Below are 288,358 nucleotides of genomic sequence, written 5' to 3' on the forward strand. Positions count from 1 at the left end.
AAAATGTATACCAATCTGAACAAATTTCTAGAAAAACAGCAATAGCCTTATGAATCTCATTTTGTGTAACTGCTTAACAAATGAAACGTTTTCATCATTCTTCCATTTAATTTTCCCAGAAATTTCACTTCACACTTTTGAGAAAATACTTATGTAAACTGTTTCTTTGAAATATATCTTAGAGAAAAAAGTCTGAATATTGAAGTATTATACCCAGTACAGTAACTTATGCATAGCAGCAAATCAATATAGTTTTAAGTGTACACATTGAAAAGCAAATGACATTTTTAACCTTTGGTTATTTTGGAATTAAATTACATTAGGGTACCCACAATCCTTTAATTAGCTAATGTATTTTAACTTTTTGCCAAGTAGACAGGGCATTGGAGACACTAATGTACCAGCATTTACATAATACCTCTTGAAATTATGTACTTAGTGCTTTATGTGTTACCAAAAAAAATAAAGAAATCATGAGGCTCTACAAAATAGCTTAGAAAAACAAGTTTTCTATTTATTTAAAAATAAGTTTGTAGTTACTACATTGCAGGGACAGGAATTCTTACACATACATTCTAGTTTGTATAAAAGGATTCAAAGAATTATGCTTCGAAACTAACATAGAAAGTGTCCACCTAACAGTAAAGAAAGGTCCAATCAATATGTACAAAAACAAAGGGCACTGCTATTCTGGTGTGAGACTGCCGTTTATAACAAGATACTCCAGGTTTCCAGAAAGAAAAAAAACAAAATTTCAATAAAGCTAAATAATTTGTTTTTAAACTCTGTTACTTATTACATACAACAGATTTGCTTGTGTTTAACATTGTTTTCTGTACAAAATAAGCATTTTAATTTGCAAATGTGTCAGTTTCAACATTAACTCTCTAGGTCAGTTACTTTTTAAAATTGAGCTACATTCTACACGTCTAAATATCGTGTGACAGGATTTAAGTTTTCTAAAAGATCTTTAAATAAGACCCCATCTTCTTGCAGTTTTAATATGGTCCAAAAATGTAACTTTGTATTTTGTCACAATTTGTAGCCTTTCATCGTGGTCAGTCAACACGCACAATCTTAACAGTAACGTGTGTGCATCTGCCTCATAGGTGTGTGTACTATATGTCATCTCAAACCTATTTTCTTAGCTCCTTAAATGTAGAAACTCATAGCCACCCACTATTATGTATTTGGTTTGTGCCATATAAGGTTAATTTCCTGATGATTTTATCTGCATTAAAAAAGTATTTCAACACAGAGCTATCAAAACTAAAAATAATATTTATAGCTCATAATATTTTCTAATTGTTTTACTACAGTGTGTACAAGGTTTATATCTGGAGCGTCAAAAGCGGTACTTACAGTCTTCTGACTCAATGTGACCTCTTCTTGGGTATTGTACATAGTACAAAATGACCTTCCATCTGGAGTCCTTAGCTCAGTATAATTAAGAACAAAAATAGCTTCTTAGTAAATGTAGTATTTAGTTCAAATCACTTGGAAATTTGGGAAATGAGGGGAACTGCAAGGAGGGAAGTGAAGAAAAGGTATATTTTCTGACTTTAGTAGTAAAATAAATTGTTGCCTAGGCTTAACTAAACCACTTCTCAACCTGTTTAAAAACAAAACCAAAAAACAACTAAATATAGGTGTAATTCACAGAACATAAAAGTACTTCCCCTATTATGACTTTTAAAATCATATATTTCCTGCATATGAGAACACTTATAGCCCTTTTAAACACTCAAGTATCTTGGTCCTTTCAACCTACTCAACAGTAAATTTCAGGTGGACAAAAACATTCAGAATAACAATTTGTTTTCATTAGGTAGAAAACAGTCAAAATTGCTTCCAGTTGACATCTGAGAGAGAGGTATGTTTGCATGTATAAAATGGAATGCTAGAATTAAATGCTATAAACTGGAGAAACTAATTTATATTACAAATCATATTTCAAAACATGTAAATGTTGCTAATATCATATAAGGTAAAAATGTTATTTGAATACTTTTGTTAAAATGTCTGATTAATCTACTGTACTGCAGATAAGGGACAGTTCTAGATGTTAACATACATGCTGCACAAGGATCTTTTTGCTGATCAGTGTATATTACATACTTCATTTCCAAGTGATACTAGATTCAACCAAACTTCGTGTCTCAGATGTGACCTAAACATGCTCACAAATATTCTATACAATTATTCTACTTAAGGAGGAAGATCGTTGTTACAATGCTACCAAATAGTCTTCAAATTTGTGATGTTGTACAATAATAAAAACAATGAAAGCAAGGCCAAATCTTTAGTTCATGAATATATGCAGAGAACAGTCCAATGCCATAATAGCAGATTGCAAAGAATAACATTTTTAAGAAGTGTGTCTACTGCCCAGAGTTACGAGATTGTAATTAGACTGTTTAATCTGCTCATTTGCAACATTTTGTAATTTTATAAGATTCGATTGGGACTCGAGAATGTTGGGGTGGAGGGAGAGAATATTAGGGCTAGGTACTTAAAAATACATAAATTGATTTACATTTTCTACGAATGTAATAACAAGTTATAGTTCTGAAACTTTCAGGAAACTTAAAATTCTTTTATTGCTCACCTAAAACAACTGCCAACATTTCCTTTTGACCTATAAACAGTATATATACGGTGTTACTGTCTCAAAGAAGATATTTTCCAAGTGGTAAAACAGAACAAAACTATGGTGATGACTTAAATTTCTCAATGCAACTTTTGCAACGTATAGAAGCTAAATTATAAAAAAATAAAATCTAGATATATCTGGTTATTACTAATACATTTTAAGTGTTTCAATTACAAAGAATCTGATCCAAGTCATTTCTGCCTTACTAAGTAACCAGTGTCTAATAATATCCAAATAAGATCATAAATATATAGGGTCTTTAGAACAGGAATAATACATTTACTTGTTGCAGGTAAGATAGTAAATACTCATTTTTTTGCTCGAGTTAGAATTAATACACCCTACTAGCGGTATATTTCACTCTTAAGACTGTGTACGCTCTTCCTTTTCCTGTACACACCTTAAAACTGTACACATACTTTTTTTTTTACAAATATGGATTTTATAGTCTTATTGTCTAACACAATGCAGATAACATCAGGAAATTACATGTTTCAAATAGACTGCCTTCAAAAGCAACAAATTAATGACTTAAATTTCAAACATACACACTATTATTTTCAATACTGGTGTAACTGAGAGACTCATTTTACTATACAACCAAGCCATCCATTTCTGCATTATGAAGAGTTTAACTACTGAATTTTAATTATATAGTTAAATATATTTGTTAGAAAAAAATAAATATACAAAAAACCTGAAAAATTTGAAATTATTTTCAACTGCAAAATCACAGCAATCCAGTTAAGATCTGGAAAATGGTTTACTTAATTAATTTCATAGGAGGATTTCTGTATAAATTTAGTTACAAACAATCTAAAAAGCCCAAATGCATCACTTTCCATCCTTTTTCAAGACAAATGACAGCTAACATTTATCCCTACCAGAAATATTATAGAAATAATTATGTAATGTATTTTGCCAAGGTTCAATTAAAGACTTTATTTTTCTATATCAGGGTCATGCTGATACATATATTCCCCAACCTCGCTTTTTAAAAATGTAGTATCTGAAAATTTTGGCTACATTTTTGTACCATACCAGTCCTCACAAAATACTACATTCTTTAAACTTTTAAAAAAATGGACAATAATCTTTAAACAATAGAAATGGTATTTATGTTGGTTTTTAAGGTATAAAATAACTAACTGTACCATAAACAAATAAATAACTGCTTTCCTTTTCCATAGCAGTACATATAGCAATACATTCTCCTAAGTCATATAGTTATCATTTACAATAGACAACTTAATTTTACTAATGATGCAAAAAATAATAGAATACAAGGCACAATCATTAAATGGAATTTTTCTTTAGGGTGTATACTGACATACCAGCGTGATAAGGATACCGTAAAAAGTGCAGAAAAAACACAATGTGCAATGAGACCACTGTATAAAACATGATTGCATAAAAAGTGATTTGGCCTATTTTTAAACCTTTAATAATTGAAAATAACCAATCTTCCCCTTAAAATTAAACTATAAAGTATGACATTTTAAAATTATTTTTATTCTACCACTATCTAAAAAATCCTGAAAAAAGAATTTATACCTGGGTAATAGTATATAAGTATGTGTTTGTATATATATTTAATTATACCCATTTATCAATATATACACATACACACACAGACACATTTCTTTGTAAGTCATTTTAGCCTATTAGATATGTCTAAAGTTTAGAAATGACATTAATCCGGATTAACAAGTAAACATCAAATCCCATACCTTTTTCCTGTATTTTCCTTGAATCCTTTAACCACTTAAACATTTTCTCTAAAACATCTCTGTCAAAGGACCCACCAGTGCATTATTTTCTACTATTAGTACCAAAAAAAGATACACCTCAGCATAACTCTTTAATAACTTGCTCTTTAGAATAATATATAGCCTTTCCAATATTGAAAAAGTGTATGCTGTCCTGACAGTCAAAAACAGGCTTTCCACTGCACTGATTCTCAGTCTTTGGCACAATAAACAGAGATTGAGTGATTGACATAAGAATCAAGGTCTGAAAAATTAGACAGTCAAATGTTTTCCAATGTGGATATGTTTCCTTTTCATCAGTACATTTTCTCTTAAGTTTGGCAGAAATGGAATACAGCAAAAGCCTCCTCTAGATTCTTTGTAGATGAACATTCTATAATTAAAATTAAACTTTTCAGGGTATCAAATGGTGGGAATTTTATATTTATCTTTAGAGGAAACACATTTCTTAATTTACTGCTACTCTGGTAACATCTGTTCTCCTAGGGACAAGACTTCTGTATCAACAGAAATGTACCTGGCTTGGTCAAAAATAATTCATTTTAACATAAAATGCTCTATCACTAGGAATATTATGCTCCTTAAGAGTACAGCAGAACTGTCTTCTTCAGAAATAAATTGGGAATTCATTATAGAGCCTCAATTTCCTTTGTTTTGAACAGTAAATGAAATGAATGTTGAAATGCATAACCTATCTAAGGGCAATAAATAGCAAACATTTAAAATATATATGTATATATTTATATATATATATATATTCATTTAAAGAAGTGAAGTGTCTTGTAAGTTTGTTTTTTTTTTGCAAATCAAATCATAACATTCCCTAATCCGTCATAGCAGCAAGGAAGCAGAAGCCATAGTTCTACATACTCCTTAACTGTACCTGCTTTATAGATTTTGAAGTAAAATATTTTGATGCAAGTTACCAACCAATTAAGTTAGCTTTTGCTTTTTCAGTCAACTTTCGGACTCGTCCTCTACTAGAAGTTCCAAAAGTCAAAGAAGTGTCTTCAAACAACAGCTGCCTTTGCTCCTCTTCAGAGTCATCCTCGTTATAGAAGGCTGTCCTTCGACCTTGGTTTCTAGTTCTCATGTGAGGTTCAGAGCCTTTAAGTTCCTCAAACTCTTCTTCCTCATCCAGGGGATCGTCTGTCTTTTTTCGGTTACTTCTCCTTAGCATTTTAACACTTGTAGGAACTATGAGATCTGAGTCTAGTTTTTGTGTCTTCATCTTCCTTTTGGGTTTTCTGCCTCCACGACTCTTTTTCTGTAACAAATCCTCCTTTACAATATTAGTTTCAGAAAGAAAATTGCAGGTTGAAGAAGGAACTACTTCATCTCTGATGGGATGCATGCTATTTTGCTCCGAATCTTCGGGCTTTGCATACTGTAGCTTTTTGGGCTTCCTACCCCTCTTCTTGTGTGTAACTTCACCACTGCTGGTATTAACATCCACCTTAGGTTTCCTTCCAGGTCCTCTCTTCACAAGCTTAGATGGTTGCCCTCCGTGGCCATTTACTTGAATGCTTCCAGGTACAAGAGCATTGTTTTTACAATCTGCTGAAAGGGAACAACAGTGCACTTAACATACGGAACTGCTTTTTTATTTGACGCTCAAACCAGTCAATAAGTCCACTGCTATACTTATACATAATGACATAATCCAAATTTTTTTTAACTAATATGAGAAAAAGAACTGACAAAAGGCTAACAGTTTAATGATATTATTTATCTTCTATTTAAAACTCACAGAAGAGAAGCATCCTTAATGAAGTCACTGATGACTTGACAAGAGGGAAATGAAACTCAGACCAAATAAATTACTTGTCTAAGTTAATACTGTAAATTACGATAGAGCTGGGATTAGCCAAGGTTTCTTATTCCTACTACCTTTACTATACATCCTAATGTATGAGCGTTGTTTTCATTACACAAAATGACCCTGTTTACTCGTATGGAACTTCACCACCACAAAGCACTTTGTTTCCCTCATTAACACAGAATTTTCCTGTCTTCCTACCTTCAAGCAGCTCCATCATGGAAAATAATCTTAGCATAAAATCCATGACCTTTAAACTTGGTAATCGGAATAAATAAGCATTATCATCCCCCTCTACTTTCCTCTAATCATTTTTTTCTATTACGGATGGAGGAAAAAGGGACTATCAAGACTGGAATGATTCTAACTCTTACTTAATCCTCTGTGATGATGATCATGACCTTTCTGATATCAGAGAAGAACTCATAGTCTAAATATTTCCTTATGTTCCTCAGAAGTAAAAAGGATCTCCTTTCCTACTAACTCCTACGCAAGAGGTTTGGAAGTACATCTACTGGAATAATTCATAACCGTTGTTCTCCATCAACACTACCATGGCTTTGATATTCTTCGTCTATCCTTTTTACAACAGTAGAAATAAGTTACTCTTGGTCACAGAATTTTTAAAGAAGGGTTTAAAAAAAAAGCAACTAAATGGCAGTTTTCTTCACAGGCTCTTTTTGGAACAGTCCTATCTCCTTATGTAACTGAATGGCAAATGACTGATTTTTAATCATAAGCAATACTGGCTGCACGTATCAATCAAACCCACTATGTGTGCAACTATTATCAGGATTAAAATCCCGTTATAACAAACTCCATGATAAAGACCATTACGCTTTATTAAAAAATAAAAAAAATTCTTAAGATCAAATTCTAAATCTGTAGGATCTGGACATCATGATGAACTGCCTTTCTATGGTTTAAAAAGAAAAAAAAAGCTATTACCCTTTCAGATGACGAAAAAGGTGACAAACACGCATTACCACTAACTTTTTTTTTTTTTTTTTTTTTTTGCGGTACGCGGGCCTCTCACTGATGTGGCCTCCCCATTGCGGAGCACAGGCTCCGGACGCGCAGGCTCAGCGGCCATGGCTCACGGGCCCAGCCGCTCTGCGGCATGTGGGATCCTTCCGGACCGGGGCACGAACCCGCGTCCCCTGCATCGGCAGGCGGACTCTCAACCACTGCGCACCAGGGAAGCCCACCACTAACTTTTTTTCCTCCAAAATTCTGAAGTTTTTTGTTTTGGTTGTGGTGGGAGATCTGCAATGCAGTATTTTACAGGAAATCCATAAAGAGATGGAAAGTGCTGTTAAAGAGAACGCTTCTTCATAATGGTATATGTCTTGGGCTTGAACTGTACAGTGCTTTGCAAACTTCAGGAAATAACTGTCAAGAGACTCAGAGAAGGAGTCTCTGAGCCAACAGCAGAGGAAGAAGGCAAAGCCCTCATTTCCTGACCCCACAGTACAAATGACTTTCTTCAGATTAGTGGTTTTGAATAATGACGAGGGGAGGGGCGCAGGGGAGAAACGTGTGTGTGCATAAAGTACTAAAAGTATTTTCTAACAAACAATTACCCTTAACCTGCCTGAGGATTCTGTAAGATTCTGTGTATCTTTTCATTTGTTTTACATTAAGACTACTGGCAAATAAATATCCAGTTCATATACCCTACAAAAGTTCTACAGACTGGCTTCAAGGACTCCAGGGGCTCCTTGAAATGGTCCAAATTTTGTGTGGATATGCCTATGTGCATTTTTTTAGGGAAAAAAACTACAGGGTTGGCCAACTTTACAAAGCAATATGTAACCTAAAAAGGTTCAGAACTAATGCAGTTCTTTTAAAAAGGAATTCAAGAGTTAAAAAGTTTTAAAAATCACTCATCTGGACCTGTACTATCCAATGAGGTCAATACTAACCACACGGCCACTGAGCACTTGAAATGTAACTAAGCAGTTGAGGAAATGAATTTGTAATTAAGTTTAAATTTGAATATGAAGCAGTGTACATTTTGAAACACTGATGACACACTGAAATAATATTTTGGATATAAAGGAGTAAATAAAATACAGTATTAAAACTGATAATTTCACCTGTTTGCTGTTACTACATGTAGCTACTAGAACATACATGGCTTGTATTATATTTCAATTGCACAGCACTGCTCTTGTTTCTAATAGTTAATTCAAGTACCAATATTTATATGATAAGTCATCATTAATGAGTTACATAGTAGCTTATTATATTTCTATACTGCACTGGTATTCCTATGTATTTGTAATACTCAAAAACTATAAATCAAATTGGCTATTGGACCTCCCCTATCATAATGCTAGAACCAATTCTCTATATACATTTGATTTCCCTAGGATTCAGGACTAACAGAAGCAAGGCCAATATACCATTCAAAACTTTGAATTCAGTTCAGAAAGGAAGCAAATATAAAAATGTAAAACACTCACATACAAAATTATTTACTTATTTATTCAAACACTGATTGTCCACTATATACTAAGTATAGGCAATTAAAAAATGAGCATGGGCAAGCACAGGAGTTCAGATTCCACTGGAGATAGACAACATAAAAAAAGAATAGTTCTATCAACATTATAAGGGCCACAAAAGGCAATGAACCGGAAACTATTAAACTAGTAGGAAAAAAGAAATTCCGAAGAAGGAAGAAAGGACAACAATATTTAGGGACTTCCAAGTGGTTTAGGATGGCTGGGACATAAAAGGGAGCCAGAAAAGTAAGGACAGCTGAATGTTAGACAACAGCCAAGCGATGAAGAGTCTTGTGTAACAGGCAAAAACATTAAACTCTGATTCCATGTATGATTCGAAGGCAGGGAAGGATCTTAATTCTGTGTGTGTGTGTGTGTGTGTGTGTGTGTCTGTGTGCACGTGATCAGAAAGGTCACTTTGACTGAAATGTGGAAGATAGACTGAATAAGGTAGAGTTGAGAACTGAGGCAGGGAGACCAGTTAGGAGAGTGCGACAGTCCACGGAAGTAAGAATGGAGAGGAGGAAATGGATCTCAGAGATGTTAAGGAGGCAGAAAGAAATAAGTAGATTTGGATGATGATTTTAAACTTATAGAGGTGGGAAGATCCCAATATCATTAGTCAAAATGAGGTTGTTTCAGTAGAAAAATTAAATTGTGAGAGGTTTCTGGGGGGAATACTGAAAAGGAAATGGTCTAGACACACTCTGGAAGTCATGACAAAAAATGCTTATTCTTGAGCTGTCTGCTGTCAAGAAGCCATAATTATTTTAACGTGTCGTAGGGTGTATTTCATCAGTTACTTTCTTCATCTTTCAAACAGAAAACTTTTACAATGAAAACCTGAAGACAAAAGAACTTTGGAAGCATAACTCTAAGGGGTCAAAAGTTGTATGCTAGAATAGATATCTGGCTATAGACAATTCTAATGAATTTAAAGGTCAGTGTGTTGAATTTTGTGATATAAAAACAACTCAAATTTTTCTAAAGAAGTGCTATACTGGGTTAACTAAATTCAACTTTATTTAAACTTCTTGGATATACTTTTGTAGGTTTTGTAATACTGAAGTTAAAAACTACTAAATTTATATCATTAAAAGCCTGTGATTTTAGAATATGCTTTTATTTTTCATAGGACAGAAAATGCTTTTATTTTTCATAGGGCAAGTTTTTCTTGGCTTCTAAAATTTAGTAACAATACGGTTTGCTTTTGGCACAAATCAAAAGACGTCTCAATAAATTTATCAACTAATACAGAATGTGTGACTTTTAAATGAGCAACCTAAAAAGTGGATATAAATATTATCTCCAATAGAACCACCATTTGTAAGATCTACGGTACCTTGCTCGATGACAGCTGATGACTTCGAGAGAGCGGATGTCTTTGAGAGCACAGACGATTTCATTTTACGTTTGGCTGGCTTTTCTTTTTCCATGTTTTCTTTTGTAGAATTATTCCTAGTGGCATGACTAAAATTGGACTGACCAGGACTTGAAAGAGTACTCAAGGTTTTGGAATGTTTCACGGAATTCTCTAGAACTAAAACACACATACAAAAGATTAAAAGCTAAGAGTTAAATTATTTAACCTTAAAAAACAAGCAAGAAGGTTGGGATTACTTCTAAAGTGAATTGTTTGAATTAGCCAACAGGACAAAACCTGGGGGATGCTTAAAGCTTCCGTAAGAAATCTACTTTCAAAAAGGAAAAAGGCGTACATAATAGTTTCAGACCTTTCAGAAGCTGTCCAGTCACTGCAAGATTATGAAGGGAAGTGCTGGCAAACTGCTAGCAAGTCTGGGTTCTACGATTTAAATTTAGGCAGTTTGGATCAGAGTTGTCATTTTTGAGCATTATCCTATATTGACACTCCTAAACCTCAACTGTTCTTTTCCTTATCAAAAAAAATAAATAAATAAAACTAAAAGAAAAACGTGCAAAAACAATATAAAAAAGCAAAACCAACAGTGTCTGATGGAATTTACTAAATCCAATATATTCCATTTGGCAAAGTAAATGCTTAAATTACAAAAGTCATTATAAATATTTCAATTTAGAAACTGTAGCTGATTCTTACTTGTTTTCCCTGGCACTGCAGATGTGTTCGCTTTCGAAATAAAAGTCTTCGCTGCTGAAGAAGTGGATGGTTGCTCACTGGTAACTGGATCTACAGCCACTCGATTGCTTCTGGTTCGAACTACAGAACTGGATTCCGTTTTACCATTTATCTGAGCAGCACTGTGCCTTGGTGGTATTGATCGTGTAGGTGCAGAGAATGGAGAGGTAGCAACATCTGACTTTAACTGGGGTTTTAAGATCCTTTTTTTCCGTTCAGGGCTGTAAATAAAATAGTATCATTAGTCATTCTTATTGCTCTATGTGGATGAATAAAACAGTTTTATAATACTGTTGGATTCAATATTTGTACTGTTATGAAATATGTTAAAATATGAGATTTGTAGTGGATTTCATATGGTTGTGAGCCTTTGAAAAGTGAATATTTAGTGAAGGATCGCTGTAAATGCTATAGTTATATGACAGAAAGCATGATGCCACCACTATCCTAAAAATGCTGTTTTACTGTACAGATTTAGCAGTTTGAATTTAAGCACTTACACTAGTATAGCTTTAGTTAAAAGATTAAAAATCCTCCACATCATAGGAACTTGCATGTCAAATATATCATTCTGCAATATAGGGAATAGTAAAGGAAGTATTAAAAAACACCAAGTTCTATCATTCAGATGACAAAGTTATAGATCAGTTGATGATATTTAAAAGAAATCAAATACCTTGATGCAGCACTACTGGAAACAGAGCTGCTTCTATTTCTTTTCCTCCTCCTTTTGGTTATTGTATTTCTTTTATGAAAACGAAGGGCAGATTTATAATCCGATAAAACTGAACTAATGTGTTCTTCAAAGAAAGCGGACAGGCGCAAACTCATGCTGTAAATCTATGGAAAGAAAAAGAACTGTTCAAACATTCCTGAAAGGAAATGCCTGTTCCTTTGAGATAATAATTTAAATATTTTTCTAACAAAAAGTTTTTAGAATTTAAAACATTGCTTTTTCTCAATCTCTTTTGACAAAGGCTAAAACTGAAACATTATTACAATTAAATTATTTTTGTATTTCTTGGACAAAGAAAGGTAAATGATATTTATACAGTTTTACTCATTTTTATGACTCATATGAGCATTATATGGAAAAAAATGCTCCTTTCCACTAATGCAGAAAACAGCTGGAAAAGTTAAGCACACGTATCTCTAACACATATCAGGACAATGTGTACATGATGTCTATTCATACACTACCTTCAAGAAAAGTAACCATTCCTAAATATTAGTGACATTAGTGTTTTTTCATAGAAGGAATAAAACAGAAAGACGTGAATTCCTTTTTCTACTAGAATACCATTAAGAACCTAATAGAAAGTTTGTCAATTTTGCTTTAAATTTTAAATAAAAGCAGCATTTAGTTACTCAACATACTTTTCTACTAATTTCATTTCATTTAAACAGAAAGCAATTCAATTATATACCCTTGATCTTTTGCTTGGTGTATATGCTTTGGAATTACTAAAAATAAGTCTGACATCTTTACATAACTCCATTGGTGACTCATAATTCCCAGCCTCTAAAGTCTCTCTAACGGTAGCAAAATCCATTGGAGTGTCAATGATGTCTCTGTAGTCCTAAGAGAGGGAAAACAGGTCATATTAATAATATAATAATAATAATGCATTACTTCTCATAACAGGGATTCACATTCAATTTCTGTGATGACTGCAAGTCCTAGAACTATTAATAATCATTCCTTGTTTCCCTCATCAAGGCTCCTTTTCCCCAAGTCATTTTTACTTTTTTCATGTCCCCTACCTTTTACTGCGATCAACACAGGATTTCTCTCATTCAAGCACCTATAAATTCTGCTTTTTTTTCCCTTCAGAAAGAGGTAAAGGGTAGAGTTGTGTTCGAAAAAGGAGATTAAAAGAATATCGAAAAAACTCAGTTCCACAACTACAAGTTTGATATAAAAAACCCAAAACCTTATACTACCCATGAACTCTAAAGGCTGCTAATTCACTGAAACACAATTATACCTTTAAAATTAAGAGATAAAAGCAATAAAAATATGTTAACATCCCATGTATGTGAAGGCCTGAGCTCTAGTAACCTCAACTTCAGTACTACAATTACTATAACTGGGAACTTTGTAGTAATCAAGAATTATGAATGTAAATATCTGTCACAAAGCCTTTGCACTTCATTCCACGGAGGAAAAGTGCAATCACCCAAAGTCTCCACCTAATCAATTGTGTATAAAATAAAGCAATAAAAACAGGCAAATGAAAGGAGAAAAAAGCAACAGAATAGTATAAAATGATCCAAATATGGTATCTTTAAAGGAGTAAATAATACTATACCTTTTCCATAGCCCCAGAGTATGTAACTGTATTTTTCAGAATACAGTAACTTGACTTTGCCCCATCAAGTTTAAATTATGATCAAATATGTTTGACCATAAAGCAAACAGTATTACTGCCTTTGACAAATAGGGACAGTTTTATTTCTTCCATAACAATCTGCAATGCCCTTTATTTCCTTTTCTTGTCTTGTTGCACTGGCTAGAATTTGCAGTACTATGTTAAATAGCAGCTGTGAGGATGGACATTTTTGCTCCACTCCCGATCTTAGGGGGAAAGCATTCAGTTTTTCATGATTAAGCATGACGTTAGCTATAGGTTTCTTGTTTGTTTGTTTGTTTTTGCGGTACACGGTCCTCTCACTGTTGCGGCCTCTCCCGTTGCGGAGCACAGGCTCCGGACACGCAGGCTCAGCAGCCATGGCTCACGGGCCCAGCCGCTCCACGGCATGTGGGATCCTCCCGGACCGGGGCACGAACCCGTGGTCCCCTGCATCGGCAGGCGGACTCTCAACCACTGCGCCACCAGGGAAGCCCTAGCTATAGGTTTTTAAACAGATGTTCTTTACCAAGTTACGGAAGATCCCCTTTATTCCTAGTTTTCTTAAGTCTGTTTTTATTATTAATGGTGTTCTGTTCTCTTAGATTATATATTTGTCTTTTTGGCATCCATTCAGCACAGGGCCAACTATATTAATTTTCTTATTTTTTGTATTCTTGAAACTGTGGCATTTTGGGGACCAAACAGACCTAAGGAGAGACTGCCCCCTCCCAAGGGCTAGGCAATTCTTAGAGATGGCAAAGGGTTGTGCTGGGAATACAGCTTTCACATGCAAACCAACCATGTCCTTAAGCAACCCTCACACACCAAGCCAGTATTTCCTCTGCCCTGAATCATCCCAGGGTCAGGTATCAGACAACCAGAGACCACCCCTATGCCCCAAAACCAACTGGAGTAATTCAAGGTAGCCAATCTTAAGCTGTTGACTATGCCCTGCCTTGACTTTCTCATGGAAACCTCAGTAAAGGCTCTGGCCTAAGCTTGTCCTCTGCTCCTGTTTTTTTTGGCTGTGTTGGGTCTTCGTTGCTGTGCGAGGGTTTTCTCTAGTTGTGGCGAGTGGGGGCTACTCTTCGTTGCAGTGCGCGGGCTTCTCACTGTGGTGGCTTCTCTTGTTGCGAAGCACGGGCTCTAGGTGCGTGGGCTTCAGTAGTTGTGGCTTGCGAGCTCTAGAGCACAGGCTCAGTAGTTGTGGCACATGGGATAGTTGCTCCACGGCATGTGGGATCTTCCGGGACCAGGGATCAGACCTGTGTCCCCTGCTTTGGCATGCTGATTCTTAACCACTGCGCCACCAGGGAAGCTCCTGCTCCTGTCTTCTGCAACGCGACTAAGACCCTGTGCTTTCCCCTGTGGCCCTAAGTGGTATTTGGTGAACCCCTCTCTGGGACCTGTAAGTGTAATAAATTTCTTTCTTCCAAGACTCATTCTTGTTTCCTCCTGTGGCCACAATGATTACCACACCATACCCAACATGTACATTCTTAAAAGAAATGAGTACTGAATTCTGTCAAATGCCTTTTCTGCACTGATATGATCATGTGATTTTTCTTCTTTAGCAATGAATTACTGACATATTGACTGATTTCTGAATACTGAACCAGCCTTATATCCCTGGGAAAAAACCCACTTGGTCAGGGTACAAAATCATTTTCATATATTGCTGAATTCTATTTGCTGATACTAAGAATTTTTGCACTTTCTTCTTTTGTACTGTTTTGTCTGGTTTTGACATCAGGGTAACACTGGCTTCATAGAATCAGTGTAGAAGCATTCTTTATCTTGAGGAAGAGACTGTGTAGAATTTGTGTTAGTTCTTTAAACATCTGGTAGAATTTTCCAGGGAAAACTCCTGGACTTAGATATTAAAAAATACATACTTGGGCTTGCAAGAAACAAAGGGAAATCCACACGTTTCAAAAACAAAGAGAAATGAAAACCAGAGCACTTTAGCATTAGCTCAGTTCTTCTAAGAGGTTTTTTGGATGGTAGGGCTTGAATTAGTCCAGTTTACCACATTGCTGGAATTAAAGATTTATCTTCTACATTTAAGATTACATGTTTCTTGATTTTTAAAATGACAAGTCATTTATGATATTTATCTATTGATGAAATTTCTCTATTTTCATCGTTGCAAATTAGAACACTTACATAAAAAAACAGATAATAAAGACTTTGGTGATACCACATTCAGGTCATGATCTCTTATAAAACGTTTAATTTTAATTTGAAACCATGAATGTTATCTGATATACAATCTTTAGTAACTGGAAAAAGGAATAAAAAAAAATCACTTGAAGTGAAATTTAGATTGCTAAGACTGCACGCAAAAATAAATACTTGTAACATGTTTACTCAAATTTTTTACCATGAATTCCATAAAGATCATAAATTGGCATAACCTACATATATAGTAGTGCCACCTTACATTTATATATAGTGCTTCAGTGTAAAAACTTTTAATGTTTAATAAATAACTAGTAATATTCTCATTCCACTTCTATAACCCTGTAAGAAGGGTTAGAGACAGGTATAATTATTCTTGCTTCCTAAATAATTTCCATAGTAAATTCACAGAATTAGTGTGGAAAAGAAAACAGTAAATATATACTCAGATATGAAAACTAAATAACTTGCTCGAAACTGCAGAACTGGTAAGAGGCAGAGCTGGGACAATGACCCAATTCTTTGGAGTCTTAGTTCAGGGTTACTTCTTTTTTTTACCACACTGTTCAATTTAGATGCTCTGTGTAGCCAAATGGATAATGAGAAGGTGTATGAAATAAAAAAGAAATAAACTATAATCATAGAAATAAATAGTAAACTGTCATGTATAAGAAATATATATGTATTTATATATATATCAAAATCAAACTGACAAATAAAGAAAGTATTTTCAAAAATACTTACTGGGGGACTTCCCTGGTGGCGCAGTGGTTAAGAATCCGCCTGCCAATGCAGGGGACACGGGTTCTCAAGCCCTGGCCTGGGAAGATACCACATGCTGAGGAGCAACTAAGCCCATGTGCCACAACTACTGAGCCTGCGCTGTAGAGCCCGTGAGCCACAACTACTGAGCCCACACACCTAGAGCTTGTGCTTCACAACAAGAGAATGAGAAACCTGCACCCTGCAACGAAGAGTAGTCCCTGCCTGCCGCAACTAGAGAAAGCCTGCGCGCAGCAACGAGGACCCAACGCAGCAAACAAACAAACAAATAAATAAATAATTTTTAAAAAGCTATGTGCAAACACATTAAAAAAAAATACTTACTGGATATTCAAGAAGATCTACTGGCTGACGGAAAGGCTCAGAATCTTCACACTGGAATATGAGATTTAACAATTCTTGACACTGTTTCTTCCATGCTTGAATATCATAAGACTGTGCTCTGTTACGTAATCTTCTTCTAGGCTGATGGTCCTAAAATTAAAATGTTTAAATAATATTAATAAAATAATACACATAATAAAATTTTCATTTTTAATCTTGGATAATTAGGTAATATACAGTGATTCAAATTAAAAGAAAACATCATTCACCTAGTTCTGAAAAACATGCATTGTTGTGATGGAAACTGATTTGGAAGTTAATACTTAATCTGTCTTTAAAAATAGTAAGAGTAAAAAAAATGCTTAATACATTTTAATTCATATAAAGCACTTCTGTTAAAACAAAGAACTTAGTACCTTCCTTTTCCGGGTAGAAGTTCCTGGCACATCAGTGTCTTCTTTTTCTTCTTCCTTTGAAGCAAGAATGTATCAGATTCATAAAATATTCTAGGTTTCACTATATTCTATAGTTTTTTAATACCAATTATCTCCTTTACATTTTGGAAAACCCATAGTATATATGATGCTGGAACACTTTATTGACTCATGAAAAAGTCTCCCTCCACCCACCGTTTAAAAAAAATTATAACTATAACAATTCTGAATCATTTTTTTAAAAAAGTTAGCAACAACATTAGGCAAAAATAATTTCCATAACAGTATTTACCTGAAAACTACTGTGTGTAAATTTCTTTTTATATATGGAACATAACCAACGTAGTAATAATCATAATGAAATATTAAATACCTCAGAGTCAGACAAAACTTTCTTCTTCATTGAATTGTAGAGTGGAATTATGTTATAACAAGTCTGATCCCTAAATAACAAAGAAATGTTAGTATACAAGACTGGAGTCATGAGATTTTTGTCCTTTAAACCTGTGAGTAAAACAAGATTTTAAGATAAAACTTGAAGCTGAAGGCTTACTCATCAGTTGACTGCAAAACCCTATGCACACACATCTGCCCCTGCCCCTCCATTCTCTGTGAAGCCTCCACTCTGGCCTATTTCATTACACCAAGCCCAATTCCCATCTCCCAGGTTTTCCTCAGTTCACTACTGTGCCTGGAATGCCTTCCTTCATTCTTCAGTCTACAAGGAATAGCTAGTATACCTCCTGTCTTCTAATTCCTTCTTCCTTTTACTCTTTTTTTTTTTTTTTTTTTTAATTTTTTTTTTTTTTTTGCGGTATGCGGGCCTCTCACTGTTGTGGCCTCTCACGTTGCGGAGCACAGGCTCCGGATGCGCAGGCCCAGCGGCCATGGCTCACGGGCCCAGCCGCTCCGCGGCATATGGGATCCTCCCAGACCGGGGCACGAACCCGTATCCCCTGCATCGGCAGGTGGACTCTCAACCACTGCGCCACCAGGGAGGCCCCCTTTTACTCTTAAATGTAGGCATTCCCTAAAATTTTGTCCTTAGCCATCTTCTATACCTTTTGACCAGATAATCTTATATATCTGCAGTTTATCTGTGTTAATGAACTCCAAGTTCCTATAATTTGGTCTGACTCTTCTCCTGAGATTCCTGACACCACCTAAAATTCTGCATGTCTAACACTAACTGTTGTTTTCCACTCTTTCTCCCTTTTCTTTTTAACTTTCTTTTTTCCAACCCTCCTTACAGTAATGCAGGGCTTTTCACTATTCCTTCCCTTGCCTCCTCCTTGTAAACCCAATCACTGGACAAGTTCTGTGACTCTACCTTCAAAATCTCTTGGCATCTGCCTCTTTCTCACTTCCATAAATTAAGCCTCCATCACCTCTTACTCGGTCAGCTGTAGAAGTCAATCTGCAGTCAGTTTAATATTTTTAAGGCAATTTGCATCATGTTATTCTCATGTTAAAAAATTTTCAACAGTCCCTTGCCTTTTGTCTCCTCCCTATCTGTTAACATTAGACAGTGCGGTCAAATTAATATTCTTAAGGCATAGCAAGCACCATGCTATTCTCATGTACAAATATTTTCGATAGCTCCTTGCTCCCTGTGCTCATATTTTTAGTTCCTCAGGTCAGCATTCGAGGCCCTCCACGATATGGTCCAAACTCGAGTTTAGCACACTGTATCCCTATTACTTCTGCTCATGTACTCTCTACTTCACCTGATTTCAGTTACTCGATTCCCTTAACAAATCTTTACCTTCCTCCATCATGCCATTCCTCATCCCTGGAATTGCTTTCATCTAACTTCTGAATCAGTATCTACCTTGTCCAGAACATCTTAACATACTTCTCCCTGTACCTGAAATCCCACCCTTATAACCAGAAGTGACCCTATCCCTCATCTAAACATTCATACAAACTCCTTTTACTTTTTCCTTATATTATAGTTACGGATTTATCTACCCTACAAAACTGTATTTAAGAGGATAATTATGCATTTCTTTCTATCTCCAAGTATCTATTACAACACTTTGTATACATCTATTGCTTGAAATTTGGCCAAATAACTCAATTAAAAAGTACCATTACCAAAATTTCAAGACATACTAGACATCTTGAAAAGTAACACTAGCTAAAAATGGGTCTTAACAAATTGTATACCTCTAAAAAATGCCAGGGATTTACTTTTAGATATATACAATGTAAATGCTTTATTATTTTATTTTAATCTGTTCTTATAAGGCATTTCAAAATAACTATTTGAAACAAATACAATTTCACAGATTATTCCAAATGTAAAAATAACTGTTTCATCTAAATTATTTCACTAAAATATGAATTTACTCTATCATGTGATTCTATTGATTCCTATCTCTTTGGAAAAATAGATGTACATAACATATATAAAACACACAAAATTACAGATTAAAAACTTTATAGTTAAGATACTATAAACTTTTACAACCAAGTTATATAAATAGTTTTCTGAGGATAACTAATTTTTATTATCTTGATTATTAATTCTTGATTATCAATTTTACTGAAAAGCAGCAAAAGCTTAGCAATAACAGCCCCGAAACTACTTGGAAGGCAACAGCTTTCTTTAGAGAAATAAGGTCGAGGAAGGGCATAAAGTTTATCTTATGAATTTTCTTTGGTGGTTTTTTTATATTGCAATTACCTACATTCCTTAGCAAAACAAACAAAAACAAACTCACCTAATACCAAGAAAAGGGACCCTATGATTATGCTGAGTAATGAGAATGAAGATGGAGATGTTTAAAAAAAAAAAAAGCCTCAATAATACCTTCATGTAAAAATGAAAGTTGATAACAGGTGAATACTTAAATTATAAAATACCCAATTCTCCTCTTAATGAGAAAAAATTATCCAATATAAATAAACTTAGTATGAATTCAGAGCTGTATTTTGTAGAAAATATACATATGATTCATTCCTCTGGCTTCAATTTAGAAGACTCAATTCATTCTATGAATGCATAAAATCCGTAAGACAAGGAAGTAAAAGTCCTGCTGTCTTAAGAAGCTGTAGTTATCATCACTCTTGGTATGGGATTAATGAATGAGGAAGTAAACTTGACTTTGAAGAAGAAAAACCTTGAAAGTTAAATTCAGTTTCCTGTTGACGTATCTGAATACTTGTTCATAAACGTGATAGGGGCAATACAATGTTAAGGTGAAAGGTTCTCAAATCAAATGGCAGACACTCATTTACTGTGAAAATTAAACAAGTTAACCTCTAAAAGATTCAATTTCCTTAACTGTAAATTCCAGATAATGATCTCTCACACCTGTAAGATTTTTATCTGACTTAGAAGAGCTAATTTAGGTAAAACATTATACGTTCAGTAAAAGCTTGCTATTATTATTATTATCGAACATTGGATTTACAGAAAGATCCATATTTTCTTACTTGAATTGCAGAACACAACTGTAACACAATCTCTTTGACTCTGTAATTATTATCGGCCAGTGAACTAAACGCTGCTTCTTCAGACAGACATACGCTTCCTATTTTGAGTTGAATTATGCTTATAGCACAACACGTGACATGATGTATAATAAAAAATGATTATAGTCTATGTTTTGGCATTTTACATTTTAAAGTACTGCCATTAATTATTATAGTAATATAATTAAGTGTGGAAAAATACTCACTTTATAAAATGTAGAAGAAGATCAGTCACAAATTTAGCAGATTTCACAATAGGGCTTCCAGGCTCATTAAATGTTCGTGTATTATGCTCTATATACCGAACTTCCCACATTAAGGAAGAAACCCGCCTTTAAACAAACAAAATGCAGAAGTCTTATTAATGTCTTTATACTTAGAAATACATACACACTTTTTTTTTTTTTTTTTGCACGTTATGCGGGCCTCTCACTGTTGTGGCCTCTCCCACTGTGGAGCACAGGCTCCGGACACGCAGGCTCACCGGCCATGGCTCACGGGCCCAGCTGTTCCGCAGCATGTGGGATCTTCCTGGACCGGGGCACGAACCCGTGTCTCCTGCACTGGCAGGCGGACTCTCAACCACTGTGCCACCAGGGAAGCCCCATACACACATTTCTTTTTTTTTTTTTTTTTGCTATACGCGGGCCTCTCACTGCTGTGGCCTCTCCCGTTGCGGAGCACAGGCTCTGGACGCGCAGGCTCAGCGGCCATGGCTCACGGGCCCAGCCGCTCCGCGGCACGTGGGATCCTCCCGGACCGGGGCACGAACCCGTGTCCCCTGCATCGGCAGGCGGACTCTCAACCACTGCGCCACCAGGGGAGCCCCATACACACATTTTAAAACCAAGACATTCAGGCCTTTTAAGTGCAGTCTTAAATCAATTACAAAACTCACACCTTAAAAAGCTGTTTTCAAAAAAATAGAACGTCATTTGTGTTGGGAGGGGGAAAGAGTAGCAATGTTATGTACTGGCATAGAAGATGTCTGGATTTGACACATTAGTCTATCAACAGGGCCTTCTTTTAGGGAGAAAGACTATAAGGAGAGTAGCAGGAGGAGGGAAGCAGTGGAGTTTTAGTTTTTGCTTTACATATTCCTTTCACGTATGGTGTCATTTTTTGGTAATAAGCATATCTGCTTTTATTTAAAAAAGGAAACCAAGCAATTTCAATCTAATTCTATTACTGGTAATCAAATGGCATTTAAAAATGAAAAGCTAACTAACAGCTTGCTCATGAGATACAAAAATATAAAAATATGGTGAACATGTTAGTTTACTAAGAAACCTAACGAAATGAAAATTAATTTTTTTTTTTACACTAAATTGACAAGCAGTTGATCCTTGAACAATGGGGGAGTTAGGGGCACTGGCCCTCCTTGAAGTCTAAAATCCGAATACAACTTTAGAGTTGGCTCTCCATATCCGAGGTTCGGCATCCATGGATTTAATCAACCATGGATCATGTAGTACTACAGGTACGTATTTATTGAAAAAATAATCCGTGTATAAGTGGACCCGTGCAGTTCAAACCCATGCTGTTCAAGAATCAACTGTATTAAAATTTTGGTGTTTTATTATTTTATTTCAGTAACTAAAGAAAAATCCAAAGACAGATTCTAGAATATCATCCAACTTAAAATGATAAGGAAGAAAATACTCAGGAAATGTTACTGATTTGTGAACAGAAAACAATTATATGGAATTTTAAAAGAATTATATATAATTGTGGATACAGAAGCATACAGAAAAGCTTCTGTGCATTTCCAATAGCATTTACAAGGCTCATTCTAATAAAAGAATCACAGGCCATTTTCAGAGTACCCTATAGAAGCTGTGTGTAAGATAAGGCATGAGGATTTAATATCAGTAGGGCAAACTGACAGTGGTTTAAGACTGAACTAGAAGTATCAAAGAGGAAAACTACAAACTATAAGAAGTCTGAAGCCAATGAGTAGAGGAGAAGCAAAAAAGCTCGCAACAGTGAAACAGCACATGAAGGCATCATTATTATGAAATAAGAACGTAACTCAGATCTACAACTACATTAGTTAAAAATCAAGCAGTTTCTAATTTATGTAAGGACTCTGTTCCAAAAGATTTTTTTCCTAAGTTGGTTAAGTTAGCTAAGCTAGGCTAATGCCAAAAAGCCTAATTAAGCTGTAATGTATATTGAAATACAGTACACCTTAGCAATTCTCATGTGGAGCAGTGTTTCTATGAGAAAGTATATTTTTAACAATGGTGAGACATGGCAGAAGTTCATCTATCTAGATGTAGTCCAACTACTAGTGTGTAGAAAAAAATTCTTTCTCTCCCTTTTATCCTCCCACGTCTTGTTCCATCTCTGAAGCACGGGGTGTAACTCCTAAGGTTTAACAACTTAGGGGCTTAGAGAGAAATAAGGATATAGTTAAGAATTTCTTCTCCATTTCCTGTCTTAAACCTTTAACGTGTAATGTTGAAAAGGATTTACTTAAAGAAGTGTGCTTTGAGAGGAAGATGGCTGGGAGGCACATATCACAGGTGATTTCCTCCTCATCTCAATGCTTTTGACAAATATTAATGAAGCAGCAGCAGAAATACCTAACGAGATCAGAATGTAAAGTCCAATGCCTTAGTTTTCTTTATTCCAAGTGTTTCTCGGTGAAGTGACTCTGCCCAGCAGGAGACATTTGGCAATGTCTAGAGACATTTTTGGTTTTTACAACTAGGGACTGCCTGCTATTGGCACTTAAGGGTAGAGACAAAGGACGGCCCCTCATAATGAAGAATTTTCCAGCTCTAAATGTCAGTAATGCTTTTGTTGAGAAACCCTACCCTAGTCAGTAAGGAATAACAAATGGGTGTTTTCAGTGCCAGGTACACACAGTATCAAATTAGAATTATAATTTAAGTATTAAAAAGAACTAAAGGCACATTTTACACAGAAAAATATGAATACAAAATATGATTAAAAACTTCCCTAAGGGGCTTCCCTTGTGGCACAGTGGTTGAGAGTCCGCCTGCGATGCAGGGGACACGGGTTCGTGTCCTAGTCCGGGAAGGTCCCACATGCCGTGGAGCGGCTGGGCCCGTGAGCCATGGCCGCTGAGCCTGCGCGTCCGGAGCCTGTGCTCCGCAACGGGAGAGGCCACAACAGTGAGAGGCCCGCGTACCGCAAAAAAACAAAAACAAAAAAAACCTTCCCTAAGTTAAAATAAATAGTAGTGTAAAGAACTGCAGTACCATAAAACTGGTCACAAAAATGAAGTTTTAATGCAATTATTATTTAAGTTAAAATGTTGTTGGCCTGCTAATAAGCAAAAGTCGTAAGAAATGTGAAAGCTAAAAGTCTGATTTCATTATGTGAAAACAATGGACTTAACCTCACTTTTTTTTTTTTTTTTGCATTACACGGGCCTCTCACTGCTGTGGCCTCTCCCATTGCGGAGCACAGGCTCCGGACGCGCAGGCTCAGCGGCCATGGCTCACGGGCCAAGCCACTCCGTGGCATGTGGGATCTTCCCGGACCGGGGCACGAACCCGTGTCCCCTGCATCAGCAGGCGGACCCTCAACCACTGCGCCACCAGGGAAGCCCTTAACCTCACTTTTTGAAAAGACATTTTAGGCAATAAACCTACAAAGCCTGCCCAACATTAGAACTCAATGTTTACCAAAATTGTTAACCAGCATATGCAAATTAACTGCAATTACAGCTTTTTAAAACTCTAGTTATATTTCAAACTAAGCTACAACTATAGAAAGTACCCCGAATTTTCCTGATTTCATTTTTCAGAAGTACTCATAAGCTAAATAAATAAGAGAACACACAATTTTTAATATTATTCTATGAAAGACTCCATGAACGAATATTTCAATGGGGTATCCAGGAGGAAATAAAACATGTTGGATTGTTTCATAAGATGCAATACACAGACAGTGGCCATCAACTCAGTTGTTTCCCAGTGTGGTCTATAGGCCAGCAGCACCAGCACCACTGGGAACTTGTTAGAAACGCGATCTCAGGTCCCACTCTAAACCTACTACCAGCGCCTACGTTTTAACACGGTCCCCAAGGTGATGCGCATGCACACTGAAGGTTGAGAAACACGGCCAGAGAGGATCAGTAAAATGGTGAAAGGATCACTTAGCTTTCTGTTGGTAGTCGCTACAGCAAATGGTTCTAACCTGTAAAACCTGTTTTCCAGTCTCTGTTTAATTGTACTTAAATCCGTTGGATATGCCACTACAGTGCAATACATGGGATAGGCTTGCAGATCCACAGGAGCCACAAATGCTGAAGCAATATCTACGATGAACAAACAAATACATTTATAAATTTATTTTTGTATTACTTAAAATACTTCAAAATTCTGCTTGAATTAAGCCTTAAGGTCTAATCCACATAACCATTAGTCTACCACTATCTTCTGATAGAAAATACAGTTTAGCTAACACAGTCTCACTTTTTATTATGTCTACATTTATACTGCAAGATTCTAGGAGTATTTATTTATGGATTCCTTAGAAGAAAAGAGATGACAGACAATATATAAAACTGACTTATTAAAGAACATCTACATGTATTTCTAAAAGTAAAACCAGGCCATTCCTGAATCTATGTTATGTGTTTGACAGTAAGTGTTTTGACATAATTACTAAAATTACCTAAGATAGTATCTGAGACAATAATTAAGTGTTGCCCATATTTTAAAAGACTTCAGATGAAAATATCATCCAACATGTGTCTCCAATATCTTCAGCTCTTATTCATGTTAATTTCTCCCTTAGACTCTTTAAAGCTCATTCCTTACTGGAAGTCTAGGTTAATACAAACCACCACACTAGTTTAGAGTTATTTTGGGCACCAAAAGTTCAGATAATCATGCTTTGTGGTCATTGTTCTTTTTCTTTTTTTTTTAAATAAAGCAAAGCAGTTCATATACCCTCTCCCTTCCCCTTACAAATATTCTATTGTGTATACGTATATCAAGTTAAGAGGAAAACTGGTACAGCTACCCATATAATTCAGCTTTCAGCCCTCCTCTTTCAAGTCACATCATGTCAGCTTGAGTATGTCAAGGATTTTAAAATTAGGTTCTGGAGGATCTAGGTTTTTCAACGGTACCCCTGGTGTTTCTGGGGTCCCTCACTCTGAAATTCAGCTAGAGCAACCTCATTTATAACTGTTGTAGATATTTAAGCCCTGCATAAAATCGCATTGAAAAAAAAATACCACTTAAAAATGTTTGAAAACAATGACATGATATTATGGAAAAAAGTTTTGCTTGAATAATAGTATTTTTCCTTTCCTTTGCTTTCTGGCAACATCTTCTATCTATATTCATGTGTTACTATTATTTACCTAGTGTCATCAACTGGTTTATTCCTGTAACAATTCTTTCACATTCTTCATCCCTGGGATTGGAACCCCATTCACCATCAAGAGGCTTATAGATCAATGATCTGCATTCAACATCAGTTAAAGGAACACTGGTACCTAGTTCTTCAGGAAATACAGCTGAAATAGAAAGAAAGAAGATTTAGTGAAAATATGTGGTAATTTATTAATATTTAGGTTACCTTTAGAAATCAGAGTTAATACTGTTATAAAATTAAAGTATAATTTTGTAAATGGTAAGTATATTCTTTATTTTCATTAAAGGAAAGTGTGTTTCAAGGGTCAATAAAATTTATTCTTTAAAACATTAATTTCATAATTCTCTAGATGAGCATATAATTACTTCTCCAAAATTATACCTGACAACTTGCTCTATTATCAGTTACAGGTGAAGGAGAAAGTATTCCTATAAAATGATGCAAATTTAAAAGTTTTCTGAATCATTTCATAATGTATAATCTCCATGTTTACTTTGATAAAACACACAGGTGAAACTGAGCAAAAGTGGTATTCTTTCAGAAATGCTTCAATCAAAGGCTCAGTTTTTTAAAATGTGGGAACAGAGAGAATTATGAACACTGACAGATGATTCTTATGCTTTTTGCTCTTAAATGATGAAGGTATGCTTTCTGCATGCCTGAATCTTTAACAGAATCACTAGGGGGTGGTGGTGACATAAAATCTACAAATCTGCCAAGCAATTTTTTCTTTGAACTAGACTTCATGAGAGAAACATTTCGAAATATGCTGCTATTAGTTTACAAAATTTCTCCTCCTCCCAAAATGTAACTAAACTCTATGAGGGCCTATGTACGTGTATCCAAATAGAACAAAAACAAAAATCACCCCCTCCACATAGCAATATATTCAGGTAGGAGACAAGTAGTATATTACTGTCACTAATTCATTTCAAGAAATACCCCAGGCATTACAACATCGATTAGCTTCATTTCTCTCATATTCACAATAGTCTGATGTGACTTCAAATTCAAACCTTCACAAAGGAAATAAAACCAGAAGATAAGCCATGTAACACATTTACAAGTTGATTAAGATATTTTAAACAGCTCTAATTTAGCAATGAGATGAAAAAGATTATTGGTATTGGTATCTCAAAGTGATAATTTCTAGAAAGTACTAGTTTTGAACAAAATCAGCATGACCATTTTCTAAGACTTACCAGATTGGGTTTACTTTTCCCACATTGTCTTTTCTCTGCTTTTTTAGAATACAATAACTAGTGAGGAACTCCATTTATAAATGATTATTTCTACTATGTTACAAGTCAGGCTTTTTTTTCTTTTTGTTTTTTAAAATCTTTATTCTTACATGATAGTAAAAGTAACATACTGTTAAAAAAATCAAACAATACAGAATAATGTAAAAGATAATTTGTGGAAGTCCTCATATCTCCACCCTTTATAAATGATCATTATTAATAATCTGGTATATATCCTTTTAAACCTTTTTAGGCATATACAATTGTGTGTGTTGTATTTTTTTAAAACTGAAACAAACATGGACAATGAAATAGAAAGAAAATGCAATCTCCGGGCTTCAGCCACATTGGTCTTTTCTCAGTTCCAGGAAGATGTCATACTCACTGCCTAAGGCTAACTCCCAAATCCTAAGGCAATGCATCAGGCCATATGCAAGATGATGGTTATTATTATTAATTATAATTACCTACTCATTGAGCCCTTACATGTGTCAGGCTCTATAATAAGCACTTTACACATATGATATCATTTAATTCTAATAGCAGCCCTATAAGGAAAGTATTAGTCTACATAGTTTCAAAAGCTGAATCCTAAGAATCCGGAGTTTTGAGATTTAAAGGAACTTGTCAAGATGACATAGATAAAAGACAGCAGAGCTAGGATAGGAATCTAAGTCTTACTCAAAAGCCTGAACTCTCAGTATTACACTGTATTCTATGTATTCTGCTGGAGTTACAAAAATATCTTTGATCCCAAGTGCTCATCTTCTAGAGCAGCGGTCCCCAAACTTTTCGGCACCAGGGACCAGTTTCATAGAAGACAATTTTTCCATGGATGGGAGGTGGGGGTTATGGGTTGGGGGTGGGACTGGGATATGGCTCAGGTGGTGATGCGAGCGATGGGGAGCGGCAGATGAAGCTTCGGTCCTCGCCCGCCGCTCACCTCCTCCTGTGCGGCCCGGTTCCTAACAGGCCGCAGACCAGTAGCGGTCTGCTGCCCGGGGGTTGGGGACCCCTGTTCTAGAGTGAATAATAATTAGCAAATTAGTATCATATTTTGCTGTAATTAATTTCAGCCTTCTCTGTTAAACTACAAATTCCAAGTGGGCAAGGATTATGTCTAATTTTTTCACTGTTATGCCTCCCCTACCTCCAGGGTCAATAATTGGTGTGTAATAAATATTTGTGGAATGAGTATTTTCTACTTGGTCTTCATTAAGAACTCTTTGTAGTTGCAAGTTAGCAAATCAGATTTTTAGTTAAGAAATTAATTCCATAATACAGACGCAAAAAGCTTAATATACACTTACCATTGTTAGGTATAAGCTCCATATCCCAAGGACTCATCTTTTCTGTATCTCCATTGTCCCAGCTTAAAGGAAGGAAAACCTTTATATTAAAAAATCTAAACACTGCATTGCAATTTTAATAAAATCACATTGTAAAAATAATTACTTCAGTGTTTAAAAGTAGTATCTTTATCATTTTACTAACAGACGGGGAAAACATTCAAAACAAGTTAGGCTGAACAAAAATATAATACTTCCTTACCAAACATTATAACACTGAAACAAACTATCAGGGTACTCAGGCTGAAGAGGTTCCTGGCTTTCAATTGTTCCAAACCACCAGGCATCATCTATGACTGATCTGAAACGGTCACCTGGACAAGAATAAAAGCCATCTCATTACTCTGACATGAAACACTGCTGTTGTTACTGCTCCTTCCTTTAAGATACTTAAATTGCCTGTATGATTTTAAAAGACCTATGAAAAATGACCTACACACTCCAAAATAAATAAGTAAATAAATAAAATCAGCAATACTGAGGGAATAAGTTATTTAATAAGCACACCTGAAGTGTGACTGACTTTTCAGCAACATTTTTTACATTTTATTATGGTAAGAGAAATTCACTCTTATCTTAAACATTTTTACCAATCTAGCACATCATTAGGACTACGCACAAATTTTTCATTCAAATAAAAACACAGATAACTTCTTCCCAAAAAATATTTATAGTCTATCTTTAATTTCTTACTTTCTGTAGGGAAGTTCCTCTAACCAACAATTAAGAGTCCAGCCTAAAAACAAACCAAACAACAACAATCCAACCTTCTTTCCTTTGACTCAATCACCCTTAAGTTACTAACACTCATCTATATACTCACTTTCCCTTTCCTATAGAAACAAATAAAAAAGAAACAAAAACAACTAATCTTTGTAATAGTTTTGATCCAAGATTGGTTGAATCTGTGGAGGCAGAACCCATGGATCCAGAGGGCCAACTATATAGCATAAAATGAATTTAAGAAAAGAAAAGAAATTTAATGACACAAAAGAAAGCTGGAGTCGGGCTAAATTAACAGAACACAATTGCATGTTGCTGAGTTATATATATGTGTATATATATACTCTGAGTGGGTACACACTGGGATCAAATTTAGATTCAAATTCAAGCATTCTAACAGCCAATGTTAAGCGGGAAACATGATCTATTACTAGACTAAGAGTCTCTAATTGCTCCTCAGATGCGTATTAGTGACACTACCCTTAGTGAGAAGCTAATATATAATTTAATAAACAGCATTATTGACACCTCCGACACCTTACAGTAAACATAATAATGAGTTTCACAAAGCTATTTCTTACAATCCCATTGTACCTAGACTGATGACAGTACGCTAAAGAGGAAGAACTGGATAATGTGTGCCTGACCACAATGAGCGATACTGCAGGCTAATGACAATAAAGTTAAGCAAGGAACAGTCTAACAGAGAAAGCCTTAAACATACCTGAGGACAAGCTGAAGTAATTATTATTGATGTAATTTTAAATGGCAGTTGGTAGATACATGTAAATATCTTCAGAAATAGAAGACTAACTAGTATTAACTTTAGAAGAAACAGTAATCTATAAATTTAGGGGAGAAAAATGATAAGATCCAAATGAGAACATTCTGATGTACATCCATTTGAAATATCTCTCTGATTTGTCCAATACTTGCCGTATTTCTTTGCTTAGGTTGTCAATGCATTTCTAGAATGTTCTCCTGGACTCTGACTGCTAATATTTGTCCCGCCAATTTATTGGCGGATGCGTGTCCTCAAAAATAAGAGATGAAATTGATCTTATCAACTAACACATGTAAATAATTTAAAAAATCATATGTACCAAGGGCTTACATCTAAAAGCAGGAACTTTTAACTCTTCTTGAATTTACTTACGGTTTTCTAAATATGAGTATATAGCTATTTCTTCACTCTTCAATTTTAGACATTAAGTATTGGTCTCTCTCCATATAACTGTATATAAAGGGTATGTGCATTTTATTTAATCCATATTCAGTTTTCCTGTCATGACTACACTGTATAAATATTGTTTGCTAATGAGCCAAATAGCACACAATTCCTTTCCTATATAATTTTATATAATTGCTTCATTTTCTTATGGTTGGTTTTCTCTGAATTTATGATTATGTCTTCCCACATTCTCTAATAGCTCAAACTATAAAACACTCTTCAATATATAATTTCCCACAAAGTTAAACATCTTATACAATTTATCTGTTTCACTTTTTTTTCCCTGATGATTTCACTCTTAGAGGACAATGTTTTCTGGACTGTTCGTTTTACAGACTTGCTAAACAGATGCTATCCTGAGACTTCTGTTGACTGTTATTTGGGAATTCCTTTTAGTGCTTTCCTGTTCTGAATTTCCTGTCTCCTGCAGAGATTCCGTGTCTTTTTCTTTACTCCCTTATTTGATGGAACACATCTTTCAAAGCTTCCAGAGAAACGGGTACATGGGATGTAAATTTTTTTCTGTAACTTGCATGTCCCTAATTTTAATGACTTGCATTTCCATAATTTTTCTTTTTACAGCACACATGTAAATTTCTACGTTTACCAAGACCAAACAAATCACCACACAAAGGCCTTCCAATGGCACTGGTAGAGGGATGAAATGCCACGTCAACGGATGTGCTTTTTCAAACCAAATAAGCCATATAGGCACCAGTCTACTCCAAGATGACAGAGTGGCTCTGTTTGAAATTTTTAAAAGGAATACTCTAGAAAATAGCACATCCATCTGTACATAAATTAATGCACCTTAAATGCCTGGAGACTTCTAAGGATTTTAGAAGTTTTTTTTGAGTCTTGATTACAATATTAGCTTTAATTTTAACAAAGTTAACCAATAAAAGAAAAATGTCAGTTCAGTTTTAGTCCCAGTCCAAATTATTAAACATTTTGAACTGGAAGACTGCTTTTGCTTCAAGTTTGAATTCTGTCACTAATTACTTTGGATAAAAATTTAATTCAGCACATAAAACAGCAGAAGGAATAGCTATAAACAATTTTATACATAGTTAAGAAATACAAGAGAGAAAATGTCTGGAATTTCAGCATCACCTAAATTAAAAGTATTTTCATTCTTAAAAATAAATAAATAAATTCCTGACACAATATCTTACTTTCTTATTAACATTCCTACAAATGGCAAGATTTCTGATTATCTTTACCTAAATTATGAAAAATAGTAAGTTACTTATTAGATAAAGCAAACATTACAGCTTCTAAATAAATTACCCACCTATATTCCACCGCCTATATTTTGCATCGTCAAATTGTTGTCTCAAGACTAGGAAATCTATAACATCAGGCATATCATGGTACCTAAGTACAAACAGAAACAAACTGATTAGGTCATATACTTACAAATATCTAAAAGGCGTTCAAATTTATCTGGATCTTGAAAAATAATCTACAAAACTAAGAAACTATTGCCTCTTTCAACAGTCCTTACTTCATGGTAAATGATCCACCGGTCAGTTTACCAGTATCAGGATCCAGGAAAGCAAGTTTAAGGCAGCAAAGGGTAGGCAATCCCACTTCATACTTTATACCAACTATTTTCATCAGTTCTTGTTCCTGAGGAAGATACAGAAAATAAGAAACCATCTTCACAAAATAAACTGCTAAACATAATAAAAAAAGTTATCCATTTTAATATTGATCTAGGTGATTACTCTGTATGTATATGTAAAAATCCATTGAACTGTGTACTTATGAGTGTACTTTATAGTATGCAAGTTATATCTCAATTTAAAAAAGAGAAAACAAAAGAGAGAAAAAAAAGAAAGAAAAAGGAAAACTTTATTGAAATAAGAGTTTTCTAACACAGTTCCAAGGACATGGAAATAATTTTAAACTACTGCTGATAAACGTAGAAATACTTCGAAATTTACAAAGATGAAGTTTGCCTTAGATGTTAATATTGTCCAGTTCTCACCATAATTACATTTTATTCCCAACTTATAAACTACTGGAATATATAAATTCAATCTTATGTTTCTTTAGAAATTAAACACCTTCTACTCCCCAGATTGTTTCAATTAGAAAAGGTATCTTCATGATACAGTTTCTTATAGCGAAAATAGTAACCCTCAATACAATTTCCTCTATAATCACATCTTTCCGGACTATTAAATTATAAACACCATACCCGTAGTTCCATTTTATGCCATGGCTGTTTTTTGGGATTGATACTATAAATTTTATTTTTCCGGGCCATTTCAACATATGCTTCATGTCCTTGTCGGAAATAATAAACCTAAAAAGTAAATAAAGTCACAATTTTAAAACTTGAATGTGTTTCCTTTGATGCAAGATACACGGTATCAGCTGAAACTGCATAGAGAATTTAATGTCCCTTAAACTAAAAGAAATTCTAATATTTTGAGTTTTTTCCCTTCTTTTCCTCAAGCTGTCGTACTGTCACTTAATCATAACCATAGTGTTCTAAATAACATTAAGAGGTTAGGATAAGCAGTTACTTTTTGGCTTTTTGGTTGCACCATTTTATTTTTGGATTCAAAATAAGTTAATTTATGTTGCATAAGAAAGTAAGTTGTAAATAGGGGTTATGTTTAGTTGATTATTCACCTACCTTTATAGCAAGCAGTTTGTACAAATGCAGGAAACTTTAAAATGAAAAATATATTTTCATATATATTTTCACATATATTTTATCATTATAAGGAGAACAAGGCATATATTTATCCTCATTTATGCTGGTCAAATTTAAGTGACTCCTGACTACCACCCTAGAGAACTGGGATGTGAATACAGCAGTCTGACCCCAAGTGTTCTTCCCACGATAAATAGTTGAGCTTGTTAAAAAATGCTGCTGGAATTTCAAAAAATGCTATTAAGTTCTTAGCAATATTTTGGGATACCCATTAGCTTACACACATTCATTCTATTCATTAATATCATTATTGCTCCAGCTGCCTGGAACTTTAGAGTTATTTATTACTCCTGCATTAAAAAGTTTTTGTTTTCCTTTTTTTTTTTTTTAAACTGTCAACTGCCACCTGTCACTTTCTACTGTTAGAGTGCTCCGCTAAAGAAGCCTCTATTTTAATTCCTAACTTATTACTATGAATCTACTGAACACCAGATAACCCTGCCTCTTAACATTTATGCATAAAACAAGGAGACATGAACTTCTGAGTGGAAAAGTTTGGTCTAATCTTACATTTTCATTTCAAATTCACAAGAACATAGTCCAAAATGATGGCCAACCATATTTTCTTAAAAATGAAATGATATTTCGAATAGATTTTTTTTAAGATCTAAGAAACATATTATGAATATTATAGTTATTTAAATAAAATACATATATGAAATAAAATTAAATAAAAATAAAAGGCTGAATTTTGTTTTTCCTTTACCATATAAATATATTTTAATTTAGGAAAAAGAAAACTGGCCATAAAATCCTCTTATTAAAAAATATGTATTAGTTTTGAAAATGTCAACGAAACCTCTGTTCTCTTACAATATTTAATTTGCTATTGCAATTTTTACAGTAGCCTCAAAAAAGATTATCAGTAAAGCTTTCCTCCTAATTTTCCTTTTTCCATATACAGCTACAAATATGTAAAATGAGATACTTTATAAAACTGCTGCAATTTTCTAGAGTTCTGTTTCAAGAGCTATAAAAAGTATTTAAAGTTACTTGAATGAAACAAAGGATATTTTTTAAAAGTTAAAAAATACCTCATCACCCATTTGTGGCACAAATGGACATCTTCGGGGGAGAGTATCTGTAATCCATGTTGAAGGTAACCATTCTTCTAACGTCAAACCGTTTTCCGTTAGTTCTCCCACAGCCAATCTCTAAGTGTAAAACAATGTAAAGTAATATTATCATGAAAGCATTAATCTATCAATCTGCCCTTTAAAATAACTACGAAGGTAGTTTAAAAAATAAAAGGGGAAGGGATCTTTGTACAAAAAGGTATATTAAGCATTAAAAACCTTACTCTGGGAAGATGGCAGCAGTGGCAGTACAGTCATATTCGATTTCTCCAAATCACTCCATAAAAAAAGAACTAGATAAACCAAAGCTCTATAGACAATATTCAAAACAAAACTAGGTGACAAGATATTCCCCAAAACACCAAAGTATAAGCTCTGTCTCCTTTCTTTCCTCTCAAAATTCTATCAGTTTCATAAATACTCCATGTAACAGATCGAAGCATATTCGAGATTTTATTTAAAAAAATCCTAGTCATAAGCGTGTTAGTAAGAACTAAGTAAGATATTCTCATATAGGGTGAGCAGTGCCAAGATACAGAAGGCTAACTGTTTCCATGGGCTGGGCATTATACTTCCACATAGCCCAAGAACATTCCTTTACTCCTTTTAAAGTAGCCATTTCACACACAAGCTTCTAAAAAAATTTTTTTTTTCAGATTTTTTTTTTTTTTTCAAACAGAATGCTGTCAAGCCAGGTCTCTTACTTTTGTGACTAGGCCTTTGAGAAAAAGTTAAAATTTTCTGGTCACCTACAGGTGGCCATCATAGTCTGGATATTGTTACCTTAGACTCTGGAAAAATGGACTTTCTAAGAGCTGAAACCTAATGTATGTAAGTAGAGACAGAAACTTCATGCAGCTGATTAAAAATGTTTTGGTTCAGTGTTTGTAAACTAAGATTTCTAAATTTTATTCTCTTGCGTTTGTTAAAAAAAAAAGAGAAGTTGGTTATAAGGTAGTTATCACTGTGAGTTAATGAAAGTTCATGAAAAGAAAAAAGGTCATAATGGGTGTCGAGAACACCATCTGCAGCAGGTATGCTATGGTTGCTACTTAATACTCATTTTCCTGTTAACTCTTCTTCCTATTAACCACCTTTGTTTTTCTCAGTTAAGCGCATCAGGAGAACTCTCCCTGGAGAGTAAGGGAGGAGTAAAAGACTTTGGCATTTACTATTCGTGAGATGGATCCACTGGAGAATTTTAGGCAGAAGAGTGATAGGATCTGACATATTTTAAAAGGATCACTCTGGATGCATCAGAGCAGGCATCTGCAAATTATGGTTCATGGTCCAAGTCCAGCCCACTATCTTCTTTTATAAATCAAATTTTATTGGAACAAAGCCATACCCATTCGTTTATGTATTGTCTAGGGCTGCTTTTAGGCTACAATGGTGGAGTAGCTGGCCCTCTACAGAAAAAGTTTGTTGATTCCTGCTTTAGAAAACAGAGCCTAGGGGGATGAGGGTAGAAGCAGGAAGTGAGATGGAAGGGTACTGCAGTAATACAAGTGAGAGTTCACAGTAGCTGACACTAGCATGATAGCAAAAGTGGTGAAAACAGTCAAGTGCTGAATGTATTTAGAAGACAGAGCCATGATAATAATTCCCTGATGGACTGAATGTGGAATGAGAGAAAAAGAATTACAGGGTTTTGGTGTAAACAACTGGAGTTGTCACTGCTGACATGAGGAAGGCTGAAGTGCAGCACGTTAGAGGGGAAAGCTTAGAAAATAAATTTTGCTCTGTGTTAGACTTAAGATGTTAAGCCACAAGACATGTGAACAGTTATTTTACCTACACGTAGTTACTGAGTAGCCACTACTGTTATGCACTGAGCACATCACAGAGTAAGATCCACAGATCATATCAGTCTTACATATGATGAGGTGTTCAGTTAAAGTGTTTGAAAAAAGGTTTCCTTTGACTTAGTAAAAAGGAAAAAAAGTAGGAAAAGTCTAAAAATTACTTATTCCAGCCTCAATATGAACTACTAATACACTAAGGCAAGCATTTCTTCCCAGAATGTCGATTAGGATAGCTAACAACTCTTACCTGAAGCCAGGTAAGTTGGATATTAAATAGAAGTAATCATATTTATAACTGTAAGACTGTGGCATAGACAAGAATCATTATGATAAACATTATGACAATTCCTCAACAATTCTTGGGGAACCTAGAAGTTTTGGTTATAGTAGATTTCTGTCAGTTAGTACTTACAACCACTTAGGGGATAAAATGCATTGACATGTCTCTAAATTTCCAGCCTCATGAATTGCGATTTCTTTAATTTTGGAGATACAGGTAACTGATTTATTTCCTTTCTATCCATGGATATTCTTCTAGGCCCACCGAAAATCTTATTTCTTCTGGAAAGCTTATGTGAAACTCTAAGATAAAATGGCCCCATTTGTTTTCTGAGTTATTATCCATAAAATTACTTTGCCAATCAAACATATTTTATCATGTGATATTTATTCTATTTTTTGGGGGGGGGGGCGAGATTCAAACAACTTGTTAGTCACACATTGTTTCTGGAGCAAGTACTACATCTTACACTTCTTTTTATCCACTGTATTGCATTATAAACTGCAGGCACTAGATAAAAATTCATCGCTCTGATTTCCAGAGCTCCTAACAGAATAAGGGATATATGTCAGATAATATCTGAGATAACTTTACTGTATCTCTCGAGAATTCTATTTTTTAATAAGCATTTTCTGTATTTGCCTAACTGGGTTTTTTTTTTCTTTTTTTTTGCTTAATTCAAACAATCATATGGAAAATATTTTCATTTTTTTCATAGACGCAATAAATATCAACTAATTAATGATGTCTCAGTTACTTTTCAGCTCTACAACTCTATGCATAAGAAGGGAAATATTGTGTTTACTTGAGATAAGATGACTAAGGAATAAGAACAGTTCTATCTACTGTTAGATTCACTGATAGGCTAACAACAAACCATGTGAACAAAAACCAAATTACAGGGAGTAGCCTGTAACATCCTAACCTTATGCTATTTAAAATCTGTCCCACATAAATTTAGTGGCAGACAGACCCTGGGGTAATACTTTAAGCAAAACAGTGAAATGAAAATATGCCGAACAGTAACAGTGGATCCAAATGTAGCATGTGTGAAAGAGCCTGAGGTATTAGTTTATGGATAATCATCAAATAAAAGGGGACCAGGTGAAGTAAACTGCACTCCTGGGACAAAAGAATTATGTGAGGTAACACTGCAAACCTCAAAAGTTCATCAAAACTGTCTTGAGATGAAAAACAAGTTTACCTCATTAGCCAGATACATGGCTAAATCGGTTTTATCTGTCTACTATGTAAAATAATGGGTCAGCCTACATTTATCATCACTGACAAGGAAGAAGAGAAATATTGTGGCTAATGTGTGGTATTCTCTTTGGTAAATATCCCCTAGACAAAGGCAAAGGAGGTGACAAAAAGGATAGTAGGCTGAGAAATGCAGATTAAAGTAATCCATAATTATAAAGCTGAAACAAACAAGCGCTCAATGGATGCAGAAAAAATAAACACTTAAGACAGAAGTAGTCCTAAAATTTTTCAAAGCTCTCTAAAGATAGAGACCCTACCATCTCCCTAGTATTTAATTCTACAGATAACAACTTCTATTTGATTCCAAAAATGGCAGAGGTTTTAAAAAAATCTTCCATTTGTTTAACCAAATGTGCCTCGAACTTATAATCTTCTGGGGAATACAAAACGTGTCCCTTGCATTTCATTTACTTTAGAGCAAAATTTAAACAGTTCTTGTTTTTAAAGAATTCCGACTCCGTAACAGCTAACAGATCTTATTCACATAACATTCATCTCTTGCTTTCTCTGATCTGTCTCAAAGTATCCACAGACTAAAGACGGAGTAATCAAACCAGTACTACCGACCTAAGGACTAGTGATGGCTCACATGCTTTGTAAATTAATGAAGGCTTGTTACCACAACAGTATTTTCAGCAGTAACAGTAAGGATGGTTGAAAAGTAAAGGCAATTAAAAGACTAATAAACTGTGTTTTGTAGCATTATTTTTTTTACATAAATAAACAAATCCCACTGGAGTCTCAAGAAAAATATCTGCTCATGTTATACGATTAAATGCTCAATATTTACAATATGGTAATTCTACAAGTAAATAGTCTCACATGCTAAACATTTAAAAACTTGAGGAAACTAAAGAGATCTTAATATATTTTATTTTACTACTGCGTACTTCTGAGTTTTTTCTATTACTTGCTGGTACACCTGAAAAATGTTTTTGTTCATCAGCTACACTTTTAAAATGCATGCTTTGTTTTTATAGAAAACATATATATATATATATATATATATATATATATATATAGATCAACCTTTTGTTTTCTTTCTTTGGGCTTCTTTTTCTTTGGTGATACTGGTCCATCTTTTTCTTCATTTACTTTCTTTCTTTCCTTTTTAATCTGTTTTTGCTTCTGTTTTTCAGATTCTTCTTCTTCATCTGAACTGCTTTCTGCTTTCTTGGTTTTATGCTTAGGAATTTTCTTTGGTGGCTGCAGATTAATTCCTGCATCTGCTGTCCAGTCAGAATAATCACTGGAGTAGTCACTAGAAGGAAAGAAGAGATTTAAAAAATACAGATAAGATACACTTTAAGACTTTGTTGTATGAAAATGTAAAGAAAGATCATCATAAAAAGTAATGACAGAACAGTACATATTAAATGAACTAAAAATATTTCCTAACTTTCAACTCATCTTCTAAATAGTTTCTTAAAAGTCTGTAGGCTTAATTTACTTAAGTACCTCCAAAAATTTTTAAGATAAATAAGGTTGTAGTGCTAGTTAAACAATGAATTTAAGTACCTTCTATGATTTTAGCAAACATACAGATTTCTGAGTGCTGCATGTGTTCAAAATATTGTGGAGTATAAAAAAATGAGGAGCACAGCGTCACTTTCCTCAGTTCTAGCAACAACAGAAAGATAGCCCGAGATAGCACAGGAGGTACTGTCACTGAGGAAGAAGCATAGGGATTCCTTTTTGAGGGGAGGTGGGCCCCTTGACACGGGAACGCCCATGGTAGAGCCCTGGTGCCTTCATGGTAGCTAGATACTGAATTGGCAGGGCCAGAAGTCCTCCTACCCAGCGGGAAGACTGTGCCTGCCAACTTTGCACGGCATCTCCAGTGTACACCCTAGGTGTATCTTATGCTTCAAAGCAAAGTAAGGTTCAGAAAAATACAGGCCTGATATTTTACAGGCCTAATATTTTATGTATCACTACCAATCGTGTTTGCCATTGGCTGTATCTCACTGGAAACTCAAGCTTTCTTTTCAGTTTACCTTCAACAGACCTAAGTTTTACTAAACTGATGCTGCAAAATAAAGAATCCATTTATGTTATCTTCTGTTTTAATTTTAGCACATGAGAATATTTCATTACTTGATTTTATAGCTTTATAAATATAATTACCTTAATGGAATCTAAATTATCCTGTGTTAAAATCACTGATCAGGTTGTCTAGATTTATTTATGTATATCCTCACTCCTCTAAACACATTGCTGATAACACTGAAGGCATATTTTTCTGGAGTTTTATTCTACTACCTTGTCCCTCTGGTCCGAGTGTCCTTTATAGGCAATTTACCCATTATCTCCCTAAGAATAATCATCACAGATAAGAATCAAATAATTAAGGTGTTTTCTAGTATGATTTCATGACTTCATTTTAAAGCTTAAAATGATTTTGAAGAACTTAAATAAAAAATATTTTCTGACACTACTCTGGATATGTGGGAACACATCTTCAGGGCAAATAGCCACCCAGGCTATCCTCAACTGAGGAGCATTTATTTACTCTAACCCCAGCCATGGTCACTGTAAATGGCACCCGCCAAATACTCACTGTTGTTACTCTCTGGAGCACTCAGCTCTTACAGAAAATCTGCTGCCACCAGCACGGACTACAAACCCCAGAGGTCTGTGTACTTTACAACAATTTCCCCAACTGCTGAAGCCAACACGGCTCTTTCAAAACAAGAACCTCTATGTTGTTTCATGGTTTGAGATACAGGCATACCTTGTTTTTACTGTGCTTCATAGACACTGTGTTTTTTTACAAATTGAAGGTTTGTGGCAACTCTGCACTGAACAAGTCTATCGGTGCCACTTTCCCAATAGTATTATTTTCAGATTCATGCTGTTTTAAAATGTTTAATTATTTTTTTTAGACGTAATGCCACTGCACACCTAACAGACTACAGTATAGAGTAAACATAACTTTTATATGCACTGGGAAAACAAAAATTCGTGTGACTTGTTTTACTGCAATATTCTCTTCATTGTGGTGGTCTGGAGTCAAACCTGAGATATCACCAATATATGCCTATACTCTATTTCCACTGCTGAGCCAAAAGAAAGTGAGTTTTTCTTCTACTGTCTTGTTTCAAATACAGAAAACCACCAGACATAACAATGAACACTTGCATATCATTACTGGGAGCAACTACTGTGGAAATAGGAAAGTCCATGACAAAAAGAGGTGAAGAATTCTTAAATACAGCCTCTTGGTTTCTTTGGCAATTTTAAGAGCTAGTGCTGCCAGGGAATAAGTATCAGGGGCTAAACATAACTACCATTCCCAAAGGCTCTACTTCTTGCTACTGAGACCTCACAAGGTCAGCCAAGGCCATTAAGCCCTGTAACAATGTGAATCACCAGTAAGTAGAAGGAGCTGAAGGAAAACTCGCTTACGTGATCAAATGGGGTGGGAACAACAGGAAAAAGGGAAAGTTTATTCTCATTGCTGGAAGAAAATATTATTAGCATTCAACAAATTCCATTAAAAAAGACAGTTACTTCTACAAAATCGCATTACTTTCATAATTTAATGCATAAATACTTCTCAAAGCCAGTAATGAAGCTAGCTTGTGGTTCACTATTACAAATATAACAGCATTCAGAAGATAAAATATCAACTAAGAAAAAGTTAAAAGCATCGTTTTGTAGATCCAGTTACAATATCCAAAAATTTTTTTCTACTAGAGAAAACATGTCAAAGGAAATCTAAATTTTGGACAACTACAAAAAAACTCTGAAGAAAGATCAATTTTAAACCCAAAGGGACTCTGAAATATGTTTCTGATAGAAAAGAATTTAACATTAAGAATCAAGGCAGCTTTCTAAAGAATTTACATTACATTTGGAAGAATAAAAATTCATTAAATTACCTAGAACTGCCATCACTATGCCATGCTCTCTCTTCCTCTTCAGACGTTCCACCACTGACAGCAACAACTTCACCTTCCTAAGAAATAGTTAATACATATTTTATTGTATAGCTTTACAGAATAACATTCTATGATTACAGAAAATATCAGTGATATCTAATAGTATGAATCATATTAGGATATGTATATTAAAACCTGATTTAAGTTAGTTGTAAAACACAGGTCTCATATTTTTATACAAAAATTATTGAATGTATCCAAATATTTAGTGTATCCAAAGATAAAATACTTATTAATACTGGATTCAGAGCGATCTCTTGGGTGGATTAACATTTTTTAAAAAAGCCTCATAACACATCTTCTAGACTGGGTGATACCAAATTAATATTTGATATCAACTTTACTTCTTGGGACTTTTTTAAAATTTAAGTTTTCTTTTTCTATAGATGCATTAAGAAACTTAAATTTAGGAACTTTTATGTTTTTATTATTATTATTATTATTAAAATAGCTTTATCATATAAAAAGAGGATATTCCAACTCAGGTATTATTTTATACAAATGGAGAGGATTAAAAACTACCCAAACACTCTGATTTCTCTTTAGTAAATATTCACTGGTTAACACAAGATACTACTACCTGTGAAGCCATTTTCTTTATAATAATTGTTTTTTTTGGTCACAAAATCTTGCTCCAATAAAAATACCAGCTCACATTAATTAAGCTTTCAGTATACATCAGAAACTGTTCTAAGCACTTTGTATATATCATCCCATTTGATCTAGACAAACAGTGCTGGTGATAAGAATCAGTCATTTAAATAAAAGAAACTAAAGCTTAAACAGGCTAAGAAATTTACCCAAGGCAGAACAATTAATAAGCAGCAAAGCCTATTCTGAACTCCTGTCATTTTACTTCAAAGCTTAGACCCACTCTACACAAGAACTGGTTCAGTGTCATTAACTGCTGGGCACATCCAGATCATTTTTCACAGGATAATGAAATGTATTATTTTTCCTAATTAAATGTTGTATCTCGGGGAGAAAATTTTTCCTGTTTTGATGGCTTAAAAATGAAGAATGTATTACATAACTATTCCACAGGGCTTTGAAAACTAGGCAAATATGAAAAGATCAAAATCCAGAGTAAATTTTATTTAGCAAATTTAACCTTTGCTCAATATAACTGAAAAAAAAATCTAAACAAGTGATCTGATTATTCCCACTCTTAGTATATTACTTCTTTAAGGGGGGAGAACAGAAACATAATTCTACATTCTAAATACAAAGTAAAAAGGTACTATATGGAAGTACAAATTATTTGAACCAAAAACCCAAGATTCTTTCTTTCTTTCTTTCTTTTTTTTTTTTTTGCGGTACGCGGGCCTCTCACTGTTGTGGCCTCTCCTGTTGCCGAGCACAGGCTCCGGATGCACAGGCTCAGCGGCCATGGCTCACGGGCCAAGCCGCTCCATGGCATGTGGGATCTTCCCAGACTGGGGCACGAACCCGTGTCCCCTGTATCGGCAGGCAGACTCTCAACCACTGCGCCACCAGGGAAGCCCGGATTCTTTCATTTTTAACTGATATATTGTGCCAAAGGTGATATTCTTTTCTTATTATTCTCCTCTACAAATTTAAGGCATAAACAAATTAGTTTTGAAGACAAATCAAAGAATTCCTGGTAGAATTTTCTTACGTAACAGACGTACCTGGAAATACATTTTGAGCTGAATTAATATTTTTTAAATTTTATAGAAACTTAATATTTAAGAGTAATACTATAAATCTTTCAAAAATAAATATTTTATAATGCAAATAAATAACACACATATATTTTACATTCTGTGGCATATCTAAATTGTTAATGTGTCAAGTTTATATAATGAGTATATTTTATCTTTTTTGCCAGATTGAACGTATCATTTTGTTCTGGCCATACAAGGACCTGAAAGCACTGGAGACTAACTTTTAAATTACGGTTAGAATACTCTCGGTTTGTGCTAATATTGCCCTGTCCATAGAGAATATATGTGGAGAATCCCCACACATGTCTAACACTGCAAAACGTAACATGACTTCAAAAATGTGTAGCTGTCAACATCTCAGATCACAGAGTCTCTGACTTAACTGTGAGTGAAGGGGTAATAGGGAGAGTGAGACAGGGGAAGGAAGACCATTGTAATTGCTAAATAAGACTGATTTGTGACTGCAAATGGATTCCCTTTGCTGAAAGAATACATAATTTAGTAGGGACAATGATATTTATGGAAATAATTATACATAAAGAATATTTTTAAAATTTACATTGAGAAAGCTATAAATTGGTACAGAGATTAAAAACTAACCAAAATTGTCAAATGTCTATTGATCAGTTATAGTTACAGACTAGAGCTTCATGGTACCATTTCAAAAACTTGGCTTTGGAGTGAAAGGAACGTGGGTTTAGTCCCTGCTCTACCATTTAGTTAGGTAAATGTGTAATCTAAACATCTTTGAACTTCAGAGCCCTCAAAATGGGAATAATTAATTCACATGCATTTGTTTTGTGGACTTGAGGTTATGAACATCTGTTCCATGCCCAGAATACACACTACGGTCCTTCAACTATCACTATCATTTTAAGACCTAGACAAACCATGTTTGAGCTACATCTATAAATATAACAATGAATGCAAAGAATAAAAGTTACATTAAAAAAAACAAGCAAAAATGGAAACAGAAATCTATGAATGTGCTGAGCTCTCACATCTGAAGAACTAGTGCCATTTTCTATCTCTTCTGAAGGTCTGGGAGTCTCTTCCAATGCAGATCTCGTACGATAATTGTGTTGGTTTGCTTGCTGCTTTTTGGATTCTCCAAGATCCAGAAAATGTTCATGAGTATGATTCTGGAAAAAAGTAAATTAAATTTATTTAGAGTATGCTTAAAGAACGCCTTTTACTTTAAAAGTTGTATTTTTTTTTTTTTTTTTTTTGCAGTATGCGGGCCTCACTGTTGTGGCCTCTCCCGTCGCGGAGCACAGGCTCCGGACGTACAGGCTCACGGGCCCAGCTGCTCTGCGGCATGTGGGATCTTCCCGGACCGGGGCACGAACCCGCGTCCCCTGCATCAGCAGGCGGACTCTCAACCACTGCGCCACCAGGGAAGCCCTAAAAGTTGTATTTTTTAATGATAAAAAACCCATTCATATTTAAGATATCCCATAAGTAGACTATAGTACCAGCTCAAATATCTTAACATTAAGCTAAAACACAGGTTTATGATATGCTGAAATTCACTTGCTGATTGATAGGTTATAAAAACTTTTTTTTCTGATGAGGATTCATAATAACAGACTAAGCCTACCACTGAACTCTCCTGTACCTACGCCAAACCTATAGAACAGATATAAGAAAGAGGACCACAGACTGTGAGGCATATATAATAAGGCAGATGCAAACTAGAAAACAAAATGGTGATCACAAAGCTAACCAATCACTATGAGACTTGGATACCAGGTGACTAGCTCTCTCTTCTGCTGCAGGCAAATGTGAGAAAAAAGTCTTCTGCAGCAGATGAGAAAACAACTAAGACTGATCAAAATAACTGATAGTCCAACATGGTTACAGAGATGGAAAAAACTCAACAAACAGAAGAATTTACACCTGAAAAAAAAAAACCAACTTGTGAATATAAAAAAAAAGAAGGAAAATACTAAAAATTGCCTTTGAAAAAAGAGACTGACATCAGACTTATACATACAACATATCATGCAATAAATCATACAATAAGAAAAAGAAGCACTATCTTTAAAGTGTGGACAGAAAATAAGTTTGAACCTATTAGTTATATCCTCAGTCCTTTGAACCTATAGTTATATCCTCACTTTCTTTTTTTTCTCTTCTCATTAACTTTGTTTTAATGGATCTCAAAATTCTGTGACAGATTTCTGGTCAAGTTGTTTCCATTAAAAAGTACTGATTTAAAAACTAGTAAGTTAAAACTGCCACATACGGAAAAACAAACGGTCCACAAAATATTCTGTTTCTTCAAGGTTTTATGATGCATTGTTATCAGTCTTTTACTATTAAGCTTAAATGGCTGATCAAGACAAACAGTCCTGAGACAGTTCTTCCACCACTGGTTAAGACTGGGGTGCCCAGTACTGGCGATACTATTCATTTAGCCTTCTGAACTTTCTGGGCAGATGTGGTGACCTTGCCAGCTCCAGCTGCCTTCTTGTCCACTGATCTGGTGACACCGAGTCAAGATCCCAACTCTAATTTAAGGAAAGGAATACCTAATTCTGAATTTCCATTTGCATCAGAGAAACATCTGTCCCCATCATATGCATAAAATTGGATCATATCACAGTACTCGGCAAGGCACTGGGTTTTTTCAAGTAAGCAAGATGTGGGACAATAACTATACGGCAGAAAAGATAGAGGAGTTATTGTGAAATACTTGGAGAGCCCAAGTTTCCCCATATTCTATGAGATGTGAACTTGGTATCCAGGGATAATGCAGAGAATGATTGATGGAGAGAATCTTTTCAATGACTCCAAAGATCTTTTTGTTTTCTTGGCAAGAGGGAAGTGAGGACCCTTAGGATCACTGCAGCCAGGAAGGAGGACGTTCTCTCCTGGTTATCTCACCTCATGTCACAAACAGCAAAGCGACAGTCAGAGGAGCTCTCAATACACAAGGGGCTTGCCAGGAACCTAACAACAGTGGCAGGCAGCACCACCACCTTTCAAGAATTTGAGGCCATCTTCCAGAAGCCCCTTCCCAGAACAGTGACCAATCTTCTCCTTCAGGTCAGCAACCTTGCAAGCTGTGTGAGCTGAGCTGTGGTACAATCCAGAACGGGTGCATAGCCAGCACTGACTTAGCTTGGATGGCTCAGGATAATCATTTGGGCTGTGAAGCCGGCTGCTTCCATCATTCATGGGTTATTTTTGCTGTCAGGAACCACAAAGCTACTATGGCTAGCAGCTCTGACAGACACGTTCTTGACACTGAGGTCTACATTGCCTCAGAAGAGCTTCACCCAAGGCTTCACGTGCACTTCAACAGACTGTTTTTTTTTTTAAAACTTCAGTTGTAATGATGACTGGAGCAAAGGTGATCACATGCCAGATTTGAGAACCCCAGTCTGCACTGGCCCACAGGGACAGTACCAATACTACCTGGAGGGGCAGGCACTAAGGGCCTGTCCATTAGACAAGTCGGTGGCAGGATACCATTCAGAGCTTTAAGCCGCATGGTTCCACTGGCACTGCCATCTTTACAGGTGACTTTCCATCCCTTGAACCAAGGCATGTTAGCACTTGGCCCCAGCATGCTGTGACCATTCCAGTAAGAAATCAGCATAAACACTACTGTGTTGGGGTTGCAGACAATTTTCCTGTGGGTGTTGATTCTTTAATTTCCTCTTAACTCTTCTAGCTGTAGGGCGCTCAGTGGAATCCATTTTGTTAACAACAAACAAAAAGTCTAGTATTAGTCAAGTTCAAGTTCATGTGGTTCCCTTCTCTCTCCAGAAACTTTCAGAATACTCTCTGTTTTAGATATTTTCAAATCTCACTATAATGTGCTTAATTGAGGTTTTAAATTTTTAAATTTTGTATTATTTTTTTCCTTATTCTAGTTGGCACACTATGCATTTGCTCAGCTAGAGATTAATTCTAGGAAATTCTGGATCATTTTTCCAACCCTTTTCTCCCTCTGTATATTTTTTCTTGTTTGAAGACTCTTACCAAATAAAGCTTTTTTTTTTTACTACGTACTTCTAATCTCTGTGTATATATGTGTATATACAACATACACATTACATAAACATACACATACATGTTTTTCACATTTCCCTCATTCTCTCCATCATTTTATCCCTTGTTGATGCATTCTGAAGAGTTCTTCAACTTGACATTCCAGCTTGTTAACTTATTTCTCAGTGTTTTGTATTCCTCTATTCAACCCATCCATCGAGTTCTCCATTACAAAGACGTTTCATCCCAATCTCTCCAACAGAACCCTCTCCAAAACAGCTTGCTGCTACATCATGTTTCCAATATCCTCTCTTATCTCTCTCAGAATAATATGCTGTGTTGAGTATCTGAATATGTTTGGCTCTGGTTTCCCAAGTGTATTGGGTGGCGCTTGGGAAGGCAGGGAAAAAAAAAAAAAATCTAGGTCTTGCCCTGTCTCATAAAAAAGATTCTGTATGTGTATGGGGGGATGGGGCTGTGTACCTCAAGACCTATAATACTGCAATACAGTAGTGTTATAAACACTACTGTCCCACTTGCTTTTTGTCACTTAACAAATACCTCATGAACGTTTCTCCAAGGCAATGGAGTGAGCTCTAACTCATTTCTTTAAAAAGCTGTAGAGTATTCCATGGGTATATATATGTCATGACATCCTACCTTTTGTCCACCAATAAACACTAAAGTTATTCCAGTTTTTGCCACCAGAGACACTATAAATATCTGCATGCACACACACATATATACATTCACATCAATTCTTTTCTTTCTAAAAAAATAGTCTTCAAAGTACCACTACTGGATTAAAAGATAAGCACATCCTTTTAATTTTTACAGATATTACCATATTCCATCCATAAAAGTGGTAGCAATACAAGCTCACAATCATTATATGAATTATGTCCCCACATCCTTGGATTCAGAGCAAAGGATACCAAAAAAAGGGTATGCTTTCCAGCCACCATGAAAAAAACAACCAACAACAACAACAAAAACCTAAAAAAGAAAAGATTATTTCTGATTATAACAACAGAAACTGTAGCAGTGTAGGGTCTTACTGATGCCAAGGTATGATACCCTTAGTAAAGGAAAACATAAAATAATAGCAAAGGACTACTTGAGTCCTTCGAAGAGTCACAAAACAGAAAAGGGAGCTGTAATAAAGGAAACTACTTTAGAAGGTCTGAGGAACTCAAGTAAGAGGAAGGAGCACAAAGCTGGGTCTAGAGACCAGTCAACCCTTGACACTCAAGAAGGTTAAGTATATATCTCTCCCAGATTAGGGCATAACAGTTGAAATCCACTGGACTGAAAAGTTTTTCCAGAGTAGGATGACAGAAAAACCGACAGGGCAAACTAGTAGGGACAATTTACCTATCTTAATGGAGAAAATGAGAACTATTATTTATAGCAGCAGAGCTGACTTAATTTCCTGCAATAACAAATAGGTGCAAAACAGTAAAAAAAAAAAAAACGTGTAGGACAAAAAACAAAACCAGAACAGTTTTACAGTGTGCCACCAATGGCAGAACTAAACAAAAGATCTTGCTTAGGCTTAAGGTGTAATTTATTAGATTTAACAGGCATATTACAATTGGCATTTGGGGAAAACATATGCTAAAAAGTAGGAAATGTAATATTAAAGATTTAAAGATAACCCAAAGATAATCAAGAATTAGCTATGTTAACTTTATTTCATTAGTTAAATATCCTGTCTACAATATTAACATGTTTACTTACAAAAAGGCCTTTAATTACAAAATGGTCACTGTACTTATAAAGCAAATATTAAACATCAAAGTAATTACTATTTACCTTTGAGACAGTGGGCACTTTATTCTCTTTTGGAACTGTGAAGTGTTTTCTTTTCTCTTCTGATCTGTATGTCTTTATCTCTTCTTCTCCCTTTGCAGTTCTCCATTCTTCTTGCCTACTGAAAGAGAATTAAAAGCCACACATAATCTGTAATGTTTATAACTGATTTCTCCCCAAAGGGAATGTTAGGTATCAGAGAGGGGATGTTACTCCTGATGCCTTCTTTTCAGATGAGGCACGTGATAAAGATTTCTGAGTTTAATTTCATAGATTGGGAGCTCTGGACATTGAGCACTAAATGACTGGAATACTGGAAAGACAGACTCCGTCCACTTGAACTAGATACTACCGTCTCTACTATAGTCTTTGGCAAATAAAGTTTTAGGATCTGGGAACACGGTTACTCCTAAGGTAACTGCTCCAAGGATTAAAAACAGAATTTATTTATTCTTCAAAAATTATGTCAGTGTTGGGCTTATGCTGTGATAACCTTATGTGCCATACAGATAGCTGGAATTTTAAAAAAAAATAATAAAGGCACAACAGACCCTTGAGGTAGAACTAACATTAACTCCCGAAGCCCTGAAAGAACTACATTCTCTCCAGTGAAAGGCAGGTCAGGCTTCAGCCACTGAAAAAACTTCAACTCTATCCAGGTACCAAGCTGAATTTGAGCAACAGAAGTTTTGAGGAACATTAACTGTGAACTTTAATTTCATGGAACCTGAACTCACAAGGACAAGAGAATTCTTAAAAATTTTTTAATTCCTTAAAACTTTAAAGTTTTTGAACTGGAAGGGTATTTAATCTTTGAACTTTAATTTTCCCCTGGAGATATCAGAGTTGGAAGGGAGTTAATATTCGAACCTGGAAGAGCTCTATAATGTTGATATTCTGTTACTTGGGTATATCAATGTTGTCATTTTATGCTTAATTGCAGAATCTCTAATGTGGCTGGTCATGACTCTCAATGGAAATGAGTGAACTTGAATCTTTTTTTTTTTTTTACATCTTTACTGGAGTATAATTGCTTTACAATGGTGTGTTAGTTTCTGCTTTATAACAAAGTAAATCAGTTATACATATACATATGTTCCCATATCTCTTCCTCTTGCGTCTCCCTCCCTCCCACCCTCCCTATCCCACCCTAGGTGGTCACAAAGCACTGAGCTGATCTCCCTGTGCTATGCGGCTGCTTCCCACTAGCTATCTATTTTATGTTTGGTTGAACTTGAATCTTGTGAAAAGAATGCCCTTGGATTTAATTTCGTTTGTTCTTAATTTGTTTTTTTAATTAAACTTTTTTATTGAGATAACTGTAGGTTCACATACAGTTCTAAGAAATAATACAAAGAGGTTCCTTGTATCCTTTACCTAGCTTCCCCCAATGGTAATATCTTGCAAAACTATGGTATAACATCATAACCTGGATCTGAATATTGATACTACCCACTGATACTCAGAACTCCCCAGTTTCACTTCCACTCATGTGTGTGTGTTTGTGTGTGTATTTAGTTCTCTCCAAGTTTATCACATGTGTACATTTGTGTATCCATTGCCCCAGTGAAGATACAGAAAGAACATTTCCATTACCACAAAGATCCCTTGCGGTGCCCTTTTAATGATCATATCCACCTTCTTCTCTTCCTCCTCAGCCCTTCCTCTTCACAATGTCTAGCAACCACTAATCTGTTCTCCATCTCTATACTTTTGTCATTTCAAGGACTTTTGTCATTAGTCCATAAATGGATTAATACATAACCTTTGAGACTGGTTGCTCACCATAATTCCCTGAAGATTCAATCAAGTTGTGTATCAACAGGTTGTTCTTGTTTAATGCAGTCTTATTCTATGGTGTGGATATACCATAGTTTGTTTAATCATACACCCACTGAAGGACATCTGGGTTGTTTCTAGGTTTTGGCTATTACGAATAAAGCTGTTACACATTTGTGTACAGGTTTTTGTGTGAAAATAAGTTTAATTTCTTTGGGATAAATCCCCAAACAGTGCAATCAATGGATCATGAGATAGTCTTATGTTTAGGTTTTAAAAAAAATGCCAAACTGTTTTCCGGAGTGGCTGCACCATGTTACATTCCCACCAGCAATGCATGAGGGATCCAGTTTCTCCACACCCTTCCCAGCATTTGGGGCTGTCACTGTATTTCAGCCATTCTGATAGGTACAGATTATTTTACTGAAGTTTTAATTTGCATTTCACTAATGGCTAATGATGTGGAGTATCTTTTCATGTGCTTATTTGCCATCTCTATATACTCTTTGATGAAATGTCTGTTCATAGCTTTTGCCCAATTTTCTAATTGGATTGCTTTGTTTACTGCTGAGTTTTGAGAGTTCTTTATATATAATAGATATTAATCCTTTGTTGGTTATGGGATTGGATTTAATTTTAATGCAAAGCTCCAGGAAGGCCGAATACCCTTTGAAGTAATGGCCACAGCCTCGCTGGACCATACGCTCAATGGTCAAGCTCAAAGAAAAAGAGATAAAAAGGTGACGAATATCTGGAGAGAAACAAATCTCCCCCACTGTTCCGTGGGCAGGGACCTCCACCACCAACGAGCAACCCACTCCTGGACTCTTTTCACCTCCTTACTCATTCTTCTCTAGGGGAGGAGGAGTGAACTAATTAATTAGGATGCTCTAGAAGGAAAATCCAGCTTAGCATGGCCCAGTTCTATGCCCTGTTTGCCATGTATACATTCTTCTCTGCACTTTCAAGAAGCAAACCAGCTGCCTCACATGGGGGAAATACCATGGCCCAGTGGTACCTTTTGCTGGGGTTCAGTATTAGGAAGCACTCATTCATGCAGATAAAAGTCATGTTCTTCACAGCCGTATGAATAATAAAATATGCTCATTTCCTGTCTTACTCTTTTGTGTTATTTTTTACTCCTTCAGAACTATTTTTAAAATGATGGGTATTATTTATTGCACCTTCTTCAAACCTTAACAATAGAATTAAAAAGTAGACAGGAACACAGCTAAAGAACATCTGGGTATATTTGTCATCAGATAAAGTTATGGTTCAAATTCAAGCTTTAGGTGTATAATCCTAAAACCTAACACAAATTTGGGTGTGGTCCAATCAAAAAAGCATAATATATATAAACATTCAGATTACAAATATTTTTAATTATATAATTACTCTTATCTTTTAAGAACTAGGAAATCCTAAAATCAAATTTGACCTTCCTATGTTTTTTGTTATAGTACAGTATTATAATATATAGTCAGTATTAGTTGGGGCTCATATGGACCTCATTCATGAGTATTTCATTAATAAAGAATCAAAAGGAATTGGATATAAACGTCCCTCACAGCAATGACCTTGAGAATAGGATTACATAAAATCAATACTTTTTAATTTACATATGTATACTTTTAAGTATAAAAAAGATTTAAAAATATTTATATAATCTATTACCAATAAATAATATAATGTATTTTCACTATGCCTCTGAATGATGTGGTGTGAATGATTAGTAAAATCCACAAAAAACTAAATTACAACAAACTATGAATGTGTTTTAAGATACAGTTAAACAAGACAAACTAAGATTTAAATATGCGCTACTCAGTAAAATCTCATATTTGTTCAAGCCAAGTTTATAATTCCCCCCCCATTCACCTTAACACTCCCCCCATATCATTTATATGAATCATCCTAGAAAGGGACATATACTGAAATTTAACTTTTCTCCAGAGTCATGAATAGTTTAAAACATTAGCTCTGCAGATAAATTTAAAACAAATTAACACACCACTGTAAAGCAATTATACTCCAAAAAAAAAAGAGTCACACTTAGGTATCAAGACCCAATTGAATAAAACACTATGTACTGTCAAAAAAAAAAAATTAAAACAAATTAGAGCTAAAAAGGTGCTCTGAAGACTGTAATTCAAAATGAATACAAACAACTATGGTACATAACGATTCATAATTCCCCTTCCTTACCTGGCTACACCAGCTGATAACTCAGGTACTACCACCCTTCGACTCCAAGCTACAAGATCCCGCTCTGTGGCTATTTCACTTCTTGGTGCATTACTATGCATTTGCCGTACACCTTCGATTTGACCACTACGCCTTAGTCCTACATTAGGTGGTGAATGAACCTCTGAGGTAGAACTTGTAGAGCCTAAGTTAAAAAATTAATACAGTAAGTTCTATTTAGAGACACTTCTCCATTAGCTTCTAACAGGAAACACACACACACACACACACACACACACACACACACACACACACACACACACACCAGGGGGAAAAAATCCATACTATCTTCCACGTGAAACTTCATAGTGCTGTGGCAAATAATCACATCACCAAATTAGGAGCTAAACCACAAGCAAAAGCTTAATGAAAACAGAACATGGTTATTCAGTTGACTAGATAAGTTAATGAATCATGACTATGGACTGTTAAGCTCCAAAGATGTAAAACCTAATATTACTTAAAAACAAATTGCCCACTGTGTATTTTTTGGGAAAACTATATAAGAAGCAAAAACAGACACAAACCCAAGGACATTTATGGTTCATAAATTTGCTTTAAATTTTCTCTAAAGTTTAATAATATACAACAATAAGGATGGTGAGATGTTCGAGAATGTGGCTTTGAATGTATTCCATAAATTATTGAATAAATTTATTTTTAACATTTTTCTAAATTATTCATATTTATTATAGGAAATTTGGAAGAATATATACATTAAAAAACTCATTGTCCATAGTTTGAAACCTTATATTAAGAATATTTTTTAGGTCATTAAATATTCTTCAAAAACATGATCATTTTGGCAGCCTAATATTTCACGTAATGGATTTACCATATTTGTTTAATCGCTTCTCTACTGCTGTAGGTTTAGACTGCTTCAATTTTTTAAATATTTCACTTAAGAATCACTGCTTACCTCTACTTAAACGGCTGGTATTACTGATACCTGCTTCACCAGAACGTCTCAGGTCTTGCTCCTGTTGTAGTCTTTGAATCATACTGTCCAGTGGGCTGATCTCCTGGTTTGCTTGCTGACTTAAAACTTGGTTCAGTCCTATGTGAACCACAAAAATGCTAAGGATATTTCAAACCATATTACTTATCAACCTCACTTTGAGTCCAGAATTAAACATAAATTTTGCTTGAGTAAAAGACCTAAAATGAGCAACTGTGAATGATAGGAGAGAGAGAGAAAAAAAAAAAGGAAACATGCCCCCTTCAATCTTCATTAAAAATAAGGATGATGAGGATGACATAACTTTTACTTAGTGTTTACCATGATTCAGGTACTCATATGATCATTACAATACCACAATCCCATAGGTATTATTAATTCTACTTTATAGATAAGAAAATCAAAATAACTATTCAAAGTCATGTATCTAGTAAGTGGCAAAAGAAGGATTTCATCTTAGATCTTCTTTTAAAAAAGGCCAATCTGATTACCCACTTTCTCAAAAAGCTTTACTGCTTCATTCAACAAATTCTTGAGTGCCCATTATGTATTAGGAACTATGCCAAGAAACTGAGGATCCAGTGGTGAACAAGATACATCACGGTCCCTGACCATCAGGGAGCTAACATTCTAATGGGGAAATTGAATGATAAACCCATACACAAATGAAGATTGGGAAAAAATGTTGTCAACATAAAGAAGGTGATGAGATAGAGAAAATGGGGAAGGAGAGAAATGGGAACTACCTATGGTGAGTCAGAAAAGTCAAAGAAGCCCACTTTGAAAAGGAAGCATTTGAGTGAGACTTGAAGAAAAAGAAGAAATAGTCACCCATGTGAAGAGCTAGAATACACTCTGGACAGAAGGTAAGAGCTGGTACAAAAGCTCTGAAGTAGGGAGGAACTTGATGTATTTTAACCCATCCTGCTTTTCCAACATCAATTCTCACCCACACCAGTGATATGAGACTACCTGACTCTTACTCTCGTAATAGGATATACACCTTTATGCTTTGGAGCTTTTGACCACTTCAAGTACAAATGTGATAAATGCTAACATCCTTCAAGCACCAAGAGAAATGGCATCTCCATATTTCCTATGTGAAATCTTTCCAGACTACCCCTGAAACACCTAATACAATGTAAATGCTATGTAAATAGTTCCCTGCAAGTAGCAAATTCAAGTTCAGCTTTTTGGAACTTTCTGGAGTTTTCTTCCTGAATATCTTCTATACGGGGTTGGTTGACTCTACAGATGCTGAATCCAGGAATACGGAGGACTGACTGTGTACATACCTTAGTACTCAGCCCAATATAGAAAGGAAGCCCACTACTTAGTTCTTCAAAAGCATGAATTTTCTTATCCATCTTAATATTCTAATTCTAAATCTAGAACAATGCTAGGCATATAAAGATGCTCAATCCTGCTGAACAAATAAGAAAATGTATGTTATGAGATATATGAAAGGCATTGCCACAAGGAGAGAAAACAGCAATTAATATCGGGTGTGTGGGAATGTAAGCAAGGACTTGATGAGATCAGACTTTTAGAGTGGGTTAGTAAGATACAAAGTATATTCTGAAATGAAGTAGTAGTAGTATGAAGGTATAAGAAAAGAGGAAATTACATGTATTAAGCACATAAGGTTATTTCATTTTATAAGAGAAAACTAAAATTCAATGAGATAAAATAACTTGACCAAGGTCACAAAGCTAGAAAGTGGTAAAAGTGAACAGAGGTAAAAATTAAAATGCCTATGGATGCCTCTTTCCTGGTATACTGGTGAGAAAACATCTCATGTTTGAATCTGACATAGCTCAAGTTTACAACTGAGAAAACATTTAAAGTGTATTGTTCAGCGTAGATATAACAAAACTGCACTCAAAGCAACTTATTACAATATCCAACATGTATGTTTACCTAACTCTATTTCCCCAAATAAATTTTACTACAGATCTAGATTTGCAAATAGAAACATAATTAGAAATGATGCTGAAGATTTTTTCAAAAAGTATTTTTCTTTTGTTCTATTTTTGTACCTGGCAAGTCTAAAATAATGAAGGAAATGGTATCTACCCTGAATTCTGTGAGCTACTAGAACACTTAAAAATTCTGTGACTCACTCTGAAGCCATAATTATTGCTCTGGGTTCTCTTGTAGCCCAATACTATAACTGGTGTCTATTTCATTTTCAAGATCAAGTCCACTTGTTACTCTAAGGGCAGCTTGGCATGGAAGAAAGAACAATGGACTGGGAGTCAGAGCTGGATTTGAGTCCCTACGATTCCGTGTACTTTAACTTGAACAAGACATAATGTTGTTAAATTTTCATTTTCTCAATTTTTAGAATTGGGATACCACAGATAAAAGGATTAAGTGAGTGTTATTTATGAAAGCCCTTTAAAAACTGTTAAATGAAGGGAAGAATAATCACGATAATTAAGTAGCACTGATATTTTAATAAATGAGTCCTTTTCTTTTTTCCATGTGCCTGAAATCCCAGCCTAGGTACCTGACTGAAGCCTGGGAAAGACCTGATTCTTGCCAGTTCCCCACTAAGGGAATGAAGACATTTATCTTAATTTCAGTCCTATGACCAAGACTTCTCTAACAACTGTGAATTCTCTAATCTCTAATGCCTGCCTAGATTTCTCAAATCCTGCCTTTTCTTAGATTGAGTTCATGCTGTGTCCACGTACTGAAACATTTTAGTTTCACATACTCTAGAGTCTTTATTATAATTTCACATGCCCAATCTTTTAAGAAAATAAGAGATGATTGATTTTTCTGTGCTGCTTACAGATTCTAAATTCATTATTTAAAAGTTAACTCATTATATATTACATCCCATATATGTCCTTCATATCTACTTAGAAGTTTTGTCCATTTATGCTAGACGAGAACCTAGTTTCATAAACATTTTTCTAGTCTAAAATATAACAAAGATTCATAATTGCAAAACTGGTTTAACTTTCTTTACAGTCCTTCCAGTTATTTTCACTTAATAAATTAGTGCTGTTCTTCTTGCCAAAAGCAGGGAAGAAGCCTGTAGACCTTGTCTCCATTTCAACTCCCATTTGATTCTTCAACTAATTCAACTTTCACCCTCCAAAACAGCAACACTTTTCATTCCTATCTTAACTTTTCTTAAACTTTTAAAAGTTGATCACTTCTTAAAACAATTGTTAACGTGAACAGGCTATCTAGTCTTTTATTGATTTATTTTTAATATTTATTTATTTATCTGGCTGTGCCAGGTCTTAGTTGCAGCATGCGGGATGGGATCTTCGTTTGTTGCATGCAGGAGCTTTCAGTTGCCACATGTGAACTCTTAGTTGTGGCATGTGGGATCTAGTTCCCTGACCAGGGATTGAACCCAGGCCCCCTGCATTGGGAGCGCAGAGTCTTAGCCACTGGACCACCAGGGAAGTCCCCTAGGCTATCTAGTCTTATTCTCTCTCTCACATCATACTATTATTTGCTTTAATAATTATTCATAATTTTTAACTATGTATTTGTTTATAACTGTTTACTAATCTAACTCACTCCACGAGAGCAAGAATTGCATTTGTTTACTTCACTGCTGAATACCACAGCTTAGCAAGTGTCACCGACAGAGGAGATTCACAATGTATGTTACTGAATGCATAAATAAATGAACTGACTCATCTCATACCAAATATAGACTTACCCTATTAGTCCTCAGAAGGTTATAAATAGATATAGACGAAAATTGCTTTAAACCTCCAATGCTTCTTAACTGTCTTGCAATACTTAATTAAGCATTATTCAAAGAACTTTAAAGAAGTATAAAAATCATTTTACTTCTCATCTGTTCAAAACAATTAAAAACAAAGTTCTACCCAATTATCAATTTTATACGTTTCAATAGGAAAAGGAAAATTTAGCATGGAATTAAAATGAGCATATACCTGAGGAAGTTACCCCCATCTGAGGGATGAGTTGCTCCTCCCTGCAATTTTCACGACCAGGAACTAATCTCTGATATCTTGATGGATGAGGGTTACCATCGACATCGACCAAAAAAGGCGGCGGCATTAGATGAGGTGCTTGCTGAGTCTGTTCATCTAATACAAAATTGTTGGCATCACGGATAAGGGGCCGATAATCACTGTGAAAGAACATTTGATCTGCTATCTATAAAAAGAAAGGCCCATAAAAGAATGGACAAAGAAAAATTTATCATTATAGATTTCTAATGGAAGGTAAACATTTTAATATAAATCATGTATTAAACAACAATATAAAAGAATATTATTTTCTTGAATTACCTGTAAATAAATCTTTGTATGTTCTACATTAAATTTTACGATTAGAAAAGTAGCTGCTTTGACTTGAGGATATGGGGAGGGGGAAGGGTAAGCTGGGACAAAGTGAGAGAGTGGCATGGACATATATACACTACCAAACGTAAGGTAGATAGCTAGTGGGAAGCAGCCACATAGCACAGGGAGATCAGCTCGGTGCTTTGTGACCACCTAGAGGGGTGAGATAGGGAGGGTGGGAGGGAGGGAGATGCAAGAGGGAAGAGATATGGGGATATATGTATATGTATAACTGATTCACTTTGTTATAAAGCAGAAACTAACACACCATTGTAAAGCAATTATACTCCAATAAAGATATTAAGAAAAAAAAGTAGCTGCTTTAAAGTTTCCCTGGAATAGAGACTGTATTCATAAAAAAAATTTAAAAAACATTAAAAATAAGTTACATAATTTCAAATTAAATGGTAAAATTAAATCTAGGCATAAATCTTTCAGCAGTACTTTTACTATCCCAGGGCTATCATGCTTTATCTTATCTTTAAAATTACTAAACATGGTTATTATTTGTTTTAGCACTTTGTAACGAGAAATCAATTTATTCTCTGAATTAAACTCTTTAATGAAACCACTCATACAATTTAAGAAAATCTGTAAGTATACAGTAAGCATGGTTTATATAATAATAATATAAAAATTAACGACAGATTTTCTAAGAGAATAAGCATTTTCTCTAAAATTTCTGAATATAAAAATTAACATGGGGCCTCCCTGGTGGCGCAGTGGTTGAGAGTCCGCCTGCCGATGCAGGGGATACGGGTTCGTGCCCCGGTCTGGGAGGATCCCATATGCCGCGGAGCGGCTGGGCCCGTGAGCCATGGCCGCTGAGCCTGTGCGTCCGGAGCCTGTGCTCCGCAACGGGAGAGGCCACAACAGTGAGAGGCCCGCGTACAGCAAAAAAAAAAAAAAAAAAAAAAAATTAACATGAACTCATACCTGACACATCTGTAACTTTAAATTTTATTATTTAATTTGGAATTTCTTAAACCTGAACGCTTCAGTTTTTACTATGATAACCTTTTAAACAACTCTACCACAGATAAACAATTTAAATCTTTTAGTCACTAATCTCACATAGGGTCTTGAATATTTAAAAATATTAACTACCATCACAGTAGGCCATGCATTTTTTTGAGAACCACATAAAAGCCACAGAATTGTACCTCAGACAAATGCATATTCTCCATATAAGTAAAACATTTTACAGAATTTCAACGAATCCCTCTATGGACATCTCCAACACCCATCTTATATACCCCAACCTAAGAATTGCAATCTAGACCTTTCTAGCAGGCTAAGTAAAAGGTTATTTCTTCTGAAATATAAAGATTATTATCACCTCCCTCCCCAAAATACAACCCCTAAACATCTATGGATTTAAAACCAAACAAACAACTATAAGGAGTAGATATACAGTCATCGTACTCTACCTTGTCATATTTGCTACTGGAGCCAAAGCCAAAAATTAAAAGATGTCCATGAGAGTCTGTGCATGCAAAATGCTGCCCATCAGGAGAGCATTTGCAGTCAAATACTGCACCATGTCCTTGGCCTTCAATCTGAAACGTATTTAACCAACAATCAGAAAACTGCCATTAAAATATAAAGAACTGGTTGGTCACTATTGTTACTAAAATTCTATGATAAAAGATATGTAAGTATATATCCTAATGAAGTGAAGATATAACAAACACAGTATAGTAACAAAATTTGTGAATATTCATGAAAGTGCCAGATTAAAAGCCTTGAAAAACAACGTATTATCTTTATCCATAGACCAGACACAAGTCAGGAAATAAAACACCACCATTCTCCCCCACCCATAGTTCTGCTTCATGTCTGTAACCCGGATTTAAAATGGAATTGCACCTTACAGTCCATCTCATCTGCATTTAATCAAGCCCTTTCAGCAAAGGCTGACAATGTGGAGTAACTGTAGCAATTTTTTGGTAACTCTTGAAGTAATAGCCAGAGATCACTGCTCACAAGACACTAACTTTTTCTTTTTGGTAATAAATTCCCTTGATGGTCTGACTCATTTTTTAAATGATGAATTTCAAAGGTTAAAGAAAAGGTTTTTTTTACCTGATAATTGCTTTCTGTTTTCCAGTTCCATTAATCCAGAACGAATGGGTTTCTCCCTGCAACCTGTCAATCAAACAGAGGTGGCCAATCACCACTCTGAATTTTTTTGCTCTCAGTGCTTCTTCAGACTATGTTCCAGTTGAAAACTTCTTTAGCAGTGTTCTGAAAGAGGTAAAAATTCTACCCTATCTAAAGCACAACTAGGGACTGAATTTCAGAAAACAACTAAAATAGGGAGTTGACTCCCTAACAAATAACAACTAAGGATGATTTTCAACAAATGTGACTGGATTTCTGGATTAGCAGAATCGGAACACACACACATTATCAGGTAAGAAATACCTCCTCTCTGTTCCGGTATCCACTGATCTAGAACAAATTGGTTTTATTAGTAATATCCCAATATCCCAGTAAATGCTTGGAAAAGAGAGAAGTGGTAATTTTCTTTCTTTAGTGTTAAAAATATGGCACAGGGATGAATGTACAGTTCACCAAGTACAGAAGTGAAATTAAAATTTTGAAGAATAGTTGATTTCTCAAGGAAGGTTTGCATTTTGGTCAAAAGAGAAAATGTTGTTCTAAAAGAAAGGGCTCTGCCTAAGAAGTTTATATAGTACCACAAGTGGGATTACCTCAAAAAGAAAACTAATTTTTCCTTTGGCTTGTTGAAAAGAAGGAATGAGCACACAGGTGTTTATTAATGCTGTTTTGAACGGTGATAATAATGGAAAAGAAATAAGAATAACTTTCCTTAAAATTTAATCACATGAAAGAAAACTGGTGAAGTACTCTAACGTCTAATACACTAAAAGACATAACATAAAAGCAAGAAACTGAGTAAGTGAAACAGGATAATTTCTTGGTTGTGAAGAAAGTTGGAGGATAAGATAACAGAGAAAAGGAACTGATTCCAAGTCTACTTTAAAACTATTCAAAAATAAGAAAGAACAGAACTACTTCTCCAGATTAACCTAAGGGCATTAAGTAGCTATATAGCTTTGTATTTTCCAAAAATGAAAGAATATAAGCAGAAATGTCAGGATTCACATCTCTATTTTTCAGTGTTGTCTAGGGAAATAACAAGTTACATGAACTGTTATAATACCTAATCACACGAACAAAGTTTAGCTCTATATAGAATTTTACATAAAAAACTCAAGACCAAAGAATTAAAAGTGTCTTGGCCATGTGTTGTTAGATGTTTTATTTACCTCAATTCACTCAAAATTTCACAAAAGACAGAGAAAAAAAAAAAAACCCCAACTACTTTATAAATCTAATATAATAAATGCTCCCAGAACTGTAATACTATTCTAAGTTTACAATTCTAAGTATACGGTAGAACAGAGGAAGAGATCTGAGAGTCTGACTCAGCAATGCCAAAGTATGTCTGATGGATGTTCATAAGCATGGTATCCTTTATATAATGTTTAGACAATGTTGCACATTCTTCTTTTGGGGAGGTGGCGGGGGGGAGTGGTGGTGAGGATTATCAACCCTATACCCATGCTACCTACCAATGTTGCCACATTTACAGTTAGTAGAAGATCTCTGAGAGAATACTTGGGAGAGGCAGAACTTCTAAAGCTCTAAAAAAGCAAAGAAAAAATAGCAATCCTATTGAAGATCACTGTGTTGCTATACAATAACACATGCCACTGTGAATATGGCAGGATGGTACAAATTCTCTTGGTATAAGCCATCTGTATAACTCCAGAGTGACTTTTATATGGAGAATATGAAAGTGTATTTCAAAAGTACATTATTTGGATTAACTATTCATTAAGGAAGACAATGGATCTGCTTTACTTACAAACCAATTAGAAAAGGTGCCCATAACCTTACTATGTAAAATGCCAAATTTATCTTCGGAAAAAGCTCCTCAGATAATAAACAGTCCTAACTACAAAATGCTGTCTAGCCTTTCCAGTTGATACAAAGTAGGAAAATATTTTACTTTCCTATATAGCTAAATATACCCTAGCTATTTTTATGATTTATGCGATAATTAACTAAGCCAACCATTAAAGATAGTTAAATACTTCTCTCTGAAAAGGATTTCATCTTCTTAAACAAGGGTCAGAATATTTATGACTAAGAATTCTTAAAGAAAAAATTTAATAATGAAGGCACTATTTGAATATGCATGTGTAACTAGAAAGCAATGAGATTTACGTTAAAAAACTAAAAGAAAATATCCTTTCTAGTCATATTAAAGTTATATGAACCTATATATATTATATATCAACTACACTTCAATTAAAAAATACATTTAGATAAAAAGGTATATGAACCTATCATAAAATTAAATGCTCAACAGAAAGTCAACATAAAATTTAACATTGTACATAACTTATGCTTGTACTTATAGCATGCTCTAGTAAGTTTAAAAACAGAAAGAAATGAATAATAACAAATTTTCAAAATCAGTGAATTTTAGATGAATTATTCCCCTAATAATATCAAGTATGCTTGCTAAACATTATTTGGGACATATGTAAACAAAGACCACATAATAAAACTCATACTTGCTAAACCACAGTAAAGAAAGCTGAGAAAATCCATGAGGTAATGTTCACTAATAAGTAAAAATTTCAAGAATAGGAGTTAAAAGAAAATAGAAAAATACATTCAGCGACTATGATAAGGTTATTTTGTTTTGTTTTTTAAAGTAAGAGATGAAAAGACCAGACAAGTTAAAATAATGACTCCTTTGTAGGAAAATTCTCAAACTGACTAAAGAATTCTAGAAATATTTCCAAGAAATGAGCAGCACAATCTTGTTAGTTTAGAAGTTTACACTGAACTTGGAAAAAATTAAATCAATGCAAAAACTTATGAATTAAGAGCTTTGGTGATGATAGAATTGTCATATTTAATGAAGAATACTAGTACCCTTTTCAAGGCAGAATACAATCCACAACTTCTAATATAATTCTTGTGAAGTAGAAAGATGAATAATTAAAGGAGACAGAAGGGTGATGCCTAAGACTGAAGAGACCTCTCCTCTAGTAATGGGTAAATCACTTAATATCTCTGGGAAATGATAAAGGTCATTTAAATGATCACTAGAGTCCTACCCACTTCTAAAATCCTAACACCTAATATTCAGGAAGCCTCTTTTGGAAGAACTGGACAATCTGAAAATGAGGTATGCTAAAAGCACCAGAATGCAGACTAAAATTATAGGTCTAGATTACATCAATTGTGAGGAACACACAGAGATGAATATGAGAAGTATGTACTCCTAAAGGAACTCAACACAAATCAGGATGCTTAAAAATATTGGTTTTCTTAGGCAGAATCATCCTTTTATGGAATTATTCCACGTCTATGACCACGGTCAATTTTGGGGTCTCATTCATTTTTTAAAATATACCATTGATTAGAAGGGAGTAAGTATCTCACCTAGAAAATACTCCACAATTTCAAATTAGGAACCTTTCAAAATATCCTAATAATTTTTTTTTTTTTTTTTTTGCGGTACACGGGCCTCTCACTGTTGTGGCCTCTCTCGCCACAGAGCACAGGCTCCGGACACACAAGCTCAGCGGCCATGGCTCACGGGCACAGCCGCTCCGCGGCATGTGGGATCCTCCCGGACCGGGGCACGAACCCGTGTCCCCTGCATCGGCAGGCGGACTCCCAACCACTGCGCCACCAGGGAAGCCCTATCCTAATAATTTTATGGGATAAATTCATATCCCAAGAATAAAGAGCTGAGAAACTAAATTTATGCTAAGAATTACCCTTAGAAAGTCTTCCTTATGTATAAAGAACCTTTAAAGCTTATCAACCTGGGGAAAAATAAACTTAATTAAGAATGTACACTAGAAACTGGAGATAGACACTGTCATACCTATGATTAAAGTATGCTTAGGTCACCTTCTAATTACTACTATAGTAACAGTGTAAACCAAGAATATATCTTAAGGGAAGCTATCCACACTCCAACAGTCCAGGTGTCATCAAGTTACTTTAAAAGATTATTCCTAAATAAATGTTCATTGAAAATTCTTTAATTAATGGTAACATTATTACATATGAATTAAAGATAGCTATTTAAAATAAATGGTGCCAAGATAAATAAGTTTATATAAAAAAGGAAACTGTTGTAACTGACTTAATAAAACCAGCAAATATATAAAAGTGATTCTGAAGAATCAACTCTAACGTTCATCAAAAGAAAAATGGGGCCTCCCTGGTGGCGCAGTGGTTGAGAGTCCGCCTGCCGATGCAGGGGATACGGGTTCGTGCCCCGGTCTGGGAGGATCCCATATGCCGCGGAGCGGCTGGGCCCGTGAGCCATGGCCGCTGAGCCTGCGCATCCGGAGCCTGTGCTCTGCAACGGGAGAGGCCACAACAGTGAGAGGCCCGCGTACGGAAAAAAAAAAAAAAAAAAAAAAGAAAAATGTATTACTAAAATAAATAACTCATCTTCAAATTTAACACCATTTTGTTTACCCATATTCTGATTTCTCTGAGGGAAGTAATACTATTAATCAAGTCCTCCTTGAAACTGATTCTCCTCCTTTGGCCTCTCTGACATAGCATGGTGTCTTCCCAACACACTTTCTGGAGATTGTAATCTCTTCTCCATTCTGCTAAACATGACTAAGGTTGACCCTTAAACAATGAAGGAGGTTAGGGGCGCCAATCCTTTGCACAGTCAAAAATCCACATATAACTGTAGCCAGCCCTCCATATATACGCAGTTCCTCTGTATCCAGGGTCTGCATCCCATGGATTCAACCAACCGCAGACTGGGTAGTACTATAGTATTTACTACTGAAAAAATCCGCATGTAAGTAGACCTGCACAACTCAAGCCAATGTTGTTCAAAGGTCAACTATATTTCTAAATGTTTAGTTTTAAGCCCTCTACACTGTCCTCTCTATCTCCATGAGGAGGTAGACATCTTTCTACACGGAAGACTACATTTCTTTCTCTCTACAACTAGCCTCTCCAAGTAGTCTATCTCCAAGTGCTGGCTGTCCATTTCCACAAAAAGTCCAACACTATGTCACAATAAACATATTTTAAAAATCCGTTTTCTTTCACATCTCTCATATTTCCATTAAGAGTATCACTGTTGTCAAGATCACCTAGGCTCAATACTCTTAACACATTTATTAAATTTTCTGTCACTCTCTAGCTCTAATCCTTCTGTCATCACAGAACACCAAGTCCTTTGTATGTTTTTCTTTCACAAATTTACTACCTGTCGCTACAATGTTTCATCATGATTTCACTGATGAAAGCAGATCTCCCCCACCTATCCAATTTCATACCTGAAACACTACCACTGGCAACCAAAATATTTTTCTCTTAAGTTTCTAGAATATAAAGTAATTCACCAAAACCCCCACTAGGTTAGCTATTATTTATGTTTACAAGTAATTTGAGGGCACCAACAAGCCACTTCAATTTGTTTTTCATTTTATCACCCATTTTTCAAAGTCTATTCCAGAAAAACTTTCCAAATTACTCTATGAACATGCCTTAACATTTCTTATTTGGCTATTTATATAATATTCCTCTTACTTATAAAATTATCTTCTGACACAATTGTTATTTATCTTTCAAGGCATAATTCCAATTCTTCCTTCTCTGACCATCCACCCTGAAGTTATCCTTACATCTTTAGATATACCAATTATCTTTTCTCATATGGCACACTACCATTTCAAACTATTTAGCCATACTTATCTTTTCAGGTATATTTTATCTCCCCAACTTAACTGCAAGCTGGATTAAAAACAAAAACAAAAAAAGGACCACATCTTACTCTTCCCATATTCTGTGTTTATGTACAAAATCACTCAAGTATCTGCTAATCAATATGTTTTCACCTGCATGTTTACATTCTGTAATTTTACATACTTTCCCTTATAACTATCAAATCTCAAAATATCCTTGTGATAGCAACTCATGGAACATGTCAAAATTACTACATGAAAAAAAGTAATTCACCAAATATAATATAGTATGACAAGCTCACATTCGTGGCAACAAATATTAAGATATGTTTTTGATATCAAGATATAGATGAGAAAGAGACAGAATCTAAAGAACCCCAGAAACCTGAAAGAAAATGACAATAACTGAAGTTTATAATCAGAAGATTGAAGGTAATTTCTTATGCAGAGAGGCTGAAACAAAGAATGGAAGCATCAGAAAAATCCTTTTAACAAACAGAGTGCAGGTATATGACATCTTGTTAGATGATGATAGATAGGTAATGAGATAAAAGGGAAGGAACGAAAGAGGGAAGGAAGGAGAGAAAGAAAAAGAAAAAAGGAAAGAGAAAGAGAGATGGAGGAAGAGAGAGGAAGAGAAAGAAAGGTCTTGAAATCTTGATTCACAAGAGAACACGATACAAGATATACCTATTTTGAGCTTCTTTCTCCCTTTCCTAGATACATGCAGCTACAGTTGTCCAAAACTAAACTAGAGGTCACACTGAGAACATGTTAATGTCAGAAGTATGCATGTGCAAAAATTCTGAGTGGTGGATTGGCAGCCTCTGCTTGTTTGGAACGTTGCAAGGAGAAATATATTGTTCTGGATTAGTGGACACTGGAACATTTTTTTTAAATCTCAAGTAAAAGAAAGGTTAACAATTATAAAAAATAAGGAAATTTTAATTAAATAAATGAAAACTGTTATTTGGAATTTACCCATGAAACAACAAAAGCAAAGCAAAAATCAAATTCAGTAGAATTGCTTTCTAGCCAGAGACACTGTACTCTTCAATTAAAATCAAAACCAGACAAAAGGCAACAAACTAGAGCTTTGAATAACATTACAGAAACAGAACGATATGGAGAGAAAGAGACAGACAGACAGACACGGCTAGAACAATAGAAATAGAGAAAAGAGAGCAGAAAAGATAAAGCCAAAGTGCCAGAGACACGAGGAAAGCTACAAATCCCACTCCAAACATCTTTATTTTCTACCTAATAATAAAATGGCATAGTACTAAGAAATTTCAAAGTCACTTTTCATATCTTTTCAAATTAAGCTAATACTCATTTCATTAAACTTGTAGTTAAAACTTAGCTGTACTGTGATAATTTAAAGGGGAAAAAAGGTTATAAAAAACAACTTTGTATTTTAGGAACATTTATGGTTGTATTAAACTTCTAAACTTGCCTACCTCTTTTGGGGGAATGGGGAATATAACAGAAAAACCCTCAACTTTAGTTCAGAGAGTTTGCACACATATTCAAGTTATTCTGCGAAATAATTTATCTGCCTCTTAGCATTTAATAGGAGTTTACAGCCTTTTAACTAGAATTTAGAACAACTCTTTATCAAAACAAGATACCTCCTGTCACATCCAAAGACAGAACATGGGCTTGCTCAACTATACGTCAATAGTTTGAAATATTCTTAATATACACTATCAGTCTTCAAAAAAATATCCCAAAATACTCAACTTTTGCCCTGAATACTCAAGCTATATAGGATCTATTCAGCTGAAACATGAATAATTGACAGAGTTAGTAGACGAATGTAAATAAGTAAAGCTTAAGGCCTAGAATTTAGGTTTTTTAAAAGAATAAAGTTATCTTATGTTCACAACGTTCTCTACAATATTCTGTTTAGCTTCTTTCTCTGGTTCATTAAAAGAAAAGGAAAGAAAGGCTCGAGCCTTCCACCTTACATATTATGCTTTTCCAACAAATGCTTTTGAAATTTTACGTTATTTTATTTTTAGTTAAAGGTGAAACAACAGAGGAGCAGGGGAGTGCAAGGAGCATGTATTGTCTATCCCATTTGATACCCTGAGTTATATCATCTCATCATACACTTCTTGCAAGTAACAAAAACAAACCGAGCACCCACCCCCAACTGCTTTAATCATTCAGATCCTCTATTAAGAGGAAAGCTAGCAATAAAAATGAGGAAAATAACCCCATCAGTTTTTCTAGACAACACTACCAGCAAGTTGAGAATTTATAAGATTTTGAAATGAAATGAATTAGGGGATTATGTAAGCATACAAGAAATTAAATATTTTTATCTCAACTCTCAATCTTAAATCTTTTAATCTGTTTATAGATTTAGGTGGTGCTAAAATATTTTAAAAACTGTACTCGATACAGGAAAAAGAAAAGAGGAATTAGAAAATTTATCTGAATGATGAATATCACGCACCATACTACAATAAAAAATGTTTCAAAATATTTTAAAATTTATTAACTTTATTAATAAATCTATTAAAATGCAATTACCATACATCAAACATGGACTTTTAAAACATTCAACCTTTGAAACCACTGAAGATATATTTTTTATTCTAAAAATTTTTTAAAGATTTTTAATTTCTGTAATAGGTAAGAAAAGTGCAGTAAAATGCTGATTAACATAAAATAATTATTTGTTACATGGTTTCATTACTTTTCGCAAAGCATTATAAATTTCAAGTAGAAAATTCAATTATCATAAAAAGACTAATATTAAAGCAGTACTCTCAAAATACACTTGATAAAAACCTGTATTTTTAAGAATTTGTATATAGAATTTTTGCTCTTTTAAAGGTACAGTTTACATTCCTTATTTTCTGGCCATAGGTGTAATAGTGAATTTATTCAATACTTATAAGCTTCAGTCTAAAAACTCAAATGAAATATTACTTAATCTCAATACTTTGTGTAAACTTTTACAATTTCTAGTCTAGAAATGGGGTATATTCCACTAGAATTATTCATCTTTAAATCATCCAAGATACTATAACGAATCCCTCTACATGGTGATCGAAAGGTACTTATTAAATTGAACTTATGATTACTAGTACAATTTAATATCATGGATTTAATTTGTACTTGATCAACTTCTGTTATTTTAGTAACTCAAAAACTTACTGATTAGCTACACACAGCCAAATAGTTATAACTATAGCCAAAACTCAACATTCATGATAGCAGACTATGAACACAAGCTTCTACTTCTCCCTCAAATGGTTTTTATTTTCTTAATAGCAATGCTGGATGCTTTATCTTCTATCTGCCTATAGATTAAAAAAAAAAATGAAATGAACAAAGGAGTGAAGAGCAAAAAGTAGGGCACTTCGGCAACTTGTAAATTAAGAGACAGAAAAATCATCAAGCTACGTAATAAGATCTCAAAAGATCTACTCAAAGTTACTATCATTATGAAAACAATTTCCCCCTGGACATATCACTAACTGGACACAGCTGGGGAATTAGCTATGTAATGACCAACCACAACTAGAGATAGCATTAAGAACACATTAGCAGGGGACAAAAATCATGGGTTTAAACCCCAAACGCCTGTATGATAGCTTTGTGATTTACGTAAACCTGGGCAAATCATTTCATCTCTGTACAGTTTCTCCATTCATAAAACCAGTAACAATAAAATCTACCCTAATTATATTACAAGGTTTTCATGAGACCCAAATGAGGTATTGAGTATTTTCGAAGTAGAAGGATTTTGGAAGCTATTAAAAAGCATGCAAAAAATTAAAGTGAGTATCTATATTTTAATGTGATGAGGGGTAGCTTATGTTCCAGCTTTTTAAATGCAAGATATATTTTTAATCCTTTTTAGTCTATGTTTTGTTTTTCTCACAGTTTGAAGATTCAATAGATACCATCCAGTTCTACTATTACAAAAATTGGTTTCTTCCACCCTTTAGAGGCTTTCCTCTCTCTTATTCATAGAAAGAACAGGAAAATAGCTTTATCTAAAACTCTTATTAAGCAAATAATACTTTTTAAGGCAGTAATGTAACTAATCCCTTACCTAATTTCAAAGAGCATACAACATAATATGGCTGACTTCTACTCCTGGTTATATCACTAATTTTTATTGGTCTAAGAGCAAGTCACTTCAATCTCAAGGTGCTGCAATTTTTATATCTACTGATATGTGGAATATTAGTGTGATCAACTTACCTGATGAGGAAAAATTCACCTTTATAACTTAAAGGTGAAAGCAATATTCAAGTATGAGAGAACACTTTCCCTCCAAACACTCTACTAATACATCAATGACCTTTGAAAATATGAAACTAACATGTATAGCCCGCAATCTGTGTTCTTTTGAAGCTATAAAGCCAAACTGAGATATGACTTATTTTCTTATTCAGCAGAGATGTTCCAAAAAGAAGCAAATCAGAAATGCAAGGACAGAGGAGGAGAAAAGAAAAAATTCTTTACGAGCGTATTTAAATATTTGCTTTTTAAAAATTCTTCTCTATACACATAATCACTAAGGAAATCCATCTATCAGTAACACCTGTACCCCAAATAATTAACACTGTCTTTTTAGAAAAATAAGAATTTGACCAATTGTATCTTACCTTATGTATACTAAGGCATATCCACGACAACAGCTAAAGTTAATTTCCTCACTAATAAAAATTCCTTTTATATTCTGCTTGCTTACTACATAGAAGTCACTTTATTATGATTATCAATCAAGTAGTGTCACTTTTATGAAATTTTTCACAAGCCATTATATTTTACAAATGACTGTTTTTTGTCAAATAGTTTTTTTTGCAAAATAATTCTGGCCACACACTATTAATTGTATTGCTTTATGATTTATTACTAGAGGTTTTTATAATTGATTTAATTTAAAAATGCTGAAATAGTAGAAACACATGCCTTCCTTTTTGTTTTCTTTGTTGAAAGGCAGCCCTGATATATAGGAAGTAGACAAAAAAAGTATGCCTAGCTACACAACAGCAGCACTTGAGGAGCGGAGCGCTTTTTGCCTTCATACGGTAGTTAAGAGTGGAAACACTGCACGAATTGTATGTGATATTAAACCACTGCAATTCAAATACTCAGCAAAATATGCTAAATATCTATACAAGAAACAAAATGTGGAGGGAAAAGGGCTTAACCCAAATAAATACCTAACATACCATAACTTGATAAAAGGCAAGAATATCTGTTGCTTTGGCTTTAATTTTAAAATGGATATATTTGAATCAAATTCTGTTGCACTGGAGGACTGCTGATGAAATACAATAACACAATATAAATATTTATTTATAATTTCTTCACATGGTTTTCCAAACATTTTTCTTCTCTATATTGTCTTTTCATACTTGTGAGTTTCTCATCAAAGTTTCACTACTAAAAGTATTTTAAAAACTAAACTAGTTATCACAATATACAGGTATTGTAATACACACATCAATTTTCTTTTAAATTTAGTATCTCAATAGAAGTATGGAATAAATAGTAACTCTTTTTTAAAACTTAAAGTGGAAACAATGTCTGAACCGTTTCTTAAATGGATTTCCTTTGTGATATGCAGGGGACCTGTGTCAAGAACTCCCCAGGTCTTTAACAGCCATAAAATGAAGAGACTGATAATTACCATATTGAAATAAGATCGAATTTTGACGCCTCTTGCCAGATCCCACACTATCACGTTTCCATCATGACCAGCAGAAAAGAGAACTCTTGGATCAAATGGGTGTGGCTCAAGAACAAATACCTCATCTTCATGACCCTGAAATATTTTTTAAGTGGCAAAGCATTACAAATATTAAAAGATAAAAACAAAACTCAAACACCAACAGGACAACATTTCTAAAATATGAGTTTTAAGAATTATTAAAGTGGTAAAAATCTTCAAATTTATCGATGTATAATAACAAAGCTGAGCTAGTATCACTGTCCAGGGATTTGCTATCATTTGGTGAAACCTGAGAATATTATTTACTGATCCAGCCCTACATACTAAAAAAATAGCAAGTTGTATATTTCTAAGGCAAACCTGTTTAAGTGCATTTTAAAATTATTTCCATTCTCCCACAAAGACCTGTTACCCAGCCAACAAGGAAGAGATCTCAGATAATATAAAAGACTTTATTTCTTAATGAAAATATTCTATTCTACCATCAGCTTCAGTTTATACCAAATAAAAATTAGTCTTTTTTCCTCACCATCAGGACATGAATTAGTTGACCGGTGTAAGAATTCCAAACTTTCAGAGTCATGTTATTAACTGCAGTTATAACTGTATTGTCATGCCGATCCCATGCTACCATAGTTACTTTCATTTTTGTGATTTTATCTTCTATCCCTTGAAGGTTTTGGCTGAAAGTGATGGAGGCAGTATTTGTTTACACTGATATTATTTATTACAATACCAATATGACAAAAACCTAAACGTATTTTCTTATAGGTTATATTTATTAACAAGGATAACTAACTGTTGTTTAACACGGTAATTAAGAATATTTGAACCAACAAAGAACGATGGCACAAATCACTGCACGGAGTCAGTGATGCCAGCGCTCCTAAGTCCTTAGCAATAGAGGACCTTGAGGAAATATTACTGGCTTTAACTCTTTCTGGATCCAGGAACTCTGTGCCATGCTGCTCACTTGCCATCTTTTACTGTTGCTGTCATGCCCTGCTAACTACTTTGCTCTCCCATCCGAGACTACTACACACAAATACAGAGAAAAATGATAAAATATTAAAACCAAAGTAACAGTTACAACGTGTAGTGTAATTTCTCTTGGCTGGAGACAACCAGTGGATATACCACATCATCCCTGTATCAGACAGAACATTATAATATGTTCTGCCTTCTGAAAAAACTAGTAAAACTCGCAGCTCTTCTTACAGTACTATCATCCTCCTCTTAACAAAACTGAACTGAAAGGAATCATTAATGCAGCAGGTCTTCTCAAACAGGGCAAAAATTCATTTTATAAAAATCAACATCTTCATCTCCAAAACCACCTCTAGTTGTTACAGAAAAGTAATCATTTTAACATGGTTTATGATACATACATCTATAGGCTGAGAGTCACACCAACCTGTAATATAGCTTTACAACTTTAAATGTTCTAGCTATATCTACGTAATATTTCAAATTTGATCTCTTACCCTGCTGGACGAGTAGCCATATCCAGCAAAATACTCTTCCATTCTCTTCGTTTAAATTGCCAAATACGTGCTGTCCCATCACGACTGCCACTTACAAACCTGCAAAGGAGCCCACCCCCCAAATAAAAAAATCATATGTGCTCTACCAAAATGCACTTTCCAATAGAGTTATGTTTTTAAAAATGCTAAAAAAGACAGCATTCATCTTTACTTACACAGCATTCTAATATAATAGAAATTACTCTATCTGATATTCTCTGCGAATCTAAGAATTTCTGAAACTTCATGGGCTTTAAAAATTTTAAATACATATACACGTTCTAATGTGCATGGCTAGGTCTCACAAATAACATTTAAAAGTGATTCAAGGACACTATTTATTACCTTAGAAAGAGAATTGATATTTTCCAATGGAAAAACACAGATTTTCCTTTCAACATTAAAGAATCTGACTCATTCTAATCAGGCGTAGAAATCTTTTTTAATTTAAAACAAGAACATGAGAAAACTTATACAATGTCATCTAAGCTTATCATCCAGAAAACAGTTCTACCTCAAATATTACATTATGATACATTTCCAATCTCTACTAAGTTTCTTTACACTTTGATATGTATAGAAAATATGTGGGGTGGATAAAAGTCCCTATTATTAAAAAAACAGTGGCCAAATAAACTAACATTATTACAGATAAAACATAAAGACATGTTCACAGGCATGTGAAGGCTATATTGACTTTTCATTATAACTAGTCAAGATCTTTATTTGAGGTGGCTAATATACAAATCTAACTAAAACCTGACCATAAGAATTGTCTTTATTTCATAATTTAAAAACTGGAATTAAATTTGACAAACAAAAATAATTATTTTACCTGTTACTAGTGTTGGAAAACTGGATACTGTCAACTTTGTCCTATATATAAACAGATGAACAAAAAAGAGGATCCTGAATATAAACCGTTAGACTCATTTAAATTGTACTCATTTAACTCTTTTCAGCAATACTTACAGTATGAAACTCCAATTCTGATATTTTCTCGGGCTGACCTGATCCAAAAAAATAAACCCTAATAATATGATCTGTGCTCCCTGTGGCCAGAAACATTCCACCTGAGGAATAACACCAAACATTTATGAGTAAGACACAATGTCAGAATCTCTGGGAATTAAATAATAAATGCAAGCAACATTATCATAATATATGTTGAATGACTAATATTTCATTCTAAAACTATTCATACTTATCCTAATGTATATAATACATCTAACCTGAAAATTAAGAAAGTTTGCTAACATAAGCTTTGCCTGGGAAGAATTTTTCAATACTTATAGAAGCTTTCTTCTAACAAATGATTTCACCAAGTAACTACATAATCATGTTAAAATTATCAGTCACCATTACTAGAAAACATGTCTTTTAATTCTGCTGAAATCCCTCTCTTGCCTCATTTCCCATCTGTTAAAATCCTATCAAATTTTTAGGGCCCAGCGCCTTCACTACAGGCTTTACAGACTTGCAATCAAATAAGCCTGCTCTCCTCTGACCTCTCACTCAGACTTTGTCTTGTAGCAAATACATTCTACTCTGCATTACAGTTATTTGTATATGCAATTTACTCTCTCTTGGAATCAATACCCTCCCATAGTGCTGAAGACAGTGCTATATATAATTGCATCTAGAGTACTCTGAAGCATATGTAGTCCCCATAATTATGTTACTACTAGAAGTAAAACTGTCCTCATGGCAGTAGCAGTGGAAATCTAGAAGCTAGTAATTAAGGATGTTTAGATATTAGTACGGCAAAAATAGACTCATGTCCTCAGTTTGCAATCTCTTATCTCAGGTACTACGGCTCTCCACAATTACGAAAGGAAAAGAAAAGGTAAAACCGGAAATAAACGTGGAAGGAACTGGTATTAGGAACATTAATTCGTGTTTCATTTTCTCATCAATTTGCTTAAAATCTCCGGATCATAATTTGTTTAAAAAGACACTAATATCCATTCAAAATGCTGCTACATAAACTCAAAACATAATTGGAATCTTAGCATTGCTATACCGCTACTTTTTAAAGAGCGAATAAGAATAATCTGGAGCAAAGTAATTAATAAAGATGTACAAATACCTATCAACCTATTTTACTTAGCTATGTGTGCCTCCAAAATCCATAAAAATATAAAACAGATTTAAAAATACTTTTCTTTCAAAAAGATAACTATTCAAAGATTTATTCTTTCAAAGAGATAACTATTCAAAGATTTATTCTTTAACAGTCAATTTTGAAACTATTTTATCCCTCCTACCAAAGAATTATGGTCTTCTTAAAGAAAAATCTTAATCATTTATACACTCAATCAAATAAGTATATAAGCTAAACTCGAGCAAAGTTCAAATACTTACAAACTAATTTACGATCATCCCCTGGTATGCGCATGAGAATATGATTTATATTATAACAGTAAGTATTTTCCAAAATTTTATGTGTTCCACTAGAACCCTTTAAGTGGAGAATACAACTTATACAACTTTAAGTGGAGAATTAGGAAGAAAAAAAATCTTACCAGCACTAAAAGAAGAACAGATCATTTGAACTCCAGGCCGAGGGCGCTCTGTAAATTTTGCAGGTCTCGGACTGTAATACAAAAAATAACCAATTAAAAATATCTCAAAGGGACCAGCAACACCAGAACTCAGCTGTCTCAAAAAATAACTACAGGACGAAATTAAATAAGAAGCAACAGAGGGCTCCCTTCCTAAAAACAAGTTCAACATCATTATGTGTCATGATCAGCAGGATCTTGTGGAAACTTCAGATACAGATTTTGCAGGAGCTCCTGATTATACAACAATCCATCCACACGTGAAACAAAGCCACTGTCACACCTGGCATGTAGTTATTGGTTACACTCATTTCTAATCATCTAATCCAATTTAACAGGTTCTCAGTTTCACACAGCAGAATAGCAATGCACAAATATATAAGGAAATACAGGTCATTTGTAAACATGAACAAACTAGCAAAATAGGTGCTGTCTTGTTGGCATCTATACACCATCAATCAATAAACTTTTTCAATATTAGACAGTGTTAATTAAACATCTCCCTCTGTTTACTTTCTATAAAATATGCCCTTTAAGACTCCAAAAATTAAGAATCTTACATTCTAGTGAAAATCTGAAGACTATTTGACTCTCACATCAACTATAATGCTCATTTAAAATAGTGATCTATAGAAAATAGGTCACACTCAACTATACTTACATTAATTGTATAATTATATTACAGATTATATGTTTTATATTAATGCTATTGACATTAATGCTTAGTGCCAACTATACTAAAGAAAATTAAATTACAGATTTTACCCATACCAGCTCCAATATATGTACAATGTATAAGTAATGTTCCAATACAGTGATCATATTTAAAGCCCTTCTTAACATATACTTTGACCAAGTTTTTCCTCAGAATATTAGGAGAGAGAACTAAAAAATAATCAGAGCCTTCAACCAGAGTGCACTGCATAACTTTCACAATCCACAACTATTGAACACAGAACGGTTTCAGTCTTGTGGTCATTTAGGGAAAAAAAGTACAAAATACTTCTGATCTCTCCATTATATATTCTGAACAATAGAACACAACAAAAAGTATTTTCTAAAATTTTTAAAAATAAATTTGTAAATTTTCTTAATATTCACAGGCTCTGATACACCTGAGCATAACTGATATGGAGAAAGAGAAACTTACTAAAACACTCTTAAAACCTAAACATTTATTCAGAGGAAAATTAACTCTAAGTAAATTTATCTGAAACTATGAAGGCAACTAAATGCACTACTTCCATTAGTTCCTTGTAGACTGTGGAGGTGCGTTTTTATTAAGTTTTGGCACAACTGCTCATACATGTGCCAAACAACCAGTTAGCACTCATAACCAGAACATGCAAATAATCATACAATCATGAGATTGTCATTTCAAACGAATGTTAATATTTTTAAAGAGAAAAAAACAGATAAGCAGGTACACATATTTATTTTTAAATGTACATTTGAGGAAATATTTCAAAACAAGGCCTAGAACTCAAGACTCTCTGAGTTCAGTTCCCAGTTTTGCCACTTATCTGTGTGACCTTAGGCAAGTTAACGTTTCTGTACCTCAGTCTTCTAATCTGTAAAATGGGAGGGGGGGGTAAACATGAGAACATATCTCAGAGTCCCAGAGAGAATTAGATGAGTTTAATGCACATAAAGTGCTTAGTTCTGTGCCCAGCACACTCAGTAAATTATTATTAGCATTGTTAGTATGTTAATTAGGTTCAACCAGTTCAAAATGGTCCATCAAGAAATAACTGCTATTTGGTTTGGCCTAGTGGTTAAGAGGAGGTCCTGACAGTGCACTTCCAGTATTTGCCTCAGTTTTCTCTCCTATCTGTCCTGAAGATAATAATTATACCTTCCTCATAGGGGTGTCATAAGAATTAATGAGATAACAGTTATAGAGTGCCTAATACTAGACTTGACAGACTAAGTGCTTAATAAGAATTTGTAATCATTATTATCATTTGCACATTTTAGGATTCTAATTCTTTTCTCACATCTGTCTAGGCTTGGACACCTTCCTCCTACTCAGAGATCTCTTGAGCCAGTTTTCGAGTCAACCAGCCACTCAACTTACTCATCTAAGAAGCAGCATCTTTACTAGTGGGAGTTGTTACCATACACATAAACCCTATATAAAAGTGAATTTATTAAAAGATTTGGGTTTCCAAAACAGATTTCATTTACTGATAGAGCTGATTCTTTCAATTAATGCAGACTGGGTTGCTGAAGTCACTTACCCCAAAGATTATTCAAAAGCATTACCGTTCAATACAATTTTTGCCTCTGATTTGTAATTAAGGCCACATTTTTCGGCAGTTATCAACCACGTATACATAAAGAAAGGAAAACGGGCATCTCCAAGTCTGCGTGTGAGGAAAATTACTCTTACTTTTATGCCTGAACTCAACCTAAAAGTTTTCATGGGACAATTATAATAACAAATAGAAAAGAATATTACTTACAAGTAACTAGAAAAAACTTTCATGTCCAAAAATAGGAAAATCACTAAGCAAAGTATGGAACAGCTCAATGGAATATAATGTAGCTATTAAAATTATGTGAAAAAAATTGTTAGGGTAGTGGGTTTATGAGTGAATCTACATAAAGGTTCTGAAAAAAATCACTTATATGGAATACATCACTTCTCACTTCCAAATAAATATTACTGTACTTAGAAATGTAATCCTCTAGAAGCACAAAGTGAGAGCTTAATTTTGTAAACACATTTTTTCTTCCTATGCTGATTCGAAAATTGCTGATCACTTTTCTTCAAAAACAAGACAGGAAAAGACGAAGGTATCAAAATCAGATCCATAAGGAGGTAAAGAATACTCAAAGGAGAAAAAAATTAACTACTGCTATTGTCCGTACACGAGTGAAACATTTCATTTCAACTTTTATCTAAATGCCTACGGAAAGCCTTTACTATTCTAAATATTAAGAATGCAACTAAAGTGAAATCAGCTTGCTTTCTCCCAAGAACCAAGTCTTTGATCACAATCCTTTCTGCAAAAGAAGTATAGTTTGCTGTATTATGCTACCCATGCTGCCACAGCCCCCTAAATGCCCTGCCATAAGAGGCACTATTCAGGAATGTTCACACATATGAGGTTTATCTAAACATTACTGTTTCGAAATAACAAAGACATACACAAATTATTTTATTAAATAACTCAATTTGGGTTGATAGTTTATAAACAGATGTCAGAGACAATTATTGAGATATATCTAATCTGAATGACTTTTTACCCTGAGAGCTCAGAGATGGTCATTTCAACACTATGGGATCACTGTATGCACTACCTCCTCATTCACAGATTTCCATGGGGTAAATACAGCACTTCTCCCACTATATCCACTTGAGAGGTGGCATGACACAGCACAGAACCAGAGGGCAGGGAAATGTTACAGTCCTGGCCTTGCCATTTTTAAAAACTTTTAACTGTGGGAAAGTTGTTTAACTTTTCTTTGCCTCAGTGTCCTTAATCTAAACATAATATTGTCCAGACAACTTATTTTGATAAACCAAGATATTATTATAGGTGAAAGCACAAATGCAAAACGCTATTATGGGGCAGAGGGAAGGGTGCATCTATCTACCTTGATGTAGTTTAGTGAAAATTTAATGATTCCATTTTCCTAAATTTCCCTAGTCTACAATAAAATCCAGTCTATAGATGCGATAACAGAAATAATTACAATTCTTCTACAGAACTAGGAACTCTGAAGATTATGTTCTCAGTACCAAAAGGAGTTACTGATATGTAACTGCAGCATAGAAAACAGAAGTGGTAATAAGACAGGTATATTCTGAAAGAGCTAGGGCTAGGAAAAAAGATAAGGGAAAAAAGAAATAAACATGTTAACAAAAATCTTTCTTTAAAGCATGAAAACAAAAAGAAAAGCATAAAAATGAAAGAGGTCAGTGAAGAGACAAAATGAATTTGTTACTTACTCAAGGAGAAAAAAAAGTAAAATTATTCCTATTGTTGACTACTTCACACTTTTGTGATTTTAACCATTAAATTATACATTTATTCTATGAAATAGAAGAGCAACTGACTTTATTTTAAGGGTTCCAGCATCCCACAGCCAAAAACAAATAGTGCCATCTGCCCCAGTAGAAGATAGATATCTCTTTGAGCCACTGCACAATGGTGAGAACTGAAAAACAAAGAAAAAAAAATTTTTACAAGAAGAGTAACACAGTCTAGATAATAAACGCATCTTGACCATACAAACAGCAACTAACACTAACAGTTAGAGAACACTCAGAATTGACAAAGGTCACGGCTACCATGTTATTTAAAGTCCATGTATTTATAAAGAAAAGAGAAATACTCCTTTTTTCATTTTAGTTGGCTTTATACAATGGATTATAAAAGTGACTTCTTAAAATTTACTTTAAATTATAACCAACGAGGATTTTGCAGAGATTAAAACGATTACCTGTAGTGACGTTATAGATGCACTGTGGCCCTGAAGAACAGCCAAAGGCGCACATGTTCGCAGACACCAGACTCGGATCATTTTATCACAACTTCCAGCTGCTATCATGGTATTCTCATAGTTTACAGCCATGTCTGATATTTCAGCAGCATGGCCTCTTAAAGTAGCTAATAATCTCCCATCATCTGTTGCCCAGATTTTCACAAGACAGTCATCAGAACCCTTAAAATGAAAATGGATATTAATAGAATTAACTCTGTAAATTTTAATTGGAATTCTTAACACAGATTAAAAAAATCATATCTGTTACATCCATTTCCCAAAAATTATAATTTTAAGTACTAAAAAGTGTTAAATACTTGTGTTACAAATTTTCCTCTACATAAGACTCTTTATTTTATTAAATTATTCACTTACAAAGAATACTCGTGTGCCCATCATCTAACAGGAAAAGTGGGATGTTAGCAATAGCTAACATTTACCTATGGTCCCCCCTACCCACTACCTATATGGTAGCCTCTATACAGAACCTTGTAAAAGAATCTGAACATCTAAAATAACAAAATTATAACTGCAAAACAAATGTAATACACAACAGTGACTAATCCTATCTATGTTAATATAAAAATGAAAGGAAGCTTATTTGAAGTTTTTTCTCCTAAGAAGCCAAAATCTATAATACATATGAGTTTCCCATCACTGATCTTCAGCTAAATACATTACATATAAAATCACCCGTCAGTTATAAGAAAAAAATTAATTTTATCTGTATGAAGTCAATAAAAAAATATATATATTACTTGCTTGCTACAGCAGCATAAGCTCAGGAAGAAAATGTAAATAATACAGTTTCCTATGAATTCCTATATTTACAAATAAACATTTCAATTTCACTTAGCCAATGCAGCAGTAAGACCTTTTAGACTTTTTTTTTCTTCTCTAATTTTCCTTATCAATCCTATAGCTCAAAGTTTACTCTTTTACCAACCTCTCCCTATTTTCCCCTAGTGTTTATTAAAAAGTTTTAAACATACAAAAAGTAGAGAATATTACCATTAACCTCATATAGCCATTCCCCAGATTCAAAATTTATCAAAAAATTGCAAAGGTTGTAGGTTAGAATTCTTTACCATCTTCCAATCTAATTTGTTAAAAAATACACACACACACAATTTTATCTGATATTAGAAAGTATTTAGAGGATCTACAAAAGCAAGTGACAGAGAAGTATCTGCTTCATACTGATGACAGACATGACATATAAATGATCACAAACACAGTATTAACAGAATATGTTAAATGCTGTACCTTAAACCACACTCCGCCAACACTACCTAGAGCACTCTCCATTAACTATAAAACCAGGTCTTCTGACTGACCTTTGAAGCAAATTAAATGGGTTACCAACCACTGAAGACTAGTAATAAAACTTAACTTTGGTGAATTATTCACATTAAAATCTGGTATTCCCATCACGTTCACTTAATCTCAGGCTCTTCATCTATAAAATAAGGAAGTTAAATTGGATGATCTCCAAGGTTCCTTTTTAAAATTCAGTGATTCATGCATTCATTTATCCATTTGCCTTGCAATTAAATATGTGCCAAACACTGGAGATTCAAGGGTGATGAATAAAGACATAGTATTCCTGTCCTTAAGAAGCAAGGCAGACGAATATAAATGCAATAACATGTCCTAAGTCCTATACTGTTAATCAGTAGAGATCTAAAAGGAGAGCAGTTTGTTTTTCCTCAAACGTGGAGAGGTAGAATCTGGAAAGGAATCCAGAAGCAGTGATGCTTGGACAGTCAATACAATGTAGTAGCTTAAGAGCACAGACTCTAGAGGTCAAGAAAAAAATGGTTAAAAGATCAATAAAAGAATTTAAAATTACATCAAAAATGTCTCTCTAACACAAGTCAGTAAAAGAGAAGCAGAAGAACAAAAAAGAGATGGGACAAACGGAAACTATTAGTAAAAAGGTAGAAGTAAATCCAACCGTATCTAGAATTCCATTAAGCGAGAGAATGGGACAAATGATCTTTCTTCCCAGAAGCCTACCTCAAATGTTAGTGAAGTCAATAATAAACCAAAGAGTAGGACATTATAAGTTTTCAATCAAAACTTTAAAGACAGTATGGACATTAAAGCAAAAGTAATGTTATTTAAATGGTGAAAAGAAAGTGATGGACAACACAGGCACAGGGGTCAGCCTTGGTAGGAGGGACATACAGGCTCCTAGGCTGCATGAAGCGGGAAGAGGTATGGTGGAGATAGCAATTTTAAAGCAAGCAGCGAAGAAATGAGATGATTCTAACCTTAGCAAGTAAGACAAATATCTGAAGATTATTTCCTTCAAGTGGAGAAGGGGGAAACAAAGAAGGAACCAAAAAAAGGTGAGCAAAGTTTGAAAATGTGGTGGAATTTTAAGAGCAATAAGAAAAAGGGAAAAAACCTGGAAGCAACAGTAAACTTCCTGCTAAAATTAGATAGCATGATTTTAGAAAAAAAATCTCAACTGACAAGTTATTTAAGCAAAGTTCTAATGCCTAGGGGAAAACAAAGTATTCATTTATTTTCAGTAACATCTAGATGTTGCTGCTAGGACTGGGGATTTGGCAAGGTGAGAAAAGTTGGGAGTACGAAGTATACGTGGGAAACTAGAAACAAAAATTAAGCTGGAAAGGTTTTATCTGAGGAAGGTAATAGAAGGTAGGGGTTTTAAATGCCTGTTAGGGAGTGTGAATTTAACCTGGTGAGGAAGTTACAGAAGAATTTTAAGCAGACAAGGCATAGTCACTATAATATTTTAACCACGATAAGTTTTAAGAAATACACGAACGGGTGAAAACTGAAGATGCTTTTATGGAATTCATTTTTTAATCAAATTATAATATTAAGCTAGTGGTTAATGCCAAGCAAATATAAGACAGTAGTGGATCATTAGTTTCACTTTTCAATCATGTAAAATTGTCATAATTATCATGAAAGAGTACTCATTAATATGTTATCATTTGTCTGTTTACATCAAACCTAGTATAAAGATAACAAAAAGAACAAGTAGCTTTAGCTTACATAAATCCCCAAACAAATAAGATATACCATATTTACACTGCTTTCTCTTAAATGTCAAGACATCTCATCAATGCAAAGATAAAGCCAAGCTGAAAGAGCACCTTATCTCTATCCTGAATAAACAACAATGTAGATATTATTTGTGAAAAGGCTTGATAAAGGGTGGAACTTAAACAAATTTAGATTTGCCTAAACTTACGAATTTCAAGTACCCTATAAATTTTCTTATTCCACAGCCACACCTAAAGCCACACACACAAAATGATTAAGGCAAGTGCCTTTAAAACTATCAACATACTCTGTAGCTTAGGACAACAGGAAGGAAACTGAATCAGACATTTACTCTGGAATCATTATTTCTTTAATACTTTTAAGTAGACTGGTGGCACTAATGACCCTTCTTTCCAGCGTACAACTAGATCTCTTACACTGCAGGTAATTCTCATTTTATGTCTATCTAAAAGAGGTTCCTATTTTGTGAATCCCTTTTGGAAACTCAAAGTTTCTTCAAAATAAAAAGTGTGAGAGGCAAACTTCAGATAAATAAAAACAAACGCTGACATTCTCTATAGATAATAAGCCCAGGCAATAAATGTATTGTACACATCTGCTTTTGGTATTCTGGTAAAGGAAGTTCGACAGGTCTCTGTGACATGGCTTTCTACTTTGTCATGCACTTGGGTATTACAATGCTCCTTAAAATCTACAAAAAACGTCCTACCTATTGATATGAAAATTTTATGAAACAACTTCAGACACAGGGCCTTCCTCAATTACTTAAATTATATGTAAAAACTAAAGCAGAACCTAAGGTCAAATTTAAAGTTTCTGGAAGACAAGTTTTAAAGAGCTTAATTGAACTATTTATGTATATATGTATTTATTTATTTAAACTAAAGCTAGAAGATTAGAGGTAACAACTATGTGAACCATTCATGATGAAGAAAACTACTTTACAGGATGGAACAGTAAGTGACAAAGAATTGTGGACTTCTGTGAGCAGAAAACTTCACACATTTGGAAACAGTACAGCAGGTTGATTCTGCTCAGACGACCTTAAAATTAAAAAGTAGATCTGTAAAGCTTTCCCTGCTAAAAGAGAAGCATCAATTGAAGAGACCAACCAAAGATTACTACTTTGACATAAAGATAAATTAGGTGATTTTTAATCTTACAGTGTCTTGGAGAATTTGGCAGTCCTTGGCAGAATCAACAAAGAGAATTCTCATTTCTCCCTACTGCTGCACAGCTTATGAGTCAGATTTCACCTCTTGATGTCATTAGAACAAACAGAATTAAATGTTAAAAACACCATGTATATGGTTATGCATACTATAATGTCATTTTCTTTTCAAGCTAAAAAGTAGCCTATTCAGGCAGCTAAAAGTGCTTGTAATTTAAATTTAGTTCAATGTTTTTTTCAAGAAGAGACTATTGATTTTCTTTCTTACCCATCTATCAGACCCCTATTTCATTTCCCTTACAAATTACCCTAAACTCCAGTGTCAATCATTTCAACACACGCCAAATTTTCTCACTCCCTTGCCCACCTAAACCACCAATGACTAACCTTGTATCAATGTAATCATCACTTGCTCTTATCCTGCTCCCAGATGCCAAGTACCATTATGGAAAAGAAGACAAAGACACTAAATCTGCAACACTGCAAATTCATAACTCCTGTTTATTTGGAAGGCTAAGGCTAATCAGCAATCCTTTTCCCCCATTCATCACTCTTTCCTTATCACCAGGTTTGATCACTCACCTCTAGAACCCAGTCCCACTACCTAACCAAGACTCTTATCAGGTAAAATATTTCACTTTGAAAAGTAGAATCTGTTCATTGTAACTCTTGACCCAGTTTTTCAAAAATTTACCTTCCTATAAATTACTGTACTCTAGCTCTCCTTTCCATTACTACCAAACTTACTGAATATACAGTATCATCCCTACGCTACCTCCCATGTACTTTTAAAAAGTAATTTTGCATTTCAAACTTACAGAAGTTTCAAGAGCAGTACCAATGTCTTCCATCACTCAGATTCATCAACTATTAACAATTCACTGCATCAGCTCCATCACCACCTTTCTTTCCTTTCTCTCCATATAACACACACACACACACCTGCCCATTAGTCTTTTTCTGCACCATTTAATAGTAGGCTGCAGACTTGACGCCACGTCACTTCTAAATATCCCAGCGTGCATTCCTCTAAAACAAAGACACACATCTACCTAAGTTGGGAAATCAATATTGATAAACCTGCCATCCAATCCACAGGCCCCATTCAAATTTTGTCAACTATCCTAATAACGTTCCCTTTTCCTTTTTGGCCTAGGACCCCATACAGCAACATGTTAAATTTTAGTTGCATTGTCACTTAAGTCTCTTCAATCTGGAGTATTTCCCTGAGGCTTTCTCTGTGTTTCATGTCCTCAGAAGTTTATAACGAATACAGACCTTACATCTGTAGGATGACCCTGAACCTCAGTCTGTCCAATGTTCAGTAATGACCAGACCCAGATCATCCTGTCTTGGCAGGAGCCCCACAGACAAGACGCTGTGTTGTCCTCAGTGTACCACTTCCAAGGACGCACAATGTCAACCCATCCCGCCACTAGGAAAGTTAGTAACTTTGTCTTGTTAATGTTTCCCATGTTTCTCCCCTGCAAAGTTGCACTTTTTCCCCTTTTAATTAATTAACTTGGTATCTTGGGGGACATATACAAGATTATGCTAAGATCTTCAAACCAGCATCTACCAGTCTTAGCCTCCGGCAGTGACACACAAATGAATCAACCACCACTATGATAGTCGCCAAACCACCATTCTTTCTACAATTATCAGTTGGCATTCCACTGTAAATAGGAGTTTTCCCTTCTTTCTCACTTAATTGTTTATTTACTTATTTACATCAGTATAACTCACGGATGCCTACTTTAATCAGTGGTCATAAACAACTCAGTCAAGGTCCTATCCATCCTCATGGAGCTTATTAGTAAGAAAATACAATAAAAGCTAATTTAAAAAAATAAGAGTTTCAGACAGTGACAGATATTATAAGAAAAATATAGTAAGGTAACGTGATAGACAATGATGGAGTATGAGGAAGGAAGGTAGTCAGGGAAAAGTCTCTAAGAAAGCAGTGTTTGAACAGAGCTGCTAAAAAAGGAATCAGCCACAGGAATATTTTGGAGAAGACAATTCCAGGCAAAGGGAATAGCTAGTACAAAGGCTCTAAGCCATAAATGGGCTTTGCGAGTTTGAAACACAGAAAAAGACCAGTGTAAATGAAGCACAGTAGAAGAAGGGAATTCGTCTTACAGACATTTTTGTATATATCTTCCCTAACAGAAGTTTCTTACAAGAAAGGACATTATTCACTTCTGTATCTCTAACTGACTGGTTCATTCATTCATCTTTTTGTTGTTTGCCTACTGTATGCACCAGACACTCTGTAAAGCACTGCAGACCTAAAAAGGTTTAAGAAGAAGGCTTTGTTGTTAGGAAGCTCACAACTTAATAGAGACAGACCTCTAAACAAATTCACTGCAACACAGAGGACAATACAATACAATAAAAGTATGTTCAGTGGTAATACACCACATTCAGAAAAGAGCTTATTTTTTTAATTGTCAAGTTTTGAAAGATTAATCTATACCGTCTCTAATTCTTCAATTCCCAATCCTTCCTTTGTGCATTGCAATCTCACTTCTACCCCTAAAACTAAAATAAAACATTTTTTCTTAAGTTCATGAATAGCCTTGCCAAATCCAAAAGATGTCTTTCAGTTCTAATTTTACTTTAGGTTTTTCTACCTTTCGTGAAATACTAATCCTTTGGCTTTTAAGACACCACTTCTTTTTCTATTTTTCTCCCGGCCTCTTAGGCAGCTCTTTCTCAGTCTTAATTATTGACTCCTCTCCTCTTCCTTAGTTTGCTTTAAAGTTGAAGTTTCAACCTTTGTACATTACACATATGAGGTAAAAAAATCAATTTCCATATTCAACGATTCCCCAGTTCAATCTTCTAGCCTAGATCTCTCTCCTGAGCTCCCACAACCTGTTGAGCATTTCTATTTGGCAATCTATATAAGTATCTCAAATTCAACATGTCGCAACCTTCACAAACTTCTCCACTTAAATCCTTACCACAGTAAGTGACACGACTTTCTAACCAGTCACACAAGTTAAAAAACATGTCATTCCATACTATTCCCTCTCAATTCCTCCCTACATTCAAATGAACCTTTTAAATCCTAGAGATTCTATTTTTAATCTGTTAATTCCATCCCTACTTCCACTGTGAATCTTTCATGGATCACTGCTAGAACCTTTTCACCAATACCTCTGTATAAAGACTTAGTTTCAATCCATCCTCTACAATAATGCCAAAGAGATCATTAAAAAGAGAAGTTCTGCTCCCTCTTCTGTCTAAGTCCATCACTTTTGCTCCGGCCCTCAGGAAGGACATCCCTTCAGGTCACAAAAGAATCTTAATGATTTCGTCCTCCAACAACATCTCTAGCTCTTGCTTAGCAGTGGTCCATATTTATTCTTTGCCATGTCCAGTAATACACGACTGCATGATAACGTTCTCCCAGTGACTGTAAATGCCTTTCCCTAACTCTGGAATACCTAGCTCAGTTGAGATGGCACTTCTCTAGGAAGCTTCTCTTACCATCTCCTACCACACACTGAATTAGGTACCTCTCTCCTATAGTACACCTCAGCATCTTGTGCTGCCTCTAGCAAGCTTATCACACTGTATCAATATTGTGTGTTGACTCTCTGTGAACTCTCCAGTGGCAGATACTATGTCTGTCATTTCTACATCCTAAGCTTTTAGAGCAGTGTCCGCCTCCTAAAAGACTGAAGTTCATTAAAGGAGTGCATAAACTCATAGTCTTTATTATAAATTACTGAATTTAAATAAACAGTTTATGCTCTTTTGCCTTAATTTTAAGAGGTACATTTTATGTTTCTGAAAAAAGAGGGGAAATCTTTTTGTATGGTTCTCAACATACTTTTATGAGTGAATGGCTTACTACTGAGAGAATTCATTAACTCTGCTTTTCTTTGGTAAATATTATTTGACGCAATGATTCTGAAATCAAGTAAAAAAAATTTAGAAAACTAAGAAAGAGAGAGAATTAGGGAGCAGTCTGACTTGGTAATTATGCTACCTTCCTCCCTGGGTTCTTCTCATTATTATACTGGGAAATGTCCATTACTAAAATATTCTAGTCCAAAATACTGGAAAATTTTCCTAACACAGAATCTCACTTATCAATCACAATGATTTCAATCTTGTATAGCATTTATAAATAAGATTTTAGTTAGGTAAGAAAATAAAATGGAAAGAATTCATTTAAATCCATCTATAAAATTAAAAGCAGCAAGTGAAACTTAACTGCTTCCTGTATTATCTTGTTCTATACTAACTGCATGCATCATTTCATGCAATCCCACAAAAATCCTGTGGGATTGGTACTACTATTATCTATTTCCCTTCTTCTTTTTTTAACAGCTGAGAACACTGTAGATTAAAAGGGTGAGGTAATCTTTGTAAGCTGCACTGCTAGGAAGTGGTAAAGCTGTGAGCTGAACTAAGAGCCTCCTAATGCCAAAGCTGATGCTCTTAACCACAGGACTATACTGCCTCTAGCTGTGCCTACCCAGAAAGGACTCAAAAGTCCCTTGGAATGAGTCCCTTGGAAAAAGCTTTCAAATATATCTAACACTAGGACTTAATAATAAGTGTGCAACGTCTTCAGATACCGAATACATAAAAAGGAAATACTGAGCTGTCCATTACTGAAATGTTATTCCAATAAATAACAACAGTGTGTCACTCTCTCACAGGAATCTTTCATTGTTCGGTCATAATCTACTATCCTAAAGTCTTATCCTATCAGTTTTCAAGATTGGTTTTCAAAGCATTAGTTAGTGGCTAATGTGTTCCCAGTGGAATAAAATAACATGAATAGTAAACACATATGTACTCTAACTCGAGGTGATAATCGTAAAAATACAAAGAAATTTTAAGTAACAGTGATCTCATATCTTTGCATTTCTTGTCACAAGGCAACATTTTGGAATTTGTAACTGCAAATCACTGGTAAAAAATTACAAATGAGACTATAAGTTTGGTACAATTAGCAAATTATATCACATACATAAAACATCAACATTTTTAGACTCTTGATAAGACCATATAAAACAGTACAGTGATAATTTTCTGCCTTTATTTATGTATCTTCAACTAAAGGAAAACAATCAGAAAATCGCTTCCCTCTTCACATATCGTCCAATGCTCTTAAAAGTAGGAATTAAATATCTAGAACAAGGGCTGCAATTTTTTTCTGTACAGGACCAGATAACAATTATCTTAGGCTCTGCAGGCCATACAGTCTCTGTCATAACTACTCAACTCTGCTGCTGTGGTACAAAGGCAACCACTGAGCGTGGCTGTGTCTGAATAAAATTTTATTTACAAAAAAAAGTGGCAAGCTGGATTTGACCCACGGGAAGTAGTTTACTAACCCCTGGTTCAGAGCGCTCGCCCAACTCTATGCCTATTACTCTACTAAATTCATGAGCCAGCAACAGTGTATTGTCTCACTGCATTTTTCCCTCAAAAAGTTGTAGGAGATTATGTGTCTAATTCAAATCAACACATACACAGTGCTTCATAAAGTACGACAATCAAATGCTTACCATCCCTCTCATTTTCAAAGAAGGAATTCCCACAAGGTAAGTACCTTGTACCAAGTACAGACATCAAAAATTAATTAAGAAGTTACATATTTTTTATAATCTCAGTGCAACGGCATAACTTAATACTCACCAAAATGAAGTATAAACACAATGTAACGTGTCTCTCTCATTCTTTCAATTTATTATTATTTTTGAAAGAATTCTTTTAAACATTAGAGACGCCAAATTTACTTTATGTTTTGAGAGCTAAATTTAAATGATAATATACTGAACTTAAAAAAGCTGTAAGTAATTTTCCATTACCATCTGAGAGCAAATTACTGTTGCAGGTACATCAAGGAGTTTAGCCAATACAGGGATAACTATTCCCCACTCTAAAAACAATAACCCATCAGAAAATTTTTTAAATTTCAGTTTTATTCTGCTTCATAGAGAACAGCAGAGATAAAAGAGAAGGTGAAAGGGAGAATACTAACGTAGGAAATAATCTGCGAACGCCTGAAGTGGATTCTAGAACCGGGGAAAAGATATGTATGGAAATCCTTTCCCACACCCTGCCATTTAGCTGTTTTATAGAGGACTGGGTGAACGGGTAAAGGAGAGAAAGTAGACATAAATAAATCTCAGTTTACAAGCATATTTACTTAAAAGAGGAATCTATAATTGTTGTGACTATAAAATTCACAGCTGCTCTCTTCGAAGACTGAGATAGGAATTTCCATGTTAACTTCCATTTCCCATTTAAAATTAGGGATCCTGTGAATGCGTGTATACGTTCAGCAGAGTATTTAATATAAGTAGTATTTAATGGTAAGTACGATCATAATGGTGTAGTAAGTATTACCCTTAGTGGATATAATAGTTAAGGCACCTAAAAATAAATTGAAATATTTCCAAAAGCAATTTTCTCCCTTAAAGCTGAAAAGCTGTTTTCTCCGTTCAACAAGTTAATAAAAGAAACAGTAACAAACCTAAGAGACTCTGAACACATGAGATACACTGAAGAATGAGGTGCTAAGGATAAAAGGTAAAAGGAGAAAATGTTACATATGCTCAGAATTTTTTCTATCACTGCTTTAAGGGAAGTTTCTCAGACTCCCCTAATTTGCTTAACACACTTTGGGTGAAATGTCCTTGGTTTAGAATTAAGACTACTGTATGACATTTTTAAAAAGGTCACACTGCATTATTTCATATAATGCTGGGAATTACACTTATCCATGAGGACCATAATATAACTGTGACTGTGCTACAACATGTCTTTCAAGAATGTTCCAAACTTGAAGTCCAACCTTAAGTAAAACCTTCTGTTACAGTAAGCTAATTTACCTGAATTTCTAGTTTTTCATTAAAAGAAAAAACAAAGGTTTTATTTCAAAGTTCAACTTTAAGCAATGTTTCTCTGCAATTCCATATATGAATTAAGATAATACTTTAAAAACTACTTACAGTAAATATCCGTCTGCCAGTTCGATCAAAAGTTACACAGTACACAGACGACAAGTGTCCAAGAATTCTTTTATGCATTTTCATGTGCTGATACACTGCAGTGGGAACCAGTCGCTCAAGCCTGTATTTTCCATTCAGCTTCCTTGAAAACAAAGTATCCGCTACCAAGAAAAGGGGGGGAAATAAGTATAATTCAGAAATTAATTTTCTTAATCATCCTCTTTTATGAATTCACATATTTCAGTTTCTCATATGTTGGTAAAAATAAAGATGCTTTCTAAGGTATACGGCTCCTAGTTAAAAGTCTTCAAAATAGTCAATAAGAGCCCATTATTTCACCTGAAATAAGTCAGGCACTATTATCTTCACTTTACAAACAAGAACATTCAGTTAAACGACCTGTCTGAAGTCACAAAGTAAGGCATGAAGCTAGGATTAAAACTCAGACTTCTATACTCTCTGGCTAGTGCTCTTTAAAAACCAATCACTTTATATGACATTATTTCTTTCAAAGGCCCCTATGAGATAGGTTTTCTTACAAAAGCAGTTAAAACTGGATCCAGTGATTTTTACTTTTCATCAACCAGCAATTCGTGAACACTCTAAATATGACATACTGAATGATGTTTTTAAAAACTCTGCAACAAATGAAGACAGAGGAATAATCTGTTGCATTATTTAAAAAAAATAATTAAACTGGGGATCTTGCCAAAGACCTGCATAATGATTCGTTTCCTAGAACCTAGAGCTCTCTCTTTTCACCTCACCCATTTCAACCATCTTTCAAGACATGACTGAAATTTATCTTCTGTCCCAAAGCCTGAGATGCTGACTCCAGCCCAAAATGTTCTTTTCCATCTAAATTACTACTGTACTTATTTTCTATACCAATAATTATAGACAAAGAAGGCACTCAATAAATACATGTTGACTGATCTGCAGGCACATTATTCACCTGTAGATTATCTTTAAATACAAGGCTTTTTTTGACTGTGACTGCCATCTACATTGGACAGAATAAACACTAGTTTCTCACTTAAATTTAGTCCCAAAGAAAATTAAATATATGTACAAAGTACTATTTAACCTAGGTTTAGAGCCTACAATTATGCCCTAAAGTTGATGAAATACGAATATCTCAGACGTATCATAAAGAATCTCAGTGTTTATTATTTTATTCACATACAATAAATGTTTGGCTTACACTACATTTGCAAGCAAAAAGGGAAATCTTGGGGACTGGTGAGGAGATACGCAGAAGAATACTTTGCAGGTTCTAAAGCAATAATAATTCAAGGAATAATTACATTATGCTTATATGTTCTTTTACTACATCAATCATTTTATATTCTGATAGAGTACATCTCTTGCTGTTAGCATACAAGTCTTATGATACAATCTATTTCAACATCTGCAATATCTAAGACAAATGTTGAAAGTTGTTAATTAGCATATTTAGGCTTAAACTAGTTATATAATAACAGTGATTCAATAAGTTTCTAATAAACCCTGATACATTTTTGCTTATGCATAGAAATGGCCTGGTGAAAGACATCCTCCTGTGCTTTGGCTCCAAACTGATTTGGAGCAAAGATCACACAAAACCACAGGCATCAACTGTCCTGCCAAATGAGAACTCAAATGATCTTATCCAAACACTAAGGATCAATGACATCTCACTTATTGTCTGTTTTATAAGAAAATAAGTGATGACATGTAACACAAATGTTGACAGTGCTGCATTACCAAGACGTAGTTTAACTCCCTCCATACAAAATTTACAAAATTCTCAAAATGTCAAATTTTAAAAAAATATTTAACACTGTTCAGGAATAAAAATGATTATTGGAGATAACCACAAAATCAAAACCATTATTTTAATGATGATCAGGCACTTTTACATATGTCAGAATTTTTTAGATGAATTTGTTATAAAGACTATTTATAATTCAGGGTTGATAAAGCAAAAAATACTTCCTTCAAGAGAAAATGTTACTACTCTCTTAAACATAGTTTTTACTGAATCTTTACCTAAACTCGGATTAAATATTTTCATTTTAAGAATCGACAGAGAAAAAGAACATCCCTTTCGAAAAGTTACTTTACAGTCAACGTTTCAAGTAAAACTTTTCAGAAACATTAAGTGAAATACATTTATAGTTAAAACTATATTCCACGCTACCCTATGTTATATTTGGTTACCAGTTAACTACTGGATATCTATACTATGACTGCATCCTAAACAGGTACCTAGCAGAGTCCTTGCTCTCAACCAATTTACAAACTTGTACAACAGTATTAAAAGATATGACATATAGTATGTAGAGTTCCCAGGTAATAAGTTGGTAGTTCAAACTTGATACAGGGATTTAGAGAAGAAAATATAAGTATGGTTCAACAGTTGAATTTCAACTGAGGAGACTGGATTTGAAGATGGCCTGACCAGGTCAAATAGGTAGAGAATTTTTATAAAGGAAGAGAGGAGGATGTTGTAGGACTCCCATTCAATGAACTCACATTTTCTTTTACTATACCATTTGCATAATGTCTTATCTCCCCTACCAGATCTTAAGTACCTTAAGGGCAGAAATTCTGTCTTACTCGTATTTCCTACAACTGAGTGTAGAGCCTTTTAAATAAAAAAGTATACAAATGAATCTCAGTTAATAATAAGAAACACAAGATGGTTCAATTAAATTTACAATTTTATGGCAGAAAGGCAAATGGCAATCATTTACTTTCAAAAGAAACTCTTAATAGACTAATTGGATTTTTGAGTGAAAAGGAAATGTCTCTTGGATTATAGGAACTCCTTAAATTTTATTAAACTAGAACATCAATTTTTAAAACGAGCATGGTTAAACAGATATAAGAGGTCATAAAGGAATAAGTTCTTTATATGACATTATTATACTTTTAACCTTATATCAAGTAACATGTATGACTTTGGTTTAAAAGTACATTTATTTTCGTAAGTATGGTGATGTGAAATATTGTTAAATTAAGCCTGCCAAAGCAAATCTCTACCTTCTTCACTTGGCAAATTCTTTCTTACCCTCCAGGGCCACTTTAAATGTCATCTCCTCTATTAAGGAGTGAATCTTAATTTTAAACTTAAAAATTTTAATTTTAAAAGCGACCTTACCGGTTGCCCTATAGTATCACTCCTGTGTTCAAAACTGCAATGTTCTTCACTTGATTCAGAATAAACACCAAATTCCTTATGCATCAGCCTACCAAGACCCTGTATAATCTTGTCCCCCCCGTTACACCTCTCTGACCCCTTCACTTGGTCTGCTCCAACCATTCTAATCTCCCCCATTCTTCCAACACATCAGGTATGCTCCTGACTTGGGGTCTTTGCACCCGGCCAGAAAACTCTTCCCACATATAGCTAACTCCTTGACCTCCTTCAAATCTGTCCTCAGAAGAATGTCACTTCAATGAAGCAGAACCTGATCAGCCTCTTGAAAATTACAACCCACCCCCTACCACCACCCATTACTCTTGATCCCCCTCTATGTAGCTTAGTGTTTGTTCTTTTCCCATCACTTATCACCTTTTATTTGCTAATTATGTTCACTGTTTATTTCCTGCCTCCTCCCACTACAACATAATAAGCTCCACATGGGCAGGATTTTTTATCTGCTTTGTTCTTTGATTAGCCTAAAAGCTGACAATGGTGGCTGGCACTTTGTTGATAATATATAGTTGGTGGATTTAATAAATTAATTACACATCAATAAAACAATTTGGTTTAGGAAATAAAACAAAAATGGATTTCTTTATTGGACAGATTATAGATTCGAAGTATCTTGAAACAGTTCTTCATTTCAACTGCCCTGCTAAATTTACTTAATTTGGAGGCAAAGGGATAGGTAAAAATATTTACTCAATGTCTTCTGAGGGAACAGACCAGTAAAGTGAAATACAACTTCCAGAAATCACTGTTATCCATTTGAAGTATCACTCTCTCTGAAGAGAGAAAAGGAGCAAAATTGTGAACAGTGTCATTTGTAGCAAATCACTCAGAACAGTCTTTGAAACAAAGTCTATGTGCACAAGTCTATAGAACTGATTACTGAAGATTAACAAAAGGCCCACGATTTCTTAAAGTTAGATGTAACTACTGTATATAACTAGATATATCTAGCCAGTAGGGTCTTAACTATTACTTCTGTGGATACATTCTAGGTAATAAAATGATAAATAAAATTCCCCCATAAGCCATTTCTTCCTAGTTCACACCAAATTATTTTTCAAGAATTGATTTATGTCTTTAATCATAATACTAATGCATACTCAATGTAGAAAATAAGAACATAAAGTATACGTAACTCTACCACCTAAAGCAGTCACATAAAATTTTGCAGAGACTTCCCTCATAAACAGCATTTTAATAGCTACACCATATTCCTTAATGAAATAAAAGCCAGGCTTTAAGTTTGACAGACTTGTATTTAAATTTGACACTGTGGAGATTTTAAGCAAGTTATTCTCTCTCTACTTCGATTTCTCAAGTTATACTTCCAGAAACATTTTCCACAAATATACTTGGTTTTCATATTATGCTATTCTGTGACATCTCACGATTTCACACTTATATAGCCAATTCTATCAATATTTTTCTTTTCTTCTGTAACTTGTTCTAGTACTTTAATATGAAGGTTCTTCTATCAGCCAATAGTACAATAAATACCCATTTACTTTTACTTTTTTGTGGTTTAAATTTCTCACTTAACTACTTAATGTATTTGGAGTTTTAGTATGTTACTGGGTGAGTCTCTAAAGATTCCCCTAATCAACTATCTGTTCCAGTCTTTTCACTAATTAATCCTTCTCTATTCTATTAAATTATCTTATATATATTTCTGTGCTAGGTTGCTGATGGCATGTCTATTTATATGCCAGTGCCAAAATTTTTAATTTATAATTAATGGCATTTTAGCTTTTATCTGGCTATTCTTCTTGTGTCCTTTTAAAAAATCTTACTCCTGACTTATTATTATCTAATTTGAAGACTACTGAAAAGTTTAAAAAAAAAACTAATTTGTTGGAAATATAAGTTTAATTTCATTCACTTATGAACAACTGACACCTGTCTATCCAGGAACACGGTACTTTGGTCCTATAGCTGGGCTGAAGTTTTCACTGCAGATGATTTTAGAAAAAGATAAACATAAGCAGATTTACTTCAGTTTTCCTCACTATACAAATCTGTATCACTTGAACCAAGTTTCATGGGGGAAAAAACGGGTAGCTGCCAGAAAAGAGCATCTGCAATAACCTTAGTGACTACATTTTTGAGCATATTAGAAAAATATGTGACAAAATCTCTGCAAATAAGAAAGAACTAAAGCAGAAATACTATCACCTCTCTCCAAAAGGTTTCCTCCTTCTGACAGGTACTTTTTTTTCTTCCATTTTTTAAAGCTGAAGTATACTTGTTATGCAATATTATATGTCACAAGTGTACAATATAGTGATTCACAATTTTTAAAGGTTATACTCCATTTAATAGTTATCATAAATATTGGCTATATTCCCTGTGTTGTACAATATATCCTATAACTTACTTTATGCATAAGCTTGTACCTCTTAATTCCTTACCCCTACATTGCCCCTCCCCCTTCCCTCTCCCCACTGGTAACCACTAGTTTATTCTGTGAGTATACTTTTTTTTTGTTATATTCACTAGTTTGTTGAATTATTTTAGATTCCACATATAAGTGACATCATACAGTATCTGTCTTTCTCTGATTTACTTCACTTAGCATAGTACCCTCCAAGACCATCCTGCTAAGTACTTTAAAAAACCGAGGAATTCCCTGGCGGCCCAGTGATTAGGACTCCAATCTCTCATTGCTGAGGGCCCAGGTTCAATCCCTGGTCAGGGAGCTAAAATTCCACAAGCCGCATGGCGTGGCCAATCAATCAATCAATCAATAAACAAAAACTGACAAGGGCACATGGTGCAACTGCAATAAATTACCCAATATCAAAATTAGCCATTGTTAAAGAAGATAAATTGGGAAAAAATACTAAAATTACTATGAACAAAAATGCACAAATTAGGGTTTTTTGCTGTTGTTGTTTTAACTCTTATGAACAACATAACATGCTATACAATATCTAGACCAGTGTAGGAAAGCTGTTTGCCTTAACAATCAGAACTGCAGGGCCCAGGACTAGTGCCTACAACTTTTGTCAGCACATGAAAGCAGAGCCCTGCTGACAGCATAATGAATGCAAGGAGAGGCATGTGGCTGTAGACGCCAAAACCTGGAGAATTAATGTTTGTGGCAGTAGAAGAATTAAATGAGGAGGCAAAAAGAAGAAAGAGTATGTAATTCAGAAGGTGAACCTAGACCCTTTTCTGATAACAGAAAAGAGGGTACTCAGATAGGAAACATCAGAGTATTTTACTAGAAGATTTTTATTTTTAAAAAATTTTTTTATTAGATTCATTTTTGTACTATATTTTGACCAATTTTATTCTGATTCTGGTTAAAGAAAACACCTGGAAAGCTCCCAGAGTTTCTGTAAATAAAATGCAAAAGTAGTTGTAACTTATAATTAATAACCATATAAACAGTTCCTAAATTAAAGTATAAAAGAGAGTGGGGCTTCCCTGGTGGCGCAGTGGTTGAGGGTCCACCTGCCAATGCAGGGGACGCGGGTTCGTGTCCCAGTCCGGGAAGATCCCACATGCCGCAGGGTAGCTGGGCCCGTGAGCCATGGCTGCTGAGCCTACGCGTCCGGAGCCTCTGCTCCGCAACAGGAGAGGCCACAACAGTGAGAGGCCCGAGTACCACAAAAAAAAAAAAAAAAAAAGAGAGTGGATTCTGGATAATCAGTACCTAGATTTTATTTTAATCTCCAAAATCTGTGTTAATAAAGGCTCTCCAGGGCTTCCCTGGTGGCGCAGTGGTTGGGAGTCCGCCTGCCGATGCAGGGGACACGGGTTCGTGCCCCGGTCTGGGAAGATCCCACATGCCGCAGAGCGGCTGGGCCCGTGAGCCATGGCCGCTGAGCCTGGGCGTCCGGAGCCTGTGCTCCGCAACGGGAGAGGCCACAACAGTGAAAGGCCCATGTACTGAAAAAAATAAAAATAAAAAATAAAGGCTCTCCAAACTTTGGAAACCTACAGAACTAAACTTAAGTGAACTACAAACATTTTACTGTGCTTTGCTTTATTGCTCTTTGCAGACACTGCTGCATTTTATTTGTTTACAAATTGAAGGTTTGTGGCAACCCTGCATTGAGCAAGTCTACTGGCACCATTTTTCCAACAGCATTATTTTCTAAGACATCGACATTTTTTTTTAGACATAATGCTATTGCACAATTAACAGACTAGAGTACAGAGTAAACATAACTTTTATATGCATTGGGAAAACAAAAAATTTGTGTGACTTGCTTTATTGTGATATTCACTTTATCACGGTGGTCTAGAACCCAACCCGTAATATCTCTGAGGCATGCCTGTACAAAAATAATGATAAACAGGTAAGCAAGACCATGTGAAAACAAATTCCAAAATGATTTACCTCTTTAGACAATAATTAGTTTTCTCAACAAAATAATGCTACATATATCCATGATCAGGCACTCAGAGGGCAATTTCTATAGAAATAACCTCCAAATTCACAAGTCCAAAAAGTTGTCTCTATATGGTGTTGGTGATTTCCATTAAATAAGGTATTGTGTGGTATAAGGTATTTGCTAACGCATGAAATTACATAAAATTTTATTTTTTTAAAGAATCACAAAAATGTTGGAATGAAAAGGAGATGATGCAACCGTGCAGATCACAAAAAACAGCTACATAATTTTCTAAAAAAGAACTTATGCTAAAGCCAAGAATCACATATCTTGAGAAAATGCATATAAAGGAAGACAAAAGTCACCAGGGACTGAAGCTAGAAAGAGAGGTTCTTACTGGGACTTCAAGAATCTGACAGAAAAAAAGTTTTATCTGCTGTGCTTGTGGTGGGGAGAAAAAAAAGCTGTGGAAAACTATTATGATGTGTAGCAGATCTGGAAAATAACAGCTAATATTTACTGAGTACTTTACTACATGCCAGGCACTGTTCAAGGAACTTTACATATATTCTCATTTAATCCTCACACATCTTTTAACACGGCTACTACTATTATCCCCTTACTGGGGATATTCCTTACCAATAACGGAACTGAAGGACAAAACGTAACTTTCCCAGAGGTGAAGCCCAGGTTTGAATTCAGGCTGTTTGATTCCAAAGAGTGCACTCTTACCATGCTGGCTAGGTAGACAAATATTAGAAAAAAAGCCTGAGAGGAAACATGCAAAAGTATTAATAACAGACAACCAGTGAGACTGGTTAATTTTTGAGCTGTTCTATTTTCCAAGTTTTCTCTATTGAGCATATATACATCCTGATTAATTTTCTATTAAATAAAGTATAGCTCAATCTACCTCGAGGAGGTCAAAAGAGCAATATGAAAAATATGAACTGTCTAAGGAGATTAACTTAAATTCAAGACTGATAAAAATAGGTCCAGGGATAAAGATGCAAGGAATTTAAACTCATTTAATCATAAAAAAAGAAACCCTAAAGACTAAGTATATTAAAGTATTTGAATGTATACTACACTACAGAGAATAACCATTGCCTATTTGACAATGGACTGAAGACATGCTACAAAGAATTCACATCTAGTCTGATTCAAAAGCCATAAAATACAAAGGGCCATCAATTTTGTTTATAAGTTCTGTTTCTAAAATCTTTCCCATTAAGTTTTTAAAGTAAAAGATGTCAAAGTAGTTTAGGTTCAATTTTATTTGGGAAGGAATCATATAAGGAGGAACTTCTAACATTTAATTCTCTTTAGAGCCACAACTGAAAAGTTCGCCACAATAATTCTTCTGGGGTTACTAATATAGATATTAGTAGGAAATTACAACCAAATATTCATAATTTGAGGGCCAGAGATAATCTGGGAAATAATTCAACACAGGTTGGTTTATTTCTACAGCACCATCTGGTCTCCTTATCATACTACACCAGTAACTAGTAACAAGCAACATATGAACAAGACAAATAAAATGCTGTAACAGTAACTATAATGAACAAAAGTCCCAACTTTAAAGTACAAGGGGTTGCAACATTTGAAGGAAAATCCTGTAATTAGCTTTTCTGTCCACAAAAAAAAAGCGGGGGGGAGGCAAGAGAGAATGCAAGAGTAAAGGGAAATAATTACCTGGGTGACATAACGCCCAAGAGAGCCTCTCTCCTTATTTTACAACTGTATCTAAAATAATTAGTATGCACAGTAGCTGCCCTCCAAATCTCTACATATTCAATTCAATGTTTAGCTGTAACTCCCATTTGAAAGACACCATGTTTCTTAAGATTTAGCGGGTATCACAAATAAGAATAATGTCTGAAAAGGAGAACTCAAATAGTAACTGAAATAAAATCCAGAAAGTGAAAAAATGACTTCAAGAGTTAAGCAAAAAATATCATAAACCAAATACCAAAATAAGCACTAAAAAACCAAACCAAACAAAAAACCAGACATTACCATTACTAGGATGGTAATTTACTAGAATTTTACAATTGCGTGATTTGTATTATTCTTCCTCCTCATTTCTTTCCTGGAAACTAGTGTGATGATACAGAAAATACTACAATGGTATAGTATTTTCAGTTTCAAATATTTTAATAGTTATTTCAATAAAAATTCATTTTTTAAAAAGTTAGTTATGTTTTTTTCTCCCCAAACATTTTAATCATTCAATTTTGAGTCAACAAACATTTATAGAGCACCTATATGGGCCAAGTATGAGCTAAAGGATATAACAGAAGAAGAAAAGGCAGAACTTACCGTCATGGAGATTGCAGTTTAGCAGGGAAGAAAGACATGAAACAAGGACTTATAATAATGATAAGTGTCATCAAATAGAAAGTACAGGGAAATCTTGAAATATACAGCAGAGGGTCCTAAACACACAGGGCAGGAGGATATCAGGGAGTCAGGGTAGACTTCTCTAAAACACTGACATTTAAACTAAGACCCGAAAAATGAACAGCCAGAGAATGTTGGTGGGAGGGGAGAATATTCTACCTAGGTGGAGGGAAAAGCATGTGCAATGGTCTGAGGCTGCAAAGAGCATAACACTCAAGCTACATAACGAAGTCAGGTGTGACAAGCACACAGAGCACAAAGGGGCAAGCGTCAAAGGGAGAGACCAAGAAGGTCAAAGGCGGACTGCAAAGTGCTTTCTAAGCTATGCCAGGCATTTTGGGCTATTTCCCAAGGACAATAAGTTGAAGTTTTTTAGGGAGAAAGAAGTGGGAGTAATATAGTAAAAGATTTGCTTTGGTGTAACTGCAGTTTTATCTCTTGACTACAAAGAGAACAGTTCAGAAGGTATATAAATAAAAGCAGAAGGTGATTTTACAAAAGAAATCAGAGGGTTCCAAAAACAAAATTTCATTTTAGAAAAACTTAAATCAGTGCGCCAACAAGATTACAAAGGTTTTCTCACGGAACTATTTTCTCTCAAATTTAAGTATTTATCTGGCAAGATATAAACTTGAGAGAACACACCATGTTTTATTGTTTCTAGAGTTCTTATACTGGGGCATAATTCAAAAGGCTCCTATCCCAAATCAACAAATGGACAAAGGTGGTAACAAGACTAATGGATAAAGAATTTCACAGGGCTTCCCTGGTGGCGCAGTGGTTGAGAGTCCGCCTGCCGATGCAGGGGACACGGGTTCGTGCCCCGGTCCGGGAAGATCCCACATGCTGCGGAGCGGCTGGGCCCGTGAGCCATGGCCGCTGAGCCTGCGCGTCCGGAGCCTGTGCTCCGCAACGGGAGAGGCCACAGCAGTGAGAGGCCCCCGTACCGCAAAAAAAAAAAAAAAAAAAAAAAAAAAAAGAAAGAATTTCACAGAACAGGTAAAGAGGTGCTATATAAATGTGATATAAAGTTCAGTGTATAAGAAGATCAGAAACAAAATAACCAGGGATATAACTCAGTTAGTTACTACCTCTCTTACGTTTCAGTTTTCTCATTAATAAAGTAGGGGTATCTTGCAGAGTTACTATGAAAAGCAAATAAAACAAAATGTTTTGTAAACTCAAAGGTACTATGTACTAACATCTATACTTACTGTCCTTAAACAGTCAAATCTTCAGATGTTATAAATGCAAATTTTACTGAACAGTTTTTCTTTTATTTTAAAGACTTTTGTGGGAGATCATTTTTCACCTACATCTCCCTTAAGGAGCTGAACAAATTGCTGCTGTTTATGTAAATATCTACTCAGCTTAATCATGGACTTCCCAGTTTTCAAGATGTCTAGGAAGATGTTTAACGCTTAACTTCAAAGGTTCCCTGAAGGAATTCAAAATAAACAGAGACTTTATGAAGAAAATATAATAACTTGCTTCACTTATAGAGCTGTGAAATTTAACATCAAACCCAATAATCAATCTGGAAAAATATATGATGCAAACTAAAAAAGGCAATGGCCAGTGCTTCCTAATTACTACTGAAATTACTTGCCAGACACATCACAAGGGGGGGTGGGGGTGGAGGTTGGGGGGAGAAGACCTCTCATCACATCTATAACCTAAAAACAAATTTCATCTTATGATTTACAGAAGAAAATAAAACACAGCTACAAGAGCAACAATTTAAACTCACCCAAGGAAACTGTCATTCTTCAAAGTGCCTTCCCTTTTTTGGTCAATCATAATTTGAAAAGAAATTTAAGCAAAAGAAAAAAATGTAAATAATAATGTCTATTTTATATATTTGGTATTTTGGCATAATAAACATTAGCTTTATTTCCCTTAAAAACCAAAAATGCAAATACATTTTAGTAGTCTCTCACAGCTACCTGTTCTTAGGAAGCAAAGAAGAGGTGGGCAGGGGAGGGGGTAGGGAGAAGAGAGTTAACAAAAGAAAAACCTGTGACAAGTGAAAACCTGAATGTCATTAACTTTTCTTCTTCTACCCCAGTTCATCAATTACAGCAATTACATACTGCCTCTTCATTTAATATTTACGAATGCTGATGAGCTGGGTCTATAAAGAACAATAAAACATAACCTCTACCCTCCAGACCCTAAAAGTAGTCAGGAAAACAAATGTAAATAAATGCGTATCATCCAAGGGACAGATTAAAAAACAAAAACCAAGACCCTCTCCCACCCACCCCCAAAAATATGTATACATATACAGCTAAGTCAGAAATTGTTAAAGAACAACACAAATTATAAAACTATATAACTAGAAAAGCAGAAGACTAAAATCACAGAAGAAAATGAGTTATGGAAGAAAAAATGATTACTGAGAAAATAACAGACTGAAATAAATATATTCAAATAAGTGATGAGTAGAACACCTAACTAAGGATTAACGTATGGATCGTACAGAAGGCAGGAAAAGGAACAAGACTGAATAGAGAATAGTAGGGAAAGAATAAATGAACAGGAAAGAGACCACAGATTATTAGAATCTTATGATTTACTGAATTATATGCCAAATATTAAATTAGACATTATACGCTGAAGCTCAAAGGTTTATAATAACATAAAACAATCTAATAGTTTTGCAAGAAATATAGTCACATAAGTAAAAAATTAACCCTGCAACTCCAGATCCTAGCCCAGTGCCAGATATGTTAAGAAATTAGGGCTTCCCTGGTGGCGCAGTGGTTGGGAGTCCGCCTGCCGATGCAGGGGACGCGGGTTCGTGCCCCGATCCCGGAGGATCCCACGTGCCGCGGAGCGGCTGGGCCCGCGAGCCATGGCCGCGGAGCCTGTGTGTCCGGAGCCTGTGCTCCGCGACGGGAGAGGCCACGGCAGTGAGAGGCCCGCGTACAGCAAAAAAAAAAAAAAAAAAAAAAAAAAAAAGAAATTAGCAGTTGCAGAGTAAGTCAAATACAATATTGGAAATATGGCAAAATATAAGTGAAAATAAGAAGGGAAAAGAACCTTCTCTTTAAAAACGTACTCAAGACTTATCAGTAAAATAATTCATTTTGCTAAATGATAACTGCAGAAAGAAAGGGCAGAAAGTAACATTTATTGTTACCTGCTTTGTGCCTCACTTTGCTAACTCATTTAAGCCTCCAAATAACTGGATATGGTAGATATTATCTCCGTTTTACAGAAGAGAAGGTTGAGAGGCTGAAAAGTTAAACAATTTGCCTAAGGCCACACATGTTGAGCAGAGTCAAGATTTATACCTAATTTTAAGTGAATATTTGCTGTCTTTGTTCAAACTACTTTCCTCAGAGAAAACCAGAAATGTGGACAAGCTTTAAAACTCCTTTTAATGTACGGTAGTCCCCCCTTATTCATGGTTTCTCTTTCCATGGTTTTAGTTACCTGTAGTCAATCACGGTCCGAAAATATTAAATGCAAACTTCCTGAAATAAACAATTCCTAAGTGTTAAATTGCACACCACTTTGAGTAGCGTGATGAAAAACTTTTCGCCCTCCAGGTCCATGCTACCCAGGATGTAATCATCCCTTTACCCAGTATACCCTGGCCATTTAGTCACTTAGTAACCATCTGAGTTATCTGATCATGTGGGCTCTCAGATCGACTGTCCCTGGTATTGCAGGGCTTATGTTCAAGTATCCCTTATTTTACTATTAATGGCTTAAAGCGCAAGAGTAGTAATGCAGGCAATTCAGATAAGCCAAAGAGAAGCTGTAAAGTGCTTCCTTTAAGTGAAAAGGTGAAAATTCTCAAGTGAGTAAGGAAAGAAAAACAAAAAAATCCTGGGAATTCCCTGGCAGTCCAGTGGTTAGGACGCGGTGCTCTCACTGTCGGGGCCTGGGTTCATCGGGGGGAGCTAAGATCCTGCAAACCCAAGTGGCGTGGGCAAAAAAAAGAAAGAAAGAAAAAATCCTATGCTGAGGTTGCTAAAATCTACAGTAACCATCTTCTATCCGTGAAATCGTGAAGAAGGAAACAGAAATTCGTGCTAGTTTTGCTGTTGCACTTCAAACCACAAAAATTAGAGCCACACTGTGCGAAAAGTGCTTGGCTGAGGTTAAAAAAAAAGACATTAAGTTTGTACAATAAGGTACTTTGAGAAAGAGAGGCCACATTCACAAAACTCATTACATTATAGGTGACCACTGAACAACATGGATTCACTTCTATGAGGAGTTTTTCAATAAATATTTACTATAGTATTACGTAATTGCAGGGGATGGAGGAGCCAGAGCCCCTAACCCCTGCACTGTTCAAGGGTCAACTGTTTATTGTTGTAATTGTTCTATTTTATCATTAGTTATTGTTGCTAATCTCTTACTGTGCTTAATTTATAAATTGAACTTTATCAGGTATGTATGTATAGGAAAAAACACAGCATATATAGGGATGGGTACTACCTGCGGTTTCATGTAACCACTGGAGGGTTTCGAACACACCCACCATGGATAAAGGGGAACTACTGTATAGGCTTCTTAGCACTGATTGGATGTTTGTGTAGTAAAGCTGTTTTTCAAGGCAAAGCTGTTTCCTTAACACGCATACATTTTTAAGAAGCAGGTTCCCTAATACTCCTTACTTCCACTCACCAAGACTGCAACCATGCTGCAGAAGCAACAAGTAAAATAACAAACATATGGAAGTATCTAGGCAAAACAACATAGAAGATGAAAACTGGAAAATCTAGAGACAAAAAGTTTACTTTGCTAACATGGTAAACCTAAAGAACGGGCAAACAAGGCAATTAGCAAATGACTGCTTTAATTTAATACAATCTTTTCCACAAGATAAACATGCATTAAATGAATCTCCACATTTAACTTTAAAAACACACTTAATGTATCTAGGTATCTCCTTTCCTATTTTCTCCCCCCACCATGTCACTTACTATTGAAGTAGGGTTGTTTATCACAGGCAAATAAATACAGAATAAACTATATCTGAAAACAGGCATAATATGGGTAAGGAGGTAAGAAAGGGCAGTACCAGAGATCTGTTAGTACCTTTGAAAATAAACGTGGCCATGCCAAGTACACATTCACAAATCTTCCACAGAAAATTGTTAGAAACTAGTGATAACAACGGACTAGTAGTATCTTTTGGTTTTTTTGCTTTAAAAAACATTATTAAAGGAGGTTGTAAAGGAAAGGAGCCAACCACTTTGGTTCTCCTGCCCTGGGACTGAATTCCAGTTCAATTTTCACAATTTACATCAAATAATAGGAGGTACAAAGTAGTCAGGATTTATAAACAGGTAACAAAACAAAATGATAAGAAAGCACTGAGATAAACTCAAGAGTTGGTTTTGAAATTATACAGGTATGGGTTTTAATATTCCAAGTGTAATGAATCAATAATCCAGTTCCCTAATAAACCTTGATTTCCTAAAAATCAGTGTCCGGGGGTTTTGCTCACCTCAAAGTTATCCTTGGACCAAGCCTCTCTTCTTCCAACCACCTATTCTGTTTTTTATCCCCTACCACTTCTGAACTTCTCTTGTCCCACTGCAGTTCACCAATTACATCCATTACCTAGTGCCTCTTTATTTAATACTTACTAATGCTGAGGCGTTGGGTGTATACGGAGCACTAAAACATAACTTCCAACCTCCAGAACCTAACAGTATAGTAGGAAAAAAAAGGTAAATAAATAGCCATGACTATGTGGTAAAAGCTACAGTAGAGATTTGTATAAGCACTTAATCCTACCTGGTTACATGTAGGTTTTAAAGGATGAATAGATAACTGTTCATAGAATGAGGGACATTGCAGAGAGAAAGGGATCAAGAGAAATGGCTGACTTTAAGAACTGCCCAATAGTTGTACAAAGCTATAGCACAAAGTATAGGTGAGGAAAAAGTGGGAAAAGGTCAGTTTTGTGAGCCACATTACAGAGTCGAGACTATTCAAAGTCACTGGGGAAAAGGAGGCATGACATGATCACATTTACGTTTTATAAAGTTCAGAGCAGTGGTTCTCAACTGGAGGCAATTTTACCCCAGGGTCATTTGGGAATATGTGGAGACATTTTTGGTTGTCAAGATTTCAGGAAAGGAATTGCTACTAGCATTTAATGGATACAGGCAGGGATGCTGATAAACATCCTACAATGCACAAGACAGCCCATTACAAAAAAGAATTATGTGGCCCAAAATGTAAACAGTGCTGAGGTTAAGAAACCCTGGTTTAGAGCTAAATCCTAGGGTAGAGAAACAAGACTGGAGGCAGGAGATCAGGTCATCTGTAAGTTCTAGGAAAGCAGAGGCCATGTTCTTCTTTATCCTGCAACTCCAGATCTAACCCAGTACCAGATATAATGTAGGGACTCAATATTTACTTGGTAAGTGAATGAATGACATAGAGCTCCAGGCAAAAAGTACCAAGGCCCAACATGTGGCTATAGCAATGGTAATGGAAAACAGATTCAAAAGACTGGAACAGAATATATAGGCCTTACTGGAAAAAAAATCTAAGAAAGGAAAATCCAAATTACCATCACCCTGAACTTAAATGATCTTCTGAGTTACAACAAAAAGTTCAATTTAAAAAACTGAGCAAACCCTAAGTGCAGTATGGTATTCTGGACTGGATCCTGGAACAAGAAAAGGTAATTAGTGGAAAAATGTGGTGAGATACGAATAAGGTCTGGCGTTTAGTTAATAATAACATTACCAATGTTGGTGGAGTAGTTTTAAGAAATACCAGGTAATATAGGTCTATAACATTAGGGAAAACTGCATAAGGGGTATACAGGAGCTCTTTGTGCAACTTTTCAGCAACTAATTTCTTATTTCAAAATTAAAAGTTTGTTAAACAAAAAAACAAAACCCTATTTCCCAAATGTATCAAAACTTAAATATCTGAATCTACATTAAACATTTCAACCCATATTTTATGAAAAACTACAAAGCTAAGGTTTTTTTCTTATTTACATTGATCCTTGGTAATACTAAATTGACCAAGGAAAGAGCAAGGAAAATTTTTAGAGGTAGCCAGACAGAAAATGGCAGAGGAATCAACAAAATAAGATACGAACGTTCATATTAAAAAAAAAAAAAAAATCTTCTGACTCATACTCTGTGATAACTTGAAATGATACACTGTATCACTATGCAGGCAAACTATCCTGCCAAAAAGCCTACTGAATTTTTCTTTCCATTACCATCTAGTCACATTTTTTTTTTTTTTTTTTTTTTTTTTTTGCGGTACGCGGGCCTCTAACTGTTGTGGCCTCTCCCGTTGCGGAGCACAGGCTCTGGACGCACAGGCTCAGCGGCCATGGCTCACGGGCCTAGCCGCTCCACGGCATGTGGGATCTTCCCGGACCGGGGCACGAACTCGCGTCCCCTGCATCAGCAGGCGGACTCTCAACCACTGCGCCACCAGGGAAGCCCTAGTCACACTTTTATAGCAATGACAGGACATCCAAGATTGTCACCAAGGTGAACTGACGAGACACGACACTAAACTATGACTATTAATAAGTAGAGTCGTTTTGATTAGTCCAGCTTCTCTTTAGAGATGTCAAAAACTATGTGTGAGTACAAAAAAAGAAAGCAGGTAAAATTGGCATTCTAGTACAGGTGTTTTTTTAAATATAAAGAACATTTTCCTGAACATTTGAATGGGAAGAAAATTTATCATAAACTTTAAAAATGAAATAAAACTCTTTCAGAAAGGTACAATTACCTGCTTGGTAATTAATTCTATTACCTCAATATATCACCTCAATATACCAGTTGTGTCACTCTGATGTGACACAAAACTCAAGATATTTTTGCCATATTTACATCCCCTATATCCATGTCAGCAATATTTACTGATCTGACCATTAATGACCTGGCCTAAAATTTTTTATCTGACTTTATAAATATTTGGTATCTTTTTCCAAAAAGTGACTAATACCAACTTTCTTGAGTAGCCAAGTGTTACTATTAGCTAACTGAGAATAAGGCATAGCATAATGGGAGTCACTGTGGCTTCACGACTCACTAAATGTGTAACCCTGGTCAAGTCACCAAACCTTTTTGTGCCTCAATTTCCTTCTCTGTAAAGTAAGAATATTTCCTACCTACAGACCATTTAAGGTTTTAAAAAAGAAAATAAATGGAAAATGGTTAGAGTAGTGACTGAACAGAGAACTCACATAGCAAATGTTAAGAGGGAAGTTATTTACTATCAACCATTTTTGCACTTTCATTGCCTACCACAGGGCTGCTTGACAATGTGTTGAAAGAACAACGTAACATATTCCCCTTATTATATGCATTTTTTCATAAAGAGGATAAACTTTTCCCTAGAGGGGAAGCTCCTATTAAATTTACCTTCCCCTTCTTTCAAGAAAACTGTTCAACCTCCTAGCATAATGTTCCAAGTGAAAATAAACTCTAGTGTCTCAAATCCTTTGTTGTTTTAATAGTTGTTCGTTATAGTAAGACTATACAGAAATCATTATTTAACCAGGACAATTGTATGTTTAAAAAAAAAATCATCCATGATTACCCACCATACAAACATAGCATACCTCTGGAAAACAGGTTAGAGAAAACTATCCAGAATGCATCAGAGACAAAAAGATGTAAATCGTAAGAGAGGGGTTAAGAGAGAAGAAAAAGTGGGAAAGTCTAGCATCTAGAAAAAGTGGGAAAGTCCCAGAGGAGAGAACAGAGAATGAAGCAGACACGATATTTTAAAAGATAATGGCTGACAATTTTCCAATGCCAACAAAAGACATTACAGATTCTAGAAGCCTAATAAATCTCAAGCTTGATAAATAGAAAAAATTGACACTAAGACAGCACAGTCAAACTGCAGAAAACCAATGAGAGATAGAAAATCTTAAAAGCAACCAGAGAAAAAGAGATGATCTTCCCAGCAACAGTTAGATTTAAACCCAAATATATCAATAATTGTAATATGAAGGACAAAATGTCCCAGATGAAACACAAAATTTGTCATATTGTATTTTTAAAAAACAACTTCTACGCTATTTTTTAAGATATGGAAAATAAAAGGATACAAAAGGGTTGAAAATAAAACAATAGAAAAAGATATTCTATATAAACATTAAATGAAAGTTATACAAAACTGTAATACTGATGAATTATAAAACAGTAATACTGACTGTAAGTATCCAGGAAAGGAAGAAATAAGTATAATTTGGATAGGTGGAAGAAAGAGGGAGAATAACATTTCTGGCTAGGCAGGAGAGTAGGGATAGGAGAGGAGGCTATGATTAAAACATGAAGGTCTCTGAAAATCAGAAGTGTAGATTTGGTGGTAGAGGAACTGCAACACCATTAAAATAGCATAAGCTACCTCATACACCACCTTGAGGAGAAGAGTGACATGCTAAGTAAGGTTAAAATTACAGTGTTATGCAGTATGACCTGAAAGGGAGAGAGAGAGAAGACACCGGAAGCAATACTAGTTTGAAGGATGCTATAGTAATTCGGGAAAGACAAGGGCCTTTTAGTAGCAGAGGTAAAAGGGATGAATCTAGAGGCCATTTCAAGAGGAAGACCTATCTGCATCAGCTTTCCTCCTTTGAAATTTTAAAGCCAAAATAATACATAACTATTCATAAAAATAACAAAACTATTTTTGTTTTCCATCAGTACAACTAATCTGTATTATGGTAACAGTTGCCCATTAAATCAGCCTCATGATATACATCTTAGTAAACAATTTTTTGTAAAAATACCAATGAGCTAATTAGCTTAGATAAGTACAATATATACAATCCATAATTACACATTATTATGACTTCTTCACAATAGATTACTAACATAAGAAAAAAAATCTGAGAGCTTTTTCCTCTTTGAATGCCAACATACATAATATGAAATTCTCTGACTTCGCAGCAAGTAAAAACATTTTTATTTTCAAAAGCTCTTTACCGAGAGGATATCAACTTGGTAATGAACTCAAACAACTCACCAATGCTGGGTGGGCTACCATAGTTAATTGGTGACTCTGGTGGTCTTCCACAATGCAATGCCGCCAGAGCAGATCCTTTCCACACAACATGCTTGCAGCCTATTAAACACATACATTTTTAATAGATACAAAGATAAGACATAAAGACGAAAAGTGAGGAAAAAAAACATCTAAATTCTAATAGAAATTTTTCATACTTTTATTTGTGCGTAGCAAGGACTGTCTTCCAGCTCCTAATAAAGTTTGTACTCCAGGAACACTTTGTGGAATTTCTTGTTCAAGAAGAGGTCCTAGTCGATGACATATTTGCAGCAAGTGATCAGGTGCTAAATGTCTGTAATACTTCACCTATTATGTGAAAGACATATAAAATATTTGCTAAATAAAGTGATACAATTCTTTACAGTAAATAAACTTTAAAAAATATGGTAATTTGTTCTAGCTAGTCAACATTTCATTTTACTTGGGGGAAAAGTTCACATTTATTCTGTGAAACCACTTGACTCACAGAATAAAACAGCTACCCAACCATGATTTGACCCACTGAGGAGGAAAAATGCTAAAGAATTAATGTAACCTAAATACAGCAAATTATAAATTAACAGATGCTAGTCAGAGCAAATACTGAACAATGAAAAAACCTACAGCATTATAACCTAAAATGGTATGTTTCAGTTTAACAATTTTCAAAAACTTCAAACAACAAAAAATCATCTAACTACAAGTATAATAAATGTTTTGTATCTTTGATATTATTTTTAAAAAATCTCCAGAATAGTTCAGGATTAAAGGAACTTGATAGTTCATGTTCTCATTACAAAATCTAAAAACACTTACATGATTTCTATGCTGAATTTTATAATTTATTTATACCAAAAACCTCACAGAGAGAAAGGCCAAATTCCAACTGTTAAATGAAACAAGTTTTGACTATAAATCTACCAACTACAAAGTTTGAGCACTTTTTGGAACAACTTCAAAGTACTGCTTAATTTATGCTAACATTCAAAACCAAGATATAAAATGCTATATTTTTATTATCCATCCTGGAAGTCTTTAGTAAATAGATAATATTTGCATAATAATGTAAAGAGAATTAAATTAGAAAAAAAGTACACTATTTTTTCACTTTATATTTAGGTTATCAAGTTACAAAAAATTTCTCAGTGTAGTACCAAAATATTCCAGTTCAGCCGTTTTCAAAGTGTGTTCTGGGGACCCCTAGGGATTTTTCAGGTAAAAATTATGAATAGGGACTTCCCTGGCGGTCCAGTGGTTAAGATTCCGCACTTTCACTGCAGGGGACACGGGTTAAATCCCTGGTCGGGGGCACTAAGATCCTGCATGCCACGCGGTGTGGCCAAAAATTTAAAAAAAAAAATTATGAATAATATGAAGATGTTATTTGCTTTTTCACTCTCATTTTCTCATGAGTGTACTGTGAGTTTTCCAGAGGCCACGTGACACGTGATGTTCCAACAGACTGAATGTAGATGTGGGTGTAAGAATCTGCCTTCTATTAAGCCAGACGCTAAACATCCGCAAAAGTGTAAAACAATACCACTCTCCTCACAAATTTGTTTAGGAACATAATTATGTTATAAAAAATTTTTACTTATATGGAATGAGTTTATTACATTTAAATGAATAAAAATATTTTAAAATTTGTTTTAATTTTTAAATGATAAATATGAATAGATTAGAATCCACATAAACAAAGGGATTGCAATAATTTTTACCAATGTGAAGAGGTGCTGAGGTGAAGAAGTTTGAAAAATGCTACTCAAATTCACTTAGATTCTTTTTTAAAAAATAACTGGAAGCTTGTAACTTTTAACTCCCTTTACCTATTTTGTCCACTCCCATGGATGAAGGGAGTTAAAAGGTACAAAACTTCCCAGTTATAAAACATTCAAGCCACCATGAAGAGCACAGTGACTATAGGTAATAATACTGTATTGCACAATTGAAAGTTGCTAAGAGAGAAGATCTTAAAAGTTCTCATGATGAGAAAAAAATGCTTGAAGTATATATGGTGACAGACATTAACTAGTGTGGTGGTGATCATTTCACAATATATACAAATATCAAATCATTATGTTGTGCACCTGAAACTAAAATATGTTGTATGTCAATTTCACCTCAATTAAAAATAAATAAATAAATAAATAACAAGGAAAGTCTGAGAAAATGTCATAGCCAAGAATAGCCTAAAAAAGACATGACAAAGTAAAAGAAAAGTCCACTTAGTAATGGCAATTTTAGTATGAATTCCTTATGGTAAGACAGATTTGGGGGGAAGTGAGGGATTAAATCACTTCATTCCACCTTGCAGTATCTGTTGGACTCTAACTGCAAAAGACTGTGAATGATATTTTTTTAAAAATTAGCTGATATTCATTCTTCTAAGCTGAAGCCAATTAAGAGGAACCTACCTTACTTTTTATCATAATATACTGTCACAGAGACAATACGTAGCCATATTGCCACACTTCGAAAAGATAATTTAAAATAATAAAGAGTCTCGCACATAGTAGATGGTCAATAATTACTGGTAGAATGAATACTTCTGGAAAAGAAGTTCTAATACAAATTATACATACTACGTCTCTTTGGAGAACGCTTCTCTTGGGAGAAGCTTTGGAGATTCACAAAAGCACAATGACATTAAAGCCTCTGAAAAATCTTGATGTATCTTTTCAATTTTGTTTACTGCACTATTTCACAAACTCCTTTAGTTACCGAATCCTTTTTTCCCTAAAAATATCATCATCTTGACTCAAAACATACTTTTTCAAGCACTAGTATGATTAAACAGAAAAAGCATTCAGAAGAAACTACAGCAGAATATAAAATTTTACAATTGTATTTATACTTTAATCTTCCCTAAAATAATTTACTTAAAAATTTAAAGTAAAAGTCTACAGTATTTATAGGGTCCCTTCGACTCTCAAACTTGTACATGATAATTATTCTAATGTGACTTTTTTAAATTGATCGGAATTCTTTTTAAAGTGTTTAACAAGAAAGTTCATTACTTGTTAACTTTAGTTTTGTGATGATCCTGTTTTAGGGTCTTCTTGCAAAATACAATTCAGGTAGTGAACCTGAAAATCTTCACTGCAGAACTGTATCTTTTTTTTTTTTTTTTTTTGCGGTACGCGGGCCTCTCACTGTTGTGGCCTCTCCCGTTGCAGAGCACAGGCTCCGGACGCGCAGGCTCAACGGCCATGGCTCACGGACCCAACCGCTCCGCGGCACGTGGGATCCTCCCGGACCGGGGCACGAACCCGTGTCCCCTGCATCGGCAGGCGGACTCTCAGCCACTGCGCCACCAGGGAAGCCCAGAACTGTATCTTTTTAATAAAATATTATGAATCCACTTTTTCCAACTAAATCTTTCCTTGATTATCTAGTACATTTCAATTGTTCAAAATCAACTTTCATTTTAAAGTTGGGAGAGAGAGTTTCAGCTCTTAAATGCCTCATGCTTTCTGGCTTTGAGACCTTGTGCAAACTGACCCCTCTGCTAGAAATGTTTACCCCTGCAGCTCCACACCTCTCTCCTTCATGTCCGTCTATGCCTCACTGTCTTCCATGACCTGCCCCTGCCTCTTCTTTGGGGACATTCTATCTTTGTGTTTCCACAGCACATTAAACTCCTTCCCAAACATTCCTTTACCCCACTCCCCGGAACTCTGTAGTACTTATCATACCATATTAAGTGTTCTTAATATATTTTGATACCTAGACCTCAGGAGGAATCTAATGATAGCTATGATCCCCTTCCCCTCCCCCGAAAACACATATAGGCCCTACCACTATCTTGCCCTGTTTTGGGGTTCATAAGACCCTGCACTATACTAAAATTGCCAATTTACTTTATCCATGTCCTACCTAAGAACACACGGGATTAGAACTTGTTTACCTGTCTACCCAGTACCTAACATAGTACTTACAGGTAAGTGCTTAATTATTAGATAAATGAATATATGAAAATATGCAAAAAAACCTGACTTCTCTATCTAGCCATTGAAGAGTGAGGTTCTTTAAGGTCTGAGATCCCAGAGCCCAGTTCCAGACCCTCTCTTATTCTCACTCTATACTCTCTCCCTGAACAATCTTTATGCAAAGCTTCTCAAATTTGTATCTATAGCCTAGGCTTGCACATCAGACTTTCTTAAAAGACTCCCCTCCTTGGCGTCCCAAAGCCTCCTCAACTCTACATATCCGAAAGTAAACTCATGATGCTCACGCCAACCCCCCACCACCAAAAAAAGTTCCCTACCGTGGTGACTGGCAACACCATCTAACCAACCTAAAATCAAGAAGTCACGTTTTTCACACTGTTCATTCCTCCCTCCCACCTCATCCCAAATATCCAAGCAGTCACCAACTCCAATTGAATTTTTCCTTCCTAGCCTTAAACCCATCTACCCATCTCTATCTCCATAATAACAATCCAAGTTCAAATCATCTTTGCTATAAACTCCCATCTTTCCCACATCCACTCATGCCTTCTACAACCTCATTCAAATCTATTCTCTATATTGCAATTAGAATGCTCTTTCCGAAACAGAGATCTGGTCAGGTCACCTCTACCTAAAGCACTCCAGAGGCTTTCCTTGCTCTCTGGAGATCCAAATCCTTAACATGGTCTACAAGCCCTGAAGTACATGTACAGTCCATTACTATTTCTCTGCCTCATCTGGCACATTCCCAACCCTACACTCTCCAGACTCCACTTCTTTCCACATTTAGACACACTGGCTTTTCTTTCAGGTTCTTTACCTGCACTCTCTCCTGTCAGGCTTTTCCATGTGGTATATACTCTCAGCATTTCCCCACGTCCCCTTGCCCAGACAACTCTTCTATTTGCTTCAGATCTTCCCTTCAATGAACTTCCTTTGTTTTCCTTCACCCTATTCAGTTTAGGTACATTATCTTAGGTGAACAGTCTTTGGTGACTTTTCCTTAACTTATGTACCAGTTTGTGATTATACCTTTAACAATGTAATGATTTAATGTTTTTCTTCTCAACTTTACCGTAAACTACATGAGAAGAGGGACCATCAGCTTTCATTCCTAGATGCATCATATATATACACACATCCCCAATACATATTTTTTAAAATGAATAAAAATTATTTTTTGGTACTATCTTTTTCTCAACATTATTCTTCATAATATTAATCCATGTATTTATGGTCAATATTTAAAATGTAAAGACAAAAACAAATTTTAAAAAATTAAAATAGCTCATTCATGGCTATACATATGTCATTTTTAATTTTCAAATTATTAAGAACCCTGTATTTTTAATATTAACTTAAGCTTTTTAGTCTGAATGGACTTTTACTTTACTAGGAAATAATTAAAAGGTAAAGTCAAAACAATATTGTAATAAAATTCCTTATCCAAAAATGTCTATATCTGGATTCTCAGTAATTGAACATACACTATTATTAAGGAAAAACAAAACAAAACTTGACATTCTCAATTCTAATATGCCCATTACTTTTCAGGACCAGAGCTGCTTTCAAGCTCTTAAAGATATTCAACACAGAAAAAGTATGACCAAATGGCAACGTGTGATGAATATTAACAATACTAACATAGCTAACGCACAGTAAATGCCAGGCCTTGTGGTAATTGTTGTTTTACATGAGAAAGCTGAGTTACTGATTTTAATATCCGTAAGAGGTATGTTCTATTATTATTCCCATTAATAAAGAAATGATGGCACAAAAAGATAAAACAACCCTCCCAAGGTCACACACATTTAGTGGATGGCAGAGATGAGACAAACCAAGGCAATCGAACTCCAGAGCCACAATCATACAGCCTGTCCCCTACCGCCCCTCCAAAGTACCTACTGCCTCAAATATACGTATACATCAGTGGGCAAGCAAGCTACAAATTAGACATTTTGAATAGTTTTCAACATATGCATTAAAGTGAGCCAGAAAGAAATGTTTTAAAAGTTGACTTTTCATGTTGAAAAAAAACATGTTTTAAAAGTTGACCTTCTAGACCTAAACAGAGGAAAAAAACTTGGATATCTTTTTAAGGACCTTTTAAAAGTGAGCTTAGATCAATATATTCATTCCAACTACTTGATTTACCTGTGAGACCTAGAAATGCCAGTCCTTCCTCTAGGATGTAATTAAGAAGTCCTAATGAAAATAAGATCCACCTAATGTTTGGCACCAAAACGATCTGATTTGACCAGGCTCTTCACTTTATCCCTAGGTCCCAAACACCTGACTGGTTCTAAAACAGTTTTTCAGATCTCCCACATCTGTTTTCTCACAATTTTTTCAGACTTGATAGGCTAGTTGCTTCTGCTTCCTACTATGGTTCTGAGCTCTAATGTAATATAGTTCTTATTTTTAGGTCTATTCTAGCATATAAACAAAATCATAAATTTTTAAAAACCCTATTCACTGTTTAATCACTCTATAAGGCCTATTACTAAAATCCAGCCCCTAAAATTCTTAAAACTTCTAAACTTACAATTTATAAATCTGTTACCATTATTACAAAGTGCAGGTTAAATCATATCTACACTTTTTAAAACAAGTTTACATTTTCTGAGCATTTTTTTAAACTGTAACAGCCTTTCCACATAGAAAAAATATATGGAATACTTACTCTGTGCCAAGTATGCTCAAAATTTATTTATCTTCACAAGCAAATAAGGTTAAGTATTTTCCTCATTTCACAGGTAAAGAAAACTGAGGCCCAAAGGTTAAGGTCACACATTTAGAAAGTAGGAGAAACAGTAATCAAACCGAGGTCTTCAGATTCCGAGTTTAGTGTTATTTCTATAACACTATAGTTTCCTTCTCTAAACTTTAGTTTCCCCCTCACTGTCAAACAGGCTCTATGATTACAAACTTAAATAAAACCCATGTAACCATTTTTCAAGTCAAATCTTCTAAGCTGGGCAACAATTCTTAGAAGGACTCTTACAAGCTTATGACTTATTTGTACTTAGAGTATAATAAAATTAATATAGAATCTTACTAAGTCTCAAAATTAATCTTGGTGGTCTATTTACTCTTAATAACTATGAATAAACATGCTCGAAAGACTGTGTCTTATATTCAGAATTCGGTCAACCACCTAAGAATTCATTTAGATAATAATTCAGTTAGAATTATCAATGCAACTATCAATACATATTTGTCAAATAAATAAAATGCAATATTGCTCTTCCAAATTTTATTCATTACAATCTGACTATATTTGTTTTAAAAAAAAAAACCCAAAACTCTATCCAGAATTAAGGTTTCCACTAACCACAAAGTAAGGATGCTCTATAAAAAATAACTTAAAACACAACAGAATGACAAAGTTTAACTTTTTAAAATAACATTTTGAAGTTTTGTTTTTAAATCAAATCAAATTTGCTAAGCAAAATCTGTGCAATAAGAAATCTTCTTTAAAACATTATTTACTTAGTAAAGTATAATTTAAAACTTAAACCTATGATTCTGTTGAAAAAGTTATTGTCCATTAATTTTAAGATTAAAAATTCTTAAACTGTTTATTCTTAAAATGCCAATGTAAATAATCTTGAGAACAATCAGTTTCATTTTTAGTAATGTTTCAGTTTCAAACACCATACTCGAAATAACTAACATCACACATATAACGGCAGTGTAAAGTTGTTTCAGAAAATGCATATTTCTCCAAGTTGACTAGAGTTTAGTACTTCCACACCCCAAAACTAAACCAGAATCAAGTGACACAAGTAAAGGTAAGTATTTCTTGCATTTATACTATAACCTCTGCCAAGACACGCTATGTGCCTGTTCTTTATCCAGACAGAGTCCAAATGGGTCATGCTACTGTGACCACAGCCATCTGGAGCCCAGAATAAACGGATTCCTTATGTGCTTCCTTTGCAGCAGGCTGCTATCACCCATGTTGCCATGAATAACTTAAGCCTTATACTACAAATCTCACTCCTCTTACAATTTAAATGAGTTTTAACTAAAGCAGAAACTGCATTACACCAATGTTGCTACCCCAATTTTCCTAATATCAAAACCTTCTCATCCAACCATCCTTTTTATTATCTGTGATCCCTGAGCTTAAATAAGGCCGCTTTTGTGTATGTGCATATACGTGTGTACGTGCATGTGAGGCAAATAACTAAAGGTGGACCGGCTTCACGTCTGATGTCTCCCTCCTCCGTAGTGACCAAAGGTTCTCAAACTTTTGTATTTCACTGCTCAATACCACAATTTTTTATTTTTAGTACCCTGAATTCTCTAATGCCATAATGAAAAAAAAATTGTCATTTTCCCTAACCTGTTATAAAATGCTTACCCTCCTCTATATTCCATATACTCAACAACGTATTTATTAATTCCAAAATAATTTGTTTTCACAAATTACTCATGTCAACAACAGAGGTTCTCACAAACAAGACAGAAACTTTTAAACACATTTAAAACTTCCAGAATTTTCAATTTGGTTCCTATTATATAATAGTCTTTATCACTTTTAAGGATAATTACAAAAGCAACTTAAATATTCTAAACAAATTTGCTGTCAAAATCTTTTCCTCTAATACACTCATTTTAATGCTTGACTTTCTTTCCTGAAAGTACATTAAAATATGAAATTATTCTAAATGTATATACTTAGTACTCCGTTAACTAATGGCCACTTTGCTTAGTACTAGGGATATTTTTCTATGAATTCTAAAACTTATATGTGGAAACTTCTAGTAAGAATGAAATTCACCTACCTGGTATTACTTGTCCAAAATAAGTTGTGTAAAATACAATTTTATTTGCTATAATTCTGTAGTGACATGATAGATAGGCACAAAATTGAGGAAAAGGAAGAATGGCTGCAAGAGGTGACAAAAGTTTCTAGACAAAAGAAACAAAAAACTTGTCTATCTGACAAAGAAATTCTGTATGGACTAAAAGACTGACATTCATAGGATTTATTTAACCAAATACTCACTTAAGAATAAATTCAAAACGGTCCTTTTAAAACTCTGCTTAAAACAGAAATACCTTTAAGCCACATTACAAAACAAAGTATCTCCTCCTATTTCCAAAAAGAATACAATGATTTTAAATTACAAAAATCTCTGTACAGAAGGAACCAGATGCAACAGCCAAGCTCCCTTCACATATTCCTAAGTGCCATCTGATCATTACCAAAAGAAAGAGCTTCATATATCCTCTCATCAATTCTGCATATTTCAACCGCCCAAACATTTCTTAATGTTAACTGTTCCACAAATACAGTCATAGCTAGAGTCACTATACAGACCAACAAAATTTTTCTAGAAATCTACCCACAATGCTTTAAAAATGATTTATTTTTGATATTTACTATACTTTTTTCTTTGTAACTTAGGCTTAATTATTTTGTTCTTGAATCTACAAAGTAACTATACTACTAGTACCTTCTAAAGTTTTAAGCAGCCGGTTTTATACGGCAACTACTATATTCAGAACGTTAGGCATACTTGTTTCTGAAATAAAAATGTTTTTTCTTAAATTTTTATACAATGTTAGAAAGCTATAGTTGGAACAACCTTTATTACTACTACTACTAAAGTTCTGATAATAGCAAACACAAACCCTTACATAGTATCTGATTTGTACCAGTCAGTTTTTACTCTCATAATCTTACAAAGTAGGAGCTATTACTAACCCATTGTACAGATTGGGAAACAGACTCCAACAGTACTTTTCTGCCTCATAACAATCATAAAACACCACTGTGCAGTTTGGGAGGGGATAATCCAACTCCCCCTTTATATTCATGCCACTTTACAATTATTCAGGAGTATTAAGAATTTAACAGGTATTTATTTTAAAATTTTTGTAAATGCCTAAAACTCTTTAAAATAATGGTATAAGTATCAATAGAATAATTGCATATATAAGAAAGGATGAAGATTTGCCTACTTCAGCCCTTCAATGTGTGCTATTCCCTTCACGCCTAACATTTTTTCTTCATTATAATGATTATGAGACGTGAAAACCATGTTATGGAGACTACCAAGCAAAGCTTACTACTTCACTGATACTCTACTAAAAAAGGAAATGATAAGTCTACGACACACTTAATTCATTATATGCCACCCCCCTCCAAAATTGATACTGGTTACATTTTGACAGTACTATGTTATCTTTAATACAGAATGAGAATCCCTGATTCAAAAACATTTAATGTTATCTTTTTTTTCCTAAAACTGGTCTCCTAGGTTTTATACCTTAACTTTCACATTAATCAGCATACTCTAAATAAACACACACTTAAGAAAATCCTACTTATGATTCCTATTCATCTCTGAATTTAAGACCGCCAATAATTTATGAAAACCAGTACTTAAACCATGGTGAAAACATATTAATTATAAAGAGGTAGTCTACAAAGTGGTTGTGTCTCAAAAATCTTCATCTTTTCAAGGAGAAATCATTCTACAAACTAAGAACAGCACTACAAGGAGCATTTATACAATTTCCTAAAATCCATGATTTGTCTAAGTCTACTTTTTCTGTATTTTAGATAATGAAACTCCAAAATGAAAAAGTTGAGCTCTTAGAAACAATGCATTGCGACTTCTAGTCAAAAATCAGATTTCAATTCGCTTATCTGACAAGAATGAGATAACAGGGGCCCAGAGAAATTCCTGACTTGCCAGAGGTTAACCTGCAGGCTAACTGTAGGCAGGGCTAAGATCACAACCAGCAGTCTCCTGATTCCCAATCCTTTCCCTTGAATACAAAGATTTCTAATAAAGTGGAATCATTTTTTAAAAAGCAAATACCACTACAAAAAAATAATAATTATTATATCATAACAGGTTAGCAAAACAAGAACACAGTTTTGGAAAATAATGCCTCGTAGGCAAGAAATGTAATCAGAGTCCCAAATCTGGCAAAAAACGCTTATAAATTCCACCTCAAGATCTCATAAATATGCAACTTAAATTATGTCGCCACTACTTAAGGTGACAACTAGAGAGCGAAACTTAATAAACCAACTAATTTCACTATTCAAACTAAGAAATAAATGACAAAGCTTTCTCTTTGTCCAAAAATTAGTTGTTTTCTTATTCTGTAAAGTTGCCTCCTTACGCTTGACTCCTTTTAAAAAAATAAGAATTCTAATGAAAGCTTAAAAAATGCCCTTTTACTTTAAAAGCAAACTCATACTTTTTAAAAATAGAAAATCTGATTAAACATATACCACTGAGCCAAAAAAAATTTTTAAACCCTTTAACTTCCTATCAAATTCCATCCACTTTTAAAATGTTTTAAGTCTTAAGATAGACAGTAATAACCATAATCCTGTTTAACAATACCTTTACCAGTGACACTTAAAAAAATAATAATACGTTTATTTCAACTCTGTAAACTTTTAAACTGCTCTTGAAACTCCACTTTCTGCTTGCTCAAAACTCAACCACTGTGATTTTACCTGCAGCCTGACTGCAGATGCTGATCTATGCCTGTTTTTAAGCTCACAAATACAAATGTTATACCCCATCCTAAATAGCTGTAATTTGAGGTTCTCTAGAAATTTCAATTTGACATACGAATTCTCCCATTTAAAATGTTACCCAACTTATCGGCTAACGTAAGCAACAAAATTTCCAGCTAGAGGTAAACACTACTGAAACCACAAACAATAGTTATTACTTTGGCTTCACTTACCAAAATAATCTTCAAACCAACGTTATGTAAATTAAATTTGATAGGACACAAAATAAAACTTTTTTTCAGTCTTAGGAATAAATTAAGACAACAGAGAATGATGTACAAGAGACTATGCATGTGCTCACCTAGCTCACCATAAAATTTCAAAATCCTACTATTAAACAAAAACATACTTAAATACCTAGTGTTCCAAAATATCTTTAGGGCTAACTAAATGTCAACCAAAAGTCAAACAAAATTAAACCAAATACCACACACTTAAATATACAGTTCGATGGGTATGAAAGTACCTCAAATGGTGCCTCGGATCCAGCTGATACAGAGTGAGTAATATGCTGAACGAACGAAATGAGAAAATGAGCCAGAGAACCCTGAAGTCTAATGAGAATTCTTAACTATCTCATGAGCGTGCCAACATGACTGCTCTGGTAAAAAGGTCTGAAAACACTCTAAGCGAGAAAAAACACTTCCATGCAAAATAGGTGGATTTTGATAAATAACACACTGATAAAGACACTGCTTATGGTATCCTAAATCAAGTCTGATAAAGAGACTAGGAATATAAACTCATTTTACTAATATTTGAGAGGTGAGAAACTCGCTCAAAAAAAGCTGAAGAACACTGGTAACCCTGTTTTTATTGGAAAATAAAAGGATATTCCTACAAGGACTAGACATTCTCATAATTTGGCCAGATACCACTGGCCGCTTCATTTAAAAAACATAAAAATAGCGTTACCAATAGTTTCCACATTAAAAAGAACACAGCAACCTTCAGTGACTTGGGGTTTGTGGGGTTTTATAAAACGCAAAGATGAGTGTGGTTAAAAGAGAGGCACAGATGAGTTCTGTCTGTCCAGTTCTTAAAAATGGAATATTATAATCTTTATGATAATTCTTTAAATAACAAGAAATACATGGAAATCCACTTAAGATTTTGTCAAGTTCTACAAACCTAAAAATTAAACATTGCTGCTATTGAATCTTGGAGTTTGCTTCAAACTCCATTCATTTTAGCCAAATACTGAATAAGACTAGTTGAAATCACTACGTACTTGAAAAACTAACAGTATGGAAATGAATGCGCTGTTAACTCTCTATTCAATTAACTAGACCTAAGAACGCTTGCTTATTTCAATAGCTGTGAGCACTTACCAACAACCTATACTAAATCGTAACACATTTAGACACAAAAGTTAGATGTTCTGTATGCAAATGAAACAGGAGCCATCAAAAATCATGTCATGCCTTCTTCAATCTCGCTGAAGGCGTTCAAAGCTAGCTGAAACTTCCTGATGCTTTCAGAAGCCCTCTTGAAGTAACATTATAACTATCTTAAAACATCAGCTGCAAACATGTCTCCGAAAAATCAATGCACTGCATAAATTTCAAAGGCTCGATGTGCCCCAGTGACTGCTTTAACACACACATCACACACATACGCATACAACCTAAATCAGAGGAGGAGGAGAAATTAACACGGAAAACAGAACTCCCGAATACAAATACCCCACTGTTCCATTCACAATACTCAAGGGGATCAGGACCACTTTCAGAAACCAATTTTCAGAAATGACTAAAATACTCAATTCGGAAACCCGCAAAATTAAGAGAGGTATTTTTCAAGCGACTAACAAAATACATCCCGCTGTAAAACTGAAAAACTTTTACTTGCCAATCGCCACTCCACAGTAAGTCTACGTGTAAAAAAATCAACACTCTTCAGGGGCCTCCAATAGCAGCTTTTAATTTAACGAGGGGCCTACGCGAAAATTAGCAAAATGAAAAAAAGCCTGTTAAACTTCTGGCTTTAGGGTGTTACACGCTTTACACTTCTGCGAAAAAACCTTCCGTAGGTGCAAGATGCGCCCGCTGGCCAACGACCATCAGCCGGCCGAACCCCTCCGACGAAAAAAAAAAAAAAAACCTAGCTCTGAAGGTGAAGGAAAGCCACAGAAACGGAAGAGGAAAAAAAATAACGTCTTGCCACGGCTCCGCGGCGGCTGAATAGGCGGCTTGTGAAATGCTAATGCCACTTCGGAGCAGTTAGTCACCAGCTATTGTGTGCGGCAGGAGAAAGCCGAGCCGAGCGCGCGTGCAGAGCAAGCAGGCGAGCGAGCGCGCCCTCCTTCCTCGCGCCGCCGCCGCCGCCGCCGCCGCCTCGCGCGCGCCCCCGCGCCCGCACGGACGCGCGCGCCGGCCCCTCCTCCTCCGGCCTTGCACTGCACAACACTCATGACGTATCTTTATTTCTAGCACATTAACAAAATATCACAAATAAATTGTCGGCAGCCCCTGCGGCCCCGGGGTGCGGGTCTCCCCGGCCACTGCCCCCCGCAACCCCCGCGCCGGCCTCCCAACCCTCCCCGTGGCCTTCGGAGCTTTCAGGTTCTGGGGCCAAGTTTTTGTCTCTGTAAAAAAATTGCGGGAAATTCAATTTTTATTCGACTCGGGGAAAAGTTTCTTTGCTCCGCGACGTGAATGTCTCACCAGATTCTGGTAGGTCCTGGGATGCTCCTTCCCGGTCCAGTCGGTGCGCCGGGGCAGCAGCTGCGGGGAGAGGACGCCCCGTGAGCCCGGCCCCCGGCCCCGGCCCGCCCGCGCCCCTCCCCCGCCCTCCCCGCGCCCCGCCGGGGACCCCGAGCCCCGCGCCCCGCGCCCCGGCGGCGGCGGCGGCGGCGCAGCGGCCCAGGGGCGGCCGCGCGGCGGCGGGACGCGGCGGGCCGCCGCCGCCCTTACCTCCTTCTCGGCCACCTCACGGATCAGCACCTGCAACAACAAAGCGGGGAGAGCTGAGCCCCGCGCCCCGGGCCGCGGCCCCGCCGCCGCCGCCAACGCCGCCGCCAACGCCGCCCTCCCCCACGCCCGCGAGCGGTGAGCGCCGGCCCGGCCCGCGCCGCGCGCCGCCGTACCTGAGCCGCCTGCTGACAGGGTCCATCTTCCAGGAACCGGGCGATGAGGAAGTAGAGCTCTGCGCGGGAGAGAGGGACGGGGAGACACACAGGCTGAGCGGCCGGGCGGCGGGGGGCGGGGGACCGCGGGCGGAATCGCCCGGTGCCAGCGGCCCCGGCAGCCCCCCGACTTACCCGATCGCAGCTCCGAGAGGCCTTTCCTCTCACAAGACATGTTTATGGGTCACTTCGGGGCCGCCGGCGGGACACCCCGCCGCCGAGTGGAAGCGGGGATGGTGCCGCCGCCTGCCCTATAGCTGTCACTGTGTGTTCACGAGCCGAGCCTCGGCTCCACCATTCAAGCAACGGCGGCGGAGGCGGAGGAGGAGGAGGAGGAAACAACAACTCTCAGGCAGCGGCTACAGGCGCCGCCGCCGCCTCCGCTGCGGATCCCTCCGCCGCAGAAAGGAGTCCGCCGCCTTCGCGGCCCCGGGCTCGGCCTGTCCTCGGCCCGCGCCCGCGCCCCCGCCCCCGCCCCCGGCGCAGAAAAAGGAGTGCCTTCGACCCCGCGGCCCCGGCGACCCCGCAGCCGGCGCGGCGAGACCCCCGCCCGCGGCTCCCCGACCGAAGGTGCGATTTATTTATTTATTTCCAGTCGAAGATGTCGGAGCCGGAGCCGCCGGTTGGCTGGAAGGCGCTTTCTCTGTGGAGGCCGACCTCGGGAGGGAGGGGGCCGGGGACGGCTCCGCGGAGGGATCTGACGCACACGGAGCCGCAGCACAGGCTCTATTCAGCGGCGCTGGCTGGGGCTGAGATGGAAGTTAGTTTCTATGTAGCAGAAATAGGAAACAAATGAAGCAAAACTGCCCAAAGAGGGGAAATGCCCCGAGGATGGGTCTCACTCTCACGCGCGCGCACAGACACACACGCAGAGAGCACTCTCACGCTGGGCAAACTCGGGATCGCGCTACCCTACCCGAGTTGAATGATAGTGTTTGGTTTCTCTCTTGCCATGTGCATGTGTATAAATGCTGCGGATTGGCATCTGTGTAAGTCTTGTCCTGCGTTATTTCTGCAGCCTATGCAAAGTGTTGTGTAATTTATTGGAGTGCTGTATATTGCAACAGAGGTTCAGGGGCTTTTTGTTGAGCACTTGCGTTTGCAAGCCCGTTATTTGCTGAAGCCACCTCTTCGTGTCTTTTATTACTGCCATTGCCTTAAGCGTACATTTTAAAAATGTTTTTCATTGTTATATGGGCAAAGCGAACTCCTGATCTGTACTTCAGATACTCTTTTTCCTCGTTACAAAAAGGCTAGTAATGGCTAATTAGGGATTTGGGATTAAAGAACCTTAAAGCTTTTCTAAGTGTTTACAAGAAGGAATAATGTAAACCTGAGCGAAAGGAAAGAACGTTAATATTTATCTCTAACTGATCTAGAGGTAATATACTGACAGATCAATAACGTACCGAAGGATAACGAAAGAGTATAGTACGCTTTTAGCCAAGGTGATTGGTGATTAAATAATTTAAATTATCTGTGTATATTGCAGTTGACTTCGTCATGCTAATTAATGGCTTCTAATTTGAGGTGTAAACCATTCCTGTTTACAGTTGATCACGGGAAGACTTCTTGGAGACTGAGGAAAAGAGAAAAAAATTAATCTTTCGTAAATTAGTATGTAATTACCGGTTTTATATGCTAAATCATACATCTGTCTTTTGCTGATGAGGATAAGGGCCTTGTTTTTTAAAAAACGAATATGGGTGAAATTAATGGAAACAATGGAAAAAGCCATTTGTTGGGAAACAAGGACACCAAGTGATATTTATCTCCAGAGGATTTAAGCACTTTTCAAAAAGACTTGAGAGTTGATTTTTTTTCTTTTAAGGATTGCATTTTAAAGGGAACTAGGATAGTCGTTCTTTTGTTAACATTTAACAAAAGAGTCTCCTTAAAAAATTTAGATAATAAACTGCATTTTATGGACCTGGTCTAGAAAGGTTATTTATGGGGAAAGGACCAACAAGCTGCATTGTGGTTTTCTAGATTGCTTCCTCAACCCTCGTACCCTCCTAGCTCCTTACATTCCTAGTGGGAAATACTTGCTGCAACTGCCTTGGGCTGCATTGCAAGACTGCACCGGTGTGATGCCTTGTACTGAAACAGCCAGAAATCACCGTACATGTGAGAAAGAGGAAAAAAACACCTAAACCTATTTGGAGTAATAGGATGTAAAAATTGCTTTTATAACAATCTTAACCAAATTTTTTAAGAAAGAGAAGTTACCATGACTTGTCCTATTGCAGTAGGGTTATCAGAGTCATTGTTATTTATTGAAATGGCAATCCTTCAAGTACTAAAAATATTTGCATTTTTAAAGACATTAGTTCCATTGTAACTATAATAGGTAAAGTAGCTTGCTTCTAGATGGTTAGGTTTGAAAAGATGGACATTTAATATGCCTTTTTGCCATTCTGTTTATTTCCATGACACATGCTTTCTATTTTATCTTAACTTTTAAAAAAGTATCATATTCTTCAAATAATTGTGATTTTTTACATTACGATGTTCTTCAAATAAACAGATTTTTTAGGAACTAAACATTATAGTTAGAATTTTGTGATTTTTAAAATGTTTGCATTAGTCTGATTCTTACTAATAGATGTTTATCCTTGCTAAGGAAAAGAAACCAAATTATGACATGGAATATAAAATTATTCTGGGTAAAGTTTTCTATATATATCTTGTGAGTAGTATGTAAACATGGAAAGCTAGTATGAATATCTCATATATGCTTTTCATTTAGAAGCTTTTCCTAAGTATGCTACTAGTACTTAGCTCCTAAAAAATTTTTAAGGAAAAATTTCCTTCTAAATTTTCTGAATATGATGTTCCTGTCATTTTGACTAACCTTTCACAATGTTTATAGTTTCTTTTTCAAAGACCTAATTTGAAGATAGTTGTGAGCCTGCCTTTGAACTAATTTATAACTATCAGTCTGTTATAAGAAAATATAGGTTACCTGCTAAAAAGTAAAACTTCTTTTCAGCCAAATAAATTATTTGTTTTTAACAATAGATGTTAATTTGAATTCTACTAAGTTCTTCAGATGTGACAAATACTCCTTTATAACATTTTAATTTCTTTAAACATAAAACATTTCTGGAATCTGACATCATCAGTTAACTATAGGGTTTATTATGTCATGTATTGTGCATGTGTACACAAAAAGTCAGCACATATCAAATAGGAAGAAAATCTTGCTTTGAAGTCCTAAATTTTAGTTCCCAGGGCAGTGGCATTCTCAGCTAACTTTTGCATATAAGGATAGTTCAAATTCCATCTATATCCCTTTCTATTTGTTTATTTTAACTTTTTCATGGACTTCAAAAATAAAATGTCAACTCAAAAAGATTTTCATACTTTTTTTTATTAGAAGGCTAAAAAACTAGTAAAAGTTTGGAAAGCCAACAACTACTGTTTTTCTATAATACAGTCTCTAGGAGATTACAAACTTCGTGAAATGTAAAAACTCCTGTGAAATTCATTGCTTCACTTGGCATCACATGAAACAAGATAAACATTTAACAGAAAGTCTGTCTTGATTGTGATAAGTTACTATTCTAATGAAATAATCAAATGCTGCCATTCAAGTTTTTTCTGGAACAAGATGGGATAGTTTATAAATAAAAAGATTCAGCCACATTTATGAAATTTAGTTTGCTCCCACTAGTATGGTGAACTCAAAAAAACTTTACAATTACAACTTTTAAGATTATAAATTAAATCTTTTGTGTGTGTGATATTATGCTTTTTTTTTGAATAGCAAAAGCTTTGTCCTATAAAGTGTAGAAATGGAAAAGTAGAAAACACTCTTCTTCAAAAACCACCTTCTTTTTTAATCCTCATCTGCCCTAACAACAAAATACAATTGTCGAAAGAGTGTTGTTTTACACACCACATTCCTCCTTCTGGATTGCTCCCCAGTATTGGTTCTGTCCATGTTGGTCTGACTTTCTCCCTCTCTACACACATATTCTCCTTCCTTCACAAAGCTTGAATATATATCAGATTTGAACCATGTAAGTAGATATACTATTTGGCTGCTACAGAAAGAATAGAGAGAACCAACTTTAGTAAGCCAACTCATTATTTAACAGTTTGTATTGTCTCCCTTATATCTCACTGAGAAACCTTTTTACTGAAGATAGAGCACCATTCCTTTTAATCTGTAACAAAGATTAGCTGGTTATCAACAATCATATAATCCCTTACTTATTTAAATGTTATTAGTAATTTACCACTCAACTTTTTTTCCTCCAAATTAAATTATTCTAGTAGCTTAGATTTTTAAATGTCTTAGTTTGCATGATAAGGAGAAATACATATCTTCATTGAAAAAAAAAAACATGTATATACACACACACACACACGCACACACACACACACACATCACTTCATGAGTTCACAGTACAGGTACAAAGATTAAAGGAGAAAAACAATTTTAGAACACATTCCCGCAAGATTTGGAGCAACACAGTGGATGAAGTAGAAAGAGCTGTTCCGGATGGCAGGAAACTTAAAGGAGAAGTCTGTAGGCATGTTCTATTATATGATGATGTCTGATGGATTGAGAGTGGGCTTTATCAAACAGGGAACAGTGGGAGAAGTGAAGGTAGACTCAGGAGAAGGGATGCAGAGACTTAAAAAGTTGCTAGTGATGGTGTATTAAATAAAGCATATATGATCAATGTGATTCTAAGATGGAATTTGAGGACAGAAAGTGTAGCCACTTGCATTCATATGTACCTGAATTCATAAACTTTGAGAACCCCCAAGAAGAAAAATTATTTTATTCATGGAAAGGGAGAGGTTTGTCTGACGAGTAAGTGAGGAACTTCTACATAATCAGAATCAGGGACACCAAAGCAGACACTGTTGGTGAAGAAAGAGAATGGTTGTTTAAAAGAATAAGATCTGACCACCAGAGTGCCCACAAGGCTGCCTTGAGACTCAAATATGAGAATAAGACGTACAAAAAGTAAGATCCAACTCAAAATTGAGAATGAGGCCAATTTAGATTTAAGCTGACTTTGTAATCAAAAATGGTGTTTCCATTTTCTAAATTCCTATAGAAAGGCTTGTCTCATTATACCACCTTATTTGTAAATTGCCTTCATTTATATATATATATATATATGTATATATGTATATATGTATATATACACACATACTTGGCAGAGATCCCCTTGACTCATGCATCTGTTGCTTTATTTCCTTCAATGGATATATTCATACCTATTTGTTGAAATGGTGATTAACTAACTAGCCCAAAGAATGAGTTCTGTTACACATTTATAAAATTTAAAATAATATTGATACCAAGTAGATCTTTCAAATGAGATGTGTGTGTTAAAAATTTAAGAGAAAAAAGAGAACCTTTGAATATGATTTTGAGATTACACCTACAAATTCCATTGCATTCAAAGTTTTCATGCTTACATTTGAACATGTACAAATAAAGGTGCATATTAAGTGGTTATAGTGGGTTTTTTTCATGCTTATCCAAACTTCCCACTGACAGTGATTTATAGAAAAACGAATATAGCCTTTAAATGGAATGTCCTGGTAAGAATATATGTATTATTTCCTCTCAACAGTTATTAGAAGTATTGTCACTGAATATCATTAAGAAACATCTTCCTTAAGAATACTGAGTAAGTGGTATCATATGAGAACGAAGAAATATGTTGCCTTTTTGTCTTGCCATCCTCACCTCTCTGGTTTGCACATGTTACACTTTATACTTGTTTTGTCATTCATTGTTTTGGGGTTTGGGGTAAGTGTATGTATAAGAGTTTCACCTTTCCCTGCTTCCTCACCTTTTCAGTTTTTTCAGTGTCTCTATAAAATTTTCCTTCTCTTCCATCATTGAAACTTTCGTTCTAATGGTAAACCAAATATAGGAATTAAGATATATAATTAATTTGGATATATCCTAAAAGCTCTAAAAATATGAAGATGAATCTATTCTTCGTTTCTTATAGTTGAAACTGTTGCACACTAAAATCTTCCACCTCTCTTATTTTCAGCCTCCTGGTTATTTTACAAAAGACTAGAGAAACAATTTACATACCTGGTGTGAAAAGGAGGGAAGAAAAAGCCTTCCTTTACTTTTTCATAAGGAAAGAAACGAAGTGCCAAGCAATAAGCATTTTCTATTTGTGAAGTATATATACAATTTTGTGTTACAAAATTTTTCCTATTTCAATATTTTTTGCCAAAGTCAAGGTAAGTGTGGCCTCTCTAGACATTAGATTTTCTTCTGAGTTAGAGGAATTACTAATTTTTTAGAAGTTATTTTTGAAGTAATTAATGCATCTTTCCGACTCTAGTTTGTGAAGTTTCCAGTCTAAATAGTGACTGAAGAGGACTGCCATTGACTCAAAGCACTCTCTGGTTAGTACTGCATAACTTCACCTCTTTGAAATATTTAGGATGGAAATTCACTTCATTTTCAGAGCCAGATCCCATCATGCCCATAAAAATGTTCAAAAAAGAAATCCGTGATGAACACACAATGGCAAATTTCCTTGGCACAGCGGTAAGATATTTTTCCCTAATGCCTGTGAATATTGCATTCTTTTATTAGGATAATAATTACAAAGGTCATTTCCCCTTTCAATCAGCCAGTTTCTCATGTGGCCTCTTCTTTTTCTTTTTATTACTAAGAGAATATTTTAATAGAAATTAATTTTTTTAAATATGAAAAAGAAACAGGAACTTCAGTCACAAGTTCCAGTGACCTGTACTACTTCTGTGAAGCCATCTTTCTGTTTCCTGGGCAAAAATTTTTGAGTTGACACAAGGACCCAAAGTCTACCTTTAATATCTCTCCCTTGTCTCCATGTGCCATTTCTACTGCTATAGTACCCTCATTGCAGCATTCTGTGCCTCAGCTGAAGAATCATCATTTAAACACTGGCTTACAGCTTGACCCTTATTGTGTACTTTTAGTCCAACACATGGAGATGCCCTGTTCACTAGAGGCTGACGGTAGAGATAAGAGCTAATCTGAAGCAGCTGAGACCCCCTCTGATGGCTACACCTGGAAAGCAGAGGTTTCTGTGATAGTCTGGCCAATCTCCAGATATTATCAGTTATTAAAACCTGACTCTATTTAGCAGCAATAACAATTTATTGAATGGACAACAAGAGATATGAATCAATGGCTATACATACCATTCAAATTTTAACTACAAGGAATTCACATTCCTGAAATAAAAACGAAGAGCAATTATAGACTGTTTTTGTGTTTTAACCTAATTGCTTTTAGCATAAAGGATTCATATTTGATAAATACTAGCAGGATTAAATTCCACTATTATTTTTAGTAATACAAAGTAACATAAAATTTTGTGAAATAAGTGTGATATAGATTAATGTGAAAGCATTTTTGGAAACACCTTTTGAAATGAGTGTATGATTTCCATATTTTTTAAAAATTTAACTAATTTCTGACAGATTAGTTTCAGTTCTACAGTATAAACTATGAAGAGATTTGAGTCAAGAAGATCTCTAGTCAAAATTAGATTGAAAATTTACAAACGTAGGGTCAAGAATTGCATTGATGCCAAAAGTTTTTATAGTGCTCCAGGTTTTCCTTTTCCTTTTAGTTTCTTAAAGTTACATACATATATTATCATTCTTTAAAAATTTGATTCTTTTTAACTAATATATTTATGTTTCAACACATTAATGTTTGAAGTCTAGAAATCAAGTCTCCTTAACTCGGGAGAAGTTTTTAATACCTCTTTGTGGTGGAAAAATATCAAACATTCAAAAAAAAGTAAAGAAAATGGCAGTATGATCCCCAGGTACCAGATTCCCAGCATTCATAATTATCCACATTTGGACAATCCTCTACTATCTATCCTCCAACCACCCCCTTTCTTGCTTTAAAGTAAATGTCATCATTACCCCTGTAAATAATTTAGCATATAGTCTAGAAACAAATTCTGACTAGCTTAATGCTTTCATTGATTGATTCATTCACTTATTTACCACCTCATATTTTAAACATTTGTAGAACATCTACCATATTCTAGATGCCATATTAAGCCCTGGAACTTGATTGGCTGGATATGGTCATTTGGGACCATTTCTAAGAAGTTCTCTTATAATTGGAAATGTATGCTGTTAAGAAATCAGATCATACCACTCAACTACGTAAACCCCATCCAGTGATGTATCATGAACTCCTGGACAATCCTAAACATGACATGTGTGATCTCTCATAATCTAACACCCTCAACCTGTCCACACTTACCTTTACCCACTGGACCAGGAACACTCTAAACTCCTGTATGAAAATATTTTCCCCAATATGCCTTTCTTTCCTTTTTTTGTACATGCTGGTCCCTCTTTTCTGGAATCTTGATCTCAAAATCAGACCAATTGTGACGCAGTTTTCAAGACACCCCCAATCATCACTTCTTTGAGTAACCTTGTATACCTCTCCTCCAAGAAGACAAACCTCTGGGTGTTCATCCTCTATTGTAGCACAGAACGTCTTCTGTGTGTCGCTATTGTAGCACAGCTTTCAGGTATATCATAGTTTTATGTTGTTCTGACTAGACTAAGAATTTTTAGGACAGGCTCTGAATTTTGGATTTCTGTATCCCCATTATGTGTAACAATCAGAATATACAACAGGTACTTAATAAATTCAGTGGTATTTTTCTTGGAATATGTTTATCAGATAAACAAACTATGGTCATTTCTGGAGGTATATTAAGATGGATCCCAACAGTGACCCCAGTTCACCATGACTTCACAGGGCTAGCAGAGGCCCATGGAACCACTGATAGTTTTCCCACTGAAAGGAAGCAAACAAAGTAGGTGTTGTATTTAAAGAAACACCAGAATATCATGTTATATTTGGATATCAGCTCTGCCCTTTCAGAATGTTTAGTACAGTATTACTTGAATGTAAAATGAGTGGATAAAATGGTCACTAAAAGAAGGTCACACAATACCAAAATAATGACAAAAAGAAAAAAAAAAGAAAGCCTAACCTAAAGTGAATGACTTTAGGTCATTCCCCTCCTCACCACTTAACTTTAATTTGTCTTTTTTAGTACATTTTTCTTATGTATCTTTTGTCTCCATCTTATATCTTGTGCCCTAAAGAATCAGATGGAAAACAAACTTACATGTAAATAAGATATCAAATAAATGGAATAGTGCATCAGCAGGGCCCCTATAGCAAGTGGAAAAGAGGGTCTGTGTTACTACATCCATAATTATGGCAATGGCGCATGTAGGATCACTGAATTAGAGCTGGAAGGACCCTAGAGATTATCTAGTCCAAATACCTTTTCAAAGATTAAATGATTTATCCAAACTCACACCCTCCTTTTCAAATTTCAGTCCGCCTTGCAGTCTTTCTGAGGTTATTGGTGAAAGGGTAGGATAACTGAATAGCAAAAAGAGAATAATTTAGCATGGAGGAGTCAACATGATTTCTGCACTAGAAATGATGTTTGTTGGTTTTACTAGAGTTGTTTGAGGGGAAAAATAAGCATGACTAAGGAGATTTAGAGAGAAAATTTATATTTAAACTTTCAAAAAGCCTTGTGACAAGTTCCTATATCAGACTATTTAAACAACCCCCATAAGAAATTGGCTTGGAGAGAAATAAGGAGAAATTTGAGAGTTAATATCATTGATAAAGAATCAAGTCCTATTTCTGGCTTTTACTGAGTGTTGTTAGGCAAATTGTTTTGCCTCACTTATCATTTTCCCACAAATAATATAAGAAAAGTGATTTCACTTAACTCACTGAGCTACTCTGAGGATTGAATGAGATAATAATACTGTTTATTACAAAAGCTAACATATATTAAGTACAATTTGTTAAGTAATAACACATTTTATTTCACTTAGTCCTCACAAGGAAAATACCATTGTTCTCTTACCACTTTAAAAATGAGAGAACTGAGGCACAGAGTAAAGAAGTAACTTGTCCTGAGTCCTGAAGCTAATTATTGGTAAAGTCAGGAATTGAACCCAGGAAGGCTGGTTCTAGAGCCCTTACTCTTAGCCAGTCTCCTGCCTCTTGTGCTATTAGTATGCACAAATCCCTTTTCATGCACAGCCTAGGTACGTAATAAGGGCTTAGTAAGTTTAGTTATTACTATTTTTATACTTTCTCAGATGGAAGAAGAAAAGGAGGCCTAATATTCACTGAAGACCTACTTTAAGTGTAACGCATTCTCTTTACAACCAGCCTGGGAGGCCATAGATGCCCATAGAGATATGGTTCAACCAGTCAGAACTGGGATTCGGGGGGACATTGGTCTTGTTCCAAAGCCCATGTTCTTTTTACTACATTCCAGCCTGTACTGTTATTTGTTATTCCTCTTGTACCAAAAACACACTTAGGTATATGGGTAGGTATGTATCCAAGATGTAAGGCACATATACACAAAAAATCAATGTTTTATTTGACTTATAGGTGAGTAAATTTTAGTAAGGAAGAAACAAAGTAACAGAGGAAGAATTTAGTAAGTTTCTGAAGAGCAGAACCTAATGGCTCCTGTCCCCAGAGTCAACACTGGAGCTAGTCAAGTTTTATTTTTAAAGCGTGATGGGGCATACAAATACACATAAAAATTGATTAATTTTCAGTTGATAGTAAGCTTTTATGGGGAGAAAAGGGCCAAGCCAATGACATCAAATGGCAGGAACCTAAAATGGACTGCTAGACAGGGGATCTATTGTCATTTTAGGTTATTCTCTGTAAAACATTGTCCAAAAAAGCTTTTGTACCAAACACTAATGCAAAGTTGTGCAAGGAAGAGTATCAGAAAGCATTATCCATGGTACTGCACATCAGCATTACAAATATTTTGTGGTTCTAGTCACCATACCTCAAGGAAGACATAAGGCCATGAGGTTAGAAACCATCTAAAGAAAGATAATTAAAATGACATAAAGATACAGAAAATTTGCTGCCAGAAAATCGACTAAAAATATTAATACCTTTGAAAACTGAAAAGGGCTATAATAATAAAGTCAGGATGAAAATGAGTAGTATGAACACAAACTTATTCAACAATTCTAGACTTCCAGAACCAGCAAGTACCTTGTTGCTGTTGTTAACCCCTGAATTCTTCAGAATGTATCTCCCAAGTGAAAGGGAATCTCCTGCAGGATCACATGTATTAATCGCACTTAGGAAATTTAACATTAGTACTATAATATAGCATATAATACACACACATCTCCAGATTTCTCCAATTGTCCCAATAATCTTCTTTATAGCTTGCCCTTCTTCCCTCCCTCCCTCCCTTTCTTCCTTCCTTCCTCTTTTTTTCTTTTTTTTGATCCACAGTCCAATCAGATATCTCATATTGCATTTATGTAATGTAACTCTCAACTCTCCTCTAATCTGGAACAGTCACTAACGCCATTACCCCCAACCCCTGGCAGCCACTGATCTTTTTACTGCCTCCATAGTTTTGACTTTCCTAGACTGTCATATAGTCAGAAGCATACAGTATGTAGCTTTTACAGGTTGGCTTCTTTCACTTAGTAAATATGTACTTAAGGTTCCTGCATGTCTTTTCGTGGCTTGATATTTCATTTTTTAAAAGCACTGAATAATAGTCTATTAACTGGATGTACCACAATTTATTTATCTGTTCACCTACTGAAAGACATCTTGGTTGCTTCCAAGTTTTGACAATTATGAATAAAGCTGCAACAAACATCTGTGTGCCTACTTTTGTGTGGAAATAAGTTTTCAAATTTTTTGATTAATTTTGAGTGCAATGACAGGATCATATAATAAGAGTATATTTAGTTCTGTAAGACACCTTCAAACTGTCTTCCAAAGTGGCTGTACCATTTTGCATTCCCAGTATCAACGAATGAGAGTTCCCGTTTCTCCACATCCTCACCAGCATTTGGCGTTCTTAGTGTTCTGGGTTTTGGCCATGCTAATAGATTTATAGTGGTATCTCATTGTTGTTCTAAATTTCATCTACTTGATGGCTTATACTGTTAAGCATTTTTTCATATGCCTATCTGTCATCTATATATCTTCTTGGGTGAGGTGTCCATTAAGGTCTTTGGCCCTTTAATTGGGTTGTTTGTTTTTTTAATGAGTTTTAAGAGTTCTTTGTATATTTGGGGTAACAATCCTTTATCAGATTGTGTTTTGTAAATATTTTCTCCCAGCCCGTGGCTTGTCTTTTCATTCTCTTAACATTGTCTTCCACAGAGCAAACACATTGTAATTGTAAAGAAGTCCAGCTTATCAATTACTTCTTTCATGAATTGTGCCTTTGGTGTTGTATCTAAGAAGTCATCTCCATACTCAAGGTTATCTAGACTTCCTCTTACATTATCATCTAAGATTTTTAGGTTTTATAATTTACATTTAGGTCTATGATCCATTTTGATTAATTTAGTAAAGGATCTAAGAGCTGTGTCTAGATTCAATTTTTTACATGTGGAAGTTCAGTTGTTCCAGCAACATTTGTTGAAAAGACTATCTTTGCTCCACTGGATTGCTTTTGCTCCTTTGTCAAAGATCAGTTGACTATGTTTGCGAGGGCTGGGTAGGGGGAAGATGGTTCTGAGCTCTCCATTCTGTTCCATCCATCTATTTGTCTATCCTTTCACCAATACTATACTGTTTTAATTACTGTAGCTTTATGGTAAGTATTGAAGGTGGGTAGTGTCAATTTCTTGGCCTTCATTATTGTGTTGGCTATTCTGGGTCTTTTGCCTCTTTGTATAAACTTTAGAATCAGTTTGTCAATATTCACAAATAACTGTTGGGATTTCAACTGGGATTGCATTGAATTTATAGATCAAGTTGGGAAGGACAGACAGCTTGACAATATTGAGTCTTCCTGTCCATAAACATGGAATGTCTCTCCATTTCCTTAGTTCTTTGATTTTTTTCATTAGAATTTTGTAGTTTTCCTCATTAGATCATGTACATATTTTATTAACTTATACCTACATATTTTGTGTTTTGGGGTGCTATATAAATTGTATTGTGTTTTTAATCTCAAATTCCACTTGTTCATTACTGGTACATAGGAAATAATATTTTCATAAAGATCTTTTCATCTATGTTCATTAAGGATACTGGTCTGTCATTTTCTTACAATGTCTGGTTTTGGTATAAGGGTAATGTTGGCCTCATATTTTAAGTTAGGAAGTATTTTCTCTGCTTCTTGGAAAGAGATTGCAGACCATTGGCATAATTTCTTCCTTAAATGTTTGGTAGAGTTCACCAGTGAAGCCTGGTGTTTTCTGTTTTGGAAAGTCATTAACTATGGATTCAATTTCTTTACTAGATATAGGCCTAGTCGGATTGTCTATTTCTTGTATGAGTTTTGGCAAATTTTCTTTCAAGGAATTGGTCCATTTCATCTAGTTTGTCAAATTCATGAGCATAGAGTTACTCATAGTATTCCTCTATTATCCTTTTAATGTCTATAGGATCTATAGTGATGTCCTCTCTTTCATTTCTTATATTAGTGATTTATGTCTTATCTTTTTCGAAGAACCAGCTTTTGATTTTGTTGATTTTCTCTACTGAACTCCTGTTTTCAGTTTCCTTGATTTCTGCTCTAATTCTTATTATTTCTTTTCTTCTGCTTACTTTGGATTTAATTTGCTCTTCTTTTTCTAATTTTCTGAGGTGAAAACTTAGGTTATTGATTTTAGCCCTTTTTTATTGTCTAATACCTGCACTCAATATCATAAATTTCCCTCTAAGCACTACTTCCACTGCATCTCACAATTTTTAAGTTATGTGTTTCATTTTCCTTTAGTTCAAAATATTTTAAAATTTCTCCTGAGATTTCTTCTTTGACTCCTATGTTATTTATGTTGTTTAAACTTCACATATTTTGGGAATTTCCAGTTATATTTCAGTTATTGATTTCTAGTTTAATTTCATTGTGGTCTGAGAGCAGACATTGTTTGATTTCTATTGTTTTAAATTAGCGTATGTTTTATGGCTCATAATATGAACTATTTTGGTGAATGTTCCATGTGAGCTTGAGAAGAATGTGTAGTGTGCTGTTGTTGGATGAAGCAGTATATAGGTGTCAATTATACACAGTTGATTTTTGGTGTTGTTGAGTTCAGCTATATCCTTCTGATTTTCTGCCTGCTGATATGTCCATTTCTGATGGAGGGCTGTTCAAATCTCCAACTGTGATAGTGAATGGATCTATTTCTCCTTGAAGTTCTGTCAATTTTGCCTCATGTATTAATACTTTGACACTATGCTGTTAGGTAAATACACATTAAGGATATTTTTTTTTGCGAATTGACTCCTTTATCATCATGTAATGCCCATCTTTGTCTCTGATAACTTTTCCATGCTTTGAAGTCTGCTCTGAAATTAATGCAGCTGCTCCTACTTTCTTTTTTTTTTTAAATAAATAAATTTATTTATTTATTTATTTTTGGCTGTGTTGGGCTCTAGGCATGTGGGCTTCAGTAATTATGGCATGTGGGCTCAGTAGTTGTGGCTCATGGGCTCTAGCATGAAGGCTCAGTAGTTGTGGCACACGGGCTTAGTTGCTCCGTGGCATGTGGGATCTTCCTAGACCAGGGCTCGAACCTGTGTCCCCTGCATTGGCAGGCGGATTCTTAACCACGGCACCACTAGGGAAGTCCCTTCTGGTTTCTTTTGATTAGCCTTAGCATGGTATATTTTTCTTCATCCATTTACTTTTAATCTATGTGTATCTTTATATTGAAGGTGGGTTTCTTGTGTACAACATATAGTTAGGTCTTATTTCTTGGTCTACTCTATCTCTGTCTTTTAATTGGTGTATCTAGACTATTGATATTCAAAGTGACTGTTGCTATAGTTGGATTAATGTCTACCATATTTGTTGTTGTCTTCTATTTGTTGCCCTTGTTCTTTGTTCCTGTTTTTTTCTTCCACTCTTTTTCTGCCTTTTGTGGTTCTAACTGAACATTTTATATGATTCCATTTTCTCTCCTTTCTTTATGCATATCAATTTTACATCTTTTTAATTTTTTTTAGTGGTTGCCCTGAAGTTGGAAATATACATTTTCCACTAATCCAAGTCCAAGTAACTACACTACTTCATGGGTAGTGTGAGTACCTTATAATAACAAAATAATCCTAATAATCCTAATTCCTTCCTCTTGTCCCTTGTATCATTACTAACATTCATTTCACTCATATATTAGCATAAAAAAGGCAGGTCTACTGGCAACAAATATCCTCAGTATCAGTTTATCTGAGAAAGTTTTTATTTCTCCTTCACTTTTGAAAGACAATTTCACAGGGTACAGAACTCTGGGTTGATAGTTTTTTTCTCTTTATACTTTAAATATTGTACTGTACTCTGTTCTTACTTGGTTTCTGAGGAGAAGTCAGATGTAATTATAATCCCTTTTCCTTTATAGGTAAGGTTTTTTTTTTCCTCCGACTTCTTGCGGCATCTTTATCTTTGATTGCTGTAGTTTCAAAATGATATGCCTAACTTTAGTTTAGTTTTTTTTTTTTAGTTGTTTGTTTCAGTTGCTCCACATTCTCAACAAAACTTGGTATGGTCATTATTTTTAATTTTAACCTTTGAGTAGGCACAGAGTGGTATCTTATAGTTTTAATTTGCATTTCCCTAAAGAGTAATGACATTGAGCATCATTCTTGTATTTATTTTCTATCCTTATATCTTTTTTGGTGGAGGGTCTATTGAAATCTTTCAGCCATTTAAAAAATTGTGTTATTTGTTTTCTTACTAATGAGACCTGGGAGGTGTTTTTCTAAATATCTGGATATAAATTTTTATGAGATATATGTAATGATTATTTGCAAATATTTTTTCCCAATCTGTGGCTCGTCTCTTCATTCTCTTAACAGTGCTTTCTGGAGAGCAATTTTGAATTTTGATGAAGCTCAATTTTTTCTTTCATAGACCAATGCTTTTGGAATCATATCTATAAAACCTTTGCCTAACTCAAGATTTTCTAGTCTGTTTTTTCTAGAAGTTGTGTAGTTTTAGATTTTATTAAGTACTCTGATCCATTTTGAATTAATTTTTGTATATGATGTGAGATGCTGATCAAATTTACTTTTTGCACATGCATATCCAAATTTTCTATTATTTGTTGAAAAGATAATCCTTTCTCCACTGAATTGCCTTTGCTTCTTTGTCAAACTTTTTTTCAATTTTTAATTTTTCATTGCTAGCATACAGAAAAACAATTGAATTTTGTATAGTGATCTTGTATGCTTCAAACTCACTAAGCTCTAGTAGTTCTAAAACATTTTATGTGATTCCATAAAATCTTCCTGATAGGAAAGTCATGTTGCCTATGAATTAAGGCAGTTTTACTTTATTTCTAAACTCCATACCTTTTATTTCTTTTGCTTACCCTAGCCTCCAATGAAATGTTGAATAGAGATATTGAGAGCTAACATACTTGCCTTGTTGTTGACATTATGGAACAAGCATTCAGTCTTTCACCAATAAGTCTGATGTTAGCTGTGGGCTTTTCATAAATGCCCTTTATTGGATTAAGGAAATTTCCTTTTTTCCTAGTTTGTGGAGAGGTTTTGTTTTGTTTTTTTAAATCAAGAATGGATGTGGATTTTGTTCAGTGCTTTTCTGCACCAGCTGAGATGATCATGTGGTTTTCCTTTTTAGTCTGTTAATGTGATGAATTACATTGATAGATTTTTAAATGTTAAGCCAACCTTGCATTCCTGAGGAAAAAACACCCCACTTGGAACCCACTTTTTGCTTCAAATTAGTAAAATTTTGTTGAGAATTTTTGCATCTATGTTATGAAAAATATTAGTCTGTAGTTTTCTTCCTGTAAAGTCTTGGTCTGGTTTTCATATCTGAGTAAAGCTGGTCTCATAGAATAAGTTGGAAAGTATTTTTTTTTCTTTTTACTTTTCTGAGAGAGCTTTTGTAAGATTGTTATCTTTTAAAAAATATTTGGGTAGAATTCACCAATAGAGCCATCTGGACTTGGGGTTTTCTCTATAAAAATTCCATTTCTTTAATAGATAGATGACCTTTAAAATGATCCATTTCTTCTTGAGTGAGCTTTGTTTGTATGTGTAGGATATCTCTGTTTACAAAGTTCTCTCCTCTGTGCCCTGCAAACTCTAGCAGCCTTGGCCTCCCTGGACTCCAACTATGCTTTCTGAACTCAGAGATACTACCCAGTATCCACCTGAATTCTTCTAATCTGTGCTACGATCTAGAAACTGTTTGTAGGCAATAAACTGAGACCATCTTGGTGCTCATCTCATTTGTTTCCTGTTTTTTAGAATCACTATCACTCATTTCATGATGTCCAGTTTCTTAAAAACCAATGATTCAGGGCTTCCCTGGTGGCACAGTGGTTGAGAGTCCGCCTGCCGATGCAGGGGACACAGGTTCGTGCCCCGGTCCGGGAAGATCCCACATGCCGCGGAGCGGCTGGGCCCGTGAGCCATGGCCGCTGAGCCTGTGCGTCCGGAGCCTGCGCTCCGCAACGGGAGAGGCCACAACAGTAAGAGGCCCTCGTTCCGCAAAAAAACACAAACAAACAAACAAAAAAACCAATGATTCATATGTTTTATTCAGTTTTTAATTTGTTTTGGTCAGGAAAGTAAATCTAGTCCCTACTATTCCATCTTGGCTGAAAGCAGAAGTCCATTCTTCAACTTTTAAAATATTTAACTCACCCAAATTTTACTAACTTACCTCTCTTACTTTATGCTAATTTTTTAGTAATATTTTAAAACTTTGACACTGTAAAAAACGTGACTTTTCCCCAAGGGGGATAAAAGCTTTTCACTTTTGTATTCATCTTGGTGCTTGACTTATATAATTTTCACCCATCAGTTTCATAAAAGGTCTTCAGTGTAAGCTATTGGGATCAATTTGACAGTAAGACTTTGTATGATGAGTGCATTCTCTAATTGTGAAAAAAAAAATCTAAGCAAGAGATTTAACTGCTGTGGCTAATTCTTCTTCATCACTGCACTATTCTTTGCAGAAAAGCTTGGAAACCAGCCATACTCTTTTTTGTGTCCTTTTTTTTGTCCCTAGGGTTACTTAGTTGTTGGAATGTCATAAAGACATATATCTTTAACCATTTAAAAGAAGAAAAATATAAATTATTCTACAGTTACTTATGTAAAGCATACATTTGTCTATCAAATCTACCATAAAATCAAGAGCTAAACTTTGAGCCTTAGACAAATTTGAGGTTTGACTTCTTTGGGGCTGTCAGTGATGACAGACTGTCTAATATTTAAGGCTTGTTCATTCCTTTTGTGTACTGGTATGCACCCCTCTGGAGTTTACTACTGGCAGACAAAGCTCCTCTTCTTTGCTGTTCTATTCTCGAGCAAAAATTTTACCTACTGGCAGGCGAGACTATCATATTATGGAAGTTATATAGACTTCAGTGACAGAGGAAAGGCTGTGCTTACAGCAAGTTCATAGCATATGTGACATTGCAAAATAGTTTCTTAACCTGGAATCAGGTACACAGAGCTTTGGAATCTGTGAACATCTTGTAACTGTGTGCACACGTTTGTATATGTGTTCATATTTTCTGTATGTGGAATCTGTAACTTTTATTTGATACACAGAGAGTTTTTAAATGAGTCCTCCATGTACTCGTATAGCAGAGTAGAACAGAACAATCAGACCCATTGTAAAAGCACAGGAGAAAGATATCCCCATAAAATTATCCTCTGAGGATAAATTAGGAATCTAGATCACTCAGGCCTCAGAGTGGGCATTTTTGCCCCAATGATCAACTGCCATATACCAAATTATAGCTGGTGGTTTAACACCAGGCTAATCAGATCTTTTGGTTCCTTAAAAAATATGACTGTCCTGTATTTGGTTTTTATGTTTTTCTGTCATGTTAAAAATATATAAATAAATAAATATTCAGGCAAAACTTTTATTTAAGGCTGTAAAATATTTCTAGGAAACTCACATTAAAAAAGAAAAAAGAAAAATTGCCCATCCACATCATCAACTTTTCAAGTGAAAGCAATGAGGTGTTAAGTTTACCAATGCTATGCTAAATCATGAAGCCAGTTTGATAAGATTAATTGCATTATAATTGCATTATCTATCGAGACTTGAAAGTTTTTTTTAAGTCACATCATTCTTTCTCACAGTAAACCATTTCTTTGCTACTTTCCTCTTTCCAGTCAAGCAACACTAGGTCTCAGGATGTAGACTAGTCATTTTAATCATTCTAGAATAATTCACTCTACCTTGATTTATATATAGATTTATATTAGAAACAGTGTCATTGTTATTATTTCTATGTCATTTCTAACAAACGTCTATATCATTGTTATTATTTCTATGTCATTTCTAACAAATCAAAACCTCCAAAACAGATTATGTTCATGAGAAAGTCCATTTCCTTACTTTTTAATTATGCTTATTAAGCACCATCTTTTCATCTAAAGTTCCATTTAGTTTCATTTTTCATACCTAGGAATGTTCCTCTGGTGAAAAGAATCATTAACAATGAAGTCATACTTTAAAAATATTTTCCATCATCCGTTCATCTTTTTATTTTCCTGTCATGTCTCAGACTCACCTTATACTCAGTTCTCCCTTTGGCAGTTTCTCATTTCGGTTTCTTCAATTCAAGAATTAAGCAGTGTATATCTAAAAAGCAGTTCATCCATAACAACAGAGTCAGTAATATACCAAAATAAAATTTATTTAAAGAGGGAAGTGCTTTCTTTGATCACTGAAGCATCTTCTGCATTAATATTTGAGGATATATCTTACTTGCCAATTATCCAATATAATAAATAGAGCTATATATTCTGAGTTTTTCTACTAAGTCCCTTTCTCTCTCTGTCTTTTTTTTTTTTTTTGGTAAGAACTACATTTTAAAAAATTTTATAAATATAATGAGTAAATATTGATTTTTAAAAAAATACCAAGTCTTTTTTTATAAATGAAAACCCACCTTTCATATATGTTCTTTCTATAGTTATTAATTTAAATCATTATTTAAGTTTGTCCATTGTACCCATTGTGTTGGGTAAAGTATTTTTCTCCCTAGAAGGAAATGATCATTTACCTATGCTATATTGATATAAAATGTGGCAGCTGAAAAACAGCTAAATCTAATACAAGCAATTGTAATCTCAAAGGTAATATATGATTGTAGGAAATGCTTTGAATGTATTCTCTTAACTTATGGACTATAATAACAATGATAAAGATAATGAAGTCTGGTCATGCTTGCATGTGGCTTCCCTCGAACAATGGTGGGCAGTTGGTGGCACAGGTGGCAAAAGCGACAAGTTGCAGTATCTTAGCATGATATGGAGACTATTTTAAAATCCATCCCTGTGGAAATTCAAGCCGATCAAAGGCACTGAATCTGATCTGTTAGTATCAAGCTACAATAATCCACACTGCTTTCTACTAGGGCCCTGATAAACAAAGGTATTCAATTACTTAAAAAAAAATTAAACATCTTTACATAATGAAATTTGCTTTACAAAAGGGTGTATTAACATTAACATCAGACACATATTCATAAAACAAGAATATGAAAGATCTAAGAAAGCTATGTATTCTTGACATAGACCACAGATTCTAGATAGGCTATAGAATTCAATTAAGTGAGAGATTCTAAAGTAAAAAGTCTCAACACTTTTGCACCTCTGAGCTAAAGATCACTTAAATATTCACAGTCAGGTCCATTGATACTGAAAGAAAAGCAAGGGTATATAAGACCCAGTGCATGGCCAGCTATATTTACTATTTGCCTTACTAATGATTCCTCCATCTCAGTTATCACTAGCCTCAAAGTAAGTATACAGTTTTCAGTTTTTTTTCAGAGCCAGGTCATTCAAATGTTTTGAGGCTGGAGATTAATTCTTGTTTCAATCCCAATTAATTCCAATCTCTGTGAGAGCTTAAAAAGAATTCCTAAAGTGGCAATGAAACATTTAATCATCACCAATTGTTTTCAGTAAACTTCCTGGTCAAAACCTCTCATAAAAACTTTTCTAAATTTTTCTAAAAAAGATAATTTAAAAAATATGGTAGTAGAAACTTACAAAACCTTCAAGCTTCAGTGTATATTAACTAATGATGCCCTGGAAGTTTTAGAAGATGAAGAGAATAAAATTATTTGTTAAGCAATTACAATTGGAGCTGGGTGTATTTATTTCAACCACATTTTTTTTTAGACCCATGTATTTGAAAAACAGATACTCGAGTCACAACTAGCAATCTGTTAGAAACACAGAAAAAAATACATGAATCCCTCAAATTATAAGTTGCCACCTCACACATTTTACAGTAGCTTTCAAGGGGGAAAAAACTAGATTAAATGAAAATAGTTTATTTTAACTTGCCAATAATATCATTCTTTTATCCACATATTTACATGTATATATATTTTTTCTTTCAGCAGCAAATCAGAATTTGAGAGTAAATCTTCTGCATGGCTGACATCTAAGAGGTCTGCATTGGTGACCCACTACATTTCATATTTCGTGCTCAAACCTTTACCTCTTTAACATCTTAAGACTTGACAGGAGAATTTATAGGCATGTTGAGGAATGCCAGTGTTTTTCCTGCACTTTCTATTTCAGTAAAATCACAGGGTTTTTATGTAAATGAAAAGTTACCTCTCTTAGAAGCCATCTGGGAGCTTTTGACAGATAAATGTCCAATGCTTTAGTGAAAGGCTTTCACTTCACAAAAAGAAGATCCCCATTTAACTTAAAATTCAATAGTAAATAACAAGTTGAACAGATTCCTTCGAAACACAGGTTTGCACATACGCAGACAATGACAAGACAACGTACTTTTTTTTTTCTTCCCTGATGACTGGCGGGTTTTAAGAAATTATCACTGTAAAATACATTCCAACTCTAGACACATTATGTGTGAAGAGAGAAAAGACTAGGACTGAGAAAATATGGTACGTTTCAACTTCTTTCTTTTCTACTTTGTATGTCAGTCTGAGTCCTCATACCTTCTATTTTCCTGTCACACTTTTTAATATTAGCTATGGCAGCACATTGAAACAGTTAAAGACTTGAAGCAAAGCTAAAGTGAGCAACAATTACAACACAATCAATGGCAACTGTATAATAATATCTCACAGTGTCTATAAAAGCAGAGACAGTTATCAGACAGTTCACTTGATGGTTCTTTCAATACTATGTTGCTGATGCCCTGACTGTGTACTCTTTAATACTCACTAGGTAAAGTTTTTACATGTTCCCATGCTGCATGCTTTTTTTCTTTGTTGCCAGGTTAATGTTACTTTCTATTCTACACATTTCCACATGACCAGCTCAGCTCAGCATCCCATCTGACAGACAGCACCTCAACCATGTAAACATTAGTTGTAGCAGATATTAGTTGGATGGTGAGAGAGGTATCAGTTTTTACCACATTAAGACAAAAACTAAACTGGCTCATGTAATCCAAGGAAGTATTGAACAACTGAATCATAAGTCAGTAATCACTGACTCTCTGGAAACTTTGGAAAGATGGACAGAGGCCCTGGACCAATTAATTATGTGGATGAAAAGAGGGACTCTTCTAGAAGTGGAGTGTTAATCAGATACTTCCAGAAATTCCCTACATAGCAAGGAATAAAGTTTACGCAGTGTTTATAATTGTGAAGACTTTGTGACACTCTAGGTGGGAAAATCTGGTGTATAACTAACTAGTACAATTACAGGTATTGCAGTCGTGGATCATTGACACGGTCTGAGATTTTGCTCCCCAGCACTAACGTTTAAAGGTTTAAAGACAGGTACTTTGTGACCGCCTGGAGGGGTGGGATAGGGAGGGTGGGAGGGAGACGCAAAAGGGAGGGGATATGGAAACATATGTATATGTATAACTGATTAAATTTGCTATAAAGCAAAAAAATAAAAAAAATAAATAAATAAAGAGACAAAAAAAAAAGGGTTTAAAGAGTCATCAGACTTGCATAAGTTACATGATATTAATTATTTTTCCCTGAATGCCTGTGGTCATTTGCTCCCTCTTCTACTGCTTCAAAACCCACAACTATAAGGGAGCACAAATATCTATTGCTTTTCACTTTTTGTCCATAGTCGATTAATATTTTGAGGCTGATTATGTAATCTAAGGAAGGACAAAAGTGTCAGAGTGAATGTGTTTCTTATTTCCCAATTTTGTTAATAAATATCTAAAATACAAGAGGAACAAGGGAATGTTGCTCCAGGTGCAAGGGGAAGAAAAACCAAACAACTGATAACATCAAAAAACATATGTTCAAGAAGAATTAAACTGGTGATGCGGGAGCAGAGAAGAAAAGAAAATTACCTTGGAATAACTTCTTAAAAAGAAGAAAAGGAAAGTTATTTTGGAATAGCTTCTTAAAGCAGATGTATTCAAATCATCAGAACAAAGAAAACATGAAAAATCAAAGTTTAGAGACTTCCTTGTGGCACAGTGGTTAAGAATCTGCCTGCCAATGCAGGGGACACAGTTTTGATCCCTGGCCCGGGAAGATCCCACATGCCGCAGAGCAACTAAGCCCATGCGCCACAACTACCGAGCCTGCACTCTAGAGCCCACGAGCCACAACTAATGAGCCCGCATGCCACAATTACTGAAGCCTGTACGCCTAGAGCCTATGCTCCACAAGAGAAGCCACTGCAATGAGAAGCCTGCACACCGCAACGAAGAGTAGCCCCCGCTAGCCACAACTAGAGAAAAGCCCACGTGCAGCAATGAAGACCCAATGCAGCCAAAAATAAATAAGTACATAAATTTATAAAACCAAACAAACAAAAAGTTTATAGAGTGCATTACACCTTAACCATAATGTTCACATCAACCCTATTATTATCCCTGTTTGGTCACACCATTGCCAGTGGCAGAGCTGGAGTCTCAATCCAAGTCCTCTGGCAACAAATTAATATTCTTTCTCTTGCTCTGTACTGCCTCCCATTCAAGCTCTTCACAGGCTTGAAATCAAGCTTGCTTCCTAGATGCTTAGAATCAGAAGTCCTACCTCCAACACCTAAGAGCTCAGTGACCTCAGGCAAATTACTTTAACCTCTTTGCACTTTACATTACTCATCTATGCAGTGAGAATCGTGACATCTTTCCTGTCATTAGTTGTTGGAAGGTCAAATTAGACAGTTCTTTGTAGGAATAACATTTATACATGTAAGGAATTGTTATAATTAAAATGCATAAAGAAAAAGGTTGATGAGATCTCCCAGCCACTAGTTATTATCTTTAAGGATTCTTGGTAGCAATAGTTGGAAATAATTTCTCTCTCAATTAGTCACACATTGGGCCATCGTGGAGTTAGTATTGCATTCAGTTTATGTCTCCTTACCTTGAGGATGCTGTGAAGTGGAGAAGTTCGGAGTAGTTTAATAATATGATTAAAGTGGTGAATAAATAAGACCCAAGAGGACAGGTAGAAGGAGTTGGAATTAATTAGTCTGGAGACCATAATACCTGGAGATACATAATACATGAGGCATTATCATAAGGAAAATATAGACCAACTTTCATCCTTCTCTGAGAACTAACTGGAAAGTAACTGTGAAAATACAGTACAGAGATAAGAAGGAATTTCCTGAGAGGGTTGTTTGTTAAATATTAAAACAGGCTATTAGAAGATGTGGAGTCTCCTTTGTTGATGACTTTTCCAAAGAAGAACAGACACAAATCAATTTGGTATGGTCAGGCAATAGATATACTGGCAATCCGGGAACTAGAAAAGCTTTTACTGAGATCTTCTTTCAGCCCTCAAGAATTCTACAGCTCTCTGGCTAATTTTCCTGATTAATCATAAAATTGGTAGGTTTTTCTAATTATCCTTGTCCACATATGCAGACTATGTGAATTTGTTACCATCCTATGATATATATAGTTTTCTTTTGTGTCTTTTTTAGATGAGGGAGGGATACATGTAGAGGGTGAATTAATCTTATTCTTTGGTTCATGGCACAGTATCATCATTGATTTAGGCAAGGCAAAAAAGCAATTTTAAATGGACTTCCTCCTATTATCAAATTCCTCCCTCCCATCCTCCCCTCCCCAACAGGTAACTGCTCTGATGTGTTTAATGTATACTCTTAAGTGTAAATGCATCTTTGGAAATATGTAGTGTCATTTTGTGTGTGTACACTTTAAACTTACATAAATATATCTCACTCTTTTTCTTCCATTTTCACCAAGCATTATGTTTCTATGAGCTACGCTGTTTCTTTCTTTCTTTTTTTTTTTTTGACAACCCTCTACCCCACGTTTTTTTAATATATATTTCATTCTTTGTAGAAACTGGATTATTTCTTCTAAATAATTTCCCACATTTTGTCTTTTGGCTGATTGTGTCCTTGAGGTATCATTTTAAATGTTTCTTGTTTAACCTAGTGGTTAGATTTAAAGGCTTGATTTGATTCATTTGTTTGTTTGTTTTCTTGGTAAGAATACTTCATGAATAGTACCATGTATTTCCTAGTGTAACATAATGGGAGGCACATGATATTCCTTTGGTTAGATTAATCAGTGCATTCAGATGATGTTGGCCTGACTTGCCAATTATGATAAGTTCCTCATCCACCTCTCACCTCATGGTTTAGAGACCATTGATGATAGTTTTCTATAGATCTATTATTTCAGTGTAGGATGGAAAATAGATATTTTATAATTCTTTTCTCCTATTGCATTTATTAGTTGTGATTTTCTATAAAGAACTTTCTTTCACCAACTATTTGATTACCTTCAAATACAGTTTGTGCAGAAATGTCTAGTTAAATGCTGGATCCTTTACCTTTATAGCAAATTTAAGAATTATGAGTTGACACTCTAATAATCTCCCAAGAGGTTTATTATGGGTGGGGAAGAGTGAAGGAGGCTTATCATTTCTAATCCATATATTTCTTTTCATCTTTATTAAGGTGTAATTGACATAAAATAGACTGTACATATATAAAGTCTACAATTTGATAAGTTTGGGCATATGCATATACCCATGAAACCATCAACACAATCAAGATGCTGTTTCTAACTGCTGTGTCATCTTCAGGAACGTGCACCCACCGCTTTCTTCTTCTAGTGGTGAACAACGAGGTTGTTTCCAGTTCCCTGCTTCCACAATGTTGTGAAAAACATATTCTTTTACGTGCTTTTTCTGGTAAGGATTCTCCCTTTTTTCCTTTAGGAGTGTGATTGGATAATCATACATAATTGGTATATGTGCAACTGCTGTGCCAGATTGTCCTCCAAAATGGCAGTGTTCAAGTGTGAAAGAATTCTTGTTTCCCTATCAACACTTAGCATTATAGAACTGGGCAATTTTCCCTTGTCTGATGGGTGTAAAGTAGTATCTCATTGATTTTCTTCTTTACTTACTGAGATAATATACTTGTTATTTATTCATATATATTTCCATCTCTCTAGGGTTTTCAGTCTTGTTGATTCTAGGAGTTCCCTTTATACAATAGTATAGCTATAGCTATTATTTCTTTATCTATTCTTATGTCTATTCCATTCATCTATTTGTCTGTTACAACTGACATTTGGATTGGGACTGAGAGTAATTCAGGAAGAGTAGACATTTTTACACTGTCAAGTCACTCCATCTATATGCATGGGTAGATTTCCATTTATTCAGATCCTTAATGCCATTTGGTAGAGTTTAAAATTTTCTCCTTTGAGGGCTAAAGCATTAATAACTCATCTAATATGTAGTTATCCCTCTACAAATTGGCATTATTAACTAATTTAATGTACATGTTCACTACTGGGCCTGTTTATGCCCTTTATGTCTGTAGTGTTTATAAACTCCTCAAGACAAAGTCTGTTTAACTTCATCTGTGCACTGTCTACACAGCTCCATGTAAAGATAGATATTGATATGTACTTTTTAAAAAATATATATATATATATATATTTTAGGTTTTATATTTTATTTCCAGGAAATGACATTGTTTTCACAAAAAAGAGGTATGCCATCCTCTCAAAGAGAGGCTGCCTTCACCTTCAGGGGCAGCCATAGGGATACACCCAACCTGCCCAAAACATGTATCAACAGAGGTGCTTCTGAGGTACCAAAACAATAACAACAACAAACTTAAAAAGCACAACAGAAATACATAACCTGTTCAGTGTAGCGAAGCAGAGTCTCTTAAGTACTCTGAAGCAGTCGGTGCTTCAGACAATGGTGGCAGCAGGGATGGCCAACATGGAGGGTCGTGACGGAGGACTTCCTAACTCAGTCTCTGTCCCACGTGGCTCTATCCCATGCTCTGTCTCAAGAGCGGCCCCAGACCTGTCCATTGAGAATCCTCCAGACCATCCCAAGTTCCCATTGTCTGGCAGTCTTTCAAATGCCCTTGGAGTACGGTCTTCAGAACAGTCTCTTTGCTTTTCATTCCCTGATGAGGACAATTCGTCGTTCTTTCACTTCCGAGCTCAGATTATCTACCATCTTATTAATGCAATTGTCTAGAACCAGGGAGTGGGTTTTCGACTTGATGTCCTTCCGACAAATGGGGCATTCTATCTTCCGCTTCATCCACTCACTGATACAGTAGGAGCAGAAACTATGGGCACAGTTCAAGGTGACAGCCTCAATGAAGTATTCTGAACAAATAATACACTGGAGCTCATTCTCTAGCACGTCATTCACATGGCTAAGAACTTCCTCCTTCTGTGCTTGCACCTTCTCCTTCTCTTCCTTGGTCTGCTCCAATTCTTTGTTCTTGGCTTGAATGATTGCTTCAAAGTCCTTCTTGCTGTGATTTAGCTCCTCCATCAGAGCCTGATGCTCCTGCAGAGCCTGGGCCAGCTGTTGCTTCAGGTCCTCTTCTCCTTGCTCTTTCTCCAAACCCTGGAGATGCTGCTGCTCTTCCTGGAAAGTCTTCTCCAGCTGCTCCACTCTGGCTTGCTGTTGGGCCTGCTCTGCACACAGCTGGGACTGTAAATCCTGCAGTTCCTGCTCCATTTTCACAATTTTCTTTGAGTTCCCTTTTTGGGTCTGCTTTTTCACATTCAGAACAGCTACCTGCTTTTCCTGCAACTGTGTTTTCAGCTTTAGAATCCTGGACATCGTTACCTTAAACAGCTCTAAGCTGCTGTGAGATGCTGAAGGATTTGAGGCTTTCTGCTTCTTATAATGAAGCTCTACAACTTCTGCGGGGCCTGAGTCAACACGAGCCCCTGTGGTCTTCCCACTTAGCTGACGAGAAGTCAACTTAGGATCCAAATATTCAGAGGGTTGACTAGCCACTTCACCCTTCCCATGTGACTTCACTGGCTGACCAGGTTCACAAGACACTTTACTTATTTTGGATTTCAAATTTGAGGGGCCTTCAGCTCCAGAACCCTCTAATTCATTCAAACTAAATTTCCTTTTAGTTCTCAAGCCCTTATTTTTTTCCATCATCTGGTCACTTTTTGGGGAAAGACAAGGATAAATCCTCTCCCAGTCTTCTTCAGTAACTTCATATTCATACTCTGCATTCTCCTTATTTTCCAGAGGCACCCCAAGCTGGATGTGATCTCCATTATGGATAGAATAGAACTTTAAAGGTTCTAGACGTTCTCTGTTCAGCCAAACACCATTCAGACTCTTGTTGTCCATAATTGTCCATTGGCCCTCGGCATTCTGCTTCAAAATACAGTGGTTTCGGGAAATCATCAGAGGGCAGATTTTTGATACCAACTGGTATGTGACACCAAATCCTCGCCCTACAGTCACCTCGTTTCCATCCTCCAGCAGCAGCCACTCGGCGTTCATCCCCACGCGCCGCAAGCACCAGCTCCGGTCACCAGTGCGGCCTTCCGTGAACAGGGAGCCAGGATCCCCCATAGCCTACTCGGCCCTGGGTCGCGGTCAGCACAGAGCGAGACCCCGACCCGGGCTCCCCCCGCCTCTGGGTTTCCTCGCGGGCGCCATACCTACACTACAGACAGAAGCCTAAAAATATATTTTTTAATAGATTTATTTATTTATTTATTTTTGGCTGTGTTGGGTCTTCACTGCTGTGCGCGGGCTTTCTCTAGTTGCGGTGAGCAGGGGATTCTTTTCATTGTGATGCGCGGGCTTCTCATTGCTGTGGCTTCTCTTGTTTTGGAGCTTGGGCTCTAGGCGCACGGGCTTCAGTAGTTGTGGCATACAGGCTCAGTAGTTGTGGCACACGGGCTTAGTTGCTCCGTGGCATGTGGGATCTTCCCAGGGATCAAACCCATGTCCCCTGCATTGGCAGATGGCTTCTTAACCACTGCACCACCAGGGAAGTCCTTGATGGGTACTTTTGATTAAATGATTCCTTATTTTTTCCCTTATAAAATGCCTCAAAAATGATAAATTCTAAGGCCTAATTATTTTTAGAATAAAGAGTTGCTGAACCAATAATAATGGACTCTAGTAGAATTATCAGGTCCCTCATTTATATTAAAAATTTTTATTAAAACTTCCTACCATTATGTGATCTGGTATCATGTGTTCTGGTATGATCTGTGGATCCCTATGTCCCTAAGACCCTTCCAAGATGTCTGTGAGATAAGATTATATTCATAACAATTCTAAGATTTATTTGCTTTTTGCACTCTGTTTACATTTACATGGATGGTACAAAAGCAATAGTGGGTAAAACTGCTGGAGTCTTGGCATGAATCAAGGCAGTAGCACAAAACTGTGCAACAGTCATTGTGTTCTTCACTAACATGCATTCATAGTGAAAAAATTAAAAAACACCAGTTATATTAAGAATCTCCTTGCTGAGGCAATAAAATTATTAATTTTGTCAGATCTAACCCTTGAAGATGTTTTTTAATATTTTGTGATAAAATGGAAAGTATGCATACTGAAGTACAATGGTCATCTTGAGGAAAAGGACTTTTGCTGTTATTTAAAAACTGAATTAGTTTTTTCATGGAACATCATTAATAATAGAAAAAATGGCTGACAATCTATGATTATCAGAATTGGGCATTTGGCAAATATTTTCTCAAAAATGCAAAAAGTGAGTATTTCATTTGAAAAGAAGCAGTAGATGATGCTAATAAAAAACTAAAACTTCCAAATAAAAATCAGAATTTGGTAGAATTTTTATCCACCACCATGGGCTTGATGACTTCCCAATATTTAAAGACTTTTCTGATGAGATTAGAAAAAATGTGATTTTTTTTATATTGCCTAATAAAATGTGTCAACATTTGAAAAATCTGCATAAACTAGTTACCAAATGACAAATGCATGAAGTTACAAAACCATGCAAAGGCACTGATCCGTTCAACTTTCAAAATAGACCAATGAATTTCAGTGCACAGTGGAAAATTTAATTGACATGATTTCAGATTCCATGTTGCAACTAGCCTTTAAGGAACTTCTTTAAACATATACAGATGGTCCCCAACTTTTGATGGTTCAACTTACAATTTCTCAACTTTATGATGGTGCAAAGTGATACACAAGTAGAAACTGTACTTTGAAGTTTGGATTTTTATCTTTTCCTGGGCCAGTGATATGCCCTGTAATAACTCTCTAGATAGGCTGGGCAGCTGCAGCTCCTAGTCAGCCACACGATCATCAGGGCAAACAATCAATACATTTACAACCATTCTGTACCCAGACAACCATTCCATTTTTCACTTTCAGTACAGTATTCAATAAATTACATGAGGTATTCAAACTTTATTATAAAATATGCTTTGTGTTAGATGATTATGCTCAACTGTGGGCTACTGTAAGTGTTCTACCCACATCTAAGGTGGGCCAGGCTAAACTATGATGTTTGATAGGTGTAGTAAATGCATCTTCGATTTACGATATTTTCGATTTACGATGGGTTCATCAGGTCGTAACCCCATTGTAAGCTGAGGAAGATCTGTACACAGGTATCTGAAAAGTCTGTAAAATATTCTTCCCTTTCCAATTACATGTCAGTGTAAGGACAGATTTTCTTCATATATTTCAACCAAAACAATGTATCACAACAGATTGAATGCAGAAAGAGATATGAGAATCCACTTTTCTTTTCTTAAACCAGACATTAAAGATATTTGCAAAAATGAATAATACCACTCTTCTCACAATTTTTTCTGTTCTAGAAAATAGAATTATAAAATGTTATTTTCATAAAAATGTTATTTGTGTTAACATGTAATAGATTTATTATAATTTATTTATTTATTTTTAACATCCTTATTGGAGTATAATTGCTTTACAATGGTGTGTTAGTTTCTGCTTTATAACAAAGTGAATCAGCTATACATATACATATATCCCCATATCTCCTCCCCCTTGTATTGTTGTTTTAAAATAAAGGAATAAAATACGTAAATATTTTCTAAATTTATCAGCTTTAATTTCTGGTATATAGTAGATAATAATAGATGTAACTCACATATACTAAAGCTGCTCAGTTTCCTGAATGCTTTTTAAGAGTGTAAATTCCCTGAGATGAATAAGTTTGAGAACCACTGCTCTAAGACTAGGCAGCAGAGTAAAGAGACTGAGTCTGTGACCTCATTCTAGTTGGGGTGTGCAGGTGAACAAATGTATAAACATGATTTCAGATGTGTAAGGCTCTAAAACAAATGGGGTGATGTGATACATCATGGGTAAAATAGCTTTTAATATGAAGCTCAGGGAATTCTTCTCTGAGAAAGTTATGATTAGATCTGAGACTTGAAGAATGAGTAAAAGTGACCAATAAACGAGTCAGAGGAAGAGCATTTCAGGTAGAGTGAGAAATTTTCATCAATCTGAGACAAAAAGAGTGTGCATGTTTGAGGACCAGAGATGAGGCCAGTGTGGCTGGAATAGAGCAGTCATCAGAGAAAGCAGCTCTAGAAGAGGCTGGAGAACCGGGCAGAGGAGCAAAGACCCTGGTGGCCACCATTTGGATTAAAACAGAAGTCCAGTGGGAAGTCACTAAAGGCTGCAATAAGGGACTGTATAATCTGATGAAGATCTTAGAAGGTGACTCTGGCTGCCGTGTAGAGGATGGATTGCTGGGTAGTAAGAAATGAGGCAGGTAGACCAGTTAGACAGCCAAGACCCTGGCACAGAAAGGAGGCAAGTGGCTAAACCAAGGTGCTGACCATGGGGATTGAGAAAAAGTGATAGATGCCAGATATATACTGGAAGTAACAATAGGATCTGCTGATGGAATGGTTGTGGGGAATGAAAAAAGGGAAAAATCAAAGTTGACTCCTATGTCTTAGTATAGAGCAACCAAGCGATTAAGAGTGCATTTGCTGAGATGGCGCATCACTGTATAACCACCACATTGCCACACCTTCAGCTCCCTTGCACCTCTCCATCAAATTTGCCTGGCAAAACCTCAAACCTGGTGAATATATCTCCATTGACTCTTCATCTGCACCTGAGCAATGAAACATGGATGGAGAAAAAGCACGTGCACAAGCTGACTGATCTCACTTCAGGACCTCAAACTTCAAGTGGGCCTTTGTCCTGCCATGCAATCCTACTATAATTTCCTAGATAATTCACCATCCTGCTCTCCTCGGTAAACATTTTACATGTTCTTATCTCTCCTTTAACCACCATTACTTCTTTTTTTTTTCTTAACATCTTTATTGGAGTATAATTCCTTTATAATGTTGTGTTCATTTCTGCTGTATAACACAGTGAATCAGCTATAAGTATACATATAGCCCCATATCCCCTCCCCCTTGCATCTCCCTCTCACCCTCCCTATCCCATGCCTCTAGGTGGTAACAAAGCACCGAGCTGATCTCCCTGTGCTATGCAGCTGCTTCCCACTAGCTATCTATTTTACGTTTGGTAGTGTATATATGTCCATGCCACTCTCTGACTTCGTCCCAGCTTACTCTTCCCCCTCCCCATGTCCTCAAGTCCATTCCCCATGTCTGCGTCTTTATTCCTCTCTTGCCCCTAGGTTCATCAGAACCATTATTTATTTTAGATTCCATATATATGTGTTAGCATACGGTACTTGTTTTTCTCTTTCTGACTTGCTTCACTCTGTATGACAGATTCTAGGTCCATCAACCTCACTACAAATAGTTCAGTTTCGTTTCTTTTTATGGCTAATATTCCACTGTATATATGTGCCACATCTTCTTTATCCATTCATCTGTCGATGGACACTTAGGTTGCTTCCATGTCCTGGCTATTGTAAATAGACCTGCAATGAACATTGTGGTACATGACACTTTTTGAATTATGGTTTTCTCAGGGTATATGCCCAGTGGTGGGATTGCTGTGTCGTATTATAGTTCTATTTTTAGTTTTTTAAGGAACCTCCATACTGTTCTCCATAGTGGCTGTATCAATTTACATTCCCACCAGCAGTGCAAGAGGGTTCCCTTTTCTCCACACCCTCTCCAGCATTTATTGTTTGTAGATTTTTTGATGATGGCCATTTTGACTGGTGTGAGGTGATACCTCATTGTGGTTTTGATTTGCATTTCTCTAATGATTAGTGATGTTGAGTATCCTTTCATGTGTTTTTTGGCAATCTGTATATCGTCTTTGGAGAAATGTCTATTTACATCTTCTGCCTATTTTTGGATTGGTTTGTTTGTTTTTTTGATACTGAGCTGCATGAGCTACTTGTATATTTTTCAAGAGATCTCTGTGCATTAATTTTGTATCCTGCTACTTTACCAAATTCATTCATTAGCTCTAGTAGTTTTCTGGTAGAGTCTTTAGGATTCTCTATGTATAGTATCACATCATCTGCAAACAGTGACAGTTTTACTTCTTTTCTGATTTGGATTCATTTTATTTCTTTTTCTTCTCTGATTGCTGTGGCTAAACTTCCAAAACTATGTTGAATAATAGTGGTGAGAGTGGACAACCTTGTCTTGTTCCTCATCTTAGAGGAAATGGTTTCAGTTTTTCACCATTGAGAATGATGTTTGCTGTGGGTTTGTCATATATGGCCTTTAATACGTTGAGGTAGGTTCCCGGTATGCCTACTTTCTGGACAGTTTTTATCATAAATGGGTGTTGAATTTGTTGAAAGCTTTTTCTGCATCTATGGAGATTATCATATGGTTTTTATCCTTCAGTTTGTTAATATGGTGTATCACATTGATTGATTTGCATATATTGAAGAATCCTTGCATTCCTGGGATAAACCCAACTTGATCATGGTGTATGATCCTTTTAATGTGCTGTTGGATTCTGTTGGCTAGTGTTTTTTTTGAGGATTTTTGCATCTGTATTCATCAGTGATATTGGCCTGTAGTTTTCTTTTTTTGTGACATCTTTGTCTGGTTTTGGTATCAGGGTGATGGTGGCCTTGTAGAATGAGTTTGGGAATGTTTCTCCCTCTGCTGTATTTTGGAAGAGTTTGAGAAGGATAGGTGTTAGCTCTTCTCTAAATGTTTGATAGAATTCGCCTGTGAAGCCATCTGGTCCTGGGCTTTTGTTTGTTGGAAGATTTTTAATCACAGTTTCAATTTCAGTGCTAGTGAGTGGTCTGTTTGTATTTTCTATTTCTTCCTGGTTCAGTCTTGGAAGGTTGTGCTTTTCTAAGAACTTGTCCATTTCTTCCAGGTTATCCATTTTATTGGCATATAGTTGCTTGTAGTAATCTCTCATGATTCTTTGTATTTCTGCAGTGTCAGTTGTTACTTCTCCTTTTACATTTCTAATTCTGTTGATTTGACTCGAGTCCCTTTTTTTCTTGATGAGTCTGGCTAATGGTTTGTCTATTTTGTTTATCTTCTCAAAGAACCAACTTTTAGTTTTATTGATCTTGCTATTGTTTCCTTCATTTCTTTTTCATGTATTTCTGATCTGATCTTTATGACTTCTTTCCTTCTGGTAACTTTGGGGATTTTTTGTTCTTCTTTCTCTAATTGCTTTAGGTGTAAGGCTAGGTTGTTTATCTGAGATTTTTCTTGTTTCTTGAAGTAGGATTGTATTATTATAAACTTCCCTCTTAGAACTGCTTTTGCTGCATCCCATAGGTTTTGGTTCACCGTGTTTTCATTGTCATTTGTTTCTCTTTGATTTCTTCAGTGATCTCTTGGTTATTGAGTAGTGTATTGTTTAGCCTCCATGTGTTTGTATTTTTTACAGACTTTTTTCCTGTAACTGATAATCTAGTCTCATAGCATTGTGGTCGGAAATGATACTTGATATGATTTCAATTTTCTTAAATTTACCAAGGCTTGACTTGTGACCCAAGATATGATCTATCCTGGAGAATGTTCCATGAGCACTTGGGAAGAAATTGTATTCTGTTGTTTTTGGATGGAATGTCCTATAAATATCAATTAAGTCAATCTTGTCTAACGTGTCATTTAAAGCTTGTGTTTCTTTACTTATTTTCATTTTGGATGATCTGTCCATTGGTGAAAGTGGGGTGTTAAAGTCCCCTACTATGATTGTGTTACTGTCAATTTCCCCTTTTTTGGCTGTTAGCATTTGCCTTAGGTATTGAGGTGCTCCTATGTTGGGTGCATAAATATTTACAATTGTTATATCTTCTTCTTTGATTGATCCCTTAATTATTATGTAGTGTCCTTCTTTGTCTCTTGTAATAGTCTTTATTTTAAAGTCTATTTTGTCTGATATGAGAATTGCTCCTCCAGCTTTCTTTTGATTTCCATTTGCATGGAAAATCTTTTTCCATCCCCTCACTTTCAGTCTGTATGTGTCCCTAGGTCTGAAGTAGGTGTCTTGTAGACAGCATATATATAGGTCTTGTTTTTGTATCCATTCAGCCAGTCTATGTCTTTTGGTTGGAGCATTTAATCCATTTACATTTAAGGTAATTATCGATATATATGTTCCTATTACCATTTTCTTAATTGTTTTGTTTTTGTTTTTGTAGGTCCTTTCCTTCTGTGTGTTTCCTGCCTAGAGAAGTTCCTTTAGCATTTGTTGTAATGCTGGTTTGGTGGTGCTGAATTCTCTTTAACGTTTGCTTATCTGTACAGATTTTAATTTTTCCATCGAATCTGAATGAGATTCTTGCTGGGTAGAGTAATCTTGGTTGTATATTTTTCTCTTTCATCACTTTAAATATGTCCTGCCATTGTCTTCTGGCTTGCAGAGTTTCTACTGAAAGATCAGCTGTTAACTTTATGGGGATTCCCTTGTATGTTATTTGCTGCTTTTCCCTTGCTGCTTTCAATATTTTTTCTTTGTAGTTAATTTTTGATAGTTTGATTAATATATGTTTTGGCATGTTTCTCTGTAGATTTTTCCTATATGGGACTCCCTGCACTTCCTGGACTTGACTATTTCCTTTCTCATGTCAGGGAAGTTTTCGACAGTAATCTCTTCAAATATTTCCTCCGTCCCTTTCTTTTTCTTTTCTTCTGGGATCCCTATAATTTGAATGTTGGTGTGTTTAATGTTGTCCCAGAGGTCTCTGAGACTGTCTTCAGTTCTTTTCATTCTTTTTTCTTTATTCTGCTCTGCAGTAGTTATTTCCACTATTTTATCTTCCACCTCACTTATCCGTTCTTCTGCCTCAGTTATTCTGCTATTGATTCCTTCTAGAGAATTTTTAATTTCATTTATTGTGTTGTTCATCATTGTTTGTTTGCTCTTTAGTTCTTCTAGGTCCTTGTTAAACGTTTCTTATATTTTCTCCATTCTGTTTCCAAGATTTTGGATCATCTTTACTATCATTACTCTGAATTCTTTTTCAGGTAGAGTGCCTATTTCCTCTTCATTTGTTTGGTCTGGTGGGTTTTTACCTTGCTCCTTCATCTGCTGCATGTTTCTCTGTCTTCTCATTTTGTTTAACTTACTGTGTTTGGGGTCTCCTTTTCTCAGGCTGCAGGTTCGTAGTTCCTATTGTTTTTGGTGTCTGCCCCCAGTGGGTGAGGTTGGTTCAGTGGGTTGTGTAGGCTTCCTGATGGAGGGGACTGGTGCCTGTGTTCTTGGGTGGGGCTTGATCTTATCTTTCTGGTGGGCAGGGCTGCGTCTGGTGGTGTGTTTTGGGGTGTCTGTGAACTTAATATGACTTTAGATAGCCTCTCTGCTAATGGGTGGGGTTGTGTTCCTGTCTTGCTAGTTGTTTGGCATGGGGCATCCAGCACTGGAGCTTGCTGGCCATTGCGTGGAGCTCGGTCTTAGCGCTGAGACAGATCTCTGGGAGAGCTCTTGCCGATTGATATTATGTGTGGCCGGGAGGTCTCTGGTGGTCCAATGTCCTGAATTCAGGTCTCCTATGTTAGAGGCTCAGGCCTGACACCAGGCCAGAGCACCAAGACCCTGTCAGCCATGCAGCCAGGTATGTGCAGATTTTCTTGCCTTTGGGGAAGTGTGAGGTCTTCTGCCAGCCTTCAGTAAGTGTTCTGTAGGAGTTGTTCCACATGTAGATGTATTTTTGATGTATTTGTGGGGAGGAAGGTGATCTCTATGTCTTAATCCTCCGCCATCTTGAAGGTCCCCCTTTTGTTTTTTCTTTTTCTTTGTGCTTCATCTAGTTTCACTTGTTCACAGGGTGCTTCATGCAGAGACCTCACACCCAGCACTTCAGATCAGAGTGCCTAGTGAGAAATGGCTGCACTGACACCTCAGCTCTGCGGGCCGGGCAGTGTCTAACCTCCATTACTTCTCCATTCTCTGTCTTCTCATCTAATCATGAGCTTGCTTTCTAGTTCAATGAAAAGTGAGTTTTCATGCCTCTGGATACATCTGCCAACCGACTTAAAATGACCCTTTCTGCCCTTCCCCCAACTACTATGGATGAACTGTCTGGTCTTCCACCTAAGCCCACCATCTCCATTTAAACTCTGGATCCCATCTTTCTTGCCTAATTATGAGCATTGCTCCAAAAGGTAACACCAGTCTCTCCTGTGTCATCAGTCAGCATCTGCAGCACTCTACTTAAGCTTCCACTCCCTCAGTTCCACTGAAATTATTCTTGTCAGGGTCATCAGTAACCTCCACACTGTTCATCAAATGATCATTTTTCAGACTTCATATTATTCAACTTCTTAGCAGATTTAACAGAGTCCATTACTTGCTTCTTGAAACACCTTCATTTCTCCTCCAGGCTCCATCCTCTCTTCGTTCTCCTGTCTCACTGGCTGCTCTTTCCTCTGTCTCCTCAATGAGTTCTTGCTCACCTTCACAGTCAGTAAATGTGGAACCTCTCAGATCTCAATCATTGAAGCTCTTCACTTTTTCTATCCGTACTCCCTCCCTTGTTGATCTAATCAAGTCTTGTGGCTTTAAATACTATTCATACACTGATGAGCCTTAATTAGTATCTTCCACCTGACTGCTCCCTCAAACCCTATACTGGTATATCCAGCAGCCACTTGACATCACCATTTGGTTGTATAAGAGTTATCTCAAATTTAACATGTCCAACTGAGCTCCTGTCCCCCGACCTCAACCCCCCAAATATTTTTCCACCTACAGCCATCTCCATTTCAGTGACAATATAATTCCATTTGTTCAAGTCAAAAACCTTGGAATATGCTTAACTCTTCTGTTGCCTAATCCAACAGTAAAATTCTATTGGCTCTAACTAACTTCAAAGCATATCCAGAATCCTACCACTTCTCACCACAAAAATGGCCAACATTCTAGCTCAAGTCATTATCATCTCTTGCCGATACACTCCTAATTGATGTCTCTGTTTCTGCCTTCATCTCCCCACAGGATATTGTACAGCGGCCACAGTGATTTATTTAAAACATAATTTAATATTGTCTGCTTAAAATCATCCAAGGCCTTCCCACTTCATTCTGAATAAAATTCAGAATTCATACCATGGCCTCCAATAAATGATCCGGCCCCTTGCCATCTCTCTAGCCTCCTTTGCTAATCGTCTTCCCTCTCCATCCTACCTCTCAATTCTGCTCCAGCAACAGTAGGTTCCTTGCTGTTCCTTGAGCACATTAAGCACACTCCCACGTTAGGACCTTTCTCACTTGCAACTGCCTCCATCTGGAATGCTCTTTTTTTAGATGGCTACATGGCTTACTTCCTCACTGCTTTCAGGTTTCAGCTTGAATATCATTTTCTCATAAATATATTCCTTTTACACTCTGAATCTTCTAAGTGAAGATGGAGGATTGAACACATGCATTTCCTTCAGCACTTTCTTCAAACTCCACTAAATAGCAGTTAATGACTGTATTTTAAGCCCATGGAGTCGCAAAGACAAAAAGAGCAAAAGAGACGACATTAATGACAACATTTTGGAAGCTGGAAAGAAGAGATAACAGAAAACACACACAAAAACTATCCATTCTGCTTGCTTAGCTTTATTTTTCTCAATAGCACTTAACCTAGATAAATATAAGTAAATAGAAACACAAGATACATATTTACTTAAAATTTTTCTGTTGTCTCCTCCTCCTTCCTCCATGCCTGCAACCTGGAGGAGGTAAGCTGCATGATAGCATTCTTTTCAGTTTGGTTTAGTGTCGTATTCTCAGGCTTTGGAATCTATATATATTCAATACAAATTTTTGACTGAATATCTGGTGGCCTGGGCAAGGTGCAGTCTGCAGAGGGTGTGGGGTTGTGGCAATCAAGATCTTTGATTTGGATGTTAAATTTGAGGTACCTATTAGATATACAGATGAGGATATTAAAAGGGCATCTGGATTTCTGGAGCTGAATGCAGAGGTCAAGTCTAAACATATACATTTTGGAGTCACTGACATTTGGACTAGGTAAGATCACCTGGGGGAGTAGGAACACAAAAAGAGGAAAATGCCAAGCTCTGGATCCTGGAGGACTCCACCATTTAGAGGCCAATCAGAGCAGTGGTTTTCAAACTTTTATCTCATACCATTATCTCTAAGAAGAAGAAAAAATAATTGAAATTAAGCAATGAGATAGTAGATTTTTATTTATAAATGATATATGTATTATTTTACAAATAATTATGTGCATTACAAAAAAACCCCCACACATATAGTACTAAAAAACAATGAGCTGAAGGACTTACAGTGAAAGAGGAAGTATTGAACATATATATTTTTCAGCTCCCTTCTTAAGACCACTACAGTGATGGTAAATGGATTTTTAAAAAGAAGCTATAAACCCACAAGTACAAAGAGAACAGGAGTAAAACAATAGCACCAGAATATGGGAAGCTGAAATAAGACATATGAATGGCAACTAACTTATTAGACCCAGGAGAGCTGAGGCTGCTGTGGGGAGAAGCCAAGAGGCAGCCTGATTTAGGAGGACTCAGAATCCCCCAGCCCGCCCCCCCCACCAAAGGCACAGGAATTGGTGTCTAGCACCTCTGATAGAGGAAGTAAGTGCTGGGCAACAACAGACTGGCTGAGAGTCTGCTTGAGAGGCAGTTACACCCAGAGCACACTCACCACTCTGCACTGCAGGTGATTAACCTTCTCCTACATGGCAACAGACTGGAGTTTATTTTCTGGAGAGCATTAAAGAGAGGGGCTGGAGAACAAGAGGCACCCTTGAAGATGAGAACTCCAACAGGTAGATTGTTAAAATTAACATCAGAATGCTTAAAGCTGAAGTATCAAGAAGGTGCTCTGCATGTTTCTTAGGGATACGGAGGCATATAACAAAAAGAACATTATTTTGATGTGTAGCAATGATCACCAATGGCATTCGCCTACAGAGAGGGAACTTTAAAAAATGAATGCTATATAAAATTTTCTTTACTCCTTAGAGCCATTTCAAATATTTATTTCTATTTCTTTTAAAGTGCATGGATGTCTGAACATTATTTTGGTACATGAATGCAGACATTTTAAGTAATTGCATTTGTTGTATCCTGGATTAGAAGCAGGCATAAATATTGATTTTTTTCTGTTCCATGTAAATAATGACACCGAGTCTGCTTTGAGTACCATGGCATCACCAAAAGTTATTTTGGTATATATTTCACATGGCATATATGTCTAGAGAATCAATCCTTGAAAATACAATAATAATATCTTGCTTTTATATTACACTTTGATATTTATATACCTTGATTATCCAGCATACTCTTTTTTAAAAATTTATTTTATGTATTTTTGGCGGCATTGGGTCTTCATTGCTGCACACAGGCTTTCTCTAGTTGCAGCGAGCGGGGGCTACTCTGTTGTGGTGCATGGGATTCTCATTGTGGTGGCTTCTCTTGTTATGGAGCACAGGCTCTAGGCATGTGGGCTTCAGTAGTTGTGGCACGCAAGCTTCAGTAGTTGTGGCACGTGGGCTCAGTAGTTGTGGCACACAGGCTCAATAGGTGTGGTTCACAGGCTCTAGAGCACAGGCTCAGTAGTTGTGGTGCAAGGGCTTAGTTGCTCTGTGGCATGTGAGATCTTCCCAGACCAGGGCTCGAACCCATGTCCCCTGCATTGGCAGGTGGATTCTTAACCACTGCACCACCCAGGAAGTCCCTATCCAGCATATTCTGCACTCATCCACAGTGATTTTGTTCCTGAAAATCACTACGCTTTGATTATTCTTTTCCTGCGATGTTCTTTCCTTCCTTATCTGCCTGAAAAACTTTCACCCACTATTTAAGAGTGGCCTCAAATATACCTCTTCTTTAAGTTTTTCCTTGACTCCCTTTAGCTGTTTTTGCTCCATTATTTATGTAATACAGCACCTTGTTTGTACTTTCATTATGGCAGTTCCTGTATTGTTTTTATAGCTATATTTATAAGTCTGTTAACTCTTTTAGCCCAGGTACTATGTCTTGTTTATATTTTTAGTCTTTAACCTACCATAGTGCTGGGAATACAATGTTATTCAATAAATGTTTAAATGGATGTTTGAAAATGATTTTGTGTTCATTATCTCATTTGATTTTCTCAGATTCAACCAGTCACTACACCCCATTACTCTAAATAATTATTATATCCATCACTTCTTACCCCTACCAATGTCTACTGCCAAGAATTCATACTCTTGCTGTCTGTTGTTTGGACTACTAGCATCTTAACCTGATTTGGTCCCTAGTCTCACTCTCCTCCAATTAATACTTTATTTGCCCACCAGAGTGACTTAACTATACATTTTCCCATGTTCTCTAGGCCTTTAAGTTGGCTACATCCACTTCTAGACATGATAGAGCAAAAGAGTATATTAATTTCCACTTTAAACAATTAGAAACTGAAAAAACAATTTTTAGACATTTAGACAACAGGCAGTGCAGGACATTGATCCCTAAGAAAAGGCAGACTATTAAAGTGGGTCCTTTGATTGCCCCAGCTAACTGCCTGGAAAGAGTGAGAGACAGCCTGGCACCTTGCTCAGTTGAAGAGACACAGTTTAGAGTCCAGAGATGAAGGTGGCTAGAATTTGTGAAGAAAAATGCTAAAGAGATTGGAGAACTTTTTTGGTGGGGAGGTAGCTACAGAGATCTTTCAAGCATTCCCCACAAGTCTTGAGGCTGAATACTGATCTGTGAATATATGAAAGGAACTGTCTGAGACTGAAGAAAAATACTCTAAGGAAGGAATAGGCTAAACAGTCCTTAAGCTCACACAGGCAGGCAATAGTTTGTGTTCTAACAAGCCAGAGTGAAACAACCTCCTAATATATGGGCATTAAGTAGAGTCCTCAGAAAGAAGATGCCTCAGTAATGGGAATACATTAGCCTAGAAAGCAAATCTTTAAAGGATCAATCTGATTTCAAGCAACAAAGTCCAGCAATATTTGAGTACTACAAAATTCAGCATCTAATAATGTAGAAACTAGTACTGTCAGCATCCAATCAAATATTTCCAAACATGCAAAGAAGCAGAAAATGCAACCAATAACCAGGAGAAAAATCAATCAATAGATACAGACCCAGAGATGAGAAGATAGTAGAATTGACTGACAAGGATGTTTAAGGAGCTATTATGAACATATGCTATATGTTTAAGAAGGTAAAGAAAATATGAACATGAAGATGAGAGATATGGAAGGTATTAAAGAAAAACAATTTGAATTTCTAGGTATGAAAAAATACATGATCTGAAATGAAAAGTAACTGAATGAGATTAATAGTATTTACACACTGCAGAAAAAAAGACTAGTGAACTAGACACAGCAAGAGAAACTATCTAAAATGAAATAAAGAGAAAGAAAAAAAATTTTAATAAACATAAGATTAATGAGCCGTGTGAGAATATCAAACAGTCTAATAATATATGTATAATTGGAGTACCAGAAAAAAAGGGCAAAACAGAAAACATATTTTAGAAAACAATGGCCACAATTTCTCCAACTCTGATGAAAAGTATACATCCAGAGATCCAGGAATCTCAATGAGCTTCAATTAGCACAAACATGAAGAAAAGCATATCAAGACACATTATAATCAAATTACTAAAAATCAGTGATAAGATAAATATTTCAAAAGCATCCAGAGATAAAGGATACATTGCATTCAAAGAAATGAAGATAAAAATGACAGCAGACTTCTAATCAGAAACCATGCAGGCCAGAAGATAATGGAGGAACTTCATCAAATAAATGAAACCAAAAGAAAACAAAAAATTTTAACCTATATTTCTTTTTTTAAAAAATTAATTAATTTATTTATTTTTGGCTGTGTTGGGTCTTCGTTTCTGTGTGAGGGCTTTCTCTAGTTGCGGCGAGCGGGGGCCACTCTTCATCGCGGTGCACAGGCCTCTCACAATCGCGGCCTCTCTTGTTGCAGAGCACAGGCTCCAGGTGCGCAGGCTCAGTAGTTGTGGCTCACGGGCCCAGTTGCCCTGCGGCATGTGGGATCTTCCCAGACCAGTGCTTGAACCCATGTCCCCTGCATTGGCAGGCAGATTCTCAACCACTGCCCCATCAGAGAAGCCCTAACCTATATTCCTATACCCAGAAAAAATCTTTTAATAATGAAGACAGGGCTTCCCTGGTGGCGCAGTTGTTGAGAGTCCGCCTGCCAATGCAGGGGACATGGGTTTGTGCCCCAGTCCGGGAAGATCCCACATGCCGCAGAGCGGCTGGGCCCATGAGCCATGGCCGCTGGACCTGCATGTCCGGAGCCTGTGCTCGGCAACGGGAGAGGCCACAACAGAGAGAGGCCCGCATACCGCAAAAAAAAAAAAAAAAAAGAAGTATAACATAATCGTTTTTATTAATTTTTATTGGAGTACAGTTGCTTTACAATGTTGTGTTAGTTTCTTGCTGTACAGCAAAGTGAATCAGCCATACATATACATATATCCACTCCTTTTTAGATTTCCTTCCCATGTAGGTCACCACAGAACATTGAGTTCCCTGTGCTATACAGTAAGTTCTCATTAGTTATCTATTTTATGTATAGTATTGTATATATGTCAGTCCCAATCTCCCAATTCATCCCACCTCCCCTTCCCCACTTGGTAACCATAAATCTGTTCTCTACATCTGTGACTCTATTTCTGCTTTGCAAATAAGTTAATCTCTACCATTTTTCTAGAGTATAACATAATTTAAAGGTAACCTATGGCAAATAAAAAATGCACTACAATATACATTAAATATACTACCATGTAACCCTAGGGAAACCACTAAAACTTTAAAAAATTATAAGTAATAAGTCAGTAATGTATAAAAATGAAATAGTAAATTAATTTAAAAGCAGGCAGAGAAAGAGAAGAAAAAGGGGAAAAGTAACAAATAGAAACCAAGCAGCAATATGGTAGATTTTAATAAAATCATACTAACAATTAAATAAAAGTGGTCTAAACCTGTGTAGTCCAATAGAACTATAATGTGAGCAAGGTATGTAATTTAAAATTTTCTGGTAGCCATGTTAAAAAAAGAAAAAGAAACAGGTGAGGTTAATTTTAATAGTATACTTAACAGAACCTATGCAAAATATTGGGTTGGCCAGAAAGTTCCTTTGATTTTTTCTGTAAGATGGCTCTAGTAGCACTTAGTTGTCTTTAACTTCATTCAAAACAATTTTGTTAGATTGTATGTTACAGCTGTCATATCAGCATGCATTTAAAAAAAGACATCAAAATTTGGTGAATTTTTGTGTAGCTATTTTAATATTGAAGATAGAAGAAAAAAAGCAACATTTTTGGCATATTATACTTTACTATTTCAAGAAAGGTAAAAACGCCACTGAAACTCAAAAAAAGATTTGTGCAGTGTATGGAAAAGGTGCTGTGACTGATCGAACATGTCAAAAGTGGTTTGCAAAGTTTCATGCTGGAGATTTCTTGCTGGATGATGCTCCACGGTCAGGTTGACCAGCTGAAGTTGATAGTGATCAAATCGAGACATTAATTGAGAACAATCAATGTTATGCCACACGGGAGATCACTGACATACTCAAAATATCCAAATCAAGCATTGAAAATCATTTGCACCAGTTTGGTTATGTTCATTGCTTTGATGTTTGGGTTCCATATAAGTTAAGCGAAAAAAACCTTCTTGACCATATTTCCATACGTGATTCTCTACTTAAACGGTAGAGAATATTCATATTCTCTGCAAAACCATTACAGCTTGGCTGGGAAGTTCTGATTCATCCACCGTATTCACCAGACATCGCACCTTTGGATTTCCATTTATTTCCATCTTTACAAAATTCTCTTAATGGAAAAAATTTCCATTCCCTGGAAGACTGTAAAAGGCACCTGGAACAGTTCTTTGCTCAAAAAGATAAAAAGTTTGGGGAGGATGGAATTATGAAGTTGCCTGAAAAATGGCAGAAGGTAGTGGAACCAAAGGATGAATACATTGTTCAATAAAATTCTTGGTGAAAATGAAAAATGTGTCTTTTATTTTTACTTAAAAGGCACTTTTTGGCCAACCCAATATTATTTCAACATATAATCAATATAAAAATTATTCATGAGATATTTTACATTCTGTTTTGTAAAATTCCATGTGTATTTTACACTTACATCTCAATTCAGACCAGCAATATGTCAAGTTCTTCAAAGCCACATGTGGCTAGGAGCTACCTTACTGGACAGTGCAGTTCCAATTAACTACATATGTTGAAAGACAGAGATTTTTCTAATTAGATTAGAAAGCAAGACTTGACTAAATGCTATTTACAAGAAACCCACTTTAAATATAAACACATAGGTAAGTTAAAACAAAAAAGGATGAAAAAAACCCTAAAAGAATGGAAAAATATACTTTGAAAAAAACTGGTCAAAAGAAGCTGAATTTACTACACTAGAATCTGTCGTACAGAGTGAAGTAAGCCAGAAAGAGAAAAACAAATATCATCTACTAACGCATATATGTGGAATCTAGAAAAATGGTACAGATGAACCTATTTGCAGGGCAGGAATAGAGATGTAGACATAGAGAACAGACATGTGGACACGGTGGGAAAGTGGAGGGTGGGACGGATTGGGAGATTAGGATTGACATATATACACTACCATGCGTAAAATAGATAGCTGGCGGGAACATGCTATAAAGCACAGGAAGCTCAGCTGGTTGCTCTCTGACAACCTAGATGGGTGGGATATGGTGGGGGAGGGAGGTCCAAGAGGGAGGGGATATAGGTATACATAGAGCTGATTCACTTCATTGTACAGCAGAAACTAACACAAAATTGTAAAGCAATTATACTCCAATTTAAAAAAAAGCAAAATAGACATTACAAATTGATAAGGAGCCCGTTTACTAATAACAGCTTCAAATGCATAGAGCAAAAATTGACAGAACTGAAAGGGGAAACAGACAAAACTGCAATTATAGTTAGACATTTAAACAATCTTTTCTCAGTAATTGATAGAAAAATTAGAGAGTGAATCACTCATGATATAGAAGACCTGAACAACACTACTAACCAACTTGACTTAATCGACATTTTTAGAACACTCCATCCCAAAAGAGCAGAACACAAACTCTTCTCAAGTGCACATGGAACATTCACCAAAATAGAGCATATTTTAGGTGATAAAACAGCCTAAGTATATTTAAAAGAATTGAAATCATGCAAAATATGATCTCTAACCACAGTGGAATTAAGCTAAAAACCAGTAAAAGAAAGCTATCTGGAAAATTCTCATGTACCTGAAAATTACACAGCGTACTTATAAATATCAGTCAAAGAGAAAGTCACAAAGGGAATTAGTAAATATTTTGTACTGAATGTAAGTGAACATACAACATATCAAGATTTGTGGGACCTAGTGAAAGCAGTGTTTAAAGGGAAATTTATAGCGTTAAATGTTTGTATTAGAAATTAGGTAAGTTCTTAAATCAATGATCTAAGCTTTCAACTTGAGAAAATAGTAAGAGAAGAGAGAATTTAACCCAAAGCAAGTAGAAGAAAGGAAATAATATACTTAACGGCATAAATTAATAAAATAGAAAACAGAAAAACAATTTAAAAAGTCAATGAAAGCAAAAGCTGATTCTTTGGAAAAATTAATAAAATTGATTAACTTCTCCTGCCAGGCTGATCAAGAAGAGAGAAAAGACAAAACTAACAGTATCAGGAATATGAAAATGGACACCGTACAGATCCTACTTATATTAAAAGTATAATAAGTACCTATGAACAATTTTATGCCTATTAATTAGGGAACTTAAATGAAATGGACAAATTCCTTGAAAGACACAAAATATCTAAGCTTTCTCATGAAGATATAAATAACTGGAATAGCCAGTGTTTATTAAAGAAAATGAATTTATAGCTAAAAACCTGCACATAAAGAAAACTCCAGGCCCAGGTGACTTCACTGTCAATTTATATCAAGTTTTTAAAGATGAAATAATACAAACTCTGTACAAATTCTTCCAAAAAATGGAGAAGAGGGAACACTTTCTAACCTATTTTATAAGGCTAGCAGCATTATCCTGGTAACAAAATGTGACAAAGACATAACAAGGGGGAAAAATACAAACCGGTATCTCTCAAGGATATAGATGCAAAAACTCCTCATCACAATATTAGCAAATTGAATACATTTATATACATATATAAAAAGGCAATGCATCAGGACCAAGTGTAGTTTTTCTTAGGAATGCAAGGTTGGTTCAGCATTAGGAAATCAATCAATGTAATTCACTGTATTAAGAAACTAGAAAGAAAAATGATATGACCTTCTTAATAGAAGACAAAAGCATTTGACAAAATTAAACACCCAGTCATCATAAAGTTCCCTGAAAATTAGGAATTAAAGGAAATTTCCTCCATCTTATAAAGGGCAATTACAAAAAACCCTACAGCTAATAATACTTCATGGTGAAAGGCTACATGCTTTTTTCCCATTTGGAAAAAGGATATATACTCTTACTACTCCTATTATACATCCATATGAATCAGAAGTTTCACTCCTACAGATTTACCCAAGAGAGTGAGCACACATCTTCATAAAGACTTATATAAGACTGTTTATAGAAGTTTTATTCATAATAGCCTCAAACTGGAAATAATCAAATACCATCAGCTTGTGAATGAATGAACAGATTGTGACATATCTATATTTTGGACTACTACTCAACAATAAAGAGGCACAGTACTGATATATGCAGCAACATCGATGATTCTATAAAGCATTACAGTTAGTGAAAGAAGTCACGCACAAAAGACTACAAACTGTATTATTCTATTGCATGAAATTCTAGAAAAGGCAAAACTATCGAGTCAGCAAAGTGATCCATATTTTTCAAGAGGTGGGGGGAAGGAATCAACCACAGAGGGAGCATGCAATAACTTTTCATGGTGATGGAAAGTTTTATATCATAATTGTGGTTGTGATTACACTACTATATCCAACTGCCCAACCTCACTGAAGTATAGACTTGGTGGATTTTATTTATATAAATGGAACTTCAGTAAAGCTAACACACATGTTTAACAGGAAAAAAAAGGATTGGGGAAAGACAGACCTTTTAGTGACGCTACATTATTCACAGTAAAGATTGCTGAGTACGTCGCAGCAGCCACTTGAGAGTGGGTAAGAGAAGTGTTGCCCCATGGCAGGGGGTGTGGAACAAAGAGTAAATAAAGGGAGTTTCTGAAATGTACATAGAGAAGTGGCAAAACGAATATAATAGGTTTGGCCATAGAGAAGGGGTGACCAAGGAACTGTTGAGGGAGAGCCGTTTCGAACAAAACTCTTTTTTTTTTTTTTTTTTTTTTTTTTGTGGTACGCGGGCCTCTCAGTGTTGTGGCCTCTCCCGTTGTGGAGCACAGGCTCCTGACGCGCAGGCTCAGTGGCCATGGCTCACGGGCCCAGCTGCTCCGTGGCACGTGGGATCTTCCCGGACCAGGGCACGAACCCGTGTCCGCTGCATCGGCAGGTGGACTCCCAACTACTGCGCCACCAGGGAAGCCCCAAAACTCATATTATTTACATGATCCTTCTTGAGCTGAGCCTTGCCTACCTCTCCACCTAAGTCGCCTACTCTCTCTCCTACTGTCTGTTTTTACTCTTATGTCTGTTAGCTCTTTCACAAATTCCTATGTGTGCTTCTCAAAGGAGCATGCTAGGCACCATCCTTTGTTCACTCTATACCCTTTGTCCCCTCTAGGTGAATCGTCTACTTCCATGACTTTAAATTATTATACCATTGATAGCAAAGCCAGGAAAAGCCATGGAGATTATTTCTTTTCTCCAACTGTCAAAATGTTATTCTTAAGCAACAAAACTAGCTACCTGAATTGGATTTGGAGGAAAAGGAGGCCTTTATGGAAGGAAGCAAAGATGGGCAAACATGAGGGAAAGGAACACATTTGTTGGTATGTCAAGATTATTATCCTTCCACACTTACTAGTATTCTATCCTAGCATCCTATACTTACTTCTTCTCTGAAGCACATAACACACTTGAAATCATTTGTTTAATATTGATCTTCCTGGCTAACCTATCATCTCTTTGAGGGTCTTTCTCAGTCACTTCTGGAATCCCCCAAATTAAGCTAGGTGCTTGACATTTAGTAAGCACCCAATAAATATTTGTTGCCTACCTAACTATTCTAACGTTTAAACTTGTTGTTTCTTCCAAGCTGAGCTTGTGCACCACATCATTTCATGCCCCTGCACATTTATTTTAATGTTTCCTCTGCTGGATATGGAATGAATCCTCCTGATTTCTTCCTACCCACTCTCCAACCCTAATCCACCAGGCAGATTCTTACTTTTACTTCCAACCCCAGTTTAAATGTTTGCTCTAGGAAACCTCCCCGACTTCGCTTAAGCAGATCTTTGTGCCACCCTGTACATCCATCCCTTGTAGTTCGCTCTGCATTGAAATGATGTTTTCTTTTCTGTTTTCCCTTCTTGATTCTGATTTCCCTTCCCAGGTTGATTCTGATCCTTCCCCATCTGCCGTAATAGTTGACGCTCAGTAGACTCTTAATACATATTTGTTATGGAATGATTTCTTTTCCCATTAACCATGAGATATATACAGAGAAGCATTATGCCTATAAAATTATTAGGTTTGTGAAGCGAATGAGCCCATATTCCTTACATGGAAACGAGTTAAAAAGAGAGTGAATCGGTGGATGCCAAACCTCAGATCCTTGGACAGAGTTGTCATTGGAACTTCTGACCACTGTTGTAATGAGACTTAAATAGTAAAGCAACCCAATTTTTATCAGAAAGTTCTCCAAAGGGAAAAATAATAAATTTATGTCTACAATTCCTTTAAAATTAGAAGTTAGCTACACTAGCTTGGAAATAACTAAATGCAAAGTCCTGAAGAGATGATGCAAAGGAACTTTCCACATGGCCTAATTCAACTTGTATGAGGCAAATAACTTAGTTAACTCAACTGATTTTTTTTTAAGTATTATAACTGTGTCACCTACCTACTTTCAAGATTTAGAATTAAAATTGTGATTACTGGGAAATTTCTAAACATGACAAAAGAATTTTATTAGCATGTAGGACAAATAATGTGTGACAGTGTATAGTTTAACTGTGTTAGAGCTATAAAATAATAGTTTCGTTGAATGAAATGTAAGGATTTTAAGATAAGTACACAGATTCTTCCGCTTTTAAAACTTTTACCAACATTCTAGAGAGAGGAATGTGTAGTTCAGAAGTGGGTCTGAAGTCAATGTATTCAGTTCTCCCCAGTGGCACCAAGATTTTAAAGCAGGTGATCTCACTGATGGATAAGAATACAATTCTGATTGTTTTTAAAAATGCACAATTTATAAGCAAAAGCCTTATCTCCTCCTCTTCCTGGTTATACAGAAGACACCCTGTTATAAATACCTGGAAATCATTTTAGGTTGAAAGAAGAAGAAATAATAAATATGAGAAAGGCTATAGATAAATGTCTGTGAATTTTCTGTGATTTGCTCAGGGTTTGTGGTGGGAGTGAGGCAGGAAGGAACTGGAAGGAGACCTGAGTTCTAGGTTCTAGTCAACTGGTATACCAGTTGAGTCACCTAAGGAAAATTTCCATTTCCTCCTCATATGTAACAAGCCCTGCCTACCTGAAGCTCCTTGCCCAGAGCCAAGACCACCACCATACTTTGCATATTCAGAGGGAGCAGGATGGTAGTTGTGAAGGATCTTCCTTTTCTTTTCATTTCATGGAACTCAGTGAAGAAAATTCTCCTGGAAACATGTGACCTACCAAGCTAGATTAGTTCACTTCTACTAAAAGATCTTACTGTAAATTCCATTCTTTTGTCACCAAGCTTTTCCTAGAATATACATCTAGAATTATTACTATACTGTCATGTGCTTGTGTAGATGCTCCCCTGCAATTATTTCCTGCTTTATTCATTCAATAGTCATTCATTCAACAAAATTTATTGAACACCTACTATGATCCAGGTATTACACTACTTACTGTCCCTGCCCTCATGTAATGTACAGTCTAGTGGGAGAAACATACCATGATAAATGAACAAGTATGTACAACACCAAGAGTGAACCCTAATGTAAACTGTGGACTTTGGGGTGATTATGATGTGTCAGTGTAGGTTCATCAATTATAAATGTATCACTGTGGATGGTGGGAGATATTGATAATGGGGAGGCTGTGCATGTGTTGGAACAGGGGGCACAAGGGAAATCTCTGTACCTTTCTCCCAATTTTGCTGTGAACTTAAAACTGCTTATATATATATACATATATATATATACATATATATATATACACATATATATGAAACACACATAAAAATGTGTAAGTAAGCAATATGATTATAAATTGCAATGAAGGAAACAATAGGGAATATGAGAAAGTGACTTATTTTACACATGAGTTTCAGGGAGAGTCTCTCCAGGAGGTGATATTTAAGTTGAAGTCTGAAGAATGAAAAGGAGATAGTGATGGTGTGTGTGTATGTGTGTGTGTGTGTGTGGGGGGTCTGTGTGAATGCTCCAGATAGAGGAGAGATAGGTACAAAGCCGTATGATGGGAAAAAGCAAGGCAAATAAGTGTGAGAGGCTGAAGGAATGCCAGTAGATGATTCGGACAAGAGCTGACACTGGAGAGGCAGAGGCATGATCGTACAGGACTGTATGAAACAAAGTAATCAGTCTGGATTTTATTCTATTGACACGGAAGCCATGGAGGGATTTTCAGCAAATAAGTTACATGATCCTATCTATACTGAAAAGAGTTGAGAACATGAGAGTAAAAGGAGCCAGGTTAGGTTGGCCTTCTCCCCTGATCTGGATTGTAACAGTGACTAGATAATAGGTGCTGCCCCTTGGAGCCCAGCCCTGGGCACAGAGAAGGGATCCATGCATGCTGATTGAATGAATGAATGGAATATTTACATTTTATGATATAGTGTATTCTTCTATTTTAATAACATTTAAAATAGTAACTAAACAAAAGGTGAGTGCATTCAGAGACCTTGCATTATGAGACTTACACTTGTTTTATTTTTACGTTCAGAACTGGGTAGAAAATGAAAACCGCATTCAGCCAGGCAAAGAAGACGAAGAGCAGAGAGAAGAGAGATGACAATTTTTCTCCTCTTGCCCACGATCCTATTTCCTACAACTCATCTCTCTGTGAATGTCTTTGGCTAATTTAAGGAACCTATTCTTGACTACAAGAACCATATGTTGTTTCTAAATGTTATGCCCTTAGAAACAGCTTAAGTTTTTTTTTCAGGTTACTCATACTTGATCTTTATAAAAAGCATCATTATAATAATAAATAATTTGAGTAGGAGTATGGTATTTGAATGTTTCATGGAAGTAGTAAAATATTTCACTTTTGCTTATTCATTAAAGCCATGAAATTCCACTATTAAATGTGGATGTACAATGTGATCTGGACTTTCATTCTGTGACAACACAGTTCCGAATAATGGATCATTTGATTCAGCAATTATTTGGTTTACCTGTGGAGGTTCACAGCCCTGGAAAGATCAGAAATATATTTCAAGCTGTATTTTACATTTCTACTTTGGGTATACTCACCTAGTCTAAATTATAAAAAAAAAACAATGCCTAAGTTGGTTCTTAATATATTATAATCAAATCATTTGCCTATTATTTCTATTTAACTTGCTTTGACAATTTAAGAAAGTCTTCACGAGGTGAAATGGCTCTGTGGCCAAAATTATGCCCAGGTCAAAGCTGTGGGTTCTTGGGTTCTCTGTGAATATGTCCAGTTTGATAGTGGCTAAGAGTGGGAACGGGAGACAACCACGGCATCCTTGGGTCCCAGACACAGCTCGGAGATCCCTACTCCTTCAGACAAGCATGTGTGGATGCCCCAAAAGCTGGCCAATCATATTTTCAGAATCAAGCACCCTGAGTACAAGTCAGTGAGAATCATCATCTATCTGGGGTGGCCTCTACTTAGAAAGGTAGATCCTACAAAGCAAAATTCTCCAGCAAATTAGGGATATGAAAACTGTTGTGTTTGGAGAGTAACTTACAGTTACTTAGGAGTTTTCTAGTTTTGGAATCTGTTAACTAATCCAAGATTGATACACAGCTTTTTTTTTTTTTTTTTTGCGGTACACGGGCCTCTCACTGCCGTGGCCTCTCCCATTGCAGAGCACAGGCTCCGGACACGCAGGCCCAGCGGCCATGGCTCATGGGCCCAGCCGCTCCACGGCATGTGGGATCTTCCCGGACCAGGGCACAAACCCGTGTCCCCTGCATCGGCAGGCAGACTCCCAACCACTGCGCCACCAGGGAAGCCCTATACATAGCTTTTTAATAATAATAATAATAGTGTTAATAATTTATAATATGTTTGACTGATTACTATGTGCAAGCTGTGGGCTGAAAACTTTAAAAAAATATCATTTCATTTACCCTATGAGCCAGATATTACCATCCCCTTTACTGATGAGGAAATGGAAGCTTTGTGCTCTTAACCACTACTTCTTCATGCCTCTTACAGAAGTAGTACTTCTTTAGAGAGGAAATCAGTTGGAGTATACTGCTCTCCCTACTCTTGGAACAGACAGGCCAGTATCTTTGTCATCTTCACACTCATGTCAAGTATCTTATCTCTGGACAACCTGGGATTGTGTGGCAGGATCTGTGTTAAATTAATAATTCCATTTGACATTTGAAGAAACTGAAGCTGAGTAAATGTATACCCTGCCTACGGTGAGAATCATAATTTTGGAGGCAGAGCTAGGTTTAACTTCTGATTCCACCATTCACTAGCATTGTCACCTTTACTAAACCTTAAAACCTCTCTGAGCCTCTGCTTGCATTTAAATCATGTTGATGGTAATGCCTATTTAATAGGAGCCTGTCAGGATCCTATTGTGAAGATTTAAACAAGAGCCCATGTCAGTGCCTGCGGCATAGTAGTGCCCAGTGAAGGTAGCTATCATTGTGACTTTGATTTGCCAGCCTCACACAAGAGAAGAGTGGATGGCCACTTCTCTCCAGGCATTCACAGACACCATCTGGGCTGTGTTTTCCTTGTTATCCAAGGAGGGATGAGTCCATGAAGGCTCCACCATGCAAGAATTCTTGGCCCAAGTTTTCTCCTGGAAATGAATCTGAAACTTCATTTTGCCAGGGGGATAGTAACGGCAAGATATGACCATTAGTTGTGTAGATTTATATGTTCTTTTCTTAACGGACCATCATCTTTTATAAGATAAACAAAATGGCCAAGAGTTGACTTGAATACTTTCCATTCATTCTTACTTAGTAGAGGATGAATGAATAAGTGAAATGGAATAGAGCATACAGAATGATTGACAAATATTTGGTTACTGCCCTCTGGGGGGGAAAAGTATGTATGTATATATATATATATATATATATATATGTATATATACACATAATATATATATGTATATATATACACAAACACATATATATTCCTCTTGTATATATAGATATAGGTATATTCCTCTTGTAGGATGGAATTTGAAACAACATATTGGGGGGAAAAGGCATCTATGAATTTTTAAACAATTCCTCAGTGTTAAAAAAAATTCTCAGTTGCATGCTTTTACCTTTGGAGTTTGAAATGTTAAGACCTTTGCACTTTTTCTTGGAGAGAAAGAAAATATTTGTAGAAGTTGAAATGCCAGAAGCCATTCTTCATGCCTTCAAGGACTGGGATCAAAACCCCAGGATGGGGGGATTAGGAATAAACAAAAGTAGAAGCAGAATGAGATGTCCAGAAGAATTCTAAAGAAGCACTCTTGCTCTTTGAACTATCCTTCTGGTACTAATTCATTCCCAGCTAACTACTCTGCCCCCTCCTTGATTCTCTCTCTTTCTGTGTGGTTTTTTTTGTTTTTTTTTTTTGTTTTTTTTTTGTTTTTTGCGGTACGCGGGCCTCTCACTGCTGTGGCCTCTCCCGTTGTGGAGCACAGGCTCCGGACGCGCAGGCTCAGCGGCCATGGCTCACGGGCGCAGCCGCTCCAAGGCATGTGGGATCTTCCCGGACCGGGGCACGAACCCACATCCCCTGCATCGGCAGGTGGACTCCCAACCAATGTGCCACCAGGGAAGCCCTTACTGTGTTTTTCGCTCACCACCTTGGTTACCTAGACTCCTCTTGCTTGGTCTTTTTTTTTTCTTTTCTTTTCAATGTCTCTGTCTGCTAAGGCTCAGCTTGACTTTGATCCTTGGTTTCAGCTTCTCACTTTGAATCCTTTTGGTTTCTGACACCCATTTCAGGGCAAACCCTTGATAAATATTTGCATGCTTAGCCACCTGTCCTGACTGTTTCCTGGCTCTTCCCCAACTACCTCCAACCAGTTCCAGAGTCTGGACCAGGATGTGTTAACAAAAAAGGGGTGGCAGCGGGGGAAGCTTAATAATCAACAGTCTCCATTTTGGGGACTGTGATGAACTTAATACATGAAAGAAACTTAGTTTTAAAAAGTATTTTCTAACAAAAGCAAGGGCCACGTTGGCTAAATTCTATATGGCATGACTTATGATAAGTGAATGAATAAAATGGTGTTTTAGGGCTTCCCTGGTGGCGCAGTGGTTAGGAATCCGCCTGCCAATGCAGGGAACACAGGTTCAAGCCCTGGTCCGGGAAGATCCCACATGCTATGGAGCAACTAAGCCTGTGAGCCACAAATACTGAGCCTGTGCTCTAGAGCCCGCGAGCCACACACACACAAAAAAAGAAAAACAAACAAACAAAAAAAACAGTGTTTCATTTCGCCTGGATACCCTTGTCTATTTGCTTATAATTTAGGACAAAAGAAAGGGTCAGAAGATAATAATTTTTGCCCTGCAATTCAAACAAAGTGGTAGGATGTGATAATCAAGTGAATAATCATTACAGAAATACTCAAAATTAATGGTTGAACTAATGTTCTAATATTTTAGCTTTATTCATAACCCAAGCCTTATCATCTATTTCAAATTTAAATTATAAGAACTGACTAATAATTATCATTTTCCTCAGAATATTTAAAAAGACCTTTCCTTAAACATTTGGTTAGCTTTATTATTATTAATTAATTAATCAACTCTTTTCCAATATTAATATCATATCTTGGAGGGGACATGTTCATTTATAACATCTATACTTCATACAGGAGTAAAATTCACTTCTATATTACTCATGTTGTAAGCATAATCACCAATTATGGGAGACATGCCAGAGCACCTCAGCCTTTATTGCAAGGCATTTTATCATAAATATCAAGACGTACTTTAACTCCTTGAAATGGATACTTTGTCTAGTCTGTAGTTTGTGTCATGCTATGTTTATTTAATGTTGCATAAATAATACATTATAATACTATTAGTAATTCTTTGCCTCATTCTACTTCTGCTATCAGCTAATTTTTTAAAATAAATAATTATTATGTTGTCTGAAAAAATAAAACAATTCTAACATAAATAATACCTCAAAAATTGCAACATACACCCTCACTATCAGTTTTCAGAAATTTTACTATTCACTGATTTACTCAGCCATTTAAACATTTATTGAAATCCTTCTATATGTCAGGTACCACTATGCAAGGTGCTGAGTATATGGGTAAATAAAATATGATTATTCTCACTATGATCTCATAGTTACAATGGAAGTTCAAGAAATCATGCAAATAACTATAATACACAATGATATAGGTTAAAATAGAGTTATTTATAAATTGCAGATATGAGAGCCTTCTTTCTGTCTACAGGACTTAGGGAAAGCTACAGAAAGAAGATACAATTCAGGGTGGCTTTGAAGAATGAGCAGGGGTGCTGAAGAGGCAAGGGATGTAGAAAGCTCATTTCAGGAAGGAGCATCTATATGCATGGAAGCTGGAATCACACAGGAAAGACAAGGAGGCACGTGAATGCAGGGGGCATATGGGTAACATCAGGCAGTGCAGTGTGGCTGAAATGTGGGGAATACATCGGAGAAGGTATGCAGATGAAATGGTGGGTGGCCACTTCTCAAGATGGTTTAGACTTGGCATTACTTGGGATAGAGGCAAAAGATTCAGCAAAAAGAGAGAGATAGATGAATACAAAAGGTAAAAGAAACAATTCTACATGGCCCTTAAATGTGTTTCATATTTTTCCTTCCTGTGCACAAGGAAAACTCCATTTCCAGCTGTTAGGCAAGGTCCTATGAATAGTTCAGGCCAAAACATTGTAAACAAAATTTTAATGTTAATTCTGGGCTGAGATAGTGAAAAGCCCCTGTGTTATTTTCCAGTGTCTATTCCTCTGTCATGGAAACCAAGGGGGGCCTTATGTTGATATGAGGAACCATAAGATCATAACTGCCTGAATTCATGAGTCACCACGTCAAAGACAATTGCCCTGGAGGGTTGCCTAGATCCACAGTAGATCTGGTGGAAGGAATACATTTTAAAAAAATTTTTATTAAGTCATTGAACTTAGGGGTTTTTGTTACTACAGCATAGCATAGCTGATCCTGACCAAAACACAAATTTAAAAGTTAGTACTTAATGAGCATACAATTCAAAGGAGGCAGAGGATGGATTCAAGGTTATAAGTTAAGAGGTCAGAGAGAAATGGGGCTACTTCTTCCTCTGAAACATGTAGGAAAATTTAGGGAGGGATAAAATATAGAACAATTTGGAGGTAGGAAAGACGAAGTTAAAGGAGTTTATTCATGATGGCTACTACGTTCCTCTGATATTGGAAATTAAGTCTGCTGAGAAGGTGACTTGCAAGATTGAGGGAACTAAAATGATTGAGCAGTTGCTGAGGGGAAAATTACTATACAGAATGGGAAAGAGAATGGGGTAGATAGAAAGGAAAGAAATGCAGAGCAGAGGTAAGGGCTCAGCTGGGTCTGTAGCTCATGAATTTATACTGGAGTCAGCTAACATGAGTTTGTCATTTTCTACAGCAATGATTGCCAGCCTGAGAGTAAAAGCAAGTAATGATGCTCATATGAGGGCTTGGAAAATAAGTCATGGTATGAAGAGGAGATCTCTCAAAAAATTAGGGAGGCTCGGGAAAGTAGAGTTGAAGTGACTGACAATAGCATTTGATGCAAACAGGAAGAAAGTGAAGCCAGAAGGAAGCTGATAGAGAAAAAGACTACAAAAAACTGGATGTTTTAGTGGGTTGAAGGGAAAGTTTAGCAGGGTTATTGGTGTAGAAGTGGTTAAAAGACATGGAGTTATGCTTATCAAGATGGTAGTATAATGTAATTGTTAAGAGCAGGTTGTTTGGGTTTCAATAGCTGCTCTGCCCCTCACTGGTGATATATGATATTAGCCAAGTTAGTCATGTTTTTTTCTGTGCCTCAGTCTCCTCATAGGATATACTAAGCTCCATTGAAGGATTTTTGTGTTGACTGAATGAGTCAATATATATAAAGCTCTTAGAATGGTGCTTGGCATAAAGTGCTCTATAAAGATAAATTGTTATAATGGTAGAGATTATGCAGCCATAGAGATGGGTGCTGAGGTGTAAGGAGATGAGCATTGCTGATGGAAAGGGGGTTAAGAAACTTAAGATGAGAGATTTGGTGAATCATAAATGTGGGCACTGTGTAGTCTCAAGATGCTGAGGACAAACAAAGGAAAGAAAGTCATGAGCTAGTGTGATGGCCTCAGTTGATGCCATGACATAATAAGATAATGACCATGAGGAGAGGAGAATGGCATAACTGTGGCGTGACCTTCAAGACTGGTAACTCAGTAGTCTAGGAAAGTTGTCCACCCCTACAACTTGTTGCTGAGATGCAGAGCATGAGAAAATGACAGCCTCTCCTTTCAAGAGTTTTCAGGAACTTTTTCTGGAGAGGGTGTGGAGAAAAATGAACCCTCCTACAGTGTTGATGGGAGTGTAAACTGGTGCAGTCACTGTGGAGAACTGTACGGAGATTCCTTAAAAAACTAAAATAGAGTTACCATATGATCCAGCAATCCCATTCCTGGGCATATATCTGAGGAGAACTCTAAGTAAAAAAGATACATGCATCCCAATGTTCATTGCAGCACTATTTACAATAGCCATGGAAGCAACCTAAATGTCTATCAACAGACGAATGGATAAAGAAGATGTGGTACATATGTACACTGGAATATTACTCAGCCATAAAAAAAAATGAAATAATGTCATTTACAGCAACATGGATGCACCTAGAGATTAACATGAAGTGAAGTAAGTCAGACAGAGAAAGACAAATATCATATGATATTGCTTACATGTGGAATCTAAAAAAATGATATAAATGAACTTATTTACAAAACAGAAATAGACTCACAGACATAGAAATTTATGATTACCAAAGGGGAAAGGGATAAATTAGGAGTTTGGGATTAAAATATATACACTACTATATATAAAATAGGTAACCAACAAGGACCTACTGTATAGCACAGGGAACTATATTCAATATCTTGTAAAAACCTATAATGGAAAAGAATCTGAAAATGAATATATATATATAATGTATGGATATGAAAAAAAGAGTTTTCAGGAACTTTTATCAAGAAAAAGCCATGTTTGAGACTTCCCTGGTGGTCCAGTGGTTAAGACTCCACAGTTCCACTACAGGGGGCACGGGTTCAATCCCTGGTCAGGAAACCAAGATCCCACATGCCATGTGGCACGGCCAAAAAAAAAAAAAAAGAAAAGAAAAAAGAAAAAGCCACATTTTAGTCGATACAGTGAGGAGGAGAAGAAAAGGAGGTACAATTAAGCAAAATCTGTGGATATTTATGAATGAAGAGTCCCAAAGTCACTTTGGAAACGATTTTTTTTCTAAGCAAAATAAGTAAGGGTAGAATTGGAGAAAGAAAAGGTAAGAAGTTTTCTGAAGGGGAATGGGAGTCTACACACCTTGAGCCATTATCATGGGGTAAGAGATGGGGAGTTAAGTTACTTTTTTTTTTTTTTTTTTTTTTTGCGGTACGCGGGCCTCCCACTGTTGTGGCCTCTCCCGTTGCAGAGCACAGGCTCCGGACACGCAGGCTCAGTGGCCATGGCTCACGGGCCCAGCCTCTCCGCGGTACGTGGGATCTTCCCGGATCGGGGCACGAACCCGCGTCCCCTGCATCGGCAGGCAGACTCTCAACCACTGCGCCATCAGGGAAGCCCAAGTTACTTTTTTGATGTTCATATAACTTAATTTAACATATCCATTTACTTTTCTACATCAACCATTTGTAATATTTTTAGAGTGTACTATTCTCAGGTGTAACCAAGAGCTGACTGTGGGGCTCTTTTATTATGTAAACAAAAGATAAGTATATTTATTATGTCAAATTATTGAAGAATAAATAATTCCAATGTTATTTAAACCATTCCAAATCATAGAAAATGATATCAAGCTTGTTAATATATTTTATGAAGCTGGCATAATGTTAACAATAAAGATAAATAATAATAAGAGAAAAAAATAATAGTCCAATTATTCACTTAAGAATACAGATGTAAAATTATTAATAAAAAACTAGCAAATAAAGTCCAGTAGTGTGTCAGTGGTGAACTAGTATAGTTTATTGCCAAGATGCAAAGATAGTTTCATGTCAGGAACTCTTTCAATAAGAGAGTTCTTTTAATAACATAACTTATTACAACAGTATATTAATGGATTAAAATGTTCCTAATAGATGCTGAAAGGGCATTTGATTAAATTCAGCAGCCGTTTCTACTGAAACTCCAATCAAAATAAGAATAAAAAGGGCTTCCCTGGTGGCGCAGTGGTTGAGAGTCCGCCTGCCGATGCAGGGGACACGGGTTCGAGCCCTGGTCCGGGAAGATCCCACATGCCACGGAGCGGCTGGGCCCGTGAGCCATGACGCGCAGCCTGCGCGTCCGTAGCCTGCGCTCCGCAACGGGAGAGGCCACAACAGTGAGAGGCCTGCATACCGCAAAAAAAAAAAAAAAAAAAAAAAAAGTATAAAAGGAAACAATCTAAATATGATAAATGGTACTTAGGCAAAACCAAGAGCAAACATCATTCTAGATATTAACCCAAGAGACTATCTTAAAACTGTTATAAGGGAATTTAGTAACAAGCCTGTAGAAACAATATCTATTTCAAAAGCAATAGTGGTTCTTTACTAGAAATAAACAGATAGAATTAGAAATGGAAAAAAATAAGCCACATACAATAATATAAAAAATTCAAAATATTTTGAAATAAATTTAACAAGAAAGGTACAAAGCCTATAAAAAAGAACTATAAAATCTTATTAAAGGGCTACATCAAGAGCTAAACAAATGGAAAAACATACCTGGTTCTTGCAAGGGAAGATTTAATTTTACAAATATGTCAATTCTGCCCATATTGTGACACACTTAATGAATTTTCAGTTAAAATCACTATGGTCTTAGAAAATTAAATTATCTTACATTTTATATGGAAGAATAAATGTTCATGAGAAGCTAAGAAATGTACAAACATGAAAAATCATGATGAGATTCCTTGCCAGATATTAAAATGTTATAAAGTCAGCATAATCAAAAGGGCTATTATTAGCATAGGGATAGACTAATTGATTAGAAGAACAAAACAAAAATTGCAGAATACATGGGAGTACCATATAGGATAAGTGTGTTATTTCACTTCAAAGGGGAGAGAATGGTTTAGTAAATGAGTACATTTTATTTTTATATTAATAAGTAGCATAATTAGCTATTCATTTGAAAAAAATTAAAATTGAACCACTACCTCATATGATACATAAAAACATTGCATTAGTTATTTTTGCGTCAAAGATTTATTTACTCTTTTATATGTCAATAGTTCTCTTTTATACATCAAATGTTATACCCACTTCTAACCTGAGCTCCAGACATATGTATTCAATTGTCTATTTTGCATTTTCACTAAGATATCAACTCCATGTGTCCAAAAACATAATTATGCTATCCATCAGCCACTTCCAAAACAGTCATGCTCCAATGCTGAGTGGGTGCTACCATCCAAAGTGTTACATTAAAAATATCCTCAACAGGGCTTCCCTGGTGGCGCAGTGGTTGAGAGTCCGCCTGCCAATGCAGGGGACACGGGTTCGTGCCCCGATCCGGGAAGATCCCACGTACCGCGGAGCGGCTGGGCCCGTGAGCCATGGCCGCTGAGCCTGCACATCCGGAGCCTGTGCTCCGCAACAGGAGAGGCCACAACAGTGAGAGGCCCCGCGTACGGCAAAAAAAAAAAAAAAAAAAAAAAAAATATCCTCAACAATTACTTCTCCCCTTTGACCACATTCCCAATCACTAAATCCTACTGATTTTACCTATTAGTATCCTTCAAACCAATTCATGTCTCATCTCCTTAACCATTTTCTTAGACAAACACAAGATATTTTACCGTGACCACTGCATTTACCTTTTAAGTATTATTTCTGTTTCCACTTGTGTACTCTCCAACTCATTTGCAAAAAAAAAAAAAAAAAAAAAAAGAAAGGAAAGAAAGAAAAATGCATCCTGGATAAAGAACCTGTGTGCAGAATATATAAAGAAATTTCAAAATCTCAGTAATAAGAAAATGAACAACCTAATCTAAAAAGAGCAAACAATTTGAATACTTCATAATATAAGATATAAGCCTGGCAAATAAACACATGAAATGATGGTCGATATAACAATTCATCAGAAAAATTCAAATCAAAATCACAATCACATATCACAACATACCCACCAGAATAAAGATAAAATATCTGATACATCTAGTGTTTACAAGACTGGGAAGCAATAATAATTCTTATGTCTTGCTGTGGGAATGCAAAATGATACAGATACCAACTTCTGAAAACAGATTGGCAGTATTTCATAAGATTAATAGTATATTTATCATAGAATCTAGCAATCCCACTTCTAGGTATTTTTCGAAGTGAAATATGCTCACACATGAACATACATCAGGGTTCACAGGGGCATTATTTCATAATGGCCACATCTACTGGAAGATGAATAAAGACATTGTGATCTATTCATACTATGGAAAACTTCATCAATAAAAAGAAATAAAATATGAATACAGCAACAACATGGATGAATCTCAAAAACATTATAAGTAAAAAGAGTCAAATGTTAAATGTTACATACTGTGTGGTTCTACTTATATAAAATTCAAGAAAGATCAAAATTATAATGATACTATATGGATCATTGATTGCTTGGGCTTGAGGGTGAGAGTGGATATATTATTGATAGTTTGCTAGGGGTGCCATAACAAAATACCATAGACTGGGAGGCTTAAACAAAAGAATTATTTTCTCACAGTTCTGGAGGCTAAAAGTCTGAGATCAAGACATCTTTGGCAGAGCTGATGTTATATAATATCTAAAGACATTGCATTTGTCATAAAGGTTAAAAAATAAAAAATACATAAAGTTTTAAAAAGATACAATTTAGACTGTATATATATATATAACCTGTATGTTGAGGATACTTTTTAAAGCAAGTTAGTAACCCAAAAATTATTAAGAAAATACATGATTGACCTTATATAAATAAACTTTTTCTTAGGGCAAAATATACCTGTCTATTTAGGATGCATTCAGCTTCAAGTACCAAGAAATCAAACTCATACAAACAATAAGGGAATTTATAGGCTCACATGCCGGGAAGTCCAGAGGTAGGGTGGCTCGAGCCAGTGTCTTTATCAGATCATGCTCTGTGATTCTCCCATCTTTACCCACTTTTTTGAATTGGCTTTCTCAAGGCTGGTATCAAGTTGGCTACAGCAGTTTCTCTGGAAGCACCATCTATACTTGACAATGGCCAGGAGAAAAAGAGCCAATTTCTTCCAATGGTCCATTCTTAGAGTGAGGATAAAACCTTTCAGCAAGTTTCTTCTCACACCTCATTGGCCCCAACTGGCCAGATTTCTGAATCCCCAGTGGGGAGGGGTATGAATTGAAGGGCTTTGGCCTAGGTGTGTATGCATAAAAGGATTGTTATGCATACACATACAATCTGGTTTTCTCAGTGTGGGTGATTTTGTGTAATTTTTACTTTCTTCTTCAATATCAGATTGAATTTTTAGAAGTAAACATGTATTATTACTATAATCAGAAAAAAATGATATAACTTTTCTTTTTTGTAGAAAAAGTGTATTTCATAATAACAGAGAGCTGGGGAGTGTATGGATTTACATATATTTTCTTTTTATCATTTCATTTCCATCTTTGTCCTGTCATGAAGTCTTTTTTTTTTTAATGGAATCTTCTTTTTAAAATGGCCCCTAAAACATTATGTAGGCATGTGAAAAAAATTTTCAATGAGTTTAATTATGTTTTTTAAACGTTAGCGGTTCAATTAACATTTACTTCTCATCAAACTTCTCCGCTTAGTTGGAACAACGGTATGGTGGACAGACAGGCCCGAATTACATTTCTACGATTACACTTGTTTTATGCCCTTGAAACAATGATAAGTTACGCCCCTCTCATCTGAGAAGAAGAAACACGCTAGTTCCTTTTGATCTGATCCGTCCCAGAGCGACCATGAACCAATTCCTACGGAAGTCTCAGCAACCCGGCAGTGGGTGCGGGGAGAGGTATAGGGTGTCCCCAGACTCGCTTCAGAATTTGATCATCTATCTCATCTCACCAGTTGTTTTTACTCGGACTCTCCTACCCCAGGAAATGCCACCAGCGACATCACGCAGAGTGCGCTATTTTTAGCACAGGGCCTGCTTGGGGAAACTGGAGAACTTGAACACTCCCGGACGAGGAAGTGGAAGAGAGCAAAGGCTTAAAGAGAGAAAGATGAGATGCTTTATCTTTTCCTCCTGTGATTTTATTTGGCAGCTAGTCATCCAGTTTGCAAGGTCTAGGAGATAACAAAGATAAAGTGCTGAGTGGCGAGAGAAGCCTGGGGAAGGGAAGACAGCGCGCTGTGGGAAGGAGTGCGGAGCATTTTTACGTGGAAAGAAGGAAAAGCTATGGAATTGAGTGACTTAAACACAGAGGGAAAGTTAAGGACACAGAGGCTGTTTTGGGAGAAGTCAGTCAAGACCTGAAGTGAAAAGCTTTAAAAGTTATGAAAGAGTGGCTAAAAAAATCAGATATGACTTAGGATAACTCTCCAGCCATGTGAATTTAGGCGAATTACTTATTAAATTTTGCCATCCATAATGAGGCAATGCTCAAGATAGTTGTTATACTATATTACTTGGACACTGTCCACCTCTGTTTTGTAGTTTTTCAGCAAAGAGGGAAAACCTGAACTATCATGAACATGGATGGATTAAGTGTGAGGGCAAACCAAAGTAAATCAATGTTATCTCCTTTAGACACTCTGTGCTAACTAAATGTAATAGATCCCAGGGGCAAGATTAAACAGAAGATAGGTAAAAGCATATTAATGCAATTAAGGAATAAGAAAAAGCAATGTAGTGCATATAGCCTCAAGTTAATATTTAGCAAAGATTATTAATTAAACTTCAAGAATAAATATTCAAGAAAATATAAAATTAATATTATATTTGTGTATCCTAAGCAAAAGTAAAATAACTCCCTGAAGATATACCTGCACTGGCCAGAACTTTATGGACTATGACTTGTAAGATCCTTCCAACTCTCAGGAAAAAAATAACATTATTATTCCTTTGCACCTAAAAACACAATGAATGTTGTCTCTTTTAGTCTTACCTTTTCTTCAACTTGATTTTCTTCAGTTTTCCAGTGAAAAGCAGTTGACACTGAAAGTCCTGGCATCTGGTATTTCCCAATCTGCATATATACATCAGCTCTACTCTTCAAGATGACTTAAGTTATTTTGTTTTTTAGAGAACTTTATAAGATTTTATAATTTGTACTTAAAAATTGTCAGCAACTTTCATTTACACTTCTTTCTTATTTTTAATTCTACAGGTTCTCCCAATATATCTACATAAAATCCTCCTCAATACAATCTAGGAAGAAGTAAATAGGCAAAATTTTTTCTCCCTTACCTTTTCCCTCCCCTTGCAATAGTATCCCATTGACTGTATCCAAAACCTAAAATGAACAGAAATAAGCTATAGTTCTTTTCCCACGTGACTTGTTTGAGAGAAGATTCCAAACAACCTAAACTTCCCCCACCACTTTTAGGTGTTTGGAACTGAGCGATAGATGGATGAAAAAATATATATATGATGACAGATAGAAGGAGTCTAAAGGTGTCTGTTGCAGGATAAGTCCCCCAGGAAGTAGATTCTGAGATAGAGATTTGCGTGCAGAAAATGTATGGGAACTGGTCTTGGGATTGACACCAGTGGGGGAAGGGAAAGAGGCCAGATGGCACGAAGAAGATGGGCTGTAATGCAGTCACAAGACTTCAGCCAACTCCTGGGATTAGGTTAGCAGAAGGGGCCCTTCTTTATACTGGATATGAGATATCGAAGGGAAGAGGTTTGAACCTAGGCAAGGAAGCTCTCTACAGCTGAGGGCAATTCCCAGAGAAAGCTTCAAGCTGATAGCTGTCAGCAGGCAAAATTCCTGTCTCCCCAGTGAATAAGAACTTTAGTCATCAGTGGGAGTCTAGGCAGTGCAGCACAGGATCCAGAAATCATGGAGAACAGGTTTCATCTTTGGGGCAGGTGCTGGCTATGAATGTGAGGTGGACTGACAGTTGAGATAACATTTGATTGGTCCCCTCCCACACATACACATTCCTATACCCCATACTTTTTTGCCATTGTCTCATCAGAAGGATGAAACAGCAGAATGCAGAGAGCAGAGGGATCGATTCTTTGCTTTTGAGTTTCAAAAACTTTGGCCTTGGCAAAGACAAAATATTTGGAAGAAGGTAGAAAGTGTAAGAAGAGAAGTTTTCTCAACCCCTCCCAGACTAGATAAAGATTCCCTGGGCTTTGGTAGGGAAAGTATAGAGACTTAGAAGCCTGTAGATTCCTGGGGTACAACTTGGGCAGCTGAGAGCACAGGAGTGAAGAAGATAAGACCTCTGTATCTGCCCTCAAAGAATTTACAGGGAAGATACATTAAACTAATAAATGCGATAAAGTGAATTGATTATGATAGAACATACAGGAAGGGGACCTAGCCTGTCTTATGAGTCTGGGAACAACTCACTAAAACAGGATATTAACTGGAAACCTGCAGCATAAGCAGATATTGTCGAGATGGAGAGTGGAGAGAAAAAATTGTTTCAGGGAAAAGGATGATCTGTGGAAAAACGTGGAGGAAGAGAATGTGGCCTGTTTTAGAAGTTGAGAGAAGACGAGATGATTACTAGAATGCAGAAGAAGAAGAATGGTAAGAAAGGTAGGCAAGCCTGTTAGGAACTTAGTGCTGTAATCAAGAAGGGAAGAGATGGTGGTTCAAACTGCAGAAGAACACTGGGAATGTATGAAATCAAATGGTTTGGAGAGATATTTAGGAGTTAACATTGATAAGACTCGGTGATTGACTGCTGTGGGAATAAGAAAAAGCCTGTGGCAAATACAAAAGATCTAGTAGGATTGCAGAGAAATACTGAGGACCCAGTGTGGGATGATGACCAAGAACTTTAGAGTAGCACAAATTATCTGGGAGTATATGTGCAGAATAACGAATTCATACATACTTATAAATTGAGTTATTTCTGGAGATCTCTTTGCCGTTGGTCTTTCTATTCCTATGGAGTTATTTTATATGTTTTAGACTTAGAGAGAACTAACTACCTTTATGAGTTTACTTGGGGACCTTGGCCACATGCAGTGACTTCCTAGAGGGAAGGGGTTTTTTAGGGGGAGGTGGAAATAGGAAGGCGGAGGGAAGGAAAATGTTTTAGTCTTAGGAAAGTTTACTTTTCTGGCAGCTCAAGGTTATTCTCTCTGGTGAGCTCCACTTATTGATTCATTTGTTCAAACTCTTTCACTAAAGACCTATTCTGTTAAAGGTACCACACCAGTTTTGTGAAGGACCTAAGGATGAATAGCAATTAAAGAGCATTGAGTCCCCTGGCAGGTCTTTCAAGGATGCCTCCAAATCGCTGGCCCTAAAGGATCACCCCCAAACCTAATTTCCTTCATCAGCACTGTAGGAATGAAAATATGCAACTCTTCAAATTAGATTGAAACCTGTCCAATATACTTTCTTTCCACTCACATTTTTTGAGAGATCTGATTTCTTCCAAGTGCAAATCTTTTTGCTTCTTGTGGAGGCAAGCACTGTATCAGCTATTTCAACCTTCTGCTCGAAGCCCTATTTTAGGGCTCTCTTTCACTTCTTTTCTGTCCCTTGGCCTAATAATGATAATGCTATTAGCCAACATGGCCGTCTCCCATTCTGTCCTACCCATGTAAGTCATCACTGAGTGTACCTCAATCTTTTTGCTTCAGACGTTTTGACTCATGCCCCCTCATTCCTTTTTCAGCAAGCTCATGGTAGCCCACAGACAGCCTTGAAGGCAGGGGCTTATGGGTCTAGACATTGCTTGTTCTTCTCTGACTTTTTCCTTCCTCAATGGAACAACCTCTGGCTCCTCCTGTTCCCTTCCCTCCTTTCCTTCAGTGTTTCCCTCTTTTTCCTCAACTCCCTTGTTGAGTAAGTAATGAAGGGAGCAGAGATCTGTAGCATTCAGAGCCGGGCAGGAGTTGAGTTCTCTCTCCAACTCTCCACTGGAAATACTTTAGGTCAAAAATTGCTGAGATATGGATAATTCTATTAGAATAATAAAATACTGCAATTAGCTTGCTCAGCCATTTGCTAGGTGTATGACTTCAGGTAAGTCATTTTTCTAGGCCTCAGTTTATTACATGTATAATGAAGCTAATTCATGAATGATAAGTAGAGGTGGATTTCTTAGGAAGCCTATGAAGCTTGGCTTCAAGGCCTCTTATTTGCTCAGATTCCTTTCCAAGGCCCTGTGAAGGGCCCTGGTAATTTTGCATTATTTTCCTCCCCCAATCATATAAACTTCAAACCCCACCATACCTAGCTCTGCCTCTACTGATAGGATTTTATAAGAATGAAATAAATAATAAATGTAAAGTACTTAACCCAAGCCCTGGCAGCTACTGCTATCACCATTATTGTTAATAATAGTACTAATCATTTTTGTAGAAATGATTGTAAAGACCTTAATCAAAATTTAAAAATCAAACTTCAAAAGCAATAAGAATGAATGAAAAATATACATTTTTCTGGTTTTTATAGGGTTTTGTTTTACAATATTAATAAAATTTTAAACACTTTCACATTTATTTTTTAATTATAAAGGTAGTGTACGCTTGTTATAAAAATCCAAACAATATAGTTAAAAATAAAAATCTTGCATTAGAAGAGGGATCAAGATGATGGAGTAGGAATATCCCGAGCTTACCCCTTCCAGCAGAGCAACTATCTCTGAGAACAACTTGAAATCTAGCAGAAAAGATTTCCCACAACTAAAGATATAAAGAAGGAACCAAAATGAAATGAGTAGGAGCAGTGGAGATGTAATCTAGTCAGGACCCACTCTCCTGGTGTGGCGACCCATAAGCCGGAAGGCTATCCCGACCACGGAGGTCCTTCCCAAGAAGGGAGGGGTCTGAGCCCCACATCAGGGTCACTAGCCCAGGAGTCCTGAACTAGGAAGTTGAGTACCAAAATGTCTGACTTTGAGAACCAATGGAGCTTACATTCAGGAGAGCTGGAAGGCTGTAAGAAACTGAGATTCTGCTCTTAAAGGGCATACACAAAAACATTCGCTCCAAGTCCCAGCACAGAGGCACCAATTTGAATGGCACCTGGGTTGGACCTACTTGCTGATCTTGGAGAGCCTCCCAGACAGGCAGGAGGCAGCTGGGAAACCTCCTGGGGACTGAGATGCTAGTGGCAACCATTTGGGGGGAATTTCATTCTACCACATTGACACCAGCGCTGGTGGGAGACATTTTGAAATCCTCCCTCTAGCCTATTAGTGCCAGGGGCCTGCCTCACCCACCAGTGTACCCATAGCAGTCAGATGTCATCGGGCCTTGCAGCTAGCTGGGCAGGGACCAACCCCACCTATCAGCACACCTAGAGCACTCAGCCTCATTACAATAGAAGGGTGCACACAGTCCACATAGGAGACACCCCTGGAGCATGTGTCTATGGTGGCTAGAGGGTACCATGCTGCTGGACTCCATAGGACATCTCCTACGTAAGGCTACTCCTCTGAGATCAGAAGGCATAAAAGACCTACTTAGTACATAGAAATAAACACAGAGAATTAGGCAAAATGAGGACAGAGGAATACATTTCAAATGAACAAAAATGGCCCAAAACCTCAAAAAGAGCTAAACAAAATGGAGATAAGCAATCTACCCAATGAAGAGTTCAAAGTAATGATTATAATGGTGCTCACCAAACTTGGGAGAAGAATAGATGAATACAGTAAGAACTTCAACAAAGAATTAGAAAAAAATTATACATTATAGCCAATCAGGGCTAAAGAATGCAATAACTGAAATGAAATACACTAGAGAGAATCAGTGGTAGATTAGATAATACAAAAGAGCAGATCAGTGATCTGGAAGACAGAGTAGTCAAAATTACACAAGCTGAAGAGAAAAAAAGAAGACAAAGGATTTTTTAAAAATGAGGATAGTTTAAGGAACATCAGGGGCAACATAAAACATACTAACATTCACATTATGGGGGTTCCAGAAGAGAAAAGAGAGAAAGGGTAGAACATTTATTTTAAAAATCATGGTTCAAAACTTCCCTCATGTAGGGGAGCAAAGAGATATCCAGCTCCAGGAAACACAGAGAGTCCCAAACATGATGAACTCAAAGAGGTCTACACCAAGACACATCATAATTAAAATGGCACAAGGTAAAGATGAAAGAAAATTTTAAAGGCAGCAAGAGAAAAACAACTAGCACATACAAGGGAACCTCCATAAGTCCATCAGCTGATTTTTTAGCAGAAACTTCACAGGCCAGAAGGGAGTGGCATGACATATTTAAAGTGCTAAAAGGAAAAAACCTACAACCAAAAATACTTTACCTGGCAAGGTTATCGTTCAGAATTGAAGGAGAGATAAAATGTTTTACAGACAAGTAAAACCAAAAGAGTTTATTACCACTATTCTGGCCTTACAAGAAAACGTTAAACGTTTTCTTTAAGTGGAAAAGAAAAGATCATAACTAGAAATACAAAGATATACGAAAGAAATACTCTCACTGGTAAAGGCAAATATAAAGTAAAGGCAATAGATCAGCCACTTAAAAAACTATGATGAAGGTTAAAAGACAAACGTTGTGAAATCAACTACAACTACACTAAGCAGTTAAGGGACACACAGAGAAAAAAGATGTAATATATAATGTCAAAAACATAAAAGGTGGAGGAGAAGTAAAAATGTACTACTTTTGGAATGCATTCAAACTGAAGCGACTATCAGCTTAAAACTATCTAGTATATATAGGTCAATATACATAAACCTCATAGTAACCGCAAACCAAAAACCTACAATAGATACACACACAAAAAAAGAAAGAAACCCAAACTCAACACTAAAGAAAATCATCAAATCACAAGGGAAGAGACTAAAAGAAGAAGAAAGGAACAGAGAAGAACTACAAAAACAACTAGAAAACAGTTAAGAAAATAGTAATAAGTACATACCTATCAATAATCACTTTAAATGGAAAAAGACTAAATGCTCCAATCAAAAGACAGGGTGGATAAAAGGATTAAAAAAAAACAAGGGCTTCCCTGGTGGCGCAGTGGTTGAGAGTCCGCCTGCCGATGCAGGGGACACGGGTTCGTGCCCCGGTCCCGGAGGATCCCACGTGCCGCGGAGCGGCTGGGCCCGCGAGCCATGGCCGCGGAGCCTGTGTGTCCGGAGCCTGTGCTCCGCAACGGGAGAGGCCACAGCAGTGAGAGGCCCGCGTACAGCAAAAAAAAAAAAAAAAAAAAAAAAAAAAAAAAAAAAAACAAAAAAAAAACAAGACCCATCTATATGCTGACTACAAGAGACTCACTTCAGATCTAAAGATATACACAGACTGAAAGTGAAAGGATGGAAAAATATAGTCCATGTAAATAGAACAGAAAGAAAGCTGGAGTAGCAGTACTTACATCAGACAAAATAGACTTTGAAACGAAGACTATAGCAAAAGACAAAGGGGTCATTACATAATGATAAAGGGGTCAATCCAAGAAGAGATATAACATTAATAAATATTTATTCACCTAACATAGGATCACCTAATATATAAAGCAAATACTAACAGACATAAAGGGAGAAATTGACAGTAATACAATAATAGTAGATAGATCATGGATAAATGGATAGATCAACCATATAGAAAATCACTAAGGAAACACAGGCGTTAAACAACACATTAGATCAGAAAAACGTAGTAAATTTATACAGAACATTCCATCCAAAAGGTAGAATACACATTCTTTGCAAATGCACATGGAACATTCTCCAAGATAGATCACATGCTGGGCCACAAAACAAGTCTCAATAAATTTTAAGACTGAATTCTTACCAAGCATCCTTTCCAACCACAATGATTTGAAACCAGAAATCAATTACAAGATGAAAAATGGAAAAAAAAAACACTTGGAGGCTAAAAAAAAAAAAAAAATGCTACTAAACAACAAATTGGTCAAAAAAACCAAAGAGGAAATCAAAAAATACCTTGAGAAAAATGAAATTGAAATACAATGTACAAAAATCTAAAGGACACAGCAAAAGCAATTCTAAGAGGGAAGTCTACAGCAACAGAGGCCTACCTCAAAAAATAAGAAAAATCTCAAATAAACAATCTAACATTACAACTAAAGGAACTAGGAAAAGAAAAAACAAAGCTCAAAGTTAGTAGAAGGAAGGAAATAATAAAGATCAGAGCAGGAAGAAATGAAAAGGAGACTAAAAAAATGGAAAAGATCAGTGAAACTAGGAGCTAGTTCTTTGAAAAGATAAACAGAATTGATAAATCTCTAGCCAGACTCATCAAGAAAAAAAGAGAAAAGTCCCAAATAAACAAAATCAGAAATGAAAGAGAAATTACTAATGACACTGCAGAAATACAAATGATCATAAAAATTACTATGAACAATTATATGCCAACAAATTGGACAACCTAAAAGAAATGAATAAATTCCTAGAGACACACAATCTCTTAAGACTGAATCTGGAAGAATTAGAAAACCTGAACAGACCAATTATCAACAGTGAAATTGAATCAGTAATCAAAAGATTCCCAACAAAAAAAGGCCAGAAGCAAACAGCTTCACAGGTGAAGTCTAACAAACATTTAAAGAAGAGTTAATACTATTCCCCCTCAATTTCAAAAAAAATTGAAAGGAAGGAACACTCCTAAATTGTTTCTATAAGTGCAGCATTACCCTGTTACCAAAACCAGACAAAGACACTACAAAAAAATTATAGGCCTATATCACTGATGAACATAGATGCAAAGATCTTCAACAACATACTAGCAAACTGAATTCAACAATACATTAAAAGGATCATAAACCATGACCAAGTGGGATTTATCCCAGGGATGTAAGGATGGTTCAATATCCTCAAATCAATCAGTGTGATATACCATACTAAAAAGATGAAAGATAAAAATCATATGATCATCTCAATAGATGCAGAAAAAACATTTGACAAAATCCAACATTCATCTATGATAAAAACCCTCAACAAAATAGGTATAGAGGGAACATAACATAATAAACACTATAGGTGACACAGCCACAGGTAACATATTATTCAATAAGGAAAAGCTGACAACTTTTCCTCTAAGATCAGGAATAAGACAAAGATGCCCACTTTTACCACTTATTCAACATAATATTGGAAGTCCTAGCCTCAGCAATCAGACAAGAAAAAGAAATAAAAGGCATTCAAATTGGAAAGGAAGAAGTAAAACAGTGAATGACAGTTTTTTTGCAGATGACATGATATGATATATAGAAAACCCTAAAGACTCCACCAAAATACTACTAGAATTAATAAATTCAGTAAAGTTGCACAATAAAAAATTAATATGCAGAAATCTGTTTTATTTCTATATACTAATAACAAAATGTCACAAACAGAAATTAAGAAACAATTCCCTTTACAATTGCATCAAAAAGAAAAACTACTAGGAATAAATTTAACTAAGGAAGTGAAAACTATAATATATTGATGAAAGAACTTGAAGATGACACAAATAAACAGAAGGATATCCCATGCTCATGGATTAGAAGAATTAATATTTTTAAAGTGTCCATAGTACCCAAAGCATTTACAGATAAACACAATCATATGATTGTGTTTATCAATATCAATATAACAAATAGCATTTTTCACAGAACTAGAACAAATAATCCTAAAATTCATATGGAACTCCTGAAGACCCCGAAAAACCAAAGCAATCTTAAGAAAGAAACAAAGCTGGAGATATTATGCTCCCTGATTTCAAACTGTACTACATAACTATAAAAATCAAAACTGTATGGTACTGGCACAAAAACAGACACATAGATAAATGGAACAGAGTGGAGAGCCCGGAAATAAACCCATGCTTTTATGGTCAACTTATTATAAAGGAGCCAAGAATATTCAATGGGGAAAAAGCCTCTTCAATAAATAGTGTTGGGAAAATTAGTCAGCTACATGCAAAACAACCACTTTCTTACACCATATACAAAAATAAACTCATGGATTAAAGACTTAAATGTAAGACCTTGACACCATAACACTTGTAAAAAAATAACATAGAAAAAAACTTTGACACTGATCTTAGAAATATTTGGGGGGGATTTGTATCCTCAGGCAAGGGCAACAAAAGCAAAAATAAACAAATGGGACTACATCAGACTAAAAAGCTCTTGCACACAAAAGAAAATCATTAGCAAAATGAAAAGGCAACCATCTTAATGGGAAAAAATATTTGCAAATGATGATATATCCAATAAAGGGTTGGTATCCAAAATATATAAAGAACTCACACATCTCAATATTAAAAAAAAAAAAAACCAACAACCTGGTTAAAAAATGGGCAGAGGCTCTGATAGATATTTTTCCAAGGAAGACTTACAGGTGAGCAATAGATACATGAAAATATGCTCAACATCATTAATCATATGGGAAATGAAAATTGAAGCAACAGTAAGATATCACCCCATACCTGTTAGAATGGCTATTATCAAACATAAGAAATAGCAAGGGTTGGCAAGAATGTGGAGAAAAGGGAACCACTGAACACTGCTGGTGGGAATGTAAACTGGTGTAGCCACTATGGGAACAGTATGTAGGTTCCTCAAAAGATTAAAAATAGAACTACCATATAATCCAGCAATTCCTCTTTGAGTATTTATCCAAAGAAAACCAACACACCAATTCAAAAACATACATGCCCCCCTATGTTTATTGCAGCATTAGTTACAATAGCCAAGATATGGAAGCAACCTAAGTGCCCATCAATAGATGAATGGATAAAGATGTGATATACATATACAATGGAATATTACTCAGCCATAAAAAGAATGAAATACTGCCATCTGTGACAATATGGATGGATCTAGATGGTATTATGCTAAGTGAAATAAGTCAGACAAAGACAACTACTGTATATTCTCACTTATATGTGGAATTTAAAAAACAAACAAATGAACAAACAAAACAAAACAGAAATAGGGCTTCCCTGGTGGTGCAGTGGTTGAGAGTCCACCTGCCAATGCAGGGGACATAGGTTTGTGCCCCGGTCCAGGAAGATCCCACATGCTGCGGAGCGGCTGGGCCCGTGAGCCATGGCTGCTGAGCCTGTGCATCCGGAGCCTGTGCTCTGCAACGGGAGAGGCCACAACAGTGAGAGGCCTGCATACCGCAAAAAAACCCCCCCCAAAACAGAAATAGATCCATAGATCTAGAGTACAAACTGCTATTGCCAGAGTCAAGCGGGGTGTTGGGGTTGGGTGAAAAGTGTGAAGGGGATTAAGGGGCACAAACTTCCAATTATAAAATAAATAAGTATGTAATGTACAGCATAGAGAATGTAGTCAATAATATTGTAATTTGTATGGTGACAGATGGTTACTAGACTATTGTGGTGATCCATTCATAATGTATATAAATGCCAAATCACTATGTTCTACACCTGAAATGAATATAATATGGTATGTCATCTATACTTCAATTTAAAAAAAGAAATGCAAAATGAAAAAGAAATTACTGAAAAATGAAAAAAAAGAAAGAATCTTGAGTTAAAAATAAAAATCTCCTTTCTTTTTCTCCCCTTCCTGACCATTGCTCTTTCCTTCCCTAAAACATTCTTCCACCAGTGTAACCATGAATTAATAGTTTGGTGGATATTTTTTCCCCAAATCTTAAAATATAGTTTACAGGGGCTTCCCTGGTGGTGCGGTGGTTAAGAATCTGCCTGCCAACACAGGGGACACGGGTTCGAGCCCTGCTCCAGGAGGATCCCACATGCCGCGGAGCAACTAAGCCCATTTGCCACAACTACTGAGCCTGTGTTCTAGAGCTTGTGAGCCACAGCTATTGAGCCCACGTACCACAACTCCTGAAGTCCGTGCTCCACAACAAGAGAAGCCACTGCAATGAGAAGCCCGCACACTGCAGTGAAGAGTAGCCCCTGCTCGTCACAACTAGAGAAAGCCTGCACACAGCAACAAAGACCCAACGCAGCCAAAAATAAATAAATAAAAATAACAATAATTTTAAAATATATATATGTAGTTTACATTTAAAAGTAAAGATTTTTATCTCACAAACAATAGAAAATCTTTTGTTTTTTAAAGTTCCCTCTCAGTTGAAAACTGGCACAAAAGAGCAACACCAAACAGGTAACTAAATGGGCACACACACACACACACACACACACACGTTTCTAGTAGTTTCCACAAATCACAAAGCACAGAATTTAAGGAAACCAGGACTGTCTTCTTAAAGATTTTGCCAACTCACCAAACCATTTTACTAAGTGTTAGCAGAGAACGTTTGCTAAACAACATTGCATGCATCACGTCAAAGTCAACCCTTGCTGAAGACCAGTGTTTCAGCCTGTTCTACAGGTCAGGGTGTAAAAGGCAATGGAAAGCAACCTTAAATAAGGGAAGGGAGATTGTATCAGCCTCATGTCTTTTTAATCTTTCTGCTTAGTTGTAAATATTATGCATGTGGTTCCTGTATTGAGGAAGAAATAAAAACTAGTGTTGCCTTGTATGCATTTTTAAAAATTCAGGAGTATGCCAAAAGAGGCTGATATATTAACTATTAGAAGAAGTTTTAGAATATGTGTATATGTATTACACAAAATGTGTATTATAGGCATTGTAAAGACTTTTTGGCAAATTTGTAGGTAATTTTTTCCTATCATTATAAATACTGCCTCAGAATTATTTCCAGTGCTTGATGTAAAATTCTGCCTGCAAAAAATACAGTCACCCAAGAAAGAGTTAAATAGATTACACCTCTTAAAACTTTGCAACCAAAAGGAGAGATGGTAAAAATTTCTTTATGTTATTTATTGAAGATCTTTGTGTCACACTATTCCAAAAAAAAATCATTTTTCAGAGAGAACATAGATGATTAATCTTGTAGGTTAATTCTTAGAAACTTTTCATAAATGCTTTTCTACATGAACACCTTTTATGAACTTTCTACTTTAATTTATTAAGTGGAATTAAAAATTAAAGAACAGGGGACTTCCCTGGAAGTCCAGTGTTTAAGACTCCATGCTTCCAATACAGGGGGCGCAGGTTTGATCCCTGGTCAGGGAACTAACATCCCACATGCCTCACGGTGTGGCCAAAAAAAAAAAAAATTAAAGAATAGCTATAGTTCATACTGAAATAATTAACATAGGATTTACACAGAATTTTGCATATATCTATGTATTCATAAAGTGCAATGGATTTGTAGCTTAATGTAATGTGAATAAATTAAGCTACAATTACATATTATTTTCTCTAATTTATGAATTTGATGTTTTACCATTTTACTATTATGTATATAAATAAAGTAGTATATTTAAAATATTAACTTGTAAAGGAAATATATCAGTTTACAAAGAATCTAAATTTAAAATGTATACTGTAGAGAGAAACCTGTAATATTGCATACTATGTTTTTATAAAAGAGTATGACTTAAGAAAATTGAAATAATCTCAAGTATCTTTTCCGACCACAACGCTATGAGGCTAGATATCAATTACAGGGAGAAATCTGTAAAAAATACAAACACATGGAAGCTAAACAATACACTACTTAATAACCAAGAGATCACTGAAGAAATCAAAGAGGAAATCAAAACATACCTAGAAACAAATGACAATGAAAACACAATGACCCAAAACCCATGGGATGCAGCAAAAGCAGTTCTAAGAGGGAAGTTTATAGCGATACAAGCTTACCTTAAGAAACAAGAAATATCTCAAATGAACAACCTAACCTTACACCTAAAGCAATTAGAGAAAGAAGAACAAAAAAATCCCAAAGTTAGCAGAAGGATAGAAATCATAAAGATCAGATCAGAAATAAATGAAAAAGAAATGAAGGAAACAATAGCAAAGATCAATAAAACTAAAAGCTGATTCTTTGAGAAGATAAACAAAATTGCTAAACCATTAGCCAGACTCATCAAGAAAAAAAGGGAGAAGACTCAGATCAATAGAATTAGAAATGAAAAAGAAGTAACAACTGACACTGCAGAAATACAAAGGAGCATGAGAGATTACTACAAGCAACTATATACCAATAAAATGGACAACCTGGAAGAAATGGACACATTCTTAGAAGTGCACAACCTTCCAAGACTGAACCAGGAAGAAATAGAAAATATGAACAGACCAATCACAAGCACTGAAATTGAAACTGTGATTTAAAATCTTCCAAAAAACAATAGCCCAGGACCAGATGGCTTCACAGACAAATTCTATCAAACATTTAGAGAAGAGCTAACACCTATCCTTCTCAAACTCTCCTAAAATATAGCAGAGGGAGGAACATTCCCAAACTCATTCTATGAGGCCAGCATCACCCTGATACCAAAACCAGACAAGGATGCCACAAAGAAAGAAAACTACAGGCCAATATCACTGATGAACATAGATGCAAAAATCCTCAACAAAATACTAGCAAACAGAATCCAACAGCACATTAAAAGGATCATACACCATGATCAAGTGGGGTTTATCCCAGGAATGCAAGGATTCTTCAATATACGCAAATCAATCAATGTCATACACCATATTAACAAATTGAAGGTTAAAAACCATATGATAATCTCCATAGATGCAGAGAAAGCTTTCGACAAAATTAACACCCATTTATGATAAAAACCCTGCAGAAAGTAGGCACAGAGGGAAATTTCCTCAACATAATAAAGGCCATATATGAAAAACCCACAGCCAACATAGTCCTCAATGGTGAAAAACTGAAAGCATTTCCACTAAGATCAGGAACAAGATAAGGTTGCCCACTCTCACCACTATTATTCAACATAGTTATGGAAGTTTTAGCCACAGCAATCTGAGAAGAAAAAGAAATAAAAGGAATCCACATTGGAAAAGAAGAAGTAAAGCTGTCACTGTTTGCAGATGACATGATACTATACATAGAGAATCCTAAAGATGCTACCAGAAAACTACTAGAGCTAATCAATGAATTTGGTAAAGTAGCAGGTTACAAAATTAATGCACAGAAATCTCTGGCAATTGTATATACTAATGATGAAAAATCTGAAAGTGAAATTAAGAAAACACTCCCATTTACCATTGCAACAAAAAGAATAAAATATCTAGGAATAAACCTACCTAAGGAGACAAAAGACCTGTATGCAGAAAATTATAAGACACTGATGAAAGACATTAAAGATGATACAAATAGATGGTGAGATATACCATGTTCTTGGATGGGAAGAATCAACATGGTGAAAATGAATCTACTACCCAAAGCAATCTACATATTCAATGCAATCCCTATCAAACTACCACTGGTATTTTTTGCAGAACTAGAACAAAAAAGTTCACAGTTTGAATGGAACCACAAAAGACCCCAAATAGCCAAAGCAATCTTGAGAATGAAAAATGGAGCTGGAGGAATCAGGCTCCCTGACTTCAGACTATACTACAAAGCTACAGTAATCAAGACAGTATGGTACTAGAACAAAAACAGAAATATAGATCAATGGAACAGGATAGAAAGCCCAGAGATAAAACCACACACATATGGTCACCTTATCTTTGATAAAGGAGGCAAGAATATACAGTGGAGAAAAGACAGCCTCTTTGATAAGTGGTGCTGGGAAAACTGGACAGCTACATGTAAAAGAATGAAATTAGAACACTCCCTAACACCATACACAAAAATCAACTCAAAATGGATTAAAGACCTAAATGTAAGGCCAGACACTACCAAACTCTTAGAGGAAAACATAGGCAGAACACTCTATGACATAAATCACAGCAAGATCCTTTTTGACCCACCTCCTAGAGAAATGGATATAAAACCAAAAATAAACAAATGGGACCTAATGAAACTTAAAAGCTTTTGCACAGCAAAGGAAACCATAAACGAGACCAAAAGACAACCCTCAGAATGGGAGAAAATATTTGCAAATGAAGCAACTGACAAAGGATTAATCTCCAAAATTTACAAGCAACTCATGCAGCTCAATATCAAAAAAAGAAACAACCCAATCCAAAAATGGGCAGAAGACTTAAATAGACATTTCTCCAAAGAAGATACACAGATTGCCAACAAACACATGAAAGAATGCTCAACATTAGAGAAATGTAAATCAAAACTACAATGAGATATCATCTCACACCAGTCAGGATGGCCATCATCAAAAAATTTACAAACAGTAAATGCTGGAGAGGGTGTGGAGAAAAGGGAACCCTCTTGCACTGTTGGTGGGAATGTAAATTGATACAGCCACTATGGAGAACAGTATGGAGGTTCCTTAAAAAACTACAAATAGAACTACCATACGACCCAGCAATCCCACTACTGGGCATATACCCTGAGAAAACCATAATTCAAAAAGAGACATGTACCACAATGTTCATTGCAGCTCTATTTACAATAGCCAGGATATGGAAGCAACCTAAGTGTCCATCAACAGATGAATGGATAAAGAAGATGTGGCACATATATACAATGGAATATTACTCAGCCATAGAAAGAAATGAAATGGAGTTATTTGTAGTGAGGTGGATGGACCTAGAGTCTGTCACACAGAGTGAAGTAAGTCAGAAAGAGAGAAACAAATACCATATGCTAACACATATATATATGGAATCTAAGAAAAGAAAAAGGGTCATGAAGAACCTAGGGGCAAGATGGGAATAAAGACACAGACCTACTAGAGATTGGACTTGAGGATATGGGGAGGGGGAAGGGTAATCTGTGACAAAGTGAGAGAGTTGCATGGACATATATACACTACCAAACGTAAGGTAGACAGCTAGTGGGAAGCAGCCGCATAACACAGGGAGATCAGCTCGGTGCTTTGTGACCACCTAGACGGGTGGGATAGGGAGGGTGGGAGGGAAGGAGATGCAAGAGGGAAGAGATATGGGAACATATGTATATGTATAACTGATTCACTTTGTTATACAGCAGAAACTAACACACCATTGTAAAGCAATTATACTCCAATAAAGATATTAAAAAAAAATAAGAGTATGACAACTTTAAACATGCAAGGAAAGTTTTCATTTGAGTAATTAAAATTCAAGGTCACTTTAAGACAGATTTCCATGGTAAAATCATAGTTGGCCTGTTTTCACTTTGTATATATAGTAGCACAAAGTCTGTTTTCTCTTGTGCAGTTATATACTTAGCAGAAAACACACACACACACACACACACACACACACTTTCCACATTTATTTCTTTTTCTGCTAGTTTGGTTTGTACACAAACCAACTTGCAGTCCAACCACCAGTAGAGTTTGGTTACAAGCAATGAAAAAAAACTCTACCACTTCAACAGTAAAGAAATTTGTTGGAAGGATATTGGTTAGCTTCCAAAATCAAAGATAAAGCTGATGAGTCATCCTGGTAAGGACAGATCCTAGAACAGTTCCAGGAATCTAGGTAGGAGGAATCCATGGGCAGCATCCTTAGAAAGCTTACTGGAAGGAATCTGTGCTTGCCATTTTCTGTCTCAGTGCCACTCTGCTCAGGAACCAGATTCACAGGGAGAGAGTCTGATCTGCCTAACCAAGTTCACAAGGCCACACCTTGACTGGGGTGAACTGAATGTCTTCCCTGAAATTACCACAAAGAAGGCTGGCAGGTGGGAAGACATAGACCTCCAAAGGGAAATCGAGGTGTGGTTACCAGAAAGGGGACAAGATTCTGGGCAGGCAAAAGCAGTACATGTTTTTAGATTTTAAAATGTAGGACACCATAACATTTATTTGTAATTGCTATATATGGCTTAGATCATTTGTAGTTAAAACATTCATACGAGAGGATATTTTAACCATCAAGTCTTTTTACTAAGAATAATGGGGCTTCCCTGGTGGCGCAGTGGTTGAGAGTCCGCCTGCCGATGCAGGGGACACGGGTTCGTGCCCCGATCCCGGAAGATCCCACATGCCGCGGAGCGGCTGGGCCCGCGAGCCATGGCCGCGGAGCCTGTGTGTCCGGAGCCTGTGCTCCGCAACGGGAGAGGCCACAGCAGTGAGAGGCCCGCGTACAGCAAAAAAAAAAAAAAAAAAAAAAAAAGAATAATGAATAAGAGGGGCCTCCCTGGTGGCGCAGTGGTTAAGAATCCGCCTGCCAATGCAGGGAATACGGGTTCGAGCCCGGGTCTGGGAAGATCCCACATGCCGCGGAGCAACTAAGCCTGTGCACGACAGCTACTGAGCCTGCACTCAGGAGCCCACGAGCCACAACTACTGAGCCCAAGTGCCACAACTACTGAAGCCCGCGTGCCTACAGCCCGTGCTTCGCAATGAGAGAAGCCACCGCAATGAGAAGCCCGTGCACCACAACGAAGAGTAGCCCCTGCTCGCCGCAACTAGTGAAAAGCCTGCGTGCAGCAACAAAGACACAGGGTAGCCAAAAATAAAATAAATAAAATAAATTTATATTAAAAAAAAGAATAATGAATAAGAAAACCAAGGACATTTCTTATTTATCCTATTTCCCTCCTCCATGCACCTGTTACTCCTAGGCTTTCAATGGAACATGCAAGCCTTATATGGAAAATCTCTTTGTGTGAATATGTGTAGAGTACAAGCCAGGAGACGTAGACTGTATTTCCAGTTGTTTCTCTAATACACTAGGAGATCTTGGCTAGTTAAACCTTTTTTAGGTTTAATTTCTTCATTTGTAAAACAAAGGTATTAAGGTATAAGAAGTTCCAGAGACCATATTCATTCTGTGATCAGACTGTGGCAGGCAGAGCTCTGTGCTACTGGTTCCTGCCACCCTTTCCCAGGGCCAGGCCACGCTACAGAGGAACCACGGGCCCGTGCTTACAATTCCTGGAGGTTGACGAGTGGTGGGAGACTCTCCAGCCTCTGCTGAGCAGTTGGGATGAGTGCAATCATTCATTCGTACAATCATTCAATCAATCAATCATTTGCCAAGCGTCAGGCGATGCAGGTGAGAGCCAGTACTCTCGAGAAGCTCACAGATTCTGGTTCAAAGAATTCCTAAGTGAGAAACAAGATCTTGTGAATCTGAAGAAACCTAACGGACAATGAGAAAGAGTCATATACAGATCAACCAAGCCTAATTCTGCTAATGGTAGTAGCTGGGCTCACATAAGGGCTTATGGGAGCAAGAAGGAGGCCCCTCTCCACTACCGAAGAGGGTCAGGGGCCAGGGATCATTCTGAGGGGACTGGAAAAAGAACTAGGAGTTTGGTTCGTTCATTCATTCAATCTTTAGGAACACCTGTGTGAAGTCACTGTGTTAGGCGATGAAAATGGCCATGGGAATGAAAGACAGTCTAGGAGATGGGAATGAGGGTGGCGGGAGGAGAGGAAAGAAAATGGGTTTTAGACAGAAAAGTCAAAAAACAGTATACCTGCAGCTGTCCCTATATAAAAGCAAAATAATACGAAATGGCTGACACTTAGTGATTGCTCTCGGCTAGGTACAATTTTAATTGCTTGCCGTGTATCAATTTATTTTTGAAACAGGCACTGTTATTATTCCTGTTTTACAGTTGAGAGAACGATAGAGTTGAAGCAATCTGCCCAGGGTAATGTTCTAAAAATGCAGCAGGTTTGAGATTTGAAGCCAGACACGCTGGATTCTAGGGTCTGGGGTCTGGGCATTTAACCCCCTATGCTATACCACCTCTCTGCACATATGTAATAGCTGAGCAATCATCCAATACAAATTTAGTAGGGTTTGTCTGTTTTAGACCAATTCTTAATACTGAGGCAGTTTAGAAGAATAAATTAGTACCCATAGCTATAATATTCTTCTTAAAATTACACTATCATTTCCTTTATATTGTTTCTTTTTTACCCTAGGGCTAAATCTCCCCCAAATTCAGCCTTTATGACAGAATCTTTGGCCAGAAATGAACACTTGGCTAGAGCTGAGAAAAATCTGATCTATTTGGATTTTCTTGGGTTAGAAAAAGGAAACTTCTTTTGAAAATTGAAAAGTGTGGTTATTTTGTTTGTATGAAAAATAGTGACTCTGGGTCATATGAATTCCTAAGTGAGAAACAAGATCTTGTGAATTTGAAGAAAACCTGAAGGAAAATACATCAATGTACAATTGTAGAACAGTTGGTCTCCTTTCCCCACTCAGATTTAAGCTGTACCATTATCATTAAGAGTTATATAATTTTGTATTCATTACAGGGTCTTTTGTTAGTACCACTTGTTTTTATAATAACTATGAATTTATATAAATACGTTATCTGGAGATACATAGTCATGTGACTAATTTTGTTTTGGTTTTTGTTGGTTTTTAATTGGTAACTGAAAGAATTTAGGGACTAAAATCATCAAAAATTAAACAGCACGGCATGCAGAATATCACAATAGTCATACAACATAAACAAGTTTGAGGGCTCATGTAGGAGATAACTCTTTGGTCACAATAGAATAATGTTCCATTAAATAATGAAAATCTTCACTCTAAAGCCTGACCTTTTTCTCTCAGAATTCTTTCTAGACCCTCACAATCTGTAGATCTCTTTTCTTCCTCTGAACTTCAAAGATATTCACTCTCTCTTCAACCTATTTGGCCCTCATCACACCCTGCCTGAATGGTAAATGACTGTTGTTTACATATACATTGTTATTATCTTGCTGGAGTATAAAGTCTCCCAAGACAGGGACAGTGGTTCACATTTCTCTGCATCCACTAGAACAATTGAGCACATAGTAGGCGCTCAGTAAGTATGTATTAATAAGATATCTGATTAACTAGAATGTCACACTGCATAATTCAGGCTAAAAAATTTCATGCAAGAACACTATTTAAATGGCCTGGCAGTCTACATTAAATCAAATGGGTGACTTCAAAATTCCATTTCACATTATACACACATATCTGAATAAATGCATCAGGAAAGTCAGATTTAAATCAAACAATTGTTTTAGCTGTAAAAACAATGTTGACATATGAGCCTTATGTTCTATTTCCTTCATTTATTTTTTCTCAGCATTAATTCTACTCCCAGGAAAAGCCCAATGAGTGCTGTGTGATTTTTGAATGTATACCTACATGACTACAGCTTTGCAAATGTTCTGTTTTATCATTACTTCCAAAAATGTAGTCTGATAGATTTCTACATCTCTTTTTCATACTCTATTTTTAAATAAATCATTTGAAACCGAAAAAAAAATCAACTGTCCCCAGATAAAGTAAGAAAGTAAAAACAAACTATCTCTTTCCTGGTAAGTAAGCCACATTTTCTATATGTCACTAAACTCCACCCCTTTCTTTCCTTTCTTTTGTGATTTTATCTTGGTTTTTAGAGTCGTATGAATACAGCTGGTGGATCTAGAAGATTAAGTTTTGCCAATGGTACAAAGTTGAACAATTTCAAAGTTTCTCTGACATTTGGATGAAACTCCAAATGGTATTTTCATGTCACGCTCATATAATAGTTGCCCACACTCACCTTTTCACAAGTGACAAACACACTGGCTTTGATACAGAGTTTTCACCCTCTGGCTCTTTGCCAAGCTATGCATATGTATGGCAGACAGGAACTCTGGATGCTTTAGATCTGGTAAACAGATTTCAAATGCTTAGTTAATGTCACAATTGCCTTGGAAGTTTTGTAACATTATGATAAAACAGAAACTCATACATGGCAAGACAATTGTCTTCTCAGGCATTTACATAAGGCAGCTCTCTGTCTAGCCCAACTATTCCACTTGCATCAAGTAAAAAACCCACAGTGAACACAGAGCTTGTTGTGCAGGGTTTTAGTAAGGGCCTGACCTTGTAGACACTGGGCTCACAGTCAAGCAGCGTCAGCCTTGGGCAAAGGCAGTGATCGTGCCAGGCCTTGTTGACAGGCAGAGCTCAAGGCTTGGAACCTGATCTTCAAGCCACCTGGTTCTGTGAAGAGAAGAACAATGATTAGCATTTTAAAATCAAAAATATTTCCAGTGTATGTCAGCTTGCTGGGCTTAAGTCACAAGTTACTACACAGCTATAAATAAGGCCCCAGTCACACCAATCAAGGTTGTTCCATGCTAGTAATTTCCCAATTTATTGACAATGGAAGACTCAAAATTTTGGTGCTCATGTATCCTTGGATGAAGGTACTCACTAAAGAAATAACCTCACATACATCTTAAACTTACACAATGTTATATGCCAATTATATCTCAATACAAACATAAAAAAACATTAAAAAATGAAATGACCTCACAAATTAATTGAATTCTGTAAGAAATGATTAAAATTTGATTTGTGGCTTGAAAAAAAACTATACCCAGGCTCCAATAACACTAATAAGAAATTAGAGAAATTAAAGCATTTTAATTGTAAGATTATAAAGAACAATATATAACTTAAAGTAAACATGCATTTTACAATTGTGTTAGAAAGCATGTCATACCAAAAGACCCCAACATTTTAAATCAGTAAACTGATTTCTTTTTTAATTACTAAGTACCTATTTAATATTACAGTTGATATTCCTAATTCCTACTTCAAATATACTCTGAAACTTTGTTTTTAAGATATACAATTTGAAAAATAAAGACCATTTTATTTTTATTTTTTTTTTTTGCGGTACGCGGGCCTCTCACTGTTGTGGCCTCTCCCGTTGCGGAGCACAGGCTCCGGACCCGCAGGCTCAGCGGCCATGGCTCACGGGCCCAGCCGCTCCACGGCATGTGGGATCTTCCCGGACCGGGACACGAACCCGTGTCCCCTGCATCGTCAGGCGGACTCTCAACCACTGCGCCACAAGGGGAGCCCTAAAGACCATTTTAGACAGCTCTCTCGAGGCAAAGAAAAGAATACGGACACTGTTTTTCAATAGTCAGGCATCTTAAGTTATGCTGACCACTTTCAAATTTGCATCTCCATCTCATTTTAGAACCCCAGGCCCAAAGAGCCAACTGCTTCTCCAGGGCTCCATGTGGACTTCTCATGGGAATTTCAAACTCAGCAAGTCCCAGGTGAACTCCGTGTGCCTTCGCCCTGCGCACCTGCTCGCAGTGTCTCGGGGTAGCTTCTCCAGGTAAAAGGCACCACCAGCTGCTTAAGCCAGAAAACTGGGCTGGTTCTGAGCTCCTCTTCCTCTCTCTCGATGTCCACTCAGTCCCCAAGCCCTGTCACCTGCACTCGCCAAATAGATCTCGCATCCATCCTCTTCCCCCGGCTCCCTTGGACTCCGTCACCATCACCTTAGGGGCTCCGCTCACCTCTCCTGCCTCATCCCCCGCCGCTCCTTTGCGCGCCTTCTCCGGTGCAGCTCAAGCATGCGCAGATCCCCCAGCGCGCAGTCCTCTTCCCTTCCAGGCCTTAGCCCCGTGCCGTTCCCTTGGCCGGGAGCGCCTTCACGCACTCGTTCACCTAGCCACTGCTTACTCCTTCAGGTGTCAGCTTAGATGTTACCATGAAGCCGCTCTGGCACCCCCCATTCACTTCTGTGTTCTCCAGGACAACCTCCCACATTGCAGATCCTCTGTGAAACACACACTGGCAGGTTCAGGATAAAAACTACCATGCCCCTCCCCCCCGCCCCACCCTTCCTCTGCACTCCCATACCGCCCCCATTACGGTGCGTTTGTTTTAAAGGTCCATTGAGTTGTCTGTGTTCCTACGGATAGTTAGCAAGGGCCCCTTTGTTACCTGACAAAGAACCTGGCACCTACCAGGTGCCGTAAATATGAATGAATTAACCCATTTATATTGATGGCACCTGGTCCTTCAGAATTCCTGAAGCAATTTTTTTTGGGGGGGGGCAGGTTCTAGCAAAGGCTCTCTTTCCTCAATTTGAAACTTTGAGAAAAATTTCTCACGAATGAATAATCCTGATCTCACTTAGCTTTATGACTTATCCTTTTTGTATTTCTCTACCCTGACAAGATGATTCTTTTTTTTTTCTTCACGGAAAGGCATTTTCTTTTACTTTTTAAATATTTATTTTTGAGGTGGACCATTTTTAGAGTCCTTATTGAATTTGTTACAATATTGCTCCTGTTTTATGTTTTGGTTTTTCGGCCCCGAGGCGTGTGGGATCTTAGCTCCCCAACCAGGGATCGAACCCGCACCCCCTGCATTGAAAGACGAAGTCTTAACCACTGGACTGCCAGGGAAGTCCCAAGGCATTTTATATTGGGTTGGCCAAAAAGTTCGTTGGGGGAAATCGTACAGAAAACCCCGAACGAACTTTTTGGCCAACCCAATATTAAATAGGGCAGTAGGTACATGTCAGTCCCACACTCCCAGTCTATCCCTCCCCTCCCAACCCCAGGTAACCACAAGTTTGTTCTCTACGTCTGTGAGTCTGTTTCTATTTTGTAAATAAGTTCATTGTATCTTTTTTTTTTTTTTTTTTTTAGATTCTGCCTATAAGCACTAAGATGATTCTTAATTTTAATTCAAGGCTCTCCAGGCCACTAATAGTCACACTCAGGGCATACTTTCAGTGAAACTGCTTTTTTGCGTCATACATGCAACTAAGGAAAACATCAGGTAGCCCCAGGCCAGTTGTCATTCCTGGAGCCTGTACCTCCGAGTCGCCTCAGTAGGGAGGTCGTGCTCAGGCCTGGTCCGTTGCTGCCACTTGGCTTCCCTTCAACAAGTTCTCAGCTGAATCTGCCGCTCTCGACTCCTGCTTTCTTCTACCTGATACCTTGTAATTGGCCTGAAGTTGGCTTCTTGTCTGCGCTTGGCCTCCCGGCCCAGGGCTGAGTTGTGCCCGCTGCTTGTCTGGTCCTATCGGCGTGGCAGGGTCCACAGCTGCCCTCCTACCACCCGCAGTGAGTGCCCTCACATTCCAGAGTCCTTCCCGATCACCGTCCCGCTTCATCCTCATAGCAGCCAGGGAAGGGTCGGCATTCAAATCCTTTTCTATTTGCAGTGGAGTTGCAAATTCAATAACTTTCCCCGCCACCCCATCTCACCTACTGGATAGTGAGTATGTTTTATATTTACAGATTCACTGTGACTGAGTTTTGGGTGGCTCACTCAGTCTCTTTTGGGAAGATGCTAATTATTTAAGATTTTTCTTTTCCCCTTCCTCAGCTCCAAGACACAGTCATGATGTCATGTAAGGGGTGTGTGGGTGTGTGGTGAGAAGGGGCTTTGGATTCAGACGATGACCTCCGTGGACCCTCCCTGGCCCCTGCAGTTCAGTGTCTGGTCTGGTCCCTGGACTTGTGACTGCAGGTTGCTGATGGTCCCATTTGCCCTGTGAGTCACTGTGTGGACACACACCAGCGGACCATTTGCCTCTTTGCCTCACCTCTGGATCTTGTCGGTCCACTGGGCCTTTTTGGATCTTTGCTTTCCCCACCAGGACACACAATTATTTCTGGACCCTCTGCTCACCACACATAGGCCAGGGGAGCCAGGAGACCAGACCCTTTGGTCTAGATAACTTCTCTCCACCAAGTGCCGTTGCAGTACCACTCACCCCGTGTCTCCACTCGGTGTCCCACAGAGGGAGTAAAGCAAAGGCCCTCTGCTTCCAGGGTTTTCCAACGTTGTTAAGGCACCACCCCTTCCGGCACGGCTCCTGCCTGCAAAGTGATGGTCAGGAGTGGGTCTTCCTTCCTGTCTCTGTCTCTCTCCTCTTGCTGCAAATCTTCCCTAGGACAAAAGAGATAGCTCGACTTTTTTCCCTTTTCTGTGAGCTTGCCAAGCTACAAGGTCTTCCCTCACGTCTTATCCTGAATCCCATCTATCCCTGGCACTTGATAATTTCCGTGGACAAAGTCAACATGGAGCTAAAACAATTTGCAAAATTGCAGAGTCTTTTGACAAAGCCTGGATTTTAGGAATATTTTCTTGTTGCAAATTCAAAACCCCTGCTTTGGATATGAAAAGCTGAATATTGAGACCCTCTTTATTTTTGCATTCCAGCTATAACATAACCCTAATGCCTCGGACAGAATGAGCAAAGGTCACACACTAAGAAATGCAAGAGAGAAAAACTCATTAATATATTATATATAAAATCATGTCCAGAGCTTGCCTGGTGGCGCAGTGGTTGAGAGTCCGCCTGCCGATGCAGGGGAGACGGGTTCGTGCCCCGGTCCGGGAGGATCCCACATGCCGCGGAGCGGCTGGGCCCGTGAGCCATGGCCACTGAGCCTGCACGTCCGGAGCCTGTGCTCCGCAATGGGAGAGGCCACAACAGTGAGAGGCCCGCATACTGCAAAAAACAAAACAAAACAAAACAAAACAAACAAAAAACCATTTCCATTACAGTATTGATTTGGAGAAAGCATATTAACTACGGCAAAATTCCACTAACTTGGACTAAATGGTAAAGTCAGTCTGAATTAGCAAAATGTTTAAGTTATTGACTATTCCTAAAGAAAAGTAATATTAAACTATGTAGATAGAAAAGAAAAAACTATTAAAGACAAGGAAGGGACAACTGTTATTGAACATTTGGATGGGCTGGGATTTACATATTTTGTGTATATACATGTAAATATATGTAACATATATATGCCTATATATGTAGATGTACATGTATGTCACACATACATGTAGATATATATGTTAAGTATTTTACGTATGTGAACCAATTTATCTTTACAACCAATTTTACAGAGGAGGAAACAACACAGAAAGATTGACTTGCCCACTGTAGAATAGTTGGTAAGTTGTTTTGCTAGTGTAGCCTGGCTTTGGGACTCCTGATAATTTTTATAAACCTATCTTTAAAAAATAAATTATATGAAGAGACCTCTAACCAATAAATGAAAAAAATGTAATTAGTATAGAAATGATACTCCTTGAAAATGTTTTCTTTTATTCTTCTAGTATTGGATACAAAAATTTCCACTGTTTATTTTCTTAAGAAACATTTCATAAATTTTACAGTGAACATTTTAGCTACTGGTTTACCTAGCTATGCAGAAAAGTCCACCTTAGAAGGATCTGCCTTCATGAACTTTTACTGGATGATTTTCACAGAACTAAACATATTCCTTCCTTATGATATTTGCCTTTTTATCTACTTTCTCTAGGTACTTTGTAATTATAAGATGTCAAAATATTTAGTCAATTCACTAAAAATATTTTAAAAACAGTCAAAGGTCCTAGATACTTAGCATCACTTAACAAAATAGGCACTTGAACTGATTGAATGGGCATAACGTAGAAAAACTCAAGTTTTCAGACTCTGAGTTTAATAGTAAGATATATAGAAACAAAATTGTGCAAATTTCTTGCTGAAAGTAAAAGACTTAATATTCAATATAGGCAGAAATGTTAGACTAAAAGTGAATTTTGCAAACTGGAACTATAAAACATCAAAATTTTATAATAAATTATAACAAAAATAATTCAAAGTTTCCAAAACAGACAAAATGACAGCAAAAGAATGCTTTAAAAATATTTTATTAAATTTGGTGCCCAGAACTTTTATTCTCCAATAAAAGAAACCAGGGCTCCTTGGAGAAAAAGCTGATTCTAGGATGGAGACAGGGAATATACACAGTGAGCCTGGGGTATCTTGTGTGACAGAAAGTAAGGAAGGGCTTGAAACATACACCCCCTTCCACACACACAATGTGGGGTCTCTGACAAAGAGACATAGGAGTCAACTGAAAGAGCTCCCGAAGACCAAAGCTGGAACATTTTGAGCAACAAAATAAATAACTTAGTTTTGGATTATAACCCAAAGTGTAAATAAATAACCAGAAGTCCATACTGATATATACATGATTAAATAAATACATAGAAAAAATATAGAAGAATTGTCCATAATGTATGTAGTTATTCCACCTAAAGGAGATGGAGAATAATTCTCTGCTCTGTGAATAGGGGCTTCGCATAGAGCCTTCCTTCCAAAGGGTACTGTAGGGAAAGAGGAAAATAAAAAGTAGGTTTATAATGGAGAAGACTAACCAACACGACCTCAGCCGGGTAACCAAGGTGAGAAGTCATGTGTAAAGTATGTATCTTTGATGAAAATGGCATTTTGCTTCTGTGGTCTTCCTTCCCAAAGCCCTCAGACCCCAGTTTAATCATGAGAAAGACATCAGACAAATCCCAATTGGGGGACATTCTACAGAACACCTCACCGGTTTGCCTCAACACTGTAAAGGTCATCAAAAACAAGGAAAGTCTGATAAACTGTCACAGCTAAAAGGAGGCTAATGGGATATGACAACTAAATGCAATATAGTCTCCTAAATGGGATCCTGGAACAGAGAAAGACATTAGGCAAGAACTAAGGGCATCTGAATAAAGTATGGATATTAGGTAATCACAGTGTATCAATATTTATTAATTATAACAAGTATACCATACTAATTTCAGACGTTAATAACAGGGGAGACTGGGTGTACTGTCTGTGTTGTCTTCACATTTTTCTGTATATCAAACTTTTAAAATAAAAAGTTTATTTTAAAGTAAAATAAAGTTCATTTTAAAATAAACAATTTATTTTAAAATAAAAAGTTTATTTTAAAATAAACTGTTTATTTTAAAATAAAATAAAGTTTATTTTAAAATAAAATAAAGTTTATTTTAAAATAAAAAGTTTATTTTAAAGTAAAAAGTTTATTTTAAAATAAAAAGTTTATTTTAAAGTAAAAAGTATTTTAAAGTAAAAAGTTTATTTTAAAGTAAAAAGTTTATTTTAAAATAAAAGATGTTACATGTGGATATCATATTTTCAACTACTAATATTCAGGAAACACATAGGACTGAAGAACATATTAAACTATACCACAGGATACACTCAGTGAAATCTAGGCTGTAGAAAAGGTCACAGGACAAATGACCCAGTTTCTTCAGCAACTAAATTGCAAGGGGGAGAAAAAAGAGAGAGTTGAAGATTAAAATAGAGTTAAGGGCTTCCCTGGTGGCACAGTGGTTGAGACTCCGCCTGCCGATGCAGGGGACACGGGTTTGTGCCCCGGCCCGGGAAGATCCCACGTGCCGCGGAGCGGCTGGGCCCGTGAGCCATGGCCGCTGAGCCTGCGCGTCCGGAGCCTGTGCTCTGCAACGGAAGAGGCCACAACAGTGAGAGGCCCACGTACCCCCCCACACACAAAAAAATAGAGTTAAGTGGCATTTGGACAAATCACAATGTGTGGCCCTTATTTGAAATACTAAATGAAACAAACTGCAAAAATTATAATATTATAAAATAATTGGAAATTTGAACATACACTGAATATTTGATGATATTAAGGAGTTGCTGTTAATTTTATTTTGGGTGTGATAATGCTATAGTGGTTATTTTTTTCAAAATCCTTATCTTTTAGAGATACATATTGGAAAATTTAAGGATTAAATTATATGATCTCTTGAGGCTTGCTCCAAAATGATCCGGGGTAGGTGAGGGTTTGTTGGGGGTAGAGGCGAAGCATGATTGACCATGAGTTGTCAATTGTTGAAGCTGGGTTAAGTGTATGGGGATTCTTACACCATATGCTTATGCACATGTTTAAAATTTTCCATAATAAAAAGTTAAATGAAATAAAACCTACAAAGTGAAAACAACTGTCTAATAAGCCTTACTGTATAGTACTCTATTTCTAAATCGTAAAGTGTTTTCCAACTACACATCACCAATTCTCAAAATAGCAGCTTAAAGATAGAGAGTGACATTTAAGCTGTGTCTACAGGAAGCCAAAAACCTACTGGTTGATTTGATTAATTCAGACAAAGAGCTAGTCAATTTATATAGAAGAGGAAAAAAAATCAAACCGCTCATTTTGTTGAGTTTACTGAATAGTACCTTGTATAGAGCTACGCACATAATATGTGATTAATATTTGCTGGTCAGTAGTTCAGTGAATTTAGCATTTGTTCTGGCACCTTTGCAGACACACGATTTGGCCATCAACAACCAATATAAGAGAACTCAGAAACTAAGGGAAAAGGCTAGCTCTAGGCAAAACTATGGAGAAGACAATGTTTATTTTCCAAATATTCATGTGTAATGAACATCACTGTAAATGTACACAGCCTAAGTTGATGACAAGACCCAGATCATGAAACTACTATTAGATTAAATTTTTGTAAAAGTCTGCTAATTGTTATAACAATATATATTTATGCTGAATAGGTATTTCACTGATTTATCTACTATTTAATACATTTTAAGCCTAATGTAAGGACCCTAATGTATAGGACCCTCTAAAATTTACAAAGCACTTTCATATTGCGGTGTATCATGTTACCTCATTTTGTGAATCAGACAAAAACAGGTAACATTATCTCTGTTATTCAGGCCTAGGAGGCCTCCAAGCATTGTCAATGCCAGAACCAGAGGAATGGGGACTGGAACCCAGGTGTTCTGGCACCAGGTCCAGTGCTCTGTGTTACACTTAGCTGTTTCTCAAGGGGAAATACACAATACATTCTTGTTGCTTCTACTTCCATTACAGTGGAAAGAAAGTTGGCATGAATAAATATCTCTAATTTAGGAACACAAATAACGTCTCTTTTTTCCAACCTCTAGTATTTAAATTGTATCAGTAAACTGCTGCTTCTTTTTAATGACTGTAATATTATAAATAGTCAATATTCTGGGCAAAGCAATGCTCCATTAATATTACATTCTGTTTGTTCAGTGATGCACAGCTGAAATCCAGAAATTAAGTTCTGTGAGGATGCTAAACACTCTTCTCAGCACTTTTAGATCCTTTGATGTTGAAAAAGAATATGTATTAAGGTATATTAAAATATTATATAATAACTTTATAATGCCAGTTGAATACAAAGCTCATCATTCTGGTCCATTAATTGGCAAATGGATTTATTCTTTCATAGCGTCTTTCTCCAGGGGGATTTCAGTTCCTCCTCAATAGTTAGCCCATTTAACACACGTTCACTGCTGCTTGAATCCTTTTTCCAGCCTATTTTATATGCAAAGAAAACCATTCATAATAGCTTATGTGTGACTTTCTTACCTCCAGTCCATGACCATTTTCATTCAAACTATTTTAAACTGTGTTTTAGAATCAGCCCATTCCTTGCCTTTGCATATATTCTCTATATTTTTTTTAACTCTCCCAAATGGCTCACTTTTGTCTTTGTTTTTAATTAACGTTTTCTCTATGGTTTCTTCCTGTGTATCCCCTTTGGAGCTAGACAGATAACTTGTTTTGCACAGCAGTATGTCCAGCACAAAACAAAAATACAGAAATGCGTTGCCACAAGGTTTAAGTGGATTTAATCAGAATGCAGTTTAACAGTTCAAATATTTCAAGGACCACAAAAGAACTTAACATTCTCTGCTTTCTGTTTCAGCAATATGAACAAAACAAATTGTTAAACACTGTACCAGTAGAAAATGAACGTACTTCCAAAATCACTTCCCTGATCCACTACAAACAGCTTGATCACACTGAAGAATGTGACCCACGGGGTTGCCAAAGTGTATTTTCCCACTTTATCTCATGCAGAATAATCAAACTAAGAGGATCTGAAATGTCACTTCACAGACACAAACTGAGCAAACTGGAAGAGATAAACTAGAAGAGATTTCTGAGTTGGAAAAAATGCCAGGTGGTCCATGGCAGAGTGTCAGTGTATGTACCTGGGAGACCCCAGAAACTTGGGTGCTGAGGTTTGGGGGTGTTTGAGCTTCCTGGAGCATTCACACCAGGTAATGAAGGGCACCCTCTGCATGTGTCACTTCCCTGCTTCACCAAATGTATTCCTTTTTTATTCCTACAGTAACAAATTGCCACAAATTTCATGGCTTAAAGCAACACAAATGTATTATCTTACAGTTCTGTAGGTCAAAAGTCCAGTAAGAATCTCACTGGACTAAAATCACTGTGTCAGCAGGGTTGTGGTTGCTTTTAGAGGTCAGCACGGCAGGTCGAGTCTGACTCACAAGTCTCACTGACCCTTTGGTCATCACATCACTTTCTCTGACCACAGATGGAAAAGGGTTTCTGCTTTGAAAGATTCATGTCATTAGATGGGACCCATCTGGATATTCCAGATAATTTCTTCCTTTCCAAGTCTATAACCTTAACCATATTTGCAAAGTACCTTACATATTCACAGGTTCTGGAGATTTGAACACGGATTTTGGGGGGACACTATCTTGCCTACCATACCAATTGAAGAGTAGAATGATAAGGACTTGGAGTGCAGTCTTTCTGGCTTCCATCTTTCACCTTATCCTTAGGTCTTAATGTACTGACGGATCTGGGACTACCACTATACACTCCAATATACTCCAGCCTTATTCTCTTCTTATTCTTTAGTTTTAGCCCACGTGGCTTGAAAACCATACCAGCCCTTCATTATTCTCAACAATATCGGGGAGTGCAGAAAATTTATAAGAAATAAATTACTTTTTGTGTTGACTGAAAAAAATACATCAATTAATTCTTAGTGAAAATCTTCCATCTCCACGTCAGCTATCTTCCGGGGTCATCATAGGTCATAATATATTTAACAATGGCAGCCAATTTGGATTCTTTGAATAAATAAAAACGGGTTTCTTCAGACAAAGACCTCCAGGGAATTCCCACCTCCCTTTAAGTCTGTGACCTACGTGACCTCAGGAAGACAGAGATTATTTTATTGTGTTCTTAAGTCCAAATTAATAAATGACCATTTGCCTATTAAAAATTACAGTATTTTATTTTTAAAGAACTGTGTCAGTACAAGTTTTGAAGTGGAGGATATATATATTTTGCTACATTTAATCGATGAATGGAATTAGAGTTTTTACAATAGATAAACTGAAAGCAAAATCAAATTTACCTTGAAAATAATTAAACTTAAGCTTCGGGGGCTCTAATTATGAAATAGGAGTATTTGATCACATTTTCCTAAAGAGAATCACAAAAAATTGCATATGTTTAAGCCCCATAAAACTTGAATCCACCACTGACTGGAGGAGTTTTCTGTTGGAACTGCATAAATGTTTATTTAATCATAGTGTTTTCTTTAAAATATATATATTTGGTCATATTAGTTTGCTGTTTTCTACATTTTAGGTGTGACAGACTATTTGCTCACAATTTTTCCTTCCTCTCCACTTTAGCCATGCTTCCTTATAATCCAACATACTTTCTTGCCCTGCTGACTTTGTACTTGCTTTGGCCAACAGGAGGTGAGCAGATGGGAAATATGCTATGTCCCAGCAGAAAATTATGATGCCTTAGTGTGGTTTGGTTTGCCTCTATCTCTCAACTATGAGTACTGCGTGCTCCAAACGTGACTGCTGCTTCTACCTGGGTCCGAGAATGAGAAGACATAGAGAGCACAGCCAAGTTCAGCACAAGTCCAGTTGACCTACAGCCCTCATGATATGTGAGCAAGATATAAATGTTTGTAGTTGCACTGAGATGTGGCCATTATATGTTATTGTAGCAAAAGCCAGAGTGATGGTCTTTCTGCCTACTTTTTCATTTCACCATGTTTATCTATCTATCTATCTATCTATCTACCTACCTAGCCAGCCACAGTAGTATTTTCCTGGATTTGCAATATGTATACTATACTCTTTAGTTGCCTTTCACTAGCATACTTATTGATGATTGCCAAGGACTGAATCATTAAACGCATACCTTCTCTCCCTTGGAGACCGCCTTTGTAAATGTTTTATTCTTATCTTTCTTAAAAAGTGTATTGGCAGGTTTGCACAAGGAAGGAAGCTCGCATCACTGGGGACTTCAGACCTCAAGCCTGTGCTACATGCACACTGCTTTCTGAAAGTGCAAAATCCATCTCTGTCTGTTTTCTTGAAGTTATTTTATAAAATATGTGAGGTTTGTTTTTAATTATTTTTAATTATGCCCCTATAGAATTAGTGCAAATTTCTCCCACTCATTTATCTGAAAACCCCTTATGTGAAGTGAAGCTGTGTCCCCTGATGGGCACTATTTACATTTTAAAGCATCTAAACACAAGTCTCTTCCGCAGATCCTCTCCAATGTGGCCAAATTAATGTCATTTCAATTTTTGCATTTCCACTAAATTTCCCTAATCAGTAATAACAGATGTTATTTTTGTGTGTGAGTTCATTAAATATGTTATTTCCTTAAACACACAAGCTTATCAAGAAACCATCCCTTCCCTAAAAGATGCTATGATTCTAAACTACTAACTTTTTGAATACATGAGATGTTTCACTCCTGAGGCATTATAATATATACCTGTTGAAAAATTCATCCTTGATAGAAGGACAAGGTATCTTTGAAAACACCATGATATTCTCTTTATTTCACAATTGCTTTGATGGACCTGAGTGAATGTGCACCCCAGACCTGTTTCAAACCACTTCTAAATCTGAATTGTAAAAAAAACAGCTTTATTTAAAGAAAAAAAATTTTTAGAAGTAACCAGTTGCAGTTATGTAAAATCTTAACGCTATTTAAAACATCTCAAATTTAAGTAAAGTAAAAGCGTAAAAAAAAGTTAATACTCCATAAAGTAGATTAAAAAATAATCCAGGATATAGAAACTGCCAGAATATCTTTATGCCTTTTATTTCTGAGTTCAAATGTATTCTTACACTAAAATAAAAATGCCCATAGTATGGGAAGAAGGATTTCAAGGAGGGTTGGACCACAAATTGTAGTAGGTACTCAACAAATGTTGAAAGAATAAATCAGACTGAGCTGAAGAAATGTGTCTTTTTTCAGGGGATAAGAAAATGGAAAAAGGCACTTTTGGAACGTTGCATGAATATCTAAATTTAGGTTAGTTTGATACCTATTTGGAATTGTGATAGAATACATTTAATTTGTTGCCTCTATTTTTTCTTATTTTAAGTGGAATGCTCTTTTAGCAAAGAGAACTTTTAGGCCAAGACCAGTGGCATGTACAAGGTCACCTGTGAACACTGCTGTCTGAGGTTACTTTTTTTTCTTTAATATTTATTTATTTGGCTGTGTCGGGTCTTAGTTGCAGCGTGCGGGCTTCTCTCTAGTTGTGGAGTGCAGGCTCAGTAGTTGTGGAACACAGGCTCTCTATTTGTGGCACGCGGGCTCTAGAGCATGTGGGCTTAGTTCCCCGATCAGGGATCGAACCCGTGGCACCTGCATTGGAAGGCAGATTCTCAACCACTGGACCACCAGGGAAGTCCCTGTCTGAGGCTACTTTTGCATTAGTGAGGACAGTGCTCTGTAACTGACCAGGCACAGGGCACAGCTGATCAACACTGCATCCAGGCGGCAGGAGCTTCAGGGTGAAACTTAGCTCTGGAAGGCACCAGAACACTTTGACCAAGTACTTATTCTTTCTAAATTTCAATTTATTCACGTTATAAACAAGGGATAATGATGTCCCCATCACAAGATTGCTGGAAAATTAACACAATTCTGGAATGAAGTATAGTGGGCTGAATGGTGACTTTCCACCCCCCAAAGGGATCCACGTTCTAATCCCCAGAATCTGTAAATGTTACCTTATTTGGAAAAAGGGTCTTTGATATTTAGTTAAGTACTCTGAGACAAGGAGATGATGGTGGTTTGGCCAGGTGGGCCCTAAATCCAATGACAGGTGTCCTTATAAAAGAGTGAGATGACAGAAGAGGAGAAGGCCACTGGAGGCAGAGATTGGAGGAAAGCAGCCCAACTCAAGGAAGGCTGAGAGCTACCAGCAGCTGAAGGAGGCAAGGGCTGCATCCTCCCCTAGAGCTTGTGGTGAGAACGCAGTCCTTCCAGAAATTGGCACCTTAATTTCAGACGTCTGGCCTCCAGAACTGTGAGAGGATACATTTCGGTTGTTCTAAGCCACCCAGTTTGTGGTAATTTGTTACAGCAACCATAGGAAGCTAATACGTAAAGTTTGTGGTACCTAATATGTTTTTAATAAATATAAAATTTCTCCTTTTATTCTCAATCCATCATCACTGAAATGTACATTTTTCAACAAATTTTTATTGGAGTACAGTTGATTTACAATGTTGTGTTAGTTTCTACTGTACAGCAAAGAGCTACCATATGATCCAGCAATCCCACTCCTGGGCATATATCTGGAGAAAACCATAAGTTGAAAAGAAACTTGCACCCTTATGTTCATTGCAGCACTATTTACAATAGCCAGGGCATGGAAGCAACCTAAATGTCCATCAAGAGAGGAATGGATAATAATTTTAAAAGAGTCATGTACCAAAATGTTCATTGCAGCTCTATTTACAATAGCCCAGAGATGGAAACAACCTAAATGTCCATCATCGGATGAATGGATAAAGAAGATGTGGCACATACATACAATGGAATATTACTCAGCCATAAAAAGAAATGAAATTGAGCTATTTGTAATGAGGTGGATAGACCTAGAGTCTGTCATACAGAGTGAAGTAAGTCAGAAAGAGAAAGACAAATACCGTATGCTAACACATATATATGGAATTTAAGAAAAAAAAATATCATGAAGAACCTAGGGGTAAAACAGGAATAAAGACACAGACCTACTTGAGAATGGACTTGAGGATATGGGGAGGGGGAAGGGTAAGCTGTGACAGAGCGAGAGAGAGGCATGGACATATATACACTACCAAACGTAAGGTAGATAGATAGTGGGAAGCAGCCGCATAGCACAGGGAGATCAGCTCAGTGCTTTGTGACCGCCTGGAGGAGTGGGATAGGGAGGGTGGGAGGGAGGGAGACGCAAGAGGGAAGGGATATGGGAGCATATGTATATGTATAACTGATTCATTTTGTTATAAAGCAGAAACTAACACACCATTGTGAAGCAATTATACTCCAATAAAGTTGTAAAAATAAGTAAATAAAAGAAATAGAAATAAAAATAATAAAAAAAACTCCATAAGAAATTTAAATACATAAAAGAAAAAAAAGAGAGGAATGGATAAAGAAGATGTGGTACATATATACAGTGGAATACTACCGGCCATAAAAAAGAATGAAATGTACATTTTAAAAACGTATACAACATTCAGTGGTCTATATTTAGGGATGCTGAAGTTATTCACTTATTGAATATTCACAATTCTATGGTCCTTAATGGTTAAAGGAACAGAATACAGGGTGGCCCTTGGAGTCTAGATATGTCAACACAAAACTAGCCCAGTGTGTGGTAGTGGGAGAGATATTGACATTAGGAGCTGAAAAAATTATTTTAAGAGAATAGTCTCAAGCCATGTGATGCCTCTAGTCTTTCTTGCCCCTGCCCACTAAATGCCAGCAGTACCCTCCCCATCATTGTGACAACTCCAAATATCCCCCCTTTCCAATTGTCCCCCAGCTGCTACACGAGCCTTACTGAGGCCATAGCTCTACACTTGAAGTCCAGTCAGGCCCTTCAGACTCACTCTACATCTCCTCAGAAAAATCACTCGCAGCCTTGCCCCCAAGACCTTTGTCTAAAACCCCTTACTTGGTACAAGTAGAGGAAGCTACTCCACCCCAACCTGGCCCCCAGAACCCAGCCTTTAGTACTGGCTGTCTGGCACCCCAACAAGGAAGAGCAGGATTGGAAAGGAATGTAAGAGTCAAGAAAAGAGCTCAACTTTATAAAAAAATATAATTCATATACTTGTGTATTTAAAGCTACATATATGGTATATTTCATGCCACCTAAAAATGTGATATGTAATGTAAATTCTCAAAAGATAGATACAATGTATCCCAAATGTTACACGTTCAATTAATATTTTTAAGTTATACTTTTACAAATTAGTATTACAAAAAGTCTTACTATTCATAATCTTTAGCTCAGTGGTGCCACTTCTAGGAATCTATCATAAGTAAAAAAAAATATTAAATATGGCCAAAGAACTATACATAGAAATATACATTGGAATATTGTTCTTCATAATACAAATTTAAAACAATCTAAACGTCCAAAAACAGAGGAATGAAGAATATTCATGTCAATTATGGTAGATCTAGATCAGGGTGAATCTTAGCTATGGAAGGCACCAGAACACTTTGGCCAAGTACTTATTCTTTCTAAATTTCAACTTATTCACATATAAACAAGGGATAATTTATTTCACTTATGAAATGAGAGAAATTATTTGCAAGTCAAATATCTGATAAGGGGTTAATATCCAGAATGTATACAGAACTCCTATAGCTCAACAACAACAAAAAAATAAATAACCCCCCCAAAAATGGACAAAGGGCTGGAATAGTTATTTTTCTAAAAAGGGTATACAAATGGCCAACAAGGATATGAAAAAGTGCTCAACATCACTAATCATTAGAGAAATGCAAATCAAAACCACAATGAGATATCACCTCATACCCATTAGGATGGTTATTACCAAAAAATCCGAAAATATTTGGTTCCTGACCACTGAAATAAATCCATTATTGCAAAATATATCAGAAAATAGCGTGTGTTGGTGAGAATGTGGAGAAATCAGAACCCTTGTACACTGCTAATGGGATTGTAAAGTGGTGCAATCACGAGGGAAAACAGTATGGTGGTTCTTCAAAAATTAAAAATAGAACTACCATATGATCCAACAATCCCACTTCTGGCTACATATCCAAAAGAATTGAAAGCAGAGTCTCAGAGATATTTGCACATCCATGTTCAGAGCATCTTTATTCACAATAGCCAAGAAGTGGAAGCAACCCAATGTCCATCAACAGTGAATGGACAGGGACTTCCCTGGCGGTCCAGTGGTTAAGACTCCATACTTCCACTGCAGGGGGCAAGGGTTTGATCCCTGGTTGGGATCATGTCGTGATGTATGCCCCCCCCCCAAAAAAAGAATGGACAAACAAAATGTGACATATACATGTAATGAACACTATTCAGCTTTAAAAAGGAAGTAAACTCTGCAAATGTGCTACAACATGGATGAACTTTGAGGACATTATGCTAAACAGAATAAGACAGTCACAAAAAGACAAATATTGTATCACTCTACTTACATGAGGTATCTAGAGTAGTCAAATTCATAGACACAGAAAGTAGAATGGTGATTGCCTGGGGGTAGAGGAAGGGGGGAATGGGTATTGTTATTCAATGGGTCTAGAATTTCAGTTTTGCAAAATCACAATGTGAATATATTTAATACTACTGAACTGCACCCTTGAAATGGTTATGTTGGAAAAACTATTTATTTTGGAAAGCGTTTAGAGTGTTTCATAGAAATGCATATAATAAAAAACTATTTATTTTGGAAAGCGTTTAGAGTGTTTCATAGAAATGCATATAATAAAACAAGATTAAATATAGAAGTAAGAGAACATGGAAAGTAGGACAGAAGAAATCTGAATAGAAAAGCATAAAATTAATCTAGGAGTGAGTTTTGTCTACAGCATGAATGTTGTAAGATGTTTGATGCTAGGCTTTTTAGCAGTTACTGCCTACAAGGCGGCTAGTTATAAGATTTCTATAATCTACAAAAATGAATTTACAGTGTGCTCTCAACTGGGTAAAAATATTATATATATATATATATGTATACATATATATATATAAAATTATATATATATAACTTCAGAGAGAAACATGCCGAAATGTTATAAAAGGTTATTACTAGGTAATGGTTGCATTTTCTTTATGCTTTTATATATTTTCTGAAATTTTCACAATTGACTGATGACATAATTAGGAGAATGCTGTTGTGTGTCTTGATGACTTTGGTAGAAATTTGTTAAATGCCTCAAAGGGGGAAAATGAAAAAGGGTCACATTTGCAGATCTAGCGCCAGGTAAAACTGGCTGCAGAGAGAAAAGGGGAAATTGTCAAGGAGGAGGATTGGCTTCAGTGTGGTTGAAGGCCACAGGCCTTATTCTCTGTATGGAAGGGATGTATGAAGCCCTGGGTCCTTTATGGGGACGGAGTATTAGGAGAAACAGTTTCTCCGGGACCACACTCTTGTCTCATACCCTCCCGCCATGAGTAAGGAACAGGGTGCAAGACAAGACCTAATGCAAGTGGGGAGACCGAGCTGAGGTTCTAGCATTTTCTCCCAAGGCAAGACACACAGTTATTGTTTGCTTTTGTTTTTCTTTCTCCAGAACCCAACTTTACTCTCAGGCTGTAAGAGTCCATTAATTCAGACAAATTTGGGGTAAAGTCAAATGGAAAATTATGAAGTTCAATTTGTGATTCTGAAAAATGTTAACAGCTTTAGTGAGATGCAACTTATATACTATAAAATTCACCCATTTAAGTGTACACTTAAGTGCTTTTAATGTATACTATACGAAGTTGTGCAACAGTCACCATAATCTTTCATCACTCCAAAAAGAAGTCTCATATCTGTTAACAGACACTCCCCATTCTCCTCCATCCCAGCCCCTGGTAACCACTAATATACTTTCTGTCTTGAAAGATTTGTGCCTGATGCACATTTCAGATAAATTGAATCATATAATATATGGTCTTTTGTGACTGGCTTCTTTCACTAAGCATAGTGTTTGTTTGAGGTTCATTCATGTTGTAGTATATATCAGTATTTCATTCTTTTTATGGCTGAATAATATTCCATTGTATATCTATACCATGTTTTATATATTATTTATGGACATTTGGATTATACCCATTTGGGGGCTAGATTCTTAAACTGATAATAATTCTTCCTACATGGAACTTATTTCTTAAAAGTTGTTCTTTATGAAAGTTTTATTGGGTGATTAACCCATTTATATTAATCAAAGACATTAAATGACTGTTATTCAGAGTTTCTAAATAGCATGAGATAATTATCAATCATCCTCTGAGATAATCAGTTATTGAACTAAGCTGATGTAATCTCAGTCAAAAGACTGAAACTTGACAATTCAGACAGCTCATACAGCTTAAAGTTAAATTTCCCATTTCTGTAAGGTTTTTGGATATAATGAAAATAATGCATAGATTCCCATCATTAACTCTGAGGCCATCAAGGGGCCTGGAGACAGGACATGAGGTTGGGAGTCCCTGTTTCAAATTACAGAAGAGTATAACAGGCACTTAGCTTTATTGTTTTCAATTACATAAAGTAACAAGGTCTAATTTCCAAAGCATTGGCATAAAATGTCCCCAGGGGATTTGGTTTAATGAACAGCTAAAAGTGATCTACAATAAACATATCTGCAATTGTATATAAATGGTGCTTTAAATGGCTTTAGAGCTTTCTTCTTAGGGAGGTGAAATCTGGTTCAGCCTATTCATATTTTTTTGTGCACAGAAGAGAATCCTCACCAGTGCAGTCTGTCCCAGTGATGGTCAGTGGTCCCCAGAACAGTGAACATGAATCCTCTCTTTCCCTGATGCCCTTCCACACTGCTTGCTTCCACCCCAGGCAGTCGGAGGAGGGCTGATCCCAGTGATCTGATTTCAGCACATGGAAGGGGCTACCTTTCCAGGGATGGAACTATCAAAGGAGTTTAAAGGTCCAGCAATTTCAGGTAGAGTCCCTTTTCTCTGACTCCTTTTTAGCTCCTTTTTTTCCCTTCTCCAGTACTGTGTTCAGCTTCACTGCCCTGGCCTGAGAAGCAGAAGAAAGCAAAGGGAACGGCAACTCTTGAATGACTTTTTGAAAGGAAGAGTCTGATGTTGATGAGAAGAAGGAAGGTAAAATGTCATGAAACTTAGCTATTCGAAGAGTAATGCCCTTTTTCATATTCCCCTACAAATCCAATTTGGCCAGCTTCTGTCCACAGGCTAGGTGTCCTTGATCTGGTTTTGCCTTTGTTAAGAAGATCTTTAGCAGAAGGTTTCAGTTTGCTGTATTATTCAGCCTAACTGCTGTAACAAACAGTACCATGCCTCAGTGGTTTAATCTGATACAAATGTATTGCTTGCTCCCATCACCCGGTCTAACGTGCTTGGTAATTGTTCAGGAGGAGCTCAGGCTCCTTTTATCTTGTGACACCACCATTGTCAACACATATCCTGGTCATTGCAGAAGGTGTGGCCAGGCCTGCAAGTACTGTACATTACTACCTCTTAATTTCCATTGGCCAGAACTTGCATGGCCCCAGCCATTAGGGAAGAAAGTAAAATGGGCTTGGTAAAGACTTGGCAATGTCTCTGCCACACCAGCTCTTGGCTAAGTGGATGGAAGTTATTTTCTATTGCTCTCTGGAGGTCTGATTCTGATTGTGTCTGGAAGAGGTTCCTTATCACCTTTTAGTAGTAAATTCTGAGATTTGGATTTGGATTTAGTAATTAATGGGGCTTCATCTGAGGTTGAATCCCTAGATATTCCTTGTTCTGCAGGCTGAAACATCATCTCAATAACATCTAACAGTACCCAAATCAATAGAGATTCTGAATAAGTAAAATTCAAGAGCTTTTCTGGATATACGTGTTTAAGTGGATTTTATTTCATATTGTAAAGGTGGAAAGAATCCACTACTTTACTAGGGCACTCGCTCCTCCCTGATTTACCTTGTTGGAAATTTTAAATCCTTTTTTAAAATTGAAATATAGTTGACCTACAATATTATGTTAGCTTAAAGTGTCCAATATAGTGATTCAACATTTAAATATACTACAAAATGATCACCATAAGTCTAGTAACCACGTGTTCCCATACAAATTTATTACAGTACCACTGATGATATTTCTTATGATGTATAATATCTCATAACATATGTTTTCTAACTAGAAGCTTATACCTCTTAATTCACTTCACCTCTTTTGCCCAGCCTCTCACCCTTTGGCAACCACCAGTTTTTTCTCTATATCTATGAGCTTGTTTTCATTTTCTTTTGCTTGTTTGCTTATGTTATTTTTAGATTCGACATGTAAGTCATATCATATGGTGTTTGTCTTTCTCTGACTTATTTCACTTAGCATAATACCATATATATCCATCCATGTTGTTGCAAATGGAAAGATTTCATTCTTTTTATGGCTGAGTAATATTCCATTGTGTGTGTGTGTGTATCACATCTTCTTTATCCATTCATCTATTGATGGACACTTAGGTTGCTTCCATAGCTTGGTCATTGACATAGGGGTGCGTGTATCTTCTCGAATTAGTGGTTTTGCTTTCTTTGGGTAAATACCAAGAAGTGAAATTGATGGATTGTATGGTAGTTTTATTTTTAATTTTTGAGGAACCTCTATATGTGGAAATACTCTATATTTCCACAGTGGCTATACCAATTTACATTCTCACCAACAGTGCAAAAGGGTTCCCTTTTCTCCACAGCCACTCCAACACTTGTTATTTCTCGTCTTTTTGATAATAGCCATTCTGACAGGTGTGAGGTGATATTTTACTGTGGTTTTGATTTGCATTTCCCAGATGATTAATGATGTTGAGCACCTTTTCATGTGCCGGTTGGCCATCTGTGTCTTCCTTGGAAAAATGTCTATTCAGGCCCTCTGCCTGCTCTAGCAATATGTCACCCAGCAGCAAATAAAGTGGAACTTAGTTATACACAGTTAATTTCCCACATTCCCTTTTACACACTAATTCAGGAAAAGCTATTTGGCCCGCTACTTACCCAATTACATTGATAATTGCTGTTTCACCTGGTTCTAAAAGGGCACACTCCCAAGTTACTCTTTAGCTCTTGGACTCTGTAAGGACATGGTTGATGGAGATACAAATGCATCAGGAACAGAGGTAATTTATTAAAACTCTCTCTTTTAAAATCAATTTATTTTATTTTGGTTGCCCGCTAAAGATGAATTACTGATATTCTAAAACTAATGCTAATATAAAAGAAGAAAATTTTAAATAAAACAACATGGTATGTTGTTTTATTACTCTGCAACTTCCTCTGGGATTTAAAAAGCCTAATTTAACATTCATTATTTCATCCTGAAGTTCATTCAGTAGCCCCCTCTTTTTTTTAATAAATTACTTTTTAATGCATGATTTGCATCAAAGCTACAAGAGTTGTTTCCTTTTGCTGTTCTTCTTATTGAGCCCATATTTTGAATCCAAAGTGGCCATTGACTTGCCATGTTTGAGGAATTTTCACAACTCAATGTCATTAATAAAAGTCGGGTGGCTTTTGGGGGGAATGGCTAATGTTTGTTATCAATGACGATAACGATGATGATGCTTTTCTGATAGAGTGTATTCAGCTAGCTTTTTCTGGACATTATTATCATTCATTTTCACATTGACAACCTTGCTGAACTTGACATGTTGACAACCTTGCATCCTTTCTCATCAAAGAAGAATTGCAGGATGCCACATAGAAGAGAGGAAGGATATATTTTAGAACCAGGTAGACTCTGATGAGATTCTTCCCACAAATTTTAGTAACAACTTTGGGCAAGAATTATTCCTAAATTCCTTTTTCTTTATCTGTAAAACAAGAGCAAGGTTCTCCTTAGATTTATTATGAAGATTAAAGGTCAGAATGTATACAAAACGTTTAGCACAGTGCTTGGCACCACAAATCTATAAGCTGCTCTGTGTGACCACAGACAAGGTGTGTTAGTTTCCTCACAAACATTCTTTCCACCAGATTAGGACAAGGTGTAGAACGTGTATATAGCTATTATTCTTTGCAAATAGTCAACTTTCCTTGAACCAGAGTATTTGGCTAACATAGTACTTCTAAAATATGACAAATAACAAAGGATTACTGTATTTTTCATAAGTCTCTCAATGTTTCTCAAATACAAAAGATTAAAAGGGAACAAAACAAAGCTTAAATAAAAATGGCTATAGGCCTAAATGCCATAGAATCAGTTCATGAATTGCATTGTTGCATTAAAAAAAAGAGAGAATTTTTTGTTGAGCACCTGTTTATTTTAATCACCCAAACATGGGAGATTAAATCTGTATACTTTGCTTCTGAGCCCAGAATCTAAATTTACTCCACTGATGGTTTTCATGATGTTTCTAGACAGGAAATACAAATTCTTCATAAAAGTATTAAATATTCTTACAGTTGTTCCTGGAATGTTTTATGTTTACAAATGTGATTTGAATTATAAGTGTCTAGAGCTTTGAAAAGCCTAAGGCAGAGGGCCATTGGTGGTAACTGTGCCATTGACGTTTTGTGCAAGAATCATTTGTAGACATTCAGGACTGTGTTTTCTTCTTGGTCTGCAAAGACGCTGGGAGCCGTGAGGAGTCAAGTGTTGAGAGCTGTGACTGTACTAGTCACTTTGGTTATCAAAGCCAAGACCCCTGTTCTGGTCCAAACAGCTGACTGTGTCTTGGAAGTTAAGGAGGTAGTTTTCTTTCAAACAACCAGGGCCTCTTGTCCTGTTAGGGTGCGACCCACCCAACCTCAGGGAATACGGATCCTAACCCCTCAGAACTGTCCTTCGTTTGTTTTTATTGTGATCAGGCTCATCAATGCTCTGCCAAATAAACAAGTCCTGCCCCCTTCTGACAGTGCTGAGGTTTATGACACTGGCATCTCTACACTTCAACTTCGGGTATGACCTAGAGTATCTGACACAAAAGATTACACCATAGAAATTAAGAGTAGATGATGAGTAAAATCCTCTTTTTATGGAAAAAAATGATCTTTTATTGTTTTGACATCCCCCAATTTTTAAAAAACTATTGAGATGTAATTTACATACCATAAAAATGCTCATTTTAAGTGTACAGTGATTTTTGGGGGCTGATGTACCAAGTTTTGTAACCGTTGCTAAAATCCGTTTTAGAACATTTTGGATTGTTCGTTGTTAGTATATAGAACTACAATTGATTTTTATATATTGATCTTGCATCCTAAGATCTTATTGAGTTTATTTTTTCTCCTTAGTTCTAACAGTTTTGTGTGTGTTTGTTTGTTTCCCTTAGGATTTTCTACATAGAGGATCCTGTTGTCTGTGAATAAAGACAGTTTTACTTCTCCCTCAATTTTTAATCCAACCATAGATATCAAATCTGGTCTCTTCATGGGAAGGGGATGCTGGGAGGAGGTACCAGTCTTGGCCCATACAAGGGTGTGTGGCAAGTGATAAAAACCAAGAACCTATTCTTTGGTTTCAGGAATAGGCTACCTCTTCACAGTTATTTATTGATAGCTGTGGTTATTTAACAAAGTTAATGAGGATGTTTTCCTTCTTAGGTTGAAAAAGAAAGGAAATGCAAGACTGGCAATTCAAATACCTTTCAGTGGCATTTATGGATATAACCTGTCTGGTATGGATATAACCTGTATGTTATGTAGTAGAATTTCTGCTGGGTGTTCATCACCATTACTTCTTACCCAACTGGACAGTGAAAGAATCACTCACCCCCTACAAAACTGTCTCCTTTCTTTTCCTTCATAATTTCTCAATAGCACTTGAAAACTTCATCAACTCCCTTTAATTTCATGTCCATTACTAATTTATTGCTAAATCTCACTCCTTCTTTCTTACCATATTGCCGCTAAGCTTATCACATTCAATTGTTCCTCTCCATCTTTCTCCTTGACCACCTAGAAAGCCAACGATATTTTCTCCATTATTAAAGCTACTCGATATTCTCCCAGATAAAATATCCATCCATACATTTAACGTTTCCCACCTCGATTAATGTAAACTTCTCCAGTTGGCCTTACTTATAAATCACTTCCATTCACCAAAAATTATTTTCCATCTTTGTTCTTATAAGAACATGCCTTTACTGGCCCCCTCTTTTGTCAATTCCACTCCCATGATCTTCATTATCTTGTGAATCTAGTTTGTCTTGCATGTGTGTCTCTTGCAATCTGACTTGGCTAAGGTTTTAAGTTTTCAGGTGCAAAGCAGCCAAATCTGAGAGGACGTTACTCTCTGTGTAGCTATCCTCCTGAAATTGCTGCACCTCTATCCATTTCAGAGAGGAGCATCACACATTCACGAATTTACCAAACCCGAGGCTTGGAAGCCAGGGAATGTGTTCTGTCCTGGTCGTCTGTGTACCCGGGCGCTTAGCACAGGTGCCGGTACAGAGATGCCACGCCTTCCACCTGATGACCTGCTGGGGTCTGGGGACAGAAAGAGGAGGGAGAAGCTGCCTAGGGCAGTGTGAAAAGGACAATTACTGAGTCACTGTGTTGAGTGCCAAGATGGAGGCACCAACAAACTGCTGGGGAAGCTCAGAGAAAAGACCTGCCTGGGAGGGTTAGCAAAGGTTTCAGGAAGAATGTGCCATGGGAATGGGGCCTTAAAGGAGTTTTTGCCAGAAGGGAATCTAAGCAGAATAGTCCCCTCAGCTATCGAAGCAAATTTAAAAACAGCAGCCTAATAAGAGTGAACATTCTGGGTTCTAGTCCTGTCTCTGGTATTTTACAGTCATGTGATCTTGGGCATGTCACTTATCTGTGTTCCAGTTTCCTATCTTTTAAATGAGAATGACCCTAATGACATCCCTCTCAAAACTTCTGCAAGGATCATATGAACCCATGCCTGTGCAAACTCACTTGTCAATTCTAAAACACCATATGGAAATTGCTTAAGTGTGATTTTTGGCTGCACCAGAAATCACATATGGGACCCTAGTTCCCCGACCAGGGATTGAACCCAGACCCCCTGCATTTGAAGCACAGCGTCTTAACCACTGGACCACTAGGGAAGTCCCCTGCTGTACATATGGTGTGAAAGCTTTTTTTCCCTGTTTGAAAGCCAACAGATAATAGCTATGGTTACAAATGACTTTAATAATTTACAATGTATATTATTATATACCATATGTAATTAAGATGATCATGATTTAAAAAATCAAACTGTAGGGGGAGAAAAGCACATTATTTAGAATTATGGTAGCAAATATGAGAGGAAATACCTGAGAGGATATGCCTTTGGGGAGAGGGCTTTGGGTAATGTGTAGCAGGAAACTGTTAAGACTACTCGTCTTTTCAGACAGAGAAAGACAAATATATGATACCACTTTTATATGGAATCTAAAAAAATGATACAAACGGACTTATTTACAAAACAGAAATAGACTCATAGACATAGAAAACAAACTTGTGTTTACCACAGGGGACATCGGTGTTAGGGGGTTGGGGGGATGGGCAGGGATAAATTAGGAGTTTGGACTTAACATACACACTACTGTATATAAAATAGGTAAACAACAAGGACCTGCTGTAGAGCACAGGGAACTCTACTCACTATCTTGTAATAACTTATAATGGAAAAGAATCTGAAAAAGAATATATATATGTTTATATATATATATAAATATATACATATATATGTAGAGCTGAATCACTCCGCTGTACACCTGAAACTAACACAACATTGTAAATTATACTTCAATAAAAAAATCTATTATTTTATTTTATTTTATTTTATTTTTTTTGCGGTACGCGGGCCTCTCACTGTTGTGGCCTCTCCCGTTGCGGAGCACAGGCTCCGGACGCGCAGGCTCAGCGGCCATAGCTCACGGGCCTAGCTGCTCCGCGGCATGTGGGATCTTCCCGGACCGGGGCACGAACCCGTGTCCCCTGCATCGGCAGACGGATTCTCAACCACTGCGCCACCAGGGAAGCCCAAAATCTATTATTTTAAAAGAAGCGACTGTTTGACTTTTAAAACATTTGATTAAAAACAATAAAGTAAATTAAAATTTAAAAGTTAGAGCGGAGAAACATAGAGAAGGAAGTTTATCTGTGATCTCAAGCTTGCCATTCCATCCTACCCCCAAAGAAGAACACAGACTCCACCCCTTGGGGCCCGACCTCACACCCAGACTCCCACCCTGACTTCGCAGGGGCAGTGACCGAGGTCCTAGAGTGGTTATTTCTCAGTGTTGGCTGTACTCTGCTCTCAGAGGGTATGGAGTCATTATTAGTTGTCACAATGACCAGAGTGGGGAGGTGGGGGAGGGGGGATGTCCAGAGGGATGACTGGCATTTCCTGGGCAGGAACCAGGAATGACAGACATCCTGCAATGTGTGACAGTCCCGCACAACATAGCATCGTCCCGCATCTCTCACGATGTTCACATGTCCGCCTGGACATTCATGTAGATTAAAAAAAAAATCCTGTTTATAAGTTCTAAGCCTAGAACCTAACTCTGTTTTAACATATACACGCTGAGTATTCTGAATACTTCTGCACGATTTTAAACACTGTGCTTAGCTTGAAACTTTAACAAGCATTGTGCGCCATTTCAGGAAATCCCATGGCCAACAGCAACGCCATTTGTAGTGTCTGAGTCTCCAATGCACATGCAGCTGTCGCCTCACTGTGGTTCCATGCTCCCATATAAACATATTTATCTCCCATTTTAAAGTCTCAAATGTAAAGGAAATATGTTAACTCACTGAATATGTCTTACTTTTCTTAGACCTGAACTTATTTTATGCATCTACCTGTCTTCTTGTGAAGTCACTCCCAAACATTTACATATTGAAATACATAGTTTATTATAAATTGCTTTGATTTAAATTCTTTATTTTATGGTTAGAGCAGTCTATTGAGGTTTTTTAAAACTGAGTATAATTGACATACAGTGTTAGTTTCAGGTGTACAACATAACAATTCTATATTTGTATTCATTGTGACATGGTCACCACAATAAGTCTAGTTAATGTCCTTCACCATACACAGTCACAGATGTGTTTTTTTCTTTTTCTTGTGATGAGGACTTTTAAGATCTACCCTCTTAGAAACTTTCAAATGTGCTATAATATACTATAATTAACTATAGTCACAATACTGTACACAATATTCCCATGATTTACTTTTTTAATAGCTGGCTGGAAGACTGTACATTTTGACCCCTTGGCGCATCCACACACACACACACCCACACACACACACACACACACACACACACCCACCACTGCAACCACCAATCTGTTCTGTTCTCTGTATCTATGACCTTGGTTTTTCTTCTTGTTGTTGCTTGTTTTTACGGTATCCGTCTTTCTCTGTCTGACTTGTTTCACTTAGCATAATACCCTCCAAGTCCATCCACGCTGTCACAAATGGCAAGATTTCATTCTTTTTATGGCTGAATAGTATTCCATTCCAATATACCATATCTTCTTTATCCATTCTTCCATCAATGGACACTTATCTTGGTTATTGTAAATAATGCTGCAATGAACATGATAATGATGCATGTATCTTTTCAAGATATTGTTTTTGTTTCCTTCAGATAAATACCTAGAAGTAGAAATGCGGGAACACATGGTAGTTCAATTTTTAATTTTTTTTTTTTTTGCGGTACGCGGGCCTCTCACTGTTGTGGCCTCTCCCGTTGAGGAGCACAGGCTCCGGAAGCACAGACTCAGCGGCCATGGCTCACGGGCCTAGCCGCTCTGCGGCATGTAGGATCTTCCCGGACCGGGACACGAACCCGTGTCCCCTGCATCGGCAGGCAGACTCTCAACCACTGCGCCACCAGGGAAGCCCTAATTTTTAATTTTTTGAGGAACCTCCATACTGTTCTCCATAGTGGCTGCATCAATTTACATTCCCACCAACGATGTTAAGCTTTGAATGCCTGTAGGCATGTTATATTGTCTATGAGCTTTAGTTTGGTAAAAGGAATGTTAAAAAATATTTGTTACACAAAGTGGGTGGGTCTGATAGGGTTGAATACAACTATTCAACTGAAGGCCTGAAAGTTCTTTGTGTTAGACCTGGGTCCCTCCTGCCACGGCTTAATGCCATTTTCCATTGTCAGCCTTTTTTCCCCTCCCTTTGGAGCTGGAAAAGAACTCCTGAAAATGACCTTAAAATTTTCTTTCTTTTTTTTATGTCCCAAAGTGTAAATGATGTAATATCTTATGCTCACTAGGTTTGGCATTACAAAGCCTTTTTGGGTATAAATATAATTTCACATGGCTCAAAGTTCAAAATCCACATTCCTGTGGAATCAGCCAAAGGATGGCAGCAGTTTTTCTTCAGTCTTTTCACTGCAGCCTGTCTTGAGTGTCCCTGACCAGCTGCAGGAGGGTTCCTGCTTCGTGATCTGGGGGGCCTCATGTGTCTCCACCCCCAGAGCTGGGCCCGCTGCGCTGTGCATTCTGGCCTTCGCACTGCTAATTCACCAAGCTAATTAGGCTAGTTAAGGGTCCATAAAGGCAGAAATCTGGTGGAGTTTAGTCTCATTCATTTCTTTCAGAAAAATTTGCAAGGAAGCTCCTGTCAGCTTTTGGAACAGGAACAGAATCTCACAGGCTTGGCACGAGAAACAGTTGAAGGCGCCAACCTTCCAGGCCAAAGATTCTAGTCACAAAGGGTCCCAATTCAACTTTTTCCCTTGAGGCGAACTTCAAAGTATGCAGGAATCAAAAACTCATATAATGAAAATAAACCCAGGGATAACACACTTAGCTAAGACTTGCTGGAAACACGTCTCTCCCACCGTACCTCAATTCTCTCTGCCTACAGAACTGCCTCCTGCACCTAATTACTTATAAGGAAGACAAAGGCAGCTTTTCTGATGGTCACTCACTTTATTCCACTTGTGCCTGCAAAGTTTCTTGTGTTTAAAATTTTTTATGAAATGAAGTTATATAGCTTACTACATGCCTGGCACTGTTCTAAGCACTTTAAAGATATTAATTAATTTAATCCTCATAACAGCCCTATGAGATTGACACTTTTATTTTATTATTCTTATTATATAGATGAGGAAACATGTATACACAATTTCCCATTTTCCTTTGGTGGTTTTTTTTTCTTTCTTTCTTTTTTTTGGGGGGGGGGTTGGTTTCTTCTTTTTCCTACGTAAGGTTTTAGGACTATGCCTAATTATGTTCTGGAACCAATTTTTTTTTTAATCATTGAAAAAAATTGGAAAATGAGGATAGTACAGATCAGAGCAAAGCATTATCTCAAAACACAATGTTTGAAGTTGGGGTTTTTTTTTTTGTTTTTTTCTGTTTTTTTAGATGAAATATAAGCCACTTATGGAATTCCACAGAAGAGCCCAAACTAAAATGTCTTAGAGATTCTTTTGGCCACTAGGCTCACGTTAGCAGAATAAAGCAGCACCAGAGGTTTAATCTCTTGGATTTCTCTTGCTTTTATGTGCTCTTAGCATTGCTGAATTTTCCTCCCACTAGTGAATCACTTACCTCCAGGCTTTTTGGGGGATGGCCAGGGAAGAATAGCACCCTCACAACCTGTGTCAGGGCATTGCTCACACATCAACGCACATATTCAAAGAGCAAATGCCCAACTTCATGACTACTGCAGAGGGTCATTCACACTTTTTGCTTGCATCTATATAGTACCATCTATCTGGAAGCTTTTGTGATGATTTGATTAAAATTAATGCACATTCAGCTAGTTGGTTTACAAGATTACCAACACGCTTGCAAAGTCTTGACATTTGTGGCCTGTTAAAATTAAACCTTTCCTATTGAAGTGTTTTGAATTCTGCAAAAGAAGAGTATTCAGAGCTTGTTGGATAGATATTCCCTCATATAATTTCTTTAGGTTATTGAAATTTTTACCACCCTGATTTTTAAATTCTGAAGCACATGCCATTTTGATTTGGATTATTGTCAACCAGCAATTAGTAGAGAGAGGTGTGGGACTGCTCTCTCTTTTAAAGCATTTTTTCCATGCCACTGACATTTTATAGCAAGCCTCCTATTAACTGGGATGGTTAGAGAATGTGGAGGTCTTGTTACTTGGACAACGGAAAAGTTTATGAGAAAGCCCATTCTGTTAGAACTCTTGGACTTCTTTACAAAATTAATTAGTCCACTTAATGACCTTAGAAAACAAAGTGTGTAGTATCAAACACCACTGAATCTTTCTTTCAGGGGTTGGTGTCTTGTTATGCCTCAGGGTCTTCATTCTGAAGGCCCATTATTATTGTACAGAACTGCAGTTAGAGAATGGAGGAGACAGGACCCAACTTAGACCTACCGACTTGGGAATTCTTTTCAGAATTCTGGAATTTTATATCCCTGAGATAATAAGCTTGTTTCCTTATCAGCAAGATGCACAAACTCTGGTGCAGCCTGGCAAGGTTTAAATGCTTAGTTTCACCATTTACTCACTGTATAACCTTGGGCAAGAGAGTTATCTGTTCCTAAGTTTTTCTAATCTATAAAATAGGCAAATAGTAGTGTCTATCACAACTCATTAATGCTCATGTTAGGAGTAATAAATATTCATACAAAAATACAAAGGAGGATGCCTGTGCCCTAGGTAGCCAAACTGCAAAGTCTAAGGGCACAGTCCCCAGGGCTATCTTCACTTCTGACACCAACCTCACCTCCAAACAACTGCGGGTTCAGGGGGTTCTCAAAGCCAACCCCAGGTTTGGTAATGGGACAGACTTCACTTAAGTCAATTATACTCGTGGTTACAGTTTATGACAGGAAAGGGTTACAAATTAGAACCTGCTAAAGGGAGAGCCACATATGGAAGAGTCTAGGAGGGTTCCAAAGGCAAAGCTTTCATTGTCCTCAGGAAGCGTTAAAGTCCTGGTACTGATGTCTGATAATACACAGGGAGTATTACTAGCCTGAGGTGTTCACCAGGGCTTTGGTGTGCAGAGTTTTTACTGGGGCTTCATTACATAGGCATGTTTGATGGATTGATTGCCCATGTGGTGGAACCTGGTCTCCAGTCTCCCCACTCCCAATTTGGACTGAAACCACATGGCCCAGGGGCCCACCCTGAATAACAAAGATACTCCTACCACTTGGGAAATTTCAAGGGTTTAAAGGTTCCCCTTCAGGAGCTGGAGACAAAGGCCAAATTCTTTACTGCATAGTCTGGCAGAGAGTAAGTACTCTCCAAATATGTATGATTATTATTACAATATAAGGAACACCTGTATTCCCACCACTAGATCCAATAATTAACATTTTGCCATATTTGTAGTATCTATGTAGATAAATATATGTGTACAAATGGGTGTATATACACATATTATATATACATTATATATGTTAAATATACATTATTATATATACATATACATTATATGTATAATAGATACAGTATGTATAATACTTATTTTCAAACAATTCAGATCTAGATATAGATATATTTCTAGATCTGAATTGTTTGAAAATAAGTTGTAGCTCTTACAAACCTTCATCCCTAAAGAAAAACTTTGGTACACATTTTCTAAGAATAACTGCAATACCATATTTCACCTTAGAAAGCTAGCTATAGTTCCCTCGTATGCAATATCCAGACTACATTCTAATTAAAGGGAAAATATGAGTTAGGTGAGGAATCCAGTTAGTTGTCAGGTGCTTTTTCCCTGAACTGCACTCTCATTCTGTCTTGCCCCTGTGGAAGAATCTCAGGTGGCTCTATGTTTCAAGGCTAAGCACTGGTGACCACCATTCAAGGCCTCTCTGACGGTGTGGATGTCACATTCGCAGCCTATAACAGCACATTCCCACAAACACTGACATAACATCTCCCGAGTGCCTACTGTGCACCAGGCCCCACCCAGTTCCCGCTGCTTCCCACCAGCAACCCTCTTCTGCAGTCATGGTGTCTTGCCACCTTCCCACACATACTGTGTACATTGATAGCTGAGAGGAGCCAACCTCTCACCGAGGCCTTTAGAAGTCCCTTGGTGCAGGCGTCTTCAGATTGTGTCCCATGGGTTCAGCCAACGAGCCTTAGGAGCTGCCCAAAGAGGCGAGGTGATGGCCACGAGGGTGGGTCATACCTCTGTTGCAGTTGCCTCCACCACCGTCAAAAAAGAATTATTGGTATCTTATTGCTTTGAAAAATGGTTTAAAAAGCCATTAAGCAAATCTGACCTATCATTTTACAGAAGAAATGGAAGCAGGAAACAGTGAATCTATTTGCTCAGGTATCCAAAACATGGTTTTGGGAGATGAATCTACTCCAGGTATATTTGACCACACATACTTCCCTCCAGCCTTTAAAAAGGTTGTTCCCTGTCTGACAAGTCCTCCTGCTACTCTTGGACTCATCCAGACCTCCTTCAAACATTGGGAGCATAGGTGCTTTCTCCACTATAATTCTTCCACAGATGCTCAACATGGTTTCCTGATCTCCTAGAGACTTTTTAGACTGAACTGCACACGTTTCATACTTGATTTTTTACTCTGGAGTCTTTGCTTTTATGCATTTTAGTCTTGCTTCCCTTCAAGGTCAGTAGTGCTTTAACAGAGTTGGCTAAACAACTTGGACTTTTAATTTAGTTCACCTAAACATGTAATAAACATTCATTGAGTAACTCCTATGCACCAGGCACAAGAATATAAGAATGCTTTGGAGAATAGATGAAGGACTTGCCTTCATCTTCAAATTCCTTGCCTCTAGAGGCTCAAATTCTACTTGAAGAAACAGACAAGGGAACATGATATTACAGTAGCAGACAGAATGGAATCAGTATAAAATACAGGTCAAGAAGGTGCTCTAAGAATGCAAGAGGCAAAGCAACTCATTGTGACAGAAAAGATCAGTCAAATGTCCACTTGTTTCTCTCCATCATGGGTACAGTGTAGCCACTCACTAGCTATTGATTAACTGAGGATTTTATACAATTTGATGAATCAGTATTCAATTCATTGTAAAAAAAAAAAAAACAACCAAAAACCAAAAAAACAACCTAGAAGTTCATATGGCCAAAGGCCTGTCTGGACTCATAAGAATGAAGCCCCAAATTACATCTCTTCTTGGGATTGTTATCAATTCTTTAGCAAAGCACTAGAACACAGTAGTTGCTCAACAGTCACTGGTTAAATGCAGTTCATGGGGGCTTTGTATATGCTAAGTACACCAGTTTTAAAGAGTATTGTTCATTACCAATTACTGAAGTTGAGTTCCATCAAAAAGAATGAATGCAGGGACTTCCTTGGTGATGCAGTGGTTAAGAATCTGCCTTCCAATGCAGGGGACATGGGTTCGATCCCTGGTCCGGGAAGATCCCACATGCTGCGGAGCAACTAAGCCTGTGTGCCACAACTACTGAGCCTGCACTCTAGAGCCCACGAGCCACAACTACTGAGCCCGAGTGCCACAACTACTGAAGCCCGTGTGCCTAGAGCCCGTGCTCTGCAACAAGAGAAGCCACCACAATGAGAAGCCCTCACACCACAACGAAGAATAGCCCCTGCTCACCGCAACAAGAGAAAGCCCATACGAGCAACGAAGACCCAATGCAGCCAAAACCAAAAATTAAATTAAAAAAATCAATGTACTTAATAGCAGCAACAAAGAAAAAGTTTAAAAAACAAACAAAACAAAACAAAAAGAATGAATGCATATTGTAAAATTTTACCTTATCCTGATTTAGATCCTACTACGAGAAGACCTTAAAAATTTCACAGGAAAAAAAAAAGCAATTCTTCTGGAATTCAAAGGAGACTTGGCTCTAAGAACAAAACTACATAAGATACCTATAAAGGTCAGTCCCATCTCTGAGGCTTCCTTCCTCCCATCCTCTACTCTCCCCAAATTCTGTTTTACCTTTCAAGTCACTCCAATTCCACAGGTCATTTGTGTGACAGACTGGAGTCTTCTAGTCCAAAAAGACATCAGTGGAAGAGCCACAAGAAGTACTCAAGACCAATTATTTCCTGGAAGTACAACTAAACATTTATGCCAAGCCCAAAGAGTCAGTTTTCACAGGCTCTCTATAGCAACCAGGTAAATAATATTTAAAAAATGCTATTCAATAAGTTAACTTACTTAGTTTTATGTGTGTGTGTTTGTGGCTAAAATCTGTTCTCAACATGAAATCCATTAGAGTAATTATATGCAGGTTTTACTGTGGAAAATGTTAGGGTTTGGTAATGGCTCTTATAAATACACATTTATTTGTGTTACTAAGTAACTAATAATGTTGGCTTCCCCGCTAGACTCTAAGTTCCATAAGAGCAGGACACTGACCTTCTCACCACTGCATCCCCAATGCCTTGCAAAATGCCCAGCATTTAGATGTTCAGTATATTTTTGATGAATACATGAATGTGGAAGACAGACTTTGGTGCAATCCTGAAGTGTTCTTTGCCCTGCAAACATAGTTATTACAGATCAGGATGAATACACAGAAGGTACACTAATCAAATTTTCACAAGGGGGAAAAACTGAGGATAAGGATTGGTTGAACCATGTGAAACTGCTGTTTTTGAAGGTCCAAAGAGAAAATAAGATAGGCATTTCACATAGCTCAGTGTAATGTGATTGTTTTGAAACTCTTCTCTCATTTCTCAACCAGTCTGAATTTATGAGACTAATTTAAATACATTACTTTTTTTTTTTTTTTTTTTTTGCGTTACGTGGGCCTCTCACTGTTGCGGCCTCTTCCGTTGCGGAGCACAGGCTCTGGACACGCAGGCTCAGCGGCCATGGCTCACGGGCCCAGCCACTCCGCAGCACGTGGGATCTTCCCGGACTGGGGCACGAACCCGTGTCCCCTGCATCGGCAGGCGGACTCTCAACCACTGCGCCACCAGGGAAGCCCTACATTACATTTTTAAAAGAGATCTATGTCTTATTTTTATAGATGGGTTTCAGAAACCAAGGTGTTTCCAAGAGGATGTGACAGGTGTCTTCAGACATTTGAAGGATCACTAGATGAAGAATCAGTTAGTTCTATATGTGCCTGAGCCCAGGAGACCTGGCAGCAATAGTTGGCAGCTACAAGGATACAGTTCTCAGCTCAAAACTAAGAAAGTACTTTGTAACTCTCAGGGCTGTTTGGGTGATAACTTCATGACTGGAGGAATTCAATAAGTCTGAGAAACTCTTTGTTTGTCCTGCTGTAAAAGGGAATCTAAACTCCCTCAGAGGGGAACAAGATGACCTCAGGGGTTCTTCCCATCTTCAGAGTTGATGACTTGGCTTCAAGGAACTCAGTGAGACCCATCAACCTAGGTCCAGGTGTATTTATCTCTAAATGTATATTCCCTGTTCAATTATTAAGTAATTTGTGATCTAGAAAGAAAGGTATTATAGAACAAGGTGTAATTTTTCTAGAAAAGTGAAGTTGGGTCTAAATTAAAAGTAAATACTTGAGTACACAGGTCGAACTAGTATTGTCCTAAGAATAGTACCACAACCAACAGAAAGATGTTCTTAAAATTATGGTATTGGTGTTTTAAAAGGCTTTAGCTTTAAATACAAACTAAACGAAATCAAGATGGTTTAATTTTTGCATTAATTCCGAGGAATACAAGCGTGAATTGTGATTTGTTTGAGTTACACTGTCCAATTAGCTTAATTTGGAGACAAATAGAGCAATGGTATAACCCTGGGCTTGGTTCTTCCCTGTTTATTGAAGACCATATTCAGTTCAACAAATATTTATTGTGTCTCTACCATGTATCACAAAGGTGAATGAGACAATGCTCGCTGCCCTCTAGGGGCTAACATCTCACCTGCTCCATGGTTTGACTCATAATACTTCCTGAACACTTATCTCGCACCATTTAACACCCTATGAAGTACGTACTATTTTTATTCTCATTTATAGACGGGAACTCTAAGATATGCAGAGTATAGGCTAAGTAATCTGTCCATGGTCATATAGCCAGTAAAAGACAAAGAAAGGATTTGAACCTAGGCAGCATGGTTTCAGTTTACAAGCTTAACCATTATATTATATTGCCTTTGACATGAAGCACAATCTTTCTTTGGCACAAAGGAGACTCACTGACCCAAGATTGACTGCCTATGACAGACATACATGATCTATACGCAAGGCCTACAAGCCCTATTTGTATTCATCCAATTTCAATTCAGTTGGCATATATGGAAAACCTTCTGCATTTTAGGCACGGCAGTACGTGATTCCACAGTGACTATCTCATGCAACCCTAACAGCTTTGTTATCTCTATTTTAATGATGAGAAGCAGAGGCAGAAGTTAAATGACCTTACTGGGTTCACACAATTAGTGAGAAATGGCGCTGAGATTTAAACCCAGGCCTCCTGATTCTAAGTCCTGTGCTTTCAGTAGCTTTGAAAATGTCATTTTTAAAAGTGTACAAGTCAGTAGTTTTTAGTATAGTTACAAGGATGTCCAACCATCACCACTAATTCCAGAACCTTTTCATTATCCCCCCAGAAGAAACTCAGTTCCCAGTAACAGTTACTTCCCACTCTCCCCTCCCCCTACCTACTGGCCACCATGAATCTACTTTCTGCCATTATGAATTTGCCAATTTTGGACATTATCTATGCATGTAATCATATAAGTGTATCTATGCATGTAATCATATAATAAGAGTATCTATGCATGTAATCATGTAACAAGTGGTTTTCATGACTGCCTTCTTTTACTTAGCATGTTCTCAAGGTTCATCCTTGTGGTAGGAATATACATAGGTATGTTCATCCTATGTGTCAGTACTTCATTCTTTTTTATGTCTGAATAATATTCCACTGAGATGTACTACATTTTGTTTATCCATTCATCAGTGAATGGACATCTGGATTGTTTCCACTTTTGGGAAAGTAAAAAATACTGCTATAAACATTCATGCACAAGTTTTTGAGTGAATATGTTTTCAATTCTCTTGGGTATATACCTAGGAGTAGAATTGCTGGTTCATTTGGTAACTCTGTTTAACTGAGGAGTTTCCAAACTGTTCTCCAAAGATGCTGCACCATTTTCTCACCAGCAATAAGTGAAGGCTTCAATTTCTCCATGTCCTCTCCAACACTTATTTTCCATTTTTAAAAAATAGTCATCGTAATGAATGTAAAGTGTTGTCTCTTTATGGGTTTGATTTGCATTTCCCTAATGACTAATAATTTTCAGCATGCTTTCATTTGTATATTGACTATTGATATATGTTTCTGGAGAAAAGTCTATTCAAATCCTTTGCCCATTTAAAATTTTTAATTGTTTATTGTTGGATTGTAAGAGTTCCTTATATGTTCTGGACTAGGCCCTTATCAGATTTTGCAAGTATTTTTCCCCATTCTGCGGACTGTCCCTTTACTTTCTTGAAGTTTTTAATTTGATGTTCAATTTATCTATTGTTTATTTGGTTGCTTGCGCTTTTGGTGTCACACCTAAGAAACCACTGCCTAATTCAAGGTCATGAAGTTTACATGTAAATATAATTCTAAAACTAGGCTTTCACTTTTTTCTCTCTCACAAGGGAGAGATATATAATCACAAGTTCCTTTTGCAGTTTTAAAAGAGCCTGACCCTCTATTTGGCACTGGAAAAACAGGCTTATTTTTACCGAGGCATAGGAACATTAGATTAACATAATTATGGAATTCACAGATTTTCTCCCAAATTAATTTATGAAAAGTGCTTATTACAGGACATTAAATAAATTGTGCCTATTTATTATTATCTTAATCATTAAAATTATTGCAAGATATTTATATCAATGTTCTAAAAAAACAATAGAAAATAATAATGGAAGTTTAGAACTCACGATTAAGAGAGAAGCATTCAAAGAGACACGTTAGCATAGGTGACAGCTAAATGTTGAGATGGCCTCCCTGCGTCTGCTGGGACTGGCAACCTGAGGGACAATACTTGTACTCTAGCTAAGAGTAACATCTCTTAAAATTTGGGGACAGGGAAAAGAATCTTAGTTTCATAACCTTGTTTCAAACTCCTTAATTATGTAAATGTACATTCAAGACTTTATGAAACAGTTCACCTACTGTTGGGCCAATGTATCTTGACTTTATTTCACGCTATCTTTTCACAGAACGTAAAAGTGAGAATTTCAGAATCACTTGCTTCTCAAAGCCCACTCTTCTTTTTTTAATTTTTATTTTATATTGGAGTAAAGTTGATTAACAATGATGTGTTAGTTACAGGTGTACAGCAAAGTGATTCAGTATGGATACCCATACAAGTATCCATTCTTTCTCTTAATTCTTTTCCCATTTAGGTTATTACAGAATATTGAGCCAAGCTCCCTGTGTTATACAGTAGGTCCTTGTTGGTTATCATTTTTATTTTTTTTTATTATTTATTTTTTTGTTGAGATTTTTAAAAATTTATTTACTTTATTTATTTTTGGCTGCATTGGGTCTTCGTTGCTGCGTGCAGGCTTTCTCTAGTTGTGGCGAGCAGGGGCTACTCTTTGTTGTGGTGTGCGGGCTTCTCATTGTGGTGGCTTCTCTTATTGTGGAGCACAGGCTCTAGGCATGTGGGCTTCAGTAATTGTGGCATGTGGGCTCAGTAGTTGTGGCTCGCAGGCTCTAGAGAGCAGGCTCAGTAGTTGTGGTGCACGGGCTTAGTTGCTCTGCGGCATGTGGGATCTTCCTGGACCCGGGCTCGAACCCGTGCCCCCTGCATTGGCAGGTGGATTCTTAACCATTGCACCACCAGGAAGCCCTGGTTATCTATTTTAAATAGTGTGTACATGTCAATCCCAAACTCCCAATCTATCCGTCTCCCCAGCCCTTTCCCCCTGGTAACCATAAGCTTGTCAAAGCCCACTCTTCTTCCACCACAATCCATGGGCCACCCTCAGGGAGAATTTTAGGACTACCACTTATGACTGGACAAGCAGTGCATTGCTCAACTACCGGGCATTTGACTCAAAGTCACTGTAGATTCATAGCAGATTAGCAGACAGGTATTTTGGAGAACACATATTTTTCTAACTTGAATACATCCACCAAAGGGGTAGGCAATGTGGCAGTGGATGGGATTCCCAAACCTTCTATGTATTTGCAGGCAGTGTATCCATTACCCTTGGCAGTGTACCCTTCAGGTCTTCAAGTTCTCGGGAACCAATGTGGGGCTTCTGGGCTATTTTGGTAGCTGTCTGCTCTATAGTATTCCCTTGCTTTGTCAATGTGGCAGGGATAATACCCATAAGCTTTAAGAGACATATACCAGTGGCCTACAGACCACTGATCTTTGTGTGTCTGAATTAAAAGTAATGGCATCAGTGGTCACTGTAAATAATAATGATTTAAAACACACTGATTCCCCAATATAAAAATATAAAAATATCACAATTTACAGATGAAATTCAAATGACATTAAACTATGAAAAGCTCAATTTTACTAGTAATAAAATAAATTGAAAATTAAAACAGTAAGGCATTATTTTTCATTTATGAGACTGACCAAAATAAGGGTGCTGACAAAGGCAGGAAGAGTTGGCATTCACATGCTGTTGATGGAAGTGGATGGGCATCACTTTTTTGAGCAATACTTAAAACATCAAATGTACGTTCCCTTTGATTCAGACATACCACTTTTAGGGAATTATTTAATTGAGTGGAAAGATGTAAGTAGGCAAAGCTTTGTGTATAAGAATGTTTACTGCAGTACCGCTGGCAGAATTGCAATATTAGAGATAATCTTTATCTCCAAACACAAGTTATTGGTTGAATTAAATTCAAAACTGAATGTACAGTATTTAAAAATGATATGCACATATATACACGTGTGCATACAAGTGCATGTATATGCACATATACACACATATATACATAGTAAAATAGAGAAAACGGTGGGCAGTGATTACTTCTGGGAGATAGGAATGGGGGAAAGAAGGATTCTGACTTTCACCTTATATACCTTTGTAATGTCTGATATTTTTAAAAAAAATTACCTGTAGCACTTTTGTAACTTTTAAAAAAGTGAACCTATTAAGTTTGTATTCCACTTCTGAACTGGAAGCTAGCCAGCAATGTACTTCAACTGCATGCTTACTGCACATTGAAAAATTTTTTTAAAGTGTTCACAGGATACCAGCTATTTTTCTTTGGGGCAAAAGTGGTTTTTGGCATATCTAACACTCGTGAGTTAAGGTACATTTCATAATCAGAAGCCAAAGAAACTATAAACGAGATTATTCTGTATATAACATGGTTGATATCTGCAGTAGATTAATGACAAACTTGGGACAATGACACAGGTTTAAGTTCTGAGCCCCAAAATATACACTGGAGGAGGGAACTTGTTTTTGTTGATAAGAAGAGAAATGCACGGAAGGCCCTGAGAAACAACAGCCTTTTTGCAAGAGTCCCTGAGCAGCACAGGCAATTACTATTCTCCATTTTAAAAGATTCAAACCTTCATCTAAGACGAATCTGCAGATTTCAGCTCTTCTGGGGTGTTCATGCAGTTACCCAACTTCTTCAGGAATGCAAACAGACAAACAAAATTACATTTATACAACAGCTTCTATGCTCCACTGTCCTTCCAGAAACAGAAGGACACTGCTATGGCCTGGATGTGTCCTCTCAAAGTTTGTACTTTGAAATCCTAACTCCCAAAGGTGATAGTAGTAGGAGGTGAGGTCTCTGGGAAGAGCTTAAGTCATGAGGCTGGAGCCTCATGAATGGCATTAGTGATCTTATAAAAGAGAGAGATCCCCAGCCCCTTCCCCGATGTGAGGACACAGGGAGAAGACTGAGACCTGAAGAGGGTCCTCACCTGACTTTGTTGACACCTGATCTCAAGACTCCCAGCCTCCAGGACCGTGAGCAAGAAATTTCTGCTGTTTATAAGATGCCCAGTCTGCAGTATTGTGTTATAGCAGCCCAAACAGACTTAAGGAACGCTATTCACAAGACCAGGTTCAAGTCCCGATTTTTCTCTTTCCTGTGGGCCTGAAGTAAGTCACATACTCTCCTATTTCTTTCTGACAATACCTAGGCCAAGTCCTTTCCTATGCTGACACAAGGCTGAAATGTGGTCACATGGGTATAAAGTGCTTTCAAAGCTGTGAAGTCCTCAACCAATGGGAAAGTATTTTAATACGAATGTGTAACTTAGTATTATTTTGAAGGTGGGAACATTTTCAAGGATGAGTCCAAGTTTATGGTTTTTCACCATTCTGCTTTAGCAGAACGCTATCCTATTTATAAGGACTTCAATAAAATAGTGTTGTATTAAGTTTTATTATATGGTGACCATTGCGGGCCACTTCTGGTGTAAAGGATATTAGACGTAAATCTTCTACGCTGGCACTCATAGATGATTTTATTAAAATAACATTTTTAAAGGGCAGAAAATTAAGAAACAATCCTATTTGGCTTATTAGAGAGACCATCGCAGAACAGACTGTAGAAATTCTTTACATCTTCTGCAACAATAAAATGAAACACTGCCTACATTTAGCAAAGACACTACTTAGAGGCAGGTATTTTGCAGGCAGGAAAACCTTTTATTTTAAACCACAAATAGTCAGCAGGTGGCCACAACTATCCATGTTTCATTAAAATCACGTAAAACTTAGGTACAAAAGCACCACTGATTATTGCTCTAGAAAAACTGCATGAAAAAATTCAAATACGCACAGTAAAAACACCACAGTATGCACAGGACTAAATTTTTAAAGCAAGTGCATGGAACGCTGAATCAATTTTACAGACAGCTTCCAATATTAAACTGGTATTTATTTTACTCAAGGATGACAGGAATTTCCAAAAAGCATGACTACGAGAAGGTAAAATGTCCATCCTTATATATTTTTGTTTGCCAACTAGTAGAGTCCTAAAAAATTAGCATTTACAAAATACTCGGTAAAAATAGCTTTTAAAAGTTGTCCCAAGAGGTACATAAAATCAACCCCAATTTTCATGACAATTCATTCTCCCTCGTTTACAGATTCAGTTTTCTGTGCCTGTGAAGAAAGAACGGAAGACAAAAAAGATAGAGTTACTATTAAAACAACTATAAGCCAAAGAAGATTCTACCCCACCGACACACACACACTTTGGAACATCTGTTTTTTAGCAGCTCTACTGCAAAACCGACTTCAACTCTGGGTGTAAAACAGACAAGGCAGGAAAATAGGACACAAACACTTGGCTGCCTTTATTGCTTTCTGCTTTGCAAACGACCACGGAAGCTTTACCTGTGAGCTCCCTCGGTTCACGATAAAAAGAACACCACACTACTATCTGATGCTAGTCACTGCAAACGTGCGGAATTTTCTACTGTACCCTTAACTCTCACTGTTTCAATCTGCCCCTTTACTGACAGTGTGCTGGGTGGGGTACCTCTGGAGGCTGAGACATTAACAGTTGAGCGAGAGATGTGGATCTGCAATAACATTACAGGCAATAAAGAGAGACGTTATGAACATGCGGTCGCCGGCTGAAGGATCGAGCAATTGCTTTCAAGACACTGATTCAATCAGCGGGAGGTGTTTAGGGAAAGTACCTCTTCAGCTTTAGTGTCACCGTTTTCAGATGGTGCAGTACCTTCCTTTCCAGCTTCTTGCTTTTCCTCCTCCTTCCCTTTAGCACCTTTGTTAACCTTTGTTGCCAGTTCTTTCTAACAGGGGATCAAAGCACAGGGAAACAGAGCGTGTTAGACACGGTGTGATGTTGTGTAAACTCAGCCAGCCTCCGTCCAAGCACAGGGGGAAACACAAGCAAGGCCAATGTGGTGGCTTTTAGGGGAAAATGGAAACCCGGTTCCCCTGAGCTCTGAGTGGGTGACACGGAGGCTCCATGAACATGTACCAGGCAGCTTAGAAAATCCACTGGACTTTGATTTCCCCTCGTGTGTGTCTTTGGTGAGCACCGTCTCTTGCTCAAGTGAGAAGTGGCTCTGCCGTGGGGAAGTTGCAGCAGGGGGACATGGGACGTGGTGAAGCCAGGGCAGACCCAGCAAGAGAAACACTGCGCGTGGGGACCTGGGGCTTAAGTGACAAGAAAGCTGAGAAAGCGCTTAAAAGGAAGGCCCAGAGGAAGAAAAGTTCCTGATTTTAAGACCAAGCTGGGACTTCCCTGGCGGTCCAGTGGTTAAGACTCTGCGCTTCCACGGCAGGGGGCACGGGTTCGATCCCTGGTCGGGGAACTAAGATCCCACAAGCTGTACGGCGCGGCCAAAAAATAAAAAAATAAAAATAACCAAGCCACAGAAATGAGTTCTGCTTCCGAACTGCCTACTCACACCATGATACATACACATCGTTTCAAAAAATTCACAGCAAGGGACGATGCTCTGAAGGGCAGGGTACAGAAAAGCCATTTTGGGGTAAATTTCTTAATAATTCTGTGCCACAGTTTCCTCATCTGCCAAACGGGATACGTGTACCTACTTCGGTAGGGCTGATGTGAGGATCTATGCATAGCATAAGCACCATGTAACTGTTTGCCGGTATTAATTATTTGCTAGTATTGATTATTATAGGATTATTATTAGTCCTCAGACTGACCTCCTCAGATCAGTTACGTGACGTCAGAAGCCCCTCCCCACGCCTCCAGCTGTTGGCAGCAGTGTCGCCCAGGCCTGGGCTCACCCCTTCTGAGCCCCATCTGAATGGCGTGTTCTCGAGGCAGCTACCACACCCCGCCTTGGACATGAGGCTTCTCACACCAACACGCTCTGACCTCCTTCGCTTTACGGACCAAACGGAAAACACACGCCCAGTGAAACATACAGGCTTTCTGCCTTCGGAGAAAGCCTGTCTGTAGCTGGGGGAAGTTTTCTAGTCCGTACATTGAGCCTGGATCATAAAATGTGATCGTGCCTCGGATGACTCTGGGATATGGGATTATAATTTATTCACTGCTGAAAAAGCCAGAGCGGGGCGGGGGAGCACCTCTTACCTTAGCAGATGTTTTTCTTGGTTTAGGTTCAGGTTTTGGGGGAGCAGGTTTCTGCAAAGATAAATTAAGTTATACAAATGCTGAAAAAAGACAACCCTCAGCACCAAAAGGAACAGCAACAAGACTGCTAAAGACAGTCCATTTTGACTGTGATGTTCATTTCAAAAAAAATATGTCGTCCTATTTTCAGCATCAGGTAGCAGCAAAAAGACCTCCGCATTTCATAACTATTTTCATCCTGGGTTCTCAAGTGAATGGCAGGTGAGATCTGAAAGCCAACTCACTATTCCCCGGGCCAGAACAGCTCTCCGGGAAGAGAGATTTAAGCTTCTGTGTCCCATGTCTCTGTACTTCCTTTTATCACAACACAGCAGCAAGAGGAACGACTCAGGCCCTTGGCCAAATGACTCGGTGAATTCAGTGACACCGGCATTCCGAACAGTCTAGAAATCCTAGCACCATCAGAGGCAAAAGCCCATCGGGAATAAGAGAGCTGCCCGTGAAGTGTTCCAAAGCCAGTTCCAAATCCTCCCACCTCCGATGCAGGTTTCAAGCGCTTGTTGAAGCTTGAGCTTCTCCCTACTTTCCTCTTCCAAGGCCAGCTCAAGGTGAGGAGACTCTCCTGCCCATCCAGACCCTGGGCTCATTTGTCCCTAGAGCTTGTTATTAAGAACACAATTATAATGATACAATGTCCACTGTTAGCTCCCAAAGTTCAAGATCTTTCACAGACCCTATTAGCCAAAGAGCCCAGCGGGCAACTCTTTTTCTCTTGCCTCGTGTGGCTCTCCCCACTCCTGGGAACAGAGCCCACCTGTCCCGTGGCCCCAGGCCCCGTCACACAGGGCTTCAGCCCGGCTGCTTCCCAGGGGTCTGAGATGGGCACATGGAGATACAGCGGAAGTGTAAACCTGTGGTTTTCTATAGCTATCTTAGGGCAAATATTTCTCTCGTTGAGTTGGGAAAAAATTACACTTCTTTCCTGGCACCAGGGAGAATGGTTTTTAAATAGAAAACTCTGCCCGGAGTCCCTCTCTGCCCGCCCCATGGAGAAAAAACACATGTTCCTCCCCAATACTTCCAGAGGTTCAGGATCATACAGAACCTGGCCCTTTCCATCAAGGGCATAAACTGAAATTGCAGTCAGCTCAGTTCTGGAAGATTGACCATTGGACACGACCTCTCAAATAAAAAAAGAAAAGTGGAGGGCTTCCCTGGTGGCGCAGCGGTTGAGAGTCCGCCTGGCGAGGCAGGGGACACGGGTTCGTGCCCCGGTCCGCGAAGATCCCACATGCCGCGGAGTGGCTGGGCCCGTGAGCCATGGCCGCTGAGCCTGTGCGTCTGGAGCCTGTGCTCCGCAACGGGAGAGGCCACGGCAGTGAGAGGCCCGTGTACCGCAAGCAAAAAAAAAAAAAAAAAGAAAAAGAAAATAAAGTGGAGCTTGAAAAGTAGGGACTATTTACCTTAACCTTCTGACCACTGTAAATTTGTACTTTCTTCCCCACATCTATCAGCTTTCATGGCTCCTAAATTTTCAGGATTAAAAAATTTTATTTTGGGCTTTGATGTAGTGTATTAACATGTCCTACTTTTCTCAATTTACAGCAAATAATGTCATTTCATATTATTTTCTGTTAAGACAGACCTTTCCCCCAAACTCAGCATTCGTGTTTTGATGGAACAGGAAATGATGAGGCTTCCAAGGAGGCTCTGCGTCAGCACCACGGGCAACGATGTCAGTGGAAGGTATTATATTGCTGGTCCCTGGTGCTCAGGAAAGGCCTTATCTTAAATTTTGGCTTTTGACTTACATGATCTACCCCCTTGAAAGGCTAGATATCCATGGAATACAATGGCTTTCAGTATAATCTACAGTGAAATCTACAAAAGAGTTAAAACTTAACTTCTCAACCACAGTGAAAATTATACCACTGGACAAGCACACCACCTTTGAGGGGTTTTGGCAGAATCTGGGTTAACTGGGTACACACACGACCACACCTCCCAGGTCTTAACCTTCCTGGTACCTCTGACATTGCTTCCTAGGTTGGGACTCCTGTGAAACACTGGCTCAGCCAACCCAAACCTGGCTATACTTCTGAACCTGTGAATGGTCCCAATACCTGCTTTTTTTTTTCTTTCAATGTGTGAAACAAGTTTAGCAAAAATATATTGAGAAGAAAAGCCAGAAACTGCTATATATTTTTTTAATTTGTGAAACAAGTTTAGCAAAAATATATTGAGAAGAAAAGCCAGAAACCAGTTTTTTTTTTTTTTAACTCAGAAACAAGTTTCCAATATCCATTTCAGCTTGGATTCCCTACACTGTGCCAGGCACAGGTGTGGGCTGAGGAGGAAATCCATGCTTCCCTGAAGGTCACAGTAGCTTGCAGCTCCCAGGCTATCTCGTATCAGGATACGTGCCATCAGCCAAGAGGTCCATGCCTTTCCCTCTGCGTGTCAGCGGGCAGTGCACATAAAGTAACCCAAGTCCTCCGCCAGAGAGGCAGGCTGCCCTGTCTTGGCAGAAGGAGTACTGGTGCATGAGCAGGGCGGCAGGGAGGAGTACTGGAGCCAGCCAGGAGCACAGCGTGGTGAGGAGGGCTGAGGCACACTCCTGGCCAAGGCTTGCTCACACCAGCCAGTCCCAGCTTTAATGATCTTAACCCTTGTCCTTTCCCTGGGCCTGGCCCACAGAAGGAGGCCCCAGGTGGCAGAGTGGAAATCGTTACTTTTTCAAATTCTCTAGTTCTGAAGTGAGGCTAGAGCCTATGGATTCAGACAACCTTCAAAACGTCCTGACTAAGGAATACAATGGAAGGCTAGGACTTTGCTAATGTAATTCTTCATCTCAGGGATCCAGTGATATCAAACAGCTTCCTGGGCTTTGTATGCTTGCTAAACGGGCTGGCCACTGTTTTTCACCAACGTGTTTGATCAAGTGAGTTGCTGGCAACACCGGTCAAAGTTGCTAGAAATTCTGACCCAGGTTATTTCTAAAAAGGAAATAAAAAAAGCTCAAGGGAAATACCACCTTCATCTTCCTTCTGCTGCTTTGCTCTGGACCGAGGGAACGTGTATTCATAAGAGCTAACAGGGCTTCCCTGGTGGCGTAGTGGTTGAGAATCTGCCTGCCAATGCAGGGGACACGGGTTCGAGCCCCGGTCTGGGAAGATCCCACATGCCGCGGAGTGGCTGGGCCCGTGAGCCATGGCCGCTGAGCCTGCGCGTCTGGAGCCTGTGCTCCGCAACAACAGAGGCCGTGAAAGTGAGAGGCCCGCGCACCGCGATGAAGAGTGGCCCCCGCTTGCCACAACTAGAGAAAGCCCTCGCACAGAAACGAAGACCCAACACAGCCATAAATAAATAAATAAATACATTAAAAAAAAAAAAAAGAGCTAACAACAATGGGGTCCAAAGTACTCACCGCTGACAACCTGGCAGACCGTCTGGTGGGCTACAAAGGAAAGGAAAACAAAAAGACATATTTTTTGGTGATTATACACAACCAAGTTGAGTTTTAAAAATTCATTCTTACTGTCTTACTTTGTTGAAAGAATAGAATGCATGAGTCCCATTACCCTCCCCAGGTGAGCAGAGTGAAACATACCCCCAAGTGCCCTGGGCACTGGAATATTCCAGAAGAACTGTTCCTAAAGAGGTGTAGGCTCACGGTTCAAAGAAATGGCCTTTTGCAGTAGAGGGTGGGGCGGACAAGGAAAAGGCCAAGAAGACACATTTAGGCTCCGACCCAAACTTCTGTGATAAAACTGGCCACAGGAGCACTGAGGTGCTATTTAAGAACCAGTCCAGTCTGACTCTTGTTCCTTACAAATGGAACTAAAGCTTATAAATTAATACTAAAAGAGGCTTATATAATTGTGCAGAAACCGAAATAGCAGGAGTCCCCTCCCTGGTTACTACATTAGAAAAGAGAATGACTACAAATCTTAGGCAGTTAACAAGCAAGACTTCCTTTTACCTGTAACAAAATAAACACATTGATTTATCTATGAAATGCACACATTGAAAGATGTAAATAATCTTTTTAATAACCTCATCTTTTCATTTAGAAGTTTACAAATTTAGAGAAACTGGGTTGAGGTTGGTATTGTTCAAGGAAATCTTTTCTTCAAGGATGGTGCAAGTTAACAACAAACGACATGGCAAAGAAAATTTGTAAGAGCAGAACTGTTCTAGGCATTTCAGAAAAACGCATATAGAATTGATATTCTACTTCCCACCAGCAAAAGACGGCTCCCCGAGGGATTTCACTTTCTAAAAGTACAACTGCCTTTCTTTAAAAGTGTTCCAGAAGCAAATACTCCACACTTTCTGTCTGTTTTGTTCACTGCTCTATCTCCAGTAGAACAGTGTACCACCTAACATACAGTGGATATGCAAGAATACTGGCTGAAAAAAATAAACTCAAGCTTTCCCCTAATTTGCTGCCTTATGCAGACTTTGCCTAATTACAATAGCTGAAATGTCTCAAATAATCTTTTAAGGGGGTCAGCAGGAGCCTGGCTCAGGATTGCAAGGAATCATGGAATTCTCTTGTCAGGCTAGGTCAGCTGGTCAAGGCCAAAGTCAAAGAAATGTTTCTTGCCGTCTCCACATGGAAGAACTTTCTCGCTGAAAATAGCTAGCGGAAGCTAAAGTCATCTTTCTTTAAACTGCAGAAGGAAATGAAGGGCCAGAGCCTTCTGGAATAATTTTAACCTTGGGGTCGTGTGCAAAGCTGAGCTGGACTTCAGGCTGGCAGGCAGAACGTGCCGAGTCGGGGAGACTGTGCAGGCTACGTGTGGGCTGTGACACGTCACTGCAGGGGTAAGGGGTGCACAGTGTGGGAGGCGGGGCCTGGACCAGATGCTCCATGGGGATCACCACGGCGTCTGCTGGATTATCATGGGATAATTGGAACCAGTAACCATTCTGGGAACCAGAACCCAAATCCTGTAGCGCCTTTCCCAGGCTGGTTAATTGCACGTGTTGGGTATCCCCGAAGAGGCAGCATTATCACTTAAACCGGGCAGCAAGTGGGGAACCTGTGCTCCTTCAGTGTGCTTTCTGAGCATGTTGGAGCAAAGGAGCATCCTTCAATTACCAACCAGAGCTCAGCTTAACGCTTCTGTGTGGCTTCAAGAACTGCCCACACTGCCTCAAGAGGAAAGTGCAGCCGGCAGAAGAGGGCTCAGAAAGATGCCCTCTGAGAGGAAAATCGGCGACCTCTCTACTAAAGGGGGTTGAACAGGTCTTGTCTGAATCCCTCCCCACTTGGTGTCCCCCTGCGTGTGCCCGGTTGGCCTTCCCTCCCCTGTCTCCTATCTGGACCCCATCTGCACAGAACCCCCTTGTCTTGCACTTCTGTAGTGGGAGCCCTCAGTAAAACGTGGAGGTAAAAGGAGTGGTAAGCGCCAGACATGCAAGTGTGAGCTTGCAGGGTGCAATGCCAAGGCCCCTCCTCACTTACCATCCAGTTTGGAGCCTGAAAAGGGGCCAAAAGGTTAACCATTACTTCTAAGGGCTTCCCTATCCACCAACGAGCTGTCCTGAATAAGGTCTCATTGAAGCGAAGCCAAATCCTCTGGAAAATCCCCCGACTCCGGGGCTGTTGCTCCCCTCCCTCCCTCTCCAGGCAAAGACGCAAACACACTGAAGAGCAGAGGGATGTCAGAGCCGCTCCCAACCCTGGTCCCCAACGCCCATCCGCCACCCCCTCCCCGGGATTTCCAGAGAGACTTCCAACAAGCCCTGCTCTGCAGGGCCTGCAAGCTGTTCCGATCCAAAAGACTCGCTACCTTTTCATAATTCAGGTCCAGTACAAGAGTTTCAAAATAAAAAGCCTAGGAAATTAATGCAAAAACAGAGTTTGCCTTTCTAGGCTGTCTAAACCAAGCCGTCTCTAAAAACCACATGTTTTACTGTAAAATGATTTTATGACTTCCTGCTAAAATTTACCAGCTCTTCTTTCTATGCTAAAAAAAAGAGACTTCTCTTAAACGTTCCTTTTCGGTAGCCATCCTAAGAGATTTCCTTTCTCACTGCAGACACAGGAGGCTGAAACGAAGCTTCACTCACAGTCAGCAGTACTGATTATGCACCAAGTGTATACACCTTCCTGGAACGTTTCATCAGCTTTCACAAGCCTTCAAATCTATAAATGATTGGACCATATATACCAGATATAAAATAGACCAGACTGCTCTTTTTCCCTCTTTCAAACACTAGAATTCAAAGTATTCATTTAAGACTCAGGCTTTGGGGCAGAACTACTATGAATAAAAAGATAATAAGAATTTCTCCTGAGAAACAACAAGGATTTACTGTAGCACACAGGGAACTATATTCAATATCTTGTAATAAACTACAATGGAAATGAATTTAAAAAAAGAATACAGATATACACATATATGTGTATAACCGAATCACTTTGTATGCACCTGAAACTAACACAATACTGTAAATCAACTATACTTCAATTTAAAAAAAAAAAAAAAAGAGAATTTCTCTCCATCTGTTGACTGTGAGTCCTCAGGAAAAGTGGCCAAAAGAGCAGTTCTAAGGGAAAAGAAGAAGGTTTTTAGAATGACAGATCGCTAAAAGTTACAGGAACAATGTGAAGGTTTGTCACTGTGGTACACAGGTGCTGGGCACTATGGTATTATTCAGTAAGCATTTTATTGGTTACATGGTAATTCCCCGGGTTGGAGAAAATTACGGTGAAGGCTACTATGAAAGACGTGAAGTCTTTCACTTTAATGTCCTGGTTGCAAAAGCAATGTAGAAGTCTAATCTCAATATGACAAAATTCCCTGGGAGAGCTAGATGCAAGTAGGATCACTGGACTTTGCTGAATACTGGACTTTGCTTGAAACATATGGGCCATTCCATTGGAATTCAGAAGCATATTTATTTTTATGAGATTTCTTAATGCTTCTGAGCTTCACCATGTACTTCCAAGCAAAGCCCACAAGTCAAGTTGCTTTTAACTTTCAAAAACGAATGACGAGCTAATTAGAATTTCCCTTCTTTGCAAAACGGGGAAGTGGGGCAAGATGTGTATCAGGGCCTTGGCTGGAGAATGAAGACAGAGAAAAGGCACTGGGGGATCAGATTTTTTTTTTTTTTTTTTTTTTTTGGCTGTGTCCTGCGGCATGCGGGATCTTACTTCCCCCACCAGGGATCGAACCCATGCCCCCTGCATCGGGAGTGTGGAGTCTTAACCACTGGAACGCCAGGGAAGTCCCATGACCAGATTTTTATGATGACCCCAAAAGGGGCTTGAGGATAGGGGATTCTGAGTCAGAAGACGCAGACGTCTTCCCTGATTCTGCAGTTTACAAGTCGTGACACCTGGGGAAAATCATGTCTTTCTCTGAGCGCCTTGTTTGCTCTCTTCAAATGGGGATAATAACTCCTACGTGTTGACCGAAACAGCGCTTCTCTGACATAAATTACTCCCTCTCATTGCTTTCTTTGTCTTCATAGCAAATTTTCAGTCGCTTTTTATTTGCTGTCTCTTTCCCCCTACTACAATGGAAGCTCCATGAAGGCAGAGAGTTTTGCTCCTTTGGTTCACTGTGGAATCTGTGCAGCCAGGTGCATTCAAGTGTTCCCTACATTTTTTGTTTGCTTTGGTTGGAATGTCTCCCTGAAAATGCTGAAAGGCTCTCTGCCCTCATTCCACGGTTATTTTAAGGATCAGATCAAACAATGGAGGTGAAAGGGCTTTGAAAACTGCCCAGCGTAACGACGGTAGCATATTGTTTTGGTCATTTATTGTCCAGATACTATACTCTGCACTATGCCCTTTAAATATCATGGAGTGGAAGATGATTTTCGAAAGGGGATCCCCCTTTGTAACTGATATCTACTGGCTGTAGCCTAGGCTGTGCACACTCATGACATAACTGGAAAATTCAGTCAATTCACTGGGGGAAAAAAATCAATCAGTATATGGTCAGACAGTTCTTACCCCAAAGCACCACCAACTTACTGACCTTTTCCCTTTTCAAACAACTATGTTGGTGTCCTGAAGGCAAATCACAAGTTTTAATCTGGTGTTGGCTTAAAGGACAGGAAAAGAGTCTTTTCTAGGCAAGACTTTTGTTAGCAATAAGATAATACATGTAATCAGATAAAATATTAGAAGTAATAATGTAAAAATATAAGTAATAAAAATTCTGAGGTAAAAGAATATGCATAAGACAGTTGTATAAGCAAAAATCTTTTACATATATTCCAACCAGCTTGATGGTTTTTAGTGTGGAAGGGAGGGAAAGGCTGTTTTCACTATCCAAGACCTGCTGTGTGTAATGGTTTCTAGGTTTTCTGACTGCCAAATCAACTTAAATAGCAGTCCCCAAGGAGAAACCCAAATGCATTTTGTGCCCAAATCTAAAAACATTAAGGGAGTATTACACTTAGCCAACTGTCCTACAAATTGTATTTTGCCATTTTCAAGAAAATTCAAGCATTTGAACTTTGGTATGATAACATTTTTCGGTTGGTTCTAAGCATTTGTTTAGTGACTCTGGATCACCAACTTCACCTCCCAAACTCTATGTTAGACACTGAATACTGGGTAAATGGATGGTGGGGACTTGGCTATCGGCAGTTCTGTTTGTTTTGCTTTTAAATGATTTCTTTACAGATTCCGTTAAAGATTTTCCATTCGGCAGAATGAACTTCCCTGTACAAATCGTGTGTAGGGGTTTTGCTCTCATGACAACCTCTGAATTATTAACACAGTATGAGTCACCCAATCAAAGAATCCGTAACTAGATATTGTTTTTGTCTCTCCCACGACCCCTTTTAGTTTAAGGATTAGGAGCTGCAGTTTTTCCACACACTGTAAAGCTCTGTGCAAAAGGGAATGGCTGTCATCACAGTTACCATCTCACTTGCTGCTTTTTTAGCTCATCTCCTTTCAGAAGTTCATGATATGACCACGGAAGGTCAAATGCAAGCATCTCTTCCTAGCTTTCTGGAGATTTCTGTATTTTATACAGAGCTTCTTTGGCTTATTGTCTAACTATCCTAAGCCCTAAGAATTTTCCTGATTAAAAAAAACTTTAATATTTTGACATTTTATGTATCCTTCATAGTTTTTGACTTTAGAGATGACTCCTTTTAGGCAAATATTCAGAACCCAAAAAGTAATCTATAGTTCACTCACTGGAGCAGAGAATTTATTAAATCAAGTCTTTCATTTCCTTGCTGTGAAAGGCCGACTTTGTTCTCCTTGATGAATTTACCTATTATCTCGCTCTTTGCCCAGAAGGAATTCTCAGTATCCCTTTTAACAGACAGCAGCGCCAACAGGTAGAAACATAAACAACATAGCAAGTGGAAAATGCCTCATGAGTGCCCCTAACTGAAATCTATCCAGGCTAAGGGAGGCTACACAGCCACACTTTTATCTCTGGTTTATGTCGTCTCAACAATCTGGTTTCGAAGAGTATTCATTCAGATGTAGACCACCATAACGATATTAAAAATTCCAGTTAATAATTAAATACAGGATGTCAAAGATACACTTACCTCCTGTTTAGTTACTTTGGATCCATCCTTGCCCTCTGGATTCTCTGGAGACTAGAAAGAAAGAATTTCGGTGAATTGTATTTAAATCGGACAATGGATATTAAAAGACCACATAAGCCAATGATATTCTGCAGGGAAAAGTAAGTTTGTAAGAGGATATGTTTCACACACACACACACACACACACACTGCATTTATCTGCATAACTGCTCTAAGATTATACCAGGAAGTATTGCAAGAACTGATCTGAGCCCCTGTTCTCAATGCACATTCACTCTAAGGAATTTTCATTGATCTCTTGCTGCCCGGTAAAGAACAGGGACCCAGCAGTCAGCAGCAGGGGTGCCTGGGACCCAACACATGTTCCAGTCACTTTGTTTCCCTAAGGCGAGAGCAGGGAAAACCTAAGCCAAGCGCAAAAGCGTACTTTCACCCCATACTCGCCTAGCTTTGATTTCTAGCCCATTTCTTGATATGACTTGATACATTTATCGTGAGTTCCTATTTTTCCATCGTCAGCTCCAGGCTCTCTCACACACTCCCAGCCTCGGTAGGACGGCCCAGTGCCCGGCCACGCCAGCCGACTTCTTTCCTGATTTTGATCCATCCCCCCCCGGGGGGGGGGGCACCCTCCCACTCTCGCGACAGCTCAAACCTGACTCCCAACGGGGGAAATACACTTAGATTTATGAGACACATCAATGACCCCAATATATTTTTATTGGTTAAAGACAATAAATAAGATAAAAACTCTTCAACTAATTAGAAAATTAAAACTATTTAACACAAGATAGGAACGGAGTTCCCAGGGTGAAAACATACAAAGAGCAAACAACATTTGGCACAAATGTTTGGCTTAGGAAAATAAAGCAGCTATGCGGTAATGCCTCATCTGATAAAATGAGAAAAACATTCAAAGCTCCTAAAACCCACTGTTTGCTGGGGTTGGTGACACTGTAAATTAATATAATATTTTCAGAGAACAGCCTGGCAACATGAAAAAGACACTTAGGACTAATCATATAATGACCTAGTAATTCCAATTTTGGCACGAAGACTCAAAGAAAGAGACTTTGTAAAAATACGGTTTTGTTGGTACTGTTTCTAATATGAAATAACTAGAAGCAACTCACATGATCAGTAAATAACAGAGAAATATTTAAATAAATGATATAATTACTAAGGCAATGCGATTAAAAATAGTTAGGCTATGTGAATACATGGAAAGTCCACATAAAGTTAAGGCTAAATTTAAACACTTAGATTATAGGGGAATTCCCTGGCGGTCCAGTGGTTAGGACTCTGTGCTTTCACTGCCAAGGGCCCGGGTTCGATCCCTGGTCAGGGAACTAAGATCCCACAAGTCGCACAGCACGGCCAAAGAAAATAAACACTTAGATTATAAAGTAATATGGAGAACACAGGTCAGAAGTAGATAAAGACTTTGAGAAAGACAAAAGCTTTGCTTCAAGACACAATAAGCCTTCTCTTCTTCCCTGGGGCTGCCTGTCACCCACCGTTACCCACCGTCTACCGATTCATCTCTCTTCAGAACCTCCCAGATCCATGGAGCTCTCTCCTGTTTCCCAAATCAACAAATTATTTTTCCCTCATCCATGGAATCTTCTCTATCATCAAGGAAAACAAAGCTTCTCTTTTCTTTCTTTTATTTTTTTTCATTGTGTTAAATTTCTTGGTGCAAATTTCTATTTATTTATTTATTATTTTTTGGCCATGCTGCTCGGCATGCAGGATGCTAGTTCCCAAACCAGGGATCAAACCCGTGCCCCCTGCAGTGGAAGCTCAGAGTCTTAACCACTGGACTGGTGGGGGGGGGGCGGGGTAGAGTCCCAGAACTTCTCTTTTCTGTCCCCACTCTCTTGCAAAGAATGTCTGGCTCACAGATCTCATGCTGTATCGGCCAGCTGAGTTAGAGACAGAAAAATCTTAGAAAATTGAATCCCTAGGTGAGCCATTTGGCCTTGCTCATTTCCACGGTTACAAACTTGACCCTTCTGGCCACAAACCAGGTCCTCTGTTGTCTAAAGTGCTGGGCCCTCATTCTTACTTATCAGGCCACTCAGTTGAGTCAATCTGGGGTACCCTCCAGCTGTAACTGATAGGCTTTTAAAGAAGCAGCACACAGCTACTACTGATGTTAAATGACATTAAAAAAATGTTCTTAAACTGATGCTAGTGACATTAGGTTCAATATTCTTCTAGGCAGTGGATTTGTGATAGCAACATGACCGAAAGATCACTCTCTAAACACTGACCTAACAATGTTTGTATTGGACGCAAATTATTGAAAAAGAGAAACTTGGAAAGACCCCACCAAAAAAGCAGGTATAACTGAAAATGTTAATACTTGCAGATGCATGAACGAATGAACCTAAGACTGGAGATGGGAAGAGATACAGCTCCAGCAAAGTTCAACCTCTCCGTAAGAGCATTCCATGAACAAGCACATAGAAAACTGCAAGTCAGGAACAGCCCAAGTGATCTTCACCCTGGGGTCAGCGGGGTACTGTGGCACACATGCAGGTCAAGACACTGGCTTCAGTCGTGGCTCTCTACCTAGGAGATGTGTGATCTGGGGCAGTGACTTGATCACTGTGGCTCACTCTCTTCATCTGATAGATGATAATGACATCTAACTCAGAGGGTCATGCTTACGATCCAGCCAGATGTTGGCGAGAGCATTTCACAGACTGAATCGCTATACAGATGTTATACAACAAAATATATAAGCCTTCTGAATTATCAAACAGGATATATCATATTCAACAGGGCCTTGAGGTTGAGCACATCTCCTCACATCCAGAGTCCCTGCGACCTTGTCGTCTGTTTTTGTTACACAGAGTAACAGGTATACGACTTTGGAAAGACCTACCGTTTCGGGCTGTCTTATCACACACACTGTCCACCGTTAACACTTAGCCATGAGGCTGCAGAGAGAGGAGATCATGGTATGAAGGGATTAAAAGAGAAGCCCGAAGGTTTTGTCCCAAGGGATCTTGAGGAATAAAAACAAAGAAAAGGGAGAAATGAGGCTTGGGGGTGTACACAGATGATCTCAGATGTACTTCAACCACCTTGTGGTCTGACGGGAAGGGAAGTGAGTTAGACGGGATGTGGGGAATCCCCAGGCAGAGGGGTTCTTGCCCCACCCCCCCAGACAGGGCAGGCTTATGCTAATCCAGTTGGAACCCAGAAGGGTCAAGAGGGCAGAGAACCATGGTCTAACAGAAAGACCTCATGCACATATCTGAGGCTCCTTCAGCACCCAAGTAGATGGGGACTGAGCTGAGAGCCAGCAAGGGGTGGGGGACACACGTGGTGGCCTGATGGAAGGCACAGCAGGGATTCTGGGGGAGTCGGAGTCTCTCACCACTGAGAGATGATCTGAGGGCAAGGTGGCAGGCAGGTGGATCACTGAACACCTGGTGACCCAATAGAGACACAAAATCAGCCAAGAGCATGAAATTTGGCAAAAATCAACAGGTAGTTGAACTTTTAAAAATTACAAGTTCTGAAAATTAAAGTAGGCTCCTTGAAATAAAAAAACTCAAAACATGAACTCTAGACCAGGGACAGTAGAAGAAATAATGAATTGTCACGGACTGCTGAGGAATTAGCCCAGAATGCAGGAAAGAGAAATAAAGAGATAATACAAAAGAGAGGTTAGGAGACATGGTGGCTAACTGCAAGTTTCCACATGTATCTCATAGACATTCAGAAGCAGAGAACAGAGATACTAACTAGTAGGAAGGCAAAGGCATAATGGGTGAGAACTTTCCCAGACTGAAGTCATGAGTCTCCAGATGGAAAACTCACACCAAGGAACAAACTGGAAACAAAACAAAGCAAACAAATACAATGAGACATAATAAAACTACAGAAGGTCAAGGAAAATGAGAAAAATCTTTAAAAGTTATCAGAATTAAAAGATGAATTATTTTCAAAGAATTACTTCTCAAGCATCTATAAATTATAAGAAACTACAAAGCAATGTTCAAGGAGTTGAGGAAAACTGTCAGCCTAGAATCCTATACCCAGCTATCATTCTAGAGCGAAGGCAAAATAAAGACATATCAGAATACAAATACTGAGAGAGTTTACTACCAACAGAGCCTTTCTTCCAACAAGGATCCAGTACTAAATAGTCAAACTCAGTGATAAGAAAAGTGAATTAAGATGAAAGGAAAATATGTAAGAAAAAATGTATAAAATATATTGGCAAATCTAATTATTACCTGTAGATACTAGTATGTATTTTTTGTGTGTTTAAAAATATTTCAGTAGAAATCCTAGACTAGTGCTGCCCTATAGAATTATAACACATAATTTTAGATTTTCTAACCGCCACATGAAGCAAGTTAAAAGCCATGGGTGAAATTAATTGTAATAACACATTTTATATAACTGAACATATCTAAAGTTTTATCATTTCAACATGTTATCAATATCCAAATTATTAATGAGATATTTCACGAAGTTTCTTGGCACTAAATCTTCAAAACCTGGCATGTATTTTAGACTTACAGTACACCTCCATTCAAATGTTAAGTTTTCACCAGGAGTACCTGACCCTCTAAATATGTTAGAGGTCATAAAGTTTATAGTAGTTTCACACATCCAGGTTGTTGCAAACATATTTAAAATTTTCCAGTAACTGAATCTAATACCAGTTCTTAAATTTAAATTGATTACAACTAAAATTTTAAAAATTCAGCTCCTTCTTTCTCATTGGCTAATAGACTCATGCAGTTAATGGCTGCCATACTGGATGGCACAATTCTAGACAATAACAACCGCAGAAGATGAGAGGAGGGGGAACAGATCATCCTCACCCCCAGCATGGGAGGGTCCTGGTTTTGCTCTGGAGAATGATACTGACACAGAGTCATTTTAGACTCTGTTAAAACAAAATTTAAAGACAGGCATTAAAAATTTTAAGAAAATAAATAAGATCTATAAACTTAAAAATCAGGAGAAGTGGAATAAGGCAAATTTTACAATCAAAGGCAGGAGAGAAAAGAGCAAACCAAAGGAAAACACATAATAAATAGAAACCACAAAATAAGTCATTAAAAAAGCCCAAATATATTAGTTATCATAATACACCTAAAGAAATTATATTCATTCATTATAATGTCAAGTAACAGAAGACACAGAACAATACAGGTTTATGATTCCACTTTTACAAATTTTAAAACAAATCAATATTATGGATTTATATATGACATATACATCATAAACGTATAAAATCATGGACTGGAAGGATACACACCAAATTCATGATCATGCTTCTCTCCAGGGAGGCTGACAAGGGAAGGGAACCAAGGGGGTGTTCCGAACTTGAACTTTATCTGTAACATTTTATTTTTAGAAAGATCTGAAGCAAATAGGATAAAAAAAAGTTCAAATGTGTGAATTCTGAGTGATGGGTAAATAGGTATGTTATATTATTTCCTGAATTTTTCTGTACTTAAAACCCCCTAAAATATTACCAATATTCAGGGGGTAGGGGAGTGGAAGCAAAGCCCAGCTGGCAGTGCCACATCTACTCCTAACACAAATTCCATGACTATTAGTGCTTTCTGATTTCCTTTTTTTTAAACAGTTATTTTCTTATTTATTTATTTTTATTTTTATTATTATTTTTTGGCTATGCCATGCGGCGTGCAGGATCTTACTTCCCCAACCAGGGATCAAATCCATGCCCTCTGCAATGGAAGTGTGGAGTCTTAACCACTGGACCACCAGGGAAGTCCCAGTGTTTTCTGTATTTCTTAAATGGCTTATAAGTCTGGTCCACACACTGCCTCTTCCTTTTCTGTTCAAGACATATAATTCATAGTCATTTCATTTGTGCTGATATGAAGGAATCTGGAGCTGGGTAAGACAGGAAGCCAAGAGCATTACAAACGCGAATTCAGAACTGTCCCTCTTGGGTGAGTGTAGGATGAGAGACGGGCAGAGGGAGCTCAGCTTCCTTCAGCAGCTGACCAACTGCACCGTCTCCATTCTCCCATCTCACAAAGATGCCTGGGTCCTGCATCTGAAGACACGAAAATGCACTGAAGGGGACACAACAGTGTTTCCTTAAGATAACTGCAGCAGCAGCCCTTCTCAGGAAACCAAGAAAAGAAAATTGGAATTTTCATTCTGTAGACCATCCATAGGAATCAACAGGACAAATTACCAACTGTTGAGCTTCTCCTGCTTCTCCTTCCCCTGGTAGCAGTGGTTACCACCTTACACAGGGGCTCTTGTGGGGGTGGTGAACCCAGTTTTCTCTCTCCAAACTCAGGAAGGTATCAGAGAAGATGAGAAAATCCTTATGGCCTTCCACAGTTGCTTGGGAACAGCACTACATGGCCTTAGCCTCCAAATTTGTCACTACAGAGAAAAATATTGAGGGTGTGGCAGGAAGCTAGGAACAAAAGGCTAGTACCCCCTGGTGCCATGTTTCTCAGCCACAGGAGATGGAAGAGGAGGGCTCAGGGTTCTCAGCAAAGAGTACTGGACCTTGTATTAAAGTTCCAAATAGTCTTTACTGGTAAGTGTAGGCTCTCAGAGTTTTCCTTCTAAGATTTTAAGTGACAAGGGCTACTGCTTATAACTTAAGTGAATTTGTTGAGAGCCTAGAGTACGTATGAAATTCAAGTAACCATCTGCCAGCAGGCATAGAACAAATCCAGTCTCAACTCCTGGGTTATCCATGCTGATGCACGAAAGCTGGGAGTAGACGTAACACTGCAAATAAACCAACAACCACTTCTTTTCACCTGGGGAATGTATTACTTTGAGGGGATTTTTCTCTAACTTGCTGGTCAAAATGTTTATAAATTATTATTATTTTTCTTTACATTTTCTTTTAAAATCAATTTACATTTTCTGTTATAAACCTAAGGCTGGAGAAAAGAAGGCAGTCCAATAGTAAGCTGGTTAGAGGAGGAAAACCATTCTAGGACAAAAATCCAAACAACCCACCCAGAGAAAGACTGAAATGTGTCCACAACTAACTCTTTACTTTTCTGCTAAAATTAACACATAAACACAACTACTTGATTAATTTCCCTCCACAAATGGGGGCACTGTCCAGGAAATTCTTATGAAGTTTTCCAAATAACAGGTACTTCCCTTAAACTCAAATATTCACATATTTGAATTTGACATATGAAACAGACACTGAAAATTTTATTCAAAGTCACAAGGACCATTGTTTAACATCAGCATGGCTGTTTTTCATTCATGCTGTAAGTATATGTTTGGGATCCTCCAATACTGCCTTGCTTCTTTAAAATAAGCCTTAAGGGCTTCCCCTGGTGGCGCAGTGGTTGAGAGTCCGCCTGCCGATGCAGGGGACACGGGTTCGTGCCCCGGTCCGGGAAGATCCCACATGCCGCGGAGCGGCTGGGCCCGTGAGTCATGGCCGCTGAGCCTGCGCGTTTGGAGCCTGTGCTCCGCAACGGAAGAGGCCACAACAGTGAGAGGCCTGCATACCGCAAAAGGCAACACACCAAATCAGTTCTATCATTTTCAATGGTACTTTACATTTCTCTGTATACTTTCACCTTGTTGCTGTATTTGATCCCCTCAGTAGCACTGAGATACACAGGGACTGTCTTAATATTCCCATTTTACAGATGAAGAATAGAGACTCGAAGAGGTCAAGTGACTTTCCCCCAATAAAGAGTTGTGGAGACCACACTAGACCCCAGTCTTCCAACTTTTACACCAGGCATTTTAAAGGGATGTTATCAGACAGTTACTTTATTTTCCTATTTGCTCAGACATGAGTTTATTTCTACTAAATGATAAACACAGTTATGATGTTCCTTATATTTTTGCAAAATGAATCAGCCAGCTCTGATGTGATGGACATGTGACCACTCAAAGGGGGAACAGTAAAATTAAAAATTTTAATTAAGAGAAGCGATAAAGGAAAGCAATGAGAAGTAGATAGAAAAGATACAGTTAAAAACTGTATTATGTGGCATATATATGTAACTTCAGAAGGAGTCTTTAAAGCTTCACACGCTGATCACCTCAAGCCTTTGGTATGTTTACCTCCTACATACACCAGGCCCAAGACTCACAACTTCCCATGAAGTAGAATTTAACAAATTCTGTCCAGTACTGTACTGTAAAAAGCCACAGCTTGTACCCAAAGAAGAAAAAACAAAGAGAGAGAAAGAAAGAAAAGAAAAAAAAAATCTCTTTGGGCGAACTTTGTATTTACCTTTGTATGGGGTCAGAATAATAAGGATATAATTTTAAAATAATATCACTTTATATCTTTTAAAAATAACTTTTGTAATTAAACATGAATCATTTGGTAATCCAGGACTCTGAAATAAAAATCCATCCAGTTCTAGGTCCAACAGCTTTGCTAAACTATGAGGCTTTTAACACCTGCTAAAACAAAACACCTGCTCATTTTTAAAATCCAAGGCATAAGCAATGGTGGCTTAACATTTACATTATAACCTTTCAATATATTGTATAATTTTCAAGTGTGTTTACATGCTTCTGGTCACAGGGGAATACCCCTATTATTTGAAATATAACAAATTAACGAAGACAATACATCTTAGAAATAGTAAATCCAGCAGTTCATGGTGGAATTTGAGAAAATATGAAGTTTTAGACCCTCAATACTCAGATACCAAGGCTTGGATGGGGAAACGTCATATATATACCTTGTATATGACCCTACAGTCCATTAGTTCCTGAAACACCCAGAAGGCTTCATGATAACGTACATCTTTCAGAAGCCAGAGGCCTGGACCCTGAGGGCAGCCTTAGGGCGTGATCACAGATAATAATGACTTGTGGGGTACCTTCCTATGACTGGTACCTAGAAACAACGGCATCAGCCTATATCTTAATAAAGACAACATTTTAAACGGATGGACACTCACATATTTACATAACTCCTGAATCTTCCCTGTTTCATTCATTGGGCACCTTGATTTTAAATAAAAATACACGAGGCCATTAGAAATAAATATTTACGGGAAGTACTGTGGTGTCATGGTTAGGAGAAAAAGCTTGAGTAAAAGAGGGCTGGGGTAGCATTCCTGGCTAGGTCCCTTCCCAGCTGTGTGACCCAGGGGAAATGCCTTCATCACACTAAATCCCAGTCTTCTCACTGTGGATGAGGATGGGACCGGCCACAGGGCTCGGTGGTTCAGAGCACAGGCTCTGGAGCCACACAGCCAGGACTGCACTCCCGGCTCGGCCACCCGCTACCTCTGAAGATGTCAGTGTGGAGAGCACACACCTGACCGGGTGGTTGGACAATTCAGCTCATTAATGCAAAGTGCTGGGAACAGTGACTGAGTCATAGAAAGCCACCTACATGTTATTTACTGTGAGATGAGCACAGCCTCGCAGAACTGCGGGGAGAATAAAATGAAATAATATGAAATTACACCACAATACTTGCCACACAGGTTTATTTGTAACAACTTCACATATTTTTATTTAATTTTTATTTTATTCTAACGGCTATAAAGCACAAAGCTCAGGTCCGGTACAGCCAGGTATTCAATAAGTGGTAGCTCTTTAAATTTTAATGGGAATAAATATGTGTATATATTGTTACGGATATAAGTTCTTCTTAAAATATTAAATTTTGGAACCAATTTTGAGATTTAAAACCTTTTTCTATATCTCCCTACTTCTGATTATGCATATCATTTACTTTCTGGGACTGAACATGCATTTGCCTTGGGCATATATAAATGGCCCTGTTTCTGGACATGCTCACAAGATGTAAAAATACTGGACTCAATAAATACCTCGACCAGGAACCCACACATGATTCCACTGAACTCTTCCAAGAACGCAGTTAAATGTACAATAAATAAGCAGCCAGCGGGAGAAAATATTCAACATTTTGATTTGGTTCGTTATCTTCAGCACTGATTTTTAAATTACTCAGGAGACTAACATCGTATTTCAACATACCAGGTAGTGTGAAAGCAGACAGATTAAACGATGTTTACTTCAGTCACCATTTCCAAATTGTACCCTGCAGGAAAGTGGAATCTATTTAACTTTGGTGTAAAGAAAGGCAGTGCTTTAGGGGAAAAAATATAGGAAAAGAGGATCACTTGATAACTGATTTGCCAAGGGAATTTTAATGTTATGTGGCAATATTTTTAAGCATAATTTTTTCTGTGAGAAAAATCAACCATGTAAAAATGCACCAGATGAAAGCTTGTGTTCTTTCAAAAACACTACCTACTCCTATAATTGCAGTTAACTGGACATACAGGGTGAGATCTGTGCACCATTGGTCCTACAAAATGGAAGCTTGGCCTATTAGAAGCCTGTTATTTCACTGTAGTTCTCTTAATAATTAAAAATATCAGCACCACAATAATGAACAGCCATTGACCGTCTCACACACGCCAGGCCCTGTGCTAAGAACTGTGCACTCACCTTCTCATTTAATGCCTCCAACGACCCAACGAGGTAGAACATATTTTTAGCCCAGTTTTGCAGATGAGGAAACCGAGTCTCAGAGAATTGGGAACTCAGAAGCTTAGGGAGGAGTTAAGTAACCTGCCCTAAATTACACAGCTGGTAAACAGTAAAGCCAGGCTGTATTGGACTATCTCCCCAACAAGGATGTGAAATAATTAAAGTTACTACCTTCTTCCCTTGAAAACAATTCATTCATGCACTCGTTCAGCAAACAGTTACAGTACCTGTGCGAGGAGATGTAGGGGGATTAAAAAAAGACCACAGAGCCACCAAAGACTTCATGGTCAAGTGGAATTAGAAGGATTACAAAGTTAATTCAAAATTAGGTAATCAATCAAATAACATGTGTCAGCTTAGAAACATGGTCCCAGACAACCACATTTTAAACACAAGAGGGTGGTTACAGAAAAGCATAGGGGCCAAGAAGTCACTGAATCTTTACTAATGAGTGAGGGTAGCTACCGTACACAATCTAACCCCAAATGTTGTAACCGGCCTTGATTTTAACTTCCTTCTACTTCAAAGAAAGCAAGACTTCAGAGATCACCTTTATTAACAAACTAGCACTGATCCTCTTGTGATTTAAAAAAAAGAAGTTATAATCCCCAACTCTTTTAACCAAACAACTTTCTGCCAGTGTTTTTTCTTTGGACACAGAGTCTGACCAAACTTTTGAATGCTCAGAGCTCATAGTTTTTCTTGTGGCTCATTATCACTTCTTGCCCTGAATTATGAATACTGACATATGTATATTATGTACCCTGTCAGACTGAAAGATCCTTAAAAATAGGGCCTTTACTCATTCACTTCAAAAGGGTTGGAAAAAACAATAATTCACTTACTTTCCCAAGGTGATGGTACTTTGCATAAAGGTGATGCTTGATAAATGTTTATTTAATATGAAGTGAGTGAAGGAATGAATAAAATGTATAGCCCTGGCATTTTGGAGCCTTTACTCAAATACAGGTTTCATATCAATATTGGTGCAATTAAATTCAGCAAGTATTTATGGATGGCATACTACATATCAGGCCCTTTCACATTCAGACTGGGTAACTCCATATGGCTAAGAAGGCAGTTCTCTCCAAACTGACTTACAGATTCAATTCGATCCCTAACAAAATCATGGCAGGCATGTTGTAGAAATTTACAAGTTGATTTGAAAATTTATATGGAAGTGCAAAGGATGTTAGAGCCAAAACAATTTTGAAAAGGAAGAACAAAGTGAGGAACTGACATTACCAGTACCAAATCTTACTATAAAACCACAGTAATCAAGATAATGTGGTATTGACATATGGACAAACCTATAGATAATGCAACACAACTCAGAGGATAGAAATCGAACCTTTACATTATGATGAACTGATTTTCAACGAAGGTGCCTAGGCAATTCAGTGGGAAAAAGATGGTCTTTTTAACAGTTGGTGCTGAGACAGGTAGGTATCCACATTGCGCATGCGCGCGCACACACAAACACACACACACACAAAAGAACTGAAACCCTTATCTCATACTATACACAAATTTAATTCAAAATGGATCATAAACCTAAATATCAGAGCTAAAATTATAAAACTTCTAGAAGTAAATATCTGTGGCCTTAGATTAGGCAAAGATGTATTAGACAGGACACTAAATGGATTCCATCAAAATTAAAAAGCTTCTGTTCTTTGAAAGACATCAAGACAAAATTTCTTTAAAAGCCACAGACTGAAGGAAAAGATCTATAAATCATATATCTGATAAAGGACTTGTGTCCAGAATATATAAAGAACACTTACAACTCAATAATAAGATGAACAATCCAATTTCAAAATGGGCAAAACATTTGAATAGATGTTTCACCTAGGATATCCATTATGCTAGTAAACACATGAAAAGATGCTCATCATCATTCCTTATTATGGAAATGTAAATTAGACTAATTAGAAGGCTATAAGCAAAAAACCCTGACAATACCAGCCATGAGCACAGATGTGGAAAAACTGGAACCCTCATTCACTGATGATACAATTACTTTGGAAAACAGTTTGGAAGTTTCTTAAAGACAGACTTTCCTACCACCCACCAGTTCCACCCTTAGGAAACTTCCCAAGAGAAATGAAAATATGTCCGTGCAAAGACTTACATACAAATATTCACAACAGCATTATTTATAATAACCCCAAATTGAAACAATCCAAATGTCCACCAACTTGTGAAAGGATAAACAAAAAGTCGAATATCCACACAGTGGATTGGGCACTAAAAAGGAATGAGGTACGGATACATGCTACCCCATGGGTGGACCTCAAAAACACTGTGCTGAGTGAAAGAAACCAGACGTAACGGACTACATACTGTGTGACTCCTTTTATATAAAATTTCCAGAAAAAGCCAATCTATAGAGACAGTAGGTTAGTGGTTGTCTAGGACTGGGGTGGGAGTAGGGACTGTCTGCAAACAATGGGAGAGACCTTTCTGGAGTGACAGAAGTGGTTTAAAACTGGATTATAGGAATGTTACACAACTCTATAAATTTATTAAAAATCATTGATTTGTATACTTTGAATAGGTGAACAGATTTTATGGTAAGTGCATCATACCTCAATAAAGCTTTTTTTTTTTAAATGAAATTATACCCCCATCCACATTGCTTGAGAGTTGCTGAAGTGTCAGTGTCACTAAGCACTGGGCAGTAACACTTTCAATCTTTTCTTTAAACCAGACTCGTTTTAAAAACTCACATCTCATTATTCTTAATAATATACAATTCTTTGATTTTTAGTAAAACTAAACATTTTCATCTATTGAGTCTGTTATTTTCTTATAAGGATATACATCTTTTCCATAAGGACATGTGGAGCCTCTTTATCTTTCTAAAGTAGCACACTTTTTTCAGTGATACGTGGTACAAATATTTTTTCCCCAGTTGTTCATAAGTTTTAAAATTTTGTTAACAGGGTTTTCTTTTCTTTGCCATACTGACATATTCATTTTTATGTAGTCAAATTTATCTCTATTTTCCTTTACAGAGTCTGTCTCTGGTGTTATAATATGTCATATTCCTTTGAAAGATTAATCAGAAACCTTGAGTATTGTTAGTTAAGCATCCCACGTGCCAAGCCCAGCACTACTGGGCCTTTCCACTTTATGAAAAGAGATAAAACGTAATTTCAAATCTCAAAGCTAGAGGCAGACAGACTTTTCTTTCTTAAACCTTTATTTTAACTGTAAAGAGAGACTAGTGTTTACATCACAAATTCCTGGAAAACTGCCTCATTAGAGAAAATTTCTGATGTGATACACTAGACACTTCCAATAGTTCCAGTGATGAAGAAGTGGAAAAATAAAAAGAAGGATGTGAAAATGTGTTTGCTACTCATGCCAGGACCATGGCTCTAGGACTTGCTGGCTGAGGTCTCTTTGTAGACCATCAGGTCATGACATAACAGCGTGATCACTGTAAGCATTCGTGGATGTCTGACCAGAACAGTCTAGAACTCAGTCATTCACTGTCCCACCACCACCTGAGTCCAGGAATCAGTGGCTGGTGACCCACCCCCATTAGGTAATGAATAGAGGAAACTCAACTTTATTTAAATCTCACCAACTTGGGAAGGGATGGAACGCTAACTGAAGAACTCGTGACCACTGAGGGCTATACTGCTTCAAAAAATACTACCGCAGTGATAAAAACCATTTGGTTTCATGTAGTTATGACTATCACACACGAAGACATAGATAAAACTCACAAAGCTAAGACAGACTCAAGGATGTATTGTACAACACGGAGAATATAGCCAATTTTTTTGGTAATAACTGTAAATGGAAAGTAACCTTTTAAAACTGTACAAAAATTAAAACAAAAACAATAAAAAATAAAATATTTAAAGAAAAGAAATGTCATAAGAATGTTTTATATTAATGTGGATACTGTGGCCTTCGAGGTACACTATATACCTGAGGCCTGGTCATGTCGAGATACAATCAGAAGAGGCATCCAAATGCCTGAAAACAGAAAATGCCTGCTCTTCTCTTTGTATATTTGAAACCGCCCCCCACCAACACACACTCTCAAGACTGGCCCCAGTTCAACCTTCTTTCTTTATCTATCCTACAGCTTTTAGAATCTATGCTATGTATTCTGGGACATATATACAGGCTTAACATTATTCAATTGTTTTGTAGCCACTACCCTTACCACCTCACTGAATTAAACAGAAGCTCTATGAGGGTAAACTTTATATCCCTATGGCATGCAAGCAGTGCTAGGATTCCAGATGTTTCTACTGACTTTATTAGTGCCGTCTCTTCCTCTGCAGCCTCAACAGTGCTCATTAAATATCATTTCTTGATTTCTGGGAAGAGTTGAAAAAAGGGGCCAAGACGGTTAAAAAAAGAAAAAAAGTATTGTGGGGACACTTTCGAAACTTATAATGTACAACAGGCAGTGCTGCAGCCAAGAAAAATATCGCGGAGTAGTATGTACATGATACCCCAGCTTCACAGATCCTGCAGAGCAACGCACAGATTGTCTCCAGTTCTCTTCTTTGCACCTAGGCAGCCTTTACCTAATGACTATTGGTTCCTATGTAAGTTTCCGTGAACTCCAGGGTTCCATGAGGCGGCTCCAAGGTCTGCCCTGTAGATGGGATGGCCATGGAAGCCACGTTTAATTTGTGGCTGCTCCTGTCTAGGTACCAGTCCAGGTCTTTTGGCCATGGGTAGAAATGAAGAGCATTTCTATTAATCAAGGAGAGCTTTCCCACCTCTGAAAACCCTCTGATGTCCCTAGGATGACACACAGGTGCCTGCACCCAGGTCTTCCCCTAGTCCCAGGATGCCTGGCTAGCTTCTTTATGGCTAGCTTCTTCCCTGCCTTCTAGGAAAATAAAACAATAGTTAAAAGCCAGTTCCTCTACTGCTCTTCTTTTCTTCCCTTCTATTTCCCTAAGAGAGGTGAGCAATGAGGAAAAGTAAGAGTAATGGTTTCACCAACTCTTGACCCTTGGACAACAAGGATTCCGGCACATCAGGATCCATTATAATAAAGAATTTGTGCACCGCTAACCTACTATTTGTCTAAATTTGTTAATAATTCCCAAGAAAGGAGATGGCATCAACTCACTCAGCAACCCATTTCTTGGTGACTCTACTAGAATTCCCAGCTTCGTCATTAAACCAAAGATAAAATGCTGAAAATTGTGGTCTCATTCTAATATCCTCGTTTTAGTAATGCAAAAACAATACTTTCATAAAAGATAAGTTTAAATAATGAACCTAAAGTATTAGTACTCAATATGCCATCCATCTTCTTAGGCTGGGAGTCTCTTTGCATTTCAAACTCCCCTTGACACACCCACCACTAAATGAAGAGAATGAGTAAATAATGTCTGAAAATAAAGCCTCTAGACCTGCAGCATCTAATTAAATCTCTGGGACTAGCTATTGGTTGGTGAGACCCTTGGGTAATTCCTGTCTCTAATCCCCAGTTCCATGGAATACCCCTGTCAAGGTTAAACGAGATGTTAAATCAAACTCTGCCCACACTATGAGGCACATAGTATGCGCACAATAAACTCTAAGATTTTTTTGAAACTTTTAATTATAATGCTTTTTTAAAAATGGAGACAAGTTTCCACCAAATTCTTAGTAAAGACAGATAAAAAGGCAAAAGCTTCTGTATTTTTAAAGCTTCAATATTTTAAAAATTCAGTCATTTACACACACACAAATCATTCCACCATCTTTAACGGATAACGCAGAATATTATTTGCCCTTTTGCTTCACATTTAATACTCTCACTGGTTAACAGCGTTGGAAACACGAGGGCAAGGCGTTTTCTTAGAAACAGCCGCTACACAGCGGTTTTTTCCTCGGGGTGGGAGGAAAGCCTTCCCTTCCTCCCTGGGACAATGACAAGTCGCAGCCCGACTCCGAGGGAAACGTGCGTCCCAGTGCGAGTTACTTGGTGTCCGGGGCCTGTGCGGAAGGGGACATAATAGTCCGCCAGGAGTGACCCCAGTGCCCCCTACGCACCTAGGGGCGCGGGAGCAAGCGGACCCCGCCTTCCGGGACCGAGTGTGAGTTTGCGTCCCCGCATCGGACCCGGTGGCCCCTGCCCTTTGCAGCCACGGTGCGCGCGCCCCCGGCGGCGTCCCGTCCCGCTTGTGGCCAACTCCGCGGCTGCCGCCGCCAACTGCGGGCAAGTCCAGCCACCCTGGCCCCGCCTGCGCCGTCCCCAGCCCTGCCTGACACTGGAGTTGGTACATACGGGTCTGCAGCGCAGGCGAGCAGGGGAGTGAGTGCTATTTTAAACATGGCTTTCCCTCTCCTGTAGCCTCAGAGCCATCGCGGCGCACCGGCGTGGGCACGGCCCACATGGGAATAACCCCGACATCTGCCCGACTTATTGGATTCATTTTCGATCTCCCTATGCGTGGACTTGTTCCCCACCCCGTGCTGCTTTTCCTCCACACTAACCGCAACCTGGCAGTTTGTAAAGAGGAAACTCCCCTCCTGGAAGCGGGGGTGAAAAGCGCTTTTGCTTCTTGTTCGAGGTGGAAACCATTCCGGCTATAATGAGTTCAAAAAGAAGGGAAGCCGGGTCGCCGGCAAGAAAGTAACATTCAGAGATCGACGGGGACAGAGGGAGGGCGCAATGTCTGCAACAGGCAACTGAAAACAAGCCCTGAAGAAGCAAAGAGATTCGCAACCGCCGAGTTACTACCGAGTGCACTGCACGCCATCCATTGCAATGACAACATTTGCTGTTAGCACAATTTGAAGGCCTTTGAAATGTTTTTTGGTAAGACTTACCTTTCTCTTCGGCATAATGACTACGTTGGTGAAGCTAAAAAGTAAAGCAACGGGCTGGAACTGCTGGCACCGCCGCTGGATGCTGGCACCGCCGCTGGAGGCTGCCCCCGCCGCAGCTGTTCACGCGCAAGGCTCGGCGTAGCCCGGCCTCCGGGACCTGAACCTCCGCGGCTCCCTCCAGGGGCCCTCTACTCGCTTGCCTCCCCGCTCCTCCAATGAGGAGCCCCGGCAGCCGGCCGCGAGGCCCCATTGGCTGCGGCAACGTTCTAAATTCCACGAGGGCACGCCCACCTCCGTGCGCACGGTACGCTCTGTTGTAGTTTCCACTTCACCGAAAAAAAAAACAAAAAACAAAAACCCTGCCTGGCGACTGAGCATGCCCAGTTCAACTAGTAACCTCCAAGCCACAGGATCCTGTAGTTTTATTGTTTTGCTGCTCCCTTTTTGGATTGTGTCAGTAGGAAGAGTAGGCCTTCATAAGGAAGAAAAAGAGTAAGGATGGACACATTAATTTTATAAGGTAAATGTATACACAGCAGGCACTTTAGATAGTTTACTGTAAAAGCTTGTAATGAATGCTGTGTGATGGAGCGCTGTGAAAGTGGGAAGGTACTCTGATCTGGAAGAGTCTGGCAACCTTTAAGGGTCTCGGTTTCCCCTTCTAGGTTTCTAGTGACAATAATCCCTAAAATTGCTTAGGAATAGTTTCCTGAAATCTGATTACAAATCACTCACTAATTCAGCCACCTTCAAACCAGGCTTGAAGGTGAACAGAGTTCACCTTCCATATTTGTTATGGAAATTAGAAAAGACTGAAGAAGGTCAGAACAGATTATTTTATTTTTGAAACATATTTAACTGACAATTTAAACATGCATAATTTAATGTTTCTCAAAGTTCTGCAAGGCATTTAACAGGCATTGCAAACACTTCTGAGTTTATGAAATCATGCTTACCCTGATACCAAAACCAGTGAAAAACCACAAAAGTAATGAGAGCTACAGACCAATATCCTTCATAAACACAGACACAAAAATCTTGAACAAAATTTTAGTAAATCAAGTAACTATAAATGAAATATAACTTTTAAAAATTGTGAATCACCTCTATGTTGTATACCTGGAATCTATATATTATTGTACATCAGGTATACCTCAATAAAAAAAAGTTCTTTTTAGTAAATCAAATCCAACAACATTTAAGAGAATGACCAGTTAAGTTTATCCTGGGAATGCAAAATTGGTTTAACATCTGAAAATCAGTCAATGTAAATCACTGTATTGCTGGAATAAAGGGAAAAAAACCCCATCAGTTCAATAGATGCAGGAAAAGCACTAGTGAATGGTTAAGCAAATTATGGTAACTACATACAATAGAATACTACTCAGCTTAATAAAGAGGAATAAAATATTCCTGAATGGATGAATGTCAAAAACAAAATGCCATGTGAAAGAAGGCAAATACAAAAGACCATACTGAATAATTCCACTCATATGAAATTATTTTTTTAAAAAAGCAAAATTAGGCATGTTTAGTTTTATAATCATATTAGAAGGCAAAAGTTCACATTATAGGAAAACACTAATGAAACCTTATGCTACAAATATGGCCAAATCCACTTTGGTCACGCAGAGGCTACAAATAGGTATTAAATAACATTATCAGGTAATTAATTTTAATGCTTGACATTTTTCTTTATTAATCTTCAGAGTCATGAATTCGTATCCTAGAAAACTCCAGAAGTGGTCAATGACTTTCTTTTTTGTAATATCTTTAGGAACTCACAGATTTTTATATATTTGGCATGCTTCAGTCTATTGCCATTATTACTTTTTTTTTTTGATACTCATATTGCCCCCAAAGACTTCTTTGTTTATCAGTAAATTCCGAGGAGCGTTTCTCTTGTTTTGATGTATCAACCTCTAAGACTGTAAAGTCTTCTCTGCAGGATGTGGATGCTGTCTTAGCCGATTTAGACAATGGATAAATGAAGAGAGTCACTTCCTGAAGAAGGAAGAAGGAAAAAATGAGTAAACAAACCTCTTTTCCGATTCCAACTCCTCTCCCCTTTGTTCCTACTCAGAACAGCTGGAATCGTACACTGACCCCAGCACTTTTCAAACAGCAAGATGGAACCATCTTATGGTACCATGACTATCATTAAGGAAGATGGGGAGGGAGAAGGGAAAAGAAAAAAGGGCAGAGAATAGAAAATATCAGAGTGCATTTCACACGGTAAAGGCAAGTCGTGTTTGATAAAGCGTTTCCATTTTCCATACGTTTCCACGTAAACACATACCACACATAGGTACATGTATGTGGAGTGTGTGTGTGTGTTGTAGGTTGTGTCTTGAAATGTATTTTTAGGATGGGTCTTGATGAAAAAACCTTAAAGCTACTGCACAGCCCTAATGAATCTTGTGGATCTCTGGGGGTCCCAGCACTTTCTTCCTCTGGAAGAAAGGTGTTTAGTCTTCAGATCTCGAAAGGAAATCTTGAAAGGAAGGGATCACCTCCTTCTTGATCTGTATGTCCCTCCTTCCCTCTTTCAGGCAGGCACAGGCAGGCTTTTGCTCTAAGTAATGGCAGTTGTGGAGAAATCAATACTAGAATCATATTTTGTTGCTTCTGATAGTTCTGTAATTCCTGGGTAAGTTACTATTCTTCAGTGAATAGGCCAAAGAACTCCAAAGGTGAATGAACGAGAGGGGGCAAAAGAGTAGTCTATTTTTTTGTATTTTTATCAGTCGAGTCTCTAATTGGATTGAGTGCTAACTTTTGAAGAGACCACATTTAGTTTTTGCAAAGTAACTGGGACAGAGAGCCAGTGGTCCCAAATCATAGACACTGCCTGTGATTCCCAGACCCTAACCCCAGCTTACTGAATCAGAATCTTTTATGGCTGGCCTTGGGAATCTGCGTTTGAAACAAGCTTCTCGTGTGATTTTTATACTAGAATTTGCTTGGGCTCCATCCTTCCCCAATTCCAGTTTTGCCAGGTACTACTCAGCTTCTTCGCTAGTTGCAACATTAAAAACGTCCCACCCCGAGATCCTTAGAAAAGCACCTCCTCCCAGCTTCCCAGGCAGCGCTAGGCAGCTCCTCAGCCCTTGGCAGCATTAAATTCCCTGGCCCCCCATCCTCAAAGGGAACCCAAGCTGAGCAAAACCCCACAAGCCACATCCTTTGAAGGCTCTATTGTTTCAATGATTGGACAAGCACACCTTGTAACTGCATTAGCAAGGAGGGCCAGGGCGTTCTGTGATCTTCCAAGAGGAACCCCCTTTTTGTTTTTCCCAGCCTTCAGTCACATTTAATCTGTGTGCAGATTCTTTACCCCAAGTGTGTTTTACACCGTTTTCCCACCCCTGGTCCTTTTCAGATCCAATCTCTGTGTTATTTACCTCTCCTTCTTCTTGTTGCTGCTGCTTAAACTCACAGGAGTGTAATTAATTTGCTCTTTGTAGTTCCCAAATGACTATTTGGGCAGGAATTAGCCATGCTCAGTAGCTAGAACCAGGGATTGGGCTACATTTGTTCGGCCATCCTTTTTGGCTGGATTGTCCGCATGGCCAGCGCCAAGAGCTGACCAGGTTCAAGGTGGTGAAAGTTAAGGGAGGGGAATCCCCAAGGGTTCAAGGCAAGGACACAGCAAAGTAAGGACACATCCCATTCCCTTAAGGGAGAAGCCACAGGCTGTCAGGTGCCCAAGACCAGTTGGGGGTTGTACGTTCTTGCACACTATGGCCAGGGCGATGCACTCTCAAGCAGGCCCACCCCTCCCCTCTCAGCTGGGATCTTGGCACCCATTTCTGATGTCTTCTGCATTTCCTTCAAACCTCAGGATCCCTGGGAGCTGGTAGGAAACATCCAATAGCCCCA

At 37.0% G+C, this 288,358-nt stretch overlaps 3 protein-coding genes and 1 long non-coding RNA gene across 9 annotated transcripts; 1 reads left to right on the forward strand and 3 right to left on the reverse strand.

The window, feature by feature from the left end:
• Positions 1–493: 493 nt before the first annotated feature.
• On the reverse strand, positions 494–126,482 carry PHIP (PHIP subunit of CUL4-Ring ligase complex). 3 transcript variants are annotated; one of them, XM_082634176.1, is made up of 40 exons: positions 126,272–126,482; positions 126,098–126,156; positions 125,925–125,954; positions 125,676–125,735; positions 111,678–111,828; positions 111,481–111,579; positions 91,534–91,694; positions 80,290–80,511; positions 79,904–80,004; positions 75,799–75,869; positions 74,246–74,346; positions 74,109–74,149; positions 73,235–73,333; positions 72,280–72,433; positions 71,709–71,843; positions 59,690–59,818; positions 57,846–58,071; positions 53,875–54,012; positions 52,917–53,100; positions 48,936–49,050; positions 44,120–44,260; positions 41,371–41,447; positions 38,516–38,747; positions 34,097–34,216; positions 32,538–32,645; positions 31,839–31,963; positions 31,626–31,708; positions 28,580–28,691; positions 28,339–28,400; positions 25,774–25,929; positions 24,597–24,717; positions 20,630–20,755; positions 17,317–17,386; positions 16,926–16,979; positions 16,510–16,659; positions 12,295–12,447; positions 11,544–11,707; positions 10,829–11,088; positions 10,094–10,291; positions 494–5,982 (listed from the first exon to the last, which is right to left on the reverse strand). In XM_082634176.1, exons 1-40 carry the CDS (start codon positions 126,309–126,311, stop codon positions 5,345–5,347), a joined length of 5,466 nt encoding a protein of 1,821 aa, XP_082490302.1. In that variant the 5' UTR covers positions 126,312–126,482; the 3' UTR covers positions 494–5,344. The 3 variants fall into 3 exon arrangements, with proteins under 3 accessions (XP_082490302.1, XP_082490300.1, XP_082490301.1); XM_082634174.1 differs by having other exon boundaries at positions 48,936–49,053; positions 126,272–126,479; XM_082634175.1 differs by having other exon boundaries at positions 494–5,979; positions 48,936–49,053; positions 126,272–126,472.
• Positions 126,483–126,639: 157 nt separating this feature from the next.
• LOC309811442 lies at positions 126,640–133,308 on the forward strand. Of its 2 annotated transcripts, none has more exons than XR_014295169.1 (4): positions 126,640–126,706; positions 132,172–132,370; positions 132,475–132,683; positions 133,097–133,308. It is a non-coding gene; the product is annotated as an uncharacterized lncRNA (long non-coding RNA). The 2 variants fall into 2 exon arrangements; XR_014295170.1 differs by having other exon boundaries at positions 132,475–132,538.
• Positions 133,309–153,077: 19,769 nt separating this feature from the next.
• On the reverse strand, positions 153,078–155,317 carry LOC309811441 (E3 ubiquitin-protein ligase RNF8-like). 2 transcript variants are annotated; one of them, XM_082634178.1, is made up of 2 exons: positions 153,746–155,317; positions 153,078–153,540 (listed from the first exon to the last, which is right to left on the reverse strand). In XM_082634178.1, exons 1-2 carry the CDS (start codon positions 154,985–154,987, stop codon positions 153,328–153,330), a joined length of 1,455 nt encoding a protein of 484 aa, XP_082490304.1. In that variant the 5' UTR covers positions 154,988–155,317; the 3' UTR covers positions 153,078–153,327. The 2 variants fall into 2 exon arrangements, with proteins under 2 accessions (XP_082490304.1, XP_082490303.1); XM_082634177.1 differs by having other exon boundaries at positions 153,437–155,149.
• Positions 155,318–255,201: 99,884 nt separating this feature from the next.
• HMGN3 (high mobility group nucleosomal binding domain 3) lies at positions 255,202–284,667 on the reverse strand. 2 transcript variants are annotated; one of them, XM_082633892.1, is made up of 6 exons: positions 284,477–284,667; positions 267,167–267,217; positions 261,048–261,077; positions 257,621–257,671; positions 256,265–256,337; positions 255,202–255,681 (listed from the first exon to the last, which is right to left on the reverse strand). In XM_082633892.1, the coding sequence occupies exons 1-6, from the start codon at positions 284,489–284,491 to the stop codon at positions 255,668–255,670; spliced, it is 234 nt and encodes a 77-aa protein (XP_082490018.1). In that variant the 5' UTR covers positions 284,492–284,667; the 3' UTR covers positions 255,202–255,667. The 2 variants fall into 2 exon arrangements, with proteins under 2 accessions (XP_082490018.1, XP_082490017.1); XM_082633891.1 differs by having other exon boundaries at positions 256,224–256,337.
• Positions 284,668–288,358: the final 3,691 nt, after the last annotated feature.

This window comes from Mesoplodon mirus, assembly GCF_964341445.2.
Source record: "Mesoplodon mirus genome assembly, chromosome: 10".
In the NCBI taxonomy this organism is placed as follows: domain Eukaryota; kingdom Metazoa; phylum Chordata; class Mammalia; order Artiodactyla; family Ziphiidae; genus Mesoplodon; species Mesoplodon mirus.

Excerpts from the sequence above, each read along its gene's own strand:
- PHIP (XM_082634174.1), bottom strand. The coding sequence starts at position 126,311 with ATGTCTTGTGAGAGGAAAGGCCTCTCGGAGCTGCGATCGG. Across the intron at positions 31,964-32,537 it reads GGCATAAAATGGAACTACGG|GAACAAGAACTGATGAAAAT; the intron begins GTATGGTGTTTA and ends TATCTTCCTCAG. Across the intron at positions 28,692-31,625 it reads ATATAGGCGGTGGAATATAG|GTGACCGTTTCAGATCAGTC; the intron begins GTGGGTAATTTA and ends ATTCTTGTCCAG.
- LOC309811441 (XM_082634178.1), bottom strand. The coding sequence starts at position 154,987 with ATGGGGGATCCTGGCTCCCTGTTCACGGAAGGCCGCACTGGTGACCGG. Across the intron at positions 153,541-153,745 it reads GTTCAGAATACTTCATTGAG|CAAAGAGACTGTTCTGAAGA; the intron begins GCTGTCACCTTG and ends GGGAATGAAAAG.
- HMGN3 (XM_082633891.1), bottom strand. Across the intron at positions 261,078-267,166 it reads CCAAAGTAACTAAACAGGAG|CCCACCAGACGGTCTGCCAG; the intron begins GTAAGTGTATCT and ends TTTCCTTTGTAG. Across the intron at positions 257,672-261,047 it reads GGTCTGCCAGGTTGTCAGCG|AAACCTGCTCCCCCAAAACC; the intron begins GTGAGTACTTTG and ends TTATCTTTGCAG.